General features: G+C 39.1%; 6 protein-coding genes across 21 annotated transcripts; 4 read left to right on the forward strand and 2 right to left on the reverse strand.

Moving 5' to 3' along the window:
* Positions 1-4,842: 4,842 nt before the first annotated feature.
* Positions 4,843-29,670, forward strand: BBS5 (Bardet-Biedl syndrome 5). 4 transcript variants are annotated; one of them, XM_038001962.2, is made up of 13 exons: positions 4,885-4,985; positions 6,583-6,636; positions 7,601-7,683; positions 12,429-12,494; positions 13,173-13,222; positions 13,356-13,483; positions 17,619-17,754; positions 18,497-18,592; positions 22,222-22,284; positions 23,758-23,892; positions 27,862-27,945; positions 29,081-29,104; positions 29,259-29,670. In XM_038001962.2, the coding sequence occupies exons 3-13, from the start codon at positions 7,605-7,607 to the stop codon at positions 29,358-29,360; spliced, it is 963 nt and encodes a 320-aa protein (XP_037857890.1). In that variant the 5' UTR covers positions 4,885-4,985; positions 6,583-6,636; positions 7,601-7,604; the 3' UTR covers positions 29,361-29,670. The 4 variants fall into 4 exon arrangements, with proteins under 4 accessions (XP_007963468.1, XP_037857890.1, XP_007963471.1 ...); XM_007965277.3 differs by lacking the exon at positions 6,583-6,636 and having other exon boundaries at positions 4,843-4,985; XM_007965280.3 differs by lacking the exons at positions 4,885-4,985; positions 6,583-6,636 and adding an exon at positions 5,095-5,317.
* A 2,975-nt stretch (positions 29,671-32,645) lies between these two features.
* KLHL41 (kelch like family member 41) lies at positions 32,646-51,959 on the forward strand. Of its 2 annotated transcripts, XM_038001959.2 has the most exons (7): positions 32,646-33,900; positions 37,604-37,761; positions 37,884-37,991; positions 41,254-41,439; positions 44,683-44,829; positions 49,978-50,094; positions 50,398-51,959. In XM_038001959.2, the coding sequence occupies exons 1-6, from the start codon at positions 32,791-32,793 to the stop codon at positions 50,087-50,089; spliced, it is 1,821 nt and encodes a 606-aa protein (XP_037857887.2). In that variant the 5' UTR covers positions 32,646-32,790; the 3' UTR covers positions 50,090-50,094; positions 50,398-51,959. The 2 variants fall into 2 exon arrangements, with proteins under 2 accessions (XP_037857887.2, XP_037857886.2); XM_038001958.2 differs by having other exon boundaries at positions 32,648-33,900; positions 49,978-51,959.
* Positions 51,960-54,301: 2,342 nt separating this feature from the next.
* FASTKD1 (FAST kinase domains 1) lies at positions 54,302-106,610 on the reverse strand. 8 transcript variants are annotated; one of them, XM_073019795.1, is made up of 16 exons: positions 106,162-106,610; positions 104,982-105,381; positions 104,153-104,671; positions 100,774-100,842; positions 93,474-93,599; positions 87,177-87,575; positions 83,326-83,436; positions 81,309-81,440; positions 71,902-72,388; positions 70,407-70,521; positions 65,453-65,581; positions 63,006-63,134; positions 62,212-62,325; positions 56,201-56,339; positions 55,436-55,550; positions 54,302-54,497 (listed from the first exon to the last, which is right to left on the reverse strand). In XM_073019795.1, exons 3-16 carry the CDS (start codon positions 104,527-104,529, stop codon positions 54,402-54,404), a joined length of 2,538 nt encoding a protein of 845 aa, XP_072875896.1. In that variant the 5' UTR covers positions 104,530-104,671; positions 104,982-105,381; positions 106,162-106,610; the 3' UTR covers positions 54,302-54,401. The 8 variants fall into 8 exon arrangements, with proteins under 8 accessions (XP_072875896.1, XP_007963479.1, XP_007963478.1 ...); XM_007965288.3 differs by lacking the exon at positions 104,982-105,381 and having other exon boundaries at positions 106,389-106,610; XM_007965287.3 differs by lacking the exon at positions 104,982-105,381.
* Positions 106,611-115,057: 8,447 nt separating this feature from the next.
* On the forward strand, positions 115,058-175,437 carry PPIG (peptidylprolyl isomerase G). 2 transcript variants are annotated; one of them, XM_007965281.3, is made up of 14 exons: positions 115,058-115,206; positions 134,411-134,463; positions 134,795-134,871; positions 134,957-135,031; positions 136,475-136,582; positions 137,540-137,584; positions 139,459-139,546; positions 146,786-146,815; positions 146,906-147,045; positions 163,121-163,334; positions 164,101-164,268; positions 167,219-167,306; positions 170,261-170,397; positions 170,578-175,437. In XM_007965281.3, exons 3-14 carry the CDS (start codon positions 134,811-134,813, stop codon positions 171,686-171,688), a joined length of 2,265 nt encoding a protein of 754 aa, XP_007963472.1. In that variant the 5' UTR covers positions 115,058-115,206; positions 134,411-134,463; positions 134,795-134,810; the 3' UTR covers positions 171,689-175,437. The 2 variants fall into 2 exon arrangements, with proteins under 2 accessions (XP_007963472.1, XP_007963473.1); XM_007965282.3 differs by lacking the exon at positions 115,058-115,206 and adding an exon at positions 115,303-115,615 and having other exon boundaries at positions 170,578-171,905.
* Positions 175,438-180,388: 4,951 nt separating this feature from the next.
* On the reverse strand, positions 180,389-226,187 carry CFAP210 (cilia and flagella associated protein 210). 2 transcript variants are annotated; one of them, XM_007965302.3, is made up of 9 exons: positions 226,031-226,187; positions 222,584-222,810; positions 215,483-215,656; positions 215,192-215,385; positions 202,680-202,836; positions 188,549-188,688; positions 185,132-185,324; positions 183,968-184,132; positions 180,389-180,832 (listed from the first exon to the last, which is right to left on the reverse strand). In XM_007965302.3, the coding sequence occupies exons 1-9, from the start codon at positions 226,077-226,079 to the stop codon at positions 180,491-180,493; spliced, it is 1,641 nt and encodes a 546-aa protein (XP_007963493.3). In that variant the 5' UTR covers positions 226,080-226,187; the 3' UTR covers positions 180,389-180,490. The 2 variants fall into 2 exon arrangements, with proteins under 2 accessions (XP_007963493.3, XP_072875900.1); XM_073019799.1 differs by lacking the exons at positions 222,584-222,810; positions 226,031-226,187 and adding an exon at positions 215,977-218,736.
* A 51-nt stretch (positions 226,188-226,238) lies between these two features.
* On the forward strand, positions 226,239-233,380 carry PHOSPHO2 (phosphatase, orphan 2). Of its 3 annotated transcripts, none has more exons than XM_007965295.3 (4): positions 226,239-226,519; positions 226,992-227,024; positions 228,755-228,925; positions 232,618-233,380. In XM_007965295.3, exon 4 carries the CDS (start codon positions 232,644-232,646, stop codon positions 233,367-233,369), a length of 726 nt encoding a protein of 241 aa, XP_007963486.1. In that variant the 5' UTR covers positions 226,239-226,519; positions 226,992-227,024; positions 228,755-228,925; positions 232,618-232,643; the 3' UTR covers positions 233,370-233,380. The 3 variants fall into 3 exon arrangements, with proteins under 3 accessions (XP_007963486.1, XP_007963489.1, XP_007963487.1); XM_007965298.3 differs by having other exon boundaries at positions 226,253-226,519; positions 228,791-228,925; XM_007965296.3 differs by lacking the exon at positions 226,992-227,024 and having other exon boundaries at positions 226,253-226,519.
* The last annotated feature ends 10,413 nt before the right edge of the window (positions 233,381-243,793 follow it).

The raw sequence follows: 243,793 nt of genomic DNA on the forward strand, positions 1-243,793 counted from the left end.
TAACGTTGCTGCACAGCAAATTATCACAATCTTAGAAGTTTAAAATACACAAACGTATCACCTCACAGTTTTTGTGGGTCAGGAGTACAGACTGGGTCTCTGCTCAAGGTCTCACCCAAAGTCAAGATTCAGCCAAGAATGTGATCTCATTAAACCCATTCAGGTTGCTGGCAGAATTCAGTTCCTTGTGGGTAAATGACTGGAGTTTCCGTTTTCTTGCAGTCTCTCAGCTCCTAGAGGCCACTCTCAGTTCCTAGCCATGTGACTCTCTCATAACATGGCTTCTATTTCATCAAAGCCAGCAGGAGACTCTCTTTTAAAGGCTCACCTGATATGCTCAGGCCAGCAAGGATAATCTCTCTTTTGACTACTTTAAAGGACATTAATCACATCTGTAAAACTACTTCACCTGTCACAAAACATAACCTAATCAGAGGACTGATATGCTATCATATTTACAGATTCTTCTGCACTCAAGAAGAGGGGATTATATAAGGCATGTACACCAGGAAATCAAGAATCTTAGGGGCTATTTAGAATTCTGCCTACCACAGTAGGCCCTTTGGCCTCCAACAATTTGTGTTCCTTCCAAAGGGAAAAAAACTTCCTCCCTCCTGAGGTTTCCCCCATCTTCTTACAGCATCAGCTCAAAATCCAAACTCTCATCGTCTGAATTATCTATATCTGGCGAAGATGAGGCTGGTTGTGATCCATTAAGCTCAGTTCTTCGAAGTACAATTCCTTTCTATGGACCTGTGAAACTAGAGACAAGTTTGCTCCCAACACTCCATCACACAATGGTGGGACTGACATAGAATAACAGTTACAGACACATCAATACAAAAATGGGGAAAGGGACTAAGGAAATGGAAGGTAAAAATGAGTCACTGGTGTATAACAATTCTGTCATTCATCTGGACAAATGTTGGATTTTTATTGATTAAGTTTTAAGATCTGGGAATAATCTTCCTTGACTTTCAACCTATGCTTTGGGCTCTTGGTTCCATTGTGAGTCATTCTTGCTTTTACATGGAAGGTAGCACATGTTTGATTAAGCTTATCAGCCTGCTTCCTACCAATAGGATTTTGCTAGCTCTAAAAGCTCCTGCTTGCTCACGAGTTCCAAAGCCAATTCTCTGATTTGTCCTCCCCAAAGACAGGGTCTCTCTCTGTCACCCAGGCTGGATTGTGGTGGTGAAATCAATAGCTGACTGCAGCCTCAAAGTCCTGTGCTCAAGTGATCCTCCTGACTCAGCCTCCCAAGTACCTGGGACTACAGGTGCACACCAGCACAACTGGCCCACATTTGTATCAGTGTTTTATTGCTCCAAATAACCACAGATTTAGCAGCTTAAAACAAAACAGTTATTATCTTATCATTTCTGTAGGCCAGAAGTCCAGGCACAGCTTACCTGGGTTCTCTGCTTCAGGGTCTCACCAGGCTGCAATTCAGATATTTTCTAAGGCTACATACAGCCTCATCAGAAGCTCAACCTGGGAAAGATTCACTTCCAAGTTCATTCAGATTGTTGGCAAATTTCAGTTCTTTGGACCTGTAGGACGAAGGACAAATGTTGCTGGTAGTAATTCATATCATAGCAGCAGCTGGCTTCCTTTTTTTTTTTTTTTTTTTTGAGACGGAGTTTCACTCTTGTCACCCAGGCTGGAGTGCAATGGCGCAATCTCCACTCACTACAACCTTCACCTCCCGTGTTAAAGGAATTCTCCTGTCTCAGCCTCCTGAGTAGCTGGGATTACAGGTGCCTGCCACCACACCTGGCTAATTTTTGTATTTTTAGAGGAGACAGGGTTTCACCATGTTGGCCAGGCTGGTCTCGAACTCCTGACCTCAGGTGATCCGCCTGCCTTGCCCTACCAAAGTGCTGGGATTACAGGCATGACCCACTGCACCCAGCCTAGCAGCTGGCTTTTTCAAGGCAAGCGGGAAGGTCTTTCTCACTCCAGTTGGCTGAGACCAAGTCTTTTATAACATAACAGTCGTGGGAATGACATTTCATCACCTTTGCTATATTCTGCTGACTAGAAGCAAATTCATAGGTTCCAACCACACTCATGGGGAGGAGATTATACAAGGACATGATTCATTGGAGTCCACCTTAATATGCGTACACTCATTTCCCTTTGTCTCCATTACCCTCTTCAATCTGAGAAAAACACCTCACGCCTTTCAAATTAGTATCCCTAGTATTTGGCATATAGCCTGACATACAGGAGCTCTAAATAATAATCCAAAGCTGCAGCTATCAAAGTTTTGGTTTGGGGACCCCAGTATCCTCTTAAAAACATTATTGAGGACCTAAAAGAGCTTTTGTGTACATAGATTATATCTATTAATACAGAGGGTTTTAAAACGTATTCATTCAAAAGTAACAATAACTCATTATGTGTTAACAGATATAGCATTTTTTAAAATAATTATATTTTCCAGAAAATTTGTGAGAACATTGCTTTACATTTTTGTACTTTTTTTTAATGCCTGGTTTAGTAAAAGGCAGCGGGATTCTCATATCTGCTTCCACATTCAATAATCATGCCTGGGTATGGTGTCTCATGCCTATAATCCCAGTGCTTTGGGAGGCTAAAGCAGGAGGATCACTTGAGGCTACGAGTTTGAGACCAACCAGGGAAACACAGAGAGACCCTGTCTCTACAAATAAAATGAAATAAAAAATTATTTATGCCTGTAGTCCCAGCTACTCAGGAGGCTGAGGTGGGAGTATCACTGAAGCCCAGCAGCTTGAGATTACAGTGGGCTATGATCACACTACTGTACTCCAGCCTGGGTGACAGAATGAGCCCCTTTAAGACAACAACAACAACAAATCTCATATAGCCTCTGGAAAACTCCACTATACGCAAATGAGAGTTTAAAAGGCAAATAATGTCTTCACATTATTATGAATATAGTTTGACCTTGTGGGCCCCCTGTAGGGATCCAGATCAGTCTTTGTGAACCACTAATTTAAATACTTGTCATGCATTGAGAAAAGGGACTTGGATTCATTCGAGAAGTATTTACTGGGTCCTACTGTGTGCTGGGCATTGTTCAAAGCAGTCAACTAGATAGATCAGGTGTCTGTCCTCAGGTTGTTCACAGCAGGTGGGGTAGAAGGATCAGGGACAGCTGGAGTTGACATTTGAGCTGAGATTTTATTTGATTTGACTTTTTTTTGGAGCCAGAGTTTCGCTCTTGTTCTGGAGTGCAGTGGTGTGATCTCGGCTCTCTGCAACCTCCGCCTCCCGGGTTCAAGTGCTTCTCCTGCCTCAGGCTCCCCAGTAGCTGGGATTACAGACGTCCGCCACTACGCCCAGTTAATTTTTTGTATTTTTAGTAGAGATGGGGTTTCACCATGTTGGCCAGGCTGGTCTCGAAGTCCTGACCTCAGGTGATCCGCCCACCTCTGCCTCCCAAAGTGCTGGGATTACAGGTGTGAGCCACAGCGCCCAGCCCAAGCAGAGATTTAAGAGACAAAGGGCAGGCCTATGCAGAGGTCTGGGGAAACAGTGTTTCAGGCAAAGAAAGGGGGCCCTCCAAAGTCTCTGAGCCCTGTCTGGTAAGAGAGCAGCCAGAAGTGAGGGTGGTTTGAGGTTGCAGAGGTGGGTAGGGCCACATTGAGCTAGGCCCAGGTAAGGAATTTGAAGTTTTAACTCTAAATTTCTTTTTTTCCCTCATTCTAAAACCATCCCAATAAACTTTATAAAAGTAATCAGGGAAGAAAGTGTGGGGGAGGGGACAAAAATAAACCAAACGTGCTGCCAATTGGGCATTACTCATGAGGTCAGCTTCCTCTCTGACCTCCTTGCCCACAGTTGTTTGGTGCCTATCGTCCTAACATCATGCAGACCCTGTCACAAGATCATAGTTCTTTTCGATGGCTCTATAGAGAACAACTTGAACATTATGAAATACTAAGTTTTCCCTTTGAGATAGTCTTTCAGGTCCTGCATACCAACGAAACTACTGCCTCAGCTGGCCTGAAGGATCCCACTGATGCCAGCTGGCCTGAGGAACCCCATAAGAAACTGATTCAGCAAAGAATGCAGTTTCCCTATCCTCATGATTTCATCTCCCTTACTCCGACCAATCAATGACCCCAATTTTCCAGCCCCTCGCCCTGTGATCCTCTTAAAAATCTCAGCCCAGAACTCTTGGGAAGATGGATCTGAGGATCTCTTCCCACCTCTTTGCTAAGTGCCCTGCAATCATTTAACCCGTTCCCTGCTGCAAACTCTGCTGTCTTCGTGTAATGGGTTTGTTACTGCACAGCAGGCATACGAACCTGTTGATCCTGTATCTCTATCACCAGGATGGAGGGCAGAGGCGGAGGCAGCCTCCACCTCTTGGGCTCAAGAGATCCTCCTGCCTCAGCCTCCTGAGTAGTTGAGACTACAGGCGTGCACCACCACCCCTGGCTAATTTTGGGTTGGTTTTGTTTGTTTGTTTGTGTTCGTTGAGATGAAGTTTCGCTATGTTGCTCAGGCTAGTCTCGAATTCCCGGTCTCAAGTGATCCTCCAGCCTCGGCCTCCGAAAGTGCGGGAATTACAGGCAGAAGCCACCATGCCCGGCTAAAAAGTGAAATCTCTTGACGGCGAAGAGAAATAAGAAGAGGGGTATAATGGCTAAAGGATGTCTGTCTGGAGGCAAAGAAGGTCGCCCAGAGGTCAGGCACGCGCCCCTCGGTGGACACAGCTGGGCTTCTCAGAGACTCCTAAACCCTGCCTCGCATCTCAAATCGGCTTAAGTATGCGAAAGAGCTGGGCGACGCGCGCGCACTCTCGGGGAAGCTTGAGTCTCGGCGCCCGCCGTAGACGTCGTGACAGAGGCGGCCCGTTGCCGTGGAGCCAGAGAAACGCGGCTGGGCCTCCACCGCTGTGGAGACGGCCCGCCGCGGGCCTTGTTCACCATGTCGGTGCTGGATGCGCTTTGGGAGGACCGGGATGTCCGCTTCGACCTGTCCTCGCAGTGAGTCTCCAAGATTCCCTAGGGGTCTGCAACCCTGTAGAGGGCGCCGCGGTGCGCGTTAGGGACCCGCGGGCGGAGTCTGCACCTCCGCAGCTCGCGGCCCTGGCGAGGGTGGGAGGCTTGCGCCGGTAGTCTGCGCCTGGAGAGACCCCAGGCTGGTTGGGCCACTGTGGCCCTCCCGAGGCGGGCGCCGCGGCAAGAGCGCATCTGGATTACACAGTTTTGGTCCCATACGACCTCCGGTCCCCCATCCTGGCCTGCGGGACGGATCAGGAATGTGAACCTGAGCACGACCGGGGCCACGCGGCGCTTGGCGTCCCGTATACACCCACGTGAGCTTGGGATTTCAGTTTCATGGAAGGAGCGTAGGTCAGGAGCTCAGGAAACTAGGGTTCTAAAACTAGATGTGTAATATCGACACACAGTGTGGGCCCTTGGACAGAGGTCTTCATCATTCAAGCTAGAGTCCTCATGTCTGTAAAATAAGGGAGGTGGGAGTAGGCTGTCTTCAAAAATTCCTAACCACGCAAACTTTATGTCCTTGGTAAGCTTTCACTAGTTATTCACATAAATCACCAACAAGAAGGAGCCTTCTTCTGCAGCCTGTTCTTGGAAATTATCATACTTTAAATAGAAGCCCTGTTTTTGGAAAGTATCGTAAAGAGAAAGTGGATAAAAACCTCCTGCCCCAAAATCCAAGGCAGGAAATGCTGGTTGGCATTTCTAATACTAAGTGTTGAGAAACGCTAAAGCTAAGATTCCTGGATTAATTACATGGAGCTTCTTAGCTACTTCTTATAGCTCCTTATCATGGACCTCCCCTCCTTAGATGGAATCGTTCCTTATCATGGACCTTACCTCCTAAGATGGAAAAATGAAATATTGATACATTTCCTAGATTAAGTAGAGGCTAGATATCTAATGCTAACATGTTAGGCCTTTTAAGAAGAAGAAAGAGAAAGGAATTCGTAAAATTGCGGACTATAGTAACATATTGCGCACATTCTATGATATTTTTTGTCTTTCTTATAGGGTTCTTAATCCAAAAAAAGTCCGTTTCGTTAACATTAGTAAACATTTATCAGTGCTTACTATGTGCTAGTTACTGTGCCGATAGCTAGAGACAGAAAATAATGGGAAATGATACTCATATCCCCCCATTCTCATGCAGAAGATACATATAGACAACTACTATAATAAATGTGGTAAGTACCATTCTGAAAAAAAAATGAACGAAAAACTGAGACTCATAGAAACAGAACAATTTATTCTGCCTGGTGAAGTCCTTGAAGAATAAATATTCATACTGTTTGAGCTGGTCCCTGAAGAATGGGCAGAGCCTTGTCAGGGTAAACAGGAGGCGAGTATTCCAGAAAAGAAAAAAAGAATTAAGCGTTAGAAGCAGAGTCTTGGAGCTGTGACCTCATTGGCTAAAGGCAAGGTCTGCTGCAGAGAGGTTGGAGGTACAAATAGATAAATTAGCCAGATTGTGACATTTTTAGCGCAGGATTTTGGACTTAACAACTTCTAGGCAGCGGGAGGGTATAGAAGGCTTTTAAGCAGGGAAATGATATGGGCATATCTGTATTTTCAATAGGTAATTGAGTTGGCTCTATGAAGAGTGTATTAGAAGGCTCTTTTAGATAGTTTGGTAGGTTTTTGGACACTGTCGAATCTATTCTATCAGTCAGCAAGGTGCTCTTGTTTCCTTTTGTCACCTGTATCTATTTATCTATTTGCCAAGGTCCGAAGATGCTTTTCATACAGCGTTTTTTTTTTGTTTTTTTTGTTTTTTGTGAGATGGAGTCTCCCTCTATTGCCCAGACTGGAGTGCAGTGGCATAATCTTGGCTCACTGCAACCTCTGCCTCCTGGGTTCAAGCGATTCTCCTGCCTCAGCCTCCTGAGTAGCTGGGACTACAGGTGCCTGCCACCACACCTGGCCAATTTTTTTTTTTTTTTTTTTTTGTATTTTTAGTAGAGACAGGGTTTCACCATATTGGCCAGGCTGGTCTCAAACTCCTGACCTCATGATCCGCCCACCTCGGCCTCCCAAAGTGCTGGAATTAGAGGCATGAACCACCGCACCCAGCCCATACAGCTCGTCTTTAACCATTCCTTCCATAATTTTCTGATGTCCTTTCCTCTACTCAGAAACCTCTGAAGGTTCTCTCCTGTCCACAGGATAAGGCCTAAATCTATCAGACTGGCATTCTGAGTTCTCCATAGTCTGGTTCCTCCTTAGTTATCCAACAGTATTTCTCTCACTACCTCCCAATATGGTCCTTCTTTCCTAGCTTGACTAGCCTTCTCCCATGTCCTTACCATTTCTTATTCCTGGTCTTTAATCAGTACTCTTTTCTTTTCCTTTTATTTTTCAAAATTCAACACCTCCTGCCAATCTGGCTTACTCCAGATGGCCCTGATCACTCCAGGCCCCACTGATCTGCAGGTTCTTGAAGTTCTTGAAGACCTTATTTCTAAATACGTGAACATTTGGTACAGTATTATTTATGCTGTTAGCTGTTTTATGTACATATGTCTCTTTTCTCCCTAAATAGATTGTAAGCAGGTATAGTTGTAGCTGTAAAATTCAAACCTTTATATTCACCTTAGGCAAATGAAAACAAGACCTGGAGAAGTCCTTATTGATTGTTTAGATTCAATTGAAGACACCAAAGGAAATAATGGAGATAGAGGTGAGTATATTTTTAAATGTATTTTATATTCCTGGTTTAATTTACAAATGTTGAATCATATTAGCTAGAGAATATATGAAACAGCATCATTTGTCAGTGTAATTGTGAGAAGGGGAGAGTTAAATTCACATAAGACTTTTCTCAGATTTAAACAGAAGAAAGGATAGGTATTAAACATGTAGTTTGGTCATTCAGTAAGTCCTGGTTCTAACATTACGTTTATCCAACGTAACTGTTAAAACTCAAGTAGACCTGTTTGCAAGGGGCATTAGTTCTGACCATTGGATCTGTCTTTCCAAAAAAAGGATATGGGGTAGTGAAATATAAGTAGGTCATAGCTCTGGTACCTGGAGCCATGCATCCTTTTTAAAAATTCAGGAGTAATGCACCATCAATCACCTCTGGTTGTCACCTAGACATGGATATGTGGGGAGCAAATTTAGTCCTGCACTGTGAAATCTATTTGTAGGTCAAGTACTAGAAAATCCTGTGAGACTTCTCCGACTGTCACCGAGGACCAGCACAGCTGGACCCTAGAGCCCCTCCCAAACCAAATCTCCCCAAGGTTGGCACTTTTAAAAGTCCAGCCTGCCCATAGCAGCTATCTGGAGCCAGTGACCAGTAGGTCTTGGAAGCATCATTACTTCCAAGGAAAAAAAATAGAAGATGTGGAATGGCAGCTTAATGTATCCAGCATATGTTTTAGGGGGAGAAGTTTAGGAGGGAGGGATGTAAACCTCTTATTAGAAAGGGGTAGGTGGGGAAATAGAGCAGACTTCATTCAGGAAAGGAGGAATCAATAAATCATAGAGAAGGAATGGTAACCCTTATTGGCAGAACATGCTTACTGTAGCCCTTTGAGTGGCTGCTTGCTTCCTGAGACTTTCTTCTGATCTGCTCTGGGGTGGCATGTAGGCAGCAGGCCCTGTTGTAAGCCTTTCTTCTCTGAGGGTGGTTCCCCTCAGAGACCTTATTTTTAAATGCATGAACTTTTGGTACAGTATTATTTATGCTGCTGGCTTTTATGTACATATGTCTTGAACTCCTGACTTCAAGTGATCCACCTACTTCAGCCTCCCAAAGTGCTGAGATTACAGGCATGAGCCGCTGCTCCCGGCTAATGTACATATGTCTCTTAATAGAGACATATTAGATAGTAAATATGTCCCTAATAGATGGTAAGCAGGTATAGTGGTAGGTATAAAATTCAGACTTTCATATTCATTTTAGGCAAATGAAAACAAGACCTGGAGATTTTATTGATTGTTTAGATTCAGTTGAAGACACCAAAGGAAATAATAGAGATAGAGGTGAGGGTGGTTCCCCTCAGAGAAGAAAGGCTTACAAAGGGGCCTGCTGCCTACTTGCCACCACCTACAGGCAGATCCTTTTAGTGATTAGGGCCCATCCTTAAAGTAATGCTTAGATCATACTTCTGACAGGTTCAGATAAGAGTGGAATATGAAGATCTAGCAGCAAACAAGAAGTCTTAGTTTGTGCTTTTGAGGGTGGAATAATAATCCCAGCTATCAAGATGGCTGTATTTTGACAAAATCTGAATTAACTTGAGAAAGCCAAGAGAAAGTCCCATACAGATTGGCAGGAACTCTTAATAGAACATTTTTCGATTCTTCAGATACTCATTGAGTACAGAATCCTGTACTAATACTTTAGAGTAGGAAGGGCAGAAAGCCTCTCTGACCAGAAATCTCCAGTGCCTGAAATCCTACTGTTAATAAAAATAGGCCAACTACACTGGCTCTTGCCTGTAATTCCAGTACTTTGGGAGGCCAAGATGGGAGGACTACTTAAGGCTAGGAGTTAGAGACCAGCCTGGGCAACATAACAAGACCCTGTCTCTACAGAAAATAAAAAGAATTAGCCAGGTGTGGTGGCGTGCGCCTGTGGCCCCAGCTACTGGGGAGGCTGAGGTGGGAGGATCACTTGAGCCCAGAAGGTTGAGGCTGCAGTAAGCCATGTTCATGCCACTGCACTCCAACCGGGGTGATAGTGCAAGACCCTGTCTCAAAATAAAAGTAGAAATAACTGTGTGTGTGTGTGTGTGTGTGTGTATGTGTGTATGTATGTGTGTGTGTGCGCGCCAGACCTCAAAAACCTTTAGAAATTTTACAGGAGTACGCAGCGCTTCTGGTCGTTAAGGAGTTAAAAAATGGAAGGGGAATCCTGCCTTCTAGCCATCTCCTTCCCCTCCCTTTCAGCAGTTTAAAAATGACCAAGTTAAGACATCGCCAAGTTCAAGAGCCCCCTATGTTAAAACTGTATCCCAGAAGATTAGCACATTTAATCCATTTTCAACTATTAGTACCCTGACTTGAAATTATCAGATTAGCTTTGCCCATAGCTCATAGCCCAGTTATAGAGATAAAATGTTGCTTAGGTGTAAAATGGCGTAAGGAAAACATAAACAATGTATCTATGATCAGAAAGTCAGTTATAGAAATGAGTTTGTAAAGGATTAAAATATTGTATTAAAAGGCTGTGTGAGAAAAAAAGGGACAGCCATATTTCAGTGTTTGGGAGATTAGCAGAAACAGGGACAACTATATTTTGGTGTTAGGCAGGATAGAGAGGAAAGTCCATGTCTGGAACACTGGTTTTGGAGCTGTATAGGCTGGGGTTCTTCAGCAGAAAAGAGGTAGCATTAAAAATCCTAGAGATTGTAGGAGATACACCAAGAGCAAAGAAAAAGGCAAACAGAGGTGGTTGGTGGTTTTATATGGCAAACCCTTCCCACTCCATAATTTCTCCTGGGACTGACATAAAAATGTAAAAGAATCCATAGATGTCCTGAGCCCATAGCACATTTGTAGAGATAAAATGTTGCCTAGGTAAAATGGCATAAGGAAAACCGGTGTATCTATATTTTTAAAAAAAAAATGTCAAAAATGAGTTTGGAAAGGATTATTTTTAAAATAGCTGTTATTTGGGGAATGTTTATTGACAGTCACTGTTCTGAATCTTTTATATAAATGTAATCTCATTTAACAATAATGAAAACAGTAAAACAAAAAATTTAAAGTAGATGCAGTCATATTTATTTTCAAATGAGGAAACTGAGGAATAGAGAAGTTAGTTTACTTTTCTAAGGTCACGTAGCTAGGTGATGAACCTAACTGCCTACATTGATTTCTAAACTGGTAGGGTCATTATTCTCTTCTCAAAAATTTTTAGTCCTCCCTAATTCCAATCCTAAACCTCACCCCCAACTCTACTGCCTCCATTCCTAATAGATCTAAGTCTGAACTTATTTGTCTAGCATTGAAGAACTTCTAGTATGTCCAAAAACAACTTTTATCACCTGTGCTGCTGTCTTCCATTTGTCCATCCAGGTCCGGCATTCTTATCCACGCTTTTCCCCTTGCCCTGGAAAGATAACTGGTGTAGAGTACATCTAAGGGTTCCTTGTACACTCTTGCTTCCAGTTGGAAGAGCCGTGGCAGAAGATCAAAAGGAGGCAGGAGTATGAGGTCTGGGTATTTATTGCCCTGGTTCCTTCCCAATGAAGGGCTAGCTGTGTTTTTCCTCTCAAAGCAGTCAGCTCCATAGGACTCTTGTTTCTTCCAGATTTCATGAACTGCTGCTCCTTCTTTTGTAAATAAACCTCAGTTATCCTAACTTGAGTGTGCCATCTGTTTTCCATTGGACCAATAACTGAAGGATATTGTACCTAGTCTTCTATGATCTTGTGTGAACTTTATAATCCAGCTATGCTGGGTTACTTATTGTTTGTCAAACATATTCTGTAATTTTCCACAATCTCCCTTGAGAATGTGTTCATCTTTTTTAGAGCCACATTTGCTATCCAGTTTCACTCAAGTATTCATACAGACCTAGTTTCACTGATTTTAGACATTGTAGAGGTTTTCAGAAATAGTATAATCTGGCTGGCTGTAGATTACTCATAAAAAGAATTTTATGATTGTAATTTGTTGGTGAAATAATGTGTTTAAACAAAGTGAGTCTTATTATTTCAGAATATCTCAAAGCTATGATAATATGCTAATTGTATTGTACATCTCTAATACACCTAGTATGCCATTCTCAAATTTATTGTTTTTTTCTTGGAGCATCAGTAAGGGATCACTATTGTACAGGACACATTTTGAGAAATGAAGTATCTAACTTTGTATTTCAGTGTATGAACATCAGGCTGATGCTAAGATCAAAAAATATAAAACCTTAAATAGACTTCAGCCTGACCATAACTTCTTAAGAACAAAATAGTTTGCTCACAGCAAAATTATGTGTATAAATATATGGTTGATTTAAATGAGAACTGCTAAGAAAGTACTCATATAGCAAGGATTAGCGTGTGTGTGAGAGTTCTTTGAAAAGTGTGATTTCAGTAAATAGCTGTGTAATTATCCTATATTCATTCTCAGTTGTACACATATGACTTGCTGGGACCCAGAACAGCTTCTACCAAGACAAAAAAACTAGTACACAATTCTTTCCTCAGTCAGTTTGAGTTAGAGCAAAGCTATTGGCAGAGAACATCTGTATCCCTTATATAACTGTCAAATTTTGTTTCTCTGGGATTCTGAATCATATATTGTATACCTTATATAGGTTGGATATGCACAATATTTTCAGTTAGTAAATATATGAAAAATATCTGAGTGTTGCTTCTGGTACTGGGCCAGAAGTTCCATAACCACCTCATTCAGTGCTGCAAAAATGAGTTCTTATTTAAGTTAACCTATTTTTTGTCTGTGTGCTTTTAGGTAGACTCTTGGTAACAAATTTAAGAATTCTCTGGCACTCTTTGGCATTATCAAGAGTCAATGTTTGTAAGTATCTTTGTTAGATAAGTCTGAAGAAAAAAGATCCTTCGTCAGGTGAATTTGCATGGTGCCTTTGATACCAAAGAAGTATGTAGAAATCTTAAGTTAATAAAAATAAAACACCTTCAGAAATCCTAGACATCATAATGCAAACGAAATTATCCATTATTATTTTTGTTTGTCCATTTTGTGTCTTGGACATATGTGAGATTAGGGCTTTAACCTTGGTTCTTGTTTTTTGATTATTTTTGAGAACATGCTATCCCTTGTTTTAATTAATCCCAAAGAAGGAAGAAGCTCTGATAAAAGTATAAGCTTTTCATTGTGTTAAATTTTGTTTCACTTATTTTTTAAAAGTATTTTAGATTATCCAGCTAGACTTGTTCTTTTTTAGTAGTAGTGCTAAAACTTTCAGTAAAGAATGCTGCAGAGGCTTTTAGGGATGAAGACTTCTTTTTTCCTGTGTTATATTTTTATGTGTTCAAAGAGACAGAATTGACCCTCTAGTTTTTTTAATTATTTAAATTTATAGTTATTTCTGTAAAACTTTTAAAAGTTTATTTCTATATATGTTTAATTTTTTAAACTGTTAAAAGTTCTGCATATACCTATTTTTTTTTAGAAAAGTATTTTTTCTCAGTGTGCCGTATCATGCTCTTTACATTCTTTGCTTTTGGATTTTAGCTGTCGGTTACAATTGCATATTGAATATTACAACACGGACTGCTAACTCTGTAAGTCTAAAAAATCTTATTGAAATATATATATATATAAAAGAAACTAGATATTTGAGGTTGATTTTTTTTTTCACTATAAAGGAGAAATTGCTCTTAAAATCTGAACTTTTAAATAAATTTGTCCTTACAGAAATTACGAGGCCAAACTGAAGCTCTTTATATACTAACAAAATGTAACAGTACTCGTTTTGAATTTATATTTACAAATTTGGTTCCTGGAAGCCCTAGACTTTTTACTTCTGTGATGGCAGTACACAGGTATAGTAATACTTTGTGGATTATTGAATATTTTTAGTTTATGGTTTTAGACTGCAATAGTCCCCAACCTTTTTGGCACCAGGGACCACTTTCATGGAAGACAGTTTTTCCACGGATTGGGTAAGGGTATAGTTTCGAGATGATTCAGGTGTATTACATTTATTGTACTTTATTTATATTATTATTATGTACTCACCATAATGTAGAATCAGTGGGAGACCTAAACTTGTTTTCCTGCAACTAGATGGTCCCATCTGGGGTGATGGCAGACAGTGACAGATCATCAGGCATTAGATTCTCATAAGGAGGGCACAGTCTAGATCCCTCGCACGTGCAGTTCACAGTAGGGTTCGCATTCCTATGAAAATCTAATGCCGCAGCTGATCTGACAGGAGGCAGAGCTCAGCTTTTCTTGCTCACTCACCCCCTAACCACTCACCTCCTGCTGGGCAGCCTGGTTCCTAACAGGCCACTGACCAGTACCCCTCTATCGGTGGCCCGGGGGTTCAGGACCCCTGTTGTAGAGAATAAAGCTTAGAAGTGTGGTACCATCTTCCTCCAAGCTATGTTGTAAACATCAGAAGGATATTGAGAAGAACATGTTCTATTATCATTTAATAAACACTTTGAAGGTATTTATAAAACACATAAAACTACTGAAGATTCATTAAAAACTTCTACCGGATTAAATTAGCTACCAAGGTAGGTAAAGTGAAATAAAGAATTCATTCAATATAGCTAAACAAGTTGCATAATTAATTAATTTAAAGGATTATTTTTCTAGTAGGTAGAAGGCATGTTTGAGTGTTTTCCCTGAAGAGTTTTATTGGTATTTTGGTTTGTTTTAGGTTTGTAGCCTTTTTTTTTTTTTTTAAATAGAGGTAGTGTCCTGCTTTGTCACCCAGGCTGGAGTATAGTGGTGCAATCATAACTCACTGAAGCCTCAAACTCCTGAGCTCAAATGATCTTCTTGCCCTAGCTTCCTGAGTAGCTAGAACTACAGGTGCGCACCACCCTGTTCTGCTAATTTTTTAAATGTTTTTCTAAAGCCGGACGTGGTGGCACACGCCCATAATCCCACCACTTTGGGAGGCTCAGGCGGGTGGATCATTTGACATCAGGAGTTCAAGACCAGCCTCACCAACGTGGTGAAACCCTGCCTCTACTAAAAATACAAAAAAATTAGCTGGGCATGGTGGTGCATGCCTGTAATCCCAGCTACTCAGGAGGCTGAGGCAGGAAAATCGCTTGAACCAGGGAGGTGGAGGTTGCAGTGAGTTGAGATCACTGCACTGCACTTCAGCCTGGGCAACAGAGTGAGACTCTGTCTCAAAAAAAGAAAAATTTTTTTTTTGTAGAGACCGGGTCTCACTTTGTTGTCTAGGCTGGTTTCCAACTCCTGGGCTCAAGTGATTCTCCTGCCTTGGCCTACCAGAGTGCTGGGATTACACATGTGAGCCACTTCACCCAGTCTGTTTTGTTTTTATATTTTTTCTTCTTGTTGTTTGCTAAATTCTTTTTACTACCTCGGCTTTTTTTCTTTTTTAAACCAGCCCTAAGTGCTATGATTTTTTTTTTAAGCTTTGCTAAGATGACAGGATATACACACATATGTATGTGTATATATGTGTGTATATAATTGTGTGTGTATGTGTATATATGTGTGTATTCGTTTAATTTGTATTTGCCAGTGAAGTTGACATTTTTCATATATTTTATGTATTTTTTGGCTTCTTATAAATTTCTTAATTATGCCCTTAGCTGTCATATATATTGCAAATATTATTTTTAGTTTCCTAGTTATTTGATTTTTAATTTTATTGATGTTTTGATCTATATAATGGTTTAATTTTTAATTAAGATATAATTCACATAAAATGTTACATAAAATTTACAATTTTAAAGTATACAGTTTGATAGTTTTAGTATATTCACAGTACTGTTCAACTATTGCCAAGATCCAATTCCAGAATATTGTCAGCACTCCCAAAATAAACCCCTTACCCATAGCAGTCATTCTCCATTCCCTCCCCTCCACAGCCCCTGACAACCTCTAATTTATTTTGTGTCTCTATGGATTTGCCTATTCTGGAAATTTCATTTACATGGAATCATACAACATGTGGCCTTTTATGTCTGACCTCTTTCACTTACACAGTGTGTTCAAGATCCATCCATGTTGTAGCATATATCAGTAGTAGTAGTAGTTCATTCCTTTTTGTAGCTAAAGAATATTCCATTGTATGGGCATACCACATTTTGATTATCTGTTCATGAGTTGATGGACATTTGGGTTTTTTACTTTTTAGCCATTATGAATAATGTTACTATGAACATTTGTGTATAAGTTTTGTGTCAACGTATGTTTTCAGTTCTCTTGGGTATATACCTAAACCTTAGCTCTTTATTTCACTTAAAGAAGTACTGTGAAATGAAAAGTTCTAAATAGAATATGAAGGGAACAGAAGCTGCTTGTCTTTAATAGTATTAAAAACACTATGTGCTTCTCCAAAAAAATAATTTATAGCATAGTTTCCATTTCTTCCACTAGTTAAGTATTGATGATAACAGCACTAAAAAAAATTAAGATTTACAAGCAGAGTGCTAAAATTCTGCTCTTTCACAATTTATATATTAGAAAATTAATTAAAGTAAAAATTAGAAGTTCAACATTGAATATATGAATCTGTTGTTGTTATTAAGGCTAAGAAAACTTTACTTTTGTTAAATAGGTAACTTAGCCTGTTTATGTGAAATATTAAAATTAATCAAAAGTTAATCAGGGTTTCTGTATTTATTATCAATAGACGTTGAAAAAAATATAGGGATTTAATTCTCTTTCTCTCCCTCCCCCTCTCCTTTTTCCTCCCTCTTTCTCCCCCTACCTTCCCGTTCTTCTCTTCCTCCTTCCCCCTTCTCCCTTTAGGGTTCCTTTTGGAATCAGTACAGATTCATTCTAGTTTTCTGTGTAGAGGTAGAGATGAGCATGTTTTCAGGTTGCAGTGAGATAAAAGAATTGTTTTGTTTTTGTTTTTGTTTTTGTTTTTGTTTTTGTTTTGAGACAGTGTCTCACTCTGTGGCCCAGGCTGGAGTGCAGTGGCGCAATCTCAGCTCACTGCAACATCCGCCTCCTGGGTCCGCCTCCTGGTTTCAAGCAATTCTTCTGAATCAGCCTCCCAAGTCAATGGGACTGCAAGTGTGCACCACCACGCCTGGCTAATTTTTGTATTTTTAGTAGAGACAGGGTTTCACCATGTTGGCCAGGCTGTTCTCAAACTCCTGACTTCAAGTGATCTGCCCAGCTCGGCCTCCCCAAGTGCTAGGATTACAGGTATGAACCACTGTGCCTGGCTGAGAAAAAGTATTAATAATTGGACGCCTGTTTATGTCCTTTGAAAAACAAGGAAATGAAGAAAAGGTAGCATTTTGATAGAAAAAGCAATTTCCATATGTATTGAAAAATAGGGGCCAGGTACAGTGGCTCATGCCTGTAATCCCAGCATTTTGGGAGGCTGAGGTGGGCAGATCACGAGGTCAAGAGATCGAGACCATCCTAGCCAACATGGTGAAACCCTGTCTCTACTAAAAATACAAAAATTAACCTGGCATGGTGGCATGCACCTGTCGTCCCAGCTACCCGGGAGGCTGAGGCAGGAGAATCACTTGAACCTGGAAGGCAGAGGTTGCAGTGAGCCAAGATTGCACCACTGCACTCCAGCCTGATGACAGAGTGAGACTGCATCTCAAAAAAAAAAAAAAAGAAAGGTTATTGAGATAAAATATGTAAATAATACATTAAAATGACAAATTCTACAAAAAACTGTAATTACCAGACCTTATTAAAAAGAAAAATAGAGCTGAGTGCAGTGGTACATGCCTATAGTCCCAGCTACTCTGGAAGCTGAGCCAGGAGTATCACTTGAGCCCAGGAGTTTGTGCCTGGCTTGGGCAAGGTATTGAGACTTTGTCTCTATAAAAACAATTTTTAAAAATAAATAAAAATATTAAATTTATCATAATTATTTGAGTAATGTTCATAAATACTAACAACTGTATATTTTAGTAAGTAAGTAAACATAACCCAAGAAAATCACATTTTCAGTTCGGATTGTCTTTTGTTTGTTCTTTTTCACAGAGCGTATGAAACTTCTAAAATGTATCGTGATTTTAAATTAAGAAGTGCACTAATTCAGAATAAGCAACTAAGACTGTTACCACAAGAACATGTATATGATAAAATAAATGGAGTATGGAATTTATCCAGTGATCAGGTACTGTGTAAAGAACTCGTGAACCTTTTGGGAGAGTGTTTTGGTAATCATTTTTCCATTCATCGTTGGATTTATGTAGTCAGTTCTAATTGTTAAAATTAGCATTATAGGAAAGCATATTATTTTTCGATAAGTACAAGTTAGGTTGACAATAACATCCCTATTTTCAATTCAGTACAATGAAATACCTGATAATCCTGGAATGTCTCCTTAATTAATGAATCAAAAACTCCTGGTGCTATGCTAGGTGGTAAAGATCTAACTATGGAACAGAGTAACTCCACTCCTACCCTTATAAAGAATACAATCTAATGTGGATTGTTGGGGGCTGTTACGTATGTTTTGTTTCTCTCTCTTGCCACAACTCCTTTGCCTTAACCTGTCCAAGGTTTTGATTGATAATTTTAGTAAGGTCTAACATTTAGGCACTATGCTAAGGGATTGATTTACATGGGATATTTAATCAGATCTCCATTTTACATTTGACAAAATACATCAAGAAGAAATTTCCCTGTGGTCAGACAGTTGGTAGGTACTAATGGTTTAATGATTAGGCAGCCTGACTCCAGAGTCCAGGCTGTCAGTCATCTAATTGTACTGCCATCGATAAATGATGAAGTCATTGATACTCAATTTTGGTATTTCTTGCTGCTGTAAAAATAAGTTATTCTGGTGATTAGAAAATTAAGAATAGGTATCCAAAAAAATGATCATTTCTGTATCTCATTGCTGTCTTTTACAGGGCAATTTAGGAACCTTTTTTATTACCAATGTGAGAATTGTATGGCATGCAAATATGAATGACAGTTTTAATGTCAGTATACCATATCTGCAAATTGTAAGTACATACATTTTGATGACCTTATTTTAACATAAAATAAATATTTTTGTTCAATAGTTAATTGGACTTTTAGGATTAGATGAGTTCTCTCTCCCTTTTTTAAGTGGTAGTAGTTATTAGCTGAGGGCATATTTTAAAGATGTTGATAATTTACTATGAAATATTTCAATGTAGAAAAGATCCAGTTGTACTACATTCCAGAGAAGCAGCACCATTATCAACTTGCTATTAGAAGAGAAATATACCGGATTCTAAAAATTTAAATAGTTATACAGAGTAAGGTGTCTTAGATTCCATCTAGAGGGCTTTAATTATTAAAGTTTTCTGTAACTTTTTCATGAGGCAGGTGTGTGGTGCTTCCTTGGCATAGCTTTAGCACACTGATCCACAGTTTTTCTTGGCTGTCTTGTCACTTTCTCCTCTAAAGCTTTTAAAAGCCAGAAGGAATTTATTAATTCTGCAAATGAACTGCTTTCATTGTATTTAGATACAGAATGTAATACGAGCTGGATTCATACCACAGATTTAGTGAAAGGAATCAAGATGATTTTTTGTGATAATACTTTCAGCTTAAGTTCAGTTAAAACTGTTAAAATCAGGCTGAGCATGGTGGCTCATTCCTGTAATCTGAGTACTTTGAGAGGCTGAGGCGGGAGGATTGCTTGAGGTCAGGAGTTTGAGACCAGCATGAGCAACATAGCTAGACCCCTTCTCTATTTTTTTTAAAAAAACAAAACTATTAAAATTCAAAATAAGAACTGACTATATCTGAGACCAGTTTGTTTTGGGAGTAGGTAAAGATAGTTCTTTGTACTCTGCTGTTGCTATGATAAATAAGTGACTCAGTGAAACAAACTGTAAACTTCAATCCACTAAATAATTTCATTTTATGTGAAGAAACTACTTACAGAATTCTAGAACAAATTAGATGGAACATAAAAATAGTTAATGAAAATCTCATGAGGTTATCCTGTGATAATTGCCCTTATTGTAGGATATATAGTCTTAAGACTAAAGAGTTTTATTAATATTTATTGAGTAGACAGAATGTATGTGATACCTGGAAAATACCATTTTTAAGAAAAGAATTCCTGGCCCATGAGAAGAATAATTCTTTACAAAATATTCCCAACCCTATTTTTGGCTAAATTATTTGATTTCTGAGTCTCTTTAAAATTCCTGATAATTCATTCATTTTTATGCCAAATTTTGAGTACCTACTCTGTGCCAGGTGCTAGAGACACAATCATGAAAGTCATGAACCAGTATACAGTTCCTGCCATCAAGGAGCTTTCAGTCTGATGGAGAAAAGCAACGTATTAAACAGAAAGCCATAGAATCTCATAGGAAGAAAATTATTTCTTGCTATCAAAAGAAGCATAAGAATTTATGATCAAGGCTGGGACAATGTAACAAAATCTACATAGGTATTTGATAAATTGGTGTTTGTATTGCTATTGCTTTTTTATATTGCATTAACATGTTATAGCTTGCCTAACCTAACTTCTATTACGCTGAATAATTACTGAGTAGTAAACAACCTTGTGCTTTCTGTTCTTTTTGTTATTTAAGAATTGCCAAATATGGCCTCTGGAATGAATTCAAGCGGCCCAAACAACTTGCAATCTGATATCATCACAGTCTGTCACTGCAGCAGTCAGTCTAACTTCAGCTCCACACCTCAGCCATTACCCTGACCCCACTCCTATAGATATTTATATCAGCTTCTTGCCAGTTTCTTTCTTACCAGCCTGTGTCACCCACAGACACCTGGTTAGATTACCTATTGAAAGCCAAAATGCCAGTGTTCTGTGATTCTTTTTTTCTTTTTATAGACAGGGGTCTCACTCTGTCACCCAGGCTGAGTACAGTGGCATGGTCTTGGCTCACTGCAACCGCCACCTCCCAGGTTCAGGTGATCCTCTCACCTCAGCCTCCCGAACAGCTGGGATCACAGGTGTGCACCGCCATACCTGGCTAATTTTTTTGTAATTTTTGTAGAGATGGGGTTTTATCATGTTTCCCAGGCTGGTCTCAAACTCCTGGACTTAAGCAGTCTGCCCACCTCAGCCTCCCAAAGTGCTGGGATTACAAGCATGAGCCACTGCCCCTAACCAGTGTTCTATGATTCTTAACTGGGATTGTATATACTCTTGGTGGGGTGTAAAGTAGCCCAGGTGAAAGGCCAGGTTTTCATAACAATTATCATCAAAGCCTTTCTTCTTTTTCTCAGTCTGTTTCCCAAAGTTGCCTGCCTGTCTAGAAGCATGGCATCCCATCATCACCTGCCAGATTACCCTTCTCTGGGCTTTCGGTCTCCTGGTCATAGTGTTAGGTCCTCCGTGGTTCTCCCGTACCCTGCCAGCAGGTACATTTTCTATCACTTCTACAGGCCCTACCTGCCATTCTGCGTCTATTCTCCCCTTTTCCCAGGCCACTGGTGTCACCGCCTATCTTCCGCTGACCAAGCTTAGTCCTCACATCACATTTACCAGTTGATGTTAATGACACTTGATCTATCCCAGCCTTCCTTGATGTCTAGTGATAAATATTCAAACTTATTTTTAAAACTTAAATAGAATGGAGGTTCTTTTAAGAATGTAGCCACCTATGATGGAAGAAACAGAAGGCACATGTGACTTTAACAAACTAATCTAGCCTTAGGAGCTACAAAAGACACTGGCTTACCAAAACTGAAAGATTCCTAGCCTTTTGTTTAAAAGTTCAGACTGGGCACCGTGGCTTATGCCTATAACCCCAGCACTTCAGGAGACTGAGAAAGAAGGATTGCTTGGCCGGGCGCGGTGGCTCACGCCTGTAATCCCAGCACTTTGGGAGGCCGAGACGGGCGGATCACGAGGTCAGGAGATCGAGACCATCCTGGCTAACACGGTGAAACCCCATCTCTACTAAAAAAATACAAAAAAAAAATTAGCCGGGCGAGGTGGCGGGCGCCTGTAGTCCCAGCTACTCTGGAGGCTGAGGCAGGAGAATGGCGTAAACCTGGGAGGCGGAGCTTGCAGTGAGCTGAGATCCGGCTACTGCACTCCAGCCTGGGCGACAGAGCGAGACTCCGTCTCAACAACAACAACAACAAAAAAGGATTGCTTGAAGCCAGGAGTTCCAGACCAGCCTGGGCAGTGTAGTGAGACCCCTATCTCTACAAAAAATTAAAAAGTAGCTGGGCATGGTGGCACATGCCTGTAGTCCTAGCTAATCAGGAGGCTGAGGTAGAAGGAGGATCCCTCAGCCCAGGAGTTTGAGGCTGTGGTGTGCTATGATCACGCCACTGCACTCTGGCCTGGGTGGCTGAATGAGACCTAATTAATTTAATTGTCTCTAATTTTAAAAAATGTTCACTCCCTGGAAGTGAGAAATATTTGAGTCAGGGAATTTTGTGCCTATTTCAGAGATGTCTTTCTTGTGTTGCCTCTTAAAAGTTTGCCACCTATTTTCAGTCTTGTTTCTTTTATTTGATCTCTGCGGGAGTTTAATGAAGGAAGGAGGAGAATTCTGTTCTTTAGATTATGAAAAGTAAATACTGTGGAAAGTTTAAAAACTGAGTTAAAGAGTCACTATTCAATTAATAAAAACTTGCATGTTTTTCTTTTTCATTTTGTATCTAGCGTTCAATAAAGATTAGAGATTCAAAATTTGGTTTAGCTCTTGTCATAGAAAGCTCTCAGCAGGTAAGATCTTGTTTATTTTTATTAATCTTTGATTTTTAAAACTATGTGACAGTCTAGATTTTTAGTTTTATTTGTATAGTAATCAGTTTACATCTGAGAAGAATATTAGCTTTAATATAAAGTTATATATGAAGCGTTTGAAGTCATACAGAAATTGTCCCCAGAGGAAGAATCCTGCTTATGTTTTTTTGTTGGACAGACATGATCATTTGTGATCATCACTTATTAATGACAGAATCAAGTCATTGTGCTGAGGGCTTTTCATGCATTATCTCAATCTTTACACAACCCTATGATACAGCTACTATTTCTCCTCCATTTTATAGTCAAGGAAACAGGCTTTGAGAAATTAGGAATCTTACCCATGATCTCACAGCTAGTAAGCGATGGGACTAAGCTATGATCTCAAGTCTGACTGATTTACCAAGACTGTCTTTGAGAAACACAAACATATATTTGTGTACACACACACGATTTGAGGTCTTATATTCTCACACACACATTATATGCTATTTATAACCTGCTGTGCTCCATTATGCCAGGTTTTTGCAGAAATGCATTTAAATAAAACAAGCTGGTCTCATGGTAGTAGTTTTGACTGGCTAAAATTTTAAATACACTTCTTAAAAGTGATTTATAAAATTACTTATCTACCTTCTAAATTTAAACATGAATGTCTGCTTATTCCTTTCCCCTGGCCTACAGCTGCCATTTATTATTTACTGTGTTCCAAGAACTGTACCAAATGTCATATATATGTTTCTCTTATTTAATATGTCAACTTGATAACCATTTTATGGTTAGAAAATTGAGGCTTAGAAAGGTTAAGGAAAGTTTCTAAGTATCCTACAGCTAGTGAATTAGTGGTAGAACCAGAATTTGAACATAAAAGCATGTGCTCTTAACCCAGAACATATACTCTCATCTATTACGGTATGCTACTTAGTTTTTTAACACTCCTCTCAAAACACTGTATCATGGCCCAGTTTCTTTCCTAATTCTTCAAGGAGATAGCCTCAGATGGCCTGTTTCCTTTCTTCTTTTCATGTAGTCTGTTCCTTTTCAAGGCCTAGTTCAAGAAAAACATAGTTCCCTTGGCCTTCACAGTCTACAGTGTATTTTTTAAATCTTGAAAGGTTACCTTTGATATTTCAGATGAACTTATATTTGGATATACTTCAAAATAAGCCTGCGTTGGGGGAGGAGGGGTTCAGGTGAGAGTGAGGTTACAGATGAAACAGAGTTGGCCACGTGTTGCTGCTGCTTGAAGCTGGATGATGGCTCCGTGGAGGCTCCCTTGTGCTCTTCTGTTTTTGTATATGTTTGAAATTTTTAGTAATAAAAAGTTTAATTGAAAAAATGAACTTATGTATTATGCTCTAAAATGAGGACAATTTGAGCGATAATTTATCTTATACTATGAATACTGTTCTTCAGACTTATTGGGTTTTTTATTATTATTTTATCTTGTAGAGTGGTGGATATGTTCTTGGCTTTAAAATAGATCCTGTGGAAAAACTACAAGAATCAGTTAAGGAAATCAATTCACTTCACAAAGTCTATTCTGCCAGTCCCATATTTGGAGTTGATTATGAGATGGAAGAAAAGGTAATTTGTTGAGTATGTGAAATAAAGTTTGCATTGCTTTTATGCAATCTATAAAATTCAGATGTAAATACCACTGTGCACCATTTAATTTTGAACTGTGTTTAAAATGGTGAATATACAGATTCTGTCCAAGTGGGCACAGCTCCTGGATTATCACTCATTGGTATCTACCACCTGTCTTCTAATTGGCTGCTTCATCATTCATTCCTGCCCTCCATACCTGCCCTTGTAGGTGGGCAGCCACCTAAGTAAATTTCCATGTGCAATGCTCCTCTGATACAGACAGACTTGAGTCTCTCTGTCAGATTTTTATTTTACTTCAGCCCCCTATGAGCATGGACAAACCTTACAGGCCTCATAAATACCATCTTCTTCCTTAGTACTCCACAATATAGCAACTCCAGGAGTAGGCTACATCAACACGGCCTGCATCCATTCCTGTTGATCCGTACTTCTGCCATATCAGTTATGAAATATTTTGCATATCCTACCCACATGTCTGCTCTTTGTCTTCTTCATGATTTCTTTCCTGGTTGCTGCTAGTATTCCCTGCTCTCCAGGTACATGAGCTCTCTTTTGGCTTCACTTGTCTCTCCAGCTGGGACCCTCATCATCCAGTCTATCAGTTGTGTCCTCACTACCCACTCCATTACAGGTGTCCTTTGTTACTTATGTTATTGTCCACTCTATCACCAGTACTCTTTTTTTTTTTTTTTTTTTTTTTTTGAGGCGGAGTCTCGCTCTGCCGCCCAGGCTGGAGTGCAGTGGCCGGATCTCAGCTCACTGCAAGCTCCGCCTCCCGGGTTCACGCCATTCTCCTGCCTCGAGACTCCCGAGTAGCTGGGACTACAGGCGCCCGCCACCTCGCCCGGCTAGATTTTTGTATTTTTTAGTAGAGACGGGGTTTCACCGGGTTAGCCAGGATGGTCTTGATCTCCTGACCTCGTGATCCGCCCGTCTCGGCCTCCCAAAGTGCTGGGATTACAGGCTTGAGCCACCGCGCAGTACTCTTGCTAGAGGTGCTAGCTCTGATGTACTTGCTGTCCCCTCTATTGTTGGTGCCCCCCACTGTCTGCTCTATCACTGGGACAGTCACTGTCCAGTCTGTCAGAGGTGCCCTTGCCATTTGCTCCACTGCCATTGTCCTTGCTGTCCTCTCTGTCCTGGTCCCATCACTGATCACTCGATTATAGACTCCCTTGCTGTCTGTTCTTTTACTGGCACCCTCATTATGCACTCTATTGTTGGTGCCCTTGCCGTTTACTTTATGATCGGTGCCCCTGCTGGGGCTTCTTCGCATGCCGAGCCATGTCACAGCCATTAGTTGTATCTCTCCTTCTGCTCTTGGACTACAGCATGTGACTTTAGTGAGGCCCTTGTTGCCTGGTAGTGCTCCTTGTACTTAATTTTTTCCCTCCCTGTCAAATACTATGTATTTATCCTTCTAGCTAAAACTTGCATCTGGGTTTCTGACATTGTATTACATACACTATGTATTTCATCATCTGAACCATCCTTTCTTTTTCTTCCCAACTTGCTGTTCTTTCAGCAGTCACCCTTTCACTCTGCCTTCTCTGTATATTCCTTGGTAATATCACCTGCTTGTTCAGCTTCTTCAACTTGTACTTTTGTGGATGACTCTAGATCTTTCCTTCTGACCTTGACATATTCTTTCAGCTTATGGTTCCAAATACCCTTTAATATTTTCATATAGATAAGCATCCCAAATGACATTAGTGAAATTTCTTATTTCAGATTTATCTTAGTAATTTAAATAATTATGCAAGTCAATAAGATACACTAGGACTTGGATGAGCATCTCAAACTTGGCATACCTAAAACTGGCCTCCTCATCTTTTTCTCAAAAGCAGCAACCTGCTGATTTATTGATTGTTTACTTATGTTTTTGGCACTGTCGAAGTCAACTGCACTCAAAACTTTGAAGTATTCCTTCATTTTTCCCATTATCTTATTTTACATTTTCAGTTATACCAGTCTCCTCTCTGTTTCTAGCTATTATTATTCTTTGTAAAATAATGTTGTAGAACAGGCATGGTCCTTAGAACCTGACTTTCAATCCCAGTTTCATCATTTATTTGTGATCCTAAGCAAATACGAGCTTCAGTTTTCTCAGAATTGATATAGGGCTAGCCACGGTGGCTTAAGCTTATAATCCTAGCGCTTTGGAGCAGCTGAGGGGGAGAATCACGTGAGGCCAGGAGTTTGAGACCAGCCTCAACATAATAAGACAACATAGTGACACCCTGTCTCTACTAAATTTTTTTTAAATTTTAAAATTTTTTAACTTTAATTTAAAATTTAAAATTTTTAAATTTAATTTAAAATTTAAAATTTTTAAATTTTTAAATTTTAGATTTTAAATTTAAATTTAAATTTAAATTATAATAAAAATTAAATTTTAATTTTAAATTTTAAAATTTTAAATTTAAAAAAAAATTTTAATTTTAAATTTTAAAAATTAACCAGGTGTGGTGGTGGCCTGCCTGTAGTCTTAACTACTCAGGAGGCTGAGATGGGAGGATTGCTCGAGGTCTGGAGTTTAAGGCTACAGTGAGCTATGATCATGCCATCGCACTGCAGCAGTGACCTATCTCTTAAAGCAAGACCCTCTCTCTTAAAAAAATAAAAGAGAAAAACAGACATAATCTTTCTTAGAAAGTTATTGATCATGTCCATTAAATGCCTGGCACATGGGAGATGCTTGACAGGTTAATTCCCCTACCCATTCTCTAAGTTTCGTTTGTTCTCTTCTTCTGTTCTTTGACCCCAGTACATAATAGCAGCTAGCCATAATAGCTCACTGTCTCACCTCATGTGACTCCCTACTCAAATGCCATCTCTTCAGGATCTTCCCTGACTGTTCTTCTAAAACAGCAATTCCCATCACTTTATTCTGCTTGCTTACTTTCTCTCTCTCTCCTTCCTCCCTTCCTTTCAGAATTAATCAGTCTCCTCCACTATAAGTGATCTCCATGAAGTCAGCGTTTTTTGTCTGTTTAATGGCTATATCTCCACCAGTCAAAACTAGCACATAATAGTGAATATTCATAGTTGTTGGATGACTGTGTTAAACATCTGCTGTTTGTCATTCACTGCTCTAAGCACTTTATATGCACCCTCACATTTAATCTTCCCAACGATACTGTGAGGTGTATTATTATCCTTATCCTGCAGTTAAGGAGACTGAGGTTTAGTTAATTTACTTGCACACAGTCACACAACTCTGAACGTGGTTGAAACACTAAGGCTATCCTCAGCTTTGTTATAACTGCTTTTTGTAGGTTGAATCATATGATAGTGTTGGTATTTTATCATTTTGACAAAAAAATGGTAGTTTCTTATGATTCAACATAATATTTAGTTATCGGTCATTGTGTTTTCTCTTTTTCTCTACTCAGTAAATTATAAACCCTTTGTGTTTAAGGGTAGGATTTTATAACCCTTGTTAGTACTGGCATAGTACCTAATATAACAAAGGGGATATTCAAATATTTGAAAAATGAACAAATAAATAAGTGTTAGTTCTACATTTTATTCTTTACCTTTAGAATATTCCATAAAAATATTTGTTCTTTTACTTTTCACAAATTCTATATAATGACTATTCTGAGGAAAATTGAACATTTGCTATTATGCAAAACTTAGTTTTTCTAAACAATGTGAAAGAAACAAAGTCAACTCAGAGTTTTTTCTTTAAAGATATCTGAGTATTAAATATGTGTAAATTTCTCTCTCTAGTTATTTTCATAATATTGACTTCAGATATGAAAGCTTAGGTTTACTCGATTAGTTTTATTACTCAAGTTAGTTTTTTAATAAAACAACATGAATTATATCATGATTTTTATAAACTTTAGTAGTTTGTAATTGTTATTTTAAAAGTATTTGCAGTTCTCATGGTACATTTAATATTGTCTCTGATGCATTTTAACATCTGCTGATTTTCAGCCCCAGCCACTTGAAGCTCTGACAGTCGAACAAATTCAAGATGATGTAGAAATAGACTCTGATGATCACACGGATGCTTTTGTGGTGAGCATCACAAAGGAGAGCATTAAATTTCTTAAGGATTTTATCTCAGTCTTGTTTAATAAAATAATAGTGTAAGTGTGTGAAACACCATATAACTTGAGATTTTGATGGTATCTTATACCTGAGTTTGAAGATAATATTTTTAGTGAGGGATTTCTTTTGTGACAATAACTTTTAAATTACCAAAATCAGAAATACTTTGAAGCCAGGCACTGTGGCTTACACACGTGTAAGCCCAGCACTTTGGGAGGCCGAGGCAAACAGATTGCTTGAGGATAGGAGTTCAAGAGCAGCCTGGCCAACATGGCAACATGGCAAAAATCCATTTCTATAAAAAAAGAAAAAAAAGGAAAGAAATACTTTGAAAACTTAGTTATTCAGAGGATTTTAGGATTTTAGATATGTAAAGTTTTTTCATACTGTGAATAGAACATGTTAAATATTGTTAATTAAGTTAATTTAAAATCTGTACTTTCATTAATTTTTATGAAATGTTCATCTGTTATTTTATAGGGATCATGTTTTGAAAAGGACATGTATTTGAACAATAGCCTTCCTGTTTCCAAATTGGTATCATTTAACTTATAGCCAAAATAATAGTGCTTTCTCCATTCTATGGCTATTAATCTGACTAGAATACCTGTCTGGTAACATACTTTGAAACAAAGGTGTGAAATTAGTATAAAATAATTATGCTACTACCTCAAACTATATTCATTTGCTGACACATTGAAGTACTTGTTTTGTTTTCCCAGTATTATCTTCTAAACCAAATGTAGGGAAGAAATTGTATAGCTTCTAAGTCATTCTTTTTCTTTTCTTTTTTTCTCTTTTTTACCTGTTTCTTGCCATATGACGGTTAAGTCATTCTTTTTTATCTCCTTTCAAGTTAACAGTGCTAATCATACATTACAAAGCACATTTTTTTACAACTTAAGGTATAACTCTTGTAAACATTAACAGAGTGAATTTTGCTACCAGCATTGTAGAGATAGATGAAAAAAACATTACACAGTAACAGAATGTGAAATACATTTAGTTATAAAATCATCCTGCAAATTAAGTACCTTAGCCCACTGATCTATTAGAATATTATATGTCCAGTGTGTGAAATAGAATTTTCTTTGTCTTATAGGCTTATTTTGCTGATGGCAATAAGGTAAGGACATTTATTTTACCTACAGCATATGAAAAAAGTTTCTAAATTCCAACATTTCGCATTCACAAACTTATGTGAAACCTATTTTTTTGTTTTTTTCCTCTTCCTTGCCCACCTTCTCTATTCCCATCTTATCCTCCTGTCTCCCAAAAAGCAACAAGATCGTGAACCAGTATTTTCAGAAGAACTGGGGCTTGCAATAGAGAAATTGAAGGATGGATTCACCCTACAGGGACTTTGGGAAGTAATGAGTTGATTGATCTTGAGTTGAGATGGATTTCTATTAAAGATGTCTCTAGTTTAAAGATACTAGTCACCTGCCATAAGTCATGGAATAGTTTTTATACTTACAGCTTTTATATTTAAAACTTGTAAGAGTTTTTTTAATGATTGAGGAAAAAGTCATTTAGAAAACTTCAGTTTTCTAAAAATTGTATTTAAAATTGTCATCAAAATGTACCTAGTTTATAAATGTTTATTTTGTACTTAATACCTGTAAAGTCTTAGTTTTCAGATATTAAGTGACTGTATCATGTTCGGTTTAATAAAGAATTTATGCAGTACCATTTAACGTTTTGAAAGTATTATTTAAAAGAAAAAGACTATTCTTATGGAATAATCAAAATTCTGCTTTTTTAATTGTAAAAATCTGGTTTAAATATCCCATGGCTCCTGGCCAGCCATGGTGGCTCATGCCTGTAATCTCAACACTTTAGGAGGCCAAGGCAGGCAGATCACTTGAGGTCAGAAGTTTGAGACTAGCCTGGCCAACATGGTGAGACCTGTCTCTACTAAAAATATAAAAATTAGCTGGGCGTGTGGTGGGCACCTGTAGTCCCAGCTGCCTGGGAGGCTGAGGCATGAGAATCACTTGGACTTGGGAGGTGGAGGCTACAGTGAGCTGAGGATTGCACCACTGCACTCCAGCTTGGGCAACAGAGTAAGACTCCGTCTCAATAAATAAATAAATAAATAAATAATCACATAGCTCCAAATGTAAACCAACTCTAATACAAATTGTAATCCTTAAACCTGTCATTTTTGTAAAAACTAAAAATTACAACTAACTCTGGAATACATCAAGCCCCCTTTAAAGTGTTTTGGATGCTATTTTGTAAGAATTTCAATGTAGTTTTGGCAAGAATACATTTACTCTGTAAGAAAATAGTTTTGTTTATTAGCTTTCTCTTTGTATTTATTGAAACTTCTTTGAATTTTCAGAAATAGGATATTATTTTTCTCATTTCTTGGTTAGCTAAGACTTCTTGACTTCTAGCATCATTCAGTGTTTTTGACCACTGTTTCCATGTAAAACACATTGTAAGGAATCTTTTTCAAATAATTGAAATTAGCCAAAGGAGTCCTCTTCTTCCAGACGGAAAAGTTTGTAAAAACATTTAAAATAAGATGCAATTCTGTATACAACCATAGACATACAGTACAACCAAGTACTAACCTCAGTTTATTAAAAATCAACAAAAGCTACAAACTGGTTTCTTCATTTAAATGGAAAAGGATTTCTACATTTTAAGGGTTAGAATTATAATAAACTACCTTTGTGACGGGGGGAAAGAGTGTATGAAAAATTTGTAGTGGTCACAGATAAAATGCTGCCATAACTGTTATTTAAATATTTTTTTTCAAGCAAAAGAGACTATAAAATTGCCAACTAGTAAGTAATACTCTCAGATGTCATATGATGTTTGTTTCTGACTCATTAATCTTTTCAAATGTTAGATTTTACGTGTAGAGAGAAATGAGTCATTTATTGTTTAAACAAGGAAGCAGCTGTTAGTTTTTTCTAGCGTGTTAAAACCTTTAGTGGCATCTATAAATGGAAAAAGAGTCAATGAGCTCTTCTTTCAGCTGTTGTTTTAGCAGCTGACAGTACCATTGATTTCACTGTGATGTAAAATAAAAGAAAAGGCCTTAACTCATGGACAGAAACCTTGAAGTTTAAAAATACATAATTCCTTGATCTGGGGCATTCATTCATTCAACAAATATTTATAAAGCACTCACAAAACCCCTAGGCTGTATCATTTGAAAAGAACAGACACTCCCACAATCCCTGCCTTCATGGAATTTGTTTTGGGGGACATGTATAAGAACACCAACTTTTGAAATTACAGTATTTCTACAGCCCTACTTGAGTTCAGATAATGTGACAATATGACTATGTAATAAAGTATTTAATGGGACAGGTGTGGTGGTTCACATATGTAATCCCAGCACTTTGGGAGGCCGAGGTGGGTGGATCACGAGGTCAGCTGTTCGAGACCAGCCTGGCCAACATGGCGAAACCCCGTCTCTACTAAAAATACAAAAATTAGCCAGAGGTGGTGGAGGGTGCCTGTAATCCCAGCTACTCAGGACACTGAGGCAGGAGAATTGCTTGAACCCAGGAGGCAGAGGTTGCAATGAACCAAGACCATGCCATTGTACTCCAGCCTGGGTGACAGAGCGAGACTCCATCTCAAAAATAAATAAAAGTATTTAATGAAGTATATGATACCATCTATATATAAACAAAGGACCAATTTTCTTTCAAATCATGACTTCTACATCCATAATTAATATGGTATTCTATTATAATCAACAACTTTCATTATGTCCCCAGTTATATACTCTTTTTAAAAAAGTGGGGGGGCTGTTCTCTATGACTGTTGTGGTACTTCATCTTGATTTTGCTGTGTTCTAGTGACAACATTGTTCTCATGGGGTTATATCTGTTCTATTTTTTAAGCTGTAATGAATGATAATTTTTGACACTTTAAAAATTACAGGTTATCTTTTGTGATCTGATTTGCATGTGTGTGGGCTTTTTCGTTCCCTACCATTGACTTTTAATTATTTTTTCTGGCCCTGTGATTCCTTTTAACCTTTTGCTTTTATTTTACTGTATTATAATTTGCCACATTAGATCCTTTGTACAACAAGCCAGGATATTAATAAATAATTTTATAATTTAATTCAGTATTAATTACAGTTTTTCCATGTAAGAATAAAGATAATTTGGAATGTTTTAGAAAATTAGCAATTCCTCTGCATTTCTTATTTCAATTATCATGGCAACATTAAAGGTTTTGTAAAACTAGTACATAAGTAACATCTTTAAGTTTACTACTTCTAAAAGAAATATCTATATCCCACTGTTTTGAGTAGAAAGTAAAAATTTGTATGTAACAATTATTGGAAATGGGATCTTGCTTATGAGTATTCAAATGAACACATCTCATATTCTTGACCTTTGCATCATTAATTCAGACAGTCAAGTAGCTTGACACTAGAACATATTTAGAGGAGTGACTCATTTTTATGATTCATTTTTCTGTTAATTCAATAAACATTTTCTTGTAGCAGCCTTTATTAGTATATCTTCTAATGCGTTATTTTTAAGCTTTCAACTTCACTTAAATATCTTGTTTCTTAGCTGTTTCCTCAGTGACTAAATGTTCCAGTTGTTACTTTCAATCTATAACAGCTGCAAGAACAACTCTTCTTTCCAAGCCAGCTCTCCTAAATTCCCGTTGTTAGAGTTGGTATCTATATTTAGCTGGTGGGATTAAATTGCAAAGGCTTCAAGCTGGGCAAAGCACACTGATCTGCCTTTTTACAGCTAGACCTGTGTGCTGCAAGGAGCTAAGGCCTTCAGTGTCCCCTTCCTTACCCAGGTTACTCACAGAATGGATTCCCAGCGGGAACTTGCAGAGGAACTGCGACTTTACCAATCCACCCTTCTTCAGGATGGTCTAAAAGATCTCCTGGATGAGAAAAAATTCATCGATTGCACCCTAAAAGCAGGTGACAAAAGTCTTCCTTGCCACAGATTGATTTTGTCAGCTTGTAGTCCTTACTTCCGTGAGTACTTTTTATCTGAAATTGATGAAGCGAAAAAAAAGGAGGTAGTGCTAGATAATGTGGATCCTGCTATACTTGATTTAATCATCAAATACCTGTACTCTGCCAGTATTGATCTCAATGATGGAAATGTGCAAGATATTTTTGCACTGGCCAGCCGCTTTCAGATCCCCTCAGTGTTTACTGTCTGCGTTTCTTATCTTCAGAAAAGACTTGCTCCTGGTAACTGTCTAGCCATCCTAAGATTAGGACTTCTCCTTGACTGCCCAAGACTCGCCATTTCTGCCCGTGAATTTGTGTCTGATCGCTTTGTACAGATTTGTAAGGAAGAGGACTTTATGCAACTGTCTCCACAGGAACTGATCTCAGTCATTTCAAATGACAGCCTAAATGTGGAAAAAGAAGAAGCAGTATTTGAGGCAGTGATGAAATGGGTGCGAACAGACAAGGAAAACAGGGTTAAAAACCTTAGCGAAGTGTTTGATTGTATCCGTTTTCGCCTTATGACAGAAAAATATTTTAAAGATCATGTTGAGAAAGATGATATAATTAAAAGCAACCCAGACCTCCAGAAAAAAATCAAAGTTCTAAAAGATGCTTTCGCAGGCAAACTCCCAGAACCTAGCAAAAATGTGCAGAAGTCTGGGGCTGGTGAGGTGAATGGTGATGTTGGTGATGAAGATTTACTTCCTGGTTACCTGAATGACATTCCCAGGCATGGAATGTTTGTAAAAGACCTCATCCTCTTGGTTAATGACACAGCAGCAGTGGCTTATGACCCCACGGAAAATGAATGCTACCTTACTGCACTGGCTGAGCAGATTCCCAGAAATCATTCCAGCATTGTTACCCAGCAAAATCAGATATATGTGGTAGGAGGACTATACGTGGATGAAGAAAACAAGGATCAACCTCTACAGTCATACTTCTTCCAGGTAAGGAGGACTTTTTATATATGTAGTTGCTTCAAGGGAAGGCTGTTACTCACCATCCAGTTAGCCAATTTGTGAATTATTCAGGCTGCTTGCATTTTACTCTAATTGATGTCCTATTCTAGTCCCTTGCACTTTTGCTGTATAGAGTGTTGACAGAAAAATATTTGACTGTTTTGTTAATGTGTAATAAAAAGTTTGATGAATAATGAGGTTCTAATTCATGTTTAATGACTTAAGATACTCTTTATACTATTTTTCCAAAAATGCCTTGTTTATAGATGATGGTGACTGTAATCCCTCAAAGCCCAGTATTTTAGTAAAAACTAAATTTATTTTTTCTTAGCAGAGACGGGCTTTCACTATGTTGCCCTGGCTGGTCTCGAACTCCTGGGCTCAAGCAATCCTCCCAGTTTGGCTTCCCAAAGTGGTGGGATTACCGTTGTGAGCCACCGTCCCCTGCTGTAAAAACTAAATTTAATCTTGTATACTCTTACCTATTAAAAATAGGTTAATGTTTTTCCCCAAATAGTTGCCCTAACTCAAAGTTCTTATACATTATAAAGAAGTGTAATAACTGGTCAGATTTTCTTTTTTAATTTTTTTCTTCTTCATCTGCTGGCAGCTCTAAATTGGTCAGATTTTCTACCTTCTTCCAAGTTATCCTGAACTCATTTGAAGTTCTTGGAGGTAGCACTTCATCTCTTATTTATAGTTACTGCTTAAAATATAATTTTGTTGAAAATGAAAAAAACTTATGTACATGTTCTACACACTTTGGATTATCTTCTAGGAAAAACTGTCTACACAAAAGTCGCTAATTTGAATTAATTATAGTTAGAAATTTTTATTATATCACATTTATTTGGATCAGAGATATACTTAGACATTGTTAGAACTTAACAATCTGTTTTGTGAAACCACAGAATTTTCCAAGAAAATTAATTCTCCTAAAGCAATAGACCCTTAGTTGTTTGAAAGGAGTTTGTCTTATATTATCAATGTGTTATATTTTATCAGTTTATGAAGGAGTTGGCTTAGCCTTTGTCTTCAATAATGCCAATACTGAAACTTTGTAGCTTACAACTGGCTCAAAAGAGTTTGTTTAGGTCATAGCTAATCATGGCCTGGGGCTTACGGGCACTTTAGTTGGAAAGGCCAAAGATAAGCAAGTATACAATGTCATACCACAGTCCAGTATGCTCTCAAAAAGTGTGTGACATACTTTGCATTCACAAAATACTATTATACCTTTAATCAACTTTTTCTAATCTTGAAAAATGTACTTGTAATAATACATATTAATCATGTTTCTTAATTTTCCAAGTTCCAGTGAAGAATGTTGTAAGTATTTGAATGTGGGCCAGAAAATTTCCTAAGCCCTAATTTTAAAGTCAAATAAACTTCAAAAAGGGCAAAGTCAATGAAAAAGGCTATAAATACATCCAGGAAGTAAGAATGTTATCAAAACACAGATAGATAGATGACAGACATATAGGTAGATACCTACAAATGACAGATCCACAGAATAGTTGTTGCCATAGAATGACTCTCCAAAATTACTAGAGTTTTAAATTTCGTTTCATATTTAATTTATCGAATATATCTATAACACAGTCCTTTTTACTTTCAAGTGTTCAGTTTAATCTTTATCCTTCTCTTCCAGCCTAATAAAACCCTTACTTTTACTGACAGAGCTTCTTATTTTTGGTTCAAGAAACCTACTTAATGTTCTTTATAACCACAATAACAGTTATACAAAGTTGGAAGGTCAACTCCTTCTCACTGCAAATGCCTTGCTGCTTTTAAAAGGCACTAACAGAACAGTATGCCAGGATAAAAACACTTCACCATAAAAGAGGGTTGTGATTCATCAGACAATATTTATTTGAGAATTTCAGGTTTTATATTTTACTGCTTGTCACATCTATTTAAAACTCATTAATTTAGAAGTAATTTGACCTTTGATTGTATGCTGTAAATAGATTATGAGAATTTTTTACCTTGGTAAGAGAGGGTTTTTTTCCCCCCACTCATTAATTTGATGAATTAATAGATTCATCAAATTTTTGAACAGGTCTTAAAGTAATCTAGGTCCAAACTCTAATTTTAACAATGAGGAAAGTTGAACTCAGAGAAGTTAAATAGCTTGATAGCTCCTCTATAAAAGAGACTGGCAGGTAGTCCACTGTTCCATCTGCTAGAGAAAGTGCCCTCCAACAGGTAATATCGGAAGGTAGACAGTACTGTACAGTATGAGAGTTAAGCCCACAAGTATGGGATTATGAAGGCTGCTATTCCATTTTTTAAAACCTACTATGGATGTAGATGGCTTGGATTTGAATAGCACCTAAAAGCTCTGTGTATTTGGGAAATTTATTTAATCTTCCTGTGCCTCAGTTTCCTCATCTGTAAAACGGGGATGATAGAAATGCCTATCCTGGAGAACTAAATGAGGTTACCTGTGTCAAGCATTTAGTTCAAAGCCTATGACCACAGTCAAAACCCCATAAATGTTCATTACTATTTCTACTATATTACACACTACATTCATGATCAAAGAATTTCTTTCAAAAGTGAAAACATAAAGGATCAAAATCTAGCTGTTGAAATTAGTGAATGCAAAGCTAACAATGCACATGTGGAGATTAAACCTCTCATGTCATCTAGTCTTAACTAGTGCTTTGTTTAACTGAGGTTACTAGACCACATATAGATAGGCTTCCACAGATACCCCTGTCTATACCACGGCCATTTGTATGCACATCTATTCTTAGTATCCAATGAAACTGGGTTTTATTCATTTTATTTTTGCAATCTAGAAGTGGCACCAGAGAGAACAACAAATCTACAACTGTACTTTTGCAGAAAACAGTTTTCTTGTGCCTTAGTGTGCTAAAATGCAAAGTGTAAAATCTTTAAATTACCAAAAGTAAGTGTTGAAACAGATGCCACTATGCCAGAATCATCTACCCCAGAGGATGGGTACGAAGAGATTTTCTTCCTTGGGAAAATCTTAAGCTTGCAGAAGTGGTGGTGAGCAAAAATGGGCAGTTACTTATTAATATAAATCAAAAAAAAAATAGAATGTTTCGAGTGACTCCCAACAACACACTAGGAAATTCACTTTAACACCTGCCTGTATCAGAAATAATAAAGCAAAACACAGAGAACCTAAAATGTTTTTAAAGAAAGAAAAAAAGATATTGCCCAACATCCTAGTTGTCTGTGGACTGAGCGACAGGTCCAGCTGTCCCAGCTGCCGGCATGGGGAGCATGTTAAATATAGCATGCAGGGGTCATTCACATTCTGTGACCCTCCCTGCTCTGACAACATTTCTTTCCCCAGTGTCCTAAAAGTATTAGGATCTTGTATTTCAAAGCTGGACAAGGCAATATGGGAGAAAATTTGACAAGAAACCTCACGGTTCTAATTAACCTCTGGTGATTCTATTGTATTTTATTTTTTCTTTTCTTGAAGCTTGAAGATTTTGATATCTTTATCTGGTAGGCCAGGTAGATTTAATCATTCTTCTTGGTAATTGTGAGCTACAATATGATACTTTGGGGTTGTAGTTTTATTTACTTGTGAGATATTTGACTATCTCGATGATTTCTAAACAACATATAAAGGATAACTTTTTTTTGCTGTACTTGTAACTTTTTTCTAACAAGCTCCACAATCCCTCATATATATTTTTTTCAGCTTGACAGCATAGCATCTGAATGGGTTGGACTTCCACCTCTGCCTTCAGCCAGGTGTCTCTTCGGTCTGGGAGAGGTAGATGATAAAATCTATGTAGTTGCAGGCAAAGACCTTCAAACAGAGGCTTCGCTGGATTCGGTATTATGCTATGATCCTGTGTAAGTTGGCATGATATTCCTGTTCCCTAAGCATTCAAGTATATGCGTGCCTATAACATATTCATATTTTCAGAACCTGGAATTTACTGAAAGTGTATAAATTCTGTCTCATTTCATTTTAGGGCTGCAAAATGGAATGAAGTAAAAAAACTTCCTATCAAAGTCTATGGCCATAATGTGATTTCACATAAAGGGATGATATATTGTCTAGGAGGAAAGACAGATGACAAGTAAGTACCCTGAACTCTCATGATTTATGTCCAAATGACTTTTTATTAGAAGGGTTTCTTCCTCTTTTCTTTTCTTTTCTTTTTTTTTTTTTTTTTTTTTTTTTTTTTTTGAGATGGAGTTTCGCTCTTGTTGCCCAGGCTGGTGTGCAATGGTGCGATCTCGGCTCACTGCAATCTCCACCTCCTGGGTTCAAGTGATTCTCCTATCTCAGCCTCCCGAGTAGCTGGAATTACAGGCATGCTCCATCATGCCCGGCTAATTTTGTATTTTTCATAGAGATGGGGTTTCTCCATGTTGGTCAGAGTGGTCTTGAACTCCTGACCTCAGGTGATCTGCCTGCCTCAGCCTCCCGAAATGTTGGGATTACAGGTATGAGCCACAGCGCCCAGCCCTCTTCCTCTTTTCATTTGGATCTGCCCACTGAAATGGGACATGGTTCTCACCTATCATATTGTGGAGAGAAAACCTTAAAATTTCAAGTCGCTGAAGTAAATTTCAAGTCAGCTTACTGCTAGGAATGAGCCGAATACCCCAATCATAAGCATCCTTACAGTCCAGGCAGCATCTAGGAGCATAATCAAGTCCTGTATTTCACTGATTTGTTATTGTATTTTACTACATTAAAACCAACGGGCTTTCTTATTCATTTAGCCATAAGTAGATAAAAATGTAAATGTACTCTTTAATGTAGTATTTAAAATATATCTTCTAAGACAATTGTGCATAAAAAAATATCATGAATTTGTACTTTACATTCATAAGAGGGACTTTAGATAGATCAGTTTGAAAGAAAAGCGTAGTGATTGAAAAGAGGGAAGTAAAAAAGACAAAAGAAAAACAAAAGTTTAAGGCAGTTATTTCTTCAACAGTGTTCTTCCACATATTTACTCCCTGACAGAGGTAATATTCAAAATGGCTTCCAACTGTTCAAAACTGAGCTCCCAGTAGCACCCAGTATCTTGTGAGAAAACCAGAATGAGGTTTCATATATAAACCTTACTTGAGTTCTAGTCAATTCTCAAGGAACTGGTAATTGGGAAAGAGATCTTATAACCCAGAGAGTGGAGAAGTGAGCTCCGAATGCTTCAGAGACAGTCAAACCAGTATAGCCTGTCTAGTAAAATAAGCATTTTCAGTTTAGATGGTGAGAACTAATATTCTGCCCCTGAAAAATCTGCCTGATTTGGCTTGTCATCATTTGTCCAGGCCATTGAATTAATAGAGATGTCCAACCTTGAAAAGGGAGCCAAAATTAAGAATTGTAAGGGCAAAGCAGGAAAGGAGAGTAAAATATGGAAATGTGTTAGATGTCAAGAACTCTATTCTGGAGTTAATGATTAATGGGTATTAGTCAATTAAAATGGTAAATGTAGCACAGAAAAGGCAATTTTAAAAAGCAATGGTTTTTAAACATCTACCTGTATTCAAAGATAACATATTCTAAAATTTTTATATCCTCCCTAATCCCAGCTATTCCTATCAAATGCAAAGGAAGGTATATTATATGCTTACATGGTGTCAGATCTTATTTTGGGCATTTTTCCTGAGTAAATTGAATGGAAAATCACTACTAAAGAGCATTCTGAGTTTGGAAACACAGGAACCCTTCCAAATGATTTAAATTGTTTCCTTCAAGTAGCATTAGTAACTAGGAAATTGATATGTCAGTAAGAAGCATACAGTTCTTGTCAGTAGGAATATATTAATCTTGAGAATATGATTAACCAACACAACACTGCTTGACAAATGTCAAAGTCAAGAACTTTGAAATGAGTCATTATCTAAAAGTAAGAGCTGGGCTGAGTGCAGTGGCTCATGCCTGTAATCCCAGCACTTTGGGAGGCCGAGGCAGGCGGATCACCTGAGGTCAGGAGTTTGAGACCAGCCTGACCAACGTGGAGAAACCCCATCTCTACTAAAAATACAAAATTAACCAGGCATGGTGGCGTTCACCTGTAATCCCAGCTACTCGGGAGGCTGAGGCAGGAGAATCGCTTGAACCCGGGAGACAGTTTGCAGTGAGCCGAGATTGCGCCACTGCACTCCAGCCTGGGCAACAAGAGCAAAACTCCATCTCCAAAAATAAATAAACAAATAAAAGTAAATGCTGAATTGCACCAGTTCCCAGTAATTAATTTGAAGAACATGATTTTGGATAATGTTCTTATCAAGAAGTGTTCAAATGATACCAATAGTCAAATATTAGAGAAAATGCTTCTACTCCAGATAACTGATCTTTTACAAAATTAAGAAAAAAATTGTCCTCACAAAAAAGTTGAGGTGTTTTTCATCACCAGATATATCCGGTTAATCAATTATTATTTGAAATTCTGAACTCCCATCAAATTATAGATAACTTCAAGGAACCATAAGAAACATACTAAGGGCGGGCACAGTGGCTCACACCTGTAATCCCAGCACTTTGGAAGGCCGAAGCTGGAGGATCACTTGAGCTCAGGAGTTCGAGACCAGCCTGACCAACATGGCGAAACCCTGTGTCTACCAAGCATACAAAAAATTAGCTAGGCGCAATAGTGCACGCCTGTGGTCCCAGATACCTGGGAAGCTGAGATGGAAGGATCACTTGAGCCCTGGATGCAGAGGTTGCAGTGAACCAAGATCGCACCACTGCACTGCAGCCTGGGTGGCACAGTGAATAATAATTCAGATGAGTCCAGGTCTTTCTGGTAGCATTTAGCATGTAAAACTGTTCTCATGATTCATCAGATCAAATGATTCATTGTCTAATCCATAGTCCCAGATTTCTTAAAATGCACTGCTATGTTAGTGCTAATATAAAATGATATATCATATAAAATTTAAAGTAGGTATATTTGCACCTAATTATTTTTTTAAGTTAACTTATTCATTCCTAGGATATTCAGATAATAAATAAACCTACCATTTGTTACTGAGGTGCAATAAAAGGTTTATGATTTTATTTTTTACTAAAATAGAGTAAAAAAACTTCAATTGAATTTAGTACATAACGATTAAAATCAGCTGTGCCTGGGCTTCTAAGCAGCTATCCAGAAGTAAAGGTACCCTATCTTCCAATAGTATAATTAAGTTATAGTTTTGGTCCCCGCATTTGGGCTTGTCCTTTGCTTAGTGGCATATGTTCAAATTAAGAATTCTTTGGAGTTTTTCTGATCTTCTGCCTTACTACATATTTCTTATGACAAGCAAAGTCAAATTATTAGTGAAGGTGCTTTCGAAAAAAGAAGGTTCTAAAAGGAACATTTGTTTTTCTGTTTACAGAAAATGTACAAACAGAGTGTTTATCTTCAACCCCAAAAAAGGAGATTGGAAAGATCTGGCTCCAATGAAAACTCCTCGTTCCATGTTTGGAGTAGCAGTCCATAAAGGCAAAATTGTGATTGCAGGAGGTGTCACTGAAGATGGTCTTTCAGCTTCAGTTGAAGCTTTTGATCTTACAACCAATAAGTGAGTTGCCACATCTTAGTATATAGCATATGAACAACTATACATTTTAATTGTTAACTTTGGATGAAAAGTAATCTTTCCAATTAGGATGTGGGGAGGGGAGGGTACAGAACCACAGATTACAGAGGAAGTATTTTCATCTGGATTTCTTTTGTTGTTACTGGATATAAATCTCCTCTAACATTCTGATGCATTACATGTTTGTAATTTGGAACGTATGACCCTCAAGTTAGTGTTGTCATGCTCTATTTGTCCTTGTTATTAACTTTGTAAATTTAGAAATGCAAAGGTAATACTTGTAAATAATTTTAATTTTTTTATTTTTAAGAGACAAGGTCTGGCTCTGTTGCCCAGACTGGAATGCAATGGCACAATCATAGTTCACTGCTGCCTCAAACTCCTGGGCTCAGGTGATCTTGCCTCAGGCTCCTGAGTAGCTAGGACTACAGGTGCACACCACTATGCCCAGCTAATTTTTGTGGGGTTTTTTTGTTGTTTTTCATTTTTTTTTTTTTTTTCCACAGACAGGGTCTCACTATGTTGTCCAGGCTGGTCTTGAACTCCCAGCCTCAAATGATCCTCCCACCTTGGCCTCCCAAAGTGCTAGGATTCTAAGTGTGAGCCAGCACACCTGGCCCTGAATAATTGTCTAGGTGTAGATGGATATATATGTCTCTGTGGAATTATTTGATTTTAAATGTAGTTTGTTTAAGTATGAAAAGATCTTCACTTGTTAATGATTGATATCTGTAAAGTATGAATGCTTTAGAAGTTTTCATTCCTTTATGCTGTTTATAATTTTATTAAAATTTTCATTTTTAAGCTTTTATTGACTTAATGTGAAAAGATATTTGACAGCTATTCTTCATATAAAATTGGTCTTTTAAACATTTTTGAGCTCACACATCTGGAGGACTATATACCTTTTATATTCCTAGTTTAGCAATGAAGAAAAAAAGGTAACTATTATTAGTCTTTTTAGAAACATGTATGCCTGACTACAAAACAGACTTTAGTATCTGAAAATTACAAGGAACTTTTGTGGAACGTGATTTAAATTATCATTAAAAATAATGTTTTTGAAGACTGTAATATGGGTAAACACTCATGATTAAGTTAAGAAGCAACACACAAAATTGTAAATATCTTCTTAGTTTCATCTATATGTATGGAAGCTTATATGTGCATGCTTTTTAAAACGATGACAAAATTACACCAAATTGTTCCAAATTGTTGCTTGTGATTATGGAGATAGTTGTTTTCTTGTATACCTTTCTGTACTTTCCAGATTTTCTCAAACTTTTTTTTTTTTTTTTTTTGAGACAGAGTCTCTCTGAGTCACACAGGCTGGAGTACAGATTTTCTATAATGTACATATATTATTTTTATAATTAGAAAAACAGATATGTAAAGAAAAACTATGGGGCCGGGCATGGTGGCTCACGCCTGTAATCCAGCAGTTTGGGAGGCTGAGGCGGGCAGATCATGAGGTCAAGAGTTCGAGACCAGCCTGGCCAACATAGTGAAACCCTGTCTCTTCTAAAAATACAAAAATTAGCTGGATGTGGTGGCATGTGTCTGTAGTCCCAGCTACTCGGGAGACTGAGGCAGGAAAATCACTTAAACCCAGGAGGTGGAGGTTGCAGTGAGACCACACCATTGCATTCCAGCCTGGGTGACACAGTAAGACTCTGTCTCAAAAAAAAAAAAAGAAAAGAAAAAGAAAAGAAAAACTATGAAGTCTACTTTAATGCCAGAGTAACAGAATACCTACCAAAATGACTAAATCATTCTAGATTCTTGATACTTCCAACTAATTAGATTGATTTTATCTTTAGTTGTCCTATTTCAGATAGCTGTCAACATTAAAAAGTTCCCTTAAATCCTTTATAAAAATAATGAAAGTATAAATCATTAAAAAGAAAATTTGTATCCCTGGTTCCAATGCTATCCTTATGTGCCTTTATTGCAAAGGATTTAGACTATTCAGATGAAATCCAACACAGTAGCAGGTTAGAGGTTTAGGAGCCCTAGAAGTGCCACAACCCCCGACTGTTTGTGACACAGTTTGGTAAACACTGCTAACTGAAGTATTCTAGGGTTGACTTTCTTTTTTTTTTTTTTTTTTTTTTTTTTTTTTTGAGGCAGAATTTTGTTCTTGTTGCCTGGGCTGGAGTGCAATGGCGCTATCTTGGCTCACTGCAATATCCACCTCCCAGATTCAAATGATTCTCCTGCCTCAGCCCCCTGAGTAGCTGGGATTACAGGTGTATGCCACCACGCTCAGCTAATTTTTTGTATTTTTAGTAGAGATGGGGTTTCACCATGTTGATCAGGCTGGTCTCGAACTCCTGACCTCAGGTAATCCACCCACCTCGGCCTCCCAAAGTGTTAGGATAACAGGCATGAGCCACTGTGCCCAGCCTTAGGGTTGCCATATTGAAGACTTTATATTTAATGAAGTTACATCTTTCAAATATTTTCTAGTAGCAAACTTAGTTGTTTACTTTTAGATGCCTATGCTCCTTGAATTTTTTTTTCCCCCCTTAAAGACAGGGTTTTGCTCTATCACCCAGGCTGGAATGCAGCAGTGAGATCATAGCTCACCACAGCCTTGACCTCAAGGGCTCAAGAGATCCTCCCAAGTAGCTGGGACTATAGGGACATACCACCAGTCCTGGCTCTTTTTTTTTTTGTAAAGACAGTCTCATTTTGTTGCCCAGGCTGATCTCATACTCCTTGGGCTCAAGCAGTCCTCCTGCCTCAGTCTCCCAAAGTGCTGGGATTACAGGCATGAGCCACCGCACCCGGCCACTACTTGAATATTTATTTACTTATTTATTTATTTTATTTAGATGGAGCCTCGCTCTGTTGCCCAGGCCGGAGTGCAGTGGCGCAATCTCAGCTCACTGCAACCTCCACCTCCCAGATTCAAGTGATTCTCCTGCCTCAGCCTCCCAAATAGCTGAGATTACAAGTGCGTGTCACCATGCCTGGCAAATTTTTTGTATTTTTGGTAGAGATGGGGTTTCACCATGTTGGTCAGGCTGGTCTCAAACTCCTGACCTCAGGTGATCTACCCATCTCAGCCTCCCAAAGTGCTGGGATTATAGGCATGAGCCACCGTGCCTGGCTGCCTGGCCGCTACTTGAATTTTTAAATTATGATTTCCTATAATTGTTCAGTAAGTACATCTGGCATTTCTTTAAGTTTTACATTGACTATATTTTTAATGATACCTAGATGGGATGTAATGACTGAATTTCCCCAAGAAAGAAGCTCCATCAGTTTGGTCAGCCTGGCTGGATCTCTGTATGCAATTGGTGGTTTTGCTATGATTCAACTGGAGTCTAAAGAATTTGCACCCACTGAAGTCAATGACATATGGAAGTAAGTTCTCATCATTTCAATTTTCAGAATCACATATTAAATCAGATGACTGATAAACTATTTTGTAGTAAATAATAAGCCAGATTTTCCCAACATGCAAGCTACTTCTCGGTAGTAGACTAAACACTTCAAACCTAATTGAACTTTTGGGCTGGGCGCGGTGGCTCAAGCCTGTAATCCCAGCACTTTGGGAGGCCGAGACGGGCGAATCACGAGGTCAGGAGATCGAGACCATCCTGGCTAACATGGTGAAACCCCGTCTCTACTAAAAAATACAAAAAACTAGCCAGGCGAGGTGGCGGGCGCCTGTAGTCCCAGCTACTCGGGAGGCTGAGGCAGGAGAATGGCGTAAACCCGGGAGGCGGAGCGTGCAGTGAGCTGAGATCCGGCCACTGCACTCCAGCCTGGGCGACAGAGCCAGACTCCGTCTCAAAAAAATAAAAATAAAAAATAATTGAACTTTTGTACATGCCACTTACTTGAACAAGTAACTACTTCTAGTTAGCTGTGAGCCTGGGAAAGAAATTATCTGGGCCTGTTTCTTACAGTAAAATGAGAGTTGGACCTTTGATACTCTCAGCTTCATTCCAGCTCTAAGAGTGTTATGCTGTAGGCATCCAGTGGAACAAAAGCCTCTTTGCTCCAGAGTAGTTTATATCCTAACAAAACAGAGTTCTAAAAAAAAAATTATTTTTTTACTTTATTTATTTATTTATTTTTGAGACAGAGTTTCTGTTGCCCAGGCTGGAGTACAATGGCAGGATCTCAGCTCCATGCAACTTCGCCTCCCAGGTTCAAGCGATTCTCCTGCCTCAGCCTCCCGAGTAGCTGGGATTACAGGCATATGCCACCACGCCCAGAAAATTTTTATACTTTTAGTAGAGATGGAGTTTTGCCATGTTGGCCAAGCTGGTCTCGAACTCCTCACCTCAGGTGATCCACCTGCCTCAGTCTTCCAAAGTGGTAGGATTACAGGTGTAAGCCACGGCGCCTTGCCTAAAGAAACATTTAACCTGTTGAGTTTTCCACGACTTCATTAGTTCTGTTTTCAATCTAATTTAAACAGCCTTCCAATTGTTTGAGGATTCAGCTAACAATTGCTTTTTTAAAATGAAAAAAGTCAAAATAGCAATCCATTTTACCTGCCTGGAGGTGCCAGGCAGTTCTCGTAAGTATGACGCTTGAAACTGTTACTCAATTGAATGATTTTAGTGAGGCTATGAAAAAAAAAGTATGTTTTTATTTTATTTTGAGCTGAGGTCGCACCACTGCAATCCAGCCTCAGCAACAGAGTGAGACTCTTGTCTCCAAAAAAAAAAAAAAGAAAAAGAAAAGAAAAAAAGAAAGAATCCCAGACCCTACTGAATGAGAATCTGTATTTTTTAGCAAGATTCCCAGGTGAATTGTTTGCACATTTAAGTTTGTAAGTACAGCTCTGGAAGAGTGCCATTTATACTTAATCAGTGAAGGCATACCACCAAGCCTGAGTGTGAAAAGTGGGTATTTGTTCTATACCTCAACCAGCAGATGCTTTATTCCCAGATGCTGAACTAAAAAGGCTGAAAAGCTGGCACCTTAACCAAACAATGATTTGTGCATTAGACATCATTTCCCCGTGTTGTAATATTAACTAGCTGTGTAAAGGGCAAGAAAAAAAGTGACTATACAAGGAAATTTACTATTATCCCTCCTCCCCCCAAAAAAGAGGAAGAGAAAAAAAAAGAGATTTCCACAGAGCAAAGAGGTTAGAATTAGCAAGACAGTGAGATGGGGAAAAGCTGGAAGCGGTAGGAAAAAAAGATGAACTAATGAAGGCTGGGAAGGTTAGGGTTTTTTGGAAAACAGGGCCAGGTACCAAGTATATAAATGGGCAGTGATTCTCAACCCTAGCTATATGTTACAATCATCTGGGATGCTTTTAAAATGTGTCTGGGCCTTAACATAGACCAATTATATCAACATTTCTGGAGTTAGAGTTGAGCATCCCTAGTTCCTAAAACGTTCCCAGATGGTTTTGTTTTTTTTTTTAAACTGGTGAAACAGAGTCTCACCCTGTCGCCCAGGCTGTAGTGCAGTGGTACGATCTTGGCTCATTGCAACCTCCGGCTCCCGGGTTCAAGCGATTCTCCTACCTCAGCCTCCAGAGTAGCTGGGACTACAGGTGTGCACCACCACACCAGGCTAATTTTTGTATTTTTAGCAGAGATGGGGTTTCGCCATATTGGCCAGGCTGGTCTTAAACTCCTGACCTCAGGTGATCTGCCCGCTTCAGCCTCCCACAGTGCTGGGATTACAGGCGTGAGCCACTGAGCCCAGCCCCAGATTATTCTAATCAGCAGCCAGGGTTGAGAAACACTGATATTATGTAATTGTGCTGTCAATCAGTGGAACCTCCCTGAAGCCCTCCTGGTTCCTAAGGGTTATCAAAAGCCATGCTGCCCCTGCAGGGAAGTTATAGGCAACAGAAGAAAGTACAGCATCTCCTGCTATAAAAGTGGCCCTGACATTGTTCAGGGGAACCTAAGAGACGGATCCTCTCTAATTGTGGTTTATTTTGTGATTAGGGCAGTGGTTCCCAAAGTTGCCTGCACAATGGAATCACCAGGGTGCTTCAAAAAATACTAACACCTCTGTCCCACTCATATTGACGGATTTAATTGGTCTGAAGTATGGCCTGGCCTTTGGAGATTTTAAAAGATCCCTGGATGTTTCTATATGTGTAGACAAGTTTGGGAACCACTGGATTGGGTAAAGAGAAGAGGGGAGCATTCATTACTATCTGCTTGGCTATTTTAAGACTGGTATTTTCTAATTTGGGGTAGGATCTGAAGCATGATTCTCAAACTTCGCTGCATATTAGAATCACTTGGGGAGCTTTAAAAAATCCTGGTGCCCAGGCCACCCTTCATACCAATTAACTCACTCTCTGGGAGTAGGACCTAGGCATCAGTAGCTTTAACATCTCCAGATGGTTCTATTGTGCAATTAAGTTTGAGAACCAGTGATCTACTACAGTGGTTCCCAAAGCAGCATCAGCATCACCTGGGTACTTATCAGAAAAGCACATTCTCAGGTCTCACCTCAAATCTGTTGAATTAGAAACTCTGGGGGTGATAGGGCCAGCGATCTGTGTTTTTTACAAACCCTCCAGGTGACTTAGATGTGTGTTAAAGTTGAAGGCTGCCGATCTAGAGAAACGCGGCTGCCTATTTGCCCTCAATTTCCTAGCGAACCTTTCTAACCACACATGCAGAGGTGAAAACTCTCAGTATACCACATTTTCAACAAAGGCCCTCTTACTATGATACGTAAAAAAAAAAAAAAAAAAAAAAAATCCATTCTTGTATTTTTTTCTTGAAATCATTCCACTGTTTAGGATTGAACAAGCTGAAAGTAAATACAACTGCCAGGAAGCAAACATTTTTAAACCTCATTTAACCTTAACTTCACTCATATTGTTTAAATGTGGTCACTTTCTTCAGATCATTTAAAACTATCTCTTAATTTGTTGCCCTGAATTTTATATAATTAAGGTCATTCCCTTTATTAGTAGCAAAATACTTTTTGTATTCTTTCCTCTACATAAAAATCACTCAGTGCATGGTACAATTGTTGAGAATTAATTTGGAACATTGATGACAGAGTCTTGCTCTGTCGCCCAGGCTGGAGTGCAAAGGGGCAATCTTGGCTCACTGCAACCTCCGCCTCCCGGGTTCAAGCAGTTCTCCTGAGTAGCTAGGATTACAGGCGCACACCACCATGCCCAGCTAATTTTTATATTTTTAGTAGAGATGGGCTTTAGCCATATTGGCCAGCTGGTCTCAAACTCCTGACCTGAGGTGATCTGCCCCCCTCAGCCTTCCAAACTGCTGGGATCACAAGCATGAGCCACCACACCTGGCTGATTTGGGGTTAAGTCTTGTGCCAAGTCTTGACAACTTGTGGAAAGATATTAAGGTGGATAAATACATTATTTGTCCTCAGATGCCTTTGGGGCTTGAGGACATTGATATGGGGGGAAAACGAATGAAGGAGATTTAAAATAATTATTAAAAGTAGCTTGTACCTACATAAGATATGCACTGACTTAATTTCATCAATGTTCCAAATTAATTCTCAACAATTGTACCATGCACTGAGTGATTTTTATGTAGAGGAAAGCATACAAAAAATATTTTGCTACTAATAAAGGGAATAACCTTAATTATATAAAATTCAGGGCAACAAATTAAGAGATAAATAGTTTTAAATGATCTGAAGAAAGTGACCACATTTAAACAATATGAGTGAAGTCAAGGTTAAATGAGGTTTTAAAATGTTTGCTTCCTGGCAGTTATATTTACTTTCAGCTTGGTCAATCCTAAATAGTGGAATGAAAATGGAGTGATAATTGCTATAATACCATATAAAGGATGATATGAGAAACAAAGAGAAAGCAACAAATTGTGCTGAAGGAAGGTGAGAAAGGTTGCAGAGAGAAGGCAGCATTTAGAAGCTTCCCACACAAAACATTCCAGGCACCAGGCAGAGCAGACATGTTCGGCACACATGGTACAAGGGAATTCAAGTTGTCTGTATCTTTATAACCTTGAATATTCAGAGATGAAGACCAGTTCTTACCTAAGTCAAGTGCAAAATCTAAGAGTAGTCCTCAAACAGAACAATAAAGGGGAAGGTGAACAAATTTTCATAAAGTGACTGCTGTGTATCAGGTGCCATGCTAGGCACTAGTGTATAGGAACAATTGAAGGCATAATTAAGGCTACAGATAGTCCCTGCTCTTCCCCAGTTCTTTCTCTTAAGCAAGAGTCTGCTTACTTTGACTCAAAGTGACCAGCCACCTTCATCAGTTCAAAGGTGGATATTTAACTGCTTAGCTATTTATTCCTCTTCTCTGCAGTCTTTGATTCCCAGAGAAGGCCGAACTGCCTAGGCATCCAGATTAAATACTGTGGCAGTAGTTCAGACACATGCTCATCCAATGCGTATTTCAGAGATATTCAAGTGCTGTTCTACCAGGCAGGTGCATCTTCCTTCCTCTGAGTAAAAGTCACTAGGTTTTTGCAAAGGTCCACATTTGTATACTGAACACAGGGAAACCTATGGAACTAAAAGCTGCTTGTTGATTACTTTTTTTTCCTCCATCAGGTATGAAGATGATAAAAAAGAATGGGCTGGGATGTTGAAGGAAATACGCTATGCTTCAGGAGCTAGTTGCCTAGCAACACGTTTAAATCTCTTCAAACTGTCTAAACTATGAATAAGGTGACAAAACATAGATTGGGAGGTGGTTTGTTTGGTGAATGGGGCTTTAATTTATTGTTTTTTAAAAGCTTGTACAGACACTTATGTAGAAATTATTCAGGAAGTTATTGTCTAAGAGATGAGCAGTAGGTAACAAAACCTCAGTCATTGACTCTTCAATGTAATGATCAGAGATTAAAACCATTTTCTAATAAGAAATTAAATATTCAGTTGAACAAATTATTTTGTGAATCTGTTGCACTCAATGGATTGTAAAGGAGGCTCCTAAATTAGAGTTGTTAATCATTTCATTTGCATTGTTAGGGTATCCTTACACTGATTTTCTACTACAATTGGAAGTGGAGAATATGTGCATCTACATTCAAAAAATGTTTAAAATATCAAAAACCTTTCCTCGTACTTCAAAATGACAGGAATCCTGTGCCTTATACTAAGAATTACATGCCATAAGACGACTTCAGAAATGGTACTTCAGAAGTTTAATAAATGGATGGGGAATTATTTGATGGGGAAAAGTCTCTTGTAAGTAAAAATAGTCAAATTCAAACGGTCTTTTTTCTCCATGCTTTTTGCGACACTGGCATATTATTTGTGGTTTCCAAATCAAATTTTAAAATTTTTAATTTAAAACCAGTAAATCACAGTCTTCAAGCCATTAACTACAGCATCTGTGGCAAGAAGGTGAGGGAGCACCCTTAGACAATGGATTGATTCTTTCTTTAAACTGCTGGGGCAGAACTTGGGGTCAGTGGGTGATGTGGAGGAGGATGTATATTCACTGGTTTAAATTTTGGCTACACTCTGTGAAAGGACTACCTATTTGCTAAATTTCTGATAGCAAGGAAGATGACTGTATTATTTCATTTTCTGGGAGGTGATATTCTCCATTCACTGTTTCTTCTTAGTGCATATAGTAAGTTGACTCCTCAGTCTGCTCATAACCATCACATTCAATCTATGCAAGTCCATCAATTAATCATCACTTTTAGCTACACACCAACTTATGAGTCTCACATAGCTTTCATAGACATGTATTTGACTTCTATCCTTACCCATATTATTTTCTGAAAAACCTGACTTGGGACTAATTTGGAACATTCATGATTATTTGTCAAAGAGTTTCATAAAGAACAGATCTAAGTGTCCGTACACCTTTTTTTTCTCTACCATAAATATGGAAATATATTTGACAGAAACAAGTTTTATTTTGGTTATTTAAAGTAGAATCCTGATTACTTTTCTATATTGAAAAATACTTTTCTTAATTATAGCATGAATACAGAATCAAGAAATTCCCGAAGTGGAAAATCCTACAGGTTCTTCAACAAACAAACTGTTAGGAAGAGAAAGGGGCACTTATACAAACTCAAAAGGGTGGAGGAAGAGGGGGCCACAGGGATTATGGTGTCCAGAAATGTACATCTGGGTGATAAAACTGTAAGAAGTACTTACTATAAAATCAGGATTGAGGTTACTTTTGGAGACAGAATGCCAATCTATGTAGGTGTAAAATTAAGTTTTAAAATAATGCTTCTTGCAGGGTTTGAGGATGATGATGTTCTGGAATCAGATATGGGTGATAGTTGTACAAATATACTAAAAACCACTGAATTATACACTTTTAAAGGGTGAATTTTATAGTATGGGAATTATATCTCAATGAAAAAATGCTTTTGTTTATAACAATCTAAGTTATATAGATAGAAAAATCATCAGTCAAAAATATAAGAGTATCTATATAAAGAAAACCATTTGAGCCGGGCGGGGTGGCTCAAGTCTGTAATCCCAGCACTTTGGGAGGCCGAGATGGGTGGATCACGAGGTCAGGAGATCGAGACCATCCTGGCTAACACGGTGAAACCCCGTCTCTACTAAAAAATACAAAAAACTAGCCGGGCGAGGTGGCAGGTGCCTGTAGTCCCAGCTACTTGGGAGGCTGAGGCAGGAGAATGGCATAAACCCAGGAGGCGGAGCTTGCAGTGAGCTGAGATCCGGCCACTGCACTCCAGCCTGGGCGACACACAGCAAGACTCCGTCTCAAAAAAAAAAAAAAAAACATTTGAATCAGATAGCCTAGAGCAAGGGTCCCCAAATGGGCCACACAGCAAGAGGCAAGCGGTGGGCAGGCGAGTGAGCATTACCACTTGAGCTCCACCTCCTGTCAGATCAGCAGCTACGTTAGATTCTCATAGAGGGACGAACCCTATTGTGAACTGTACATGCAAAGGAACTAAGTCGCATGCTCCTTATGAGAATCTAACTAATGCCTGATGATCTGAGGTGGAACAGTTTCATCCTGAAACCATACCATCCCCCAACTGCTGTCCGTGGAAAAACTGTCTTCTGCAAAAATGGTCCCTGAGGCCAAAAAGGTTGGGGACTGCTGGCCTAGAGAGAGTAGGAGATGTGACAGGTAAAAAAATTAGATCATGTGTAACTACTAGTGAAAGTATACCAGGGTTATTCAATCAAGATTTCCATGTACCTCAAGTATATAATGACTAAATTTTTAATTATTTATATCCAAAGGAAACCCTTTATAACCCTCATAAGCCTAATCATTTTATTCTAAAATTGCATAGTCAAATATTTTAACCTACTCAAGGGTTTAGTTCTTGTTATCACTTGCTTGAGAAATAGAACACATTTCATGGAAATTAAACACTCTGAATTTAGCATTTCCACTAATATGAGTATGAGGAAATTCAGAAAGAGGAAGAGATAATGAGACATCTTTCACTTACTATTCTGATTTTGTTTTTCATAAAACATTTTGTGAAGTTAATATTCCACAAAATCATTCAGTATTAGAGTTCAAATCATGCAGTCATTGGATATTTTAAACATGTACTTCAACTAAGCCTAAGCCAAATATCAGTGAAGCAAATTACATGCAAGACACATATTTTAAAGCTATGCTTATGATAGAAGGCGCTCCAGCTACCAACATATTTTGAGATAGTGTGAATTGAGAGGGTCATGGAGTCAGAAGATAGCCACCTTTCAGATGGTCAATTACCTCCACCACCACCAGGTGGCCTAAGTGAGGGTAGTTAGGCTGTGGCCTGCTAAGCACAAAACATCACTCTTAGAGAAGGGTTGGGGATTTATATCACATAGTAGGCCCTTAGTAACCATTTTATTGAATCAATGTGTTGTAAGACAGGGAAAAGCCATTATTCCCTCAACATGTGTAGGATTACACCAGGTCAAGATTGGTCCACTCAGCTACTACCCCATTTCATTGCTTCCATTTAGGAGAAAACGTATCTCCTCTCATTTTCTCTTGAACCAGTCAGGCTTTCACATGCGCCACTTCAAAACTATTTTCAAAGTACGAATGATTTTCATATTGCTCAATTTAATAACCATTTCCCATTTCTCATCTTTCCTGACCTTTCAGCAGCATCTGATACAACTACTCACTTCCTCCTTGAAATGCTTTATCCACTTGGCTTCTAGAAGTATTACTACCTTCCTTCCTCCTACCTCATTGGCCATCCCTGCTCAGTCTCCTTTCCTAATTCCTCCTCTTCCTCTTAATCTTTTAATGTTGGAGCACCTGAAAACTCAGTCCTCAGACCTCTCCTCCATTCACACTCTTCTCTAATCTCATTTAAAAGACATCACAAACTCAACATATCTAAAGCAAACTTGTGATCAACCCTCACCACATGCCCCCCATCTTGCTCTTCCTGTAGACTCCCCCATCTTAGTTAATGCTAATGACATCCTCTGAGTTGCTTAGGACAAAAACTTAGATTTATCCTTGACTCCTATTTCTCTCATACCTTATATCCAATCAGCGAGCAAATTCTGTTGCCTTTACCTTCAAAATATATCCAAAAAATCTGACTACTTCTCATTACCTCCACTGCTACCACGCTCTCCAAGTCACCATCCATTCTTGCCTGGATTATTGCAATGACCTCATAGAGAGTTTTCTTTCTTACACATTTGCCTCATTGTAGTCTTATCTCAATAAGGTAGCCAAAGTAATGCAGTTAAAATGTGAGTTCATATCATTCCTTGCTTGAAACCCTCCAATGGCTTCTCATCTCACTCAGAGTAGCCAAGAGGTTGTATTTGACTCTGTTATCTCTTACCTTTTCCCTTATACACTCCCATCTCACTCCCCACTTGTTCTGCTCCAGCCACACTGGATCCTTTGTTATTCTGAAACATGCCAGGTATGTTCCCACCTTAGGACATTTGTACCTATTATTTTTTTTATTGAGACAGGCCACTTAATTAAAATAAGTCCAGATGTGACAAATGGTAACATTCATTTTGAATAAAAACTACAGTCATGACTTGACTTCTCCAAATATACGTTCTCTCAGGTAGTCCATTCGAGCATCCTTTGTTGACAGTGCCATAGAGTTCCATTCGAACTGAGAAATCTATAAAATAAGTAATGTAGTTTGAATGAAAGTTTTAAAGCAACAAGAAACATTGAGGAAGACATATAACCACTACTGATCAAAGCTGTAGGAATCCTATGAAATTAGTTTATGTAAGGATAGCCTGTGAACCCTTATTGGAAGTCAAGTGGGTCCTTCTGACATTGCCTAGAAGACTTTTTTCTGCTCCTTTCATCCTCCTTTTCCTACAATACCAATGATGGACACTTTTTCCTACATAGTCTTCTATATTCATACACTAGTTGTTTCCTCTGATAACTCTATCCATCTCTACAGTGCCTCTCTTATAAGATATAGAAATCATAAGATATAGATATTCTAAAGACAATAAAATAAATGACAACTTTTATTTATTTTTATGAGACAAGGTCTTGCTCTGTCACCCAGGCTGGAGTGCAGTGGGACAATCACAGCTCACTGCAGCCTCAATCTCCTAAGATCAAGCAATCCTCCCACCTCAGCCACCCAAGTAGCCACAAGGATGAGCTATTGCACCTGGCCTGTTTGAGGGATACATTTTAAAAAACATATTTAAAAAGGTAATTCTGTCCCAGCACTTTGGGAGGCCGAAACAGGCGGATCACGAGGTCAGGAGATCGAGACCATCCTGGCTAACATGGTGAAATGCCATCTCTACTAAAAAAAATACAAACAACTAGCCGGGCGAGGTGGCGGGTGCCTGTAGTCCCAGCTACTCAGGAGGCTGAGGCAGGAGAATGGTGTAAACCCGGGAGGCGGAGCTTGCAGTGAGCTGAGATCTGGCCACTGCACTCCAGCCTGGGCCACAGAGTGAGACTCCGTCTCAAAAAAAAAAAAAAAAAGAAAGGTAATTCTGGAACTTTCACATGAAAAGGAAGCACATGTACAGCTAGTGTCTCTGGGCTTTTTAGAGGCTGAATTACATGAGTATTTCATACCTGAATTACACGATACCCCAGAATTTCCAAATGTCGTTTTTTCATAGCAAATTTTCCTTTCATGTGAGGGATATTTCTACAAAATGATTTTGAATCCAAAAATTCCAAAGCAATCCTACATAAGATAAAAAATATTTACTTCTAAAATCAAAATAAGAAACTGAATAATTACAAGCTTTTCAGAAACAAGACTGCATCTTTATAAACTAACAAAAGCCAATGAATATAAATGAGTATATCCAGTTATGTTCCTACTAAGAAATTAGTAATTAATGACAAACCTATTTAGTTACACAAAATAATTGTAAATATCTGTCTGCTTTCATCCATTTTTTTTTGTCCAATATATATTTACACATGCCTACTATACATAAGCCACTGTGAGGGGTACAAAGATGAAGTGACACAGCTTATAGTCTAACAGAGAACACATGATGTATATTAAGTTACTGTAATGCAGTGTAGGAAGTGGCTAAGTGCTATGAGAAAAGTAGAGAGGTATGGGAGCACAAAAGAAGATACTATTTTACTTCTAGTTGAGGACAATTCTTTTAGTACTTTAATTAGGGAGATTGCTAGGCTTTGGACAGAAGAAAGCAGAACATTAAAGCAGAAGGGACAGAAAAAGCAAAGTTACAAAGGTGGAATGCATGACATACAAGGAACAGATTCCACTACTTTCAATCTTTGATCATTGACTTCAGTATAGTGCCCCAAATTTAACATTTAGATATTAATACAATCTAAAACTAAGAGACAAATTACCTTTCAGCCCCTGGTGGCAGCCTTGATCCAACTGTTTCAGTATTTGATTCCCAGGGCATTTCTGGTAGCTGTCCCAATGCTGTATTATGGCTTCCATATGGAAGAGGTTTTTTTCTTTTATCCAAGATACACTCAAAATCTTAAGGAAGCATAGAAACTGGCAGTATGAATTAGGTAAAGTCTTACAGACAAAAGTTTTAAGATATATTTGAAATATATATGCATATATTTGTACACAAACCCATTCACAAAAGAATGATGAACCTCTTAAATTATCCAAGTAATTTTTATAAGATCTGGTCCAATGGCACCTCTCTTTGGAAATCAATCAATAAAAAATCAACCAGAAGAATTACAAAACAATATTAAGTACCAGGATACATTTAGCACTGGGCTAGGCCAAATCACATTAAAGAGTTTTAATCTCTTTAAGGCTCTTGGTTACATTTGGAGGAAGCTAAACCAACTCATCTGAAAATAAAAAGATTCAAGCATTCATCCTCTTTCCTACATGAACTGTACATAAGGGTAACTAAAGAGTTGATATGGGAAAGTCCTTTTTAGACAAATTCCAGCTAATAAATGTAGAAGGCATGATAGATGTAGAATATCGCTGCTTTACCACCCCTCTGAATGATGGATTTAGGCAATGAGTGATCATTAATAACTGCTAAAATCAGCAGGTGAAAAGCTGACAGGGGAACTTTCTGTTGAATGAATCAGCTGATAACATACAAACCCACTAATGAGTCTTAATACATAAAAGACAACCAGGCCAGGCACAGTGGCTCACACCTGTAATCCCAGCATTTTGGGAGGCCGAGGCAGGCAGAGTGCTTGAGCTCAGGAGTTCCAGACCAGCCTGGGTAACATGGCAAAACCCAGTCTCTACAAAAAATTTAAAAAATAAGCCAGGTGTAGTGGCAGCTAGTCAGGCCAAGGAGGCTGAGGTGGGAGGATCCCTTGAACCTAGGATGTCAAGGCTGCAGTGAGCCATGCTTGTGCCACTGTACCTCAGCCTGGTCAACAGAGCCAGACTCTGTCCCCCGCCAAAAAAAAAGAAAAGAAAGAAAAAGAAAAAGAAACCAGCCTTGTGTGCCTCCTGATAGGAAGAAATAAGAAGTACAAGCCACTTACGAAGTTTTTGGCCAAAAAGAAAAACCTAAAAAAAACCCTAAAATCTAATCAAGTCTCTAGATATCACTAATGGTTTACAGCAAACCCAGGTTTACAGTAAAAACATTAAAAACTGTTAGATGACATATTAAATGTTATCACAGAGTTGCAATTAGAATTCTAAGCTCAAAATGTGAAAAAAAAAAAACTTATTCTCAATTAAATTTTAAGTTAAAAAAAGGAGAAGTAGGAAAGGAAAGGTTAAACCAAAAACTGCCAACCAACCGAGTGGAATGTTAAGGTCCCAATTTGAACAAATAAACTGTAAAATAAACATAAAAGACACTTAAAACAGGAAAAGCAAAGGTATAGGGGTAGAGTGCATGAGATGTATGAGGAAAAGATTCCACTATCTTCAGTCCTTCATCATTGGATTCATTATAGTACACCAAATCTAACATTTTGCTAAAATGTTAAATTTTATCTAAAATTTCTCATATCTCTCTACTTATGTTAAATTCCCCATAATTCTACTACCTTCAATCCTTGATCATTGAGTTCATTATAGTATGCCAAATCTAACATTTCCATAAAATGTTAAATTTTATCTAAAATTTCCCATATCTCTCTACTTATATTAAATTTCACATACTGCTCTACATTTCTTAAAAAACATTAAATTATTAGCCGGGCGCGGTGGCTCAAGCCTGTAATCCCAGCACTTTGGGAGGCCGAGACGGGCGGATCACGAGGTCAGGAGATCGAGACCATCCTGGCTAACACGGTGAAACCCCGTTTCTACTAAAAACACAAAAAAAACTAGCCGGGCGAGGTGGCGGGCGCCTGTAGTCCCCGCTACTCGGGAGGCTGAGGCAGGAGAATGGCGTAAACCCGGGAGGCGGAGCTTGCAGTGAGCTGAGATCTGGCCACTGCACTCCAGCCCCGGCGACAGAGCAAGACTCCGTCTCAAAAAAAAAAACAAAACATTAAATTATTATTAATGGTTATAGGATGATAAAGATGATATTGTTGTTTTTAAAGTCATTCTTATCTTTTAGATATACATCCTGAAATGATGTCTGTGATTTGAAAAGAATCAGATGGAACTCTGGTGAAAAACTAAGGCACTGAACCATCTTTAAGTTAATTATGAAACATGAAATATATAGCTTTCTCATTAAGAGAATGAATTCTAGAGCCAGAATGCCAAGCTCAAATCCTGGCTCTGTCATTTGCCAGGTATATAACCTTGGGCAATCAATAATGTTTGTGGGCTTCAGTCTCCTCATCTGTAAATAATTTACATACTTCATAGGGATATAATTTTACTACACGCATACACACACACAAGTACTTATAAAGCACTTAAAACACTGTCTAACACATAATAAGCAATATATAAAGATATATCTATAATTGTTGTTATTTGAAATTGCAGCATTGTTTGACAGACGGACATACCAGCAAAAAAAAATCTTACAGATCGATTAAATAATAGCATACTCAACGAAATATGCAGTAACTAAAAAAGATGTTGTATAAGCATATCTGTTGGCATAGAAAAATATTCACAACATATAAAGTTATAAACTGCTATGAACTGAATGTGTCCCCCAAAATTCATATGTTGAAACATAATCATCAATGTGTTAAAAATAATAGTGGGACCTTAGGCCAGGCGTGGTATCTCACACCTGTTATCCTAGCATTTTGGGAGGCAGAGGCAGGAGGATTGCTTGAGCTCAGGAGTTCAAGACCAGCCTGTGCAACATAGTGAAACCCCATCTCCACAAAAAAATACAAAAATTAGCCTGGTGTCCTGGTGTGTGCCTGTAGACCCAGCTACTCAGGAGGCTGAGGTGGGAGAATCACTCGAGCTCTGGAAGCAGAGGATGCAATGCACTGTGATCATGCCACTGCACTCCTGCACTGCACTCCAACCTGGGTGACAGAACAAGACCCTTTTTCAAAAAAAAAAAAAAAAAAAGAGGATTAGGAGATGATTAAGTCATGAGGGCCGAGCCCTCATTAATGAGATTAGTGACCCTATAAATGAGCATCCTTTACCTTCCTGTCCCTTCTGCCATGGGAGGACACAGCATTGAAAGAACCATCTTGGAAACAGAGGCCAGGTCCTCACTAGATACCAAACCTGTTGGTATCTCGAGCTTGGAATTCCTAGCCTCCAGAATTTCTGTTGTTTATAAATTAACCAGTCTCAAGTATTTTGTTGTAACAGCAGAAAAGGACTAAAACACAAACACTACAGAAGAAAACTATTTTTGTCTTTTTCTTTTTTAAGTTAGGAAAACAGACACCAAAAGCAAACAGTGGCTATATCATGGGTAATTTTTCTTTTTTGTTATCTTCCTTTTCTAGTTTTTCTATGCTAAGCATGTCTTGTGTAATTTTTTTAAGAGATGGGGTTATGTTCATATTGTTCTGAAGAAAACAAGAACAATTTTAAAAAGAGATGGTGTCTCACTATATTGCCCAGGCTGGTATCAAACTTCTGGGCTCAAGTGATCCTCCTACCTCTGTCTCTCAAAGTAGCTAGGATTACAGGCTTGCACTACCATGCCCAGCTTCAATGTTTGTTTCTTGTTTTGTTTTGTTTTTGTTTTAGAGACACAGTCTTGCTCTGTCACTCAGGCTAGAGTGCAGTAGAGTGACTGTAACTCACTGTAGACTCCAATTCCTGGGTTCAAGAGATCCTCCCACCTCAGCCTCCTAATGGGACTACAGGGGCATGCCACCATGCCTGCTAATTATTTATTTATTTATTTAGAGACAGGGTCTCACTTATTGCCCAGGCTGGTCTCAAACTCCTGAGCAATGGGACTAGAGGGGCATACCACCATGCCTGTTATTTTATTTATGTACGTATTTATTTATTTAGAGATAGGGTTTCGCTATATTGCCCAGGCTGGTCTCAAACTCTTGAGCTCAAGCCATCCTTCCACCTCAGCCTCCCAAAGTGCTGAGACTATGTGTATGAGCATGAGCCACTGTGCCCAGCCAATTTATGGATTTTTGTCACTCATACCCAACTCAATCCTGATTAATATAAAATCAAAGGAAACTTGTGTTTTGTAACACAAGATGAGAGTATTAATGATTATCTAGTTCACCTTCCTGCCCAGTATAAAAATCACACACATCTATCATCTGAATATTCAGCCTCTACCTCAACATTACTTCTTCAGAAAGCAGCCAATAATTCTCCTTATACCAAGTTAAATCTGCTTTCTTTCATTTTTACCATTTTGTTCATCTTTAAGATAGAGATACCTAGTTCTCTACTTAACAATCCTTCAAACATTTTAAAAGATTATGGTCCCCATAAGACTTCTATTTTTCAGACTAAACATCCTTCCCCCCCTGCCCTCCCGGCCCCAAGTAAGATTTATTGGGCTGGGAACAGTGGCTCACACCTGTAATCCCAACACTCTGGGAGGCTGAGCTGAGGCAGGAGGATCGCTTGAGCCTAGGAGTTTGAGACCAGTCTGGGCAACATAGTGAGACCCTGTCTCTATAAAAAAAATTAAAATAAAAATAAATGTATTGAGCACTTACTATGTTCCAAGGATAGTGTTAAATGCTTCACATGCAATATCTCAGTTAATCCTATCAAGTAGGCATTATTATCCCCATTTCACTGATGAAGAAGCTAACAAGGTTCGGAAGAACTTGCTCAAGGATTGAAATCCATGCAATCCTAGTCCTCTCTAGTTCTAAGACATAATTAGACAAGATCCTTCACTATCTGTCCTCCTTTGTTTCTAGACCCTACATGTCACTATCTCTTAAAAAGGACAACATGCAAAAAAATAATAATAATACAATATTAAGATGTCTGAAAAATAGAATACAATGGGATTACCAACTTTGTTGTTATTATTAACAATATAGTTTAAATAGTATTTGATTTTTGGCTACCATTTACGCTGTTAGTTTATACCAAGTTTATAATCCTTTTAAATATGCTGTATATATGCAGAGGTTTTCTAAACCTAAATTTAGAAAGTTTATGTTAATTATCTTAAAATTTTATCTTTTTCATTTAAGATCACCATTTGAATATAGCAGTATCTTTGAAAATTTTATATTGCCATCAACATAAGCTAGTCCACTAGCTTTATATAATCCACAATTCAATTAGAATGCATTCCACAACTAGAACAGTTGAGAAACAAGATTAATCAGGTTAACATCAAGCACAGTATCTTTGGAAATCTTCATCTAGGCTGATAATCCAACTTAGTTTTTCAGATGAACTTAAAACAATGAAATAGAGATTAAAGAGTCATTTCTCTTATTTTCACACACCGAATGGAGAGGACAGAATCTTTTTTTTTTTTTTTTTTGAGACGGAGTCTTGCTCTGTTGCCCGGGCTGGAGTGCAGTGGCCGGATCTCAGCTCACTGCAAGCTCCGCCTCCCGGGTTTACGCCATTCTCCTGCCTCAGCCTCCCGAGTAGCAGGGACTACAGGCGCCCGCCACCTCGCCCGGCTAGTTTTTTTTTGTGTTTTTAGTAGAGACGGGGTTTCACTGTGTTAGCCAGGATGGTCTCGATCTCCTGACCTCGTGATCCGCCCGTCTCGAAGATACAGAAACATTCGGTGAATCTGAATCTGGGTTTTACTTAGAATTGGTGGAGGACTGACTTTAATTTTTTTTTTTTCTAAAGAACAGAAAATGCTCCTGGTTATCAACACTGAGCCATGCAAACTTGAGGATTTATTCTATTGTTCTTTCTACCTCTGTTTGGAAATTTTAATAATAATAACAACTTGAAAAAAAATCAAAAAAAAACTTTTAAAAATTCCAACTGATGATTCTATTCATATTAGTTTGATTTTCTGAAAGTAACTAATAACCTACCAATAACTTACCTACTGTGTGGTAATAAGGCGTAAGAACCGAGGCTTTTACACAATTGATTCCTCCTAGTACCTCTGCTAACATTTTATAAATCTGCTGTTGTGCTCCATTCATGCCGCCAATACCTTTATAAAATATAAATAATTAGTCTACTTAATCTTTTTTTTTTTTTTTTTTTTTTTTTTTTTGAGATGGAGTTTTCGCACTTGTTGTCCAGGGTGGAATGCAATGGCACGATCTCAGCTCACTGCAACCTCCGTCTCCCCAGTTCAAGCAATTCTCCTGCCTCAGCCTCCTGAGTAGCTGGGATTACAAGTGTGTACCCCCACGCCCAGCTAATTTTGTATTTTTAGTAGAGACGGGGTTTCTCCATGTTGTTGGTCAGGCTGGTCTCAAACTCCTGACCTCAGGTGATCTGCCAGCCTTTCAGCCTCCCAAAGTGCTGGGATTACAGGCGTGAGCCACCGCACCCAGCCTTAATCAGTTTTTTAATGAAAATCATTCCAATTCTACAAATTGAAAAATAAAGATTAATATTTCCAATAAGAGCTTCAATGTAATATCTTATGTAATGACACTAAATTCAATACAAGTTCTTTGCTCTCAACTGAAAGAGGGTTATGTCCCAAATATTAAGAAATTCTTATAATGTTCCATCTACAATATCGCATATAAAATATTAAACAGGTCATGGCACTCTTGGGAAGGCTCGTGTCATGTTTAAGTATAACAAGATTAACAATGTACTACACAATAATTTACTTTAGAATTAAACTTTGCTATCTGACTAAAAGAAAACTCAAACCTTTATTATATTGTTGACAGAAGCGATCATGAAACCATGGAATCTGAAACTCAGGGCATTCCAAGCAGATTGATCTATTTAACTCCATAAGATGAAACTGGACTCTTGCACTTAGAGATGAAGATAAAACTGAAATTAATAAAATACTAATGAATTTTGAGATCTGAAACCTAGGAAAGACAACCCATTTTTTTTCACATTCATTTATCCCCAATATTACTAGATGCTTTTATTCTAACAGTATTTAGAACTGTTTACATTTCTAATTTACAAATGTATGCTTTATATATTTTTAAATTATTACATTCAGTGACATGATAAGGACCAACTCCTACACTGTTCTCATTAATCATGAATGTTAAAAGTACATTTAAAAAATACTCCTGGCAGGGCGCGGTGGCTCACGCCTGTAATCCCAACACTTTGAGAGGCTGAGGTGGATGGATCACCTGAGGTCAGGAGTTCAAGACCAGCCTGACCAACATGGAGAAACCCCATCTCTACTAAAAATACAAAATTAGCCGGGCATGGTGGCGCATGCCTGTAATCCCAGCTACTCGGGAGGCCAAGGCAGGAGAATTGCTTGAATCCAGAAGGTGGAGGTTTCGGGTAGCCGAGATCATGCCATTGCACTCCAGCCTGGGCAACAAGCGCAAAACTCCGTCTCAAAAAAAAAAAAAAAAGGGCCGGGCGCGGTGGCTCAAGCCTGTAATCCCAGCACTTTGGGAGGCCGAGACGGGCGGATCACGAGGTCAGGAGATCGAGACCATCCTGGCTAACATGGTGAAACCCCGTCTCGGCGGATCACGAGGTCAGGAGATCGAGACCATCCTGGCTAACCCGGTGAAACCCCGTCTCTACTAAAAAATACAAAAAAAACTAGCCAGGCGTGGTGGCGGCGCCTGTAGTCCCAGCTACTCGGGAGGCTGAGGCAGGAGAATGGCGTAAACCCGGGAGGCGGAGCTTGCAGTGAGCTGAGATCTGGCCACTGCACTCCAGCCTGGGCGACAGAGCCAGACTCCGTCTCAAAAAAAAAAAAGAAACCCCGTCTCTACTAAAAATACAAAAAAATAAGCCGGGCGAGAAAAAAAAAAAAAAATACTCCCAAGAATTTTCATTCACCTAATATTCCATACTTAGGATTTTATCCTAAGGAAACAATGATTCATGTATAACAATTAATTACTTACAATGATGAGGAATTAGAAACAATCTATAAGATGACAAATTTTATTATATCCATATAATAGGACATTATGTAGCCAATAAAAAAAGACATAAAAAATATTTAATAACATGGAAAATTGCTCAAAATATAGTTAGATGGAAAAAGGCAGCATACAAAAGTGAACATATAAGTAATCCAAATTTTGTTTTAAAATTCATATAGGGGCCAGGCATGGGGGCTCATACCTGTAATCCTACCACTTTGTGAGGCCGAGGTAGACAGATCACTTGAGGTCAGGAGTTCAACACCAACCTGGCCAACATGGTGAAACCTCGTCTCTACTGCAAATAGAAAAATTAGCCAGGCATGGTGGCACCTACTTATAATCCCAGCTACTCGAGAGGCTGAAGCAGGAGAACCAATCACTTGAAATGGGAAGGCAGAGGTTGCCGTGAGCTAAGTTTGAGCCACTGCACTCCAGCCTGAGAAACAGAGCAAGACTCCATCTCAAAAAAAAAAAAAAAGAAAAGAAAAACAAAGTAAGAAATGTAAAATAAAATAAAATTCATACAGGGGCTGGGTACAGTGGCTCATGCCTGTAATCCCAACACTTTGGGAGGCCGAGGCAAGAGGATTGCTTGAGGCCAGGAGCTAGAGACCAGCCTGGGCAACATAGCAAAACTCTGTCTCAAAATATAAAAATAAAAAATTTAACAAATTAAAATTAAATACAGGCTGGGTGTGGGGGTTCACACATCTGGGAGGCCAAGGAGGGAGAATCACTTGAGCTCAAGAGTTTGACACCAGCCTGGGCAATACAGTGAGATCCCAGCTATTAAAAAAAAAAATTAGCTGGGCATGGTGACACACGCCTGTGGTCCCAGCTACTCGGAAGGCTGAGGTGGGAGGATCACTTGATCCTGGAGTCCAAGGCTTCAGTGAGCTATAACTGCACCACTGTACTCCAGCCTGGGCAACAGAGTGAGACCCTGTCTCAAAACAAAACAAAAAAACACAAATATATAAACATTCACACAAGAGAAGGAGAAAGACAGAAAAGAAATACTCTAAAACATTAAAAGTGGTAGTTTTACTTGTTAGTAAGATGGGTAATTTTTTATTTTCTATTTTATTCCTGTGTTTTCCAAATTTCTACAATAAGCATGAATACTATTAGAAACAGAAAAAAGTTATTAACATTAAAATTCTTCAGTATAGGTAGACCCGAGACTTGGATATAAAGTACAACAGACAAATAAATTAAAACGTAGATACGTACTTTCAAGTTGAGAATCCAATCTAGATAAGAATTTGATGTTAAAAATTGACTTTAGCAGATCTTCTGGAAAATATTGAAGTGTGGCCAAAGAGAAACCAAGACACACTAACATAAGAGGATCCAATATACCTAAAAGAAAATTAAGATTTTTTTAAAGGTATAGCTGCCTCACTTATATATAAATTTATAATTTATTCAGGCAAAGCTAGGTTTAAAAAAAAAAATGATACACAGCTTTGACAAAACTAATCTATACTGTTACAAGACAGGATAATGGTTAAGTGGTTACCTTTGGGTGGGGGCCAAGTAGGAAAAGGGGACAAGAGGAGAAGGGTACTGTGATAATACTCTGTGTCTTAACCTCAGTACTGATTCCCTAGGTGATTCAATTTGAATAAATTCATACTATTATACTAAAGTTATATGAACATTTGTTATTACACTTTAGTAAGAAGTTTTAAAAATAGCCTTGGAAAAAGAATCCAAAACAAAAGGACAGTGCTGCATGTAAAAAGAAGTGATCCCGGTATTGGTGATAATAATACAATAGTGTTCAGAATATGTTACATACCATTCTAAACACTTTAGATATACCAACTCATTTATATCTTATATCAGTAGAAACAATTATCTCTGCTTTATAAAGAAGCGTTAGGAAGCACAGAGGTTAAATGACTTGCCCAAGATCACAGAGTTGGCAAGCGGAGAGTAGGATTTAACCCAGAATGTCCAGCTCTGGAGCCTGGATTATTATACCATGCTGCTCTCTGGGGATCTCAGATCTCCAAGCAGAGTGTACACATGTTTGAGGCTTAGGTCTTGCCTAGCACCTCCTCCTTTAGTTGTCACCCAGCAGCATGGCAGATGTCCCACAGTATAAGGCTTCAACTATTTACCTAATTTGCCTCATCCAAGAGATATTTCTAATGTGAGGGAAAGGGCCACCTAAAATGCCTGATTGGTATCAATATTCTTACTAAGAACAGAATAGACAATATTAAATCTTTCCTTTTCAGTTTTTTACTGAGTTTATTTAATAAAACAAGACCAGGTCATAACAGTGATGATCTCCACCAGCAAAACTAATCTGTCAAAATTTGTCATTACTCAAAACAATGAAAAGTATTACTCTATTCGCTATTTAAAATTTTACTTATAAAGTTCCCTAGGAATTTTTTAAACTTTCTCTGATTAAGTTTTTAAAACTCAAAGCTGTACTTCTCAATCTTTCTTCCCTTATACTCTTTAGCAACAAAAATTTCTAATTTCTAAGACTATTTGGAGAATATGGGAAGAGATGTACTTTTATTTCCTTCTGGTTGTTGACACATGACTAAACAACCAGGAGAATATACTCTCTCAATTTAAAGGCTCATCTTTCTACATATAGTTGTGTTACTAAAAAGGGGTATAAATGTACACCACTCATGAAACACATTCATATACACATATACATATACATATACATATACATATCCCAGCCTCATGTTGTAGGCTGTGACACAGTAGTATCACAGTAGCATCATATTAGATGCTATCTGGCCCACAGATCCCACAAAAATGTAGCAAAGTCCATTAGCATGATGCAGACACAATTAATATATTCATACTTGTTTCACACCACCTTCACCAGAGGTCTAAAGGTCTATATAAATCCCTAGTGTAGAGCCTAACATGTTATGCTGGATATGGAGGCTCTCAGTATCTGTTGCTTGGTAGATAACTGGGTAATTTTTACTCTCCAGGCAGAGCAAAAAGATGTGAGGAAACCAGTCTCTGGCTGTCTCTCCAACCTTATCTCCTACCAACTTGGTCTCTCTCATCCACTCCTGCCACACTGAATTCACTGTTCCTGGAAAAAACCAAACATGCTCTCACCTGAGGGCCCTTTCCACTTCCCTTTCTTTCATCCTGGGACTCTCTTCCCTATCTACTGACATGGATCACTCCCTCACTTCATTTAATCCATGGTTAAATGACATCTCCTTGGAGAGGCAGTCCCTGAATCCCTTATCCAAAATTTACTCCATCTCACACTTAGCATGATGCTCCAGCCTATACACTTACCCTGCTCTAATGTTCTTGAAGGTACTTATCACCATCTGACCTTAGAGGCTTGTTTATTGTTTACGTCAATCTCCCCCTACCAGAAAGTAAACTCCATGATGGTAGTTTATCTGTTTTTACTCTCTCCTGTATCTCCAGTGCCTAGAATACCTGACAGTAAGTACATGGAAAGTGTTGAGTGAAAAGGAATGGCTACTGAGCATTTCTCCTCTAAAACTTCTATATCATACTGACAAGTACATAGTGTGAGTCTGAGAAGAAAAGTCACATAAAGCTCTACTCCTTGAAGGTCAAACTGTTCCAAACACAACTCAGACCCAAAATAAAAATGAAAAGGAAAAAGAAAAAGTAATTTCCTGTCTCTGCTATCCTCACATATTGCTTCTGCTAAGGTTAACAGCAGGAAGGACTATTTCTATTCTACTTTTTTCTAGTACTGAAATATTATCAAAAGACTTTTCTGGCCGGGTGTGGTGGCTCATGCCTGTAATCCCAGCACTTGGGAGGCCAAAGTGGGAGGACTACTTGAGCCCATGAGTTTGATATCAGCCTGGGCAATGTAGCAAGACCCCATCTCTAAATTTAAAAGATAATTTTTTAAAAGACCTTTTTAAGAGATACAAAATAATCAGCATAAGAGCAGCAACCCTTCAAACAATTGACAAACATCTATTAAGATTCTTAAGAAACATTTTTTTTACTACTTTTAAAAAACAATCTGGCAAGACTCCATCTCAAAAAAAAAAAAAATCTAAATAGACAGAAACAATCAGACATTATGTGCCTCCAGATGTGATCTAAATATAAGGTACACAGCACCACATACAAGTTATTTTTGCTGTAAATGTTTAATCTGAACCTAACCAAGCATCTATACCTAACTTCTAGTTTACTACAAATGCAGGAGATGGAGAAGCAAGTTAAAGGAAAACAATCAGACAAATCCAGAATGTGGCACAATTTATAATAAATGGCGAATCATTTTATAAAAATAAATATCAAGCAAAAAAGATGGAGGAAAATACATAACTACTCAGTATTGATTGTTTAAAAAAAAATAGTTATAGTCAGGCACTGTGGCTCACGTCTGTAATCCCAGCACTTTGGGAGGCTGAGGTGGGTGGATCACCTGAAGTCAGGAGTTCCAGACCAGCCTGTCCAACATGGAGAAACCCCGTCTCTACTAAAAATACAAAATTCGCCAGGTGTGGTGGAGCATGCCTGTAATCCCAGCTACTCGGGAGGCTGTGGCAGGAGAATCGCTTGAACCCAGGAGGCGGAAGTTGCAGTGAGCTGAGTTCACGCCATTGCACTCCAGCCTGGGTAACAAAAGCAAAACTCTGTCTCAAAAAAAGAAAAAAGCTGGCCGGGCGCAGTGGCTCAAGCCTGTAATCCCAGCACTTTGGGAGGCCGAGACGGGCGGATCACGAGGTCAGGAGATCGAGACCATCCTGGCTAACACGGTGAAACCCCGTCTCTACTAAAAAATACAAAAAACTAGCTGGGCGAGGTGGCGGGCGCCTGTAGTCCCAGCTACTCGGGAGGCTGAGGCAGGAGAATGGCCTGAACCCAGGAGGCGGAGCTTGCAGTGAGCTGAGATCAGGCCACTGCACTCCAGCCCCGGCGACAGAGCAAGACTTCGTCTCAAAAAAAAAAAAAAAAAAAAAAAGTTATACAAGATAATTTGGTGACTATTGGGAAAATTTGATTACAGACTAGGTAGTAGATTGTTCATTTTCTTTAGTAATAGTAATGATACCAGTATTGTAGTTACATAGGAGAATGTCCTTATAACCTGAAGTACATAGAGCTGACAACTGGAAGGTTCATCATACACATACACACTTGTGCATATACACAGAGCAAATGTGGCAAATGTTAATATTCAATCACAATTGTGGGCCTACAGTTTATTATACAGATGTTTGCTATATTGTTCAATTTTTCTGTATATTTGAAAACCTGGATAGCAAAAAATTAAGAAAAAAACAAAAAACCAAGTCAATGCCAAGAAAAGAAAAAAGGGAAACAAAATTCTAGACTATAAGAGACTGAAGAGATAACAACCAAACACAATGATTGAATACTGGGTCCAAAACAACTACTCTAAAATGTATTTTGGGAACACTTAGGGAGACTGAAACATGAACTGTGTATTAGTTATTAGGGAATTATGATTAAGTTTCTTACTGTGTCAACGGTATTGCGGTGGTATAGAAGAATGTCATTATTCTTAGGAGATGTATGCTAAAGTATTTAGGGGTGGAGGGTCACAATGCCTACAACTTTGAAATAGCTCAGAAAAAAATAAGAGAGTCAGAGAAACAAACAGACAAGCAAATACAATAAAATGTTAACATTATTGAATCTATACAGTGAGTGTGTATGTGTTCTTTGTTTAATTATTTATACAAGTTTGACATTTTTCTTAATTAAAATGGATACAGTTTTTTTAGGGCCAGGAGCAGTGGCTCACACCTGTAATCCCAACATTTTGGGAGGCCTTGGCAGGTGGATCACCTGAGGTCAGGAGTTCCAGGCCACCCTGGCCAACATGGTAAAACCCTGTCTGTACTAAAAATGCAAAAAATTAGCCAGGTGTGGTGGCACACGCTTATAGTCCAAGCTACTGGGGTGACTGAGGCAGGAGAATCACTTGAACCCAGGAGACAGGTTGCAGTGAGCCAAGATTGTGCCACTGCACTCCAGCCTGGGTGACAGAGCAAGACTCTGTCTGAAAAACAAACAAACAAACAAAAAACCTTTTTTTAAGTAGAGAATTCATGGCTATTATGGTTACCCTTTAAATGAGGGACATCTCCTAGCTCAGCAGCAATAGGTAACCTCTGACTTATTCACTCAGTGTATTACCAAACAATATACCTACCTAAATAAGAATTAAGATGTTGCACGCAAGTTCCAAAAAATTCATCCCTTTGAGGTGGATCATAGTTCAAAGTGCTGAATGGAAGAATAATAGCAAGGATTGTAAAAGGATGGATCTGTATAAAAAGAACAAAAAATTTATAGTTTAAACTTTAGGAAAATAAGACAAAATTTTAACCTAATTATTTTTTAGGAGAAATCTTTTCCTATTATCACTACAGTTAAATAATAAATGTATCACTCTGCTTATTAATTTTTCCATCCTGCTATAATTTATTTAACCCCACCTACAATTATTAATAACTCCAAAAGTGTTAATGTAACAAAAAAGAAGTAAATCAGACAATCTACAAATTTATTTTGTTAGGTGTAAAATTCTATTCTGGCTGGGAGTGGTGGCTCATGCCTGTCATCTCAACACTTTGGATGGCTGAGGTGGGAGGACTGCTTGAGGCCAGGAGTTTGAGATTAGTCAGAGCAACATAGTAAGACCCTGTCTTTATTTAAATTTAAAATAAATAAATAAATTCGGTTTCAGAATTCATTAGTCACTAAATTGAATAGGAAACAGTATCAGCAATTTCCATGATAATCAGTACATTTTATAGAATAATCATAACGTAGGGAAGTTTCTTAAATTACAATCATTAGCATTCATTTTTCTTTCATTTGCTTTTTTATTTCATTTTTCACTCATTTATCCAATACTTAATGACTTCCAGGCATTATACTAAGCAAGTTAACTTTTTATTTTCGGTTGTGAGAAACACTGTCTTTTAAATAAAGGCCTTGCTCTGATATATTTATGATAGTGATTTTGTAAGTGAGCTGCTTCTCATATAATCCATAAAGTGGCATTTTACAAGTAAGTCCCAGAAATAAATCTGCAAGAAGGTGCAATGACAATTTAAGAATACTGTTGCCAATGGATACCTTACAATTTTCTGTTTTAAGCTTATCTCACGCTTTTGAATATAACTGCTTTTAAATGGTAAAAATGATAACACATGATTATAGAAATAAGAAAAAGTAAAACCAAAAATCATTCATACTCTGCTGTCCCAATATGAGTTTCCTCAAATAATTGATTCCTAATCTTAATAGTGTAATGAACCAAAGAATGATTGCTGATTCTTTCCAAATCTGCAATGCTGGAAGAAGAAAGTGACTTCAAGGACAGGAACAACAAATCGCTGCAACAGAAACCAGAGTTTTCTTTGTTTTTTTTAAGAGACAGGGTCTCACTCTGTCACCCAGGGTGGAGTGCAGTGGTGCAATCACAGCTCACTGAGCCTTAATTCCTGGGCTCAACCAATCCTCTCATCTCAGCCTCCCAACCACTGCAATTACAGGCTTGAGCTACCATATCTGACCCAGAATTTATTTAATTTTTAAACCTCAAATTCCAATCCAAGTTCTCAAAATGCCTATGATAAAAATTATGCTTGCAGAAGTTGACAACTCTATAAAATTAATGTGTAACATTTAAATTTCACCTTTTCAATCTGCTGAATAGTCACTGAGGCTATCCTATCAAGTAGCAAAGTACTGAGGTAATCAGTATTAGAAATAAAAGATGCAATCTCCACAACATTTATGTAATTAATTTCATCCACGAAATGCTGTAAAGTAGCAATCGTTTCTTCAAGAAGTGACTCAGGAAACGTGATTCCTCTGACAGATTTAAGTTCCTCCCATAACAGATCCAAACTGTTGCTGTGTTGTAGTCTCTGACGACCATAGTGATCTAATTTTTGAAGTAGTTTCAGTTGTTTCCCAGTAATACTATCCAAATACATGTGATCATACTGAATCCATCTTAAAACAGATGTAGCAAAACTACTCAGGTTATTTAGGTTACACTGTGGTAAAACGGCTTCAATTCGGGATATCCCCACTTCGTCCAAGTGAGGAGAAGGGAGCAGGGAAATAGCACACACCAGAATGGACACCTCAGTTGGTATGAAACTAATTTTCAAATAACTGCAAAATAAAAAATGAAGAAAATTAATACATCAGCCACAAAACCAAAATATATATGTATTAAAATATGAATATATATAATGAGTACTACAATTAATAGGTAAGATGATGATTCAAAAAAACCTCTTTCAAACTGTGTTTTTCCTCTAATCTGAAGCCACAACAATCATCAACACAGAAGACTTCTGTGATCAAATGTGTGGGGGTTCTTCCAAGCAGGGGACACCAGCTGGGTGTCCAATTCAGTTCTGACACTATCTACCTGGAGACAGTGTCAGATCCCACAGGTTGGGAACTTGGTCTCTAAGACTGACCTCTCCCACAAAAACCCCAGACTCCAGTTGCAAAAGTAGGCCTCCAGAACTTCTGAGCAACTGGCTTCAAGTTGGGGTTCTCACGACCTCCTCTTTGGGTTTAATTTGCTGAAGTGGTTCACAGAACTCAGAGAAACAGTTGCTTATGTTTACAGATTTATTATAAAAGATACTATAAAGAATGCAGATGAAGGGACAGTAGAGTGAGGTATGTGGGAAGGGGTGCAGAGCTTCCATGCCCTCCCTGACCATGCCACCCTCCAGGAACCTCCACGTGTTCAGCTATCCGGAAGCAGTCCGAACCCACTCTTCTTGGGTTTGTATGAGCTTCATGATGTCAGCATTTCTTCACATAGGGTGTCGGGTGGGATCTCTCAGGGGAGTGTCTTTAAGACCCACGATCAGAAAGGTGGAGGGAGATTAGAGTCCTCCTTTAGGGCAGGAGAGATATTCTGTTTCCAGAGCCCTAATACACCTAACATGGTAACAAAAGACTATAGCAAGAGCTATAGAAGTTATGAACTAGTAACTAGGACGAAAGCCAATATATGTAACATCACAGGTGGGCATAATACAAGTTAATTTAAGAAGAGTTAGATAGGCCAGGCATGGTGGCTCATGCCTGTAATCTCAGCATTTTGGGAGGCCGAGGAGGGCGGATTGCCTAAGGTCAGGAGTTCGAGACCAGTCTGGCCAACATGGTGAAATGCCGTCTCTACTAAAAATACAAAAAAATTAGCCAGGCATAGTGACGTGCACCTGTAATCCCAGCTACTCGGGAGACTGAGGCAGGGGAATCCCTTGAGCCAGGGAGGTAGAGGTTGCAGTGAGCCGAGATCATGCCACTGCACTCCAGCCTGGGCGACAGAAGACGACTCCATCTTAAAAAAAAAAAAAAAAAAAATGGGAGGCCTAGACGGGCGGATCACGAGGTCAGGAGATCGAGACCATCCTGGCTAACACGGTGAAACCTCGTCTCTACTAAAATACAAAAAAAATTAGCCGGGCGAGGTGGCGGGCGCCTGTACTCCCAGCTACTTGGGAGGCTGAGGCAGGAGAACGGCGTGAACCTGGGAGGCGGGGCTTGCAGTGAGCTGAGATCCGGCCACTGCACTCCAGCCTGGGCAACAGAGCCAGACTCCGTCTCAAAAAAAAAAAAAAAAGAGTCAGATAAATTCAATGATAGGTCCATAAAGGATTATTCAGGAAAGCCTAAGACTTCCTGATGCCCTCCATCTCAAAAGAAAAAAAAAAGAAAAAAAAAAATCTTTAGCCATAGAAATAGTGGAAGGAATAAAGGAATAAAACAGGAAGACCTGTTCTGTTCTGAAGCACAGGCCAGAATTTTTTATTCAAAAATAAAACCACAGTCCCAGGGAAACAAAAGGTCCATGTCAGAACAATGTTTCCAGTGCTGTTGCTGAAGAAAGAACTTGGGTTCAATTTCTGATATGACCTGTAAGGCCCCGGCATACAGTGATCACCTGATAAAACTGGTTCCTTTTTTGTTTCTGATACATAGTCCAACATTTAAAACAAACGAATAAACAAACAACAACAAAAGAAATAGGACATAGTTGACCCCATTTTCTACTTATTTCCCAGATCCCCATGGCACGAGTTGCACCACCAGGACAATAATTGTTTAAAAAAACAAATTAAAAAACTGGGGGCCAGGCATGGTAGCTCACACCTTTAATTCCAGCAATTTGGGAGGCCAAGGCGGGCATAGCTTGAGCTCAGAAGTTCGAGACCAGTCTGGCTAACATAATGAAACCCCATCTCTAGTGAAAATACAAAAAATTAGCCGGGTGTGGTGGCACATGCCTGTAATCCTAGCTACTGGGGAGGCTAAGGCATGAGAATCACTTGAACCCAGGAGGAGGAGATTGCAGTGAACCAAAATCACGCCACTGCACTCCAGCCTCGGCGACAGAGCAAGACTTTGTCTCAAAAAAAAAAAAAAAAAAAAAAAAACTTTAGGTATAGAAGTAGTGGAAGGAATAATACAATCTAAAACAAAACTGAGGCCGGGCACAGTGGCTCATGCCTGTAATTGCAGCAGTTTGGGAGGCCGAGGCGGGCGGATCACGAGGTCAGGAAATCGAGACCACCCTGGCTAATATGGTGAAACCCCATCTCTACGAAAAATACAAAAAAAAAAATTAGCTGGGTGTAGTGGTGGGCGCCTGTAGTCCCAGCTACTCAGGAGGCTGAGGCAGGAGAATGGCGTGAACCCGGGAGGCGGAGCTTGCAGTGAGCTGAGATCGCTCCACTGTACTCCAGCCTGGGCAAGAGTGAGACTCCATCTCAAAAAAATAAATACATAAATTGAGTTACCTTTAAAATATTTTTTAAATTAATTTTTTTCTGGAGAAAGGGTCTCACTCTGGCGCCCAGGCTAGAGGGCTAGTGACACAATATAGCTCATTGCAGCCTTGACCTCTTGGGCTCAAGTACTCCTCCTGCCTCAGCTTCCCTACACACTGGGAATATAGGCACATGCCGCCACACCCAGCTAATTTTTTGTTCTTTGTTGTTGAGACAGGGTCTTGCTTTATTGCCCAGGCTGGTCTTGAACTCCTGGGCTCAAACAATCCTCCCAGCTCAGCCTCCCAAAGTGCTGGAATTACAAGCATGAGCCACTATGCCTGGCCATTTAAAATATTTAAATTAGCATACTAAAATAATTGTAATATTAATATTCAGTGTTAGCAAGGGTGTACTGATACAGGCACTCTCATTCACTATTAGTAAACTTAAAAAGTTGGTGTAACTTCCTGGAAAGCAATTTAGCAGTATGGCTTTGAAAACTTTAAAAGTATTTTAATTATATCATTTGACATGGTCAATTCCTGTCTGGGAAACTAACCTAATAAACTAATATAAAATCCAGGTAAAATATATGTGTTGTTATTCATCTTTTTTTTCTTTTAGAGGGAGTCTTACAATGTTTCCCAGGCTGATCTCCAACTCCTGGGCTCAAGTGATCCTTCTGCCTCAGTTTCCCAAACATAGCTGGGTGTGACTGAGATACAGGTGCACCCCACCATGCCTTATCATAGTGTTTATATGGCTAAAATGTGAAAACAATCTAAATAATTAGGGGGAATAGTAATAAGTGAATTATGGTACAGTCAAATGATGGGTATTAACCAGCCATTATAAAAGATTTACAAAACATTCTTAATGATGTAGATGCTTATAAGGTAAAATGACCAAAAACAAATAAACAAAATTGTATGGTAAACTAGGAAAAAAAATACATATATGTAGTATACAACAAGGAAATAAACCAAATTGTTGACAGTGGATGAATGAGTTTATGAATAATTTTTATTTTCTTCTTTATATTTTTTTCTTTTCTTTTTTTTTTTAGAGACAAGGTCTTACTCTATAGCCCAGGCTGGAGTGCTGTGGCATGACCATAGTTCACCGTAACTTTGAGGTCCTGGGCTCAAACAAGCCTCCTGCTGAGTAGCTAGGACTACAGGCATGAACTATTACATCCTGCTAATATTTTAGTTTTTTGTAGAGATGGGGGCTTGCTATGTTGAACACGCTGGTCTTGAATTCCTGGCCTCAAATGATCCTCCTGCCTCAGTCTCTCAAATATACTTTTTTCTGTTTTCCAAAATTTTCAAAATGATTTTTACATAATATTTGGTCCAGTGCCTGACACAAGCAGGCAATTAGTTAGTACTGCATATTTCATTCTTATAACCACAAAAAATTAATACACTAGTTTATATTAAGAAATGAAAGCCTTCAAAAAGCTGCATCATTGTGGAGCTACCAATCTTGAGATACTTTTCTACAAATAAACCCCCAACAGATAAATTTCTCCAACCTCCACTTGTTTTTCTTGTGATACTTCCTCAATTTCCAAAGCTTAGATATTTGTGTATATTTATTCATAATACCACAACATACCCACCAGAACAGCTAAAATTAAAAAGTATGAGCACTGTCCTGGGTTATAGGGGAAAAAAAGTTAAAAAAAAAATCAAGTGTTGGCAAGGATTTGGAGCACCAGGAATGTGTACATTATGTTAGTGGGAGTAGGGACTGGTATAACCCCTTTAGAAAATGTTCAGTAGCATCTACTGAAGATGAGGACATGCATACTCCATGAACCAATGATTATACTTGCTGGCACACAGAAATGAATATGTATGTTCACTAAAAAACATACATGAGGCCGGGCGCAGTGGCTCAAGCCTGTAATCCCAGCACTTTGGGAGGCCGAGACGGGCCAATCACGAGGTCAGGAGATCGAGACCATCCTGGCTAACACAGTGAAACCCCGTCTCTACTAAAAAAATACACACAAAAAAAACTAGCCGGGCGAGGTGGTGGGCGCCTGTAGTCCCAGCTACTTGGGAGGCTGAGGCAGGAGAATGGCATAAACCCAGGAAGCGGAACTTGCAGTGAGCTGAGATCCGGCCACTGCACTCCAGCCTGGGCGACAGAGCGAGACTCCGTCTCAACAACAACAAAAAAAACATGAATTTGTTCATAAACAGTACTGTTGATAATAACGAAAAACTGGAAATAAATCGAATATCCATCAACAATAGAATAAATAAATTTTGTTATACTCTTACAAGAAAATACTATATGACAAAAGTATACACAAATCTCATAAACTTAGTATTGAGCAAAAGAAGCCTGACACAAAAGAAATCACACTGACTAGGCGCAGTGGCTCACGCCTGTAACCCCAGCACTTCGGGAGGCCAAGGCAGGCAGATTACTTGAGTGCAGGAATTCAGGACCAGCCTGGGCAACATAGCAAAACCCCATCTCTACTAAAAATACAAAAAGTAGCTGGGTGTGGTAGCACGTGACTGTAGTCCCAGCTACTCATGAGGCTGAGGCAAGAGGGTCACTTGAGTCCAGCAGGTGGAGGCTGCGGTGCGCCAAGATCACGCCACTGTACTCCAACTCCAGTCTGGGAAAACAAATGAGACCCTGTCTCAAAAAAAAAAAGAAAGGAAATCATACTGAATGATTCAATTTATATAAAGTATAAAGGCAAAACCAATCCATGTAGTTACAAATAGAGATAGTTAATCTTGGAGATGAGGACAGGGTAATGAGGAAGGCATATGTGTATTTTATGTAGATTATATTTCAATAAGTTAAAAAAATACAACAGACATTATTCCAGTACATGAAAACTCTGGGTTCCTTGAGCTGTTTCAGGACCTATTTACATAAGCATTTATGTAAATTATTAGTTCAAATAGAGTACATTCCTTCTAATATCTACTTGAGATTATCTGCACTGAAGTGGAAGAAGGTAATTCTGAAACATGAAGTATCTATGATTTTTATATAACAACTCCCAACTTTTAAATGTTAGTCAATAACTCAAACACTTTTGATATAATTTTAAACCACAGTGATACATAAAGGCTCTCCTTACTCAGAATTTAATAAACTTTAACATTATCATATGTGCTTCAAGTCTTTTCATAAAAGCAACAAAACATTCAAGGAAAATGAAATCTTCTTTGATGCTCCCACTCCTGCTCTTATTTTTCTGTTAACATACCTAAAAGTATTCATCGGTATTGAATAATTTAATTTTTTAAAAAACACTGTGCGGCCAGGCGAGGTGGCTCAAGCCTGTAATCCCAGCACTTTGGGAGGCCGAGGTGGGCGGACCACAAGGTCAGAAGATCAAGACCATCCTGGCTAACATGGTGAAACCCTGTCTCTACTAAAAAAAATACAAAAAACTAGCTGGGCGAGGTGGCAGGCGCCTGTAGTCCCAGCTACTCGGGAGGCTGAGGCAGGAGAATGGCGTGAACCCGGGAGACGGAGCTTGCAGTGAACCGAGATAGCGCCACTGCACTCCATCCTAAGCAACAGAGCGAGACTCCATCTCAAAAAAAAAAATACACTGTGCAATGTACGTTTACAGAAGCACAATTCACAATTGCAAAGATGTTAACCAACCTAAATGCCCATTGACTAATAGGTGGATAAAGAAAATGTGGTAAATATATACTATGGATATCATGGTGTATATTTAATACACCTTTCATTAGCCATTGAAAAGAACAAAATAATGTCTTTTCAGCAACTTGGGTGGAGCTGAAAGCCATTATTCTAAGTGAAGTAACACAGGAGGGGAAAATAAAAAACTGCATACTTTCACTTATAAGTGGGAGCTAAGCTATGAGTACGCAAAGGCATACAGAGTGATATAATGGACGTTAGAGAACAGAAAAGGGAAGTTGGTAGGTGAGCTAGGGATAAAAAAAAACAATACATTAGGTACAAAATACAATACTCAGGTAATGGGTGCACTTAAAATCCCAGAATTCACCGCTATACAATTAATCCATGTAACAAAAAACCACTTGTACCCCAAAAGCTACTGAAATATTTTTTAAAAAAATAAAAACATAGGCCAGGTGCAATGGTTCATGCTTGTAATCCCAGCACTTTGGGAGACCGAGGCAGGTGGATCACTTGAGGTCAGGAGTTCAACACAAGCCTGGTCAACATGATGAAACCTCGTCTCTACTAAAAATACAAAAATTAGCCAGGCGTGGTGCCTCATGCCTGTAATCTCAGCTACTTGGGAGGCTGACAGGAAAAATGCTTGAACCTGGGAGGCAGAGGTTGAAGTGAGCCAAGATCATGCCACTGTACTGCACCCTGGGTGACAGGGTGAGACTACATCTCAAAAAAAACAAAAACAAAAATAAAAATAAATAAAAACATAAAAATAAAATATAGAAAATTTTTTTAAAGCATGCAAAAAAAACACCCCCCACTCTGCAGACACAAATCATGCCTGGGCTAGTGTATAATATCTAATTTAGAACATAAAATTCATAACTGAGAGGCAGTCTATGTGGAATTCTATACTAAATATGGAAGGGGTGAAGAAACAATAAGCATCTTATCATCTTACCATCTTAATAAGAAGAAAGTTATTTTTCAAGAAAAAGATAAACTTTGTTATAACATCCTAATATGCTAAATTCTCATCTGATAATATGTCATTTCATATTACTCAGTTCAAAACCTTTTTAACCATAATGGCATATCACTTTATTATAACAAAAATCATGTTCATCTATATGCTTGGTCTTTCAGAAATCACAGTAAGAAATCAGGCCAGGCGCAGTGGCTCACGCCTGTAATCCCAGCACTTTGGGAGGCCGAGGCAGGTGGATCATGAGGTCAGAAGATCGAGACCATCCTGGCTAACACAGTGAAACCCTGTCTCTACTAAAAAAAATACAAAAAATTAGCTGGGCGTGATGGCTGGTGCCTGTAGTCCCAGCTACTCAGGAAGCTGAGGCGGGAGAATTGTGTGAACCCGGGAGGCAGAGCTTGCAGTGAGCTGCAATCGCGCCACTGCACTCCAGCCTGGGCGACAAAGCGAGACTCTGTCTCAAAAAAAAAAGAAATCACAGTAAGAAATCAAACTAGTTGGGCACGCTGGTTCAAGCCTGTAAAACCACCTCTCAGGAGGCTAAGGTGGTAGGATTGCTTGAGCCCATGAGTTTGAGGATGCAGTAAGCTATGATCATGCCACTGCACTCCAGCTTGGGCAACAAAGTGAGACGGCCATCTCTACAGAAAAAAAATGTGCCAAGTGTGGTAGCACTACTACTTGGGAGGCTGAGGCGGGAAGATCACTTCAGCCTAGGACTTCGAGGCTACAGCAAGTTATGATTGGCTGCAGTGAGCTATGATTGCACCACTGCACTCCAGCCCAGAGGACAGAGTGAGACCCTGTCTCTAACAAAAAAAAAAAAAAAAAAACTATATCTGTAGAAAATAAGGTGATTTTAAATTATAAAGGGAAAATTCTATATGAAAACACTTTTTCACCAGGCATGGTGGCTCACATCTGTAATCCTAACACTTTGGGAGGCTGAGGCAGGTGGATCACCTGAGGTCAGAAGCGAGACCAGCCTGACCAATACAGTGAAATCCCGTCTCTAGTAAAATTACAAAAATTAGCCGGGTGTGGTGGCACATGCCTGTATTCCCAGCTACTCGGGAGGCTGAGGCAGGAGAATCGCTTGAACCGGGGAGGCAGAGGTTGCAGTGAGCTGAGATCGCTCCACTGTACTCCAGCCTGGGCAACAGAGCAAGACTCTGTCTCAAAAAAAAAAAAAAGAAAAGAAAAGAAAAGAAAACACTTTTTCACCAACATCACCATTATATCTTATTCTCAAAAATTTAATAAGCCTTAAAATAGGCATGCATGCAAGACTGAAAGGCCCTAAATATGAATGCTCCCAAAGGGAGTTGAACTTTTGTCAGCAGTCCCAATCTCTTCATGGTGGCTCCATTTTGCAGGAAAGGAGAATGGCTTTGCTATTCATCAATTTACTGCCATTCCTCTCCTAGGGAACTCATCACCCTGCTGGCCTCATTTCCATTTCAAAATATACTCAGCATGAGCATTGGCAGAATGGCTGCGAGGGAGATAAAGTGTCTTAACATTTTTACTAATAAGCTTCACTATTTTGCCTCCATAACTTCTAGCACCACTGTACACAGTTAAACAAAACAAATATTGTGGCTAGAAAATGAAATACTAAGCAAAATTTCTATTTTAATCTTACCTAAGCAGTAATTCTCTAAGTTTTGCAGAAAACTCCTTCCTTTGGAAATGCAGAAAAGGCAGTGCTTGAGTTATCTTCAACAACTCTAATGGTTTATAGCTATCCAAATGTTTATGCAGAACTGAAGTAACTCTAAAAAGGATTGATAGAGCATATATTATAACCAGTTCATTCATTCATTACACATTTACTGTGGCGCTTTCACGCCAGACACTCTGCTGTGTGCTGGAGAAATAGCAATGAATGAGACGAGATTTTCTATTCCTGAAGAAATGTCTCAAGATGGCTCTAGAAATGTAAACAAACTAAAACAGAATGAAGTAAAAGCGATGAATCAAGTGTGAATGAAATAATATTCAATTATCAATAGTATGAGAAGAGAAAAGCATAGTTTGTCTTCCTCAATTTCACAGAGGATCAAATTCCACATCCTCCCCATAACAAAATCTTTACCAAGAGTTACCAATAATTAGCAAGACTAATTTAATTTTCTTCCTTAAATCCACTGGCCCTCAAATGAAGATGCTTAAAAGCAAAGGGAAATTCTAAAAGGCAGTAAGTTGGAAAAAAATGGGACATAAGAAATATTAAAATAAAGGAACATATAATAGGTCACGAAAAATTAAGCATATACAATTAAGCACACATAAAAATATAAGTATATATTTTTTCTTCTGAAATCTCAAGTTACCGAAAAGCCAACAAATGGCAGTATGATTTCAAGGTAACATTGTGGTATGAGACAATCCATGTTCATATAGAATTGACTGTGCTGCAGAAACTTTCCTTTTGAAAATTACAGACTTGGTAATTTTGGGAGAATTGCTTGAGCCCAGGAGTTCAAGACCAGACTGGGCAAAATAGTAAGACCCTATCTCTACAGAAAATTTTAAAAATAAGAAAGAAAGAAAAGTAAGAAAAGAAAAAAATAAAAGGAGGGTCTTTATGGTCTCTATTTTACAAGGTTATGATGCTCTGCTCGAGTGTAATAGCACAAATAAAATGAAAAATGCTACAAACAATTGTCATTTCTACTTTGAAAAACAAACCACACTCTGGGAGGCTGAGGCAGATGAATTCCTCAAGCCCAGGAGCTGGAGACCAGCCTGGGTAACATGGCAAAACACCATCTCTACAAAAAATACAAAAATTAGCAGGGCATGGCGACGCGTGACTGTAGTCCCAGCTACTCAGGAGGCTGAGATGGGAGGATCAATTGAGCCTGGGAGGTGAAGGGTGCAGTGAGTTGTGATGGCACCACTGCACTCTAGCCTCGGCAACAGAGCCATACCCTGTCTCAAAAAAAAAAAAAAAAAAAGGCCAGGCACTGTGGCTCAGCACTTTGGGATGCCGAAGTAAGTAGATCACTTGAGGGCAGGAGCTCTATACCAGCATGGAGGGCTGGGTGCGGTGGCTCTCACCCCTGTAATCCCAGCACTTTGGGAGGTTGAGGTGGGTGGATCACTTGAGGTCAGGTGCTTGAGACCAACCTGGCCAACATGGTGAAACCCCGCTTCTACTAAAAATACAAAACTTAGCCAGGTGTGGTGGCAGACGCCTATAATCCTGGCTACTCGGGAGGCTGAGATAGGTGAACTGCTTGAACCTGAGGCAGAGGTGGCAGTGAGCCGATATGGCACCACTGCACTTAAGCCTGGGTGACAGAGCAAGACTCTGTCTCAAAAATAAATAAATAAAATTAGCTGGGCATGGTGGTGGGTACCTGTAGTCCCAGTTACTCAGCAGGCTGAGGTAGGAGAATCGCTTGAACCAGGGAGGTGGAGGTTGTAGTGAGCAGAGAGAGTGCCACAGCACTCCAGCCTAGGGAACACAGTGAGACTCTGTCTCAAAAAAAAGAAAAAGAAAAAGAAAAACAAAGTAGAACATAAACAGTGCCTTAAGTGTTAATTCCTTATTTCTTCAAAACAACAGGTAGATTAAAGAAAACCATTTTTCCTCAGGAAAAAATAGGTGCTTATGAATAACAAACTTAACATCATAAATTTCAGAAAGATACCTTTTAATCAGATGTGAATTTCTGCTTTCCATATCTTCCATTGCTCTCAACACTGCCAGGGCTTGCTCACCAGTTAGGTCCTCTGACATCAATAACAAAGTTGATTTAAGTCTAGAAGCAAAAAAAAAAAAAAAGTTTTTGGTTGAAAAACTGGGCCGGGTGCGGTGGCTCACGCCTGTAATCCCAGCGCTTTGGGAGGCCGAGACGGGCGGATCACGAGGTCAGGAGATTGAGACCATCCTGGCTAACACGGTGAAACTCCATGTCTACTAAAAAGTACAAAAAACTAGCCGGGCGAGGTGGCGGGCGCCTGTAGTCCCAGCTGCTCAGGAGGCTGAGGCAGGAGAATGGCGTAAAACCCAGGAGGCGGAGCTTGCAATGAGCTGAGATCCGGCCACTGCACACTCCAGCCTGGGCGACAGAGCAAGACTCCGTCTCCAAAAAAAAAAAAAAAAAAAAAAAAAAAAAAAGAAAAAAGAAAAACTGAAAATTAGCTTGCAATTTTTTTTTTTTTTTAAATAACAGTTCTTGAGTAACAAATAGGAAAAAAAAGAATATAAACAAAAACTGAATCCAATATATAACCCCAGTGTTCTCCCCACATTACTCGAATATAAAATAGTACTGAATAAAGAAAAATATATTGTCTTCTTCAACGAAATTCAGGCCTCAGTATAATCCAATCTTAAACTGTTTGAAAAATAAAAGTAAAGATCTTTTAAGATTTTCAAATAATACAAGGTTATAATGGTTATAAAATACTATGATTCAGTGAAATTATTCAATACTAGAGAGCTAAGAAATGAACAACTGATATTCTGACAATTTCCCAAATGTTTTAAAACTGAATAGGAATCATCTAGGAGTCAATAAACCTGCATAGTATCAGAAATCTCATATACTAAGCACTTGATATAACAGTATAAACTGAAAATTAACAAAGCTGATCCATTTTGACTATGATTAGTTGTCAGTTGAACTACCCAAAGTAGTGTAGTAATGTTAAGTATCATGATACATGTGCCTTTTAGAATCATTTAGAAAGCAAGCTCAAAACGTGACATCTGAGGATAGGATAAACTAATTGCTTATACACACTGGATAACTCCATGCCATCCTTTCCACCAACCTTTTCAAACATTTCAAAACCAGTTTCTCCACAAATTTTTCCCAACCACTTCAGTCTATATTTTTCTCACTTCTGTCTGCTCACAGCACTATCCATATCACTAATTTTATTGTTTTCTCATAAACTATGTTGTTACGGTATTTACATATTTCAATTATATCTATCCTCTCAATTGCAATGTAAATTCCTTGAAGACAGAGACTCAGTTAAATCCAACTTTTGTACTGCTTTAGCACTGAGATTTTAATAGTACTTGATGACAAAAAATGGTTCCAATAAAGTTTGTTTGTATGTGTGTTTCTTTGTTTGTTTTGAGATGGAGTCTCACTCTGTTGCCCAGGCTAGAGAGCAGGGGCATGATCTCAGCTCTCTGCAACCTCCGCCTCCCAGGTCCAAGCGGTTCTCCTGCCTCAGCCTCCCAAGAAGTTGGGATTACAGATGCCTGCCATTGCACCTGCCATCACTCCCGGCTAATTATTTTTTGTATTTTGTTTGTTTGTTTTTTGAGATGGAGTTTCGCTCTTGTCGCTCAGGCTGGAGTGCAATAGCGCAATCTTGGCTCACTGCAACCTCAGCCTCCCAGGTTCGAGCGATTCTTCTGTCTCAGCCTCCCAAGTAGCTGAGATTACAGGTGCCCACCACCACGCCCGGCTAATTTTTTGTATTTTTAGTAGAAACAGGTTTTCACCATGTTGGCCAGGCTGGTCTCAAACTCCTGGACTCAAGTGATCCAACTGCCTCAGCCTCCCAAGGGGCTGGGATAACAGGCGTGAGCCACCATGTCTAGCCCTTTTTTTTTCATATTTTTAGTAGAGTCAGAGTTTCACCATGTTGGCCAGGCTGGTCGCAAACTCCTGACCTCAAGTGATCTGCCGTCACTGGACTCCCAAAGTGCTGGGATTACAGGTGTGAGCCACCATGCTGGGCCCCAATAGTTTTTAATAATCACCTTGTTTCCATCTTGATATAGTCTTAAGATGTGCTCTTAAATTTTTTCATATAATTCAAAGTACTCTTTTTTTTTTTTTGAGTCAGAGTTCCACTCTTGTTGCCCAGGCTGGAGTGTAATGGCGCGATCTTAGCTCACTGCAACCTCCGCCTCCCAAGTTCAAGTGATTCTCCTGCCTCAGCCTCCCGAGTAGCTGGGACTACAGGTGCCCGCCATCACGCCCAGCTAATCTTGTATTTTTAGTAGAGACTGGGTTCCCCTATGTTGGTCAGGGTGATCTCAAACTCCCCACCTCAGGTGATTCACCTGCCTCAGCCTCCCACAAGTGCTGGGATTACAGGCGTGATCCACTCACTGCACTCAGTCACAAAGTACTCTTAAAAAATAAAACTTTCTCCTAAAGTTTTTCCTAACAGAGTAATGATTCCCCTAGTATGCAACTCTTGGAACCCCTGCTTAAGTAAATCTACTAATCATACTTATGTGTTAGGATTATTATATAAAATTCTTTCTTTTTTTTTTTTGAGACAAGGTTTCTTTTTTTTTTTTTTGAGACGGAGTCTCGCTCTGTTGCCCAGGCTGGAGTGCAGTGGCTGGATCTCAGCTCACTGCAAGCTCTACCTCCCGGGTTCATGCCATTCTCCAGCCTCAGCCTACCGAGTAGCTGGGACTACAGGCGCCCGCCACCTCGCCCGGCTACTTTTTCTGTATTTTTTAGTAGAGATGGGGTTTCACTGTGTTAGCCAGGATGGTCTCGATCTCCTGACCTCGTGATCCGCCCGTCTCAGCCTCCCAAAGTGCTGGGATTACAGGCTTGAGCCACCACGCCCAGCTTGAGACAAGGTTTCATTCTGTGCCCAGACTGGAATTCAATGGAGTGATCTCAGTTCACTGCAGCCTCAGCCTCCTTGGGCTCAGGTGATCCTCACGAGTAGCTGTGACTGTAGGTGCGCACTGCCACATCCGGCTAATTTTGTATTTTTTTGTACAGACAAGGTTTCACCATCTTGCCTGGGCTGGTCTCAAATTCCTGGGATCCAGGGATCCACCTGCCTCAGCCTCCCAAAGTGATGGGATTAAAGGTGTGCAACAATGTGCCCAGCTTGTAATTCTAAATAATTCATACAATTATGCTGGGTGGGGGAATTTTATGTCTAGTATAAATCCAGTCACATGGCCTACGAAGAGAGAATCTTATCTATTAACCATACTTGTATGTTAATTTAATATTTGTTCATCATTATATTTCAAATATTACTACCTACATCAATATCTAGCAAAACTGGAAATTCCTAAATGAGAGGCGCCACATAAAATTTGCTCAAACCTGACATGGGGACATATGCCGAGTGCATAATAAATGCTTTGATGACTATTGTGATGAAGACAACAAAGCATAAAATGGTACTCTGCTATGACTACTATAATTCTAAATATTCCACAGACTTACACTGGGTGGGGGAGTCATGTATGTAAATCCAAGTCACGTAGCATAGAAAAGGAGAATAAAAACACATGGCGTTTCCCCTCATTTTTTTTCATGTTGGCCCAGTATCAGAGGTTTACCTTTCAGAACACAGCAATAGACTAAGAGTTTGAGATGTAAATTAGAATAATCAGAAAAAGAATCAAGGAGCAGAGCATAAGAGATTATTTTCCCTTCCACAACCTAAGGGGGTGATATTTGTACCTCCCAGAGCTGCAAGGAGACGTAAGCTTGAAGGCTCCACATATTCACAACAAAAAAAGTAATGCATTTTAAACTGAACTTACTGTTTCTTTTCTTCAGGTCCTGCAATGGGTCCCAATGTTACAAACAATTTTACAAAGCTAGCAGGATGATTACACAGAGGAATCATTTCAGTTAGCTTCTTTTTAGCCATCATAATAAATTCAAAACTATTAAACTGTAGAAACTTGTATAGACTAAGTATTTTACTGATGGAATCCAAATCAAGTTGGTCCACGTTACTTAAAAATACGTTATTACACTTTTCTAATAATGGTTGATAACAATATTTAATATTTCGAAGAAACCGTGTTATTCTTGTTGCGACGTTGACCTCAGAAGAATCTATGGTGTCAAAAAGAAGTTCTGTTTTGTTCACCAGTTGTTGTTGAAAATGTCGTGATATTAAAGAAGATATGTTGACCATCAAGACAGACAAGGAACTGAAAAAGAAAACAGATGCAAAGACTTTTACATCAATCAAAAATGATCTTTTTTTTTTAAGTAGAAACAGAGTCTTGCTATGTTGCCAGGGTTGGTCTCAAACTCCTGGGCTTAAGCAATCCTCCCACCTCAGCCTCCCAAAGTGCTAGGATTACAGGCATGAGCCACTGCACCCAGCCAAGAATAATCAACTCTAAAACTAAACAATTAGATATGGAAAGGAAGTGGTAAGAAAATTATGAGTTTTATGCCATAAAATTTTCCTTTTAAATACTAGTGGGACTTGAATTCAGATTTCTTAGTAATCAAATCCTTTCAGACAAAAGGCATGGGAGTAATATTTTTCATTGAGAGCATCAAATGCCTTGTTTTATAGCAAAAACTACTTCGGTGGAAAATATTTTAGTGAAACTTATTCAGAAATCACTTTGGACCAGGCCAGGCACGGTGGCTCACGCCTGTAATCCTAGCACTTTGGGAGGCTGAGGTGGGTGGATCATGAGGCCAGGAGATCGAGACCATCCTGGCTAACATGGTGACACCCTGTCTCTACTAAAAACTACAAAAAATTAACCAGGCATGGTGGCGGGCGCCTGTAGTCCCAGCTACTCGGGAGGCTGAGGCAGAAGAATCGCTTGAACCCGAGACGCAGAGGTTGCAGTGAGCGGAGATCGTGCTACTGCACTCCTGTCTGGGCGACAGAGCGAGACTCCGTTTCAAAAAAAAAAAAAAAAAGAAATCACTTTAGACCAACAACCCATGAATGCAACATTAAAAGTTTCATTTCATTTTTTTAGAAGTAGACATTTTTTATTATTCCTTTCTCTGTGTGTCTATAATTTGCTAATAAAAACTTGGCAAAATTTTTCTCACTAGTGAATAATTTCATATTTTTAAATACTTTATGCTTAATTGATATTAATATACAACAGCAAGACAGTACTGAACATGGGATGGCATTCAACATTTCTTCACTCAATAAGCACTTGAGCATAAATCACCTTTCTAGACACTGTGGAAGACATCAAAATTACTAAGTTGTGGTCCCTATTTTCAAAAGACTGTTCTTACATAATATAAAAATCAGAAAACTATAAGAATACACCTTTAATGAAAAGTATGCAAAACAGAAAAGATATAAGATAAACATTTAGGGATGATAATTAGAAAACAATCTACAAAAAAGACAAAAATACAATAGAAAATAATCTTACCCATTAGGATAGTGAGACATGCTATTTTTTGTTTCCAAATTTCTCTAATCTTTTTAATAAAGTTAATTAATATTTTTAAAAATCTCCAGTTGTACAATACTTTGGCTTCTCCAGTTACAATGTTTAATATCAAGATTAATTAGCATTAATTATTAACCTAACATTGCTCTTTAATTTAACCATCAATCCCCCAAAATGATTTTTTTTTTTTATATGAAGTCTCACACTGTCACCACACTGGAGTGCGGTGGCGTAATCTTGGCTAACTGCAAACTCCGACTCCCTGGTTCAATCAATACTTTTGCCTCAGCCTCCTGAGTAGCTGGGATTACAGGCACATGCCACCACGCACAACTAATTTTTGTATTTTTAGTAGAGATGGGGTTTCACCATGTTGGCCAGGATGGTCTCGAACTCCTGACCTCATGATCTGCCCGCCTCGGCCTCCCAAAGTGCTGCAATTACAGGCATAAGCCACCACACCCAGCCCAAAATGATTTTTTTTTTTAACATGTAGCTTCTCAAAGTGGTCTATAAGAGCTTTTAAACAACAAGCTAAAATAATTACTATACCATGATTTTTTTTTTTTTTTTTTTTTTTGAGACAGCGTATCATTGTGTCGCCTAGGCTGAAGTACAGTGGTATGATCACGGCTCACTGCAGCCTTGATCTCCCAGGCTCAAGCAATCCTCCTGCCTCAGCTCCCAAGTAGCTAGGACTACAGGCATGCACCACCATGCCCTCCTAATTTTTTGTGTTTTGTAGAGACAGAGTCTTCACTACGTTGCCCAGCTTGGTTTTGAACTCCTGGCTGCCGGTGATGCTCCTGTCTCGGCCTCCTAAAGTACTGGGATTATAGGCATGAGCCACATCACCCAGCCCCACAATTGTTTAAAAGGAGCAAAAGATGGCTGGGCGTGGTGGCTCACACCTGTAATCCCAGCATTTTGGGAGGCCAAGGCAGGTGGATCACCTGAGGTCAGGAGTTCAAGACCAGTCTGGCCAACATGGTGAAACACTGTCTCTACTAAAAATTACATAAAATTAGCTGGGCATGGTGGTGGGTGTCTGTAATCCCAGCTACTGGGGAGGCTGAGGCAGGAGAATCTCTTGAATCCAGGAGGCAGAGGTTGCAATGAGCCGAGATCACGTCACGGCACTCCAGCCTGGGCAACAGAGGGCAACTCTGTCTCAAAAAAAAAGAGCAAAAGACTTAAACAAATGTTTCATGAAAGAAAGATATACAAATGGCCATAAGCACATGAAAAAATGTTCAACATCATTAACAGGAAATCGCACACTAAAACCACAATGAAATGCCACTACACACCCAGTATAATGGCTAAGACTGACAATGTAAATGTTGGCCAGACTATATAGCAACTAAAACTCATATATTGATGGTAGGAATGCAAAATATTATGACTACTGGGAAAATTATGTGGCAAGTTCTTAAAATCATACATATATCCTAGGACCCAGCAATTCCATTCCTAGGTAGCTACGCAAAAGAAATAAATATGTATCTCTACAAAAAGATTTGTATTAGGATATTCACTGCAGTTTTATTCACAATAATCAAAAATGAGAAACAGCCCACAAGTCCACCAACAGATAAATAAACTCTGGTATATTTATGCAATGGGACACTACTCAGTAATAAAAGTAAATAAACTACTGATACATGCAACAACATGGATAAATCTTAAAACATAATGCTAAGTAAAAGAAGCTAGACAGAAAATAGTGTAAACTGTATGATCCTATTAAATGAAGTTCTGGAATGGGCAGAACTTGGATAGGGTGATAGAAATTAGAACATTGGGCCGGGTGGTGGCTCACACCTGTAATCCCAGCACTTTGGGAGACTGAGGCAGGCAGATCACCTGATGTCAGGAGTTCAAGAACAGCCTGGCCAACATGGTGAAACCTGGTTTCTACCAATAATACAAAAATTAGCCAGGCATGGTGGCACACGCCTATAATCCCAGCTACTCGGGAGGCTGAGGCTAGGGAATCACTTGAATCCGCTAGGTGGAGACTGCAGTAAGCCGACATCATGCCACTGCACTCCAGCCTGGGTGACAAGAACAAAACTCCGTCTCAAAAAAAACAAAATTAGCCGGGCATGGTGGCACACACCTGTAGTCCCAGCTACTTGAGAGGCTGAGGCAGGAGAATCGCTTGAACCCAGGAGGCGGAGGTTGCAGTGAGTCAAGATTGAACCACTGCATTCCAACCTGGACACCAGAACAAGACTCCATCTCAAAAAAAGATTAAAAAAAAAAAAAAGAAATTAGAACACTAGTTGCTGACATGGTAGGGGGATAGGACTGACTGAGAAGGAATATGAGGAAACTTTCTTAGGTGATGGAACTATTTCCCTATCTTAATGTAAGTATATATTTGACACAACTGATGGAACTGTACCTTTAAGATTTGTAATTTCACATATTAATAAATTAAGCCTCAATTTAAAAAAATAGTAATCTTCCTGCATAATTAGTGTGTATCCAGAAGTAGCCTAAATCAAAAAATGTTTGTGATTGAAAAAATAAAACAACCTTCAGGTGAGAAACTTGGATAGCCAGGGGGTAGCACATATACACACACACACACACACACACACACACACACACACACACTTTTTTTTTTTTAGACAGAGTCTTGCTCTTGTCACCCAGGCTAGAGTGCAATGGCATGATTTTGGCTTACTGAAACTTCTGCCTCCTGGGTTTAAGCGATTCTCCTGCCTCAGCCTCCCGAGTAGCTGGGATTACAGGCACTCACCACCATGCCTAGCTAATTTTTGTAGTTTTAGTGGAGATGGGGTTTCACCATGTTGGCCAGGCTGGTCTCTAACTCCTGACCTCAGGTGATCCACTCGCCTTGGCCTCCCAAAGTGCTGGGATTACAGGCTTGAGCCATCACACCCAGCCACATAAGTGTATTAAAAAAAAAAAAAAAAAAAAAAAGGCAGGGGGCTGGGCATGGTGACTCATGCCTATAATCCCAGAACTTTGGGAGGCCAAAGTGGGTGGATCACTTGTGGTCAGGAGTTTGAGACCAGCCTGGCCAACATGGTGAAACCCCATCTCCACTAAAAACACAAAAATTAGCTAGGTGTGGTGGCAGGTGCCTGTAATCCCAGCTACTCGGGAGGCTGAGGCAGGAAAATCGCTTGAACCCAGAAGGCAGAGGTTGCATCATTGCACTCCAGTCAGGGCAACAGAGGGAGAATCCATCTCAATAGAAAAAAAAAAAAAAAATGCAGGGAGGTAGGGTGGAGTGGGGCAAGGAAAGCAGGAAATTACTATAATTTAATTTTATCAAAGTGCTAATCACTTTGTAAATATGGTAGAAAAAGCTGTATCTGAAATGCCAAAGACAATCAGTACTGGATTATGAAGGTGAGCATTGACAGTAAGTAATCTTAGGTTAAAAACAAAACAAACCCACAAACCACTGGTATGAAAACCAGAGAAACTTCTCAAATGTTACTTTCAAATTAATAGTTCCTTGATATTCAGGAAATGCAATTATTAACTCTCCTTTATGAAACTGAAAAGAAAGTATTCCCAGATGGAAAGAATAAGAAAGACATAATTATATGTAAAATTTGTGAATTTATTAATTTATTATAAATTATTAAATTTTTTATTGCGTTTTTTTTTGCTTTTTTTTTTTGGTGGTGGTGGTGGTGTTTTGAAACCGTCTTGCTCTGTTGCCCAGGCTGCAGTGCAGTGGCAAAATCTCAGCTCACTGCAACCTCCACCTCCCCTCCCAGGTTCAAACAATTCTTGTGCCTCAGTCTCCTGAGTAGCTGGGATTACAGGTGCCTGCCACCATGCCCAGCTAATTTTCTTATTTTTTGTAGAGATGGGGTTTTCGCCATGTTGGCCAGGCTGGTCTCGAACTCCTGACATCAAGTGATCCACCCACCTGGGCCTCCCAAAGTGCTGGGATTACAGGTGTGAGCCACCACGCCTGGCCAGTGAATTCATACTTAATTTAAGTACTTCTTGGGTTTACTTTATGATATAATAATAATATCTACTATCCAATACTGAGAAACTTCTATGCTCTAGATACTTATTCAGAGACCATTTTCAGTGGGTTTCTGACTGCCTTTGTTCAGAACTATCTTTTCAAGGATGTTTGTGTAGCAAACAGCCCAGGAGAATAGAGACAATGTCTTCTGTTGGAGCAGAGTAAGCATGCTTTATTATAAAAGATTCAGGTTTTCTAAGCTCAGAGCTCCTCTCCTGGAACACAACCCATTGTGGGAACGAGAGCTCAGGGAATCAACACAAGAAAATGCTAGTCCTCTGCTACTGCTATTGCTATAAAAAACAAAGTCCCCTGTCTCTGACCTCGGAGTCTCAGGCCTTCCTACAGCACCTAGGAAGACAAACCTAGCCTGCAAATAAGGTAAAATCTCAGATCCTCCACAAACCTCAACAATATTGTATTATACTTTATGCACCTTATGTCTAATCCCCATAGCAACATTGCAAAGTAGCTATTACATTCCCTCTTTTGCAGATGAGGATAACGAAATTCCAAGAGCTTAAGTAAATTACCCTTAAGTCACATAAACTAAGAGTAGCAAATCTGACTGCATCCACATCCAAAGCCCAGGATCTTTCCACCACAACACAAGATTCCCCAAATAAATTTACCTTAAGTCCTGTGTGGTTTCCAAGTTCCTATGAACAATATCAGCTATTTTTCCCATTAATGGACTAAAATACAAACGCTGATCTGCTAGGCAAGAGGAAAATTCTGAGAGCAGTTTAATGTCAAACCTATTAAAGGAAACATACAAAGGAGAACATTAGTATTTACTTTCACTTAAAACACATAATACATAGTTATAAAACTAAAAGCAATCAAAATAGTAACATATTACATAAAATTATTTTTTTCTAAAATGTTTATTATTATTATAAAAGTAACAAATGGAAACAGTTAAAAAGTCAGATACTGTAGAAACATTTTAAAACGGGGAAAATCACAACAAATTATTTGAATTATTTACTTAATTTTTTTAGATGACAGAACAATTTTGACTCAAGATTACATATTAAGAAATATAATAGCTGCTATTACAACAGTGCTATGAAAAACTCCAGAATTTTTTTAATAGGAGAAATTTCTTACACAAGAAAATGACAAGACAAAAGAGAGGAAAAAGGAACTGTTATAGATTTTATGACTTTGAATTCACCAAAAAACAAGCACAAGAAAGTTTACAGCAACACATATGTAATAGCAAAAACCTGCAAAAAAACCAAATGTCCATCAAGAGTACAATGGATAAACTGCACATACTCATACAATAGAATAAAATTATGGAATCATAAAACATAATGGAGAAATCTTTAAAACATACTGAGCAAACTAAACTATAAGGGTATATATTATAGGATTTCATTTCTATAGAAACCTTAATTTACGGTGTTAGAGGTCAAGATCCTCTTTGGGTGAGAGGAATAGAAGAGGACATGAAAAGAACTAACGACGTTGTTTCCTGATCTTGGTGCTGTTACATGGAAGTGATCAGTATATTAAAATTCATTGTGCTACATGCTTATGATTAGTGTAATTTTTATACATTATTTTTCTGTAAAGTTTACTTAAAAAGAAACAGAAAAAACCTTGAGGCACGGTAATTGTGAACCTTACTCAGAAACTGATTTAAACAAACTGCCTATAAAAAGACCTTTATAAGACAATCAAGAAAATTTGAACGCAGACAATGTGGGGAAAAGAAGGAAAGATCAGACCATTACTGTGTTTATATAGAAAGAAGTAGACATAAGAGACTCCATTTTGTTCTGTATTTGAGATGCTGTTAATCTGTGACCCTACCCCCAACCTCGTCCTTGCACGAGACATGTGCTGTGGTGACTGAAGGCTTAATGGATTTTGGGCTGTGCAAGATGTGCTTTGTTAAACAAATGCCTGAAGGCAGCTTGCTGGTTAAAAGTCATCACCATTCTCTTAATCTCAAGTATCCAGGGACACTTACACGGCCAAAGGTCGCAGGGACCTCTGCCTAGGAAAGCTAGGTATTGTCCAAGGTTTCTCCCCATGTGATAGTCTGAAATATGGCCTCGTGGGAAGAGAAAGACCTGATCGTCCCCCAGCCGGACACCCGTGAAGGGTCTGTGCTAAGGAGGACTAGTACAAGATGAAAGAAAGGCTTTTGGTGGATGTTGGCAGTTAAGATAAAGAAAAGCGGCCGGGCGCGGTGGCTCAAGCCTGTAATCCCAGCACTTTGGGAGGTCGAGGTGGGCGGATCACGAAGTCAAGAGTTCTAGACCAGCCTGGCAAACATAGTGAAACTCCGTCTCTACTAAAAATTCAAAAAATTAGCCTGGCGTGGTGGCAGCACCTGTAATCCCAGCTACTCAGGAGGCTGAGGCAGGAGAATGGCTTGAACCCGGGAGGCAGAGCTTGCAGTGAGCTGAGATCCAGCCACTGCACTCCAGCCTGGGTGACAGAGCGAGACTCCGTCTTAAAAAAAAAAGAAAAGCATCTCCTGTCCATCCCTGGGCAATGGAACATCTCGGTGTAAAACCCGATTGTATGCTTTGTTTACTGAGATAGGAAAACCGCCTTAGGGCAAAAGGTAGGACTTGCTGGCACAATGCTGCTAAATGGTTTATGGAGATGTTTGCATATGCATATCAAGGCACAGCATTTTCCTTTGAACTTATTCATGTCGCAGAGATCTTTATCCATATGTCTTACTGCTAATTTTCTCCCTACAATGATCCTATTGTCCTGCCACTCCCTTATCTTTAAGATGGTAAAGATAATTATCAATAAATACTAAGGGAATTCAGAGACCGGTGCCAGTGTGGGTCTTCTGTATGCTGAGCAGCGGTCCCCTGGGCCCACTTTTTCTTTCTCTATACTTTGTCTCTGTGTCTCATTTCTTTTCTCAAGTCTCTCGTTCCACCTAACGAGAAACATCCACAGGTGTGGAGGGGTAGGCCACCCCTTCAAGACAAGGTACTAGGTAATACTGAAAATTTAAATTTATCAATTTTATTATGTTTTTAAGACACAGTGTCTCACTGTGTTGCCCAGGCTGGACTTGAACATCTAGGCTCAAGTGATCCTCTAATCTCAGCATTTTTATTAAAATTTAAAAAAAAAAAATTTATGGGTACATAGTAGGTATATATATTTATGGGGTACATGAGATATTTTGATAGAAGCATGCAATACAAAATAAACACATCATGAAGAATGGAGTATCCATTCCCTCAGGCATTTATCCTTTGAGTTACAAACAATCCAATTACATTCTAAACTACTTTAAAATGTACAATTAAGGGGCTGGGCACAGTGGCTCACACCTGTAATCCCATCACTTTGAGAGGCCAAGGTGGGTGGATCACGAGGTCAGGGGCACAGTGGCTCACGCCTGTAATCCCAGCACTTTGGGAGGCCGAGGAGAGTGGATCGTGAGGTCAGGAGTTCGAGACCAGCCTGACCAGCATGGTAAAACCCCATCTCTACTAAAAATACAAAAATTAGGTGGGTGTGGTGGCAGGCGCCTGTAATCCCAGCTACTCAGGAGGCTGAGGCAGGAGAATTGCTTGAACCCGGGAGGCGGAGGTTGCAGTGAGCTGAGATCACGCCACTGCACTCCAGCCTGGGCAACAGAGCGAGACTCCATCTTAAAAAAAAAAAGTACAATTAAGTTATTGACGATACTCACCCTGTTGTGCTGTCAAATAGTAGGTCTTATTCATTCCATTTTTTTTTACCCATTAACCATCCCCCACAATCATCAATTACCCTTCCCAGCCTCTGGTAACCATCCTTCTGCTCTCTACATCCATAACTTCAATTGTTTTGATTTTTAGCTCCCACAAATGAGTGAGAGCATGCAATGTTTATCTTTCTGCGCCTGGCTTATTTCACTTAACATAATAATCTACAGTTCCACCCATGTCGTTGCAAATGACAGGATCTCATTTTTTTTTTATGGCTGAATATTACTCCATTGTGTATATGTACCACATTTTCTTTTCTTTTTTTTTTTTTGAGACGGAGTCTCGCTCTGTCGCCCAGGCTGGAGTGCAGTGGCGCGATCTTGGCTCACTGCAAGCTCCCCCTCCGGGCTTCACGCCATTCTCCTGCCTCAGCCTCCCGAGTAGCTGGGACTACAGGTGCCCACCACCATGCCTGGCTAATTTTTTGTATTTTTAGTAGATACGCGGTTTCACCTTGTTAGCCAGGATGGCCTCGATCTCCTGACCTCGTGATCCACCCGCCTCAGCCTCCCAAAGTGCTGGGATTACAAGTGTGAGCCACCAGCCACCACATTTTCTTTGTCCATTCATCTCTTGATGGACACTTACGTTGCTTCCAAATCTTAGCTATTGTATACAGTGCTGCAATAAACATAAGAGTGCAGATATCTCTTTAATATACTGATTTCCTTTCTTTCGGGTATATACCCACCAGTGGGATTACTGGATCACATGCTAGCTCAATTTTTAGTTTTTGGGGGAACCTCCAAACTGTTCTCCATAGTGCTTATACTAATTTACATTTCCAAAAACAGTGTACAGGGTTCCCTTTTCACCACATCCTCGCCAGCATTTGTTATGGCATGTCTTTTGAATATAAGCCATTTTAACTGTGGTGAGATGATGTCTCACTGTAGTTTTGATTGCATTTTTCTGATGTTGAGCACCTTTTCATATGCCTGTTTGCCATTTGAACATCTTCTTTTGAGAAATCTCTACTCAAATCTTTTGCCCATTTTTTGATCGGATTATTAGACTTTTTCCTATAGAGTTGTTTGAGCTCCTTATATATTCTGGTTATTAATCCCTTGTCAGATGGGTAGTTTGCCAATATTTTCTACCCTTCTGTGTACTCTCGCTTCACTTTGTTGATTATATCCTTTGCTGTGCCACCTCAGCCTTCTAAGTAGCTGAAACTACAAGCATGTGCCACCATGCCCAGCTGGTTCTATATTTTTTAAAAGTCCTTAGAGAAACATACTGAGGTATTTAAAGATGAAATGATACCATTATTTAAAATATACTGAAGTATACTGAGAGTGGGAGGTGATACAGATAAAACAAGACTGGCTATATGCTGACAATTGTTGAAGCTGGAGGATGGATACATGGGAATTCATTGTACTACCCTTTCTCCTTTTGTAAATATTAAAAATATTCTATAATAAAAAATTTTTTTAAAAATTTGGATTTCTTGGGAGGCCAAAGAGGGAGGATTGCTTGAGCCCAGGAGTTCAAGACCAACCTGGCAACATGGCAAAACTGCATCTCTACTAAAAATATAAAAATTAGCTGGGCGTGGTGGCATGCACCTGTGGTCCCAGAAACTTGGGAGGCTGAGATAGGAGGATGGCTTGAGCCGGGAAGTTTGAGGCTGCAGTGAGCCCTGGTTGCACCACTGTACTCCAGCCTGGGTAACAGAGCCAGACCCTATCTCAAAAGAAAAAAATATATATGGATTTCAAACACATGTTAATTATCCTTGCCGACTTCATCATATAGTAGTAACCCAAAATAATGTACCCCATTTAAATCATTAAAAATTATATTCATAAAATGGGCCAGGCGCAGTGGCTCACGCCTATAATCCCAGCACTTTGGGAGGCTGAGGCGGGCAGATCACAAGGTCAGGAGTTTGAGACTAGCCTGGCCAATATGGTGAAACCCTGTCTCTACTAAAAATACAAAAATTAGCTGGGTGTGTTGGCAGGCGCCTGTAGTCCCAGCTACTCGGGAGGCTGAGGCAGGAGAATCACTTGAACCCAGGAGGCAGAGCTTGCAGTGAGCCAAGATCACGCCACTGCACTCCAGCCTGGGCGACAGAGCAAGGCTCTGTCTCAAAAAAAAAAAAAAAAAATTATGTTTATAAAACATAAGTTCATAGATATTTTAGCAAGATCATTGTACTTCTGAGTTATTTTGAAATAAAGAAAAATTTAAAAGAAATGCTTGATTCACTATAAAATACAATCATACATGTAATTTAATTAATACAGTAATTGTAAAACACAAAAGACCACCTATTTTACAAGTGATTTGTTCAAGCTACATAATACACATAATATATTGTTGCTTTGAAGAGAAATAAAATGTTGTGACCTATTATCAACAATGACCAAATTTAACCCCAAAGATCCAATAGATAGATAATTCATACTGTTAGCAAAAGGAGTAAGATTACTCTGCTTACCCTCAATGTAGTTATAGGTAGAGAGTATAAAAGACAGATGGGTTTAGCTAATACGATTAACTTAAAATCACAACTTAGTAGATTAATACAGAATTTCTAAATCCAGAGAACTGTTCTATCCCTTAATTTAATCCAGTCCATGTAATAAAGGCCTACAGAGTTTACCAGTATATGTCTATAAGTATTTATCATAGTTTAAACTTTAAGAGGCAATATGTTAAAAATATTTTAAAAATCAGAAAGGTCACTCCTCTCTGTCTACAAATAGCCTGTTGTTTCTACTCCATCTTAGCCAAGTCTTTCCTGTCTGGTTTCTATTTGATTTAGAGGTTTGATTTAGAGGGAGAGTTGCTCTGTAGTTTTTAATATCCTCCTATCTCTTCCTCACCCTGATTTTTTTCTTTCCTCCCTAACATGTGCCTTATTCCACTAACAACAGACTACAATCATCCGGAATTTCGAGATTAAAAAATTCAAAGTTTTCAGAAATAGATGAAGATTTCCCAAAATGAGTCTGCTATTATCTCAGCCCTTTTATAAATAAAGAACTTCTGATATATAATTAGAGAATAAATTTCTCTATACTCACAAGATTTCCCATTTTTCTGAAGTATTATCAAGTATGGCAACATGCTAAAAATAGAGCTGTGTATAGTATAGGAAATATATCTGAATTAATACTGTCCACAGCAGTGGACCTGAAACTCACTTTCTTTAAAAAGCTTCTAAGTCACCTATAAGCTCTGGTCATTGCCTCTCCATAAAAATGGAGTAACAGGCAAGTAGCGACAGATGCTCCTAAACAGTGTTAAATGGCCTTCCTCTCTACTAAACTAGGGTCTCCTTTTTTCTCCTTTCCTGGCTCCTGCACTTCTAGGTTTTTATTGATAGCCAATTAATCAAGAATCTTTCCTTTCTGAAGTAATCTTCTAGAAAAGAAGATTCAAAAAGGCTAGTTCATGAATAGCTGTGACTCTATCTTATTTATATTTCAACTAATTACATGCGTGGAAAAGTATACTATTCCCCACTCTTAAAGAGGGAAAATATGAAATACTTTCTTTTCTCTCTTAAAGAATACACAGCCAGGCATGGTGGCTCATGCATATAACCCCAGCACTTTGTGAGGCCAAGAAGGAAGGATTGCTTGAGCCGAAGAGTTCAAGACCAGCCTGGGCAACATGCCAAGACCCTGTCTCTTAAAAAAAAAAAAAAAAAGGAGAGAGAGAGAAAAAGAGAGGAAAAAAAAAGAAAGAAAAAAGAAAAGACATGGCCAGGAGCGGTGGTTCACGCCTGTAATCCCAGCACTTTGGGAGGCTGAGACGGATGGATCACGAGGTAAGGAGTTCAAGACCAGTCTGGCCAAGATGGTGAAACCCCATCTCTACTAAAAATACAAAAAATTAGCCCGGCGTGCTGGCGAGTGCCTATAATCCCAGCTACTCAGGAGGCTGAGGCAGAGAATTGCTTGAACCCAGGAGGCAGAGGTTGCAGTGAGCCGAGACCATCCCGTGGCACTCCAGTCTGGGTGATAGAGTGAGACTCTGTTCCCCCCCGCACCCCCCTACCCGCCAAAAAAATACACAATCAAAAACTTTACAACGAAACTGAGTTTAAATACATTTTTTTCAATGAAGCTTGACAGGCATCAGCTCCCTGCTCTTTCCTTCAAGATTTCACTCTGTTAACCCTTAAAAGGATAACCCTGACCCTCAAGATGAACCCAGGGGTACTTGCCTTTCTAACCTTCTCCATGCTTCTGTAACTAGTGCTTCAACTAGTGGGTCGTGGGACTCACCAGCAAACCTTAATAAAAAAGAAAGAAAGAATCCTCCATACATAATCATTTTAAAATCATTCAAAACATATGCAATAAGAATTATAATGCAAAAGTGAAACTCAAGTTATTTTCCTTTTATATAGGCAGTCCTTATTTCTGGTCCACTCTTATTTCAGTATTCTGATTTTTTGGTACAGCCTAATAAACATCTATACTTTATCCCATGCCCTCTCACCCTTTTATCTGCTCATTTCAATACCCATATGACTGACCAATGATAATGTTCAACAATATATTTATGTTAAAAGTACATATAATATGTCTTTGTTCTGATTTAAATTTTTTTTTTTTTTTTTTTTTTTTGAGGCGGAGTCTTCACTCTGTCACCCAGGCTGAAGTGCAGTGGCTCGATCTCGGCTCACTGCAAGCTCCGCCTCCCGGGTTAGCGCCATTCTCCTGCCTCAGCCTCCCGAGTAGCTGGGACTACAGGCACCCGCCACTGCGCCCGGCTAATTTTTTGTATTTTAGTAGAGACGGGGTTTCACCGTGTTAGCCAGGATGGTCTCGATCTCCTGACCTCGTGATCCGCCCGCCTCGGCCTCCCAAAGTGCAGGGATTACAGGCGTGAGCCACCGCGCCCGGCCTGATTTAAATATTTTTGGCCAGGCATGGTGGCTCACACCTGTAATCCCAGCACTTTAGGAGGCCGAGGCGGGTGGATCACTTAAGGTCAGGAGTTCGAGACCAGCCTGGGCAACATGGTGAAACCCCGTCTCTACTAAAAATACAAAAATTAGCTGGGCGTGGTGACATGTGCCTGGAATCCCAGCTACTCAGAAGGATAAGGCAAGAGAATTGCTTGAACCCTGGAGGTAGAGGTTGCAGTAAGCCGAGACTGCACCACTGCACTCCAATCTCAGTGACAGAGGGAGACTCCGTCTCATACATAAATAAATAAAATATTTTTATAAGAAAATGTTTGTGGGAGGCCGAGACGGGCGGATCACGAGGTCAGGAGATCGAGACCATCCTGGCTAACACGGTGAAACCCCGAATCTACTAAAAATTACAACAAATTAGCCGGGTGCAGTGGTGGGCACTTGCAGTCCCAGCTACTCCGGAGGCTGAGGCACGAGAATGGGGTAAACCTGGGAGGCGGAGCTTGCAGTGAGCTGAGATCTGGCCACTGCACTCCAGCCTGTGCAACAGAGCGAGACTCCATCTCAAAAAAAAAAAAAAAGAAAGAAAAAAAGAAAATGTTTGTTTAAAAAAAAAAAAAAAAAAGCTAATAGTCACCAATCACCTTATTCATAAAACTTCAAGCATCCCCTTCAAGTACCTCAGAGAAAACAACTTTGTAACCTGAGAAAGACCACCAAAAAATATGGAATCATCCTTTTTTAGTTTAACATCAATCCCCAATATAAGCCTTAAGCCCCTTTCCTATAAATGCTAATTTTCTTACAAAACCAACTTACACATCTCTAACTTACGTAATGCTGATATTTACACCCATTTAAATAACCCTTGAAGGTTGGGTCATCATGTGAGAAAACTGCTTTTTTTCACCAGTGAGACTAATAAACAGATTAGGTGTAACTTTTTTGTGTTTTTCCCCCTTGTACAACTGCTGAAGCCTTCATTCAGGGAACCCAGTTCTTTTGAAGGCTGGATTTCCTTGCAAAGAACACATTTCTTTTTATTTTATTTTTTCCTTTTTACTTTGCTCTCTTCATTTGTTTTTTCTTCACAAATTCCAAAATTGGAATATAATATTTATTAACATTTATCTCTGAGTTTTTCCTTCGACACCAAGGAAGCCCTTTTTTACGTAACACCTATTCAGTCATCCACATAAAATTCGTACAACTTTGTTATCAAATATAAATGACTCTACAAAATCTTTTTTTTTTTTTTTTTGAGACGGAGTCTCACTGTCACCCAGGCTGGAGTGTAGCAGCTCACTGCAAGCTCCGCCTCCCGGGTTCACGCCATTCTCCTGCCTCAGCCTCCCCTGTAGCTGGGACTACAGGCGCCCGCCACCTCGCCCGGCTAGTTTTTTGTATTTTTTTAGTAGAGACGGGGTTTCACCTTGTTAGCTAGGATGGTCTCGATCTCCTGATCTCGTGATCTGCCCGTCTCGGCCTCCCAAAGTGCTGGGATTACAGGCTTGAGCCACCGCGCCCGGCCTACAAAATCATTTAATTTTTTTCCTTTTTTTAAGAGATATTATTGAGAAACAACCTATTGTAACAATACCCCCTAGAAAACATATCTGCCATCCATTTAATTACAAGAACCAGATGGCAAACAAGTTATCACAGACACAATTTACTAATTACTGATTGTTATTAGGCATTAATTATTATTATTTTTTTTTTTGGAGACAGAGTCTTGATCTGTTGCCCATACTGGAGTGTGGTAGGGTGATCTCGGCTCACTGCAACCTCTACCGCCTGGATTCAAGAGATTCCCCTGCCTCAGCCTCCCAAGTAGCTGGGATAACAGACGCCCGCCAACACACCCGGCTAATTTTTGTATTTTTAGTAGAGACGGGGTTTCACCATGTTGGCCAGGGTGGTCTTGAACTCCTAACCTCAGGTGATCCACCCACCTCAGCCTCCCAAAGTGCTGGGATTACAAGCATGAGCCATCACCCCAACCGGCATTAATCTTAAATACAACTGCTTACCTACTATATTCTCTTCTGCAGCCAACCACATTTTTACAAAATTCCACAGTAATCCAATTTCAAATGCCCAAATTTTACAATAGTATTACAGTTGTTAAAGGAGAATCCCTTGAACCCGGGAGGCGGAACTTGCAGTGCGCCAAGACAGCGCCACTGCACTCCAGTCTGGCGACAGAGAGAGACCCCGTCTCAAAAAAAAAAAAAAAAAATTAGATTATCAGGAAAACTAGTGGGCAAAAAGTTATCTTTCATTTTAAAGAGAATTTTAGGCCAGGCGTGGTGGCTCACGCCTGTAATCCCAGCACATTGGGAGGCTGAGGCGTGCGGATCGCGAGGTCGGGAGATCGAGACCATCCTGGCTAACACATGGTGAAACCCCATCTCTACTAAAAATACAAAAAATTAGCCCGGCGTGGTGGCAGGCGCCTGTAGTCCCAGTGACTCAGAAAGCTGAGGCAGGAGAATGACGTGAACCTGGGAGGTGGAGCTTGCAGTGAGCTGAGATCTTGCCACTGTACTCCAGCCTGGGCGACACAGACTCCTCAAAAAAAATAAATAAATAAAATAAAAATAAAGAGATTTTTAGAAAACTAAAATATAAACTAAATAATCATTTCCATAAAATATAAAAGTAAATTACTTACCGTTGTGTGATGTGTAACACATTCACCAGGGTATCGTCATTCATTAATTTGAATTTATTTGTAGCTAAATTATGAAGAGTAAGAAATTGAGGATGGTCTCTGACATCCTCAACATTTTTTAACAGGCTGGTCTTCTGCTTTTGAAGCTTCCAAAGCATATCAAACGCACATCCCACTTGCGTTTCTGAAAGTATGGCTTTGTTTCTTTCAATAAAATCAAATATTTGCTCCTCATCTGTACACTTATTCATCTGAATAATCAGTGGTTCACAACTGAGGGGTCGAAATTGAAATACTCTCCAGGAGAATGGACAAATAGCTCTTAGACGAAGCATATCTGTAACCAATGAGTCTAGGAAAACAGGTGTTTTTTTCATTTACATCACAAGTTTTCTTAGGTAAACAAAACCATCTGCAACTAGTCGTCAGGTGCAATAAGCAGGGATACAAAGAACTGTTTTTCCTTCATGTATTTTGCTTCCATTACGATGACTGTAAACCCATTCCAATATACAGCTTCTATAAAAGAATTGGTTTAACATGGTTATGCTTACATCATTAACATCAAAATGATTTCAAAATTCAAATTAAAGTAATACATTTTTTCTGCATTAACTAAAGACTTTTTCTTAGTCTAAACCAGACAGCAGAATTTGATCCAAAAATAAATGTCCAGAAAAAGGCGCTTCTTTCTGCACTCCATTTTAAAAGTGTTTTAAATCTGACATTTACACAGTTTTCAAATTTACCATAAAAGGAAAAAAAAAAGCCCACAAACTCAGAGCTGTCTTTTCGAAAAAGAGGAAAATTGTTTAAAATAAATAATCACCTTTAAAGTGTCTTAAAAGTGTATGCCTTAATGCAGAGCCTTTTTTTTTTTTTTTTTTTACATTTTTCAGAAGTATGGTCTCTGGTTCATCCTGGCTAACACGGTGAAACCCCGTCTCTACTAAAAATACAAAAAATTAGCCGGGCGTAGTGGCGGGCGCCTGTAGCCCCAGCTACTCAGGAGGCTGAAGCAGGAGAATGGCGTGAACTCGGGAGGCGGAGCTTGCAGTGAGATCGCACCGCTGCACTCCAGCCTGGGCAACAGAGCGAGACTCCACTCCGTCTCAAAAAAAAAAAAAAAAAAAAAAAAAAAAAAGAAGTATGGTCTCTGGTTTATTTGCTTTCAGGATAATTTCTTGCTCCTTTTTCTTGTGCCCTTAAAGAGCTCAAATAATTCCTTCCTGAAGTAAATAAATAAATAAATAAGTAAGTCATGCAAGTTAATCATTACTGGCCTTGGATAGTTAAACCAATAAACGAGACAATTAAAGCACTAATCAAGAAACACTAAGAAATTAAGTAATGTTTCAAGTCATGCTGAAACAATAAAAGAACTAAAGATAATTATGAAAAAGAATAATTTGTTTTTTAAATATGCTATAAATGCTTACATTTATAATTGAGAAGTAATGCTTAGAAAAGCGGGGACTAAAGTCATATAATCTCATACTTCTGCAACATGTTACCATTTACAAAGAACGTTTGAAACACATTATCTCATTAAATTCCCTCAGCAAATCTTCCAGGTCGATATTATTTCCATTTTACAGATAAGGAAAAGCAGGTTCAAAAAGGTTTAAAAAATTGTGCTAGTACTAGTGAAGCAGGGACTACAACCCAGTTCTTTCCACTTGAACGGCCTCATTACACCAACAAATCAACACTGTATCACTAAAAGCATGTCTCAGACTCCTCTCCACGGCTATGCCAAACAGTCTGTTCACAAGAAAAAAACGACGCGACAGCACAGGCTATTTTGTGGCAAGCAGTACATCATCCTGACCTAAGCTGACCTGCACACACCCGCATAAGAAATCCCTGCACAAATCAAAGGTTTTCTCAAGATACTATATCCATCCACTGAGCTGCTCAAAGTGGAGGCAGCTCAAAGGTTAGCATAGAAAGGTGTCGAGTCCCCAGTTTCGCCCCAGCTGAATGACTTTTTAAGGAAGGAACTTAACTACAGGAGGGGCCTTGGGACCATAAGGGGTATCCCCTGCGCCGGGCATACAGGAGAGCTGAATGACTGAAAGAATGTGGTCTCAGCCCAGCCCTAGTCCATCCGCACTTCGGAGAACCCAATATCCCTAAGGGAGCCTCTGTATCTCCACCGAACCCTCTGTCGCCAGCCCGAAAACGTGCTGGGTGGGAAAAGAAAAACAGCCGCTGCGACACTGTCCCGACTTGCCAGCAAGGTTTTCCCTCAGCTCGCCGCAAATTTTCTGGAGTATCCTGGGGTTATGAAGGCTCAGAAGTCAGGGTTATTCCCGGTCCCAACACGGAACGCAACAGGCTCTGTTTCTCGCCCAACCCTCATATCAAAGGGTTTATAACCTTTCCTCGAGAGACATGACCTTTCCCATGAGACCTTGCCCCCAAACCAGGAAAAAATGTCCTGCTGGCGCAGTGTGCACTGCGGAAGTCAAGCACTACATATCCCAGAGGGCGTCGCGGCGAGGTGGGTGAAATGGACGTCGCTCACGAATTTTGGGGGGAATTCTGGGCATTGTAGTTCCTCATTGAGGGAGGCTCTAGCGCAGATGGTTTAAACTGTTGAAGATATAGGTCGTTTAGGCTATTCTCTACTATCTGAGGTTTTTCTCCTAGTCCTTGGAGGCCTAATACTTTTATAATATACACAAAAATATACTTAGGAAAATGAAATTTTAAAATGTAAACATGGAAAAGACACGTACAGATTTTTCTTATTTTTTTTTTAGCGTATACGAAATAACTCTGCCGAGTAGCTTTGAAAGTATGCAAACTCTTACTCTCAATTTCTGCACTTATGTCGTGGAGAGGTACCAGTTCTCAGAACATATTTCTTTTTTACTTATCATGGTATTTTAATCGTCCCAAGATTTGACACTTGACACTTAAAAAAATAATACCACTAATAAATAACCAAAGTGGAATGCTTACCAAAGTTACAACAGACATAATTTTCAGCTGATAATCACTACAACAGAGTAAGACTCTAAAGGCACCAAACTGATATTTGTTGGAATATGCTGTGAAACTTTCTTATTGTGTGGGTTACAGAGGAGGCTCTTGGTTTATGTGGTCACGGTTATCCTCATAAAACCAGTTTTAGCACAGTTTTCTTTTCTTTTTTTGAGACAGGGTCTCACTCTGTATCCCAGGTTGGAGTGCAGTAGTGCGATCTCGGCTCACTGTAACCTCCGCCTCTTGGGTATAAGCGATTCTCCTGCCTCAGCCTCACGAGTAGCTGAGACTACAGGTGCGCACCACCAAGCCTGGCTAAATTTTTGTAGTTTTCGCAGCAACAGGGTTTCTCCACGTTACCCAGGGTGATCTCGAACTCCTGGGCTCAAGCAATCCACCCACCTCAGCCTCCCAAAGTGCTTTGGATTACAGGCATGAGCCACCTTGCCCAGCCTAAATTTTTAATAGTTCTGACAGTCTATGCAAGATGTTGAGGCATGCCCCCCACTGGAAAAAAATTAAAACTTGAAGACTTCCTTCTAGAATTTCCAGTAGCCGATACATATTTATTCTGACATTTCTGAAAATAGAGCAAAAAGAAATTGAATAGGTGCTGGCATTCATCTGACGTATCAGGTTTACTTTATGACTGACTAGTCTTAATACTCCTAGATTTGGGGGTGTATAGGCAGCAGAATATTTTAAATTTTGTTCAAGTAGAATATGGGAAAAATTAGAGTCAAATGAGAATACATTTTTTTTGTCTACTGTCAGTAACCTTCAATTAACCATGAAGACATAGGGAATGGTTAAGCCGTCAAAAATAAAATAGCTTGTTTGTTTGTTTGTTTTTTGAGATGGAGTCTCGGTCTGTTACCCAGGCTGGAGGGCAGTGGCCCAATCTCGGCACACGGCAACCTCCACCTCCTGGGTTCAAGCAATTCTTCTGCCTCAGCCGCCCAAGTAGCTGGGACTACAGGCATGGGCCACCATGCCCAGCTAATTTTTGTATTTTTAGTAGAGAAGGGGTTTCACCATGTTGATCAGGCTGGTCTCAAACTCCTGACCTCAGGTGATCCCCCAGCCTTAGCCTCTCAAATTGCTGGGATGACAAGCGTGAGCCACTGCACCTGGCCTGATTCGATTTCTTCATTAAAAACTTGATTGGTCATTTGACTTCCTTTCTGGCTAGCCTGCTAAGACATAGACATAGTCTCTGATAGCTGCGTCTTAAAAAAAAAAAAAGACAAAGAAAAAGAAAAAAAGAAAAATTAACTTTCATTTGAAGTCTTGTAAAATTTACTAGCTTTCATAGGTTGCCAATATTTACATTGTGGAATATGGTCTTTCACTTTTTGGTTTGGAGATGAACATTTACTCATTAAAACATTGTTTCCCTCAACCAAAGAGCCGTGGTTTTGAGATCTGATACCAATGATGTCCTTGTGAGTTTTATTGCTCTTCCTTTCAAGTTTTCTTCTCAATTACAGGTACAACCAATCCCATGGCTTACTGGGTGATTTATAGCATCTCTGCAATGCACCAAGGGGTATTTTTTTCATCATCTACTGGACTGCAAATTATAGCTCTCAGTGTGTGGAAATAACCACTTGCTTCTTTATGTCTGTAGTGCAATTGCAAGAGCAATAGGTTCAGGACCTATTACTATGTTTTCTAGGTCTTCTAGACTTAGTCACCGATATTGGTTTGCTTTATCAACTTCATCGTCTTAAGAGACCACAAAGTAGGCAGAGTTAGAAAGCAGCAACAGCACATCACATCTCTGTGAGTAAAACCAAGGAGATGCACCCTGAAAACTGTTGCTCTAGCCAAGCCGTAAAAATTACAACACAGGGTGGGTGTGGTGGCTCACGCCTGTAATCCCAGCACTTTGGGAGCCCAAGGTAGGGGAATCATGAGGTCAGGAGTTTGAGACCAGCCTGGCCAATATGGTGAAACCCCATCTCTATTTAAAAAAAAAAAAAAAAAAAAAAAAAACCAGGCCGGACACAGTGGCTCACGCCTGTAATCCCAGCACTTTGGGAGGCCAAGGCAGGCGGATCACGAGGTCAGGAGATCGAGACCATCCTGGCTAACACAGTGAAACCCCGTCTCTACTGAAAATGCAAAAAATTAGCCAGGCGTGGCGGCGGGCGCCTGTAGTCCCAGCTACTTGGGAGGCCGAGGCAGGAGAATGGCGTGAACCCAGGAGGTGGAGCTTGCAGTGAGCCAAGACTGCGCCACAGCACTCCAGCTGTGACTGAGCGAGACTCCATCTCAAAAAAAAAAAAAAAAAAAATTATCCGGGCATGGCAGTGCATGCCTGTAGTCCCAGCTACTTGGGAGGCTGAGGCAGAAGAATCACTTGAACCTGGGAGGTGGAGGTTGCAGTGAGCCAAGATCACACCACTGCACTCCAGCCTGGGCAACAGAGCAAGATTCTGTCTCAACAACAACAACAACAAAATCACACCACAATACATTTTAATATGAAATAAATTATACTGCTACTAATTAGTGTCACTTTCATCTTAGCTTCCAATTTTGGCATTAATATTTATATCAGCGAGGCCAGGAACCGTAGCTCACGCCTGTAATCCCAGCACTTTCGGAGGCTGAGGCAGGCAGATCACCTGAGGTCGGGAGTTGTAGACCACCCTGGCCAACATGGCAAAACCCTGTCTCTACTAAAAAATACAAAAAAAAAAAAAAAAAAAAAAAAAATTCGCCGGGCATGGTAGCATGCACCTGTAGTCCCAGCTACTCGGGAGGCTGAGGCAGGAGAATCACTTGAACCCGGGAGGCGGAGGTTGCAGTGAGCCGAGATTGCACCACTGCACTCCAGCCTGGGCAGCAGAGTGAGACTCTGTCTCAAAAAAAAAAAATTACATCAGTCAAACATGATCCTCAGTCAAAAATATATCATTAACAAAAAGCACTTGGCACTTAACAGATGATTGAAAAATGTCACCCTCCCCACCCTCATTTTTTCTAAAATCTTAGCTGCAGTAAATACTTAATTGTCCTCCCCATCCACCTTTCAGGGGGTGGGAGGTAAATCACATTTAATGTGAACAAGAGACAAAAAGAAAAACCCTTTAGGTACTAGCCTACCCCCCCCGTTTGCCGCTCCAAAGGAAAACCTGTTCTATTCAGTTTTGTTTTCCCACCACTGAGGCAAGCCTTCCTTTCACACTATGAAGACATAAATTACCAACACCAGGTGAAGCCTGACCACTGCAATAATGGTCGCTAAAAGACACTGTCTTCAGGGGACATTAACATCAGACTTCGGAGAAGTAATCTATAGGAAAAATTTAACCCCACAGGAACATTAACCATAAACCCTGCAAAAAGGAAAAAAATCTTGAAAGTCATGGCCAGAACACCGACAGAGTTGGGCTCCATGGCAGCGACTCCATGATTGGCAGAGCCTGTGGGAGTCCACCATCATCTGTCAGTCTGTCCAGTGGTCCATGCCTCAGAGCTCACACAACCGCCTGTACCGAACCTCATGCCTGTAGCAAATGATGCCAATGCAGCAAATGCAACTGGGCGCTGAGACACATCTAGCTTCTGGATGCTCACTTCCTGACAGCTGGCAGCCCACACTTTTTTTTTTTTTAAGTAGCTTTACTGAGATTTAATTTACATCCCATAAAATTCACCCATTTAAAGTGTACAATTCAATGGCTTTTTAGTATATTCACAGAGTTGAGAAACTATCGCTAACATTTAGAACATTTTCATAACTCCAAAAAGAAACCCTGTAACCAGTAGCAGTCACTCCCCATGTCTCCCTCACCTCCTCCTGTCCTCCAATACTCTAGACAACCACTAATCTCAGGCAATAATTTTGTACAGCAGTGATTTGGGTTGCTTGGAACTAGATCAACTGATAATAGATCTGAGATGAAGGTAATCTGAATGCACAGCATAGAAGGGGTTTTCAAACAAATGTGAGAAAAACATAGAGATGAAACAGCATGATCCGAGTCATTGCCTTCCAGTCAAAAAACACCAGGAACGGCCGGGCGCGGTGGCTCAAGCCTGTAATCCCAGCACTTTGGGAGGCCGAGACGGGCGGATCACGAGGTCAGGAGATCGAGACCATCCTGGCTAACACGGTGAAACCCCATCTCTACTAAAAAATACAAAAAAAAACTAGCCAGGTGTGGTGGCGGCGCCTGTAGTCCCAGCTACTCGGGAGGCTGAGGCAGGAGAATGGCGTAAACCCGGAAGGCGGAGCTTGCAGTGAGCTGAGATCCGGCCACTGCACTCCAGCCTGGGCGACAGAGCCAGACTCCGTCTCAAAAAAAAAAAAAAAAAAAAAAAACCACCAGGAACACATATAGTTAAATAAAGTTGGGTTTATTGACTGGTTGCAATGAAGTAGGCTGTATCCTAAGAGGTGTCTCCATAAGAAGGTGGTAGAAAGATGTAATTATAGCATTTAGTCTTGGCCAGGCACAGTGGCTCACGCCTGTAATCCCAGCACTTTGGGAGACTGAGATAGGCAGATCACTTGTGGTCAGGAGCTCCAGACCACCTTGGCCAACATGGTGAAACCCCATCTCTACTAAAAATACAAAAATTAGCTGAGCATGGAGGCACATGCTTATAATCCCAGCTACTTGGGAGGTTGAGGTCGGAGGATCACTTGAACCTGGGAGGCAGAGGTTGCAGTGAGCCAAGACTGCCCCACTGCACTCCAGCCTGGGCAACAGAGCAAGACTCCGTCTCAAAAAAAAATTTTTTTTTTTTAGCCTTGTGTTAAGTGATTTTGGAGAGTTTTAGAGTGGTTTCTCTAGATTGGATGCTGTGAGTAAGCAAGGGTAATTCTGTTTTAATAATTTTGATCTAGAAGGCAGGAAGAATGAACTGAGGTTAAAGCGGTAATTGATAAAGAAACAACCGCCATTCATATCAGCAAGGATAGAGGGATGTTTGGTCTTTTTTTTTTTTTTTTTTTTTTGAGACAGAGTCTCACTCTGTCACCTAGGCTGGAGTGCAGTGGTGCGATCTCGGCTCACTTTAAGCTCTGCCTCCCAGGTTCACGCCATTCTCCTGCCTCAGCCTCCTGAGTAGCTGGGACTACAGGCGCCCACCACCTCGCCCGGCTAGTTTTTTGTAATTTTTAGTAGAGACGGGGTTTCACCGTGTTAGCCAGGATGGTCTCGATCTCCTGACCTTGTGATCTGCCCGTCTCGGCCTCCCAAAGTGCTGGGATTACAGGCTTGAGCCACCGTGTCCGGCTGGTCATTTTTATAGTTTGTACAATGTTCTTGTTTCTGTCTGAAACAAGATTATGGAAGTGTCTGGTTTTATTCTTGATCCATCACAATCAGAGAATGGCATGCTTTTAAAAAAACTAAACATAGTATTGGTGATACAGTAGATAACTATTAATAGAACAAACAATAGTTTGTTGTTGATCAATGGGTAGAAACAAAAAGTTTTATTACTCTAAAGTTAAAGTCACAGGTAAAGTAAAGATTAATTGCAGTAGCCCAGCCAACCTACCTCCCTGCTTCTGGTATCAAATCCCATTCCTCATACTACAGTGACTGAAATGATCTAGGCTAGGCCAAATCTAGTACTTTAGGCCCACAGCCTATTAGATTGGTAGTGGTATCTGGTGTAACAAATAAAGCCAAACATCAGTGATTTAACCCACATCATTTGATTTCTCAGTCATACCACATTCCAATGTGGATATCCCTAGTCAGTGGAAGAGGACTTTTCTCCAAACAAAGATTCAGGGAAGTAGACCTCTTCCACAGGCCCTTCCCCAGGGCCTTAAAACATTCTGGTTCAGCTGACAAAACAGGAAGAGAGGAAATGGAGAAGGCATAGCACTTCACAAACATTTTGGCCTGGATGTAATACACATTATTTCCGCTCACTTTCCACTGACACAAAGTATTTTTTAAATTAAATTAAATTTTATTTATTTTGAGATGGAGTCTTGCTCTGTCACCTAGGCTGGAGTGCAGTGACGCAATCTTGGCTCACTGCAACCTCCACCTCCTGGGTTCAAGAGATTCTCCTGCCTCAGCCTCCCGAGTAGTTGGGATTACAGGCGCCCACCACCGTGCCTGGCTAATTTTTGTTTTTTTAGTAGAGCTGGGGTTTCACCATCTTGTTCAGGCTGGTCTCGAACTCCTGACCTTGTGATCCACCCATCTCGGCCTCCAAAAGTGCTGGGATTACAGGCATGAGACACCACGCCCAGCCCCAAAATGTATTTTTAAATCCTTATCTGTGGGATAATAAATGTTGCTTCAAGACACTAAGATACAAAGGGGACAGCTAAAAAATGTAGTTCTTAGCAGAATAGACACTTCCCAGTGACACCCCTTACTATGTAAGTGGGAGTACAAATTTTGGGGCTGTTACTGCTATGCAAATAAAATACTTCTCTGGCATTTGATGATTCGGGTTGGCAGAAACTCAGATCCTTATGATGTAGTCCCAGCTACTCTGGAGACTAAGGTGGGAGAATCTCTTCACTTCAGGAGTTCAAGTCCATCCTGGGCAACATAGTGAGACCCTGTCTCTTAAAAAAAAAGGAAAAAAAAAGAAGCTATATAGAATTAGACAAGTGAAAAGTTTCGTGATAATCAGTCTATTCTTTCTTCTCTGTGTCAGTTATCCCTTGCTGTGTGACAAAATCATCCCAAAACTTAGCGGCTTAAGCAACACTTATTTATATATATACATACACACACACACACACACACACACACACATGTGTTTAAGCCACTAAGATTTGGGATGATTTTGTCACACAGCAAGGAATAACTAACACAAAGAAGAAAGAATAGACTAATTATGTTCAGTCGTTTTCCTCCTTGGAAGCCAAGGAGGGCGGATCACCTGAGGTCGGGACTTTGTGACCAGTCTGACCATCATGGAAAAATCCCGTCTCTACTAAAAACACAAAAAATCATCCGGGCTAGTCTGTCACCCAGGGGTTGGGGACCCCTTTTTTAAGGTATTGCAGAATTGTTCCTTCCCAACCCCAGCAAAGTGTAAATCCGTTTAATCTCTGAACTGTCTAAAGATGAATATGCTGCTGCTCTCCTGCAACAAAGGGCGATGACTTAAAAGGAGTGGGGGTGGAGAGGTAGAAATGTCCTCTGTTTCACTGCTATGTAAAACTGGTCAAGCCCCTTAGATGCACCACATGCCTGATGTTGATAATTAATTTACCTGATGCAAATAAGTGAAAAATTTAAATGATCATCATTTACGTTGCCTTTAAACGACAGAACAATTTAAGTTCTCTAGTTAGCTAGTTCCTTTAAAACACACCCCACATCCCCACCAGAATCGCTGCCAATCCCTCCTGCCCAAACAGCAATGGTTATTTATTTCTAACATAATCCGGGAACCCTTGCCCCTTAAAATAATTAAATGATATATGCCATATTTTCTCTAGAAGGCACTAGATTTGGCATCAAAAGACTTACTTTGGTATTCAAGAACAGTGTTTGAGGAGGAGGCATTTATCTTCCCTGAGCCTCAATTTCTTTATCTGTAAAACTACAAAGAACACCAAAGTTCTTTGTAATTTCTTCCTCTTTCCTCAAACAACACTTTGCTTATTACTGCGTTTTTGGAACTTGTATCCTAGCGTTAAGTGGAAGCTTAACCTGAAGCTCCATGAAGGTAGGCCTTCCTTTCTGATAACCTAGCGTAAGATCAATAAATGTTTATTAAATGAGGCACTTCATTTCACGAAGGATATGGCATTGGTTACAAACGTTCCCAGTCAACGCATCCACAAAGCATTACGCTACCTATTAACCAGATATTTAAAAGGCACCAAAATCCTAGAAGTCCTAGGAGGGCGTGGTGACGCAAGCAGGTGAACGCTGGCAGATGCCGACAACCCACTCCTGACGCGCTTCCGGTGCGACGCTGTGCCTCCACGCCAGGACTGAGTTGTGGGGGAGGGAGGCGGTTAGTGGGCTTTAGCGCCTTTTCTGGCGGCGGTAGATTTGAAGCGCTTCAAAGGACCGTATCCAGAGAAGAGGAAAACTCTACCGGTGCAGGTAAGTGGTGTGAGGCTCATGTTGTTCTGGTGGCGTCATTTCAGCAGTCCCTGGGTACGAAAGCGGGAAGGGCCTGGGAAGAGGGGCGGAGCCGGCGCGGCTGACCAGGCCGGGTTAACCGTCTTTCCCTCGAGGTATCGGGGCTGCTTGGGCCCAGAGGAGGTCCCTGAGGACCGCAGCAGTGCCTTTGCCGCTGTTGCAGTAGGAGAAGGCTTGCAGTGGAGCCCTAGGGCCTGGGGACGGTCCTTTCTCTGCCAACCCCCGCCCTCCCCACTCAGGCGCACACCTCCCTCACTGACGCATTTTGCCGCACAAGCTGTAACATGGCGGCAGCGACTGCGGCCTGAACTCTAGGGAGCCGGGTTGATTTTTAAAGCTTCAAAATCCTAAGACTGAGCACTGTTGCGGGGTAGGTGGCGGGACTGGTGGGGAAGGGGGAGACACAGCCTGACGTCCTGTCAGGGTAGGGTTGGAGAGTGACGGGCGAAGAACCTTGAATCACAGGGATTAAAATTGAAGACTAGCTTTCCTCCTCTTTCGACCTTTTCCTCTCACAGCATAGTGGCTGTCGTGCAGTTAAGTGGCAGAGGCCACTTTGTTAAGCATTTTTGTAAAACTCAAGTCCAGGTCTTGAGCTCTCGCGAAGTTCTCCTGTGTTTGGGAGGAGCTGTGAGCCGCTCAGGCCTTTTAGAAGGAGATAAGTACTCTTTTGGAGGAAGGTGATGATTTCGGAGCTCAGTATGCCCGAAGGGAAAGTATGCTAATTTGGCTCTTGTTCAGTCTTTTTTTTTTTTTTTTTTTTTTGTTGACACGGAGAGTCTCGCTCTGTCGCCTAGGCTGGAGTGCAGTGGAGCGATCTCGGCTCACTGCAACCTCCGCCTCCCGGGTTCAAGTGATTCATCTGCCTCAGCCTCCCAAGTAGCTGGGGCTACAGGCACGTGCCACCATGCCCGGCTAATTTTTTGTGTTTTTAGTAGAGACGGGTTTTCACCGTGTTAGCCAGGATGGTCTCGATCTCCTGACCTCGTGATCCACCCACCTCGGCCTCCCAAGGTGCTGGGATTACAGGCGTGAGCCACCGCGCCCGGCCGGCTCATGTTTAGTCTTAAGGAGCAAAGTCTAGATGTGCTGGCAAGGAGTATGCACAGTCGTTTTGGAAATGCTATAAAAGCACCATTTTGTGCATTGATTTTAATTTCTTCCCACGATAGCACTTTCTGTGTGTAACCAAAATTTTGCGGTAGTGAACACGAATACAAAAGTATTTGCTTTTGTAGTTTGGTACTAACATAGTTGTCCAAAGAATAATTAGATGTTTTAGAAATTAGGGGGGCCTGATACTAACTTTCAGTAGCTAAACCAGGAAAAGAGAGAGAGAGAGTGTGTGTGTGTGTGTGTATGTGTGTGTCGGTCACACACATGTTTTTGTCTTGTGTATTCCCATTTGGTAACAGGATGACCAATAATTGCTACTTCGTAACAATGACGGGTGGAGGAGTGAACATTTTATAAATTTTGAAATCGTGCTATAAAATCCGGAAAAGATACATTTAGAATGGCTACTTCTCTCATGTTTTTAATATATCCTGAAAATTTACCCGTTTTAGCACTCCTTTTTTTTTACGTTACCCAATTGGGACGGAATTATTTCTATAACGAATTACATGGTTCTGTGTCTTAAACAAGAGTTCATTGTACATTGTTTCACTGTTTCTTTATGATTCAGAATTATTGATGCTCCGAGATCCTATAGGGTCTTGTAGGATTCTGCACGTTTGAATTGTTGCGTTTCCTTCTTAAGGCTTTTGTCTTCTCTCCTGGCAGTTGTCAGGGTTGCCTTCCCCTGCTGTCAGGAGTGTATAAGTATGTAAACTTACTAGGTTAGAAAAATATGGACTTTCTGGCCCAATCATCTTTCTGAGCTTCAGTTTCTTCACTTACCTGCCAAATGATATTTTGATCTCCACGTTCCGTCAACTATGGACTTGAGAATTAAATACTCAGGTTCGTTAAAATTGTGTGTGAAATTGACTTTCATTAACTCAGTGGTTCCTTTATGAGTGAAGAGTGTTCATTGCATTTATTTTTAACCATGTAGTCAATGTACTGTGGTGCTTATTGTGGTCTTGCAGTGTTGGTGGCTTCTGCATATTTTTGATATTTTGCCTTAAATTAGATTTTCTGTGAGGCAGCATCCTCTTCTTTATACAGAGAGAAAGTGGAAGCCATTCATAATAAAGTACTTCTATTAGGGCACTATCTGGGGTTAATTCTTTAGTAGTTTCCCCTTTTAGTTTGGCTTTTTTCCTTATTAGTTTATAAGTAGAGTGTTTAAACATAATTACAGCATACTATTTTTAGAATCCCAGTGTACTAAGATGTCATGAAGGAATACATAGATAATTAATGCAAATGACCTGAAGAATTTGTTGCAAGTCTTTCTGTTGCACTATGGCATTGCGTGTTTTTTGCTTTTATTTATTTATTTTTCAGACAGAATCTTGCTCTGTCGCCCAGGCTGGAGTGCAGTGGCACGATCTCAGCTCACTGCAGCCTCCACCTCCTGAGTTCAAGTGTTCTCGTGCCTCAGCCTCCCTAGTAGCTGGGATTACAGGCACCCACCACCGCTGGGTAATTTTTAGTAGAGACAGGGTTTCACAAACATGTTGGCTACACTGGTCTCAAATTCCTGACCTGAAGTGATCCGTCCTGCTTGGCCTCCCAAAGTGCTGGGATTACAGGCGTGAGCCACTGTGCCCAGCCTACTTTTTGCTTTTTTTTTTTTTTTTTTTTTTGAGACGGAGTCTTGCTCTGTCGCCCGGGCTGGAGTGCAGTGGCCGGATCTCAGCTCACTGCAAGCTCCGCCTCCCGGGTTTACGCCATTCTCCTGCCTCAGCCTCCCGAGTAGCGAGTAGCGGGGACTACAGGCGCCCGCCACCTCGCCCGGCTAGTTTTTTGTGTTTTTAGTAGAGATGGGGTTTCACCGTGTTAGCCAGGATGGTCTCGATCTCCTGACCTCGTGATCCGCCCGTCTCGGCCTCCCAAAGTGCTGGGATTACAGGCTTGAGCCACCGCGCCCGGCCTTTTTTTTTTTTTGAGATGGAGTCTCGCTCTCTTGCCCAGACTGGAGGGCAGTGGCGTGATCTCAGCTCACTTCAACCTCCAGCTCCTAGTTGGAAGTGATTCTTCTGCCTTAGCCTCCTGAGTAGCTGGGATTACAGGCATGTGCCACCAAGCCCAGCTAATTTTTGTATTTTTAATGGAGAGGGGGTTTCACCATGTTGGTCAGGCCCAAACTCCTGACCTTGTGATCTGCCTACGTTAGCCTCCTAAAGTGCTGGGATTACAGACGTCAGCCACCGCGCCTGGCCCTTTTTGCTTTTAATGTTAGGACTAAACTTCAATTTTCATGTTGCTTAAGTGTTGGTGATTTTCCCTGGTTTAATGCATAAATGGTCACCATATGAACTCGGGGTATTTTTATTTCTGTAGGGCAAAACTTGCATCTTGAAATTTACTACAGACGGTATTCAGAGAAAACTGCTGTTTTGGGGAGTTTGTACTTCTAGCAGCAGACAAAACTTTTGAACTTTGTTTTAGAATGTTGGCTTAAAATGATCACACACTTATTGAAATTTGATTATATAACACTTACTTATAAATATAAAAATCAATCTTTGATATTAAAATGATTATTTTGAAAACATGAATGATGGCCGGATGTGGCGGTTCATACCTGTAATCCCAGCACTTTGGGAGGCCGAGGCGGATGGATCACCTGAGGTCAGGAGTTCCAGACCAACCTGACCAACATGGAGAAACCCCATCTTAGCTGGGCGTTGGTGGCGCATGCCTGTAATCCCAACTACTTGGGAGGCTGAGGCAGGAGAATCGCTTGAACCCGGGAGGTGGAGGTTGCGGTGAGCTGAGATCGTGCCATTGCACTCCAGCCTGGGAAACAAGAGCGAAACTCCGTCTGAAAAAATTAAAAATAAAAATAAAAGCATGAATGATTCCTTAACTCATTTTAAAAATGAATGAAGCATATTTGTGTATGCGCGTATATATACTAAGCTCCTGTTAGTTACTGTATACATTTTAGCTTAAGGTTTATTTATAATTAAACCATTGAATCATGGTTATATGGTGAAAAGTAATATTAAGCCATATGTGGAATGTTTATGAGTAAACTGGTTTTTACCTTGAAGTTGTAGAAAGTACTAAATCAGGCCGGGCGCGGTGGCTCAAGCCTGTAATCCCAGCACTTTGGGAGGCCGAGACGGGCGGATCATGAGGTCAGGAGATCGAGACCATCCTGGCTAACACGGTGAAACCCCGTCTCTACTAAAAAATACAAAAAACTAGCTGGGTGAGGTGACGGGCGCCTGTAGTCCCAGCTACATGAGAGGCTGAGGCAGGAAAATGGCGTAAACCTGGGAGGCGGAGCTTGCAGTGAGCTGAGATCCGGCCACTGCACTCCAGCCCGGGCAACAGAGCAAGACTCCGTCTCAAAAAAAAGAGAAAGTACTAAATCAGAACTTCTGCTTTTTTCCGTTTGTGAACTTGAACCAGTCATTTCATCTCTTTTGTCCTCTTGTTCTTGATCTATAAAATCAGAAGATTGGACCAGATTATCTCTTAGAGTTCCTTGAAACTCCAAATGTTCTTATTTTTTTACATAGAAATTACTGGATTGAATAATGGGGTTAGAACTGTGTATATATCTCTCTCTGAAAACAGTGGGGGTAAATTTTTTTTCCTTTTTGTTTTTGGTTTTGGTAAATTTATTACTATAAGAACTTAGATAAGGCTGTGTGCGGTGGCTCATGCCTGTAATCCCAACACTTTGGGAGGCCGAGGTGGGTGGATCTCCTGAGGTGAGGAGTTCAACACCAGCCTGACGAACATGGAGAAACCCTGTCTCTGCTAAAAATACAAATTTAGCTGGGCATGGTGGCACATGCTACTCGGGAGGCTGAGGCAGGAGAATCGCTTGAACCCAGGAGGCAGAGGTTGCAGTGAGCCGAGATCGTGCCATTGCACTTCAGCCTGGGCAACAAGAACGAAACTCCCTCTCAAAAAAAAAAAAACAAACAAACTTAGATAATTGCAAGTACAATATTAAGAGTATTAGCCATGAGTTCCCACTTAGTATTTACTTTTGTCGTTTGGTACTGACATAGATGTATTATATTTTTATGTCTCTCAGATCATATATGTAATAAGAGCATAATATCCTTGTTTAACACTGAATTAGGCAACATCATGGGTTATCACTGTAAGTTTTCTCGACGACTTAAGAATTTCAGAATTGTCTGTACACTGTTAATCATGTTGTTACCAGTGCAGTGATTTGCATCAGGGTAATTTGTGTCCATCAGAAACATCAATGGAAGGGACACTATATGAAGTAGCATAATTGTCTTTCCTAACACTCAGCTCAGAATGTTAGCGTGTTTTTACTTTATTCATTAGCAACTTGGCATTTGTAAATATACTCAAATGTTTTTGACGCAGTGCATTTTCATTGCACTGAATGGATTGCACCATTGCCCTCCAGCCTGGGCAACAAGAGCGAAACTCTGTTTCAACAACAACAAAAAAAAAGAAAAAGAAAAAGAAAAGAAAAAAGAAGCAAGCAGTACATTCAAGAGGATAGGTACTGCATTATAATAGAGTCTAGTTCTGTTCAAGTCTCAATTAACATTCTTTCTAGTTGATAACATCACTGTGCTTGGTGTTGAAGATACAAAGGTTTGGAATTGTTGGAGTTTATAAGAGAGTAACATTTAACAAGGGAGGATCATTTAAACCTTAGAGAGTCAGGGCCGGGTGTGGTGGCTCATGCCTGTAATCCCAGTACTTTGGGAGGCCAAGGCGGGCGGATCACGAGGTCCGGAGATCGAGACCACCTGGCTAACATGGTGAAACCCCATCTCTACTAAAAATAAAAAAAAAAAAAAGTAGCTGGTCATAGTGGCAGGTGCCTGTAGTCCCAGCTACTCTGGAGGCTGAGGCAGGAGAGTGGTGCGAACCCGGGAGGTGGAGCTTGCAGTGAGCCGAGATCGATCCACTGCACTCTAGCCTGGGCAACAGAGCGAGACTCCGTCTCAGGACAAAAAAAAAACCTTAGAGAGTCAGAGTGAAGCTCCCAGAGAGTGAACTCTGGCTAACTAATTATCTGGTTAATTTGCATCTTGAAGGACACATGGTGGGAATCAGTGAGGAGAATCGGAAGGAGCAGAGATTGCTTGGCATCTTAATAGTTAAAAATAATTTACTTAGATAATTTAATAAATTTAATTTAAATTTAATAATTTAATAATTTACTCAGCATATCTACAAAAAATTTATAAAAATTAGCTGGAGATGGCCGGGTGCGGTGGCTCACGCCTATAATCCCAGCACTTTGGGAGGCCGAGATGGGCGGATCACGAGGTCTAGAGATTGAGACCATCCTGGCCAACATGGTGAAACCCCGTCTCTGCTAAAAATACAAAAATTAGCTGGGCGTGGTGGTGCACGCCTGTAGTCCCAGCTACTCAGGAGGCTAAGGCAGGAGAATCACTTGAACATAGCAGGCAGAGGTTGCAGTGAGCCAAGTTCACACCACTGCACTCCAGCCTGGCAACAGAGTGAGACTCTGTCTCAAAAAAAAAAAAAGAAAGAAAAATTAGCTGGAGGTGGTGGCTCACGCCTGTAGTCCCAGGTACATGGGAGGCTGAGGTAGGAGGACTGCTTGAGCCACTGCACTCCAGGCTGCGGTGAGCTGTGATCATACCACTGTACTCCAGCCTGAGCGGCATAGCGAGATCCTGTCTCTAAAAATAGAAAGAATTTACTTTCTGTTCTTTCTAGATTAGAAACTCGGTGCTGTGCTGACTTCCTCATAATGGGTGAAACTTCCAAATAACTTGTAAATATAATAAAGTTACTGTATGCCTACTTTTAAATGCCATGTCCACTACTATATATTTTAATAGTTAGTGCCTATATTTTTGTCCTCTCATTTAGTCATGTTATTTTAGGATTAATATGGAAAATATTTTATGTATGAAACTACAAGAATACGCTTTTTTTACACATAAACTGATTACCTCTTACTGACATTTTTTGTGAAATGTATTTGTTGCAGAAGTTTAAAAATGATAGCACTTCCTGATATTTTAAAATTGTATTACCTTATCATTGAAATACAAAAGTGACTATATTGTTGATAAATATTAAAAATAACATTTAATCACCTGCATAGAAAAAACAATATAATAAAAGTATTAAAAGCTATAGCTAAGTTTTAGAATTTTGTGCGTTTTGTATGATTTTTTCAGTGAGCTTATTAGCTTCATTGCTTATCTTATTAATGATGTAGTTTCATTATAAAAAAATAGATTCAGTATATTATACTTAAATTTCTGAAGGAGTCAGGCAGGTGAGGTAAGTACATGAGGTCAAGTAGACAATAAATTATAACAGCTAATAAGCAATAGCTAGAACTAGGTCAAACTAGAACATATATATGTCATCTTTTGGGAGCAGACTATGCTGATTGCTGTATAGAAATGGGACACAGTGCCAGATATGGTGGTTTTTTTTGTTTTTGTTTTTTTTCCAGAAAAATTTGGCTGGGCGCAGTGGCTCACACCTGTAATCCCAGCACTTTGGGAGGCCGAGGCGGGCGGATCACGAGGTCAAGAGATCGAGACCAGCCTAGCCAAGATGGTGAAACCCCATCTCTACTAAAAATAAAAAATTAGCCGGGCGTGGTGGCACGCGCCTGTAGTCTCAGCTACTCAGGAGACTGAGGGAGGAGAATCCCTTGAACTCGGGAGGCGGAGATTGCAGTGAGCTGAGATCGCGCCTCTGCACTCTATCCTGGGCGACAGAGCAAGACTCCATCTCAAAAAAAAAAAAAAAGAAAAATTTAAGTCTGGATTTTAGCTATAGTTCATAATAAACAAATTTGCAGCAAACAAATCACCCACAGACTACTACACTGAAAATATTTATTATATTCTAGTATTTTTAGACAATTCATGATTTTTTTTTTTTTTTTTTTTGACAAGAGTCTCACTCTATTGCCCAGGCTGGAGTGTAGTGGCGTGATGACTGCTCGCTGCAACCTCAACCTCTTGGGCTCAAACGATCCTCCCACCTCAGCTTCACCCAGCTAATTATCATTTTTTTTTATAGAGATGGGGTCTTGCTGTTGTCCAGGCTGGTCATGGATATTTTATTTAAAATTGTAAGGGCTTAATTTTCACCTGGATCGTATTTTTGGTATCTCCCAGCATTATTTTTTCTCTTTACTTTTACTTGAAAAAAACGAAAAAATTGACCAGATGGTTGTCTTACTGCATCTGGTTTCAGATTTCTTTTTTCTTTTTTGTTTTTTTGAGACGGAGTCTTGCTCTGTCGCCCAGGCTGGAGCTCAGTGGTGCAGTCTCGACTCACTACAAGCTCCGCCTCCAGCTAATTTTGTATTTTTAGTAGAGAGGGAGTTTCTCCATGTTGAGGCTGGTCTGGAACTCCTGACCTCAGGTGATCCGCCCGCCTTAGCCTCCCAAAGTGCTGGGATTACAGGCGTGAGCCACTGCACCTGGCCAGATTTTTTTTTTCTGATAGAGATGGGTTCTCACTATGTTCACCATGCTGGTCTTGAACTCCTGGGCTCAAGTGATTCTCCTGCCTTGGCCCCCCAAAGTGCTGGGGTTACAGGCGTGAACCACCATGCCCACCACGATTTCAGATATTATTTAAAAATCCAGGAAATCATAGAGGAAAGAGGATATCCTGTTTCTGATTAGTAATTAGTAACCTTTTATAATGATTAGTAATCAGTAGCATTTCAGTAATGTTAGCGACACGGCATGTGAGCCATCTTTTGTTGTCACCATTGTGCTTCATTAACTACTAATAAAACATTTACATATTCAAGGAATTTGTGTAGTAATTTTAATAGTAATTTGCTACCTTTCATCTTTCCTGGATTTGAGGCATATGTGATTTGTCATTTCAGGAAAACTTAATTTTTTTTTTTTTGAGACAGAGTCTCACTCTGTCGTCCAGGCTAGAGTGCAGTGGTGCAGTCTCGGCTCACTGCAAACTCTGCCTCCCAGGTTCACGCCATTCTCCTGCCTCAGCCTCCGGAGTAGCGGCACGCTCACCACCACGCCCAGCTAATTTTTTGTATTTTTTAGTAGAGACAGGGTTTCACTGTGTTAGCCAGGATGGTCTCGATCTCCTGACCTCGTGATCCACTGCCTCGGCCTCCCAGAGTGCTAGGATTACAGGCATGAGCCACCACACTTGGCTAGGAAAACTAATTTTAATCAGTTTCTATGAAAAGTGTATCCTTGAGTGATAGAATCTAAGTACATCTTATAGCCATTTCCACACCTGTACATTATAATGTTGGAAGAGTGTGTGTGTATAAATAAATATCTTAGAAATTTTTTCTTTATAGTAGCAGTACATTTATTATTTTATTTATTTATTTATTTATTTATTTTGAGACAGAGTCTTGCTCTTGTCATCCAGGATGGAGTGCAATGGCACAATCTCGGCTCACTGCAACCTCTGCCTCCCAGGCTCAAGTGATTTTCCTGCCTCAGCCTCACAAGTAACTGGGATTACAGGCACCCACCACCATGCCTGGCTATTTTTTTGTATTTTTAGTAGAGGTGGGATATCACCGCATTGGTCAGACTGGTCATGAACTCCTGACCTCAGATGATCCGCCCACCTTGGCCTCCCAAAGTAGCAGCACATTTGTTAAAGAAAACTAGAAAGAAGTAGTGAGGCAAAAGCCCTCTCCAGTCTCACAGACAGACACAATAATGATTATTTCCTTTCACTCTTTTTTTTTTCTTCTTGTAAATCTTTGCCTGAGCTTGAGGATTGGGAGTAGTTTACACACAATCATAATGATATTGCATATGCTGTTTTATATCTTGATTATTTTTTCAAATTATTAATCTTCGTAAGCATTGCTTTAATTACTGTTGAACCAGAGACAATTTCACTTTTTTGTGATATTATGATAGGTTGTTTTTGATTATATGTTGCTAAAAAGAGCACCAGGATAGCCAACTTTATACCTGAAGGCTTTCTGAATTTAGAGTAGTTCCTCATAATAGATTTCCAACAGTTGAATTTTACTGGTTCGAAGTATAAACACTTATGAATTTCTCATATTCTTAAATTTCAAAGTAGTTGTATATGGTCACTAGTAGTAGTGTAAATCCCTGTTTCTCTGCATTTGTACATGTGTTGAGAGTTATTCTTTTAAAAGATCTTTGCTCATTGATAGGCAAAAAAAAAAAAAAAAAAAACCCAAAAGCCCATTTCATTACTACTTTTTTAAAAATAACTTTTTCCTAATTACAAAATTGAAGAAAAATTGGAAAACAAATACATTAAAAATTACTCTTGGCCGGGCGCGGTGGCTCAACCCTGTAATCCCAGCACTTTGGGAGGCCGAGACGGGCGGATCACGAGGTCAGGAGATCAAGACCATCCTGGCTAACACAGTGAAACCCCATCTCTACTAAAAAATATAAAAAACTAGCCAGGCGTGGTGGCGGGCGCCTGTAGTCCCAGCTACTCGGGAGGCTGAGGCAGGAGAATGGCGTAAACCCGGGAGGCAGAGCTTGCAGTGAGCTGAGATCCGGCCACTGCAGTCCAGCCCGGGCTACAGAGCAAGACTCTGTCTCAAAAAAAAAAAAAAAATTACTCTTAAACCCGTGGCCCACATATGATGATTGTTAACATTATGGTGTAAATCCTGTCTTTTTAATGTGCTTACTCTAATATGTGTGAAATTGGCATTTTATTGTCTATATTGTTTACTAACTTGCTTTTTTCACTGGGTATGAATATTTTGTCGTTCATGAACAATCTGATAGTTTTTCTTCTTCAGTTTTATTCTTTTTCTTTTTTTTTTTCCTTGAGACAGAGTCTCTGTCACCCAGGTTGGAGTACAGTGGCACAATCTCGTCTCACTGCAACCTCCACCTCCTGGGTTTAAGAGATTCTCCTGTCCTAGCCTCCCAAGTAACTGGGATTACAGGTGCGCATCACCACACCTAGCTAATTTTTTTGTATTTTTAGTGGAGACAGAGTTTCACCGTGTTGGGCTCCTGACCTCAAGTGGTGCCTTGGCCTCGCAAAGTGCTGGGATTACAGGCATGAGCTACCATGCCCGGCAGATGTGATGTGATGTGATGTGATGTGATGTGATGTGATGTGATGTGATGTGATGTGATATTATGTTATGTTATTTTGAGACGGAGTCTCACTCTGTTGCCCAGGCTGGAGTCCGGTGGTGTAATCTCAGCTCACTACAATCTCCACCTCCTGGGTTCAAGCAATTCTCCTGCCTCAGCCTCCTGAGTAGCTGGGATTACAGGTGCCCACCACCTCATGCAGCTAATTTTTGTATTTTTAGTAGAGATGAAGTTTGCCAGGTTGGCCAGGCTGTTCTGGAACACTTGACCTCAGGTGGTCCACCTGCCTCAGAGTGCTGGAATTATAGGCGTGAGCCACTGCGTCTGGCCTATTCATTTTTATAGTAAGTTTTTTCAGTGTCTTAAAAGTTTCCCTTTTCTCAATTTTTAATTTTTGTGGGTACATAGTAGATATATTTATTTATAGGTTATGTGAGACATTTTGATACAGGCATGCAATGCATAATGATCACATTAGACTGAATGGGGTATCCATCTCCTCAAGCATTTATCCTTTTTGTTACAAACAATCCAATTATATTCTTTATTTTTAAATATACAATTAAATTACTTTTGACTATCGTGAGTCACCCTATTGTGCTAGCAAACACTAGGTTTTATTTATTCTTAACTATTTTTTTGCACCCATTACCATCCTCACTTCCATCCCCCATTACCCTCTCAAGTGTCTAATAACCGTCTCTCTACTCTCTTATCTCCAAGAATTCCATTGTTTTTATTTTTAGCTCCCACAAATAAGTGAGAACATGTGAAGTTTGTCCTTCTGTACCTGGCTTATTTTACTTACTATAATGACCTTCCAGTTCCATCCATGTTGTTCCAGATGACAGGATCTTATTCTTTTTAATGGTTAAATGGTACTCCCTTGTGTATATGTATCACAGTTTTTTTGTTTTGTTTTTTGTTTTTGAGACCGAATTTCGCTCTTGTTGCCCAGGCTGGAGTGCAGTGGCGCAATCTCCGCTCACTGCGACCTCCACCTCCCGGGTTCAAGCGATTCTCCTGCCTCAGCCTTCCTGAGTAGCTGGGATTATAGGTATGCACCACTACACCCAGCTAATTTTGTATTTTTAGTAGAGATGGGGTTTCTCCGTGTTCATCAGGCTGGTCTCGAACTCCCAACCTCAGATGATCCGCTCGCCTCGGCCTCTGAAAGTACTGGGATGACAGGCGTGAGCCACTGCGCCCAGCCTTTGTGTGTTTTTTTTGTTTTGTTTTGTTTTGTTTTGTTTTGTTTTGTTTAGACGAAGTCTCACTCTTGCCCAGGCTGGAGTGCAGTGGCGCGATCTTGGCTGACTGCAACCTCTCTCTGCCCCCTGGGTTCCAGAAATTTTCCTGCCTCAGCCTCCCAGGTAGCTGGGATTACACGCACACATCACCACGCCCTGCTAAATTTTGTATTTTTAGTAGAAACGGGGTTTTACCACGTTGGCCAGGCTGGTCTCAAACTCCCGACCTCAAATGATCCGCCCGCCTTGGACTTCCAAAGTGCTGGGATTACAGGCATGAGCCTTCGCACCTGCCTGAAAATTCTGTTTTGAGTGGCCTGAACCCCCAGATCCCGGGGAAACCTTGGCCTTGGGGAAAAGCAGATGGTGCCAGAGGTAATGCCAGCAGAAATCTCACCTCACCTCCTTCAGGCTGCTCAGTGAGGTAGGAAAGCCAAGAACTTTCTTGTAACACTCAGCAGCCTGAAGGGCCTCACTCCGCATGAAACCTCAGGAAAATTGAAGACTTGAAGGCTCCAGGAGTCACCTATGCAGCAATCCCCCAACCGTGTCTGCCTTTGGAACCACCCAACCAGCACTAATATCTCTTCTGGTCCATTTTTTTTCTTAGACAGAGTCTTACTCTTCCACCCAGGCCCAGGCTGGAGTGCTGTGGCACAATCTCAGCTCACTGCAATTTCTGCCTCCCGGGTTTAAGCGGTTCTCCTGCCTCAGTCTCCTGAGAGTAGCCCGGACTACAGGCATGCGCCATTATGCTCAGCTCATTTTTGTATTTTTAGTAGAGACGGGATTTCACCATGTTGGCCAGGCTGGTCTTGAACTCCTGACCTCAGGTAATCTGCCCACCTCCGCCTCCCAAAGTGCTGAGATTACAGGCTTGAACCACCACACCCGGCCCACATATTCTTTATCTGGTAATATGTTGATAGATACTTAAGTTACTTCCAAATCTTGGATATTATGAATAGTGCTGCAGTAAACATAGGAGTGAAGATATCTCCTGGATATACAATTTCCTTTGAGTATATACCTAGCAGTGGGATATGTTATAATAATTTTTAATAGATAATATATTCATGTGGTATAAAATTGAAAACACGAGGTTATAAAGTAAAAAATCTTAGCCCTCTTTTCCAGTTACCCATTTTCTCTCTCCCTAGATGCCTTTTTGTTTAACAAGCAAATACATACTTGTAAAATTTAATTTAATTTTGTTTTTGGAGACAGAGTCTCAGGCTGGAGTGTGGTGATACTACCATAGCTCACTGCAGCCTCAGAATCCTGGGCTCAAAGAGTCCTTGCACCTGATCCTCCTGAGTAGCTAGGACTGCAGGTGCACGCCAGCATGCGTGGCCCCACTTTCGTTTTTCTGTCTTCTTTTTTTTTTTTTTTTTTTTTTTTTTTTTTTGAGGCAGAGTCTCACTCTGTCGCCCAGGCTGGAGTGCAGTGGTGCAATTTTGGCTCACACAACCTCCGCATCCTGAGTTCAAGCAATTCTTGTGCCTGAACCTCCCGAGTAGCTGGGACTACAGGCATGCGTGTGCCACCACCACACCTGGCTAATTATTTATATTTTTAGTAAAGATGGGATTTCGCCATGTTGGCCAGGCTGCTCTCAAACTCCTGATCTCAAGTGATCCACCTGCCTTGACCTCCCAAAGTGCTGGGATTACAGGCATGAGCCATCGCGCCCAACCCTCTCTTCTTTTAAAAATATACAAAGACAGTAATATCATACATACTTCTGTACCTTGCTTGCTTGTTTGTTTTAAATAGAAACAAAGTTCTCCCTATGTTTCCCAGGCTTGTGTTTCAATCCTCCTGCCTCAGCTTTCCTAAGTGCTGGGATTATAAGCATAAGCCACCATGCCTGGGCAACTTTTTTTTTTTTTTTTGGATACAGGATCCCACTCTGTTGCCCAGCCTGGAGTGCCATGGCATAATCTCATCTCACTGCAACCTCTGCATCCTGGGCCCAAATGATCCTCCTGCCTCAGCCTCCCGGGTAGCTGGGACTACAGGCACCATGCTTGGCTAATTTTTGTATTTTTTGTAGAGGCAGGGTTTTGCCATGTTGTCCACGCTGGTCTCGAACTCCTGGACTCAAGCAATCCACCTGTCTCAGCCTTCTAAAGTGTGAGCCACTGCATCTGGCCTTTTATTTTTCATTTAACAAAATAAGTTAACATTTACAGATTTTAGGAGATAGTTCTCCCTATCTTGGAGACAGCAGTACATAAACAGATTGCTCATTCTTTTTAATAGCTTTGTACATTCTACAGGTATGCAATGGTATACCTGATTTATATTTATTAAATTAGTTTGTGTTATATATCATAAATTATATATACATTAAATTATAAATATTTATATTTATATAAATATAGGCTTATATTTATATAACCTATCTCTCCTTGATGGACATTTAGGTTTACAGCCTTTTACTACTACAAATTATGGTATATTGAATAACCTTGCACATATCTTATTTTGCAAATGTGTAAGGATGTACATAAAGTAAATTCCTAGAAGTGGAATTACCGAGTCAGAGAGTATTAAATGCATTTGTAATATGGATGTTTGTTGTCAAATTGGCAGTCAAGTAATTCAGTTTATCCCTTCACCAGCAGTAACAATGAATAAGGTCAACATTTTTTATTTTTGTCAATCCAATTGGTGAAAAAATGTTACCTTTGTAATTTTAATATGTAAGATTATGATTTCTCATAGATAGTATTTCATTTCATGGGGTATTTTTTAAGTAATTCTAAAAGTAATTCTTAAATTCTAAAATTGCATTTAGCAATTTTTTTATGTTTTAAAAAGCTTATTTTCTTAGACAGTCCATACTTAACTACTGTGTTAGACATTTAAGTTGTTTGTGCTTACTGTTATTTAAAAAAAAAAACCCAAGGACTATTTTATTTTAAATGGTTGCCTTTACAGATATTCCAGTACATAGAATTAGTAAAATGTTAAAAGGTACAATGAATATGAATATATTCAAGATTCTAATGACGAGTTGATGGGTGCAGCACACCAACATGGCACAAGTATACATATGTAACAAACCTGCACGTTATGCACATGTACCCTACAACTTAAAGTATAATAATAATAAATAAATTTAAAAAATAAAAATAAAAAAATAAAAAGTCTATTAAAAAAAAAAAAGATTCTTGGTCTGTAATGCCAAGTTGCTTAACAAAACTGCTAGTGCCTTTTATGTTGTTTTGTTATTTCACTTTTTGTGAATTCTCTGCTCATATACTCTTAGGCGTCCTTTGAACTTTAATTTGATAGATGGACAGTGAAAGGTTTTGGTTGTCACAGTGACTGATATTTAATAGGGCAAGGGTTGCTTAAGGTTCTGCAGTGAGTTGGATAGCCCTATTCAATGAATCGCCCTAGTGCCCCCATTGCTAAGCACTGTTATACAGTAAGAAAATTAATATTCTCAGCAACTATGACAGTGTATTTTCCCCAATTTTTTTCTTTTTAATTTTACATAGACAAATAGAAATAATTTTTTTTCGTAAGTTCAGATCTGTTTATCTCCATTATTTACTTCATTAGTGAATCTAAAAAGCTATTTAATATCCAGGGTTCAGGTATATATTCGCAAGTACTTTTCTTAGTTTCTGTTTTGTGGGGGAGGTACACATTTTGTGAGGGGAAAAAAAATCGTGTTTTTTTTGTTTTTTTTTTTTGTTTTTTTTTTTTTTTGAAACGGGGTCTCACTCTGTCACCCAGGCTGGAGTACAGTGGCTTAATCTTGGCTGACTGCAACCTCCGCCTCCCTGGCTCAAGTGATCCTCCCACCTGAGCGTCTCCAGTAGCTGGGACTACAGACGTGTGCCACCATGCCTGGCTGATTTTTGTATTTTCTGTGGAGACAGGGTTTTGCCATGTTGCCCAGGCTGGTCTCGAACTGCTGGACTTTAAGCAATCTGCCTGCGTTAGCCTCCCAAAGTGCTGGGATTACAGGTGTGAGCCACTGCTCCCAGCCTCCTGAGCTCTTTAAATGTTAAACAGCAGCACTAGTTGAGTACCTCTTATCCAAAATGCTTTGGACCATATTATTGCTGATTTCTGATTTTTTTCAGATTTTGGAATGTTTGCAATATACTTACCAGTTGAACCTTCCAATTCTGAAAATCCAAAATGCTCTAATGAGCATTTCCTTCGGGTGTCTTTTTGGCACTCAAAAAAACTCAGATTTGGGGTTTTCAGATTTAGGTTATCAATTTTAAGTTGAAAAACTAATACATGGACATATTCTTACTGCAAAAATTCAAACCTTATACATAAAGCTGAAGGCCCCCAGTGACTTCCATTCCTAGACTCAGTCCCTTTTGCAGAGATTCTGTGAGGAGTTTGGTATATATAGTATTCTCAAGATCTCTCTCTGTAGAAATAGGGTATTATTTTATGGTGTTAAAGGAAATACTTATGTACAATTTACTTTTTTGTTTCTTTTGAACTAAACAGTAGCTTTCTTGGCCTGTGTTACAATGAAACTGCCATATAGTATTAAATAGCATTTTATACCATAATTTGTTCAGTTTCTCTCCTATTGTACGATATTTTGAGTGTTTCCATTTTTTTGTTGTTACTACAATTTTGCATTCTCACTTATGCCTATCCTCTCACATTTGTTCATTCATTTAATAAATACTGATTTCTTGTCATATGCCAAGCACTGTTTGAGCACTAAGAATTGAGAAGGGAGTAAGACTGAAAACTCAGGTTTATCACATCATGGAACTTGTATTCTAGTGAGAGAAGATGGATATAAAAATTGAACACCAATTAGCAAGAAATGCTTGGAAGAAAAAGCAGAATAAGAGCATGTAAAGTGTTAGGAGGATGAGAGCTCCTTTCTTGAATACAGTAGACTACGAATGGGCCTCTATGAGAAGGTGATTCCTGAGCAACAAGGGGGTGAACGATGTGAAGATGGTTTGAGAGCATTCCAGGTGGAGGGAACAGCAAATGTAAAGGACCTGATGAAAGAGTAGGCTGTGGGATGTTGAGGGTGGGGAGTGGGGGGTAACCCAGCAGGATACCAATGTAGCTGAAATAAAGTTGAGGAAAATATTAGAAGATGTTAGGAAATGAAGTTGAGGAAAATGCCTAGAGGTGAACAGGAGCTAAAATATTTAGAGCCATATAATTGAAATTACAGTAGCTACAAGCCACATGTGCTTTTTGAGCACTTGAAATGTGGCTAGTCTGAATTGAGATATGCTTCAAGGATAAAATATACAATGGATTTCCAAAGACTTGTACCAAAAAAAAATCTCAGTAACATTTTGTTTATTATATTCTGAAGTGGTAATAGTTTGGACATACCGGTTATTACCTGTATATCCATAAGATTACTGTTTGGACATCACTAATCTGAAAATCTGAGGTCCAAAAATGGAAACTTTTTGAGCATCAGAATTGAAAATTTCACACATAAGTACTTAATACAAACTTTGTTTCAAGCACAAAATTATTATTTAAATTGTATAAAATTGCACATGTAATTCAGGCTATGTGCATAAGGTATGGTATGTTTGAAATATAAATGAATTTTGTGTTTAAACTGTGTCCCATCCCCAGGATATCTCATGTGTATGCAAATATTCTAAAATTCAAAAAAAAAATCTAAAACACTTCTGGTTCCAGGCATTTCCTCTAAAGGATATTCAATCTGTACGTACTGAGTTAAATAGAATATATTACAATTAGCCTGTTTTTATTTGTCAAAATGTGGCTACTGAAAAATTTTAATTTACCTGTGTGGCTCATGTTTTTATTGAGCAGTGCCAGTCTAGAGCCTTAAAATCCATGCTAAAACTTTTCAGATGAATGGTAAGACAGTTTTAGGCAGGGGAATGATATGATCAGATTTGTGTTTTAAAAGAATCATTCCACTCTGGCTATTTTGTGGAGAAGAGGCAGTGTAGAATTAGGAGTAAAATAAGAGAAACTAGTTAGGAGGCTATTGGAGTAGCCTAGATAAGAAATAATAATGGTAAAGGTAATGAGAACTTTTGGGATAATTTTTGAAGCTAGAGCCAAATTACCTTCCTAATGGTTTGGATAATGAGATATGAGGGAAAGTAGAACCAAAGATGACCCCCAGGTTTTCAGCCTCAGCAGTTGGCTTGGGCAATGGTAATGTTTACTGAGTATTCAAGGGAATGGAGGTAGAAGAATAAAGAGTTTTGTCTTAGATATATTAATTATTTTTAATAAAGTAAATTTTTATTGAAGTATAACATGGCATACATAGCATATGAAACTGTCATTTTTAGAGTCCAAAGTTTTGGATACTGTTTACACTTACTGCCTTTGTTTCTTTTACATTTTACCTTACCCTATCATCTTCCACCAAGTATTACAGTTCAGCTTTTTAAGTCCTTAAAATAAATGCCTTATCAAAATAATGTCTGTTAAATAATAGCTTTCTATTATAGAAATAAAGCTGTTACACAGAATATCTCTTTGGTATTTTTTGTGTCTATACTAGCATATCAGTAAAGGCTGTTGCTCATAATCAGAAAGTACCCTCATATGTAAAATTGAATGTTGTGCTTTTACTCAAAATGTAAATCTACCACATATACTATTTAAAAATACCATACTGTCGTTAAAATACCCCACTTTTTCTTCTTGTATGATTTTGCTTCTTAAAAATCTCACATTTTAATCAGAACTCTCATTTTTGTTTTCTAGGAGCACAGGGATCAGTTGTCCTTGGTTTTTTTGGGTCGTTTCTTCATTTGAAGGTAATCTGCTTATTGAGTTCACTAATCATACAGAGTGAATACAATTTTCTGTTTGGGCTATTAATCTATATTCTGGTTGATAAATAGAAAGTTGATTACATAATAATGGTTAAGGCTTAACTTTCAAGTCTTTTCTAGTTACTTCACAAAATGCAATCTAATCTCTAAAAAGAAAGCACTAATAATCCATGTGATTTACCTCATAGAAATAAATATCAAAATAAATTCAAACTATATTTCTAATTTTGTTTCACAGAATTTTTTTTCCAGAAATTTGTGAAAGATCTTTGCTATTTTAGTCTGCTTGTCTGAAACTGTATTTTACTCATAGATTAAGTATTGGAGCCATGGGAATAAAGGTTCAACGTCCTCGATGTTTTTTTGACATTGCCATTAACAATCAACCTGGTAAGAATATTAGTTAACATTTATGAATGGGTGTTTAATATTTTAAATTAGTAAAGAAGTTTAAACCAACTACCTTCTTTTTCAGCTGGAAGAGTTGTCTTTGAATTATTTTCTGATGTGTGCCCCAAAACATGCGAGAACTTTCGTTGTCTTTGTACAGGTTTGTTCACATTTTCAACTGCTGTAATAGTAGTCTCAGTTGACTGTGGTTTGCTTTTTTTTCTTCTTCTTTTTTTTTTTAAGAGATAGGATCTTGCAGCGTTGTCCATCTGGACTAGAACTCCTGGGCTCATCAATCCTTACACATAAGCTTCCTCAGCTGGGATACAGGTGTGAGCTACCATACCTGGCATAGCTTGCTTTAATTTTTTATTTACCCTATTTTAGATTTCTCCATGCATATTACTTCTTTTCTGTTAACATGAAGATTACACAGCAGTGACTAGGGCATGAAACTAATTCTTAGAAATATTATGACTGGGCATGGTGTGACTGGGCATGGTGGCTCACATCTGTAATCCCAGCACTTTGGGAGGCTGAGGTGGGTGGATCACTTGAGGTCAGGAGTTCAAGACAATCCTGGCTAACATGGTGAAACCCCGTCTCTACTAAAAATACAAAAAATTGGCCAGGCGTGGTGACTCGCCTATAATCCCAGCACTTTGGAAGGCCAAGGCGGGCAGATCACCTGATGTCAGGAGCTTGAGACCAGCCCAGCAAACATAGTGAAACCCCATCTCTACTCAAAATACAAAAATTAGCCAGGTGTGATAGTGGGTGTCTGTAATCCCAGCCGCTCGGGAGGCTGAGGCAGGAGAATCACATGATCCCTAGGTGGAGGTTGCAGTGAGTCGAGATCACGCCATTGCTCTCCAGCCTGGGCAACAAGAATGAAACTCCGTCTCAAAAAAATAAATACAAAAAATCAGCTGGGCATGGTGGTGTGCGCCTGTAATCCCAGCTACTCTGGAGGCTGAGGTGGGAGAATCGCCCAGTAGGCGGAGGTGGCAGTGAGCCAAGATCACTCCACTGCACTCCAGCCTGAGCAACAAGAGTGAGACCCTGTCTCAATTTAAAAAATAGAGGCCGGGCACAGTGGCTCATGCCTGTAATCCCAGCAGTTTGGGAGGCTGAGGTGGGCGGATCACTTGACGTCAGGACTTTGAGACCAGCCTGGCCAACGTGGTGAAATTCCGTCTCTACTAAAAAAAATGAGCCCGGCGTGGTGGCAGGCGCCTGTAATCCCAGCCACTCGGGAGGCTGAGGCAGGAGAATCACTTGAACCCAGGAGGCGGAGGTTGTAGTGAGCCAAGATAGTGCCACCGCACTGTAGCCTAGGTGACAGAGCTAGACTGTGTCAAAAAAAAAAAAAAAAAAAAAAACAAATATTAGTTTTAACGGTATATTATTTGAGATTGATTTCTACATTCTCCAGAAATACATGGGTGATTTTTTAAATGAATGTTTTAAAAAGTTCCTGAAAGGAATGAAAATATGATTTTTTTAGTCTGTAAGGTAAAAGAGAGGCATATTTACATTTATTTTGCTTTCATACTCCTTTGATTTCCTTTCTATTAAATGTCCTAATTTTTTATCTCTATAGGTGAAAAGGGGACCGGGAAATCAACTCAGAAACCATTACATTATAAGAGTTGTCTCTTTCACAGAGTTGTCAAGGATTTTATGGTTCAAGGTGGTGACTTCAGTGAAGGTGAGACTTGGAAAAATCATGTATTATTTTCTGTTAAATATCATAGATCTCAAAGACAAGTCCCTGGAAGTTATAGTCCAATGTTCTTGTCACTCTCACTCCATTTAATCTTTGGTCAATTAGAAGTACTCGTAGAAATAAGTAAAAGAAGGAAGCTCATAGGCATAGGCTGGGCATGGTGGCTCATGCCTATAATCCCAGCACTTTAGGAGGCCAAGGCGGGCGAATCACGAGGTCAATAGTTCAAGACCAGCCTGGACAACATGGTGAAACCCTGCCTCTACTAAAAATACAAAAATTTACCGGGCGTGATGGCGTGTGCCTGTAGTCCCAGCTACTCGGGAGGCTGAGGCAGGAGGATTGCTTGAACCCGAAAGGCAGAGGTTGCAGTGAGCCGAGATCGTGCCACTGAACTCCAGCCTGAGCGACAGAGCAAGACTCTGTCTCAAAAAAAAAAAAAAAAACAGAAAGCTTGTAAAAAATAATTTTGCCTTTGACACATGAATTAATTTCAGAAATAGGCTTCTGGATACAAAACAAAACACTGCATTCATCTCAGTAATCTGTCAAGTGTATGTGTTTGATTTTGTCATAAGTGGTAATCCTTACTACAATAACATTTTTACTTTTTTATTGTAAAAATATCAAAACTACTTTTAAAACACTTTGAAAAAATGTTAACTGTTGCAAGACCTGCATAATCATAATTAGAATCTGAAAGTTCTTTTTTTAAATATATTTTAATAGTCTGTCACATTCTTACTATCATAGCATAGGGGAAAGAAAGAAATTTGGGATCTTGTCGTTATTGACATCTTTTATGATTTTCTGCAATCTTCAAATATTGTTAATTCAAAATTATTTAAAAATCTACTTTTTAAGAAGTATTTTGTTTAGGTATCACCTTTGAGGCATTTGTTATCTTGAGAGTTAAAAGAGTATGTTTTTCATTTTTAGGAAATGGACGAGGAGGGGAATCTATCTATGGAGGATTTTTTGAAGGTAAAAATGTTTACATTTATATTATGTTTTAAATGTTTTCTCTTTTATTCTATTTTATTCTCTATGGAATCAATAACATTATTCATTAAAGGGTATACTAATGTCTAGCTGCCTTCAACTAATCTGAAAGTTAATTTTCTGGTAAAAAATTGCTTTTTGTAGAGATGGGGTTTTTTTCTTCTTAGAATATTTTTACAACATATGATTTGAAAGGGTTTCAATGATCTGTACTTAATTCTTAGAATTTTAGTACTAGAATAGGAACTTCCATAGATCAATCTTAACTTTTATTATTATTATTATTTTTTTGTTTGTTTTTTGAGATGCAGCCTTGCTCTGTCGCCCAGGCTGGAGTGCGGTGGCCAGATCTCAGCTCACTGCAAGCTCCGCCTCCCGGGTTTACGACATTCTCCTGCCTCAGCCTCCCAAGTAGCTGGGACTACAGGCGCCCGCCACCTCGCCCGGCTAGTTTGTATTTTTTTTAGTAGAGACGGGGTTTCACCGTGTTAGCCAGGATGGTCTCGATCTCCTGACCTCGTGATCCACCCGTCTCGGCCTCCCAAAGTGCTGGGATTACAGGCTTGAGCCACCGCGCCCGGCCATCTTAACTTTTATTAAAGGAAATTCAGCAATATGTTGTTGGTAAGAACAACAACATCCAAATTTTTAGGTCATTTTTTTCTATGAAAATTTTAAAAAATATCTTTGATACTCTAAAATTTAACTATAATCTTTTCCAAAAATTTAAGTTTTCTTGCTAGAATTTTTTTGTTGATGTGAAGACCATTTGGAAAACTATAAGCATATTTAATGTGGAAATAATTTCATATTTTTCATCTTTCAGTTTTGACTTTTAGTGAAATTTTGTTTAAAATTCTACATGATTTGTTCTTAATATTCTAACCCAAGTTTGGAAAACAGGTTCCTCCCTTTGCTATGGCATAAGTGATGCTATGACAGAGGTTAAGTTAATGAATCCAGACTGAATAATACTCTGTGTGCCTCTATGTGCTCAGAAATGAAACCATTGAAATGTAAAAGAATCTAATCTGGACTCTCTCAGTTTTTTTTTAAGAGATGGGATCTCACTGTGTTGCCCAGGCTGGAGTGCAGTGGCTTTTCATGGGTGTGATCATAGTGCACTTTAGGTTCAAGCTCCTGAGCTCCAGTGATCGTCCTGCTTCAGCCTCCTGAGTAACTAGGACTACAGCCACATACCACTGTGCTCAACTGTTTCTTGCTTTTTAAAGATAGTTTCATTTTTTTTATTTAAATAAAGTGGTGTTATCTTTTCCAAAAATGTGAAGGACAAATATAAATGGAAAGGAGGGAATTGAGATAGTTATTTGGGTTTTATAAGTAAAGAATAGAAAATTGATAATATTCAAATCTTACAAAGATGAGAGAGGAGGCTGGGCTTGGTGACTCACGCCTCTAATCCCAGCACTTTGGGAGGCCAAGGCGGGCGGATCACGAGGTCAGGAGATCGAGACCATCTAGCTAACATGGTGAAACCCCATCTCTACTAAAAATACAAAAATTAGCCGGGCGTGATGGTGAGCACCTGTAGTCCCAGCTACTCAGAAGGCTGAGGCAGGAGAATGGCGTGAACCTGGGAGGTGGAGCTTACAGTGAGCCGAGATTGCACCACTGCACTCTAGGCTGGGTGACAGAGTGAGACTCCGTCTCAAAAAAAAAAAAGATGAGAGGGGAAATTGATTCATCTTTGATTCTCTTCTTTCATAACCTAACTTTGTCATCTAAGTAAGTTGTGTATGGCACTAAAGAATACATCAGATATGAATAGAAGTGAAAATGAATTTTTTTTTGGCGGTTACACCTATAATGTAACTGAAAACTTTACTTTTCTATAGACGAGAGTTTCGCTGTTAAACACAACAAAGAATTTCTCTTATCAATGGCCAACAGAGGGAAGGATACAAATGGTTCACAGTTTTTCATGTAAGTATTTATTATCTGATCATTTAAAACATCCCATTTTTGGGCCGGGCACGGTGACTCACGCCTGTAATCCCAGCACTTTGGGAGGCTGAGGTGGGCCAATCATGAGGTCAGATCGAGACCATCCTGGCTAAAACAGTGAAACCCCGTCTCTACTAAAAATACGAAAATATTAGCTGGGCGTGGTGGTGGGTGCCTGTAGTCCCAGTTACTCAGGGGGCTGAGGCAGGAGAATGGCATGAACCTGGGAGGCAGAGCTTGCAGTGAGCCGAGATCGCGCCGCTGCACTCTGACCTGGGTGACAGAGTAAGACTCCGACCCAAAAAAAAAAAAAAAAAAAATCCCATTTTTGGTCTACCATTTCTCTGTGTGCCTGCCGTTGATTACTAATAGGAGAGGAATCTACGAGGGAGGGAATTGTTGAAGGAGGGGGAACAAATAATTGATTTTTTTGTTGTATTTTTATGTTGTTGTTTTTGAGACAAGGTCTTGCTCTGTCACCCAGGCGAGTGCAGTGGCGCAATCACAGCTCACCACAGCCTTGACCTCCCTGGCTCAAAGAATCCTCCCCATCTCAGGCTTCTGAGTAGATGGGACTACAGGTGTGTGCCACCACACCTAGCTAGTTTTTTGTTTTTTGTAGAGACGAGGTCTCCCTGTCTTGCCCAGGCTGGAGACTCCAGGCTGGGATTACACACGTGAGCTATGGCACCTGGACAGAATTGTTAAAGAGGCAAAATTGTTATAGAGGGGAAGTTAAATTGTTTGCTAATGTTTTGAAATAATGGAGACTTGTCAAGAGAACACAGGAGCCAGGTTAAAGGTTTCCCACTAGCCAAATTAGGATAATTTGAGCATCAAAATAAATAACAGTAATATCAGTTTATGATTAAATAGGAACCAGGAGTCTACATTGATATAAATAAGTGATTAAATAATGAGAGAGAAGGGAAGCTGTTCCCTTATTAGAATGTCAGCTAATAAATTTAGAAGGAATGATGGAGTTAGAACAAGTCACCATTTTGTAATCATCACAGTAATGACTGACTCAGGCAAGAATCTTCTATTGATGCTAAATTTAAAGGGGTGATTTCAGTGAGAAACTAGATGTTTACACAGAGTATTTCTCCATACATTACTTAATTACAAAGAATAAAATGCAGTCAGTTCTCACTATTCATAGATTCTGTATTTGAGAATTCACCTTCTCGCTAAAATTTATTTGTAACCTCCAAATGCTAAGGATTTCCAATTCCGACTACAAAAAAAATTGTTACTAGGCCTGTTGTCAGTAATGCCTGTTTTTTTAATCCTGTCTTATGGGTACAGGTTTGCTGTCTTCAGTAGCCTTGAACTCTCTTGGTCTCTGAGGAATTTAATCTGTCAGCACCATGTGGATTATTCTGTTGTTTCCCTATTCCATATTTGTTAACTCTTCAACAGTGAGAAATCTGGTGCCTGATTATCTTCAACATTTCTGATCCTTATTGAATCCTAGAATGAACAACTGCTGTCCCATACTGCTGTAAATAAGGATCTACTAACTAGAGTTCACTATTTATGTTTTTTTGTTTTGAGACTGAGTGTAGGTAGTTAAACACCAAGTTTTAAAGTGACTTAAATTAGTTCTTTTTTGGTTTGGCTTTGTGATTCACTCAAAGTGTGTTAGGTTTATTCCTTTCTGATTATATTTCATTTTGTTTTCCTTCCTACCTTATTTTGATTTTTTTTTTTTTGCATTTTTTTAAGTTTATGAAATAGTAACATTTCCAGAGTCAAAACAAAAAGAATACTGTGAAGTTTCTCTCTCACCCAGCCCTTCCACTTCATTCCCATTTCCTTGTTTTTTTCACCCCAGTTCCATCTATCCATGTTAATAACCAACATAATTTCCAGTTTATCTTCCTGTATGTCCGTTTGTAAACATAAGCAAATACATGTATACATTTTCTCACTTTCCCTTCCTTATACGGTAGATGGCATACCGTATATACTGTTTCACTCTTCACTTAACAGTATATCCTTGAAACACTCCATAAGTTTATAGAGATCATTTTTATTCTTTTTTGCAGCTGCATAGTACTCTATTGTTTGTGTATACCATAGTTTATTCAACCAATTGCACATAATGTGGATCTCTCTGATTCTCTTTTTAAACAAAACAATTTATGGCTGGGTGCAGTGGCTCACGCCTGTAATCCCGGCACTTTGGGAAGCCCAGGCGGGTGGATCACTTGAGTTCAGGTGTTTGAGACCAGCCTGGCCAACATGGTGAAACCCTGTCTCTACTAAAATACAAAAATTATATTCTGGGTGTGGTTGCGGGCACCTGTAATCCCAGCCACTTGGGAGGCTGAGGCAGAAAGGTAGAGGTTGCAGTGAGCCAGGGTTGTGCCACTACACTCCAGCCGGAGCTACAGAGCAAGACTCGGTCTCAGAAACAAACAAATAAAACAACTTACAATTACCTCTTCATTGTAAAAAACAAAACAAAACACAGATAAGCCACACACACAAAAATCCCATCCCCAGAGCATCTTTCTATGCATTAAAAATGTTTATAGAGTGTTGCTCTATAATCAAATTTGGCTATAATGTAAATCTCTGTACATCACTAAATATTAGCTTTTTAATGGCTACATGTTAATCTCTTGCTTGAATGTACTATGCATTATTAATTTTATTTTGGGACATTCGGTTTGTTTCCTGTTTTTTAAACTGCTCCAGTGAACATTGTTGTGCCTATCATTTCATGCAGTTTTAATATTTAAGAAGTTTAATGAACTATTTACACATTTTTAAGGCTTTCCACATATATAGTTATGTTGACTTTTTTTGAGACAGAGTTTCGCTCTTTTTGCCCAGGCTGGAGTGCAATGGCGCGATCTCCACTCACCACAACCTCCGCCTCCCAGGTTCAAGCAATTCTCCTGCCTCAGTCTCTCGAGTAGCTAGGATTACAGGCATGCACCACCATGCCTGGCTAATTTTGTATTTTTAGTAGAGATGGGGCTTCTCCATGTTGGTCAGGCTGGTCTTGAACTCCCGACCTCAGGTGATCCACCCACCTCAACCTCCCAAAGTGCTGGGACTACAGGCGTGAGCCACCGCACCCGGCCTTGTTATGTTGATTTTCAAAAGGAAAGGATAGGCCGGGCGCGGTGGCTCAAGCCTGTAATCCCTGCACTTTGGGAGGCCGAGACGGGCAGATCACGAGGTCAGGAGATCGAGACCATCCTGGCTAACATGGTGAAACCCCATCTCTACTAAAAAATACAAAAAGCTAGGCCGGGCGCGGTGGCTCAAGCCTGTAATCCCAGCACTTTGGGAGGCGGAGACGGGTGGATCACGAGGTCAGGAGATCGAGACCATCCTGGCTAACACGGTGAAACCCCGTCTCTACTAAAAATTACAAAAAAAAAAACTAGCCGGGCGAGGTGGCGGGCGCCTGTAGTCCCAGCTACTCTGGAGGCTGAGGCAGGAGAATGGCGTGAACCCGGGAGGCGGAGCTTGCAGTGAGCCGAGATCTGGCCACTGCACTCCAGCCTGGGCGACAGAGCAAGACTCCGTCTCAAAAAATAAATAAATAAATAAAAATAAAAAAATAAATAAAAAATACAAAAAGCTAGCCGGGCGTGGTGGTGGGCGCCTGTAGTCCCAGCTACTCGGGAGGCTGAGGCAGGAGAATGGTGTAAACCTGGGAGGCAGAGCTTGCAGTGAGCTGAGATCTGGCCACTGCACTCCAGCCTGGGCGACAGAGCAAGACTCCATCTCAAAAAAAAAAAAAAAAGGAAAAGATAGTTTACTGTAGCACCAGTAGTATGTAAATGCTAATTTCACCACATTCTCAAGAGTATTATAATTTATTTTCCTCTTTTAAATAAAATCTTTCGTGTGCTAACCAAAACTCCTATGTTAAGTTCATACAATCCTTCATATATATTCTCAGAATCTTCCCTCTAAATGTTGGTTTCTCCTCATATCTTCCTATTTCTTAGGTATCCCTTCTTCTGTGTTCTGTTTTTTAAAGGAAATAACTTCAATTTTTAGAGAGCTTCAGTCTTAAAAAAATTTTTTTTGTGCTATAACATGTAGAAGATTTGCCATTTTAACCATTTGTAAGTGTATAGTTCAGTCTTATTTATAGTTATTTATTTTTTTGAGACAAAGTCTTGCTCTGTTGCCCAAGCTAGAGTGCAGTGGCACAGTCATAGCTCACTGCAGCCTCAAACTCCTAGGCTCAAGTCATCCCACTGCCTCAGCCTCCCAAAGTGCTAGGATTATAGGTGTGAGCCACTGGGCGAGTCATGTGTATTAACAGTGTTGTACAACCATCACCACTATTTCCAGAATTGTTTCATTGTTGCAGAGACTCTGTACCATTTCCCCTTTCCCCCCATCCCTAGTAACTTCTATGAATTTGCCTGTTCGACTATTTTATTTAAGTGGAATCCCACAATTTTTATCCTTTTGTATCTGGCTTATTTCACTTAATGTTTCCAAGGTTTATTTATATTGTAGCATGTACCAGAACTCCATTTTTTTTTTGAGATGGAATCTTGCTCTGTTGCCCAGCCTAGAGTGCAGTGGTGCAATCTTGGCTCACTGCAAGCTCCACCTCCCGGGTTCACGCCATTCTTCTGCCTCAGCCTTCCGAGTAGCTGGGACTACAGGCGCCCACCACCACGCCTGGCTAATTTTTGTATTTTTAGTAGAGACGGGATTTCACCTTGTTAGCCAGGATGGTCTTGATCCCCTGACCTCATGATCCGCCCGCCTTGTCCTCCGAAAGTGCTGGGATTACAGGCGTGAGCCACTGCGCGTGGCCTGAACTCCATTTTTTTTTTTTTTATGGCTGAGTAATACTCCACTATATGTATATACCATATTTCTTTTTTTTTTTTTTTTTTTTTTTTGAGACGGAGTCTCGGTCTGCCGCCCAGGCTGGAGTACAGTGGCCGGATCTCAGCTCACTGCAAGCTCCGCCTCCCGGGTTCCCGCCATTCTCCTGTCTCAGCCTCCCGAGTAGCTGGGACTACAGGCGCCCGCCGCCTCGCCCGGCTAGTTTTTTGTATTTTTAGTAGAGACGGGGTTTCACCGTGTTAGCCAGGATGGTCTCGATCTCCTGACCTCGTGATCCGCCCGTCTCGGCCTCCCAAAGTGCTGGGATTACAGGCTTGAGCCACCGCGCCCGGCCTATACCATATTTCTTGATTCATCTGTTAGTGGACATTTGACTTGTTTTCACATTTTGACTATTGTGAATACTGCTGCAGTGAGCATTGGCATTTGAGTTTCTTTTTTTAGTTCTTTTGAACATATACCTAGGAGTGAATTGGTGGGTTATATGGTCTTACTCCTTTTAGCTTTTTGAGAAACTTCCATACTGTTTTCCATAGTGGTTGCACCATTCTACATTCCAATTAGCAACGTACAGGAGTTTTTATTTTTCCACATCCTTGCCAGCACACTTATTTGCCACTCTGTGTGTATCTGTAAATTACCATGAAAGCACCACAAGCTGTAATTTTTTAATTTTGGGATTACAAATAAGTTTTAGTGAGCAGGCAGACTTGCAAATGAAGTTATCAGTGAAGTGGGGAACAACTATGTCTAAATGCAAGTCATATATATGCATTATGACTGTAACGTTATATGAATACACATAGTGTACACCTAGGTTTTTACATTTCTAGGTGATTTTAGTGAGTTGAAGTGAGTATAGTGTTACAGTGAGGAAACAATAGTAGGTCATTAATTTTATAGTTAGGTAAACCTAAAAATTCAGCTACAGGTTATAATTTTTTCAGTGGTATTGTACATGCTTTAATCAAAGATTAGCATAAATTATGCTCCTTTTTTCAAATTTCTGATAACTTTTTGATAAGGTTTTTTTAAAATAACAAATCTTATAAAATGCTAATCTTTAATTTTCATACCAGTGTTTTTAGTACATATTCGAGTAGCAGCCTTCTTACCTACATAGCTTTATGGTTGATGGTGGGGGGATGGGATTTTTAAAAAATAACTTCATGTGCCAAAAAATGCTTATTTTAATTTTTGTCCCAATTCTTAATCCAGATCTCTTGCAGGTAATTAAAGAACTTGTAAACACTCAGCTGGGCACAGTGACTCATACTTGTAATCCCAGCACTTTCAAAGGTCAAAGTGGGAGGATCGCTTGAACCCAGGTTTGAGACTAGCCTGGGCAACTTAGTGAGACCTGTCTCTACAAAAAATACAAAAATTAGCCAGGCATGCTGGCATGCACCTATAGTCCCAGCTACTCAGGATACTGAGGCAGGAGGATAGCTTGAGCCCAGAATGTTGAGGATGCAGTGAACCAAGGTTGTGCCAGTGCACTGCAACCTGGACAACAGCGTGAGGCCCTGTCTCTAAACCAAAAAAATAAAAACAAAAAAAAACTCGCCGGGCGCGGTGGCTCAAGCCTGTAATCCCAGCACTTTGGGAGGCCGAGACGGGCGGATCACGAGGTCAGGAGATCGAGACCATCCTGGCTAACACGGTGAAACCCCGTCTCTACTAAAAAATACAAAAAACTAGCCAGGTGAGGTGGCGGGCGCCTGTAGTCCCAGCTACTCGGGAGGCTGAGGCAGGAGAATGGTGTAAACCCAGGAGGCGGAGCTTGCAGTGAGCTGAGATCTGGCCACTGCACTCCAGCCTGGGTGACAGAGCAAGACTCCGTCTCAAGAAAAAAAAAAAAAGAAAAAAACTTATGAACACGATATGAACCATTTCTGTTCCCAAGTCCAACAGTATATTTCTGAGGACCATGAGAATATAGTCTGTGCTTAACTGTTTAAAATGTTAAGGTTGAAAAGCATTATGTTATACACTGGTGGAATTGTTTCATAAATTTTGATATGTCTGCATAGTAGAACATTATACAATTATGACTATTCAGTAAGAACTCAAGTGTAAGAAATATGAATTGATAGAAATAACACTGAAATGTCTATTTTAGTTACATAAAAATTTTCAGCAGTAAATAGGTATTGCTTTTATAATTAGAACAAGTTTGGTAAATACATTATGTGGAAAGCATTTTGCCTTCTGTTCTCCTTAAGATTGAGGTAATATGATTATATTAAGATAGCAGTTGATGTCTTTGTTTTCAACTTTGTTTCCAATACAGTTATTTTCTTTTTCTTTTTAGAGATGCTAACTTTGTTTTTCTCTGACTTTGTTTTTATTCTTCTATCTGATGAATTCCAAAAGAACAACGAAACCAACTCCTCATTTAGATGGGTAAAGATTATTTTATTTATTTTACAACCTGTTTTAAATTAACCTTGAAATAAGAAGCTTTTATTTAATAATTTTTACTTGACACTTTAGGCATCATGTTGTTTTTGGACAAGTAATCTCTGGCCAAGAAGTTGTAAGAGAGATTGAAAACCAGAAAACAGATGCAGCTAGCAAACCGTTTGCGGAGGTACGGATACTCAGTTGTGGAGAGCTGATTCCCAAATCTAAAGGTAAAATGAAGTACATATTTCTAAGAATACTTACACATACAAAATAAGCAGAGAAACTCTAAATAGTTGGCATGAAATTCATACTCAAGCTGATATAAAAATGAGGTTTTTGTTTTAAAATGTATTTCTGTGCTTTTATTTTTTACTTTTTTAAGTTTGACAAAAATTGTATATACTTACTGTGAACAATATGGTGTTTTGAAATATGTATACATTGTGGAATGGCTAAGTTGAGCTAATTAACATATATTGCCTCACATAATTACCCCTTTTTGTGGTGAGAACTCTTAACATCTTAGCGGGGGGTTTTTTTTTTTTGGAGACAGTCTCGCTCTGTCACCCAGGTTGGAATGCAGGGCATGATCTTGGCTCACTGCAACCTCCGCCTCCTGGATTCAAGCAATTCTCCTGCCTCAGCCTCCCAAGTAGCTGGGACTACAGGCGCCCGCCACCACACCCAGCTAACTTTTGTATTTTTAGTAGAGATGGGATTTCACCATATTGGCCAGGCTGGTCTCGAACTCCTGACCTTGTGATCCGCCTGCCTCAGCCTCCCAAAGTGCTGGGATTACAGGTGTGAGCCACTGCACCTGGCCAATGATTTTCAGGAATACAGTACCTTGTTATTAGCTGTAGTCATCATGTTATACAGTAGAATTCTTGAACTCATTCCTCTGAGCTAACTGAAATTTTATATCCTTTACCAGCATTTGTCCAACACATTCCCTTCTCTAATCCCATGGGAACCACTATTCTCTCTGCTTCTGTGACTTCAACATTTTTAGAATCCACATGTAAACGAGATCATATGGTATTCGTCCTTTTGTGCCTGGCTTATTTCATATAACATAACTTCCTCTGGGTTCATTCATGTTGCTCCAGATGACAGGCTGAATAGTATTCCATTGTGTATATAAACCACATTAAAAAAAAAATCCGTTCCTCTATTGGTGGAAACAGGTTGATTCCGTATCTTAGCTATTGTGAATAATGCAGCAGTGAACATGAGAGTGCAGATATCTCTTCAACACACTGATTTCATTTCCTTTGGATATATATCCAGTAGTGGGATTTCTGGATCATGTGCAAGTTCTATTTTTAATTTTTTTTCTTTATTATTATACTTTAAGTTCTGGGATACATGTGCAGAACATACCGGTTTATTACATAGGTATTCATGTGGCATGGTGGTTTGCTGAACCCATCAGCCCGTCATCTACATTAGGTATTTCTCCTAATGCTATCCCTCCCCTAGACCCCCCACCCCCGGACATGCCCTAGTGTGTGATGTTCCTCTCCCTGTGTACATGTGTTCTCATTGTTCAACTTCCACTTTTGAGTGAGAACGTGCAGTGTTTGGTTTTCTGTTCCCGTGTTAGTTTGCTGAGAATGTTAGTTTCCAGCTTCATCCATGTCCCTGAAAAGGACATGAAGTCATCCTTTTTAATGGCTGCATAGTATTCCATGGTGTATATGTGCCACATTTTCCTTATCCTGTCTATCATTGATGGGCATTTGGGTCTGTTACAAGTCTTTGCTATTTTGAATAATGCTGCAGTAAACATATGTGTGCATGTGTCTTTATAGAAGAATGATTTATAATCTTTTGGGTATATACCCAGTAATGGGATTGCTGTGCCAAATGGTATTCCTGGTTCTAGATCCTTGAGGAATTGCCACACTGTCTTCCACAATGGTTGAACTAATTTATGCTCCCACGAACAGTGTAATGGTGTTCCTGTTTCTCCACATCCTCTCCAACATCTGTTGTTTCCTGACTGTTTAATGATCACCGTTCTAACTGGCATGAGATGGTATCTCATTGTGGTTTTGATTTGCTTTTCTCTAATGACCAGTGATGAGATTAGCTTTTTTTTTCCTGTTTGTTGGCCACATAAATGTCTTCTTTTGAGAAGTGTCTATTGATATCCTTCACCTACTTTTTGATGGCATTATTTGTTTTTTTCTTGTAAGTTTGTTTAAGTTCTTTGTAGATTCTGGATATTAGCCCTTTGTCAGATGGATAGATAGCAAAAATGTTCTCCCGTTCTATAGGTTGCCTGTTCACTCTGATGATAGCTTCTTTTGCTGTGCAGAAGCTCTTTAGTTTAATTAGATACCATTTGTCAATTTTGGCTTTTGTTGCCATTGTTTTTGGTGTTTTAGTCATGAAATCTTTGCCCATGCGTGTATCCTGAATGGTATTGCCTAGGTTTTCTTCTAGGGTTTTTATGATTTTAGGTCTTATGTTTAAGTCTTTAATCTATCTCTTGAGTTAATTTTTGTATAAGGTGTAAGGAAGGGGTCCAGTTTTAGTTTTTTGCATATGGCTGGCCAGTTTTCCCAACACTGTTTACTAAATAGGAAATCCTTTTCCCATTGCTTGTTTTTGTCAGGTTTGTCAAAAATCAGATGGTTGTAGATGTGTGGTGTTATTTCGGAGGCCTCTGTTCTGTTTCATTGATTTATATATCCATTTTGGTAGCAGTACCATGCTGTTTTGGTTACTGTAGCCTTGCAGTATAGTTTGAAGTCAGGTAGCATGATGCCTCCAGCTTTGTTCTTTTTCCTTAGGATTGTCTTGGCTATACAGGCTCTTTTTTGGTTCCATGAAATTTAAAGCAGTTTTTTTCTGATTCTATGAAGAAAGTCAATTGTAGCTTGATGGAGATAGCATTGAATCTATAAATTACTTTGGGCAGTATGGCCATTTTCACGATATTGATTCTTACTATCCATAAGCATGAAATATTTTTCCATTTGTGTCCTCTCTTATTTCCTTGAGCAGTGGTTTGTAGTTCTTGAAGAGGTCCTTCACATTCCGCGTAAGTTGTGTTCCTTGGTATTTTACTCTCTTTGTAGCAATTGTGAATGGGAGTTCACTCATGATTTGGCTCTCTGTTTGTGTGTTATTGGTGTATAGGAATGCTTATAATTTTTGCACATTGATTTTATATCCTGAGACTTTGCTGAAGTTGGTTATCAGCTTAAGGAGATTTTGGGCTGAGACGATGGGGTTTTCTAAATATACGATTATGTAATCTGCAAACAGACAGTTTGACTTCCTCTCTTCCTATTTGAATACACTTTATTTCCTTCTCTTGCCTGATTATCCTGGCCAGAACTTTCAATATTACGTTGAATAGGAGTGGTGAGAGAGGGCATCCTTGTCTTGTGCCAGTTTTCAAAGGAAATGCTTCCAGCTTTTGTCCATTCAGTAGGATATTAGCTGTGGGTTTGTCATAAGTAGCTCTTATTATTTTGAGATATGTTTCATCAATACCTAGTTTATTGACAGTTTTTAGCATGAAGGGCTGTTGAATTTTATTGAAGGCCTTTTCTGCATCTATTGAGATAATCATGTGGTTTTAGTCATTGGTTCTGTTTATGTGATGGATTACGTTTATTGATTTATGTATGTTGAACCATTCTTGCATCCCAGCGGTGAAGCTGACTTGATCGTGGTGGATAAGCTTTCTGATGTGCTGCTGGATTCGGTTTGCCAGTATTTTATTGAGGATTTTCCCATCGATGTTCATAAGGGATATTGGCCTGAAATTTTCTTTTTTTCTTGTGTCTCTGCCAGGCTTTGGTATCAGGATGATGCTGGCCTCATAAAATGAGTTAGGGAGGAGTCCCCCTTTTGGAATAGTTTCAGAAGGAATGGTACCAGCCCCTCTTTGTACCTCTGGTAGAATTCGGCTGTGAATCCATCTGGTGCTGGGCTTTTTTTGGTTGGTAAGCTATTAATTACTGCCTCAATTTCAGAACTTGTTATTGGTCTATTCAGGGATTCGACTTCTTGCTGGTTTAGTCTTAGAAGGGTGTATATGTCTAGGAATTTATCCATTTCTTCTAGATTTTCTAGTGTATTTGTGTAGAGGTGTTTATAGTATTCTCTGATGGTAGTTTGTATTTCTGTGGGATCAGTGGTGACCTCCCTTTTATCATTTTTTATTGTGTCTATTTGATTTTTCTCTCTTTTCCTCTTAGTCTGGCTAGCAGACATCTAGCCAGAATCTATTTTGTTAATCTTTTCAAAAAACTGGCTCCTAGATTCATTGATTTTTTTTTTTTTTAAGGGTTTTTTGTTTTTCTGTTTCCTTCAGTTCTGCTCTGATCTTAGATATTTCTCATCTCATGCTAGCTTTTGAATTTGTTTCTCTAGTTCTTTTAATTCTGATAGGATATCCATTTTAGATCTTTCCTGCTTTCTCTTGTGGGCATTTAGTGCTGTAAATTTGCTTCTAAACACTGCTTTAGCTGTGTCCCAGAGATTCTGGTACATTGTCTTTGTTCTCATTGGTTTCAAAGAACTTACTTATTTCTGCCTTAATTTCATTATTTACCCAGTAGTCATTCAGGAGCAGGTTGTTCAGTTTCCATGTAATTGTGCGGTTTTGAGTGAGTTTCTTAATCTTGAGGTCCAATTTGATTGCACTGTGGTCTGAGAGACTGACTGTTATGATTTCCATTCTTTTGCATTTGCTGAGGAGTGTTTTACTTCCAATTATGTGGTCAGTTTTAGAATGAGTGTGACGTGGTGCTGAGAAGAATGTATATTCTGTTGATTTGGGGTGGAGAGTTCTGTAGATGTCTGTTAGGTTCACTTGGCAGAGCTAGTTGAAGTCCTGAATATCCTTGTTAATTTTCTGTCTCGTTGATCTGTCTAATATTGACAGTGGGGTGCTAAAGTTTCCCACTGTTATTGTGTGGGAGTCTCAGTCTCTTTGTAGGTCTCTGAGAGCTTGCTTTATGAATCTGGGTGCTCCTGTATTGGTGCATATGTATTTAGGATAGTTAGCTGTTCTTACTGCATTGATCCCTTTACCATTATGTAATGCCCTCTTTCTATTTCTGATTTCTTGAGGAGCCTTCATTCGGTTTTCTAATAATGGCTATACTGATTTACATTCCCACCAACAGTTTACAAGAGTGTTCTTTTCTTCATGTCCTCTCCCTTGTTTTTGTTCTTTTTTTTTTTTTTTTTCCATAATAGCCATTGTAACAGGTATGAGGTGCCATCTCGTTGTAGTTTTAATTTGCATTGCTTTGATGTTCGGTGACATTGAGCATTTTTGCCATATACTTGTTGGCCATTTGTATGTCTTCCTTTGAGAAATGTCTCTTCAGGTTCTTTGCCCGTTTTTAAATCAGGTTGTTTTCTTGCTGATGAGTTGTTTGCATTCCTTATGTATTTTGGATATTAACCCATTGTCAGATGTATGGTTTGCAAATATTTTCTTCCATTCCGGAGGTTGCGTCTTCACTCTGTTGATTGTTTCTTTGGCTGTGTGGAACCCTATTAGTTTGATGCAATCCCATTTGTCTATTTTTGCTTTTTGTTGCCTGTGGTTTTGGGGTCATATCCAGAAAAATCATTGCTCAAACCAATGTCATGGAGCTTTTTCTGTGTGTTTTCTTTTAGTGGTTTTGCAGTTGCATGTCTTATGTTTAAGTCATTAAACCATTTTTAGTTGATTTTTATATGCATTATAAGGGTCTGATTTTGTTTTTTTACATGTGGATATCTAGTTGTTCCAGCACCGTTTATTGAAGAGCCTGTCTTTTCCCCATTGTGTGTTCTTGGAAATTTTGTGTTTTTAACTGTGTTTTATCATACTTCTCACTTTGTTTGTTTACCATGAAGTCAGTTAAGTTTTTCTGATTATTAATTGGCAATAATTTGCCCTTTTGCTTCCACTCAGTTTTTTGTTCTGTTTGTTTGTTTTTTTAACTGTAGTTGTCTGAATAACCTAGTAAGTAAATACTCTAGAGGAAGAGACTCTGGGGCTAGATGGCAATCGAAGAGAGGAAGATAGATTGAGAAACTTTAAGGAAATAAATTATTTTTTCTTTAAGCGCTACTTAGATTCAGAAGCATCCTACATGTTTGAGAAACTTCTTTTATTTAGACCAGACCATTTGATGCTAACAAGACTAATTTGATATATTGTCTGAAATGGTAAGAACTTCAAATATTTTAAGTCTTTATATTTGAAATAGTGGCTGATACTATTTTATTACAGATGATGGGCTTGACTTTCTAAAAATAATGGAGTGAGATTACCTTCAAACCTGTATATAAAGCAATAAAACCTTAAACTAACACTATTCTGACTAATCTAGGGAATAATAATATCAGTAATTAGTTTCTTAGAGTTAGCACATGTGAGAGTCATCTATAATGCTTTCTGATTCTCACAGTAACTCTGTAGTATTATATATCCCTATTTTACAGACCAAGATAATCAAGAAGATTAAGTTCTTTGCTGTGTCAGGAAAAGAGACCTCAAACCCAAGTTTGAGAATTAGAGCTTTTTCTGTTATATGTTACTGACTCATTAAAGTTTAAATGTCTTTAAAATTTCTTAAGAATTACCCTAAGTAGATCATTCTCATCTCACCTTTTAGGTATACTGATTTCCTCTATAATATTTAGAAATAGGTACATTTTGTTTTGTTTTAATTTTAAAACATCCGAGATGGGCATAGAGAAGGCAAAATGATTATTTAAATAAAATTTTTTTTGTCTGTATTCCATTTTTGAGTCTGCTAATTTTATTTTCTTCCATGTGATGTCAAATAAATATTTGCAGGTAAATTATTGCAATAAATTATTGCAGGTGTATGCTTCAGCTCATGGGATTTCTTGATGTACATGAGACCGATTATCCTTATTTACAAACAACAGGTGTAATGTATGCCTTTTTTCTTGAAGATTCAGTAAAAAACGAGATGTTGAGGGTCTTTGAGTAATATGCTACAAATGCAATTATTTACATTTAAAAAGTACTAAAAAAAAAATGTGTAATGATATTTGTTACTTCTAAACCCTGAACCTACTGATGTTTAAACTTTAGAGTGTTTTTAGTACAGTAGGAATATTTTAGCTTAAGGCATTATTCTTCCCAAGTCATCTAGAAAATCTTCATCATTTATTCTCTACTTGACAACTAATTAAAAAAAAAAAAAAACTTTAGTCTTTAAGGACGGTTGTGTTAGGATCTGTTGCCTCCTTATAAAAGTTAAGTGGCCAGGCACAGTGGCCGACACCTGTAATCCCAGCACTTTGTGAAACTGAAGCAGGAGGATCGCTTGAGCCCATGAGTTTCAGACCAGCCTGGGCAACATTGTGAGACTCTTCTCTACCCAAAAAAAAAAAAAAAAAAAAAATTTTTTTTAATTAACTGTCTGTAGTCCCTGCTATTTGGTAGGCTGAGGCAGGAGGATCACTTGAGCCCAGGAGTTCGAGGCTGCAGCCTGGGTGATAGAACAAGGCCCCGGCTCTAAAAAATATATAAATAAATAAAGTTAAGGATGCTGTGTGGTTTATATATTCAGAAAGAGATTGAGGTAGCAGAGTTTTTGGCCAGCTGCTGGCTCACGCCTGTAATCCCAGCAACTTGGGAGACCGAGGTAGATGGATCACTTGAGGTCAGGAGGTTGAAACCAGCCTGGCCAACATGGTGAAACCCTGTCTCTACTAAAAATACAAAAAAAAGTTTGCATTTTAAACCATGAACAGTAATCATAGACTCTCTAATAAATTTGTTGTAAAGATGCTTTTGGTACCAAAAGGGCAGGACATGAATATTTACCTAAAGGAGGAAGTAAATGAATGTAGCTCTTTATATATTACTTACATCTTTATAATGTGTTGTCATCTGAAGAAATAAATAATAGTTTTGCCTATGCCATTGGGGCCAGGAAGTTATGCTGAAAGTTGATGTTAACATCCAACTGTATGTCCCTCAAACTTATCTTGCCCTTATCAGTTTCAGCAATCTGAGATTGGCCCTTTATTAATATGTATCTTCCCAGGAGTTTCTAAAAGGTCAGATTTGTTTTGAGCCAGGCCTCCAATGCCTGCTCTGTTCTGGATCATACTATGAAGAGAGGAAAAGATCGTTAGTTTGAAAACACACACTTGGACCCCTGTTATTCCATAATCCTTCAGTTACCATTCAGAACATTGTTCAGGGTAGATTTTATCATGCATCTTATATAATCTTAAGCAGAGCTATATCTTACATCCACTTTGTAAGTTTGATGGCCTCCTTAAAATAACTGGGAACAGTCAAAACGCATTGTAACACTGTGGTATTTATCATCATTATATTTAAAAACTTGTATGAGAGATTTACAGCTCTTTTTTTTTTAACTTCCTGAAAGAAAACAAAGACTTCTGAAGAAATCTGACTGTCTTGGTCCATCTGTATATGGTCTTTGTGAGTCTGGGCAATCAGTCTTCCTGGGCCTTTCTCTCTTTGCAATTTTAAGATTGGAGATCCTTCTTTTTGTGACTATTTGAGGTTGCCAGAGAAAATTCGAAATCAGGGAGAAAAACCTTCCAGCAGATGCAGAGATGGAACACTGGAAGCTAATAAAAGCTGCATCCTCTGTAGAGGCTCAGCAAAGGGCTGTCAAAAGTCAGAGTGGAGGGTAGAGCACAGACGTACCTAGATTAAGGTATTTCCTGGTTTTTCAGGAGCTGACATGACCTGAGATCATGCTCTGCTCTTCAGAGTTCACTGCAGTTGTTAACCCATTTATGCTGGAGGTTGCAAGTTTTTTGTGTGAAAAATTGGATCTTGGCAGTGACCTTGAGAAGTAGGATATACATAACTCCCACAAGCTTAGCGTACCAATAATGGAACTAAGAGATGAGAGGATTGCTATGTTACATAGTACACAGAAACACAAGAACAGAGTTGTGGCAACATGGCGGTAAGTAGTTGTATGAGAAGAAATGGCAGGAGACAGATTGCTTGGCAATACAGAATGAATAGCACAATAGAGGAAGCAGCTGGTGAATCTTGTACTCAGGAGACAAGTGAAGAACACCACTAGAGATTCATTTTTATGGTGACAGAGTCCCATTTCAGTGTCCTTATTCTAAAAGTAATTTTGGCACTTTTATTGGAAAATAGTGGGATGTTAAACTTAGAAGCAGTTTAGGAGATGAGACCCATAATGTGAAATGAAATTGTCTAAAGACCATTTTAGGAATACTTCTGTTCTTTATTTCAAATCTTATTTTGATGGTGATTTCAGAATTCGCTTCATTTTCAAGATTTCAAGTGAAATTTATTGGTGTAAATCTGTAGGTCTCAAATAAAAACCAAAGCAGCATTTTCTTACATTAGGTTTTTACAAATAAAATACTCTGGAGTTATTTCTGGTTTGGTTTTGATTTTTTTTTTTTTTTTTTTTTTTTTTTTTGAGACAGAGTCTTGCTCTGTCGCCCAGCCTGGGGTGCAGTGGCCGGATCTCAGCTCACTGCAAGCTCCGCCTCCCGAGTTTACACCATTCTCCTGCCTCAGCCTCCCAAGTAGCTGGGACCACAGGCCCCACCACCACGCCCGGCTAGTTTTTTTGTATTTTTTAGTAGAGACGGGGTTTCACCGTGTAAGCCAGGATGATCTCGATCTCCTGACCTCGTGATCCGCCCGTCTCGGCCTCCCGAAGTGCTGGGATTACAGGCTTGAGCCACCGCGCCCGGCCGATTTTTTTTTTTTTTTTTTTTTTGAGACAGTGTCTTGCTCTGTTGCCAGGCTGGAGTGCAGTGGTGCAGTCATAGTTCACTGCAACCTCAAACTCCTGGGTTCAGGCAATCCTCCCACCTCAGCCTTCGAAATAGCTGGGACTACAGGTGTGCATTGCCATAGCTGGCTAATTTTGGTATTTTTGGTGGAGACAGGGTCTCGCTGTGTTGCCCAGGCAGGTCTCAAATTCCTGGTTCAAGCCATCCTTCTAACTTGACCTCCCCGAAGTGCTGGGATTACAGGTGTGAGCTATGGAGTTTGGTTTTTAACCTTAATATTATACTAGTAAGTTCAGTGACTAATTGATAGGGTTACATCACACCATACCCCCAAGTAAAGGTTAGTGAAGATGTTTGGGAAATCATTCTACCTAATAATAAGCAAACTGTGTAATCTTTAAACTAATTAACCAGAAATGGCCCGAGTTGAGTGTGTTATTAATAACTCTCTGTAATTCCTTTTCATCCATTATGATTCTTTTTTTTTTTTTTTTTTTTTTTTTTTTTGAGACGAAGTCTTGCTCTCTTGCCCAGGGTGGAGTGCAGTGGCCGGATCTCAGCTCACTGCAAGCTCCGCCTCCTGGGTTTACGCCATTCTCCTGCCTCAGCCTCCTGAGTAGCTGGGACTACAGGCGCCCGCCACTACGCCCAGCTAGTTTTTTGTATTTTTAGTAGAGACGGGGTTTCACCGTGTTAGCCAGGATGGTCTCGATCTCCTGACCTCGTGATCCGCCCGTCTTGGCCTCCCAAAGTGCTGGGATTACAGGCTTGAGCCACCGCGCCCAGCCATCCATTATGATTCTTAACTTGCATTGTGGTTTTTGCTTTTAGTACTATTTCATTTTACCTTAAGGATACTTACATGCTTGTAATAGAAATGCTGAAATCAATTTTGTGTAAGTAGTTAAGCAAGAAGTGGGTTTTTTTGTTTTGTTTTGTTTTTTGTTTTTGTTTTTTTTGAGACAGAGTCTCACTCTGTCGCCCAGGCTGTAGTGCAGTGGCGAGATCTCGGCTCACTGCAAGCTCCGCCTCCCTGGTTCACACCATTCTCCTGCCTCAGCCTCCCGAGTAGCTAGGACTAGAGGTGCCCGCCACCATGCCCGGCTAATTTCTTTTTGTATTTTTAGTAGAGATGGGGTTTCCCCATATTAGCCAGGATGGTCTCCATCTTCTGACCTTATGATCTGCCCGCCTCGGCCTCCCAAAGTGCTGGGATTACAGGCTTGAGCCACCGCGCCCAGCCGGAAGTAGGTTTTTTTGAAGAGTCAGCTGAAAACAGCCGTTGCCATATTTGGAATTTAAATTTTTAATTTGAAAATATTATAATTGAGACATTATTGTATATACTTATGGTATACAGCGTGATGTTATGATACATGTATACAATGCAGAATGATTAAATCAAGCTATTTAACATAGCCGTCACCTCAAGTAATGTTTTTGTGGTCAGAAATTTGAAATTTACTATCTCAGGAATTTTGAAATGTACAATACGTTGTTATTAACTGTTCTCACCATGCTATGAAAGTAGATCTCACCAAATTTATTCTTCTGTCTTAACTGAAACTTTGTACCCTAATTTTAAAAATTTAATACATTTATTTGGTTCAAAATTTAGAGAGTGTAAAAGGATAATCAGTGAAAATCTCTTTCAGTGAGTTTCCATTCTCACATTTTGTACCTTATTCCGTGTGTGTGAATGTTGATCATGTAGAATGAATTTCCTAGAAATGGAATTGCCAGTTTACAGAGGTCATGCATTTGTAATTTGGTAGACGCTGCTACCAGAATATAAGAGGATAAGTTGCCCTAAACCCTGTATAAAACTACTTATTATTGTAAACTCTTTCACCTTTGCCAGCCTAATGAATTTTTTTTAAACAAATGCTAGTTTCAGTTAGCATTTCTCTGAGGAATGTGATGTTCGGGTCTCCTTAAGAGCTATTTATGTTTCTTTTTATCTGAACTGATTGTTGATTCCTTTACCCCCTATTATTTACCATTCTTTTGTTCTTCCTTTCTGAAGTTCAAGTCGCCTCCTGCTATTTCCTTTCTCTTTGAAGAACTTCTTTAACCAATTTTTTTTTTTTTTTTTTTTAAGGTTAGGTCTACTGGTGACAAATTACTCTAGTTTTCTGAAAATGTCTTTATTTCTTCAGGGTTTAGGAATGGTTTCAGAATGAAACTCTTCCACCTCAGATCATCAGGCATTAGTGTTTCATAAGGAGTGCTCAGCCTAGATCCCTCGCATGCACAGTTCACAATAGGGTTTGTGCTCCTTTAAGAATCTAATGCCGTCGCTGATCTGACAGGAGCTGGAGCTCCAGTGGTAAGGCTTGCTTGCCAGCCACTCACCTTCTGCTATGTGACCTGGTTCCTAACATGTGACGGATCAGTACCAGGGACCATGGCTCTTCATCTCCATGTACTGACTTTACGTTGACTGTGTATATCAATAATTCTATTCAGTTAAATAATACTTGTGACTTTGAGAAGGATACAGTTTCAATCATATTCTCAATATGCCTTAATCATATTTTAAAATATAGTTTAGCACACACGTTGAAACAAGCCACAGTCTTACAGAATCAATATTGATATTGTGATGTCTCCCAATTTTTTGCCTTTTTATCCTTCTGTCCTTTAATGCCATCTCTTTCTCAATTATTTTCTCTCATTTTTTTTCTGAGCAGACTTACACGAAAAGGAACGTAAATTAAATTTGCCAAATATCAAAAGAGAGGAACTTTTTATTTATTTATTTATTTTTGAAACGGAATCTCAGTCTGTCTCCCAGGCTGGAGTGCAGTGACGCAATCTCAGCTCACTGCAACCTCTGCCTCCCGGTTCAAGAGATTCTCTGCCTCAGTCTCCCGAGTAGCTGGGATTACAGGTACCCTCTACCACACTCAGCTAATTTTTGTATTTTTAGTAGAGATGGGTTTCTCCATGTTGGTTAGGCTGGTTTCGAACTCCTGACCTCAACCTGTCCACCAGCCTTGGCCTCCCAAAGTGTTGGGATTACAGGCATGAGCCACTACACCTGTACTTTTCATTTTATCATGTTATCTTGCTTCACTAAAATGTTCTCTTCAAAAGCGATGTGTAAATTAAATCATTGTTTATGAAATGTATTTAATATACTTGGTAAGTGGGCTTGCTGTTGTGTGGTATGGTTTTTTGTTGTTTTGGAGACAGGTTCTCACTCTGTTCCCCAAGCTAGAATGTAGTGGTGCAATCATGGCTCACTGCAGCCTCGACCTCAAGTAATTCTCCCTCCTCGGCCTCCCAAAGTGCTGGCATTACAGGTGTGAGACACCATACCCCCGGCGACCTCCCAGGGTCAAGTGATTCTCCCCCCTCAGCCTCCCAAAGTGCTAGGACTACAGGCGTGAGAAGCCATGCCCCTAGCCAATGGGGTTGCTTTTTTTTTGTTTTTTTGTTTTTTAATTTCAAATACTAAATGGGCTTGCTTTTAAAGTATATCAACTGTGATGTATTTCTCATAGGAAAGAATCTCAATGCAAAATAAATAGAAATCAGAGCTGGTAATTAAAGATTTGTTAATTGTGGGGTAAAGAGTTACCATATTTTAACAAGTATATTTTATGTTTAAGTGTAGTATTTTTTTGCTTGCACAATTTTATGTTTTTATTTCATTATGAATTTCTTTGTTAGATTTCCTAAAAATTTGTTCCCCCCCCCCCCCCCGCATATCCCTCAGGTTTATTAGTTTAGCGTATGTAAGTAGATTTTTCAGATTATATGTTTTTACATACCCACTCTGTCTTACTAGCAGCATTGGTATTGGATTCAGGTTAACAGTTGGGCTCATGAGACAAAATTAGCTTCCCCAGGCACTAAGGCTACTTACCCTTAAGAAAGGATATAGGACAGGAAACGGCATGGCTGGTACATCAACAGCATAGAGGAGCTCTCATGATTTCCAGGCACAGCTTGCATATATCCCAAACATCTCACACTTGATAATGTACATGTTCCTTAGAAACACAGCTGGGTAAGGAAGGATTACCTTAGTTCAGTGAAGCCATTACATCTACAGTCTGTTCAGATTTTATACCTTTTTCCCTTTCTCCAGTGCAGCAACATCTCATCAGTACTGGAAAAGCAATCTGGACAGTGAACCAGAAGTCCTTGAAGTTATAAGTAACTTCAGCCAGATTTTCATGTGTCTTGGGTTTAGTATATTCCTATAAATTATCAGTTACAAATTTCAAGGATGATTCAGGCATAGCAGCACACGTGCCTGTAGTCTTAGCTACTCAGGAGGCTGAGGGAAGGAGGATTACTTGAGCCCAGGAGTTTGAGGCCAGCCTGTGCAACACAGCAAGACTGCATCTTCATAAATATATAAGTAAACAAGGCTAGGCATGGTAGCTCACACTTGTAATCCCAACACTTACAGAGGTTGAGGCAGGAGGATCCCTTGAGCACAGGAGTTTGAGACTAGCCTAGGCAACATAGGGAGAACTTGTCTCTACAAAAATAAAAGTAAAAAAATTAGCAGGGCATGGTGGCATACACCAGTGTTCCCAGTTACTCAGGAAGCTGAGACAGAAGTATCACTTGAGCCCGGGAGGTCAAGACTGTAGTAAGCTAAGATCTTCACTCTAACCTGGGCAACAGAGCAAGACCCTGTCTCCAAAAAAAAAAAAGGATAAATTTGCCAAATATCAAATCTTCAGATGTTCCTGAGGGTAAGGTGAGGCTAAAGGAAAGGTCACAAATCAGCTGTGAACCCTTTCAACTAAGGTTCTGTAACCAAACAGCCAACAGATAATCCAAAGATATATTTTCTTTGTTCTCCTTGACTTTTTATTATGGAAAATATTAACTTATACACAAGTGAATAAAATAGTATAACAAACACTTGTTCTTTACCTAGCTTTGGGAGTTTATTTATGGCCAAACTTGTTTTACCCATCACTAGCCACTTTTCCCTTTCCTATTACTTTGAAACAAATTCCAGGCATAATATTTTATCAATAAATGTTATTTCTAAAAGATGATTCTTAAAAACAATACCATAATGGTACATACATACACATTCCTAAATATAAAATATCCTGACAGTGTTCAGATTGTAACTGTTTCATTAATGTTAATTAATTTTTTGTTGTGTGAATCAATCCAAATAAAGTTCAGACATTGAAATTGGTCTTGTAAGTTGTGTTTTGTTTTTTAATAAATTCTCTTGCCATCTTGTTTTATGTTTCCTTGAAATGTATTTATCAAAAAAGGTAGATCATTTGTCATGCAGCGTTTTCTATAATTGAACACACTGGATTTTACTAATTGAATACTTATTTTACTAATTGAATACTTACTATGTTATGTAATGTTGATCAGATGCAGTTGTGACTTGAAAAAATTCCTTTTAATGAAAACAGGAGTCACACAGGACAAGTTGTCTCAGTGTTCTGCAGTAGCCATGGGTTATCAATGCCTCACAAGAAGTTGTAAAACAATGATTTTTTTTTGTTTGTTTTTGTTTTTTGAGACAGAGTCTCACTCAATTTCTTTTTCAATTATGCCTGGAATGCTTCTGACAAAGAGCTATTTCCCTTCATCTATTTCATTAGCAAGTGGTGCAGTTTGTAGCAGAAAGGCCAGATAAATGCTTTATACTTTATGAGTATCACTATGAACTAATGGATTTCTATTATAATCTGATATATTTCAATTTATTGTAGTTCTCATCTATATATCAATATTGTCCCATCTTTGGCCCTGGTTAGCCTCTTCAAATCCAACATGATTTGAATGAGTATATCTTTAGATAGGTCAAGCTCCTCCTAGTTTGTAGTATCTTCTTCTAATTCTTGTTGTATTACACCTTCTAGCTTTACTTACTTATGTTAATTGAATGATCCTTTAAACTCTGAGTTTATTTACCCTTTTTAAAGTTACTGCTTCCTTAACTGAAATAAAATTTCAATTTAAAATGACTTTTTGTAGAGTCCCCAAAACATTCTGTTCATTATGGGCAATTGACTTCCCTCTGTTATCAGTCTCCTCTTGAGCTAAATTTCTTAATTATTAGAAGACTGCTTGGGCATTGAAATATAAGCCCATGCCGGTGAAATCAATTTCGTACCTCTCCATGTTTCTGTAAAGCAGTTTTTCTGTTATTTCCCCACACTAGTTCTGCCAATCTTGATAATAAGAGGGGAAGTGGAAAACTACAAGATTAGAACGTGGGACTCTTCATTGTTATTCTGTGCTTTTAGAAAACTTTCTTATTCAGATGTTTGTTAACATTAGTTTAGCATTTTAGACTCACCTATTTTTTAAAGTTCTTTGGATTAATAATACAACTTTGACCGATGAATTCTGGAGATCTGGACTCTAATCCTGAGTCTCGACTCCTTTCCTGTACTTTCCAGTTCACATAGCTGGATGATCTAAGTGCTAAATACTGGACTCAGAATCTGCAGAAAATTTAAATCTCCTTCCACAAAGTTCGTCTAAAAATTGTTGATCAAAACCTTTTTGTTTTTATTAAAGTTAAGAAAGAAGAAAAGAAAAGGCATAAATCATCATCATCTTCCTCCTCCTCATCTAGTGACTCAGATAGCTCAAGTGATTCTCAGTCCTCTTCTGATTCCTCTGATTCTGAAAGTGCTTCTGAAGAGAAATCAAAGAAAAGAAAAAAGAAACATAGGAAAAATTCCCGAAAACACAAGAAAGAAAAGAAGAAGCGAAAGAAAAGCAAGAAGAGGTCTTAATTTTACTTTTCTAATGCTAGCTTTGTATTCTGATTCCCTTTTTATAAATAAATCTGTTAGGATTTGGGGTCAATTATATGAAACTGTTAAAATAGTGAGAAATATAGCATGGAGCATAAGACTTTTGATATTCTATAGTCTGTAGATTAAATTTTGGGTACGTTCATTTTCTTTTGAAACAAAACCTATCAGTTCATTTTTTTGTGTACTCAATTAAATGATGGCTTTGGTGTTACAGATTTGTATGTTTTGTAGGAGGATTATGGGATTCATGAAAATTGCAGAAAAACCAATTGTTTTTCCTATTTTCAGTAGCTCTTATGATAGCATAAGGGTAGAAAGCAGATAATATCCGTGTATTTTACCTTCTTTTCCATTTTGTTTGAAATAATCAGTGTTTGTACTAAAACTTGTCTTCATCTGCCTGTTGCCTCAAATGCAATTAATTTCTTACCCATGTTTTAAAGTATTTTAAATTTATCAGAGCTCATTGCCCACATAGTTTCATATTTTTTATCCGTTTTGTAGGAAAATATTTTTTGAGAGTGTGATAATCGAAACATTTTGTTTTGTTTGTTTTTTGATTGGTTAGTTGGTTTGTCAGAGGAATAGAAGATTTTTCCCATGCGATCACATCTTTGGTAAGGACAGGATGTTTATATTATAGTGATATAAAGGAAAGAAATACCAACAATTGGATATTTGCGTAAGGACATAATAACCAACTGTAACTTGTTTTGTGTGTCTCTGTTTGTTAAGTGCATCTAGTGAGAGTGAAGCTGAAAATCTTGAAGCCCAACCCCAGTCTACTGTCCGTCCAGAAGAGATCCCTCCTATACCTGAAAATAGATTCCTAATGAGAAAAAGTCCTCCTAAAGCTGATGAGAAGGAAAGGAAAAACAGAGAGAGAGAGAGAGAAAGAGAGTGGTATGTGAATGTGTATATTTTGTCTTACATGGTTTACCATAGAACTTTTCTTCTTTTTAAAAAGTTTTTATTTATTTTAAACAAGATTTAATTGACCTTGTCCCAAGATTGAAATCTTTTTACTAAAATGTTCTGCAAAGTTCTTTTTTGCCAACCACATAATTAGAAAGGTAAATTGACTTAAATTACAAGTAGATTGTGAAGTAGTTACACATAATAAACACTAATACAAAAAAGAGACGTTAAGCTGCATTCCAAACCAATAACAAGATATTGTTTAACCAGTAAAACAAGATAGTGTTTTATCGTGTTATTTGTGTACATTAAACTTTTAAGCAAATAAGAACCTTGGTTTTTCAGTTAATCTAATAGGAAAAACTGCTGTTTTCCTTACTTGGTTTACAGTATTGTAATAAAAACTGCTGTCATGTTCAAATCCTGAAAAAATTTTACTACGTAAATCTACATTATTAATATCTGTAATGCTAATTGTTCTTTATCAGTCATTTTAATAACTATGTCCAAAAGTAGAAAAGAATATTGAAATCTTTCTGTTAGTTATGATCAGAAATGCATTGTCATAATACAAATAATAGCATTCTTGACTAGGCATAGGGCTCACACCTGTAATCCCAGCACTTTGGGAGGCCAAGGTGGGCAGATCACTTCAGCTCAGGATTTTGAGACAAGCCTGGGCAATGTGGCAAAACCCCACCTCTACTAAAACAAAAAATTAGCTGGGTATGGTGGTGCACGCCTGTAGTCCCAACTACTCAGGAGGCTGAGATGGGAAAATCACCTGAGCCCAGGAAGTTGAGGCTGCAGAGTTCAGTGATCATGCCACTGAGCTCCAGCCTGGGTGATGGGAGTGAGACACTGTCTTAAAAAAAAAAAAAATTCTGAGTAATCTTTCTATACTTCAATCCTTTCTATACAATAAAAATATAAAAATAAGATGTAGTATTTGAAACTTTGTAATTTTGAGGAGTTGGATTGAGTTAATTTTTCTGCTAGTATTGGAAAGGATGTTTCCAAGGAAATAAAGATTAAAGAAAAAGTATTTGAACAACTTTTCACATATCACTTACATGGATGTTGTTAATGCGCTAATTAAATATTAACTGATGTACTATTTTTGGAAAACAAACAGCTTCCCTTTTTGGTATAAACCATGATATGAATGTTTGACTAATTCAGACCAGCTTGTCGTTGCTTAGCTCACATTACTTAACATTTCTGTATAGTTCTGTTGCAACTTTTAAAGGATAATAAGGTACTTTGGGATAAGATAATTTTAAAATTGTTCTCTCGACAGCATTAGCCCCTTCTGAGCTCTTCTACATTAATTTTTCTTAGCACTATCAAATTAGTTTCGTCTTAGTAATGAGTATATATAGCAGTATTTCTCAGTAGGACATGATTGGCATTTCAAGGCAGGGAAGTTCTTCACGCTGACCACATTTCGAGGCCTTAGCATTTCTGCCTCCTGGGCCCTACTTACTAGTAGCACTCTCTGGTCATTCCATGTTGGCTTGATAACCACTGATTATACATTTGTCTTTTGTATCCATAGGGAATTGGTTTCAGTACCCCTTGCAGATACCAAACTATGTAGATGTTTAAGTCTCTTATGAAAAATATTTGCATATAATCTAATATTCCCATATATTTTAAATCATCTCTAGATTACTTATAATATCTAGTGTGCTATGATAATCTATATAATAATATAGTGTAAATGCTATGTAAATACTTGTTTTACTGTATTTGGGGGTTTTAAAATTTTTTTATTTTTTCAGTTGGGTTTTTTCCCCTTCAAATAGTTTTAATCCCTGGTTGGTTGAATCTTCAGATGTGCAACCTCCAGATACAGGGACGAACTGTATATGGAATTTTAAATTTGTTAATTTAAGATGAATAAAGCTGTATTCTACAGATTCGTTTTTATTTTTATTTTATTATTATGGTTTTTTGTTTGTTTGTTTGTTTGTTTGAGACAGAGTCTCGCCCTGTCGCGCAGGCTGGAGTGCAGTGGCATGATCTCGGCTCACTGCAACCTCCGCCTCCCGGGTTTAAGCGATTCTCCTGCCTTGGACTCCTGAGTAGCTGGGACTACAGGCACGTGCCACCACGCCCAGCTAATTTTTTGTATTTTTAGTAGAGATGGCGTTTTACTGTGTTAGCCAGGATGATCTTGATATGCTGACCTCGTGATCCATCCACCTTGGCCTCCCAAAGTGCTGGGATTATAGGCATGAGTCACTGTACCCGGCCCAGATTCATTTTTATTAAAATCACACATCATGGGGCCGGGCATAGTGGCTGACATCTGTAATCCCAGCATTTTGGGAGGCCTTGGTGGGTGGATTGCTTGAGCTCAGAGGTTCAAGCCCGGGCAACATGGTGAAACCCTGTCTCTACCAAAAATACAAAAAATTAGCCAGGCATGGTGGTGCATACCTGTAGTCCCGGCTACTTGTGAGACTCAAGTGGGAGGATAGCTTGGAACCAGGAAGACAAAGGTTGCAGTGAGTCAAGATCACACCACTACACCCCAACCTGGGTGACGGAGTAAGACCCCGTCTCGAAAGAAATAATAATAAAGGACTATTTTTTTTTTTGAGACAGAGTCTTGCTCTGTTGCCAGGCTGGAGTGCAGTGGCGCAATCCCGACTCACTGCAACTCTGCTTCCTGGGTTCAAGCCATTCTCCTGCCTCAGCCTCCCGAGTAGCTGAGATTACAGGCACGTGCCACCACGCCCGGATAATATTTGTATTTTTAGTAGAGACGGGGTTTCACTATGTTGGCCAGGATGGTCTCAATCTCTAGACCTCGTGATCCGCCCGCCTTGGCCTCCCAAAGTGCTGGGATTACAGGCGTGAGCCACCACGCCCGGCCAACAAAAGTTGTTTTTAAAAATGTGTTAACTTTCTCTTTGCTTCCTTCTAGTAATCCACCTAACTCCCAGCCTGCTTCATACCAGAGACGACTTTTAGTTACTAGATCTGGCAGGAAAATTAAAGGAAGAGGACCAAGGGTAGGTGATTCTTTCCCCCAGAGATCTTCACAATATGCATTTGTCTTCCTTAAATAATTTTAGGGTGTTTCTTAAATATTATTTTAATGTGCAAGTAAGTAAAATTTAGGGCAGACGCAGACATTGAATTACATATTCTCTTTCTTAAACAGCTTCTGTATGTTGGTACTTCACAACAGAAAATCCATGATATATAAATAGATTTTACATTTACATGGTATAAAATGGGATCGAGGTCTTTCTTGTCTCCCTTGTTACTTTGCAATCACTGTATTTCTTGTTAAAAATAAATAAAACTTAACCTTATTCTTGTATTTTATTCTTTTTTTATTAGAGTGTCCTCATCAGAATTTAAATATCTTCTGCTTTCAAAACTTTATAAAAACTTGGCTACCCCTTTCTGTCTTATGTCTTCACTTCCTACTTATTCCTCAAGCATTTCAGTTGTCTTCCACTAGCACTGTTCTGCTGAAAACAGCACTTGATGCATAATTAGCTCCATATCACAAAATCCAGTGGATCATTTTTAGCATTGTTAGTCTTCATCTTACTTGCTCCTTGTAATATTCTTTCCACATTTCTTTTTTTTTTTTTTTTGAGATGGAGGCTCACTCTGTTACCCAGGCTGGAGTGCAGTGACGCGATCTTGGCTCACTGCAACCTCTACCTCCCAGGTTCAAGCAGTCCTCCTGCCTCAGCTCCCCCTAGCAGCTGGGATTACACCATGCCCAGTTAATTTTTGTATTTTTGGTAGATAATGGAGTTTCACCATGTTGGCCAGGCTGGTCTGAAACTCCTAACCTCAGGTGATCCACCTGCCTCGGCCTCCCAAAGTGCTGGGATTACAGGCATGAGCCACTGCGCCCGGCCTCCACATTTCTTTTATCACATATTCTTCCTATCTCTCTAGCCAGCCTGTTGTAAATTTCTAATGCTAGTTCATACTCCTTAAACTGACCTTTTTTTTGAGACAGGATCTCACTTTCACCCAGGCTGGAGTGCAGTGGTACAATCAAGGAACGCTACAGCCTCAACCTTGCAGTCTCAAGCAATCCTCCCACCTCAGCCTCCCAAGTAGCTGGGACTACAGGTGTGCAGCACCACATCTGGCCAATTTTTGTATTTTTTTGTAAAAATGGGGTTTCGCCATGTTGCCCAGACTGGTCTCGAACTCGAGCTCAAGCAATCTGCCTGTCTCAGCCTCCCAAAGTCCTAGAATTACAGGCATGAGCCACCGAGTGCAGCCATTTACCTAACCTTTAAATACTGTAGTACCTCAAGGTTCCCATTCAACTCTTCTCACACTGCATATACTCCTTGAGCAATCTCATGACTCCCATGGCTGGTAACTGTCAAATTTTTTCTGCATTTTTTAGCTCCAAAGACTCATTTGACTAATGAGTACCTCAAACTTGCTTTTACAAAGTTGAGCACAAGCTCTTGCTCTTCAAATCTGAACCTTCTTTAGGTTACTGATTTTAGTGACTAGCACCACCACCTGTGCAGTTCCTTCCCAAGAATAATCTGATTCTCCCCTTTCGGTTTATACCTTAACTATGCAAATAACTATAGTAAGATACATAGGTATATCTTACTCATCACCGAATACTGTCATTTCTGCCTCTTAAATACTCGGAAATTCATGTGTTTCAAGCTTTACCCCTGCCATGTTAATTCAACTCCATCATATTGTCTGAACTGTAAATTTTGATAGTTCTCAATTTTTTTTAATCTCAGTATCTCTTTCATGTTAAAAATTACTGAGGACCCAAAAGAACTTTTGTTGGTGTGGGTTATATCTATCAATATTTACTCTTTTTTTAGGAATTAGTACTGAGAAATATTTAAAACATAAGAATATATAAGCACACATTCCATTAGCTGTGAAAGTAATGATATCAGCACATGTAAACTGAATAACGCTATTGTATGATAATGAAAGGATGAAAATGGAAAAGGCAAATGTTGTGATATTATTATGAAAATAGTTTTGACCCCTGAGTCTTTAGATCCCAGATCTCACTTTGAGATTCACTGTCTAATCTTTTTTTTAAATAGTAGCCAGAATTGTCATTTAAAAATGAAAGTCTGATTTTTGTGCCACTCCTTTACCATTGATCTTAGGATAAATCCAAAATTACTACGATGGCCTATGACACTTCACAAAACCTAGTCCTTGCTTACCTCATCAATGTTATCTAGTACTAGTTTCCCTTGTAATTTTTAGCTTTGGCCATATTTGGTCTGTCTTTTCTTCTTAACTCGGAACCTTCCTGTCTCAGCATCTTTTCCCTTTTCCTTTTATACACATTCTATTGTAGCTGCATATATGTTTAACATAACTAATTATATGTTCATTCACATGCTCTCCAAGTCCTGTAGACTATAAGTTCCAGGAAAGCACACTCATGTATCTTGGCTCACTAATGTTCTCTCAGTATGTAGTAGAGTGTTTGGTCATCCTAAGGGTTGAATAAGTGAACATCTACACATTTACTCTGTTTTCTCCACAATATGAGAAATGGTTACTTTGAAGCATTAAGTATATATAACATTTAGATTGAAGTTGGCAACTTATAAGTTGCTCTAGCATTACTTGGATAGGACTCTTCCATGGAGAAGACGTGTATGGCTAGTGGCTAGAGTTTTTGTGATTAATGTTTCTTAACTTGGAATTTGCAACATGACAACTTAAGTTTCTCTGCCTCATTGATTTCCTACATGAAAATTGGGAAATTTTCGTAATTTTCAGGGCATAGAAATATCAGACGTTTTATTTTAACCTAGAAACATATGCTTTTTAGCTACTATTGTAATGCTTTTTATGTATTTTTTAATTTTGTACCCCTTACTACCTCCTGACTCTCACCCCAGTACTTCCCTCTCTCCCAGCACTCCTGTGAGTCCCTCTGTACTTTTATACATTAATTTTTCCCCCTTTTAATTTTCTTTAGCGTTACCGAACTCCTTCCAGATCCAGATCAAGGGATCGTTTCAGACGTAGTGAGACTCCTCCACATTGGAGGCAAGAGATGCAGAGAGCTCAAAGAATGAGGGTATCAAGCGGTGAAAGATGGATCAAAGGGGATAAGTAAGATTTAACTATTATTTCAAATGTAATAAGTATTTGTTTTTACTTTATACATAGTTATTTTATTGTCATTTTAATTATTGCTGAATACCTTACGAAGAGTAGAATATCATTTTAGCCAATAATATCTATAATTCTTTTTCTAATAACATTTCCCCAATCCTTTTTCTTATTTTTTAGGAGTGAGTTGAATGAAATAAAAGAAAATCAGAGAAGTCCAGTTAGAGTAAAAGAGAGAAAAATAACGGATCACAGGAATGTATCTGAGAGTCCAAACAGAAAAAATGAAAAGGAAAAGAAAGTTAAAGACCATAAATCTAACAGCAAAGAGAGAGACATCAGAAGAAATTCAGAAAAAGATGATAAATATAAAAACAAAGTGAAGAAAAGGGCCAAATCTAAAAGTAGGAGTAAGAGTAAAGAGAAATCAAAGAGTAAAGAAAGAGATTCAAAACATAATAGACATGAAGAAAAGAGGATGAGGTCACGGAGTAAAGGAAGGGATCATGAGAATGTTAAAGAAAAAGAAAAACAGTCTGATTCTAAAGGAAAAGATCAGGAAAGGAGTAGAAGTAAAGAGAAGTCTAAACAGTTAGAATCAAAGAGTAATGAGCATGATCATAGTAAAAGTAAGGAAAAGGATAGACGTGCACAATCCAGGAGTAGAGAATGCGATATAACTAAAGGTAAACACAGTTATAATAGCAGAACAAGAGAACGAAGCAGAAGTAGGGACAGAAGCAGAAGAGTGCGATCAAGAACCCATGACAGAGATCGCAGCAGAAGCAAGGAGTACCATAGATACAGAGAACAGGAATACAGGAGAAGAGGACGGTCACGAAGCCGAGAGAGAAGAATGACGCCAGGAAGATCAAGAAGTAAAGATAGGAGGAGAAGGAGGAGAGACTCACGGAGCTCAGAGAGAGAAGAAAGTCAAAGCAGAAACAAAGAAAAATACAGAAATCAAGAAAGTAAGAGCTCACACAGAAAAGAAAATTCTGAGAGTGAGAAAAGAATGTACTCTAAAAGTCGTGATCATAATAGCTCAAATAATAGCAGGGAAAAAAAGGCTGATAGAGATCAAAGTCCCTTCTCAAAAATAAAACAAAACAGTCAGGACAATGAATTAAAGTCCTCTACATTGAAAAATAAGGAGGATGAGAAGATCAGATCCTCAGTGGAAAAAGAAAACCAAAAATCAAAGGGTCAAGAAAATGACCATGTACATGAAAAAAATAAAAAATTTGATCATGAATCAAGCCCTGGAACAGATGAAGACAAAAGTGGATGAGTGAGTGATATAAACTTCCATTCTGTTTCGAATTTTAAGTTTGAGAGACTTGCTAATGAATCTCCTTTATGTTGTTTTCCTTTTCATTGTTTTTGGGTTGTTTTATGTTTGTCCTTTTTTTTCTTAATGTGGATTTCATTGAGTTGATCTTTTGATAATCTGCAATGTGGATAATTTGTACTGCTAAAGTTTTAATAAACTTGAAATGAGAAAAACACTTTGGTGTAGTACTGTGTGCTGTGTTTAACTATTTTATGTATGCATTACTGTGTTGCAACAATTAGCCAATAGCATCCTAATTTGTTTAGTCAGCCATTTGGAATGGTTGCAATGCATTGTTACAAAAGCTTGTGTTTCTCATGATTAAAGTAACTTTAGAAGCCACTAGAAGACATCTTGTATAGATTTTCTGATTGCGTTAATAATAGAGGTTTGCAGCGGTTTCTTTTAATTACACAGAAGCAGGGTCCTAATAACCTGAGATCTTAAGTCATAACTTTTGATTTTATAGTAATTTGTGCTTTAAATAGATGTTTAGTTATTTATATTGCACTTCATACTCTATTCTTTATAGTTTGAGCCATAGCTTGTTTCCTATTAATGCTTTTCCTGTCTAGTTGTGTTTTACTTAACTGCCTATAAAAATCATAAGAGTAATTTTTTTCAGTTGATGTACTGATTGAGCTTGAGTTGCTGTTATACAGCATTTGACAGGAACTATACCTTGGAAAATCAGATTGTGATTCTCAATTCTGTGTTACTTTTGGTTTGAAGAGTTTGGGGAACGTTTTAATTATTATCACCCTTCTCTAAAATTTAAAAAAAAGAAAAAAAGCATTTCTCATTAAAACATACCATTTGCGCAGGTCCTTAAGCTATACAGATTCTAAAAATTGTTAGTATTGATGCATTACCTTCTAAGATTTCTCTTTTTTGGCCTCCAACCTATATAGAGTTGAGTGTTAACTCTGCATGGATTTTGTTTGTTTCTTTTAATTGAACTGCTCTAACTCTCATAGCTGTGAGTTCCAAGTGGCAAGAAAATGCATCTTTTCTATATATGTATCACGATAGGCTATAGCATGTTTATGACTCTGGTTTCTTTCCATTCAGGTGGTTTTATACCATTACTGTTAATGTTATTTTAACTTGGCATGTATAACATTGCCATATAGAGTAGAGTAGAAAGTTGCAAATTTTGATAGTTTACAGAGTTAAACACTAAACATATCCAAAGTCCATTTAGAGTTTTGGGTGTTGTATTTTGCCATTTTTGTGATGTGTGGCCTTTTATTCTGTAATGTCATTTCTAAATAAAACATTGAACATCCAGCAAACGTAAAACCTGCCTCATTTGAAAGGAAATTTCAAAATTCCAATTAATAGTATTCTCTAGAGAGTTTTGTACTTTAATATTTGTCAGTGTAGTGTCAACTCTGTTACCAAGATAGCTTCTTGGTAACTCCGGTAGCTACTCAATGCTATTTGTACTGAATAAAGCAGTGCTTAACATGATACTTCCCATTATTGATTAATGCAATATTGATATATTTGGCGTTGTGGTAGCTGTTGCAGAATGAATAGTGTAATGACCATAAGATTGCTTGGAAAATTGTAATACAGATATCCACAATGAATTCTTTCCAAATTTTTTTTTTTTCTGATAAAAATTGTAGATGTTTATTATAATCCAGGGTGATTGATTCCTTAGAGACTGACCACAAACCCACATTAGGGATAATTGAGTCTGAGTGCCCAAGCTATATAATGTTACGTATTTTAAGCAAGTTATTGTTTGTCCTAATTTCAGTTAACTGCATTTTAAAATTGTTGTTACAAACTATTTGAGCTTTAAGAAAGGTGTTATTTAAGAAAGGATTTCTAATAACAGTTAAGTCCATGCTAAGTAAAAATTTTTATATGTTGTCTGATCCCAGAGCTTTTATCTAAAAATTATACACAAGGATGTCCAAATCTTAGAGTTTCAAAAAGGAACCATAGGGAGAAAATTGTAGTAATTTCTATATGCAATATTCTGTTTGGGTTATCAAAAGAGCAACTCCATGCTCCGCATTATTGATAGTCCTTATTTTAAAGTTTTATTAGCTCTCTTTACAGAGCAGATGTGAAGGAGTTGAGAGAAGGACAATCAACTAGATTTTATTTTTAGAATATAAACATTTTTTAAATGACTAAACAGCATTAACTGTACCTCAAGATCTGCGCATGCATCTGAATAGCACATGGCTCAAATGGTCCTTTCCTTTTGTTACATTTAGTAGTTGTGCCATCTTTAGTTTTTGCTTGGAACATCGTTTTCCTAAAAGTCAACTATTACTTTCCCATCAAGTTGGTTTTATAGTTATGTCTGAATTTATGGTTCATGTCAAAGTATCTTTGACTTAATATCCTTTTAAAAATAAGCTGATGTATTTTATTGCTCAGTTGGTAATAGCTGAGAAAACTTTTTCAATATGTAGAATTTTCATGGTTATTTTGTATGAATTATTTTTCTGGGTAAGCCGTCTGCCACAGAAATTGACACTATGGTGAGATTAATGTTACTGAAATAAGCAGTAGAGAAGCTACTGGATTGCTTTAAAACATTCTTTGATTAAATTACTCTATAGTTGGTAAGTTCATAGAGCAATGTAGTTTTCTTTTAAGTTACTTAATTGAAGCCCTCAGAAGTTGCAAAGAATTTATCTGATAAATCTGCCTTTGCACAAGTGTGATGCTGATGCATGGACGGCTTTGCTGAATGGCCTTTGATATTTGTGCCTAGTGGAAGGTATGGAGCTAAACAATTAAAGATCTCTTCATTATGGATAGGCACACATTGGATCTCTGGTATTTTGAGTGTATTTTGGGTAGTGGTATTAACTTGACAATTCTAATTTATTTTAGTTAGTATATGTAGCAAGTTAGTATGTTTCTTAGTAGTTTATTGTACTTCATTCCAGTTAGTAATACAGTTTTCATCACATTAAACTTTTTATGCTAAATTTCTGTAGAAACTTGTTGAGTTTGCCTTCACCAGAAGGTACTTTAAATACCTACCATATAGCTGATTTGTTATAAAGAAACAAAATGGGTATTCGTTTTCCTTTTGATTATGTTTACTGTAATTATTTCATTTTGGATTAATACATTTACAGTTGAATAAACTAAGGATTATAGGTTGATAAGCTGTTTATTGTGAAAAGATGTGTTTTGTTACAAATACTTGTTTTAAAAATTAATAAGCCCCAGGAAGTACAGCATTGACTGGCACAACTGCCCACAGTGGGCTTCCCAACTAACTGCCTTCAGTGGATTCAGGCAGGTGCAAAGTCTTTGGCCTGTTATGTGACGAAGAGGTATATATTAAAGGAAAAGAAAAATGACATGAATAAGAAAATTCCATCAATAAGGTTGAAGTAGGGAGTTGTTGAGGGGTTTGGTTTGTTTTAAAAGTTATGGGAAGGAGTGGTGGGGTGGATTTGTGTTTGACTTTTTTAAGCAAATTCCATATGTTACCAAAAGCACATGCTGTATATTTTCTTCCCCTTTTGTGTGTATATAGTATTTTGAAAGATAAATGAATTGGGTATTTGTATGTGGGATGTACAAAATTGTGGCCGCTCTCTTTGTGGAAGGAAAAAACATAAATGAAGTTAATGCACTTCTTTTCCTAGCCCAAAAGTCACTGTGATTATATTTTTTTAATGAAATTTAGAAATAAAGCTGTTGTCTTCTCAATTGTAAAATTAGTTTCAAAATGCTGCTTCTCTTATCATTAGTCTAGTAATTGTTGAACTGTTTTCTGCAAACTGCATTTTACAAAATTTAAACTTGGAAGCTGTATTAACTTTTATAGTTAAACATTGTATTAAATAAACTATACTATAATAAACAGTTTGGTTTTGTATTTTTTAAATTGTATTATCCCGCCTTTTAAAAATCAAAAGCTAAATAATGAAAATAAACCAATTAAAACATACTTTTCCTCTCGGAGATATACAGTTATTTACATTATGAAAAAACTGAACAAAAAGTTTTAACAATACTGAGCTTTAAGAATTTAGCCGCAGGGACAATTTCCAGGTTTGAGAATAAGTTCTAATGTAAATATTTAATCATAATACTTAAGATTGTAGTGTGTCTTTTGCCCGAGCAAACTTTTAAGGTTAAGCTCAGAATTTGTATTACTGTCTACTAGAGTACTACCATTTGCTTCTTAAGTTCTCCGCATTTTTTTCAGCATTAGGATTACTGTAATAGATCCTGTGTCTATAACACAGTGGTAAAGTCATGTAAACATAAATGTTAATTGAATTCTGTAAAACAATTACCTAGTTTGGGTTTTTTTTTTTTTTATGTTAGACATATTTAGGGAAAATGCACTTAGTTAACTTGAGAGTGAGTCATTGAAAATATATGCCTCGTTATACTGAATATTGTCATTGAAAAAGTATATACCTGGGTAAAAACCTGAATATTCAGTAGTTTGTATGTATTAACAGGTGAATATTAAACTCTCAAAATCTGGAGTGTTCTTAAAAGCTTTATCCAAGAAAATGTATAAAATGTGAGTCCAACAAATGAACTGCAAATTGTGTATTAAAATACTTCAGGCATCAATTTCCTTTTTCTATTTCCTTTTTTTTTTTTTTTTGGGACGGAGTCTCGCTGTCACCCATGCTGGAGTGCAGTGGCGCGATCTCAGCTCATTCACTGCAAGCTCCGCCTCCCTGGTTCACACCATTCTCCTACCTCAGCCTCCTGAGTAGCTGGGACTACAGGCGCCCACCACCACGCCTGGCTAATTTTTTTTTTGTATTTTTAGTGGAGACAGGGTTTCACCGTGTTAGCCAGGATGGGCTCAATCTCCTGACCTCATGATCTGCCCACCTCGGCCTCCCAAAGTCCTGGGATTACAGGCGTGAGCCACCACGCCCGGCCTGCTTTTTCTGTTTACTTTCTAGGTTTCTTTCCTAAACATATTTCCTTACCTGATAACTTTTTGTTTTCATAATTTTTGTATTTCCCTGCTCCCATCAAAGTCCTCTCAGGACTCAGAATGCCTTGTTCCAAGTTATGTCTTTGCCACAGATTTTATCTACGAGTTTCTCTTATCAAATTAGCAGATTAGAGCAGTTGAGTTTCCACTGCTGTGCCATTCAGTTCTTTTCACTGAATTATTTTGTGATTATTTAAAAACATTGTGTAGCCTTACCTTTCTTCTCAATGTCCTTTAGTAGAAAGCCCAGCCCAATTTAAAGTAAATTGTATATGTAAGGCAGAAAAACTAGTAATGTCTAGTGTTTTATGTTATCCTGCACTCAAGCTAAGTTGGTTGTATAACAAATTTATGTAATTAACCATTTCATAGAAACATTTCCTGTTTTATAATATGGGAGAAGATAGCTGTCTAAAATTACTAATTACCACTATATATTGTATTATTTATGTAATTTAAAGGAAAGGATATATAGCAGAAGTTCCCAGACTTTCTTGGTTCACTTTACCTGTGCGTCTCAGTAATTTTAACATGGTGTTATCCCTGGGCCAGAAGAAATACCTAACATCTGTTTATTAAATAGTTTAAAAGGCCAGGAGCACACCTATAATCCCAAAACTTTGGGAGGCTGAGGCAAGAGGATTGCTTGAGTCCAAGAGCTTGAGGCTGCAGTGAGTTGTGATCATGCCACTGCACTCCAGCCTGGGCCACAGGTGAGACCCAATCTCTAATAAAAAATAAATAGAAAGTTCACATAGCTAAAGTATAACAACTTAGCCATTTGAAATTTTAAAAAATATGTTTACAGTTCCATTCTTAACCACAATGAGTTACTAATGGGATGTCTGCAACTGTTGGTCACAGCACAACTTCTCATACCTCAGAATCAGATCACACACACCATCCTCTCCTATAATACATTGATTTTGTGCAATATATGTTTTATCTCATCAACCGCTGAAAATCCAGTTTTACAGACAGGATGTCATCAAAAGGCAGAGTTTTAGTATGTTGAACTACCTCTAGCTAGTCTTACAGATGTCAGGTAGTTTGTTTCAAAAGTTTAAACTGTCCCACCAGCTGTGCCTTTGTGAGTTCACGGTGGTTCCTCAGTATGCCTTGGCACACAATTTGGGAATCAGTAGATAACAGTGTTAAAATAACCAGCTGTTTTACTCCTTTAAAACAGTTTTATCAGATTCCAAGAGGCTCATGACATAAGTAATGTTTGCTTAATGTTTGCTCAAGACTTGGTCTCTTAGAGAATGATATACTGAACAGTTTACACCTTTACCCAGCATTCCCATTTGTAGGAATCTATCTCAAAGGTTAACCGACAAAAATATAGGGAAAAAAAAAAAAAAAAAAAGGCAGCTGTTAATTACAGAATTTGTAATAGCAGAAGACTGGAAACCACACAAACATCTATTGGTATACCACTGGTTGAATAAACAGGTACACCCTTGCAAGAGAATACTATGCCAGTTGGAAAAGAAATGAAGATATTTATATCTGCTGTGTTGTGTCTCTAGGATATATTAAGTGAAAGGAACAAAGTTATTTTGTGTTAAGAGTAAAATACATGTGTATTTGCTTTTAAAGAGAAATAAGCAAAGGACACAACAGTGAAATGGCAACCTAAGGAAGGAAAAGTATTTGCAAATCATTTATCTGATAAGGGATCAATCTAGAATACACAATAACTACAACTCAACAACAAAACAAATAACATGAAAAAAATGGGCAAAGGACTTGAACAGACATTTCTCCAAAGATGATGATAGACAAATGGCCAGCAAGCATATGAAAAAACATTCAATGTTACTAATCCTTAGGGAATGCAAATCAAAATCACCATCACAATGAAATAATACCTCAAAGTCACTCAGGATGTCTACCGTCAAAAAAACATGGTAGCGAGGTGTGCACTGTTGGAAATGCAAAATGGTTCAGCTGCTATGGAGGAAAGTATGAGTTTCTAAAAATTTAGAATTATATGATTCAACAATTCTACTTCTGGGTATATGTCCAAAAGAATGGAAAGGATCTTAGAGTTATTTGTACATCCACGATTAAAGGAGCATTATTCACAATAGCCAAGAGGTGGAAGCAACTCAAGTGTCCATTCATGAAGGAATGAATAAACAAAATGTGATATACATACAATGGAGTATTCAGCTTTAAAAAGGAAGAAAACTGACAGACTATAACATGGATGAACCTTGAGGACCGTTCACTAAATGAAATAGTCACAAAAGGACTTATACTGTAGTGGTCGAAATTCACAGAAACAAAGTAGAGTGATGTTTCCTAGTAGCTGAGGGGAGGAGGAAGTGGAGACTAGTTCTTTATACAGAGTTTCAATTGTGCAAGATGGAAAAATTTGGCAGATTGTTCAGCAATATGAATATACTTAACACTATTGAACTATATACTTAGAAATGATTAAGACATTAAACTATGTGTTCTGTGTTTTGTTTTTTTGTTTGTTTTGTTTTTTTTTGAGACGGAGTCTCGCTCTGTCGCCCAGGCTGGAGTGCAGTGGCCGGATCTCAGCTCACTGCAAGCTCCGCCTCCCGGGTTCACGCCATTCTCCTGCCTCAGCCTCCCGAGTAGCTGGGACTACAGGCGCCCGCCACCGCGCCCGGCTGGTTTTTTGCGTTTTTTAGTAGAGACGGGGTTTCACCGTGTTAGCCAGGATGGTCTCGATCTCCTGACCTCGTGATCCACCCGTCTCGGCCTCCCAAAGTGCTGGGATTACAGGCTTGAGCCACCGCGCGCCCGGCCTGTTCTGTGTTTTTTACCTCAATAAGAAATGAAAAAAATGGGGGAATGCAGTTCACAAAAATCACACAAAATTCAGTAGTACTGAGTACATTCACAGTATTGTGTAGCCATGACCATTATCTAGTTCCAGAAGTTTCTGGCGCTCCACCTGGAAACCCCCTACTCATGAAGCAGTCACTCCGCATTCCCCTCCCCCACAGCCCCTGGTAACTGCTAATCTGCTCTGTCTCTTTGGAAGCAAGACAAGTTTTGTCGTCTTGTCTCAAGTTGGCACAACTACATGTAGAATTATTTTAAGTGACCTCAAAATATTATAATGTGTACATGTCTAATAAGATATACTCCATAAAATAAACCACAAAGAAGTCTTAAACTTCATTCAATAATCTATTGTTAGTGTAGTAATGCTGGTAATGTTATCTGATACTAACCACAGAAGGACAAAACAAATAAGCATATGAATTTCTGCTGAGGAGAAAAGAAATATACCAAGGAGAATATTATTCAGCCATAAACTGAAATGAGGTACTGATAAATGGCACAACATGGATGAACCTTGAAAATATGCTAAGTGAAACAAGCCAGACACAAAAGGCCACGGTATGATTCTGTTTATTCAAAATACCCAGTATAGGCAAAGCATATAAACAGTTACCAGGGGCTGTGGGGAAGGGGAATGGGGAGTGACTGCTTAATGAATGGGCATGGGGTTTCCAGTCAGAGCACTGAAAAATTCTGGAACTACACAATGGTCATGGCTACACAATATTTTGAATGTACTTAATACCACTGAATGTACATTTAAAAAGTAAATTTTACTTGTGTAATTTACCACAGTTAGGAATCTCAAAATTGGGGTTTTATATATACCCAAAAGAAATACTGAGAACAATCAATTAAATCAGACATAATTGTACTTAGATGAAGAACAGCTTTATTAACAGAAATCCATTTACATTTGAAGTTCATATATGCTACAACTTAGTCTTCTCAATGTTAAAAATAATTTTTTTCTACCATGTAAAACCTAACCTTCTCTTTGACTTCTGAAAATTATATTTTGGTCCCTGAGAGTTATAAAAAGGGAGCTGGACTCCAGTAATATCATTTGCCTGATAGCTGGGTCTTAATCCACCTCTATCCACAAGCACTGGTCCACGGCCACCTCCAGGTCCTTCCTGTACAGCTTTTACAAGAGGGTAAATATATTTATTTGTTGTTTCCGATTCAAGTTCAATTACCTCTCTGGCATAGTCCTGAAATTCTTTCTCCTTTTCAGCCACAAGAGCTTCAGTAAGTCTGCAATAATCTAATTCTGCTTGTTTTGCTTGCTTTGCATTAAACTTATTTTTGGCCTATTTGGAAAAAAAAGGAAATATAACTTAATATTGGTTAAGAACAAGAACTTTCTAAATATAGGTAGCATTTGAAAATGTAGGTATAATTTTCTAAACTCATTGATATTTTACAAGTTCTGATTTAACAACTATGTACTATCATTTATTTCAGAAACTTTCCTATCACGCATAGGTAGCATTTGAAAATGTAGGTATAATTTTCTAAACTCATTGATATTTTACAAGTTCTGATTTAACAACTATATACTATCATGTATTTCAGAAACTTTCCTATCATGCTCAAAGTAGTGGCTCAATGAAACCTTTATTAATAGCCTAATGTGATACATTTGTAGATAACACAGTGACATAGCGAAACATGAAATTTAGATAAAACTCAGGTAACAGAGTTTAGAATCCTGTTTCAACCACTTACAAGATTTGAACTTTAGTGGTTTAGAATGCACAGCCACCATTGTCTCTAACCATCCACTATTTTGGAGAAATTCACTCAACTCTACTGTGCTGGGTCAGCCCAATATACCATGTTCCCAGCCACATAAGATTAAATCAGCAGTGAGTATCTGGACTAATCATTTACATTATCTATAAATAAAATAGATCATTTACATTATCTATTTCCCAAAAATTTTAAACTGGAACAATGAGTGACATTTATCAATGTAGGTTGAGAAGGCACTGAGTAGAATAAGGAGGCAATTTGCCAAAAGCCAGTTTACCAATATTTTATACAAATTTTCTCTTTTAATTGTTTATATTAATTTACATTGGATGGGATTCTTTTTATGGCTTTTCTGTGATGCTCTGGTTGGCAACTTTTCATTTGTATTCTCTGTGGCACTTTAAGAAATGTTGAGTTTATTTTTTAAAATAACAGTTACTTTGTCTACTTAGGAATATATTTAATATTCATAAAAATATTTCTCAAAATCCAAAATGTTGGCATAAAACAGTAGCCCAAACCTGATATCTACCATAAATTTAAATTTTTGATGGAGCAGAGCAACCATATTAATGTGAAATATCAAATTTTTCATCATTGGGTGCTGCAATTCAAAATTCAGTTTACATACTATTTGTGAAATTGGGGATAAAATACCAGAGTTTTAAAAAGTAGAAAATGACAATAAGATTGGAGAAAAGGTCAAAAAAAGGCCAAAATCTATCTCTCATCAAAGGTAAAATGCTAATATTTGGGAACTTAATAAGCAGCAATTTGGATAAGTTAATTTAGTAAATGTAGAAAAATATTGAGGGAACAGAAAGAACCATTTGAAGCACAGAAAGGAAGTGACAATGGAAGGAAAGAATTACTATGATGGAACATATGATTGGTACCTCACATTTGATATGCATTAAGCATAAATATAAGTTTATAAAGAAAAAGTTCCAAAATATTAAGTTTAAAATCCTAAAAATGCTAATAGATGAAGGTAAAAGTACTTTCCAAGTACATTTGGAAGATAATAGCTAATTAACTATCCTGAAAACTGGAAAATAAGGCAAAAAAAAAAAAAAAATCAAGTATTTATAAAAATTGTACCTAACAGGAACCAAGTATTTGATCAAGAAAACTTCTTAAAGACTTCAACAAGTAAATCAGAAGGATTCCAAATACTGATCTTATTTGATCATGATTGAAACAAACTATTTTGGCACCCGGCCAAAAATTAAAAACTTTTATATCTCAAAGATATTATCAACAGAGTGAAAAGGTAACTCATGGAATGGGAGAAGACATTTGCAAATCATGTTATCTAATAAAAGATTAATATACAGAATATTTTCAAAACCTCTAAAACCCAACAGCAAAATATCCAGTTCAAAAATGGAGGCTAGGTGCAGTGGCTCCCACTTGGAGTCCTAGCACTTTGGGAGGCCAAGGCGGGCACTTGAGGTCAGGAGTTTGAGACCAGCCTGGCCAACATGGTGGAACCCCGTCTCTACTAAAAATACAAAAATTAGCCTGGTGTAGTGGTGGGCACCTGTGATCCCAGCTACTTGAGAGACTGAGACAGTAGAATTGCTTGAACGCTGGAGGCAGAGGTTGCAGCGAGCCGAGATCACGCCACTGCACTCCAGCCTGGGCAATGGAGCAAAACTCTGTCTCAAAAAAAAAAAAAAAAGTGAAAAAAGCCAAACAGAAAAGGACAAATATTGTCTGATTCCATTTATGAGATACCTAGAATAATCAAATTCATTGAGATAGAAAGTAGAACAGAGGTTACCCAGACTGGAGAAAAGAGGGGATGGGGAGTTACTGTTTAACGTGTACAGAGTTTTAGTACAGGATGATGAAAAACTCTGGAGATGTAGAGTGGTGATGGTCAATGTGAATGTACTCAATGCCTCTGAACCGTACCCTTAACCATGCTTAAAATGGTACTTTTTTATGTTATATTTTACCACAATAAAAATCAATTTTTAAAAACTCAGCACTAAGAAAACCCAATTAAAAATTGGCAACACTCTTAAATAGACACTTCACAAAAGAAGGTATACAGATGGCTAGCAAGGATGTGAAAAGATGTCCATTATCTTTGGTCATTAGAGAAATGTAAAATAAGGCCATAAGATATCACTATACTAGAATAGTTAAAATTAGGGGATGACAATATCAAGTGTCGATGGGTATGTGCAGTAAGTTGTGCTCGCATACATTGCTGGTAGGAATGGAAAATGGTACAGCCATTTCAAAAACAGGTTTTAGTTGCAAATGATTGGATGCTAGGTCCTCTACATATCTTCTAAAATCTGATATCTCCATTCACCTCAAATCTGAAACCTATGAGATCCCAGTCAACATAGTCTTTGAGATATGGGAAAAAAGTAAAACAAAGAAGATGAGCATTATGGCCTGTCACATGCATTTGTATTTTCTTTAATATTTACTAAAGTATAATAGACACTAAAGAAGGATAAACATTCATTTAAAAGATAAAACTCGCATGGGAACTTCACTGGAAATAAAAACAGAAACTAACCCTACATTTTTAATATGTTTTATTGAGCCATAACCATAATGACCATTTTTTTCTTATCTGACAAACTCCTTGGGAGATAGAAAACTAGCATGAATTCTGTATTATATACTTATTGCTAACGTAAGTATAAACATTCAGGAATAATTACCATTTGCTGAATATGGGCGTCTTGAACCTCTCGGTGTACTTTATCAGCTTTGTATTTTTTCTCCTTTTCATGTTCCCAGAAAATTTGATCTGCTTTCATGACAGCCAGCAATTGTTCTTTAGCCTCTATTTTTCTTTGTCTTTCTTCTTCCTCTTTATTTTTCATCTAGACGTTTAAGGCAAAGGAAACAAATTAAAACCAGTTATAGCAACCAGTCCTGTCTGAAAAGGCATAGAGTCAGAGAGTTGAAGCAGAGGAGAGTCAGCCAGGAGCAATACAGGAGCAGAAAAGTGCATGCACCTGGGTGGTTCCCATGAGGCCAGTTTACTTTAGTTTTGTTCTATTTCCTGAATATCAGAAAACACCCAAGTGATATGGGACAATCTTTATTGGCTTGAAAAAGAAAATACAGGAAAAGAAAAAAGATCTTCTCAAGGAAGGGAAATATGTAAGTAAAAAATTAATTGCTCCAGCCATGCGTGGTGGCTCACGCCTGTAATCCCAGCACTTTGGGAGGCCGAGGTGGGCAGATCACCTCGAGAGGTCGGGAGTTTGAGACCAGCCTGACCAACATGGAGAAACCCTGTCTCTACTTAAAATACAAAATTAGCCAGGCATGGTGGTGCATGCCTGTAATCCCTACTACTCTGGAGACTGAGGCAGGAAAATTGCTTGAACCCAGAAGGCGGAGGTTACAGTGAGCCAAGATTGCGCCATCGCACTCCAGCCTGGGCAACAAGAGTGAAACTCCGTCTCAAAAAAAAAAAATTGCTCCTATGTGTATAAACTATCAGCTATCCAAACTAAATGTTATGACAGTCATGTAAGATATAAGTTTTAAAATATTAAATGTATAATTTTTACATGGTTTGTCTTTAAAACATACAAATGAAAGTATACCACATAAATAACCTTTGCGTTTCAGATGGTTCTGAAACAGAAGAGATTATTACTTTGCATCTATAAATATCTCATTTGTAACTGACTGTCATGTCATCTTTGTTAGGAAGTAAACATTGTCCAATTTCAAAAATACAGGAAGATAATATATTGTTTTTAATATCTTGGCTAGTTTTTGGTTAGAGAGGCAGATGGGATGGGAAACATAGTGGAAAGGTCCTAACTTTGTCTTTCTATTTTTATTTTCATAATTGAATTGTTTACCACAATGGCTCTATATTCTGCAATTGTTTTTAATTCTGCTTTGTTTTTTTCATCTTTTTCTCTTTCTCTTTTTTCCCATTCAGCCTCAGCTTCTGCAATATCTCTAGCAATAATCATATCTTCATTGTCAAGTTTCTCTTTCAATAGTTCACTCAGGAAGTTATGTATTCTTTCTCTTCGTTTCTCCATAAGCCTGTAACAAAATAACCATACTTGTCAAATCTTCATGAACAGATGTCCAGTGGAGCCAACATAACTTAATTAGGGAGTCTGAGATAACTTGTAGTCTCTTACAAAACTAACAGGAGCCTCATTGCTCCTTACATACATTGATTATTTTAAGTGGAAATTATTTTTTAACTATAAAGTAACATATATTCTAAAATCCAAAGAGAGTAATATGTATAATACATCTCTCTCTCTCTCTCTCTCTCTCTCTCTCTGTGTGTGTGTGTGTGTGTGTGTGTGTGTAAGAAATAAGATCTTAAAATTATCTACATTGAAAAATATTTTAGGCCAGGTATGGTAGCTCATGCCTATAATCCCAACACTTTGTGAGGCTGAGGTGGGAGGATCGCTAGAGCCCAGGAGTTAAGAGACCAGCCTGGGCAAGATGGCAAGACCCCATTTCTACAGACAAATTTTTTAAGTTGGGCACGGTGGCTCATGCCTGTAATCCCAGCACTTTGGGAGGCCAAGGCGAGTGGATCATGAGGTCAGGAGTTTGAGACCAGCCTGACCAACATGGTGAAACCCTGTCTCTACTAAAAATACAAAAATTAGCCAGGCGTGGTGGCACACGCCTGTAATCCCAGCTACTCAGGGGGTGAGGCAGGAGAATCGCTTGAACCCGGGAGGTGTAGGTTGCAGTGAGCTGAGATCACACCACTGCACTCCAGCCTGGGCGACAGAGCGATTCTCTGTCTCAAAAAAAAAAAAAAAAGTCTTAGCCAAGGCAGTGGCACAGACCTGTAGTCCCAGCTACTCAGGAGGCTGAGGCAGGAGGATTGCTTGAGCCCAGGGGTTCAAGGTGGCAGTGAACTAGTGAACTGTGTACCACTGTATTCCAGCCTGAGTGACAGAGTGAGACTCTATTAAAAAAAATATTAAAGAAAAAAAATTTTTTTTGAGATAAGAGTCTCACTGTCACCCAGGCTGGAGTGCAGTAGCACAATCTCAGCTCACTGCAACCTCTGCCTCCTGGGTTCAAGCGATTCTCCTGCCTCAACCCAGCTAGTTTTTGTATTTTTAGTAGAGAGGGGGTTTCACCATGTGCCCAGGCTAGTCTTAAACTCTTGACCTCAAGTGATCCACCTGCCTCAGCCTACCAAAGTGCTGGGATTACAGGCATGAGCCACTGCACCTGGCCACAGAAAATATTTCAATATTTTATCAGACTACCCTGCTTACTCTATCATTAGAGGCTGAGGCTGTAAAAGGCCTTTATTTAAATAAAATCAAGGAAATAATCTAATAATTAAAGTTATCAAAATCCTAAATATCCATCCCCTCACAATACTCTGTCTGGAATTTATTCACAGCACTTTTTGACTTGATCTGTTTAAATTTCTCCCTTTACACTTTAAAGTTCCTTTTTTTTTTTTTTTTTTAAGAGACAGGATCTTGCTATGCTGGCCAGGCTGGTCTCAAACTCCTGGCCTCAAGCAATCCTCCTACTTTGGCCTCTCAAATTCACTATGAGATTCCTCAGGTCAGAAATTGAATGGGTCCTCTCTCTAGTGAAGAGCAAAGCATGTGCCTGGTACATCATAAGAATAAATACATTTTGTTAAATAAATTGGGGCATTTTTATTTATGAAATTGTATAAAAAATAATTTTGTTGTGACAAATTCACTTACTGAGTGAATTGGCAAAGCAGCATGTGAGAAATGATGAGAAAGGATACAGTGCATACTCCAAGGAAATTACAGTTTAAAGTGGAGAAAAGACATTTATGCAAATGTCTTTATAACTATCTAAGACAAAGGGTAATAAATGCCATGAGAAAGCTAGAAAATGATATGGACAAAGGAGAAAAAAAGCCTTCAGAGAAAAGGTGACATTTCAGGTAGAATTCCAAAAAACAGTATTTTAAACAGTTTTATTGATTGCTTACTATGCTCCTGACACCATTCCAGGTGCTGGGGACAGACCTAACAGTGAACAAAAACGTTAGAAGTTGGGCATGGTGGTGCGCACCTTTAATCCCAGCTACTCAAGAGGCTAAGATAGAAGGATCCCTTGAGGCTATGAGGTTGAGGCTACAGGGCACTGTGATCACACCTGTGAATAGTCATTGTCCTCCACCCTGGGCAACACAGCAAGACCTCATCTCTAAAAAAAAAGTTTTAATAAAAAATAAAAATCTGTGTCCTCATGGGGCTTTCATGATTGCTGGAGGAGAGGGACAGTAAACAAAATAAATAATTAAAAAGATGTATATAGTGCTATATATCAAGCAACGAGGGTGGGGAAAGCAGGTAAAGTGACAAGCAATTGGGGAGGTGGTATAATTTTAAAGAAGGTAGTCTGAGAAAGCCTCAGTGACAAGGTAATATTTAAGTACAGATCTGAAAGAGTTAAGAAAGCAAGTTACGTGCTCTCTGGAGGTGAGCATTCCCTAGAGCAGGCAGAGGCAAGTCCAGTACAGGTGAGAAGAAGGAGAGGAGAGAATAGTAAGAGAAGAGGTCTGAGGGATAAGGCTGGGAGGGATGAGCTGGGAAGATGGAAATTTGGGTAGGTGGAGAGCCTTATGGGCCATTGTAAAGACTAAGTGAGTTGTGAAGCCATCAGAGGATTCTGCACAAGGGGAAAGCATGATTTAGACAGAAACCCCCTATACTGCAATCTGGCCTCCTACTCTTATCTCTACACCCCATACCAAACTGATCACTAATATAAGCAATGTCCTCTAAATCGGATGAATACTTCATTTTAAAAATTATACTTAATCCCATTACTGACCTAACACTGATGACCGCTCCCTTCTTACTGAGACTCTTCTCCCTGATGTTTCCCTGGTTTTTCTCCAATCTCTGGAAACTATCCGTTGGTCTTCACATTATCTTCTTTTTCCATTTGACTTTTAAATGGAGTTCCCTAGGGCCTCTGCCACCTTCATTTCTTACCTACCCACCCTAGGTGAGCTCATCTGTATCCACAACTCCAACTGCCACTTATATACCAATGACCCACAAAGCCATCTTCAGCTCATACTCCTCTGGGACAGCAGATCAGCATTTCTGACCATCTACAAGATGATGTCCTCATACCCACATCCCAAACTGAAATCAAATCACTGAATGCTCTAGTCATACATAAAATAAGACCTCTGTTCCTAAAGACTACTGTCATAATAGTCATAAAATCATAATAATTTCAGATAGTACTTTATTATACACATTATTAAAGCCTACCTGTGTGTTTCAGCTTCTTTTTCTTTCCCCATTTGTATAAGACACTTTTTTGCTTTGATAAATTTTCTAATCTTTTCATCTTCTTCCTCTTGCTGCTGCTGTTCTACAGCTTTGATAATATGTTTATCCTGCATATGTTCCTTGGGGGAAAAACTGTATGTATTAACTTATCACAAAGAAAAATATCTTTCAACATATCAACAGCTAACAAGAACCTGTCAAATGGTCACAGCTTCTGACCCAGTTATTTCTCTCCTGGAAATTTTATCCCAAAGAGATGATCAGAGAAGTGCATAAAGGTTTAAGTGCCATGCACTTTATCTCAAAGTTACTTATAATAGCCAAAAAATGGAAACAACCTCTAAATATTCAATCATAGAGAATAATCATGGAGAATATAGTTAAATCATACTCTCAGTTGCATAAGATGTGATTCAAATAATATAATCAATATGTAGGTGGGGGAAAGCAGAATATGTAACATTACATAGTATATTCCAATTTCACAAATACATGTAAGTACAACTTTATAATGTATAAATGACTGGAAGAAATGTATCAAATGTTAACAGTAGTTACCTCTGGGGTATGAGATAATAGGTAACTTTTATATCTTATTAATGCTTTGCTGTATGTCTCTTCAAATATTTCATGTCTTTAAAGTATGCAATTAAAAATAATTGTATAATAAGAAAAAATACACCAAATATATATAAAGTTCATTTAATGTTTGAATAGTCATATGGTTCAAAAACCAAAAATGCTTTTTACATACACAGTGTAGCGAGCGTCCTTCCACTCCATCCACTATGTCTCTTCCTAATCCTCCCTCCAGACTCAAATCACTATTGCTAGTTTCTTGTCCAGACTTTGCTTTTGCATACATATATGAAAATACAGATATATATTCTAACAAATTTTTAAAGTAGGTCACTAGTATTTACAACAAAAAGTAAAAATCTGTTCATATTAGCATACGTTCTATGAGCTTCGCCTGAGTTAGCCATCATAAAAACAGATGCCATTGAGCACAATAGCCTGAATATATAGATATATTAGTATATTCTGTTATTTAGACAGGGTGTCTGTTGCCCAAGGTGCAGTGGCACGATCATAGCTCATGAAAGCCTTGAACTCTGGGGCTCAAGGGAAACTCCCACCTCAGCCTCGAGAGTAGCTGGGGCTACAGGCACGAGCCACCGTGCCTGGCATATTCTGTTATTATATAAGTAGAAACCAATTCAAAGTAAAAGTTGTTAATCCTCCAATATATTTATACCTCAGGGTCTACTATGTGCCCAGCACTCTTAACTAATCTCCTATTTTGTGGGTTAATTTTAAAAGCCTATAATCTGGTTAGGAGATATATTGGTCAATATGATCAACATGAAAAACTAAAGCAAACGCAAACTGTTAAAAGTGATTGTTTTGGATAATTCCTTACAAGTTTTATTTTGCTGTTTTCTCCAAGTTTATTCTAATATTCACAAAGACTTTTTATAATATGAAAAAATATAGAGTTGATTAACACAAAGTTAATTCTCATTTTTCAATATTGAAGGCTTAAGCTCAAGGTCATATAGCCAGTAAATGGCAGAGTTAGCATTAAAAACTAGGTCTGTGCTACTCCAAGCCTACTTGGAGACATAAAAAGTATTCCACCCATTATCCAAGGATTAGATTTTAATGAAAACAACATTTCAAGTAAAAGTCTTAGGAATTAAAATTTTCATAGCTAAAATTTAAAAAATCAACAGAAGACTTAGAATACAAAGTTGAAACTCAGTAGAACAAAAAGAAAATGGCAGAAACAATTAGTTGCCTATCAAAGATTATTTCTTCTGTGCTTCATTAGCAGCAGGACCCAGATTTTATTCAGGGTAGAAATATACTCAGCTAAAACACTGTATGTCCAGCTTTCTTTTCAGCCAGGTGTAACAAAATTATCATCAATGAGATTCAGGGAAAAGGGAAAACTGTTAAGTGGGACTTCTTGGAAAATTCCTTAAAAGGAGAACAGCCTGGGCAATGTACCAGAACCCATCTGTACAAAAAAGACCAAAAAAATTAGACAGGTATGGCAGCACATGCCTGTAGTCCCAGCTACCAGGCAGGATGAAGTGGGAGGATCACTTAAGCCCAGGAGGTCAAGGTTGCAGTGAGCCAACATCGTGCCACTGCACTCCAGCCTGGGAGACAGAGTGAGACCCTGTCTCAAAAAGAGGAAAAGGAAGAGGAAGAAGAAGAAGGAGGAGAAGAAGGAGGAGGAGGAGAAGGAGAAGAGAGGAAGAAGAAAAGAAAAGGAGGAAGAAGGAAGAAGAAAGAAGAAGAGGAGGAGGTAGAGAAGGAGGAGGAGGTAGAGAAGGAGGAGGATGAGGAGAAGGAGAAGGAGATAGGAAATAGAGTACTCCCTTTTTACCTTCATCCTTTCTTCCTTCTTGCTATCCAGAATGTGAACATGAGGGCTGAAACTCCAGCAGCTATTCAGGGCCATTAGGCAAACTTGAGGACAGATGCCATCTATGTACAAAGAATAACAGAGTAGACTGGGTGTGGTGGCTCACACCTGTAATCCCAGCACTTTGGGAGGCCAAGGCAGGCGGATCACTTGAGGTCAGGAGTTCAAGACCAGCCTGGCCAACACAGTGAAACCCATCTCTACTAAAAATACAGATATTAGTGGGGTATGGTGGTAGGTGCCTGTAATCCCAGCTACTTGGGAGGCTGAAGCAGGAAGAATTGCTTGAACCTGGGAGGCAGAGGTTGCAGTGAGCTGAGATCATGCCACTGTACTTCAGCCTGGGTGACAGAATAAGACTCCATCTCAAAACAAAAACAAAACAAAACAAAAAAAAGAGTAACAGAGTAAAAAAAAGAGAAGGTGGTGTCTTAGTCCCTGTTAACTCTATAGCTGCCGTTACCACACACCCCTGCACTTTAAACCTGTATATTATTTGCAGTTTTCTATCGTATGCATTTAAGCCTTATCTTAACTAATGAGAAAAGATTCTTAGAAATTACAGCATTATTTCAAAAAATCCAATGTCTATCAGAGGGATTCTAGAACAGAAAGATAAAATGGAAGGGGACAAAATTATCTAAGAAATAAAACAATAAAAGTTCTCAGGATGAAAGAAATATGAGTTTACAGAATAAAAGCATCAACTGAATGCCCAGAAAAATGAATGAAGGCACATAATTCAAGGCACATCACTGTAAAATTTTGGAGCACAAGAGATAAAGACAGGACCCTAAAACCATTCAGAAAGACAGAAAGAAGAAAAAGAAAAAAAGCAAAATGGCCAGGCGTAGTGGCTCACCTTGTAATCACAGCACTTCAGGAAGCCAAGGTGGACAGATCACTTGAGGCCAAGAGTTTGAGACCAGCCTAGCCAACATGGCAAAACCCTGTCTCTACTAAAAGTACAAAAATTAGCCAGGTATGTGGCACATGCCTGTAATCCCAGCTACTCGGGAGGCTGAGGCACAAGAAGTGCTTAAGCCCAGGAGGCGGAGGTTGCAGCAGTGAGCCAAGATCATGCCACTGCACTCCAGCCAGGGAGGCAGGGTGAAACTGTCTCAAAAAAAAAAAAAAAAAGAAAAGAAAAAAGAAAGAAAGAAAAGTAAAAATAATTACATATGTCAGATGAAGATCATCAATGGCATCATACTTTTCAATAGCAATACTGGATGCCAAAGGAATATAAAACAGTGAATACAAAATTCTAAATTCTGAACCCAGAATGCTATAACCAATCAAACTATGAATCATGCATGACTTTAAAAGATAAGCTTTTCATACTATCATACTGGTCCTTAAAAAATAATAAAATAAATAAAAATGATTTAAAAATAAAATAAACTTTTCAGATAATTAAAACATTTTACCTCTCACACACCCTTTCTTAAGGAAGCTACTCCAAGGTGTATTTTAGCAAGATGAGGGAGTAAATCAAGAAAGAAAAAGATGTAAGGTTCACGAAATCAGAGATTTAGCCCTAGAAAGTAATATTCTACGCACACATCACAGTTTTTAATGTTAACAAAGGTTAAACACATAACATACACCCTTACAAAAAAGGTCAAAATGTAAAATTAAAACTTTAAACTCTTACAAATTAAAAAAAAAAAACCAGTTTGTGTTGGCTACCATTTGTACAACACACTTAATTTAAACATTTTCATTTTGGCAGCACATGAAAAAAGTGATGGTAGAAAATAAAGTCATTGGGTTTTCAAATAGCAGAACTGGCAGTTTTGCCATGTAGGAGAAGCAAATAAATATTAGTTTCCCCAAAATTCACATTTGAAAATATTTAGTTAAAAGTCACAGAATTTTTCTCAGTAGAGACCCCAATAATTAGCTGCTGTAGGTGACCTGTTTGAAAGGATAATATCTCTTTAGAGTATAATTTTACTAATTTGGGCATAGAGACGAAGTCTTAAGAACATGAACATGATCTTAAAGGAGGGAAGAGGAACAGAGGAAGACATAAAAGCAAGAAAAATGACATGGTAATTGTACTCACTAAAAAACTGTATTCTCAGTCAGTGCAGAATACTATCTTCTGTCTACAACAGGTGCTTATTCCTGAACTGTTACTGCAGCATGGATTTAATTTGCTTGGAGTTAGTCTGATCATTCAAATGTTTTATTGTGTACCAGAGAGCATTTAGAAGATATCTTACACTATTAGGAGGTTGGTCCTTAAGAACTTCGATACAGGCCAGTTGTAGTAGCTCACATCAATAATCCCAGAACCATGGGAGGCCAAGGCAGGAGGACCGCTTGAGCTCAGGAGTTGGAGACCAGCCTAGGAAACACCCCATCTCTATAAAAAAATTTTAAAAAGTAACCAGGCATAGTGGTGTATGACTAGTCCCATCTACTCAGAATGCTAAGGTGGGAGAATCACTTAAGCCTGGGAAGTCAAGGCTTCAGTGAGCTGTGATCGTGCCACTGCACTCCAGCCTGGGCAACACAGCAAGACCCTATCTCAAAAAATAAAATAAAAAATCAGGAAGATATGTTACCTTTGTCTACCAGATTAGGCTTAAAAAAAAAAAGAACTTTGATACAACCTTTCACATCAAGTTTGAAAGTTTTGGCAAATGCTCCCACTGAATATACTTAATCATAGAGTCTTATGATACCTACTATATTAGTCCATTCTCAAATTATTATAAAGAGCTACCTGAAACTGGGTATTTATGAAGAAAAGAGGTTTAATAGGCTCACAGTTCCACAGACTGTACAGGAATCATGGCTGGGAGGCCTCAGGAAACAACAATCATGGCATAAGGCAAAGAGGAAGTGAGCATGTCTTCATATGATGGCAAGACAGAGAGAGTGTGAAGGGGGAAATGCTACACACTTTTAAACAATCAAATCTCATAAGAATTCACTCACAAGACAGCACTAGGAGGATGGTGTTAAACCATTAGAAACCACTCCCCATGATCTAATCACTTCCCATCAGGACCCACCTCCAACATTCGGGATCATAATTCAACAAGGGATTTAGGTGGCAACACAGAACCAAACCATATCATTCTGCTCTTAACCTCTCCCAAATCTCATGTCCTTCTCATATTTCAAAACCAATTATGCCTTCCCAACAGTCCCCAAAAGTCTCCACTCATTCCAGCATTAGCTAAAAGTTCAAGTCCAAAGTCTCATCTGAGACAAGCAAGTCTCTCCCACCTATGAGGCCATAAAATCAAACACAAGCTAGTTAATTTCAAGATACAACAGGGATACAGGCATTGGGTAAATGCTCCTGTTCCAAAATGGAGAAATTGGCCAAAACAAAGGAGCTACAGGCTGCATGCAAGTCCAAAACCCAGCAGGGCAGTTATTAAATCTTTTTTTTTTTAATTATACTTTAAGTTCTAGGGTACATGTGCACAACATGCAGATTTATTACATATGTATACATGTGCCATGTTGGTGTGCTGCACCCGTTAACTCGTCATTTACATTAGGTATATCTCCTAATGCTCTCTCTCTCCCCTCCCCTCACCCCACGACAGGTCCCTGTCGGTGTGTGATGTTCCCCACCCTGTATCCAAGTGTTCTCATTGTTCAATTCCCACCTATAAGTGAGAATATGTGGTGTTTGGTTTTCTGTCCTTGTGATAGTTTGCTGATAATGATGGTTTCCAGCTTCATCCATGTCCCTACGAAGGACACGAACTCATCCTTTTGATTGTATTCCATGGTGTATATGTGCCACATTTTCTTAATTCAGTCTATCATTGATGGACATTTGGGTTAGTGCCAAGTCTTTGCTATTGTGAGTACTGCCGCAATAAACATGTGTGTGCATGTGTCTTTATAGCCGCATGATTTATAATCCTTTGGGTATATGCCCAGTAATGGGATTGCTGGGTCAAATGGTATTTCTAGTCCTAGAGCCTTGAGGAATCGCCACACTGTCTTCCACAATGGTTGAACTAGTTTACAGTCCCACCAACGGTGTAAAAGCGTCCCTATTTCTTCACATCATCTCCAGCACCTGTTGTTTCCTGATTTTTTAATGATCGCCATTCTAACTGGTGTGAGATGGTATCTCATTGTGGTTTTGATTTGCATTTCTCTGATGGTGAGTGATGATGAACATTTTTTCATGTGTCTGTTGGCTGCATAAATGTCTTCTTTTGAGAAATGTCTGTTCATATCCTTTGCCCACTTTTTGATGGGGTTGTTTGATTTTCTTCTTGTAAATTTGTTTAAGTTCTTTGTAGATTCTGGATATTAGCCCTTTGTCAGATGGGTAGATTGTAAAAATTTTCTCTCATTCTGTTGGTTGCCTGTTCACTCTGATGGTAGTTTCTCTTGCTGTGCAGAAGCTCTGTAGTTTAATTAGATCCCATTTGTCAGTTTTGGCTTTTGTTGCCGTTGCTTTTGGTGTTTTAGTCATGAAGTCCTTGCCCATGCCTATGTCCTGAATGGTATTGCCTAGGTTTTCTTCTAGGGTTTGCATGGTTTTAGGTCTAACATTTAAGTCTTTAATCCATCTTGAATTAATTTTTGTATAAGGTGTAAGGAAGGGATCCAGTTTCAGCTTTCTACACATGGCTAGCCAGTTTTCCCAGCACCATTTATTAAATAGGGAATCCTTTCTCCATTTCTTGTTTTTGTCAGGTTTGTCAAAGATCAGATGGTTGTAGATGTGTGGTATTATTTCTGAGGGCTCTGTTCTGTTCCATTGGTCTATATCTCTGTTTTGGTACCAGTACTATGCTGTTTTGGTTACTGTAGCCTTGTAGTATAGTTTGAAGTCAGGTAGCATGATGCCTCCAGCTTTGTTCTTTTGGCTTAGGATTGTCTTGGCAATGCAAGCTCTTTTTTGCTTCCATATGAACTTTAAAGTAGTTTTTTCCAATTCTGTGAAGAAAGTCATTGGTAACTTGATGGGGATGGCATTGAATCTATAAATTACCTTGGGCAGTATGGTCATTGGTAGTTATTAAACCTTAAAGTTCCTAAATAATCTTCTTTGACTCCATGTCTCATATCCACGGCATGTTGATGCAAGGGGTGGGCTCCCATGGCCTTGGGCAGTTCCACCCCTGTGTCTCTGCAGGGTACAGCTGCTTTCATGGACTGGTGTTGAATGCCTGAGGCTTTTCCAGGCACATGGTGCAAGATGTCAATGGATCTACCATTCTGGGGTCTGTAGGACAGTGGCTGACATGGTTTGACTCTGTGTCCCCACCCAAATCTTCTCTTGAATTGTACTTCCATAATTCCCACATGTTGTGGGAGAGATCCAGTGAGAGATAATTGAATCACAGGGGCAGTTTCCTCCATACTGTTCTCATGATAATGAATAAGTATCATGAGATCTGAAGGTTTTATAAAGAGGAGTTCTCCCACACAAGCTCTCTCTCTTTGCATGCTGCCATCCATGTAAGACATGACTTGCTCCTCCTTGCCTTCCACCATGATTGTAAGGCTTCCCCAGCCATGTGGAACTGTAAATCCAATTAAACCTCTTTCTTTTGTAAATTGTCCAGTCTCGGATATGTCTTTATCAGCTGTGTGAAAATTCACTAATACAGTAAATTGGTACCAGCAGAGTGGGGCATTGCTGAAAAGATACTGAAAATATGGAAGTGACTTTGGAACTGTGTAACAGGCAGAGGTTGGAACAGTTTGCAGGGCTCAGAAGAAGACAAGAAAATGTGGGAAAGTTTGGAACTTCCTAGAGACGTGTTGAATGGCTTTGACCAAAAACCTGATAGCGATATGGATAATAAGATCCAGGCTGAAGTGGTCTCAGATGGAGATGAAGAACTTGTTGGGAACTGGAGCAAACATGACTCTTGTTATGTTTTAGCAAAGAGACCAGTAGCATTTTGCCCCTGCCCTAAAGATGTGTGGAACTTTGAATTTGAGAGAGATGATTTAGGGTATCTGGCAGAAAAAAATTTTAAGAAGCAAAGCATTCAAGGGGTGACTTGGGTGCTGTAAAAAGCATTCCTGCTCTAGATCTCTAAAGCAGGGACTCAAGGCTGCTAGTCTCTTTACTAAAGCGTAGTAAGAGTGACCTTTACTCCATTTCCCAATAAGTTCCTCATCTGCATCTAATACCACCTTAGCCTGGACTTCATTGTCCACATCACTGTCAGCATTTTGGTTACAACCATTCAACAAGTCTGTAGGAAGTTCTAAACTTTCTCTCATCTTCCTGTCTTCTTCTGAGCGCCTGCTTCAACCTCTGTCTCTTACCCAGTTCCAACGTCACTTCCATATTTTCAGGTATCTTTATAGCAATGCCCCATTCCCAGTACCAATTTTCTGTATTAGTCCGTTCTTACACTGCTATAAAGAACTACCTGAGACTGGGTAATTTATAAAGAAAAGAGGTTTAATTGATTCACAGTTCCACAGGCTGTATAGAAAGCATGGCTGGGGAGGGCTCAGGAAACTTACAATCATGGCAGAAGGCAAAGGGGAGGCAAGGCACATCTTTACATGGCAGCAGGAGAGAGAGTAAAGGGGAAAGTGCTACACACTTTTAAACAACCCGATCTCATGAGAATTTACTATCATGAGAACAGCAAGGGGAAAATCCACCCCCATGATCCAATCACATCCCAGCAGGTCCCTCCCTGAACATTGGGAATTACAATTCAACATGAGATTTGGGTGAGGACACAGAGCCAAACAATATCAACCTCTTAGCCATTTGTATGTCTTCTTTTGAGAAATGTCTATTCAGATCTTTGCCCATTTAAAAATAAGATTATTAGATTTGTTTTTCCTATTGAGTTGTTTGAGCTCCTTATATATTCTGGTTATCAATCTCTTGTCAGATGGATAATTTGCAAATACTGTCTCCCATTCTGTGGGTTGTCTCTTCACTATTTTGTTTCCTTTGCTGTGCAGAAGCTTTTTAACATGATATGATCCAGTTTGTCCCTTTTTGCTTTAGTTGCCTGTGCTTATAGGGTATTACTCAAGAAATCTTTGTCCAGTCCAATGTCCTAAAGAGTTTCTTCAAGGTTTTCTTCTAGTAGTTTCATAGTGTGAGGTCTTAGATTTAAGTCTTTAATCCACTTTGATTTGATTTTTAATCAAATATATAGATATACATATATATATATAGAGAGAGAGAGAGAAGAGAGAGAGAGAGAGAGGTAGGGTCTTGCTATGTTGCCCAGGCTGGTCTCAAGTTCCTGGCCTCCAGTGATCCTCCTGCCTTGGCCTCCCAAAGTGCTGGAATTATAGGTGTGAGCCACTGTGCCTAGCCTAATTTGATTTTTGTGTATGGTGAGAGATAGGGGTCTAGTTTCATTCTTTTGCATATGGATATCCAGTTTTCCCAGCACTATTTACTGAAGAGACTGTCTTTTCCCCTACATATGTTCTTGGCACCTTTGTCGAAAATGAGTTCATTGTAGGGATCAGGCATGGTTGCTCACATTTGTATTCCCAGCACTTTGGGAGACAAAGGCAGGTGGATATCTTGAGGTAGGAGTTTGAGACGAGCCATGGCCAACATGGTGAAACCCCATTTCTACTGAAAAATACAAAAATTAGCCAGGCATGGTGGTGGGTGCCTTAATCCCAGCTATTTGGGAGGCTGAGGCAAGAGAATCACCTGAACTTGGGAGGCAGAGGTTGCAGTAAACCAAGATCACACCGCTGCGCTCCAGCCTGGGCAACAGAGCAAGCTCCATCTCAAAAATAATTTTAAAATAAACAAAAATTTTAAAATAAGAAAATGAATTCACTGTAGGTGTGTAAATTTATTTCTGGGTTCTATATTCTGTTCCATTGGTCTGTGTATCTTTTCTCATGCTGGTACCATGGTGTTTTGGCTACTATATCTCTGTAGTATAATTTGAAGTCAGGCAATGTGGTTCCTCCAGTTTCACTCTTTTGCTCAGGATAGCTTTAGCTATTCTGGGTCTTTTTTGGTTCCATATAAACTTTAGGATTGTTTTTTTTTCTATTTCTGTGAAGAATGTCATCGGTATTTTGACAGGGATTGCACTGACTCTGTAGTCTGCTTTCAGTAGTATGGACATTTGAATAGCATTGATTCTTCCAATCCATGAACATGGAATATCTTTCCATTTTTTGTGTCTTCTTCAATTTCTTGCATCAGTGTTTTATAGTTTTCATGGTAGAGATCTTCCACTTCTTTGATTAATTCCTAGGCATTTTATTTTATTAGTAGCTGTGTAAATGGGATTACTTTCTTGATTTCTTTTTCAGATTGTTTGCTGTTGGCATACAGAAATGTTACTGATTTTTATGTGTTGATTTTGTGTCCTGCAACTTTACTGAATTTGCTCATCAGCTCTAATACATTTTTGGAACAGTCTTTAGGGCCTTCCAAATATAAGATCATGTCATCTGCAAACAGGGATAATTTGACTTCTTACTTTCTATTTTGGATGCCTTTTGTTTCATTCTCTTGTCTGATTGCTTTAGCTAGGACTTTCAGTACATTTTTGAATAACAGTGATGACACTGGACATCCTTGTTGTGTTCCAGATCATAGAGAAAAGGCTTTCAAATTTTCCCCATTCAGTATGGTTCTAGCTGTGGGTCTGTCATATATGCCTTTAATTATGTTGAAGTATGTTCTTTCTATCCCCAGTTTTGTGGGGATTTTTATCATGAAAGAGTGTTGAATTTTTTCAAATGCTTTTTCAGCATCAATTGAAATGATCACTTGGTTTTGTCCTTCATTCTGTTTATATATCACATTGATTGATTTCCATATGTTGAACCATCCTTGCATCCCAGGGATAAATCCCACTTCATCATGATGAATTATCTTACTAATGTATTGTTGAATTCAGTTTGCTAGTATTTTGTTGAGGATTTTTGTATCATTCATCAGAGACACTGGCCTGTAGTATTCTTTTTTTGATGTATCTTTGTCTGGTTTCGTTATCAGGGTAATACTGGCATCACAGAATGAATGTGAAAGTATTCCTTTTAAAAGTATGTTTTAAGTGTGAAAGTATTCCTCCTCTATTTCTCAGAATAGTCTGAGTAGGATTGGCATTAGTCCTTCTTTGGTGGTTTGGTAGAATACAGTAGTGAAGCCATTGGGTCCCAGGCTTTTCTTTACTGGAAGACTTTTTATTATGGCTTCAATCTCATCCCTTGTTATTGGTCTGTTCAGGTTTTGGATTTCTTCATGGTTCAATCTCGGTAGGTTGTATGTGTCTAGGAACTTACCCATGTATTCTTGATTGTCCAACTTATTGATATATAGTTGCTCATAGTAGCCTCTAATGATCCTTTGAATTTCTGCAGCATCAGCTGTAATGTCTTATTTTTCATCTCTGAGTTTTTTCATCAGGTCTTCTCTTTTTCTCTTAGTTAATCTGGCTAGAGGTTTGTAAATTTTGTTTATCTTTAAAAAAAAAAAAAAAGTTTCAGGCCGAGCACGGTGGCTCATGCCTGTAATCCCAGCACTTTGGGAGGCCTAGGCGAGCAGATCACGAGGTCAGGAGTTCAAGACCAGCCTGGCCAACATGGTGAAATCTTGTCTCTACTAAAAAAATAGAAAAATTAGCCGAGCATGATGGTGCGTGCCTGTAATCCCAGCTACTCAGGAGGCTGAGGCAGAAGAATCGCTTGAACCCAGGAGGCGGAGGTTGCAGTGAGCCAAGATCACACCACTGCACTCCAACCTGGTAGACAGGGCAAGACTCCGTCTCAAAAACAAAACAAAACAAAACCACCAACTTTTCATTTCATTGCTCTTTCGTATTTTTTTTTTTTTTTTTTGCTTCAATTTCATTTATTTCTGCTCTGATCTTTATTATTTATTTTCTTCTACTAATTTTGCACTTGGGTTGTGTCTTGGGATTTTGGGTTTGGTTTGCTCTTGCTTTTCTAGTTCTTTAAGATGTCTCATTAGGTTATTTGATACACACACACACACACACACACATATATATACACATATGTGTGTGTGTATATATATATATTTTTTTTTGAGACGGAGTCTTGCTCTATTGCTCAGGCTGGAGTGCAGTGGCATGATCTTGACTCACTGCGGCCTCCACTTCCAGGCTCAAGCAATCCTCCAGCCTCAGCCTCCTGAGTAGCTGGGATCACAGGCGTGCACCACCATGCCTGGCTAATTTTTGTATTTTTTGTAGAGACAGGGTTTCACCATGTTGGCCAGGCTGGTCTCGAACTCCTGAGCTCAAAGAGATCTGCCTGCCTTAGCCTTCCAAAGTGCTAGGATTATAGGCATGAGCCACTCACTGTGCTCGGCCTGATGATACATTATTAATCCTTATACAACTCAGTGTTCTTCTATAATAGCTGAAATCATTCTGTATAGCAGGATTTGTCATCCTGAGTTCATCAAACCAGAGTGTGAAATGAAGAATTTCTGCAAACTCTTTAGCAAAAGCCTATTTTTGCACTGGATGCTGGGTGGGAGAATATGGGGTACTTGTCAAGGCTCTCTGAAGACATTTTAATGCTGCTTCTAACCGCTGAGACAATTCATAAGATTTCTTTAATTTGTCTCCCAGTGGAACAAATGCACCCCATGCCTTCTCTTCCAACTTCTCATCTGCTGGCTGCTGGATTGCCTCTTGTATTTCATGGTCATCTCCTCTGTATGACTGCAAGTCCTCCAAGATGCCATTTGCATCTTTCAATACCACATTCACCTAATTATAAATTTCCTTCTCAAAGACTCTGTACGCTGGGCATTTTCAGGCACTGCTCATAATTCTATCCTTATTCTTTTATCCTCCTCTTGAACCTCCAAGCACTCGGCCCCTCTCCTCTGCCCTCGAGGGGCTGACCTGCACAGACGGCTCCTCAGCAGTGCTAGGGAAAGCCCCAGGCCTGGAGCTAGAGGGCAGTGACACTAGGACTAGGAGATGCTCCAAACATGCCCCTGTGGTGAACTGCGACAAAAATATTACCGTTTGTGGAGCACGTATTAATGGCACAACAGACCCCAAACATAAATCACCCCATTCATTCCCCACAACTCTTAAGAAAATAAATTCATTGTTTTAAAATACCATTTTCTCTTCTCTCTTTCTTGTTCGTGCATGAGAGCACATGCATATAAAAACACAGCAAATATAGCTATCACAAAAGTATATATTCCCTTAGAAACCCAACTTAATAGCAACTCCTTTTCTACTCCACTTTTTTTTTAATATTAAAAGTTAGGCATTTGCAGGCACAGAAAGACAAATATACTATGTTCTCACTCATTATGTGTGAGCTAAAAAGTGATCTAGTGGAGGCAGGGACTAGAATGACAGTTATTCTATCAGAAGCTGGTAAGGACATGGAGACACAGTGGGGATGTACAAACTTTTAGATATAAGGAATAAGTTTTAGTGTTTGATAGCATAGTGAGGGGACTATAGTTAACAACAATATATTGTACATTTCAAAATAACTAGAAGATTTGAAATGTTCCCAACACAAAGAAATGATAAATGTTCAAGGTGACAGATAACCTAAATTCCCTTATTTGATCATTACATAACGTATGTATGGATCAAAATACCACATGTACTCTATAAACATGTACAAATATATTATGTATCAATTTTAAAAGTTGGGCATTTGACTTTGAACCTTTTTGGAACTTTTGCACTTTCAACTTACAAGAAACCGTCTCCTGCTTTCATGCATCTCTTCTCTTTTCTTTTCTAGTTTTTTTCTCATTTCAATTTCATATAATACATTCTGTCGCTTTATTTCTTCGGCATCTTTTTCTTCATGCTTTTTCCTTCTTTCTTCTTCTTCCTCATGTTCCTTTATTCTAAAGCAAAAACATAATTATAATTGAGAACAAAGCAGAAAAATAGGCTATATTTTTAAGAAATGAATTCAGTTCCAACCTGGAATGAACTGAAGCTGTAAGGAAGAACTTGTGAATTTCTTTGGAGGAAAAGAACAGACATTAAACAGCAGTGATTAAAACCAATCCAATCTTGGTTAACCTAGAATTGGCAAAACTTTCCTTGCCTCAAAATTTATTTCATTATTCACCCAAGTAAGTATTTTTCCTTTAGAAAGAACCAGTTAATGAGATGACAGTAAGAAGAAATGGTGACATTATTTTACAGAAAGGCTCCTAATCCCTAGTGCTTCCCAACTTCAGCCCTAGATGATGCTACATAAGCTGTGGGACTAGCCTCTCAAGGAATGCAGTTTGATGGAATGAGAGGAAGAACGGTCTCCTTACTCAACTGATCACTTGTGTTGTAATTCTTTCTGTAGCCAATACTGACTAGCTGATAATTTCTTCTGAGTGGTGAGCCTCCCTGGCTGTCTTTCCGAACTTATGTGTGAGTTCCTCAGAGATCCCTGAGGGTCCTCCTCACTGCAGAGCCCTGATCTGAGTGATTTAGCTCCAGCTCCATCTCTTCAACTCACCCCTAAACCCCACCACCATCGCTACCAGGAGCTCCCACTCTAAGTAGTTTATTAAAGACTCCAGGTCTCAAAGGCCCCTCATCTGGCAGCCAAACCTCTGCATACTGGCAAGACAGCGCAAGTCCAAGTTGTCTCCTTGCCCATGGAAAATCAATGCATCCTTGTTAGCCAATCAACAATATACAGGCTTTCTCACTACTCCATCTGCCCTCCCTCCCTCTCTCTCTCTCTCTGTCTTTTTTTCCTGAAAAGGTAGGCACAGGGTAGGTCGACAACCCACCTAAATAGATGAATGACTGAGAAATAAACCTTTCTTTTTTTTTTTTTTTGAGATGGAGTCTCGCTCTGTCGCCCAGGCTGGAGTGCAGTGGCCGGATCTCAGCTCACTGCAAGCTCCGCCTCCCAGGTTTACGCCATTCTCCTGCCTCAGCCTCCCAAGTAGCTGGACTATAGGCGCCCGCCACCTCGCCGGGCTAGTTTTTTGTATTTTTTAGTAGAGATGGGGTTTCACCGTGTTAGCCAGGATGGTCTCGATCTCCTGACCTCATGATCCACCCATCTCAGCCTCCCAAAGTGCTGGGATTACAGGCTTGAGCCACCGCGCCCGGCAAACCTTTCTTTCTTTAAAAATTTTTCTTCTATAGAAATGGGGTCTTGCTATGTTGCCCAGGCTGGTCTCAAACTTCTGGCCTGAAGCAATCCTCCCGCCTCAGCCTCCCAAAGTGTTGGGATTAAAGGCATGAGCCAATGTACCCAGCCAACCTTGCTTTCATATGCACCCAATCGAGAAAACATTTTTTACTGAAGTCCCCTCACTCAGCTTTAGGGAACGGAAAATTCCCTTCCCCTGTGCCATGGAGTACTATACAGTTAAGTGAGCCAACAAGTTTACTTTGTTACTGTTAAGCCAATTCAGGACAGGAGATTCCTACTTGATACATCTGTGCAGAATAATAAGCTTTAGAGTCAGAGTCACTCTCTTTAGGAGGAGGTAAGAAAAAGATCACTGTTGGTCAATGCTAAATCAGGTTTATGATTGCCCTAAAAAAAACAAAACCCAAGGCTGGGCGCGGTGGCTCACGTTGTAATCCCAGCACTTTGGGAAGCCAAGGTGGGCAGATCACCTGAGGTCAGGAGTTTGAGACCAGCCTGGCCAACATAATGAAACCCCATCTCTACCAAAAAAAAAAAAAGAAATTTAGCCAGATGTGGTGGTGCCCACCTGTACACCCAGTTACTTGGGAGGCTGAGGCAGGAAATCGCTTGAACCTGGGTGGCAGAGGTTGCAGAGAGCTGAGATCACGCCACTGCACCCTGGCCTGGGTGAGAGCAAGACTCTGTCTCAAAAAAAAGAAAGATTTGAAGAACATTATAAAAAGAGATTTATCCAATTCTAAAAACAGAAGCTTTTGAAATTTTTAAATTGCTACTTTTAAGGGAAAACAAGATACTTTAAAATTTTTCAACTTCAGCATTTCTTAGCAAATCTGGAAATTACTGACATTATAACTATGCATCCATTGGATAATTTGTCATTTCAGCAAAAAAATTACCTATTCTAAGAATAACAAAAACGTCTCTAATGTCAGTTAAAATATAATATATTGCCAGTGACTTACACAATAATTTACAATAATTAAAAATTTAATTCGCTGTCAAAAGAGACTTTCTCCTTAGTTTGGGTAGTTTGAATAGACTTGTCATCCATATGCCATTAATTTGGCTTAATGCAAAGTTAACTTGCTGAAGTAAATTTGAGATCCTCTAGTTCAAGGAAGAAATACATAACATTCATATCATTACTTCCAACTCCCATTCCCAAAGCAGATGTCAGCCACCAACACAAAACTCTTTCCTGCTGATCCTTGGTCCTTCTCAAACAATGCATTGGGCAGCCTCTACCAGGAAATCAGAGCTGAATATGTCAACGCCTTGCTCTCCTTGAGTCGGCTCCTTGCTATCCTTGATTCACATTCTGAAGGTTCCAAATCTGTACTTATCTAGCACAGATCTGATTCTTGGGCTTACATAGATGTTGCACAGTTCTCCTGTAAAAGCAGGAAAGACTACTACCCAAAATTTGGTTCAGATGTCCAGACTGATGACATTACATCCCAAGAAAACTTGGTAGAAAGTATTACTCACATGAGGGACTCCTGGGAAGAGCTGGGCAGGCACAAGTAGGTCTTGATTGCTTTGGACAAAGCAGAGGGAGTGGGTTTGGGGCCTTTATTAATGGCTAAGAGGTGGGACTGAGGAAAAGTTTCTGAGCAGTTGGGATTTAAATTAAGTACTGGTGCCAAAAGAGGAGGAAAAGAGTTCCAGGACCCTTCTTATCAGCCTGTACAGATGTAGAGCCAAAAGGGAAGTGAGAGTGAGGCCTAAAAACGAAGTCAGTAGTCAAACATGCAAACTGAGTTCTCTCTCCCTCTTTCTATTACAATAGACAAGTTTGATTCTTTCATTTTTAAAAATTGTTTTTTGAGACAGGGTCTCACTCTCTCATCCAGGCTGGAGTGTAGTGTTGCAATCATAGCTCACTGCAACCTCATAGCTCACTGCAATCTCAAACTCCTGGGTTCAAATGATCCTTCTGCCTCAGCCTCCCAAGCTGTAACTACAGGTGTGTACCACCACACCCAGCTAATTCCAGCTTTTTTTTTTTTTTTTTTTGGGAGAGAGAGAGAGTGTTGTTGGAGGGGAAGGATGGCTGTCTGGGTATTAGCATGGGGGTAAAAGAATTTGCCAAGACAATTGTAGATAAAGAAAGGCAGCTTTATTAGAAAAAGTATAAAAATACATTGCCAGTGAGGCAATAAGCAGCCTGCAAGAGAGAGGCTGGCGGTGAGGAAACAAGGCTTGCTGGAGATTTTATAGGATGGTGTTTATGCTGTATGCTGAGGAGGGCTTTATGCAGTACTGATGACACCAAGGTTGCAGTGAGCTTACTTGCAGGTGGCTGGTGGTAGTTGAGCACAGGAAGATTGTGAATTATTTGTGCAGAAGGGCTATGTGTCCTGAACCAGGAAAAAAGGCAGGCTTGTAGCTTATCTGCGTCTTCTGTTTTGCTTTTTCTCAATCCCACCAGCCCGACTACTTTTCCCCAATTAGGACTCCACAGGGGTCTCACTATGTTAACCAGGATGGTCTTTGAACTCCTGGGCTCAAGTGATCCTCCCCGCTTGACCTCCCAAACTGCTAGGATGATAGGCATGAGCCACCATGCCCAGCCTACCTTGAGTCTTATAGAGACAACCCATTAGGCATCATCACCTGGCTATTACATAGGTACTTTACCTTCTCTATATCTAAAACCAAATTCATCATCCTTCTCTTCTAAACTTACCCTTTTGGTCTCTTTTCTTTATTTTGATGAACAGTACCACCATCTTTTCAGTTACCTATGCTAGGGACTTAAGAATTATACCTAACTCTTCTCTAATCCTTAGACCTCTCATTCATTTACCTACTATTTATTGAATTTCTACTACAATGATAAAACAGACATGGCTCACTCAAGAAGCTCACATTCTAGTGAGGGAGACAAGCAAAATCAAACAAAGTACAGGTATACCTCAGAGATATTGTGGGTTTGGTTCCGAACTGCTGCAATAAAATGAATATCTCAATAAAGTAAGCCATTCAAATGTTTTGGTTTCCCATTGCATATAAAAGTTATGTTTATACTATACTGTAGTCTATTAAGTATACAATAGCATCATATCTAGAAAATGTATACATCTTAATTAAAAAATACTTCATTGCTAAAACATGCTAACAACCATCTCAGCCTTCAAGAAGTCAGAATCTTTCTGCTAATAGAGGGTCTTGCCTTGACGTTGATGGGTGCTGACTGATCAGGGTGGTGGTTTTTGAAGGCTGAAGTGGCTGTGGCAATTTATTTAAAATAAGACAACAATGGGCTGGGCGCAGTGACTCACGCCTGTAATCCCAGCACTTTGGGAGGCCGAGGGGGGGCAGATCACGAGGTCAGGAGATCGAGACCATCCTGGCCAACACAGTGAAACCCCATCTCTACTAAAAATACAAAAAATTAGCCGGGTGTGGTGGTGGGCTCCTGTAGTCCCAGCTACTCGGGAGGCTGAGGCAGGAGAATGGAGTGAACCCAGGAGGTGGAGCTTGCAGTGAGCCGAGATTGCGCCACTGCGCTCCAGCCTGGGCGACACAGCAAGACTCTGTCAAAAAAAAGAAAAGAAAAGAAAAGAAAAGAAAGGGAAAAAGAAAAGAAAACAGAAAAAAAAATAAGACAACAATGAAGTCTGCCATATTGATTGACTCTTCACAGAAGGTTTATCTGTAGTATGTAATGCTGTTGGAGGGCATTTAACCTACAGTAGGACTTCTTTCAAAATTAGAGTCAATCCTCTCAACCTGCTGCTGCTTTATCAACTAAGTTTATATAATATCCTAAATCCTTTGCTGTCATTTGAATGGTTTTCACAGCATCTTCACCCACAGCAGATTCCATCTCAAGAAACCACTTTCTTTGCTCATCCATAAGAATCAGCTTCTCATCCATTCAAGTTTTATCATGAGGTTGCAGCAATTCACTCACATCTTCAGGCTCCACTTCTAATTCTAGTTCTCTTGCTATTGATACCACATCTGCAGTTACTTTCTCCACTGAAGTCTGGAACCCCTCAAAGTCATCCATGAAGGCTGAAATCAACTTCTTCCAAACTCTTATTAATGTTGATATTTTAACCTTCTTCCATGAATCACAAATGTTCTTTTTTTTGAGATGGGGTTTCACTCTTGTTGCCCAGGCTGCAGTGCAATGGCATAATCTCAGCTCACTGCAACCTCTACCCCCCAGGTTCAAGAGATTCTCCTGCCTCAGCCTCCCGAGTAGTTTGGATTACAGATGCCCACCACCATGCCTGGCTAATTTTTATATTTTTAGTAGAGACAGGGTTTGACCATGTTGGCCAAAGCTGTAGATGTCAATAGTGGGCTTAAAATATTCAGTAAGCCTTGCTGTAAACACAAGTGATGTCATCTTAGCTTTGTAGTTCCATTTCCAGAGCCCAGGCAGAGAAGATTTAACATAATTCTTAAGGGTCCTAGGATTTTTAGAATGGTAAATGAGCATTGGCTTCAACTTAAAGTCACCAGCTACATTAGCTGCTAACAAGTGAGTCTGTCTGCCCTTTGAAGCTTTGAAGCCAGGCATTGATTTCTCTTCTAGCTATGAAAGTCCTAGATGGCATTTTCTTCCAATGTAACACTGCTTCATCTACACTGGAAATCTATTGTTTAGTGTGGCCACCTTCATCAATGATTTTAGCCAAATATTCTGGGTAACTTGCTGCAGCTTTTACATTAGCACTTGATGCTTCACCTTGTACATTTATGTCATGGAGGCAGCTTCTTTCCTCAAACCTCATGAACCAACTTCTGCTAGCTTCAAGTTTTTCTTCTGCAGTGTCTGTACCTCTCCAGCCATCACAGACTTGAAGAGAGTTAGGACTTTGTTCTGGATTAGGCTTTGGCTTAAGGGAATGTCAGGGCTGGTTTGAGCTTCTATCCAAACCACTAGAATTTTCTCCATATCAGCAATAAGGCTGTTTGGCTCTCTTATCATTTGTGTGCTCACTAGAGTAGCACTTTTAATTTCTTTCAAGAACTTTTCCTTTGCATTCACAGCTTGGCTGTTTGGTGGAAGAGATTCAGCTTTCAGCCTGTTTTGGCTTTTGACATGTCTTCCTCACTAAGCTTAATCATTTCTAGCTTTTGACTTCAAATGAGAGGTGTGCACCTCTTCCTTTCATTTGAACACTTAGAGGCCATTATAAGGTTATTAATTGGCCTGATTTCAATATTGTTGTGTCTCAGGGAATAAGGAGGCCCAAGGAAAGAGAGACAGATAGGGGAACAGTGCTTGGTAGAGCAGTCAGAACACACACAATATTCCTCAATTAAGTTTGCCATCTTATATGGGTGCAGTTCATGGCACCTCAAAACATTACAATAGTAACATCAAAGATCACTGATCACAGATCACCATAATAGATATAGTAATATTGAGGAATTTGAAATACTGCGAGAATTACCAAAATGAGACACAGAGACATAAAGTGACATGCTGCTGAACAAATGGTGCTGATAAATTCACTCAATGCAGGGTTGCCACAAACCTTCAATTTGTAAAAAAAAAAACACAATAGCTGCAAAGCACAATAAAGCAAAGCACAATCAAACAAGGTATGCCTATAAATAGACAATGTAATTACAAATTGTAGTGTTTTTTAAAAAATAAGAGACTAAGTAAAAGAGTAATAATTGAGGTACTTAGATAACTTTCAACGAAGTTGAACTCTAAGACGGGAAGGCCTCTCTGAGCTGGTAAGAGGTCCACAGATGAAGAACGGACGGGTAAAATTGCAGACAGTAGAGAAAACATGAGGCAAGCAAGGGTTTGGTAGATGCTCCAGGCCCTGGAAGATCAGTGTAACGGAGGCATCATAACTAAGAGGACGGAATGGTAGGAGAGGAGGTTGAGAAGTAGGCAGGCCAGATCATACAGAGCCTTGCAGGGAATGTCAAATTTCCATTTTATTTTAAGTTGAATGGAAAGCCATTGAAGTGCTTAAGGTAGAATAATAATATGATCAATTTTCATCTTGATAAAATATCTCTGGATGATAAGTAAAGAAGAATTTGGCATATAACTAATGTGAGGCCAATTAAGAGTCTAATACAATAACCCATGGAATATATGAGGGTGGCCTGGACTAGATGATAAACTAGTCAGAACACACACAATATTCCTCAATTAAGTTTGCCATCTTATATGATAAACTAAATTCATGATTTGTTTTGGAGAAAAAAATCAAAATGAATTGCTGAGAGATCTGACGTGGAAGATAAAGAAAAATGAGGAATCAAGGTGAATTCTTAGATTTCTGGTTTGAAAAACTGGTTGGATAAAGATGCCACTGGAAATCAATAATTCTGTGTAGACATTTTAAGTTTGAGATACTATGAGACATTGAAATGGAGATACCATGGAAGCAGCTGCATATGTGAAGCTGGGGTTCAAAGGAATGGTCTAGACTAGAGCTATCAGATTTAGGATGGCACTTACATCTGCAAAATGGATGAGATCACTTAAGCCCTCTTCTCTCTTTCTACTCTTTCCCTAAATAATCTTTATCCAGGGAAAAGTGATGCAAACTATCCTATGACCATTTTTTCTTTGTTTGCTTGTGAAGCTGATGGGTTTAACAGACAGTAATTAGTGAGTTTTTTTCTTAAGCAAAGTCTATGTGTCTGTTCCTAGAGAAAGGCTTACCTATATATAGAAGAAAGAAGACCTATACAGTGTCTATAGCTATGGCGTTGTTTCTTTTTAATAATTACGTATAAGATTCCTGGTCAAAATCCCCCTATTTTGGGATTTTGGTGTCACTGTGGTATCTTATTTGTCATATCCCCATCATACCCACTGGGCTATGAGTCACACAAAGGCTCTTATACTAGTCAAAGCCCCACAGTAGCATAGGCTTCCCAGGTCTGGAGTTTATAGATTGTTTAGAACGTATGTGAAAATTTTTACTTTCAGGCACAGGGCCAGCAGCTGTGCAATGTGTTTCAATTTTCTATTCCTGAATAACTAATTACTCTAAAACTTAACAGCTTAAAACAATAAACACTTATTATCTCATACCATTCCTGAGAGTCAGGAACCTGAGAGTGAGTTAGTTGGATGGTTCTCAACTAATGTTGTAGTCAAGATGCCAGTTGAAGTAGTAGTCATCCAAGGGCTTAAAGGAAGCTGGAGAACCCACTTTCACATATTTGGTGTCAGGACACCTCAGGTCCTTGCCACATGGACCTCTCCATTGATCTGCTTGAGTATCCTTACACCACGGCAGTTAGATTCCCCAATGAGCAATCCATGGGAGACGGCAAGGAGAAAGCCACAATGCCTTTAGTATCCTAAGCTTAGATGTCACACACCATTATTTCTGACACATTCTATTTCTTGGAAATGAGTTACTATGTATAGCCACACTTAAGAGGGAAATAAATTGGGCTCCATCCTCTGAAGGAAGGAGTATCAAAGAATGTGTGGAAATATTTTAAATCACCACAAGGTAGCACTTGGTAATACAATTAATAGGGCACGCAAAAAGAGATTTGCCCTTTGGTATTCTGCAATTTCCATTTCTTTGTGATAAAAATAATTAAAATATGGTCTTTGCCCAGAGAAGACAGTCATTCCAAATTCTGGCAGGCCTTAAGGCACAGGACCTACAAAAGACACCATGAGCTGATCCCAGCCTATCTCTCCAACCTTATCTTTCAAAAATACTACAGCCATCTTGACTACTTGGAGTTCTCCAAATCCACCATATTCTATCCCACTCTGGGCCTTCACCTGTGCTTCAAATACCTCTACAGCCCACTCTTAGCATGGCTTATTACTATTTATTCTTTGCAATTAGGTGCAGGAGCCAGTTTCTTCTGAAAAGCCTTCTCTAGACTGGGTCAGATACTCATTTTACACACTTCCACACACTCTACACATATTTGCCAAAATAATATTTGTCATTATATTCTAATTATTTGTTCCATTTCTGTGCTCTCTGCTCCCAGATTCTGAACTTTTTTTTTTTTTTTTTTTTTTTGAGATGGAGTTTCGCTCTTGTTGCCCAGGCTGGAGCGTAATGGCACAATCTCGGCTCACTGCAACCTTCACCTCCCAGGTTCAAGCAATTCTCCTGCCTCAGCCTCCTGACTAGCTGGGATTACAGGCGTGCACCACCATGCCTGGCTAATTTTGTATTTTTTTAGTAGAGACAGGGTTTCACCACGTTGGTCAGGCTGGTCTCGAACTCCTGACCTCAAGTGATCCACCCACCTTGGCCTCCCAAAGTGCCGGGATTGGGAGGCATGAGCCACCACGCCCAGCCATGAACTTCTTAAGAAGATTGTATCATATTCATCTTTGTATTCTCAATGACTAGAATAGTGACTGGCAAATGGAGGTTGTTCAATAAATGTTGTATGAATTAATGAAGGAAGGAATATCCTAACGAATGAATAAATAGCCTATTTTGAAATTTTGCTCCTGAATAAACTCTTATTCAAGAAAGGGGAAAGGAATTCTCCTTTGCATCTCTTTTCTGCTACATGCTCCTCTTCCCAACTCAGGTAACCAGTGCTATTATTCCATTTCTATTGGTTTAAAGAGGCTTTTTATAGGTTCATCACTATTCCTAACAGTATTTTAAAGTAACACGCATTCTGAATTCTATAAAACCCATACACGAATAAACATTCAACAGAATACAGCTTGGTGATAAGTTTGTAAACTCATATACTTAAACAAATATATAATAATAGATTTATAATTTCCTATGTTGTTTTCAATTACAGACTTGAATGTTTCTTATTAAATTTAAGCTGTAGGACTTTGGAAACAAATTGGCAACCCAGGTTCACATGTTGAACATCTCTATTAGTCATGGGTTCTCCAGAGAAATAGAACCAAGAGGGTGTGTGTGTATGTGTGAGTTTATTTGGGAGAATTAGCTCACACTATTACAAGGCAAAGTCCCACAATAGGCTGTCTGCAAACTGAGGAAGTGAGAAACCAGTAGTGTTCAGTCGGAGTCCAAAAGCCTCAAAACCAGGGAAGTTCACAGTGCAGCCTTCAGTCTGTGGCCAAAGGCCCAAGAGCCCCCAGCAAGCCACTGGTGCAAGTCCCAGAGTCTAATGATGGAAGAACCTGGGATCTGACGTCCAAGGGCAGGAAAAGCAGAAGGAAGCATCTGGCACCGATAAAGGAGGAAGCCAGAAGGCTCAGCAAGCAAGATTAGCCCACCTTCTTCTGCCTGCTTTGTTCTAGCTGTGCTGGCAGCTGACTGGATGGTTCCCACCCACATTGAGGGTGGGTCTTCTTCTCCCAGACCACTGACTCAAACATCTATCTCCTCTGGTGACACTCTCGCAGACACACCCAGAAATGATACTTTACCAGCCATCTAGGCATCCTTCAATCCAATCAAGTTGATATCTAATATTAACCATCACAACATCCTTCCTCTCCTAATTCCCCACAATGCAACCAATATAAATTCTATACCATTAGTCTTATCCACATAACTGAATTTTCAAGACATCTCAAAGGAAAATAGAACAGTTGAGAGTACAGTGAGGATAGGTAACACTTGGTCACCATCCACAAGCACAAAGCCCACCATGAGAAGTAAGTAAAGGAATTTATGCTGACATCAGAGCTTGATGAACATTTCTGAGACTGCACTGAAGATATGCCAAAGAAATAACTAAAATAAATCCTACACCAGCTTGAACCTCTAACCTACTGACAAATACTACAAGGAAAAAACATGCTGTGGCCCAAACACAGCCTAGATACAAAGGCTATAGGAGGACAGACAGCCTGTAAAGGTGTTAGCACTTGCCAGGTAGCTTGCTGAAAATCTGACTGCCACCTCTGAGCTGCAATATAGCAAGAGATTTCTCAAACACAAGTGATTCACTGGTCAAATACTTGCCTCCCTCTGCCAATGGCTTTGTCCCTAACTTGTACAAACGTTTAGATCTCTACACTGCCAAAGAAAAAAATTACAATAAATCCAAAGGTTTTTCTTCCCTTGTTACTAAGGACTGAATTGAAAAATACACAATTTGGCAATATATATATTCTGAGAACTGATGTCTGTGTCATTTAGACATAATGTGATTTTGATAAATAATTATACATATGACATGCAGGTACATGAAAAAAGCATGTAATAAGGCAATATTGCTAATTCAAATGTCATTTTATAAAACGTGAGTATATACGTTCAGGAAAAAAAAGTCTATCGCTAGATCAATGACTTCCAGAGGCTAGCAGCAGGGGATAGAACTTATACAGCAAAGGGGCATGAGGGAAATTTTGGGGGTGATGGAAATGTTCTATATCTTGATTTGAGTGGTAGTTATGCAGCTATACTTTTTAAAGGGTGAATTTTACTGAATGCAAATTATATTTCAATAAGCCTGATGAATCCTTCATAAAAAAACTGCACATGGCTATATACCAAAACAATAATAGTAACTTCCTATGGTAGTTTAGATTTATCGTTCAAAGAAGATTCACTCCCTTCCCCTTCCTGCCTCACTTTAATGGAAGTCTACTTCTCTGTTCCATTATTGTTTTTGGGGTTGGCCATGTGACTTGCTTTAGACTGATGGAAGGTCAAGTATACTTCCTTGTCCACTGACTTTGGGTTTAGCTGTGTTCTTGCAAGCTTGGGCTCGCTCTCTTGCATCTCTGCCAATACCATGTGAAAAGTTGCCCCATGTGGCTGCTTCATCCTGAACCTCAGAATGTATACACATGAAGCGGATCAGAATCCTCTCCACAACAATAAACAAACCTAGCCAGTCCTACAGCTTGAAGAAAAGCTGCTTACCTGATTCCAGCCTAGATCAGCCAACCCCCAGATGCATGAGAAGTAAACATGTTTTTCTTTGTATGCCACTAGATTGCATGGTTGTGTATTATGTTGCATTATTATGATAATAATCACCAATATACAATCTCTGGGTAAGAAAGTGATAGTGATTTTTAACCTCTTTTTTATACTTTTTCTACTGACTAATTATTTTAGCATGTATTACTTTTATAATCAGAAAAAAGCTACATCCATTATGAAAAAAAAGAGAAAGGTACAAAAAGGTATTTTATGTATACATACTGTTTTAGATGATCTTTGGCAAGAGCCACCCTTTCTCTGTGTCGTTTTTCTGCTTTTTCTTGTTCTTCTTTAAAAGCTTTTTCAATGTTGAGTTTCAATTGTTCCTCCCATTTTTTATCTGATTTTATCTTACCCTTTCGGAATTCAATCTGGGCATCACGTTCTTTCATAACTCTACTAAGAAGAAGTCCTGACTACAAAAGAAAAATTAAAGTACTTTAAGAAAATGATGCCTAATTATGTATAGATATGTTAAATATATATAAAAATACTAGAAAACCCAAGTAGTACATGAAAGTTTTTCACTCTTTCTGTCTGGTAAAATTGACATTGCTTTGCATTTTCGATGGCCTTTTTTCTTTTTCCTTGTTTATGTATTTCTTCTTCCAGATCAAGAATTTGTCTTTCTGCCTCTATTTCTTCATCACGCTTTTTTTTGGCTTCAAGTTTCTGTTCTTTCATCCCCTGTAAAAAGACAAGCACAATCTTTTGTTTTCATTTTTCAATTTAATTTTACTACAATTTAACATAATATTATAATTTGAGCTTTTATTGTTTTTATTGTATTTATAATATTTTATTAATAAATAAAACATGAGGCTACATTTATGAGCTTATTTTTTAGACTGACTTTTTTAGGTAGATAACACATTACATGGTTCAAAATCCCAAAATATTATAGAGGCATATGAACTTCTCCTTTTGTATTAATCTGTTCTCACATTTCTATAAAGAAATACCAGAGACTGGGTAACTTATAAAGAAAAGAGATTTAATTAGCTCACAGTTCTGTAGGCTGTACAGGAAGGATGATGTTGGCATCTGCTCAGCTTCTGGAGAGGCCTCAGGAAACTTACAATCGTGGTGGAAGGCAAATGGGGATCAGGCATGTCATGGCCAGAGGAGAAACGAGAGAGGAGGAAGGAGGTGCTACACACTTTTAAACGACCAGATCTCACGAGAACACAGTCACTATTTCGAGGATAGTACCAATGGGGATGGTGCTAAACCATTCATGAGAAATCTGCCCCCATGATCCAATCACCTCCCACCAGGCCCCACCTCCAACATTGGGAATTACATTTCAATATGATATCTGAATGGGGACACACATCCAAACTATATCACCTTCCAACCCATCTGCAATCTCCTCTCATTCTAAGATAACTGCTATTAGTTTATTTTGTTTACTTCCAAAGTTCCTCTCTACAGTTACACAATAAATATATATCTTACCACTTTTGCTCCTTTAAAAAACCAATAGTTGTATATTTTATATGTTCTTCTATAACTCTGAGGCCTCCATTTCTCATGTCATATGAGGTCTTCCTTTTCCTTATTGGTCCTATTTCCTATGTCTTAAGAAAACCTTATTTACTTTGATATCCTGAAGATATTCTATTATTTATGTTAAAAGTTTTAGTGTTTTGCCCTTTAAATTTAGTTATTTAGTCTGGCTGAAATCCATTTTTCTGTATTCTGTACTATTAAGATGTAATTTAATCTCTTTCATATGCCAATTATCTCAGTATCAGTTGTTGAATTCCCATCCTTTCCTTTCCTATTTGCAATGACATTTTTGTCATATGTCAAGTTCCTATATATAATGTGGGTTTGTTTCTAGGTTCTCTCTTCTGACCTATTATTTTGTCAACCTCTGTGTCTATATCATAGTTTTTACTACTATGGGTTTATAGACAGTCTTGCTGCTGGTAAGAAGAATCATCATTTATTATTCATCTTTAACACCCATGGAGAGTTAAAGCATTATATGTGCTACTTCTGCATTAAAAAAAAAAAAAAAAAAAAAAGGATATATCCCCATCCCCTATCCCTTTATGTACCAGGGACCTGTTTCAAATCAGGTTTTCTATATTATAATTTACATGTGCCCTTTTAGTGTAGAGTTTACAAATGCATACAGTCACTTACAAAATAGTTCCATCCTCCCAAAAAATCCCATCATGTCTCATTATAGTCAACCACTCCCTCTACCTGTAGGCCCTTGCAACCACTGATCTGTTTTCTTTCCCTATAGTTTTGCCTTTTTCAGAATGTCGTATGTTACATATATTAGTCATCATATAATTCTTCCCTTTTTGAGGGAAAAAAAAGAGAATTAATAAATTATGACCATCGTTTCTAAAGCAAGGTACTGTAAGTTTTCTATGTCCATTCCCAAAGATAAATAATGTATACTGCAACAAAGTAAGGAAACATGCAATGTTAAAAAGAAAAAAAAACAGTGAGAACTCTCTAGACTGAGTTTATGCCTATCTGTAGTTTTAATAATTCTATCATAAAACAAACATAACCCTGCCTCTCAGTGCCTCAAACAATGGAGGAAAGTAGGGTGGAGGGAGGGATTACCTTTTCCCAGCATTTCTCCCCAGGCAAGATAATAAAAGGAGTCAGGGGACACCTCCCCATTTCAAAGAAGTTTCCCATTCACGCATATGGAACTAAACTGGGCTACTGTAACCCTCAGGTAGAGGGAGGCTAGCAGATGCACAGAGCAGGGCACAGCAAAAGCACTATGCAGTTCCAGAGAGAGGAAGAGGCAGGCAGATAGACAAATCAGAGGCAAATGATGAGGAGCTGCCTTGGTTCTTCACAGTTTCCAGTACTCTGGCTTTCTGCGCAATCCTGCGTCATAACAGTAAACAGTACGACTCTGATAATCAAACTACATAAAGATATTTCAAGAAAACTATGGACCAATATCCCTCATGAACATAGATACAAAAATTAATAACATTTTAGCAAATTAAATCCATCAAAAGGATAATACATTAAGACCAATGGTTTTTGTTTTGTTTTGTTTTGTTTTTGTTTTTGTTTTTTTTTGAGACAGAGTCTCGCTCTGTCACCCGGGCTGGAGTGCAGTGGCCGGATCTCAGCTCACTGCAAGCTCCGCCGCCCCGGTTTACGCCATTCTCCTGCCTCAGCCTCCCAAGTAGCTGGGACTACAGGCACCCGCCACCACGCCCGGCTAGTTTTTTGTATTTTTTAGTAGAGACGGGGTTTCACCATGTTAGCCAGGATGGTCTCAATCTCCTGACCTCGTGATCCGCCTGTTTCGGCCTCCCAAAGTGCTGGGATTACAGGCTTGAGCCACCGCGCCCGGCCGACCAATGGGGTTTTGTCCTAGTAATGAAAGCTTGGTTGAATATTTAAAAATCAATCAATGTAATTCACAATTTTAACAGACTAGAAAATAAGAACCTCATGATAATCTCAATAGACATCAAAAAAGTACTTTAAAAAGTCTAACATCCATTTCTGATTTTAAAAGAACCAAAACACTCAACAATTTCGATACAGAAGGCAACTTCAACTTGATTAGGGACATCTACAAAAACCATACACTTAGCATCACAGTTAAAGGTGAAAGAATGAGTACTTTTTCCCCAAAGTCAGCAATAAGAATATCTACCTTCACTACATTTATTCAATATTATATTGGAGCTTCTAGCCAGTGCAGTAAGTCAAGAAAAAGAAATAGGCATTCAGATTGGGGGAAAAAAAAAAGAATTAAAACTGTCTTTATTCGGCCGGGCGCGGTGGCTCAAGCCTGTAATCCCAGCACTTTGGGAGGCCGAGACGGGCGGATCACGAGGTCAGGAGATCGAGACTATCCTGGCTTATACGGTGAAACCCCGTCTCTACTACAAAATACAAAAAACTAGCCGGGCGAGGTGGCGGGTGCCTGTAGTCCCAGCTACTCGGGAGGCTGAGGCAGGAGAATGGCGTGAACCCGGGAGGCAGAGCTTGCAGTGAGCCGAGATCCGGCCACTGCACTCCAGCCTGGGCGACAGAGCAAGACTCCGTCTCAAAAAAAAAAAAAAAAAAAAAAAAAAAAAAAAACTGTCTTTATTCTCTGACGCCATGATTGTCTATGTAGGAAATCTGATGGAATCTACCAAGAAGGGACTAGAACTAATAAGTGAGATTAGCCATGTTGCAGGATACCAGATCAATACAGGAAACATTTACTATATTTCTTTTTTTTTTTTTTTTTTGAGACGGAGTCTGGCTCTGTCGCCCAGGCTGGAGTGCAGTGGCTGGATCTCAGCTCACTGCAAGCTCCGCCTCCCAGGTTCACGCCATTCTCCGGCCTCAGCCTCCCGAGTAGCTGGGACTACAGGCGCCCGCCACCTCGCCCGGCTAGTTTTTTTTTTTGTATTTCTTAGTAGAGACGGGGTTTCACCGTGTTAGCCAGGATGGTCTCGATCTCCTGACCTCGTGATCCGCCCGTCTCGGCCTCCCAAAGTGCTGGGATTACAGGCTTGAGCCACCGCGCCCGGCCCACATTTACTATATTTCTAAAGCTAACAATAGCAGATTGAAACTTTTTAAAACACCATTTCCCATAATATTAAAAATACGAAATATTTAGGGATAAATCCAACAAAAGATGTATAAAACCTATATACTGAACACTATAAAACACTGCTGACAGAAATTAAGACTTAGGCTGGGCGCGGTGGCTCACGCCTGTAATCCCAGTACTTTGGGAGACCGAGGTTGGCGGATCACCTGAGGTTGGGAGTTCGAGACCAGCCTGACCAACATGAAGAAACCCTGTCTTTACTAAAAATACAAAATTAGATGGGCATTGTGGCGCATGCCTGTAATCTCAGCTACTCAGGAGGCTGAACCAGGAGAATTGCTTGAACCCGGGAGGCGGAGGTTGCAGTGAGCCGAGACCTCGCCATTACACTCCAGCCTGGGCAACAAGAGCAAAACTCCATCTCAAAAAAAAAAAAGAAAAGAAAAAAGAAATTAAGCCTTAAACAAATAGAGAGAGTATGTTCATGGTTCAGAAGATTCAATATTGTCAAAATATAATTATCTCCAAATTGATCTAGAGATTCAACACTATCCCAAACAAAATTCCAGCTGGCTTTTTTACATGAATTGACAAGCAGATTCTAAAATTCATAACAGCCAGGCACTTGGGGAGGCTGAGGCTGGCAGATCACTTGAGGTCAGGAGTTCGAGACCATCCAGGCCAACATGGTGAAACCCCGTCTCTATTAAAAATACAAAAATTAGTCGGGCATGATGGTGCGGGCCTGTAGTCCCAGCTACTCAGGACGCTGAGGCAGGAGAATTGCTTGAACCCGGGAGGTGGAGGTTGCAGTGGGCTGAGATCGTGCCACTGCACTCCAGACTAGGTGACAGAGTGAGACTCTGTTTCAAAAAATTTTTTTAAAAATTAAAAATTTAAATTTAAAAAATCATAAGGATGTACAAAGGACCTAGAATAGCCAAAACAGCTTTGAAAAGGAACTGATTTCAAGACCTGTTATTAAATCTACAGTTGTCAAGACAGTGTATTATTGGAGTAAACACAGATAAATAGAGCAATAAAACAGAATAGATAGTGCAGAAATGTCGCCTGAATATCTATACGCAAGTGGATTTTCAAGAAAAGTGCAAAGGCAATGTAGTGGATAAAGAATAGTATTTTCAATAAATTATGCAAGGACAATTAGATCTTCATACACAAAAACAAAAAAAAATCAATATCTCACTGCATATAAACATATATTTAAAATAGTTCGTAGACCTGTACAGGAAACCAAAAAATATATATTTCTTTCCGACTTTTATTTTAGGTTCAAGGGTTACATGTGCAGTTTTGTTACACAGGTAAATTGCATGTCATGAGGATTTGGTGTGCAGATAATTTTGCCACCCAGGTAATCAGCACAATATCCAATCGTCATCTTCTTCCCACCCTCCTCCATCCTTAAGCAGGTGCCAGTGTCGACTGGGCGCAGTGGCTCACGCATGTAATCCCAGCACTTTGGAAGGCCAATCCTGATCATGAGGTCAGGAGATCAAGACCATCCTGGCTAACATGGTGAAAACCCATCTCTACTAAAAAAAACCACAAATAATTAACAGGGTGTTGTGGCAGGTGCCTGAAGTCCCACATACTCAGGAGGCTGAGGCAGGAGAATGGTGTGAACCTGGGAGGTGGAGCTTGCAGTGAGCGGAGATCACGCCACTGCACTCCAGCCTGGGCAACAGAGCAAGACTCCATCTCAAAACAAAACAAAACAAAACAAAAAAGGTGCCAGTGTCTACTGTTCTCTTCTTTGTGTCCATGTGTACTCAATATTTACCTCCCACTTATAAGTGAGAACATGAAGTATTTGGTGAAATCTAAAATTTTTAAACTTCTAAAAGAAAACATAGGAGAAAATCTTTGTGATATTAGATTAGGTAAAGATTTCTTGGATAAGCCACTAAAATAATGATATATACAAGAAAAACTGATAAAACATACTTCACTAAAAGTAAAAACTTTTGCTTTTCAAAAGACACAGTAAGGAAATGAAAAGTCAAGATATAGAGCGGGAGAAAGTATTTTCAAGTCAAATACCTAATCATGTATTTGTATTTGGAATATGGTTTAAAACTTATCTAAGCTCAATAATAAAACTAATTTTAAAATGGGAACAATATTTGAATGGATACATCACCAAAGAAGATATACTGGTAGAAAGTAAGTTCAGGAAGAGACATTCAACATCATTTTTACTTAGAGAAATTCAAATTAAAACTATAATGAGATATTTCACACCTATTAAAATGTTTATAATTAAAAAGACCAAGTATACCAAGTGTTGTTGGGAATGGAGAGGAAATAGTACTCTCAAAGATTACTATTGGGAATGCAAAATTACAACTACTTTGGATAACAGTTTGGAAGTTTCTTACAAAGTTAAATATACACCTATCATAAAAAACGGCTATTCTACACAAAGATATTTACTAAGAGAAATGGAAGTATATGTCCATACATAGACTTATACGTGAATGTTCATAGCAGCTTTGTTCGTAATAGCCAAAAAGGGAAAGAAACAGCTCAAATGTCAACATTTCATTGATGTCAACCATCAAAAACTAACCAAATAAACAAACTGTGGTATATCCATACAATGGAAAACTATTCAGCAATAAAAATTAACAATTGATACCCACAACATGAATGAATCTCAAAGTAATTGTGTTGAATGAACTCTGTAATAGGAAGCAGATCAGTGGTTACCTAAGGATCCAGAGGAGCAGCAGGGAGGAAGGAGAGGGAATAAACCAGGTCATGAGGAAATTTTGAGGTGAAGAACATGTTCATTATCCTAATAGTAATGATGGTATTGGGGGTTTATACATATGTCAAAATTATAGGATTGTACATTTCAAATATGTCCAATTCATTGTATATCACTTATACCTAAATAACACTGTTGAAAGTGTGTTTCGATGCATTTTTATGAAATTTTACATGTAAAAAAAATTATAAAAAGAAGCATAAGAGTACTAAGAAACAAGGGTAAGTCTTCAGTGCATGTGTACTCCTGGGTGGTTAATACTTACTGCATATGTATTAGTCCAGTGTTTTACCACCTCTTGAGATCGCAAATGCATTTCTTTCTTTGCCTTTCTTTCTGCACGGAGGCATGCTGCTTCTCTTGTCAACCTGTCAAGGCTATCTTGAATCCTTTTCCACTCATTGTGTGGAATTATGGTGACCTGCTGGAGATCTACTTTGCTAGGCAGAAGAGGCGGATAGAGAACTTGATCTTCTTCAGAATTTCTTATTTCTAATAAATTGTAAAAAATGATTATTAAAGACTTACAGGAACAGTTTAAGTGATATTTGTCTCAGAAGTTCCAATAGTGGCATGATAACTGGAAATTATTTCAAATGCTTAATTTACTCTTGTTATCCCAAGGACAGCTATGATTAAGCAAAAAAAAAAAAAAAAAAAAAAAAAAAAAAAATACAAGGCCTTGAAATCAGAAGGCATATATTTGACTACTTGTTTAATCACTTCCTTACTGTGTAAACTTGGGCAAGTCATTTAACTTTTTGGAATCTCAGTACCCTGATCTTTAAAATAGGGATCTCCTAGTAATACCTATCCCAACAGCTTGTTATAAAAGCATTTTTCAAAGTTAACAAAGTGGCAGTTTATAAATGGATAACTTTGTGGGTGTTCATCTTTTGGGGTTGTAGGCATTATGACTGACTCTATTCAACCTCTTCCCACTGAACAGCAGCAACGTAATTTGGAGAACTCACTATAGTTCCAGGGTGGGCCGAATTGGTTTAAGAACACTTGTATCTCCATTGTCAATCACTATTTCTCTAAAGAGCAAAGAAACAGGACAAAAGGTTTACTTGCAACTTTTAGAAAAGTTCTTCCTTGTTCTTCTGGGAGAGACATCCAAAAGACTCTCAAGCTAAGTATGAATAAGGAAGAAAGAGAGACAGATAAACAGCTACAATCACAAGAGAAACCAGCCTTGAATGAAGATATTATTGCAAAGAAGCTGTTACTGCAAAGAAGAAACAACAGGAGAATCTGCGGCAATGATAATCTCATTATCCTGCTAATCAACTCAACCTGAAGCCTGGCATTCCTGTTATAAAGTGAAAAAAAGGTCCTTATTTTTGAAGATGATTGAGTTGGGTGTTCCATTATATGAATTCAAAACATCCTAAATGACACAGTGGAACTCATAACAGATCTCCTTGGAAAATTGGTCCTACCCTTTTAATCAATCAAGTTTCTTAATTATTAACAGCCAAACTTACTCTAACTAGTTTAGGCAGAAAAGAAAAGGAATTAATTAAGGGGCATTAAGTAATGGACTCAATCTACTAGAGAGTCATAGTCATCCTCTATGCATGCATTTGGCCTTCTAGATTCCCAGGAATATGTCAGGAGTTTTCCAAAACCCCCTATGGACATATCACTTTCCAGCTGATCCTTTTAAGTTTTTTGGTCAGCGTGTTGTTTGCCTGCCAACTGTATCACTGCCTGCCTGTTTCATGCTGTTATAACAGAATACCTTAGGCCGGGTAATTCATAAAGAATAGATATTTATTGGCTTATGGTTCTGGAGGCTGAGAAAGCCAGTATCAAGGTGCCAGCATCTGGCAGCAGCCTTCATGCCTCATCATAACACGATGGAAGGCATTACATGGCAAAAGGGCAAAGAGAGGGCAACAGACACACACGCACAGAGAGAGAGAGAGAAGAGGGCCAACTTTCCCACTTTTATAATGAACCCACTCCCTAGATAATGGCATTAATCCCTTTACTCTGCTCTCACGGCCTAATCACCTCTCATTAGTCCCTAACTCCCCAACATTTTTACATTGGGGATTAAGTTCCCACACATGCTTTTTAGAGGACACATTAAAACTATAGCACTGCCTCTGATAGCTGTGATACTTAAAATTGCCACTGATCATTTGACAAACATACTTGGTGAGTCTGAAGTCAGTCTAAATAACAATAAGCCTCATGAGGGAGATTCTCCAAGGAACTATCAGACATGTCGAATAATAACAGTTGTCTGGCTTTGGAGTGGGTCAAATTCTGTTTGTCCCCTCTACAAGTTGCTAAGTCAGTATTTTTAACTGTGATTGCTGTGGTTATTTAGGCTGCCATGGGGCTAGGAGAAAAGTATAGGAATATGGCAAGTTAAAATGCCAAAAACCTCGCTGTTGTTACAAAAATCCAGCTGTTTTTCTTTAGTAAACACTCCACATATTGTTGCAAGCCTTTGGTTAATTTCCAGTGTTCTGAAAAAGTCGATACTGATGATTTTTGCCACTGTTCTTGTTGATTTTATGGAGGACAGGATTTCAGGCATAGATCCTATTTCACCATTCTGGCTGATGTCACCCCACTAAATCTTGATAAAGTATTTGTTTTACAAATAGCTGCACACATCTCTGAAACCCTCTCCTACTTAGCCTTCCCCTAAAAATGGAGACTAAAATTTAGCAGCGAGGCTCGGATGGAAGCTTGTTCGCTAGTTGCCACAAAACATTATTTAACAACTATTAGGTAAATCTAAACCAGGTAGTGCAGAAATGCATATGCAGGAAAGTGAATATGTGGGAGTAATTGTGCTTTTCCAATACTTGCCATATTGGTACTGTTTCTTTCCTTTCACATGGCAAAAGTCCGCGGCTAACCTCATAAAACCTCCACTGCATAAATATCCACTAGTGAAGAATGACTGGCTCTCACTCTGCATCTGGTGCAGGGGGCACTATTGCTACAGAAGCTCGGGCAATGACACGAAGATACTTCAAACTGCCAAAGTTCTAGTTGTCACCATGACTACATTAATTGCCAATTTACAGACTTAAGAAACTGTCGTAGCTAGAATTGATAGAGTTCTTTAGAAGTCTATTTATATTCCAAAATCAAATTGTTATAACAGGTCATCTGAATTACAATACTTTATGTCGCACGATTTTTTTTTTAACTCTATGCAAGCATTTGACTTACAGAGATACCTTATATATACTTTAGAGAGGAGGAAATGGAGATATTTCCTTCAGAGACTTTTAGTAAAGACCAATCAGCAAGTTTGCAGCAGAGCCAAGACTCTAAAGAGGGGACTTATATTTCCAAGAGATATTCCAATTCAATCAGTGAGTAACAAACTTTAAGCGTGCTGGAAATTTAACAAAGCCCAGACTCTCAGAGCTGCAACTGCGCAGTTTTAGGTTAGCTGGGGGTGGGGGGTCTCTGATTTCCTATCTTTTCTCCACCCCTATTTCTGTAAACATTCTCCCACCCACTTCCACTCCCCGTTTCCCTCCTTCACCCATTCACCTGAGGGCAAGATGGCCTAACTTTACACAGAGCCGAAAGATGCTTATTGAGGATGCTTTCGACTTGATGGAGTCCATTTCAAAAAGCAACTGAAGCCCTCATTCGGCATCCTCGCCTCTCACTCCATGCCGGGGGTCCAGAAACAATCCCTGTCCCTGGATAGGCCAGTGTAGCTCACCTGTACTTTCCTTCGCCTGTCCACAGCGTCGTCCAAACCGTACCAGCATCTCTGACGAGGTGTCCACGGTGCGCCCAGATCTGGAAAAGTGACTGTAGCGCCATGCGCCGCGGACTCCAGCCGGTGGACGCAGTTACTCGAACCACGCGGTTGCTTGGCAACGCCGACGGAAGTGACGCCAGCCGTCGCCGAGGAACAAGGAAGGCGCTGCAGTTGGCGGTCGGGCTAGACAAGAGAGGCGCCTGCGCCCGCGCCTGCGAGCTGGGCTTGTGAGTGGGGCTGCCCAGCGGGCAGGCGTGGGGCGAGGCCGAAGGACTGAACCCGCAGGAGCGTCACGGGCGCCGGGGCGGCTGCCGACGGCGGGCCTGGGTCAGTGAGAAGCCCGTGGACCCCCGCCCTGCCTGCTACTCCCATCCTCGCCTGCTGCGCGCTCCACGGGGGACGACCTCCGGTTGGGTCCGATGCCTACCCTCGGGGTGGAGCCGGCAGGTGTGTGAGCGCGCGAGGCCTAGGCGTGGTGTGTGTGTACCCGATCTCCTCGCGGGTGGAATGTGAGGAGCAAAGCCCTTCCTTAATCATAAAAACCCGCGGATTCGCTGACATAAACGCCGTTTTTTTAATCCTTTGGTTTCTGGGGCATGGTCAGGACTAGATGGGGCCAAGTTTTTAAAAAATAGGAATGTTAAAACTTAATGATATGCTTAGAACATTTATGTTAGGACCTTTGAGATATTTTAAATTTCTTGGTAAGTACAGGACCACAGAAATCTGTTAGGAGTAGCTGCGCGTTTGGTTTCAAAAGATCCTTTTCTAATACATTGATGTACAGATAACTTCATTACTAACAAGTTGGCTCTGATGTGTACACATAATGCACCAAACTGGAGTCTCTCAAAGTGAAAGAACAAAAAGATTTTTAATAACGAACGTCCTAACAGACAGTCGTGCTATTTTTCTTTAGGTTTTCTATCAGATGTTCCACGTAATAATGCTGGTAAGTATGGAATAATTAAGAAAATATTTGTAGACATAAATTAGTTTGTGCACATAGAGCGCTGGTATGTTTTTGGAAGCATACCTTAAAAAGTCAAGAACTGGGGGCCAGGCGCGGTGGCTCACGCCTATAATCCCAGCACTTTGGGAGGCCGAGGCAGGCAGATCACAAGGTCAGGAGACGGAGACCATCCTGGCTAACACGGTGAAACCCTGTCTCTACCCAAAATACAAAAAAAGTTAGCCGGACGTGGTGGTGGGCGCCTGTAGTCCCAGCTACTCAGGAGGCTGAGGCAGGAGAATGGCGTAAATCCGGGAGGCGGAGCTTGCAGTGCCAAAGTGTCAAGAACTGGGAAGGAACAGAGATTTTACCCTGTTTGCAGGCTAACTTAGCCTGGCAGTTTCATGGAAGACAGAAGACTATTCGTTTCAGGAATGAATTACTCCCAGCAGTAGCCAGTATATCAGCAATTTTGCCTGAGTTCCCTAAAGCCCCAGTTCCCGCAGGATAATGCAAAGTGGGCAAGAAGTCACCTAGATGTAGAGTATGTCGAATTACAGGAAAGCAGCCCTGAGCTTAGGGAACCCAGATCTTTATCATTTGGACAAATAAGCATGTTTCTCAAGGCTGTCCACTGTACAAACCTCCTTGAAACAATAGAAGAAAGAGCAGTCAGTAAGACATGCACAACCACCAGAGACGCAGGGAGAATTGTCCCCCAACAAAAATTCTCTGGAATTTTAACAAAATTGGTTACAAAAAGTGTTGAATCTCATGATTTGATGTCAGTTACTTGCCAATTTGACATGGTGGTCAGATATAATTTGACTTCAGACTCGAGCTTCCAACTCCAACCACAATCCAAGTCAATCTAGAGTTGTTTGTCCTATACCCACCACTCTTTTTTTTCTTTGTTGTAAATTTAATAAGGTGGCATATGCACTCTGATCTGAAACAGTTTAAATTATTCTGAGAAGAAAAAAAATTTTATTACAAAATTAATGTAGAACAAGTGTGAACTACGGTTGAACCAACCATAACCATTCCACTGCACATGTAAACATTTTCTAAAACAAAAACAGGATTATACTGTACACACTATTTTGTGACTTGCTTATTTAATTTGAACTGAATATCTTAGCTTTTACTGGCTGGATATTCTATTATATGCTGTCACATGCATATCTTATTTAATTATTTCCCAATTCTTGGATGTCTGTGTAGTTTCTAATTTTCATTGTGTAAAGTACATAGGATATTGTTACACTATGGAAACATTGCAGACATACCAAATGGACATAGATTGTGCTTTTGAAGAGAACAGTTAACTCTTTTTGGAACTTTAACAGATTGGTTTCAAAATAGATTCACATTCTTAAAACTAAATCTTTGTGCATATCCTTAATTTTTGGAGACATTTTAATTTCTAATACAGCACTAAATCTCTAAATGTCTATTGACAACAGAATGTGGAATTCTTCTGTTATTAAACAAGTAAAAAGAAAAAAATGGACTCTGAAAAATCTCAGTCAGCTTAGCACTATGATTTTATCCACTGGACAAAAACTCATTTTCACGTAACATTTCTTATTTTCGACGCCAAGTCAATACCAAGTGGAAAGCAAAACTTTGTTCTCCTATTGCCAAGAGCTACTTTTCTGACATAAGAAAAACAACATAATTAGAAAATACAAATGTTAAAGCTTTTAAAATACTTTTATTAATTTTAGGAGTTAAGAAGTTTCCATTATTTTGCTCCAAACCAGAAGACTCTGTTCCCTGTATATAGAATAGGAGTAATGTTTGAAAACAACTGGCTGGTGTTTAAGACTGAAGATTGTCGTGATTGTTTATCCTAATCCCAATGCTGAAGTAAGATTGTCTTGGAAATACTAAGTTGGGTAAGTATTTTTATAAAGGTTTGTGTTGAGTGGTGAGAAAATACTAATAGAAAAAGATGTGAAATTTTCAAAGTGCACTTTCAGATCAGCAGGGGAACTGTTACCTCAGTCTCATGCTATTTTGAGGCTAATAATTCAGGAATTTCAGTAATTTGTGGCTAATTAAGTTTAGGCTTGAGGCAGTTTTCAAACAACAGTGAGTTACATTTGAAATTTGTTTTAATTATAAATTCAGAATTCTCAAAAAGCATATTTAATTTAAAACATGCCTAGTTACAGTACTAATGTGATTGTCAATTATGCCTTATTATTTATTACATTGTTTCTGTAGGAAAGTGAATTCTGCATTTAAATCTCAGGGAACCAGTCAGAAGCATCTGGATTAGGCATTTAGTGATACAAGGATCCAGAGTGACAAAATATTATGTATCATCCACATTCACACAACAGGTGATACCCCTGTAGGTTAATTATTCTCTAGATATTCTAAATTAAGAGACATAGAATACTTAGTCTTATGTGAGTCAAGAGCTCTATTCTGTCTTCACTACTGGGTATCAACTGTTATAAACTGGAGAATATGTGTGGCTAAATGCCATGTTTTCATTTTTAATTGATCTTTTTCTTATTGCTTGGGTTCTTTGTCTTTTTAGGATTTCTTGTAGAAACCTCAAAATGGTTATAAAGTGTATCACCGATGTGGTGTTACAGTTAGTGTGTACTTTGAAACTAATGAATGTTTTTATGGAATTAAATATCTTTCTGCCGAAATGACCTACTTAGTATTTTATTTTTAAACTAATGAGTAGTCATTAAATGTTCTATTTTTTTGAGACGGAGTCTTGCTCTGTCGCCAGGCTGGAGTGCAGTGGCGCGATCTTGGCTCGCTGCAACCTCCGCCTCCTGGGTTCAAGCAATTCTCCTGCCTCAGCCTCCTGAGTAGCTGGGACTACAGGCGAGCACCACCATGCCCAGCTAATTTTTTTTTTGTACTTTTAGTAGAGATGGGGTTTCACCATGTTGGCCAGAATGGTCTTGATCTCTTGACCTCGTGATCCGCCCGCCTCGGCCGCCCAAAGTGCTGGGATTACAGGTATGAGCCACAGCGCCTGGCCTTTAATTCTATTTTTTAACACTAGAATTTGGTACTCAAAAGCATTAAGTTTGGAATCAAATCAACCTAAGATTCCAGCTCTGGCACTTTACTAACACCTAACCACTTTAAGATCCAGCTTATACATCTTTAAGATGAGGATAATAATGATTCCTACTTAATAGGGTTATGACAATTAAATGGTATGATACTGCAAAGTTTTTAGGCCAGTACCTGACATATAATGACTCTCAAAATTATTATCTATTTACACACATTAATTATATCCTTTTCTGGATATTCTATATAGTTATTTTTTATAAATAATGTTTATTCTTACCATCAGTTGACCAGCTTATTCTTTTCTTTTCTCTTGAGATTTATAATTAATCACTTTCATTATCTTCTAATGAAAACAGAGACATAAGTGTCACACCACAAACAATATGATTACTCAGGTGTATTCAAATTATTTGGCACCCCAGAGCTAAACTATCTAGAGCAGATATAGATAAACATGTGAAAACTCTTAACCAAGTTACTTCTAGTTCAGAAGAATTGGCCTTCAGTTCTCAGGTAATTTGTTTAGACTATCATATAGAGTGTCAGCAATTATTTAATTATAATATTGGCATTTAGAAATTGATTTTAAACTAAATACCTTCTTTTTTAAATTTTTTTGATTTCTACCTTTTAACTTTGGGGTACATGTGCAGGATATGTAGATTTGTTACATAGGTAAGCGTGTGCCGTGATGCTCTGCTGCACAGATCATCATGTCACCTAGGTATTAAGCCCAGCATCCACTAGCTGTTTTCCTGATGCTCTGCCTCCTCCTACGCCCAACCCTCCAACAGGCCCCAGTGTATGTTGTTCCATTCCATGTGTTCTCATGATACAGCTCCCACTTATAAATGAGAGCACGTGGTGTTTGTTTTTGTTGTTGTTGTTGTTGTTCCTGTTAGTTCACTGAAGATGATGGCTTCCAGCTCCATCCATGTCCGTGTAAAGGAGATCATCTCATTCCTTTCTATAGCTGCATAATATTCCATGGTGTATAAGTACCACATTTTGTTTATGCAGTCTATCATTGACGGGCATTTAGGTTGATTCCATGTCTTTGCTATTGTGAACAGTGCTGCAGTGAACATATGCATGCATGTATCTTTATAATAGAATGATTTATATTCCTTTGGGTATATACCCAGTAATGGGATTGCTGGGTCAAGTGGTATTTCGGCCTCTACGTCTTTGAGGAATCACCATACTGTCTTCCATGATGGTTGGACTAATTTACACTCCTGCCAACAGTGTAAAAGTGTTCCTTTTTCTCCACAACCTTGCCAGGTTGTTTTTTGACTTTTTAATGATAGCCATTCTGACTAGTATAAGATGGTATCTCATTGTGGCTTTAGTTTGCATTTCTCTAATGATCAGTGATGTTGAGCTTTTTTTTTCTTTCATATATTTCTTGGGCACATGTATTGTCTTCTTTCAAGAATTGTCTATTTGTGTCCTTTCCCCACTTCTTAATGGGGCTATTTGTTTTTTCTTGTAAATTTGTTTAAGTTCCTTAACAAGGAACTAATGATTCTTATCAAAAAGGATTGTGGGCAGATTTTATGAGCAGAGTCTTTAAATATTTGGGAGCTAAAGGTGTAATATAAAATGAAAAGAGCAGTGACATCAATGCCTTTCACTTCAGGGATGGTATAATTTTTCAACTTCATAATAATTGCTGGATATTAGACCTTTGTCAGATGGATAAATTGCAAAAATTTTCTCCCATTCTCTAAGTTGTCTGTTTACTCTGTTGATAGTTTCTTTTGCTGTGCAGAAGCTCTTTAGTTTAATTAGATACCATTTGTCAATTTTTGCTTTTGTTGCATTTGCTTTTGGCATCTTTGTCATGAAATCTTTGCCTGTGCTGTGTCCTGAATGGTATTACCTAGATTTTCTTCTAGGTTTTTTTATAGTTTGGGTTTTACACTTAAGTCTTTAATCCACCTTGAGTTGATTTTTGTATATGGTGTAAAGAAGGGGTCCAGTTTCAGTTTTCTGCATATGGCTAGCCAGTTATCCTAGCACCATTATTAAATAGGGAATCCTTTCCCCACTTGTTTTTGTTAGCAAATACCTTTTTTAAAAAATTATTTTACATCTTGCAAGATTTCATGCTGTGTTAAATTTGTTCAGGATTTTGGGTAGTACACAGAGAATCCTTTATACATGACCTATTATTTAATATGAGGATTGTAAATATTTTAATCTAATAAAATAAGTGTGGTTTGATTGATAATGTGATCATAGTAAGAATGCCTTTTTTTTCTTTCTTATAACTTCTATAAGAAACACACCCCCAGGAACACAATAATACTATGAATGTCCTTTTTATATATTTTGTTTTCCACTTAAAATACTCAAATATGAACTTTGCTTCTTAGAGAAAAGTGGTTAGGTAGTGGTCTCGAAGTGCTTAATCACTTTGTTTATATTCCTTCTTTTAACATATTAACATTTAGTTATGTTTATTAAATAAGTGTTTTAGTTAGATATGTAAACAGAGTTTGTTTAGAGAATAATATTTTTTCTTTTTCAGGATAATCCAAATCTACTTCTGGAACCATGAAAATTTTGCTAGTTTTTGACTTTGACAATACGATCATAGATGACAATAGTGACACTTGGATTGTACAATGTGCTCCCAACAAAAAACTTCCTATTGAACTACGTGATTCTTATCAAAAAGGATTTTGGACAGAATTTATGGGCAGAGTCTTTAAGTATTTGGGAGATAAAGGTGTAAGAGAACATGAAATGAAAAGAGCAGTGACATCATTGCCTTTCACTCCAGGGATGGTGGAACTCTTCAACTTTATAAGAAAGAATAAGGATAAATTTGACTGCATTATTATTTCAGATTCAAATTCGGTCTTCATAGATTGGGTTTTAAAAGCTGCCAGTTTTCATGATGTATTTGATAAAGTGTTTACAAATCCAGCAGCTTTTAATAGCAGTGGTCATCTCACTGTAGAAAATTATCATACTCATTCTTGCAATAGATGCCCAAAGAATCTTTGCAAAAAGGTAGTTTTGATAGAATTTGTAGATAAACAGTTACAACAGGGAGTGAATTATACACAAATTGTTTATATTGGTGATGGTGGAAATGATGTCTGTCCAGTCACCTTTTTAAAGAATGATGATGTTGCCATGCCACGGAAAGGATATACCTTACAGAAAACTCTTTCCAGAATGTCTCAAAATCTTGAGCCTATGGAATATTCTGTTGTAGTTTGGTCCTCAGGTGTTGATATAATTTCTCATTTACAATTTCTAATAAAGGATTAATATGCCAGCAATTGAAAAGTGTATCACTTAAGATTAGGTTCAGCAGCATAAAACTAAAACCCCAAATACCAGAGGCTTAAAAAAAACAGACAGAGAATTTTTTTTTCCTCTCACATAAAAGAATTCCAGAAGTAAGTATTTCAAGTTGCTGTATTAGTCTACCAACCTCAGCACTTGGCATTCAAGCCTTGATCCAAGGTTGCTGGTGAAGCTCTAGCCCTCACAGCAGCACTCTGGCCAGCAAGGAGGGCAGTGAGAAAGTTACATTCCCTGTCTAAAGAAATTTCCCAGAAGTTGTACCCAATACTTCTATTGAAGTATCATTGGCCAAATTTAGTCATAATGCCTTACTTGTAAATAGCAAGGAAAGATGGAAAATACAGCTTTCATTCCAGGTAGTCACGTGCCCAGGAAAAGTTGGGGGAAAAAGTACAGAATTGAGGTAGGTACAGCTAGTGGTCTCCACTAAAGGTGGTTGATAGGTTATATTTTTAAATTTATTTCTCAAGCAAGTAAGCATATTTTATTCTTTTAGATATTCCTCCTCTTTTGAGACAAGGTCTCTGTCACCTAGCCTGGATTGCAGTGACTTGATATTCACACACTGCAGCCCCAACCTCCCGGACTCAAGTGATCCTCACGCCTCAGCCTCCTGAGGAGCTAGGACTACAGGCTCGCGCCACCATGCCAGCTGTTTTGTTATTTTTTATTGGAGATGAGGTCTCACTACTTTGCACAGATCTCAAAATTTTGGATTCAAGTGATCCTCCTGCCTTGGCTTCCCAAAGTGCTGGGATTACAGGCATGAGCCACCATGGCCAGCCAGATACTTATTTTGAAAGTATGTCCAGTAGTTACAGATCTTAAAAAATAAAGCCTGATGCTTTATTCACATAAGAATAAAAGGCTGCCAAATTTATATAATGTCCTCCCAAACCAGTGTATTTTAAAGATAGGGATGCAGCATCTATTGTTGAAGTTTTCATCAATTTCAGACTTTCCATTTGAAATGAAGTACTATTATACTATTAATATCCTTCAAATATTCTAACTTTATATCTTGGCACCATAGACAACTACAGTAGCTAGTTTAATCAGTGTGTTGTTTATATTTGGCAATGCAGTTTTGAGCAATTCAATACTATATATAATTTGCAGCAATACTTAATATTTAAGACTTTCATATAGGGATATTAGCAAATATCAACTGATCTAAAATGTTTTATAAGTCCATGCTAATTTCTAGATTCATGTTTTAGCCATAAAAATGCAGTATTTAATAATATTGTATTTTCCAAATTATGGAAAGCTCCAGAAATAGAAATATTCAATATAATTACTACTCGCTAATCTTTTTTCTAGGTTGAAAAATCTTTGTTTTGCTTTAGGTTAGATTATGTTGAAACACATCTGTGTTTCAGATGTGTTCAGAGCTGAGGTCTCAGCTGAGGCTCCACTGAAGCAGGATTCACTTCCAAAATAAGAGTTGTTGCCAGTATTCAGTTCCTAGCAAACTACTGGAACAAGAATCTGTTTTCTTGCTGACTTAATTTCTTGCCATGTGGCCCTCTCCAAATGCTGGACATAAAAAAGTAGGCTGAGCACAATGGCTCACACCTGTAATCCCAGCAGTTTGGGAAGCCAAGGTAGGAGGATTGCTTGAGGCCAGGAGTTCAAGACTAGCCTGGGCAATATAGGGAGACCCCATCTCTACAATAAATAAAAATAAAGGCTTTCATTTACAATGATGGTAGACCAAGAAATTTGTCCTAGATCTTCACTGAGAATATCTATAAAAGCTGGCAGCTGAACAAAATTTTAAAAACATCTGGGCTGGGTGTCGTGGCTCACACCTTTAATCCCAGCACTTTGGGAGGCCAAGGCGAGGGGATCACGTGAGCTCAGGAGTTTGAGAACAGCCTCAGCAACATAGGGAGACCCCATCTCTTAAAAAAAAAAAAAAAGATAAACTTAAAATAAATTAATTAAAAATACCTGGTTGAAGACACCAGCGAGCTGGCAACAATGAAGAATTCCTAAGGAAACAGAAATTAGGGGAGCCGTTTTCCCTTGTATTGGCCAGTTCTGTAAGTGGTAAGTGATTGCTCAGATGTTGAATGGCCATTTTGATAACCTCATGGGACAAGGAAGAAGGGACCTACACTGGTAAACCCTTTCCCTTACTTGGGGTGAGGATCCCAAATGGCTACTCATTAGGAGTAACAATGGTCCAGAAGTAAGCAGGCCTTCAAAGGGATGGCAGCTCAGCTTCAAATACCCTCAGTTTCTGAAATTAGATTGAGGTTATCTAAGGTTTTTAGAGCTCCCAGATGCATGGCGAAAGCAAATCTACATTTGCTTTTCAGGAAGAAATTAACATCCTAGGTGTAGCAGACAGACTTTAAGGTGGCCGCTATGATCCCTGTCCCCTGGTATTCCTTGTGTGGAGGGAGACTCCTATGACTTGATTCTAATTCATAGACTACCACAAAGATGATGAGATGGACATGATTACACCAAATTCTAATATTCATCTTATTGAGAGACTCTTGTTGACTTTGAAGAAGCAAGCTGCCATGCTGTAAACCAGCCACTGGAGAGGGCCTCATGGCAAGAAACTAAGGGTGGCCTCTAACCAGTAGTCAGCAAGAAAACAGATCCTTGTTCCAGTAGTGTGCTAGGAACTGAAGATTGCCAACAACCTTGTTATTTTGGAAGTGAATCCCGGTTCAGTGGAGCCCTAGCTGAGACCTCAGCTCTGGCTAACACCTTGATTGCAGCCTTTTGAGACCAGGAAACAGAAAGAAGCCAGCTAAATCTGTGCTTGGACTCCTGACCCACAGAACCTGTGAAGTAGTAAATGTGTCTTGTTCTTAAGACACCAGATTTGTGGTAATATTGTTATACAATGTAGAAAACTAACAAATTAGGCCTCAAAATGTACAAATAGTTTTGCAGGTGCACTGTAGAACACACAATAAAAAGTAGCCACACAAAGAGACATGAGTGAACACCAGCAGAAGCTTCTATTTAAACATCTGTAGGGACCTCCAGATATTGGAGTTTTCAGAGACAAGCTTAAAAGAAAAATTAAACTTACAAGAATTTTGGCAAAGCATTGAAAATTATATTAAAAACAAAATGAAACAGCTAGATGGGAGAAATAAGTTCTAGCATTCTTCTGCACTGTAGGATGACTATCGTTAATAATAATATATATTTCCAAATAGAGAATATTGAATGTTCCCAACACAAATGAGAAATACTTTGAGTTGAAGAACATGCTGATTTCCCTGATCTAATCACTATACAGTAAATGTATCAAAATATCACCATATATGTCATAAATATGTACAATTATTTTGTGTCAATTTAAAAAAAATTTTAAAGAAAACACTAGAACTGAAAATAGCATGATTGAAATTAGGAGCTTGATGGATAGAATTGACAGAACAGGCATAGCTGAAGAAAGAATTGGTGAATGAACACAAGTTACAAGAAAAAATCCAGAATGATGCAGAGAGACAAAATAATAAAAATACAAAAGTTGAGACATAGATTTAGTAAGAAGATATAACAGAGGAAATTTATGTCCCAAGAGGAGAAAGAAAATGAAACATAAGCAATAGTTTAAGAGATAATTATTGGCTGCACGCGGCGGCTCATGCCTATAATCCCAGCACTTTGGGAGGCTGAGGCGGGTGGATCACGAAGTCAGGAGATCGAGACCATCCTGGCTAACACGGTGAAACCCTGTCTCTACTAAAAATACAAAAAATTAGCTGGGCGTGGTGGCGGGCACCTGTAGTCCCAGCTACTCGGGAGGCTGAGGCAGGAGAATGGCATGAACCCAGGAGGCAGAGCTTGCAGTGAGCACAGATTGCACCACTGCACTCCAGCCTGGGGGACAGAGTGAGACTCTGTCTCAAAAATAATAATAATAATAATAATAATAATAATAATAATAAAACTTTACAAAATCAAAAGATAGATCCTGAGGCAGGACTTGGGTAAAACAAACAAAGAATACAAAAAATATATTTTTAAAATTTGTAAAAAACAAAATTGAAAGACGTTAAACCTCAGATTCAAGAACCCTCATAAACCCCAAACAGGATAAATAAAATGAAAACCACATGGAATTACACCGTTGTAAAACTGCTGATAACCAAAGATGGAAAAAGTATAAAGCGGCCAAAATAAATATTACTTTGAAAGGAGCAACAATTAAGCTAATAGCTGGCATTTTTTTCTTTCATTCTTAAATGCTTGATAGAATACAACAGTGAAACTATCCAGACCTGGAGTTTTCTCTTTTGAAAGGTTTTAACCACAAATTCCATTTCTTTCATGGATATAGGACTACTTCATTGTGTAGCTTTTCTTGAGTAAGCTTTGGTAGTTTGTGTTAATTATCTATTGCTACATAATAAATTACTTCAAAACTTAACAGCTTGGAAAAATAAACAGTTATCTCACAGTTTGTGTGGGTCAGGAATTCAGGAGCATTTAGCTGGGTAGTTCTGGCTCAGGATCAAAAATGGGTCAAGATGTTGACTGAGGTTGAAGCCATATGAAAACCTGACTAGGGCTGGAGTATCTGCTTCCAAGGTGGCCCACTCGTGGTTTTCGGCAAGAAGCCTCATTTCCTTATTGGCTATTGGCCAATGTATTGCTGATTGGCAGAAGACTTCATTTTCCAACTACATGGGCCTCTCCATAGTGCTGATCAAGTATCCTTAAAAAAAAAAAAGGTAGCTGTTTTCTAGCCAAGTGAGTGAGCCAAGAGGAAGGGCAAAGAAGAAACTACAGGCCAGGCATGGTGGTTCACGCCCTTAATCCCAGCACTTTGGGAGGCCAAGGTGGGTGGATCACCTGAGGTAGGGAGTTCAAGACCAGCCTGGCCAAGATGGTGCTACCCCATCTCTACTAAAATTACAAAAATTAGCCAGGCATGGTGACAGGCGCCAGTAATCCCAGCTACTTGGGAGGCTGAGGCAGGAAAATCCTTTGAACCCAGAAGGCGGAGGTTGCAGTCAGTGACTGGAGATTGTGCCACTGTACTCCAGCCTGGGTGACAAGGGCAAAACTCCATCTCAAAAAAAATAGTAATAAAAATTAAAAAAGAAGAAACTATGATGCCTTTTGTTACCTGTCTCAGAAGTGGCACCCCATTACTTCTGCCGTATTCTGTTTGTTAAAGCAGAACACTAGTCTGACCCACACTGAAAAAGAGGAGAATTAGACACCACCTTTGGGTGAATGACAGTCAAAAAAATGTGTGGACATTTAAAAACCACTAGTGTCGCTTGAGGACTTTGTTCATTTGATCAAAGTAGTGAAATTTATGAGCATGTTTTTCATAATATTCTTTTATTAACCCTTTAATTTTATAGCAAATGCCTATATACCCGCTATCTAGATTCTACCATTAACATTTGACTCTTGTTTTGTCACGTATCTATCTGTTCTTCTCTCTAGCCATCCTTTTTTTTTCTTCTGCCTTTTTCACATAAATATTGTCTTTTCTCTTTTCTTCTTTGCTCCCCAGTTGATTAAACCAGTGCTTCTCTGGGGCTGATTGGGACTCAGGTGTCTTCCAGCTTTGTGTGAGCCCTGGGAATTGTTTAGCTTATAGTTCCGAGGGTCATTCTCTGCCCAGATTTATGGGGTTTCATCCACACAAGTATGGCTTAGTATTCAACCACAGACTCAAGGGGACATCCTCCCTTGCAGATTTCTGGAATCTTTCTTGATTTACCTTCTTCCTCTCTGGTACTCTCCCCTGCAAATTCCAGCCACTTTTGCCTCCCCAAACTGATCTCCATTCCTTCAACTCAGCAAGACTACTGTGGTCTGTTTGGGGCACCCCCCTCCCTGCACCTTGGGCTGGAACGTGTCTCCAGGCAAAAGTAGAGGCAATTATAAGGCTCTCCTCATTTGTTTCTTCTCTCTCGGGAACCACAGTTCTGTACTGCTTGTTGACCAGTGCTTGAAAACTGTTATTTTGTATCTTTTGTTCAGTTTTTTAAATTATTTACGGTGGGAGGATTAGTCCAGTCCCACTTCCTCTAGAAAGAGTAATTCTGGAATCTCATTTTTATTTTCTAATGCAACATAGTGGTAAGACCTCCACTCTGAATTAGAAAGACCTGAATTTGAATTCTAGCTCTGAATCGAATAAATTAATAGCTTCTTAATACTGCAGTTTTATTTTAAGTGGGGATAATAAAAGTCCCTATCTCCTGAGATTATTGTGAAGATTTACTGAATATGGTATTGTATTAGTTTACTGTGGCTGCTGTAACAAATCATTACAAACTGGGTGACTTAAAACACAGTTTTGGAGACCAAAAGTCCAAAACAATTTCACTGAGCTGAAATCAAGATGTCAGCAGGACCATGGTCCTTTGCAGGTCCTAGGGGGGATTCATTCCTTGCCTCTTCCACCTTCTGGTGGCCACAGGCCTTTGGCTTGTGGCTGCATCACTCCAATCTCTGCCTTCATAGTTACATTCTTTTCTCCTCTTCTCTCTGTATCAAATTCCCCTCTTCCCCTTTCTTATAAAGATTGCATTTAGGACCCACCCAGATAATCTAGGATAATCCCCTCATTTTTAAGATCCTTAATTACATCTGCAACCCATTTTTCTTACAAGGCAACATTTACAAGTTTCAGGGATTAGAACATGATGTCTTTCTGTGGCCATTATTTAACCTACTACGAGGTGATAAAGCATTTGACACACATTCACTAATAATCAAAACATTTAACACCACTATAAGGCACCAAGGCACCAACCTCTCAGATAATAAGCATCAACTAATATGAATGGATGCTGGCCACAAACCCTGCTAACAGTGCCTTTGGCTGAATAGCAGCCCTGTACTTGCCGTATGCCAGCATCTCACACATCCTATACACCGAATAAATATTAGTTCATTGAGATCCAACTTTTACTAAGTCATTTCTACTTCTTCTTTTTAAATGTCTGGGCATGTTCTTTGGTCATTGATCTGTAGGGTCTTGTGTTCTGCTTCTCTGTTTGTCTGAGTACTTCATATAGGGAGGATGCCGACATTCCCATATTTGTGACAAATGTTTGCATTGTGTTAATATTTTCTAAATCTCATGCTTGATTATATGTATCTAGATAATATGTTCTTCGTTTTTAAATATAAACATTTAAATTGAATATATGGCTTATCTCATTAGGTTGTATTAAACTTAATGAAACAAACATACTGATGTACACTAACTAGGCTTTTTGAATGCAAGATTTTTCTTTAAATCTTTTTCTTTGCAAACAAAAGGATCTCTGTTTTCCCCCAAAGATAAGCAGATTTGTCATGGCCAGTTTTTATTACACTTAAACGCGCACTTATAAAATAGAGATGTTAGAGTTAAATGTGAATTGCAAAGACTTGTGGTTTTTTTGGAGACAGGGTCTCTGTAGCCCGGGCTGGAGTGCTGTGATTCTATCACAGCTCACTGCAACCTCAAACTCCTGGACTTAAGCAATCTTCCAGTCTCAGCCTCCCAAGTAGCTGGGGGAATACAGGGGCACACCTGTATTTGCCCACTTTATTTATTTATTTATTTAGTAGAGACAAAGGTCTCGCTGTGTTGCCCAGGCTGGTCTCAAACTGCTAACCTCAAGCAATCCTCCTGCCTCGGCCTCCCAAAGTGCTGGGATTACAGGTGGGCATCACTGTGCCTGGCTGAAAAGACTATTAAAAGTCATGATAGGGTTGGATAGAGAAGTAGAGTATAGAAACCTCTTGTTTGTCACATGAGTCTCTTTAGCACAGTTGTAGTAGGCAGAATTCTAAAATGGTCCCCAAGACTTACCCCCTGCTGTACCGCCCTGTTACTGTAAATTTGATGTATCTACTACCTTGACTAGGTTATGTTTTATGGCACAGTTGACTTAATTATCCAGATGGACCTGACCTAATCAGATGAGCCTTTTAAAAGCAAAGAGTTGTCTTGGCTGGTTGCAGAAGAGGAAGTCAGAGAGTTGAAGCATATGCCATTGCTGGCTTAAAGATGGATGCAGGTATGGAATGTGAGCAACCTCTAGGAGCTGAGAGCAGTTCCTGGATGACAGCCAGCAAGGAAACTGGGACCTCAGTCCTGCAAGGAAATGAATTCTGCCAACAACCACTTGATCTTGGAAGAGGACCTCAAGCCTCAGATGAGAAACACAGTCCAGGCTGACACCTTGATTATAACTTGGTGAGACCCTGAGCAGAGAGCCCAGTCACATTATGGCCAGACTTACGACCTACAGAAACTGGGAGATAATAAACTCTTGCTTTAAATTACTACATTTGTGGCAATAGAAAACTAATATCTAATTCCGTCTCTCAAGGAATAGATAGCCTAATTTCACAAGCACACTTTTTTTATAATTATGTGTTTGGCAATTTATACTATAAAGTACTGAATTGTTTTTTATTCTTCTGATTAAACACCAAGCATCATCATGATGTGTGAAGAGATGCTAGTTAAAATTTCTCTGCCCTTGAGAGTTCTAAGGGTGATCTAATTTTTCTGCAAATCTATTTTTCAATTTTTAATAATATGATTTTTTACAAAATGAAAAACAAATTTAAAGAAATAACCACCCCACAATCAACTACCAGTGAATGATCCAGAGATGAGCTGCCAGACAAGATTGACTACATAATCATGAGGCCCAGAACACAGTGAAAATGCAGCATCCCTTGTTCAAAAAAATTATTCAGAATTTCAAGACACGGGCAGCAGAGCATTAAAGCAAGAGTGGGGTCCTTCTGAACATGGGGTCCTATGTGATGGCACAGGTCACAAAACCATGGAGCCAACCAGCTCTGTGCCCAGACCTTCTCCAACACCTTCCAGATAAAAGCTTAACTAAGAGCTATATACTTTCCAAAGGCCCCATTGCTTCTTCACTGGGTGACATTTGCAAATTAATTGCCCATAATGCCACAATCTAGGACAACCAAATCCTTTCAAAATTTTCTCCAAGCTTGTATGTGTATATGGATGTGTGTTTGTGTATGTGTCTCTTTGACACAGGTGGATTGTTTTTAACAATTGTTACACTATTTTGTCACTTAAAATTATAGCAGGAGTATTTCTCTGTATTAATAGCATTTAAGAATAAAATTTAAATATTCACATATTTCAATTTTTTATATAAGAAAATCTCAGCAAGGTCACAGAACTAAGTAATGAAAGGATACTTCAGAAGTAGGTGATCTTGAGTCAAGAGAACTAAATTCTAGTCCTAGCTCTAACAGCTAATTAGCTGTGTGACTTTTGTAAATAATTTCACTTCTCTGGAGCTCATTTTATTTTCTGTAAAATGACTTGATGAATGAATTTTTATCCCCCTAAATACCTTCCAGTTCTAAAATTCTATAATTCCAGTATCATTATGGATTTGAGTGGTCTCTAGGTCTGGCTATGGCTATAAGGGGCTTTTAAAATCTATCCTTTGAATGAAACTAAGTCATTATCCAATTTTTAAGGCCTTTAGAAGGAGGTTTTTGTTTTACTATAATTTAAAACCATCTGGGGGTCAGTCTTTGTCATGCTCAGTGTCAGGTTCCAGCCCCAGCTGAGGGCTGAGTGACTGGGTGGATGTGGGGCAGGGAGCTGGAAGAACACTAGAGAGACAGCAGGTAGATGAGACATGGCTTTTTTTTTTTTTTTTTTTTTTTTTTTGAGATGCAGTCTCGCTCTTGTCGCCCAGGCAGGAGTGCAGTGTGCAGTGGCACGATCTCAGCTCACTGCTACGTCCGCCTCCCGGGTTCAAGCAATTCTTGTTACTCAGCCTCCCAAGTAGCTGGGATTACAGACACCTGCGACCATGCCTGACTGATATTTGTAATTTCAGTAGAGATGGGGTTTCCCCATGTTGGCCAGTCTAGTCTCAAACTCCCTACCTCAGGTGATCCACCCACGTCAACCTCCCAAAGTGTTGGGATTACAGGTGTGAGCCACTGCTCCCAGCCAGAGACATGGCTTTGTTCAGCAGCCCCCATGCCTGCAGCTGCATGGCCAGCTCTCCATTGGCTTCAGGGTCAGTAGTTTAACTGTTTCTCTGGGCACAAGTGAGCCAAGCTGTGTCCTGGCTCCCCTTGTCTGTCTGCAAAGAACAGCTCTGACTCTCCCAGTGTACCTGCACAATGTCAACAGAGCAATCATACATTTTAGAGACAATAGTGGCGTAGAGCCAAGTGATGGCCTTCCCATGTATGGCTACATGGCTGTGATAACAAGTGGAGTTACACGCCTGCGCTCTAAACCCGCTGAGTCACACAGGATGTAAACATCCTACCTTGGCCTATCCTTGACCAAAGCACAGCCATGTTCCTTACACTCCACCCCCTAGGCCAAGGGAGACATAGGCCTTGGATATAGGTTATAT

Source organism: Chlorocebus sabaeus, chromosome 10 (assembly GCF_047675955.1).
Source record: "Chlorocebus sabaeus isolate Y175 chromosome 10, mChlSab1.0.hap1, whole genome shotgun sequence".
NCBI lineage: Eukaryota > Metazoa > Chordata > Mammalia > Primates > Cercopithecidae > Chlorocebus > Chlorocebus sabaeus.

Bases quoted from the DNA above. Each gene is read 5' to 3' on its own strand.
- BBS5 (XM_007965277.3), top strand. From the start codon at position 4,927: ATGTCGGTGCTGGATGCGCTTTGGGAGGACCGGGATGTCCGCTTCGAC. The intron at 17,755-18,496 runs GTACTGTGTAAA...TGTCTTTTACAG, and splicing joins GGAATTTATCCAGTGATCAG to GGCAATTTAGGAACCTTTTT. The intron at 29,105-29,258 runs GTAAGGACATTT...TCTCCCAAAAAG, and splicing joins ATTTTGCTGATGGCAATAAG to CAACAAGATCGTGAACCAGT.
- KLHL41 (XM_038001959.2), top strand. From the start codon at position 32,791: ATGGATTCCCAGCGGGAACTTGCAGAGGAACTGCGACTTTACCAATCC. The intron at 37,762-37,883 runs GTAAGTTGGCAT...ATTTCATTTTAG, and splicing joins GTATTATGCTATGATCCTGT to GGCTGCAAAATGGAATGAAG. The intron at 44,830-49,977 runs GTAAGTTCTCAT...TTCCTCCATCAG, and splicing joins GAAGTCAATGACATATGGAA to GTATGAAGATGATAAAAAAG.
- FASTKD1 (XM_007965288.3), bottom strand. From the start codon at position 104,529: ATGAAAAAAACACCTGTTTTCCTAGACTCATTGGTTACAGATATGCTT. The intron at 63,135-65,452 runs GTACGTATCTAC...TATTAATTTCAG, and splicing joins ATTGGATTCTCAACTTGAAA to TTTTATCTTCATCTCTAAGT. The intron at 55,551-56,200 runs GTAATTTGTCTC...TATCTTATGTAG, and splicing joins CTGCCACCAGGGGCTGAAAG to GATTGCTTTGGAATTTTTGG.
- PPIG (XM_007965281.3), top strand. From the start codon at position 134,811: ATGGGAATAAAGGTTCAACGTCCTCGATGTTTTTTTGACATTGCCATT. The intron at 137,585-139,458 runs GTAAAAATGTTT...ACTTTTCTATAG, and splicing joins CTATGGAGGATTTTTTGAAG to ACGAGAGTTTCGCTGTTAAA. The intron at 147,046-163,120 runs GTAAAATGAAGT...TTTTTATTAAAG, and splicing joins GCTGATTCCCAAATCTAAAG to TTAAGAAAGAAGAAAAGAAA.
- CFAP210 (XM_007965302.3), bottom strand. From the start codon at position 226,079: ATGCTGGTACGGTTTGGACGACGCTGTGGACAGGCGAAGGAAAGTACA. The intron at 215,657-222,583 runs GTAAGTATTAAC...GTCTTTTTACAG, and splicing joins ACTGGACTAATACATATGCA to GGGATGAAAGAACAGAAACT. The intron at 185,325-188,548 runs GTAGGCTTTAAT...ATTTTGTTACAG, and splicing joins AAAGAAGCTGAAACACACAG to GCTTATGGAGAAACGAAGAG.
- PHOSPHO2 (XM_007965295.3), top strand. From the start codon at position 232,644: ATGAAAATTTTGCTAGTTTTTGACTTTGACAATACGATCATAGATGAC.